Below are 288,358 nucleotides of genomic sequence, written 5' to 3'. Positions count from 1 at the left end.
TTGTAGATGACAACACTTCCATTGTAACATCTAAAAAGGAGTCAACTAACAATATACTGGAAACCTATGGGAGTTCTCAGAGTTGTCAACCTCTAAGGTGAACCAATCTAAATCAGAGCTACTTCTCCTATTTTGGAAGGATCTCGAGAAATGGATATTGAACTATGGTTTTAGGTTGCTTAAGCTAGGGGAGATTAATTTGTTAGTGATGGAGGTACTATTTGTCCTTAGAATACTCAAGTCAAAGCACTACAGTTTTAAACTTTTTCTAAAGTAGTTTAGGTTGATGCTCTAATACCATGTTGTATCTATGATGCTATAATAATTTTCCTTTTTTAGTTAATACAAATCTACATTATTTTTAAAAAAAACGCGTCCTTTGGATTCTTAATATTAAAATCTTACAAAAAGTATTGCAAGAGATGAGCAATTGCATCAGAGGATCTCTGTATATGTGTTCTCATGCTTGGTTCTAACACTTGCTTCCTATTACAACATAATTATTCATCAGGACAATGCATCCATGCATTTGTCTTTTGGACACACTAATTTGGTATGTAAATCTCAACAACGATTCCATCCATGTGAAAACAAGAGTTTAGAATTGAACTCAAGTTTCTTGTTTTAACTACTAAATTCTAGTTTACATTTGTTTAATGTATTCTCACCAAGATTTTAAATTATGAACTTTATAATATCAATCATTTAGGGGAAGCTTTATAAATTCAAGTAAGCATGTTTAATGGTGACAAGTATACTTTGTGCTTGTCCTTGTTATAAGACTTTAGCTGTGTATAGTTTAGTTATTTGTTTATAACGTTGAGTTGTTTGAAACATGTAGTTCACTTATTGGCTTATTACTTCTTCTTATTTCACTTCATGGAAAACAATAATGTATATTTTGTATGAGAACTCTACGCAACTTGCAATGAGCTTGTTTTTGCCTTACAAGTTTGATTATCTCCATTATTACTTGTGTTTCTAATGCACTCCAAGAAAACTTAAAGTATTAATTGTGCAAGTGGCAGCATCAAATGTAATAACCACTCAGGAATAAAACCACCATTGAATAGGGAAGCATGCCAAGCAATCTCCATATGTATGAAATTTACTATGCTTTACACCATGCCTCACTAGGTTCATACCATTATTACCTACCACTTTCTAAGACTTATAATTCATATAAGGTGTTTACTAACAATGGTCATGGACAAGGTCACCTATCTTCAATGTGTTACTCAACCTAGTCGAAAGAGCCATGAGGCCCTTTCTTTTAATGTCATTAAGTTGTCCATTTCATATTGATGTCTATTGACAAATGATGGGTGCTTCTACAAAAACTATACTATTGTGCAAACATTAAGATGGAAATGGAGATGTCAACGAGAGGAGTGAATGATGAAGATAAGGATGAGGGTGTTTATAACAAGGAAGAGAGGTAGTTGAAGAAAGAGAAGAGTGAAGGAAGGGAGAGTAGGAAGGGTGGTTGTGCCCCTCCCCTCTATATAAAGGACACCCCCTCCCTCCCTCCATCTTCATAATGAAAGTATGCCTTTCCCTACTGCTCTTGATATACTTTCATTAGAGAGAGAGAGAGAGAGAGAGAGAGAGAGAGAGAGAGAGAGAGAGAGAGAGAGAGAGAGAGAGAGAGAGAGAGAGAGAGAGAGAGAGAGAGAGAGAGAGAGAGAGAGAGAGAGAGAGAGAGAGAGAGAGAGAGAGAGAGAGGCCAATTCAATATTCTCCCACCCATATTTGTCAACATCTTGAAATCCTCTCTATATAAACAATCCCCTAAAGTATTTTTTTGCTATTGGTCATTGGGAAGGTAAGTTGAGCATCTTGTGGAGCAATACCCTTCCAATTTCAAGTAATTTCCACAATGGCCCCAAAGAGGCATTAAAACATCAAGCCCATAAGCAACACAACATAGTAGTGCCACCCACTTGTTCTTTGCAAGTTTGGCTTATAGAAATTGACCTAGCTTGGGCTACATATATTAAATCATAAGAACATGTAGTTAAAGGTTATTTGCATTAATTAAATGATATTAAAAAGTAGTAAAAATGTTATTCATATAATGTAGATGATAGGGAAAGGAAACTAAAAATATATCAATGTTATTTTAGTTCATTAAGATCTAGAAAGGCAAAAGAAAAACCTTTGAATTCCATGTTGTTTCAGAAAATTACTAAATTCACTGGAGAGATACTCTCTCCCCCATCTGACCTTAGGCACTTAATCTACACATATGTTTGTTTCTTAACCTGATTTTTTACAATCCTAAAAGTGAGAGAATACCTCACTTTTCTCGTTCATAAAATGCACCTATACTTTCCTTATAGAATCATCGATAAATGTTACATAAACTAACATCTATCCATTGGTGCCATGCATTTAGAACCCCAAACATCTGAATGTACAACATCAAGGGAAGGTTTGCTTACATCTCTATCATGAGGGAATGCATGCCTTATTTGCTTTTTCCAAATTAGTATGCTTCAGAGACTTTCTGCACATAAGCGACTTTGAACTTAGGTAAGCTTGTCACAATTTCACGTGACTGCATATTCTTCAACCACTACACATTTATATGGCCGATATGTTTATGCCAAATGTCAATATTAGCCACAACTCCTACACCTTGTGCAAACACAACAATCTTCAACTCAAATGCATTTACATCCAATCTAAACATTCTTTCCACATGCTCGTGTTTTATAACTAGCTTACATCTATTCTTGAAATCTTCCACAAAAAGTAGCCATCCGAATTAAACTTTATTTGCACAACTCAACAAAAACCAAATTGATTGTAATGTTAGGCACATCAACCAAACACTTAACTTTTCCATCTTGGATAGACAATGGGACACTCCCAACCTGAGCAATAGGATGATGCCCTATATTGTCACCTGTTTCCACAAAACCAAGCATTTCAAGATTTTCCATTTATCTAAACTATTCTCCATGATATGTTATATGGCTAGAGGCACTTGAATTCACATATCATACACCCAAATAACTTCTCATTATCAACTTGATTATGCCATTGGTAGTAATCAATGAGGACTCAAGGTTGTTATGCATTTTCTTGAGGTTGTCACTTCTAAGCCTTATCATTCTTTAGTATGGCTGTTGGATTAGCTACTAGAGAGGTGGAGAATGATGATACTGAACATATACTAACCAGTGCATAAGATGAAGAGATCGTGATGAAGATTAGCAACATCTCTCTCTCTCTCTCTCTCTCTCTCTCTCTCTCTCTCTCTCTCTCTCTCTCTCTCTCTCTCTCTCTCTCTCTCTCTCTCTCTCTCTCTCTCTCTCTCTCTCTCTCTCTCTCTCTCTCTCTCTCTCTCTCTCTCTCTCTCTCTCTCTTAGAGTTTGATGGCGTGCTGGTGTGGCAAGGAGGAGAACAAAAGAGCTTTATAGAGAGAGGTGAGATGGTAGAAGCTATGGATGCCAAAGGGTAGTAGCCAACAATAGGGGCTTTCATACTCAAAAGTGTTTTTACACATTTTTCATTCCCAAGAGAAGTGTTTCTGTCTATCTTAAATCTAAGTTAGTGGAATTTCTAAGCTCCATTAAAAGACGATTTTCTCTTTGAGTCGAGTTAAAAGAAGATTTAGAATGCTAGATATGTTGCAAAACTTCAATAAAGCAGAGATTTAGAGAGGATGCTAACTAATCTAGTTAAGTCAACTCTGAATAATGTATCTCAATGCATCTATTAATTGTAAGGAACTCTTAGAATGATGTTAACCAATAAGGTTGATACTAATAGAGTTTGTTGAAGTGTGCAATATTTTTTGCTAAAATATTTATACCTTCAAAATTTTCAACAAATCCAATTCATGCTTAATAGCCTAGATTTTATAAAAATAAGTTTCTTATTCTTCACAATTTTGTCAAGACTATATATGGAAAGTTGTAGCCTATTCAAACATTTTGTGACACTCCTTGTTATACATTGAATAATGTAAAGCTAATGAGAAATCATGTCTCACTTATTGGGAAAACTTATTCATGACTGTAGTAGAATCATCTCATAAGCAAGTCATATTTTGTAACACTCCTCGTTAGACATTGAAAAACATAAAGCTAACAAAAATTCATTTTTTTCTTATTTGAAAAACTTGTCAAATCTTATATCACATAACCAAGTCATCTTTAATGTAACACACAATGTAGGGTTGAATTTTGCTAGGAAGTTGACCATGACATATAGTTTGCAAAATGTTTTATTTGCATACTTCTTTTGCAATTACACTTCAAGTTGTAGTTGATGGATGGAAGTTGGCCAAGTTGAAAAGTGCAAAAAAAAATTTCGAAAAACAAAACAAAGCCTCATCTTTCCTACCCATAGTGAAAGCCCACACTTTCTTAGTTGCATTGTCAATGAATGTGATAAAATAGTATGTGCCCCCTATAGACTTTCTAGGCATAGACCCACATATATCTCTATGTAGTAAGTCAAGTAGCTCACTCCTTTTTTTGGGTTTTTTTTGCTTATGAGCTAAACATGTATAACTTTTGATTTGCATACCTTTTGCAATTTGACGCCAACTTGGATTGTATATAAATGTCTCAATGAAGTTAAAGGGGATGGAAATCTCAATAATATAACTTGGTGGGCCTAATATCATAATTTTGGTGTGCCATCAATTGTTTTGATGGCTAAGGGTGAGCTTTTTTGTGAAATAATACCCAATCAAAAGTTCCAAGTATCATGTTTTTCCCAACTTTTTACTACTTGAATGAAGTAAAGAATTCAATCCAATGTGATGTCTATCCTATCTCCCTCTTTTTCGTTTATCATCTTATATATGGTTGTGTTCATATGTGCATGTGCATCTGTGTATGGTACTTATTTGCATTTTGAAGTAGGGGCACTCAATTCTAAGCTTGTCTTATTTTGAAGTCTTCAGCCACTTACTTTGTACATAAAATGTTAAGAAACTTTTTTCATCTGTATAAATGTGTATACAAGTGGTAACATAATAAGTATATGTATCTATATGTCCAATATTAGCATTCCTTGTGTGCTTAATGTGTGGAATGCTAGGCCATCTCACAACAGGTTTGTGCTATTGCACGAAGCAACTGCGAAGTGATGTTGTGAGTGAAGTGAATTTCTCACTTCTTTTCCACACACTATATTTCACTTTTCTCATCTTTTCTAAAATATGCTAAGCTACTTTATGGTGACTTATTGTGTGAAGCTACTGCGAACAACATTGTGAAAGAAACAAACTTGCCATTTTCGTATATTATTTGTTGGCCGTGCAAATTGTTGCCTCTATTGCCTATGCTCTCTCTCTCTCTCTCTCTCTCTCTCTCTCTCTCTCTCTCTCTCTCTCTCTCTCTCTCTCTCTCTCTCTCTCTCTCTCTCTCTCTCTCTCTCTCTCTCTCTCTCTCTCTCTCTCGAATTTCAAAGCATTCAGTCATGTAGCCACACTATCATGCAACATTGCCGCAAAACAACATTGTCTCCTCTTACTTCTTCCCCCACACTAGATGGTGTGGTTTTGTAATGACTAAATGGGAGTGGAGATAAATGAAATAGAATGAGGGATTTGGAGCATTGAAAGAGAATGAGAGAGGATATACTATTGTTGCACCTCAATAGTTCGAGGTGATTACTATTGATCGAATGAATTCTTTGATATGGGTGTTTATCCCATTTCTTTAAATCCCTCTCGTGATTGGTTGGCAACTATTTAGAATCTTATTGGATTGGGGTTTGGTTAATCTCAACTAACATTAGTTGTGTGTCATATGGGGGTGATTATAAACTACCTTGTGCTTTGTCTTGGTGCAAAGTTTGTTGTAATCATATTTCCATCTTTTTCGAAGTTGACATGATCATTGCTTGATTCTCCTACTTGTGATCTTTCACTTTCCTCAACTTCTTTCTTTTATATTTTTAGATACTTTTTTCTCTCTCATTTGTATCACTCACTCACTCACTATATTTTTGCCAATCTCTCTCTCCTCACTCTTTTTATCCCTCTCCTCTTTTTGTGACTTTTCTCTTTGGTATTGTACCCTGCACACACACACACACTCTTTGTGTGTGTGAACACATGGAAACAAGCGTATGGCCTACAACATGATAGACATGACGAAGCTACCATGATCAGAGAATGCGCCTTGAGCTACCGTGATCAGAGAATGCGCCTTGAGCTACCATGATCAGAGAATGCACCCTGAGAGCTGTTGTGAGCAAAGAGAATGTACTGTAGTGAGAATGCTCCCTAAACTATTGAAAGACTTGTATCACATAACCAAGTCCTCTTTAATGTAACACATTCTATCGAGTTGTATTTTGCTTGACCATGACATATAGTTTGCAAAATGTTTTATTTGCATACTTCTTTTACAATTACACTTCAAGTTGTAGTTGATGGATGGAAGTTGGCCAAGTTGAAAAGTGCTAAAAATTTCTAAAAATAAACGCAAAGACTCATCTTTCCTACCCATGTGGTGAAAGCCCACACTTTCCTAGTTGCATCATCAATGAATGTGATAAAATAACATGCCTCCCCTATAGACTTTCTAGGCACTCACATATATTGCTATGTAATAAGTCAAGTAGCTCACTCCTCGCTGCCCCCCCCTCCCCTCCCATTTTAAATTCCTTTTTTATTACTCTTATCCACTACATCTATTACCAAAAGCTTTTTTTTTAAAGGTTTGGGAAAGGGGGGGGGGGGGGGGGGCATGTGGTGCATGCAAAGCCCCCCTGCAAAAGCTTCTTATAAAGCCATGTGGTAAGGCGATTATGTCCACACTCATCCCCCACCCATGAATAGGCTCCCACTCATGATCCTTGTGTCCACGTGTGTGCTCCCACCATGACAAGCTCTCGCCCACGACCCCCGAGCCCTCTTGTGATAGGCCCCCACCAGTGACCTATTAGGCCCACCCACCACGACCCCCTCCAAAAACATGCTCCTACCCACCCTAACCACCAGGCCCCCACACCTTTCCACGTGCCCACATGGCAATAATGCCCCAATGCCCCACATGTGCACCATAGAGAGAGAGAGAGGGGGAGAATATGATCCATATATCTTAATGAGATATATATTAATATTAATACTATATAATATACATAAATATAACATTATTATTATTATTATTAAATATTAGGTGAACTAATAATGTATATATTTAATGTTAATAATAACACATCATATTCTATATAAAATATCTATATATACAATACACACACGTACATATAATTACATATATATGTATTACATAATAGAGGTAGTATAAGGTCACACTCTTCTCACTTATATAAGCCATCCAAGCACAGAGGGAGCCTCTCCCTCCCTCTGTGTGTGTGTGTGTGTGTGGAGGTGATGGCATACAAGTACGTGAAACATGCATCAAGATGTGAAGTGTCCTAATTGCTTTACTAACATTGGTGCTTTGAACCCCAGTGCAAAAGCACTAGTAGAACACGTATGTGAAGAAGTGCTGGGAGAACCTAGGTTTGGAGCACCTAGTTTTGAATTTATTGTTCTCTCTCTCTCTAAATTTCCTTTCTACTCTCTCTCTCTTTGCAAACACACACACACACACACTCTCTCTCGTTTCTCTCCCCCCCTCTCGTATTGGAAAATGCCAAAGTGGGTCTTGCCTACTCTTTTGGTTAATATATGGAGGGGAGATGTCCCCTTTATGGTGGGTGTTCAAGGGTTTGTGTGTCTTGTATATAGAAAGAACATATATATTGTTTGAAACTCTTTTTATAAAGTGCTAAGTAGGGAGGATATACAAGGTTAACCACTAAAGATTCCTAATCATCCTACACATTGATTTGTCTAGACTCCAAAAATATATCCTCGGTGAACCAAATGTATCTATTTGTCAATACTTAACGTTGGAAATATCAAAACATCTACAAGGTACCAACTTGAAAAAAACGTTTTCTAAACAAATCCAACAAACAATGCTCTCTAAGGTTTATTTTTGTCCTAAGGAAGAAAATCAATATTTCATTAAGGAGTTGGGTCTAACTATTGCTATTAAATGATGCATCCTTACCCCTTTAGAGATTCAAAGAGGGACTTGCCGTACAACAAATTATTGTAAATAATAACTCCATCTTGGGGAATCCAACAATCTTAACTCATGAGGAATGCCATTAATCTCTCCTACTTGGACATCAATATATAGGATTGAGATAACCTTTAATGTTCCTATATATTACCCTTGAGGACAAAAACATATGGATTGATGAGATGCCCTTACTAACAAAACAAAGTCATTCATATTGGGTGAATGTGAACAATAAAAAGGTGGAAGCAATACATGTAGAATGAGTTATGAGCATATTTATAAAGAGAATATAACTATAAGTAAGTGCACTTACACTTCAAGAACTACTATCTTATATTTTCTAGCTTCTTTGCTACAACCTGCAATTTTCAGCCCTTGTTGAAAATACCTTGGTAAACACAAGTTTTGCCGTGTATAAATAGCAACATCCAACTCTTTCTGTTGAAACATGTCAATAAGAATACTTTTTGTTGAGAATCCTCAGTACCCAAATTCTCTTGAAGCATGAAATCAACAATTTTCCAATACATCGCTAGAGAATGAACATGTAAGACATATGAAACTCTTGATTGTCAATATTTAGCAATACTGAAAGATATTCCATGGTATTCGAGCATGAAAGGCCATCATAGAGACCACCTATTCAGTTTTCTTCCTGTAAAACACCTGCAAGTTTCAATTCTTTTTCTTTTCTTTTTACATACTGCATGGCAAATCTAGGCATATCAGAAATATGCTGAAAACACAAAGTACTTTTAGTGGATACACCATAAACACATGAGGAAAAACTGCCATTGCCAAGAGGCGAGAGCTTTCCCCGACTCGTACCACTATCATCTTGCAAGATAGTGGTACCTAACAAAAATATGGCTCTCCTACTAGAAGAGGGGAATCCCTCAAAGAATCCTTATTTCATTGATGGTTGATACAAACTGTCATGAATTGGACAGCCCTCTTTCCATGATTGCTTCGGATTCATGCATAAGCAAACCCATAATCCAGAACCTTAGTCTCCATCCAAGACTCAGCAATAAATGGCTGCCCCAAAATAATAGGATAAGAATAAGAATTCTCTACAAAGAAATGATAAGACCCATCCACATCTTCAATAGAAATTTTCGAGTTCAAACAAGTAGCATACAATTCTCATGTAGTGTTGTTGGCCGCATGCATGCAGCAACCATGATCCACATCAATTGGTCATCTACCAGTATCATATAGACCTCGCACGACATTAATCTCGGAGCCATGATCCAAAAGAGCAACACAAGGAGTCTCTCTTGCCAAGCTTGACTACAGTCTCCGTAGTTACACGAGCCTAGTGGCTACGAGAAAAATGGCTATGAGGCACCAATCTAGGCGCATCTTCACTCTCATCATACTATACAGGCTAAAGTAAAGGATGAAGAGACTTCTTGGACTACATACATAAAGCTCCATCTGTAGACTCCTCAATAGTCTCCTCATCAGAATCAATCACCTCAATCTATAATCCATAGAGAATAGCCTCGGCAACAACTAAAGCCTCTTTATGGATCATATCTTGTGTTAGCTCTTCAATAACCTGTCGTTTTCTTTCAATGATGTCGATGATAACATCCCTAAGAATTCTCCAAGAGTAAATTCAATTTTGCAATTAAGAATTCGATCCTCAAGTACTTTTTTCAAGTTTGTGGTCGTCTCAATGTCGGATAACAACTTGAATCCATGTTTCTTTTTAGGCTTTGGATCCTTTGTCTTTAGGGCCTTCTGATCTTCTTGTACTTTCAGCTTCTGTGTGTCAGCCATACTCTGCTCCACCGGTCTTGAAGAAGAAGGCTGAAGAATTGGATCACTCCTCCTAGTCACTCTCTTCGATCCTTTAGGTTGATCATTATCTCTTTTTTGCTTCTCTTCAACAAGTGCTTCAAATCCTTGAGATTTTGCGATGTAAGCAAAGATAGAAAAGACATCAACTAGATCATTCTATCCAGTCCCTTTTTTGATTGCATCTCTTATGGATGAAAGTTTCGATGATGAAGCTTTTCCCTTCTTCTCTGCATGCAGTGCATAGGACCATAAAGGAGATTTGTCCTTCGGTAAAACTGCTCCAACTGAAGACCATAGACAGTAGCTTCTCTTGCCACCTCCCACATCACAAATTGGTTACTCTAACCCGCAAAGTAGGCATGACAAGTTGTAATAAATAATTGCTCCAATTGGATAGAACTCCGAAGAAGTGCATTTGGCTTTCAAAGGCCTTAAGATAGGCTAAAACATTCCGGCCATCAAATAATTTTCACTCACTAACCACAACCTTGATCGCCTTGGTTGCACCATGGGTATACTCTTGTTCTTGATGCAGCATTCATTGTTGATCCAATTGTTGCTAATGCAATTGTTGTTGCTACTGCATCAATAACTGTATCTTTTGATTCTACATATCATAATGGTTGAAGAAAGAGTTTGCAATAAAGTCTTCATCTCATCGGTCAAAAAGGAAGAAGTAGTGGATGATGAAGGTGGATTGTTTGAAGAGTCTCCCATCTCGACGATCAGAAGGGACGCTCTCACGTCGGTTTCACCAGATGTCACACAAAGTTCGCGTGGGGTTTCGTGAAAAGTCGAGGAGATGAATGCTAAGTGGTCTTATAATATGAGGTGCAAAAAAAAAGATGTGGAATATTTTTGGTCTACTGGCAGATCCTATGTACATTTATCAATAGTCTGTCGAGTGTGGTAAATGTTCTTTCAATAAATACCTATTGAGCTTGGTAAACTTTCATATTTTAAATTTTCTTTAATTCATAAATTGGTGGATGTTAGCCACTAAATCAACTCTAACCTATTAATTGAGCTCCTCATCTATAAACGAAGAGCACATGGTAGGTCGGATGAAGTCACAATGATCTTGATTGATCGTTTTTTGGAATAGCTCTATTGTTGGTTGCCCATTCCATAAAATTAAAGGATCCATAGAGATTAAGCTCTCAAAGTAGTCAATATCTTGAAGAAAAATGCCTCGTATTGTGAAGCATTACTAAGAGTGTGGAGAAGTCAATAATATGATCCAAGGTCTATAATGTTTGATTGAGATAATGCAAGAGATGTTACATTGTAATTTTTGCCATGTTGTGTACATTTAGCTTGAGTGTGCTTCTATTCTCTTTTGCACTCTAGCTTTTGCTTTGTCCTTGTTATTTGCTCCATAATTAAGGTGGCAAGGAAAGTGTAGTGCTTTTCCCTATGAATTGATCTCCCACTTTGAATTCTAATTTCTACTTCTCCATTAAAGGTACGTTCTTCATCTACAATCTACTTAAGGATTTGCAAGAATCTTGAATAACCAAACCCCATTGTGTTTACTACTTGCTTGCTAAAAGTTGTTAATTGCCTAGGTCTTAGGAGATATTTCATCATTATAGGGAGCTCTTAAATAAAATTCTACATAAGAAGTCCTACAAGTTGCAATTTTTAATCCTACAGTATTACAACCTTGGAAATTGAAGACTTTTAAAGCTAACCAAGTTGATTCCCCAACTTCTAAAAGTTCTAACCTAGAAGCTTTCCACGTCATTTCTATTAATGCATATTTATTCTTTGAATTGCTTTGAATGAGTTGAAGATCCGGTTGCATATTTATTCTTTGAATTGCTTTGAATGAGTTGAAGATCCACTTTCACCGAAGAAGATTCTAAAATATGAGAAAAAGGTGAATAGGTCCTTGGCCATCTTAAGCAATTGTAGAGGTTATTTTGTTATTTGGGAAAGTAGTCCATGAAGTGAAAAAAACGTGATTGTACTCCTTTAGAAAGGGTATAATAGTTAAAGAACATCACATGAAAAGTTTTTAATTCTAGAATTTTGGATGTGAATAGATATGCTATTATGCACAAGGGAGGTGCGCAAGGTTGGAACTCACACACCCCAATAACTCAATCCATACCCAAACCACTACGATATGGCTAAATTTTAGAATTTGAGGAAGGCTTTACCTTTTTCTTATTAAATAATAAGATTACATTAATGGGGGCTTGTTTGGTGGCATCATTATTGTGCTCATTTCCCTACTTCACAATAGGGTAGAGGAGAAAATAACAAGTCCCCCCCCCCCCCCCCCCACACACAAAATCAAAGGTCACTTCTTCATTGGTCTTGTATTACCTTCCTTGTTGACCTTCTTTTGGCATAATTGAGAGTGACAGCGAGGATGAACATTTGCAGGTGTTGCGAAGGAGAATTTCTATGTGCATTGCTAAGACATGGTCACTTCATATCTTGCTGCAATGGAAAAACGTGAAAACTTAACATGATCTTATATTGGCATGGCTACCCTAGAAGGGACGCTTGAGAGGGTCAATGTTGCCTTCACTTATCATATTGACATACCTTGATTATAATATTAGAAAATAAGTACATCACCCTGGTGAAAGTGACGGGACTTCTCCAAGAAGCCAATGCCTTCATGAGTGTTTGTCTTTGAGAAATGAAGCTCTATATTATAATAAATACGGTCACCTCTGCTCTCGTAGCCAAGAATCCAATTCATGAGCAATATTTTATTGCTTGTAAAGGACAATTCTTTCTTTGCCATTGAAGTAAAGTTGACGAACTCCGAGCCAATGCAATGCGTATGATGTAAATAGCATTAATGTTTAAAAGTATGCAACTTTTTTAAAGCGATGTGCACTTGATTACAATAAGTCCATAGATTTTGGCTCAACCATTTTTTCTGACAAGTACGTACATTTTAGAAAAGGTATTTGCGCTTTGCAAAAGTGTGTGAGGCAAACCTCGCCTTGAGAAAATGCAGAGGCTCCTGTAGTTTTCCCCAAATGCGAAATGTGTGGAACTTGGAAGCGGTCGCACGTTCATGTGAGGGCCGCGTCGCCCAAACAGGCACTGCGTCTGCGTGCCACCCGCCTCCGCCTCTGATGGGAACCGGCCGGCGGCATGGCGTTGATGTAAAAAAAAAGGAACGCGTGACGGTGACGGTGACGGATCATGGAAGCATCGTTTTCGGTATTCACAGATACCGCAGTAGCGCAAAGTTAACCAAAAGTTGACGGTGTAAAGGTGTTTTTTTTTCGCTATCGCGGGAGCGATGACGTCGCGTGAAGAGGGTCCACACCACACGACACAGCGGCAGTGACTTGGGGGCGGGCCAAGGCTGAAAGCCGTTTACCCACCCCACCCCACGAATCGTATGGCAGGCATTCCAGATACTTTCAATGGCGCTGGCGCGTACCCAGCCAAGCCAGCCCAGCAATTTGAAGTTGGCCAAGTCAAACCTTGTAATGTCGCGTTTCTTTAGATGGGCCCCGGCGGACCCAGCAAAACGGGTATGATAGGTAGACTACTTCCTTCGCGGGCTGCATAAACGCTCGCTCCTGCCTCCTCTCTTGTTCTCCAGCCCATTCGTCTCGTCCGACTACCTACCTCCCTCATCAATCACCCTTCTATTGGCAGTCTCGCTGTTCTCTCAGGGGAATTTCGCATGTCCTGCAGCCACAATCCACAGATCCAGGGGACCAATATCGGCAGGGCAGGTGGCGTTCGGTGATCCTGCTGTATGGCACGGATGAGCGTGTCGTCGCGGCTGTCGTGGCGGAGGCGGCACTTGGCGCCGGAGTCGCTGCTGCACCCGGCTGATCCGGCGGTGCAGTCGCTGGTGCAGTCGCTGGTGTCGGCGAGCAAGGACATCAGCCACCTGAAGCAGTCGGCCATGAGCCAGCGCGCCAACTCCAAGGCCATCGCCTGGCGCGTGGGCCTGCTCAGCCCGCTGTTCGAGGAGGTCCGCGACTCGGGCGTCTGGATCCCGCCCTCCGCACTGCTGGCCTTCCGGCAGCTGCGCTCCCTCTTCCGCAACGTCAAGGCCCTCATCTCCGACTGCCGCCACAGCAGCACCCTCCTCCTGCTCATGGACCAGGACCTCCTCGCCTCCCATTTCTGCGACCTCTCGCACGCCATCGCCGCCGCCCTCGTCTCCCTCCCCTGCGAGCTCCTGGACGTCTCCGAGGAGGTCCGCGAGCAGGTGGCGCTCGTGGAGCGCCTCGCTCGCGCCGCCGAGCCCCGTAACCACCCCGACGAGGAGCAGCTCCGACAGGAGGTGCTGTCCGTCATGGCCGAGTTCGAGACGCAGACCTCCCCCGACCCGGCCACGCTCAAGCACATCTTCGAGAGCCTCAGTTTCAACGACGCCATCGCCTGCGAGCGGGAGCTCGCCCTCCTCGAGAAGGAGAAAGAGAGGCTGCGCGACGAGCAGCTGTTCCCCGAAATTCCGAACATTAATAATCTCATCAGCTTCGTCCGGTATGCCAGGTGCATTCTGTTCGGCCTCGCGCCGCAGCAGCTGGTGGCCACTTCGTGCCGGAAGTACGTGCTCTCGCCGTCCGCGAGCATGAGGAGGGTCGTGCTACTGGCGAAGCCGGACGAGGAAGCCGGACCTTCCGGCGGCGGCGCAACGATACCGGACGACTTCCGGTGCCCCATCTCTCTGGATCTGATGGTGGATCCGGTGATAGTGGCGTCCGGGCAGACGTACGAGAGGGCGTCGATCGCCCGATGGCTGGACGAGGGCCACACGACGTGCCCGAAGAGCGGCATGAAGCTCCTGCACAATAACCTCATTCCCAACAGCAACCTGCGCCGCCTCATCTCGAAGTGGGGCGCCGAGAACGACTTCGTGCTGGAGCCGGCGGACAAGGCCGCCGCCGCCAAGCTCAGCCGGACAGAAGAGATGCCGCCGAACAGCAAGGCTGCCTTGGAGGCGACGAAGCTGACGGCAGAGTTTCTGGTGGGGAAGCTGGGGGCGCGGGGCGCGTCGACGGAGGTGCAGCGGCAGGCGGCGCACGAGCTGCGGCTGCTGGCCAAGGAAGGAGCCGACAACCGGGCCTGCATCGCGGCGGCGGGGGCGGTCCCCAGCTTGGCGGCCGTGCTGGCCGCCACGTCGGACGGCCAGACGCAGGAGAACGCCGTCACGGCGCTGCTCAACCTGTCGATCTACGAGCCCAACAAGGCCCTCATCATGCACGTCGACGCCGGAGCCCTGCCGGCCATCGTGGCCGTGCTGGCGGCCGGGCTGACGCTGGAGGCCCGCGAGAACGCCGCCGCCGCACTCTTCAGCCTCACCGCCGCGAAGGAGCACCGCGTGGCCGTCGGCGGCGCGCCGGGGGTCTTCGACGGCCTCCTGGAACTCCTCCACGTCGGCACTCTGCGCGGCAAGCGCGATGCCGCCGCCTCGCTGTTCAACCTGGCGCTCCACGGGGACCATGCCGCTGCCATGCTGACGCGGCACGCTGCCGCCGCCTGCGTCGCCCGCGCCCTCAAAGGGGAGCACGCCGACGACCTGGCGGGCGAGGTGGTGGCCGTGCTGGGGCTGTTCTCTCGGAAGGGGGACGGCCTCGCCGCCGTCAGCGCCGAGCTGCCGGACGTGCTGCCTGCGCTGCTGAGGGTAGCGTCCACCGGCAGCGACAAGGCCAAGGAGCAGCTGGTATCGCTGCTCTTGTCGGCATGCAGCCGAAGCGACCCGGAGGGCTCCGCCGCCGAGCTCCGCCACCAGCTCCGCCTCTTCCCGGCCCTGTTCACCTCCCTTCAGCGCATCGTGACGAGTGGCAGCCCCCGTGCCCAACGAAAGGCCGCCGCCCTGCTCGGCATTCTTCAACGCTACGCCTGATCCATCGATCAGACAAATCCATTTGGATTATGGCTCGTAAACAAATTTTGTTCGGCGGGTCCGGATAGCTGTCTGGATTCACCTCTCCGATGACTCCGGTTTTTTAATCCAAAATGCCTGTGAATCCTGCAAATAATCTGTTGCGCGTGCCCGTTTGGTTGTCAGCAACTGTGCAAACCATCACCACACCAAACTGTGCATATTATCAGCATCGTGCTTCTTTGTTGTCGGAACGTTCCAAAATGTCATGGGTTTGGGGTGCCCAACCAAAAGCACATGATGATGAGAATGTTACTTGTACAAACTGGGCGTACAAATGCTGGTGTTACTTGTATGGTATTTTTAGCGTGCTCTTTAATATTGACATTGTTAGTTTGGGCATGTGCATAGCAATGGCAAACGAAGTCTCCCCCTCCCTCCCTCCCTCAACCTAGGTGGACACTCACATTTGGTTGCTACAAAAGGAAATAAGGCGAATGGGGAGCCTCTCGGAGAAAAGCATCCCAAGTCCAACAAACCAGCACGACCTCCTCAATAGCCCAACAACAAGCCCCTCTTTGATGGAAAAGGACGATTAAAAATGCGTCATTGACAATCCAAATGGGTGGAGATGGAAAAGGAAAAGAAACAACCACCTTGGGAAAGCGATCCCTTGAGAATTGGCAAGAAAGGGTCACAACTCTACCAATACCAACTTGTACGTTGCTCCCGAGGGTTTGTATTAAGATGTTTCATTTGACACAAATGATGAGTAGAAAGGTCAACCCCATGCCATGGAATGTCAAAGCTATTTGTTCCTTAGAATGCACAAGGCTCATGTGGTGTGCTTTTGTACCAAATCAAACGTGGCTTAGAGTTTTGAGACGCTCTTTGATTACAACCTATTTATTGATGTCCTTGAGTAAGTTACTCATGAATATATATCTGTATCACATGGGTTTAAAATAAAGTGTTTTTAGAATATGATTTTTATATATATACTTTACATACAAAAGGGCTATACATAGATTGAATAGAAAAGGATTATGTTTTATTCAAGAAAAATTCATAGATGAGGATATTTATAAATAGGCCTTAAACACACATGATGTAGATGATATACATAAAGTAACTTTCTTGAGTTGATGCCTTAACGAGGGGAGTAGGAGTACTTTGATTTTATGTAAGTCATCGCTCTGTTGCAAGCTTGTAATGAACAATAGAAGTGGGGAACGACCAATGACTCCCTCATTTTAGAAGGGCAAATATTTAGCATAAATTTTGCATATGGAACTGACTTATCATTTCAAAGTATGGAGTCATTTTACACAAATAAAGTTAGAAGAAGAGGATGTTATCTTGTCAATGATTAAAACACGATGCTAGATTATGGTGGTCTATTTCAAGCTTGTAATGATCAATACAATTAGGAAAACGATCGGTGTCTCCCTCATTCTAGAAGGAAAAATATTTAGCATAACTTTTGGATGTGGCACCAACCTATCATTTCATAGTATGAAGTCATTTTACACAAATAAAATTAGAGGAAGAGAATGTTATCTTGTTAATGACTAAAACACAATGCTAGATGACAATGACATGTCACACGAGGATGATTCCATCCTTGCATGTAAGAGACATGCATTGGATTCCTTTTGTTCTCATGGTCTATTATGGGGCTTGGCAATGTTAGAAAGAGGTATGTACTAAGCAACTCAATTGGCATAACAAACATATGGATTGTTCATGGAGTTTGATTGGCGTGAATGTAAATGCTTGTTAGGGGGTAGTTGATTGATCATGTGGTATTTGCAAAGATCTTATAGTATCTACTTTAGATCATTTTTCTATTTTTCTTCACTTTGCATGCTTGTTTGAGCAAGTGTAGTGAAGGGACCACCTCCCTTAAAATTAAATGTTTGTTTTCTTTAGGATACTATTCTAAATTGGTGGAGATATGAAAAAAGTTAGATGCTATTGGTGATCTAAGAGTGGTTTGGGATTCTAGGATTTCATGTTGTAAGTCTCTTGGCAAAGGGCATGCTAAGCGAAGGAGGGAGATAGTCCTAGCTACATCTGCACATAACCTAGATTGGTTGATTATTAAGCTTGTGGATGACATATATATAGTTCATGATCTCTCTTGTGGTGATAAAATTCTTGTATGTGGTCTACTATGTTATGGGCTGTACCACTCTCAATGTGGTAAACGTATTGAAGACATAGCACGTGTGATTGCAAATTTATATATAATTTCTTATACAAAACTTTGGCATGCATGTTTTGCTCATTTGAGTTTTGCTAGTTTATAGTGTTTGTAGGGTGATAAAATTATTATATGTGGTTTACTATGTTATGGGTTGTACCACTCTAAGTGTGGTAAACGTGTGGAAGACATAGCATGTGTAATTGCAAATTCATATGTAATTTCATATACAAAACTTTGGCATGCATGTTTTGCTTATTTGAGTTTTGCTAGTTTATAATTCTTGTCGAAATCTAGTATGGTATCTTCATTATCTACTCTTGAGGCACCTTGAAAATACATTTGTGAAGGCTACATATTGAGTAAAATATAGCATGCTTTATTTCCAAAAGATGGTTCAATTAGAGCTATTTGCAAACTATAGCTTGTACATAGTGATGTTTGTGGTCCAATACAAATAACTTCTTTTGACAACTACCTCTACTTTGACACAAGGCTATGCGATGCATTTTTGCTGGGTACAATAATAAAAGCAAAGATTATAAGTTATACCATTCAAAAAGTGAGCATATCTTGGTCAACCATGATGTTATATTTACGGAAGATATTGTTTAGTCTTTACTTTCATGCAAGAAAGAGACATACATATACTCACAAGATGTTTATGACACTTTGTTACCTCCATTCAATGGTGTGCAAACACATGGAGTATCAAATGAAACAATATTTTAGCCTAAACATATTTCTCATGATATCAAAGATGATGCGGATGTGAATGATGCACTTCTTGATGAGAGAATAGAGATTAAGTAAATCTAAGATCATGTCAGAATGATTGGTGCAAACATTGCATGACAGTAAGTTCGATGTCCCATGACTAGTTATACTCTCATAGTGTCTCTCTTAAAATTAGATTGTTATGCATTGGATGTTTCTATGTGATGAGGATGAGCATGCATCTTTTGAAGAGGCGCAAAATTCAGAAAACCAAATGGACGTTATGCAATATGAATATGGTGCTATTATTAAAAATGGTACTTGATTTTTATATGATTTATATCCTAGAAAGAAGCCATTGGTACCAAGTAGATTTCTAAGTTAAAGCACAAGCTAGATTGTAGTGTTGATCGTTACAAAGCTAGACTTGTGGCAAATGGTTATGTTCAATAAAGGGGCATTGATTTGATGAGATCTTTATTTTCACTTAATGTATGATAACTAGTCATAGCATTTGTTCATTAGCAACTCATAATGGGTAGATGTTACCGTGTTTCCCGCAGCACAGAGGAGCGGAAAATAAAAAAAAAGGAAATAGCAAAAAAGGCGCAGAATAAAAGTAGAAAAAGGCACCTTGACCGGTAACCAGTTCCTGAAAAATTTAAATGCTCAGGCAAGACCCTCAGAAAGCTTCGGTGTCGCCTCGAGACAACAAAAGAGTAAAAGGGCGCACCATTAAAATGTGGGAGCGCCCCCGAATCTTTGTAAAAGAGTGCCATGCTCACTCCTGTGCAAAGTGTACGCATTAGTTGGGAATAGGATAAATTAGAATAGTGGGAAATGGGAAAAAGGGCCTAGGCTACGGCCGGCCATGTAAAAAGGGAAAAGGGGATGACCGCCCAAAAAAGATTTAGGGCTTTGTATATAAAGTTGAAAAGTGAATGAGAAGCTTATTCTTTGGTGTGTGGCAAAAAGAGGCTTCTTCTTCCTCTCTTCTTCTCTCCTTCTTGCTTGTATGTGCTCTTGAGAGAGGGAGTGTGAGAGTGTGAGGGAGTGAGTGTGTGTGAGAGTGAGGGATCAAGAGGGTGAAGCTCTTCACCATCTCCTCTTCCCTTCTTCTCTTCTCTTCTCTTCTCTTCTCTTCTCTTGCGCGCGCGGCTATGGAGGATGGAGCTTGGAGATGGAGGAGGCTTGAGGATACTTGAGCTAGCATCAAGAATCGTGGAGCTACCGGAGTGCAAGAGAGAGGAGGGTACTCGATCAAGCATCAAGGTAAGCTCACTACACTCGTAGGATCGACGGTGCGTCGGCTAGGTGAGAGATAGCCATTAGAGCTCGCTTGGAACGCTTGAAACAATAAGCGGTCCGTGGGTCTTGGCGGTTGAGCGTGAGCTCCCACATTTTGGTTCCGTTGCCGGGACCAACGAATTCAAGCTTGAGCACTTGCGCGCCTCATATCGAGCATCAAAGTAGGGTATTCATCCCCGAAATGGAGCTTGAGATAGGTTGGAAGTTTGGATGTTTTTGATCTTCCAAGCAGATAAGTATTTTGGGATATTCTGGTTGTTTGATGATTGGAAAACATGGAGAAATTAGTTCAGTTTTTTGCTTTCGATTTGTGTTGTGTTTAGAGTAGGTTAACAATAGGAAATCACACCCGAGAGGCATAGGGTTTGCTGCTGTAAAACAGGGAGAAAATCGGGAAAAACAGGGGGAAAATGGAGGAAATGCGCATTTGAATGTGTAGGAATCACAAGGAGAGTGATCTGTAACATCCGGGGAATGTCTAGCAGGGTTATAAGTTCTTGAAGAGCAAGGGAATCCTCATTTGCAACCAGTTGAGAGTGAAAGAGAGAGAGAGAGAGAGAGAGAGAGAGAGAGAGAGAGAGAGCTTGGGCGACCGTTCGATCGATCAGGGCAAGGAGTGACATTGCTATCGGCGATCCCCAGGTATATAGATCTCTCCCCCACCACTCCAACATCATTCCTGGTGAATTTTGTAGTCTATAATCATCGATGTCTTGAGATTTCGGACGAATTTGTGCTCAAAAGTGCGTTCGGGCCGGCGGAATCGGACACCCGATTCAGTGTGTGATTTTGAGAATCGGACGCTCGGACAACCGTCCAATCAGACCAACCCGTCCAACTCGGACACTCGAATACTCGGACACTCAGACACTCGGACCAACCCCGTTCGATCGAACTACTTGTTCGATTGTCCGATCGAGGAAATCGGACTCACGAATTAGAACACGTCAGCAATCGGACCACATGACTGGTCCGATCGAACCACTTGTCTGATTTTCGAAGATCGGACACCTAACCCCTGCCCGATTCTGAGACTCGGACAGCTCAAACTCGGACCCACTTGGTCCGATTCCTAGAATCGGACCACTGGTAAACCGGACCACTAGAATCGGACCACTCGAATCAGACCACTAGTAAATCGGACGTTCGATTCCCAGAGTCGGACACACCTTTATAAAAAAAAAGGAGAAAACATCAAAAATTGACCCCCACGAGCGACTGGAAGCGCAACCCGCTCCAGGACAACATTGCGAATGCCTTATAGGCAGTTCCCGACGTAGGAGTCAAGACCAAGGGACAGGGGAACAGTGTTGGAGCACCCCCCAGCGACCTAACGCGTCGAGAACAGAAATCCAATCGGAGGACCTGTGATCGACCCCCCTAGTGAACGGCAAGAAGCAGCGCAGACCCTAGAATCCGCTAGAACGGCCAGGTTTTGAGCAATGAAGCCTATCAGGCCCGAAACAAGCGAGAGTGTGTAAGACGACGAGGAATCGCTCACGACACTCACATTGAATTTCCGCACTTGAAGTACACTTAAGAAAGCTGAAAGCCTGATTGGGCACAAGTGCACGAGAAACGACACACTCACCGAGTGACTATAAATTGAGGTTTGTATTCAATAACCAAAGGAACTCACTCAGATAAACCACTCAAGGAACCCACCAATAGGAGAGGACCCAAGACATAGACAAACAATTGAAGCGCAGGGTAGGACCAAGCAAGGAGCGCCAACGACGAGGATCTGTCAAGTCTATTTACCCTGGTCGACAGCGCAGTGGAGCGCAAGAACTCAACCATGACTGAAGAGAGCTCCGACCATCGGTCTAGTGAGGAACTTGATTTGAACATATTTCCAAATGCTATTCAGCAAGCTGGTGAGTAGCTACGACGCACACACCTGGTACGAGCACCGCGGCAGGACAACAGACGCAATCATTGCAGACCTAGAGGAGGAGAGAAGGCTAGCCCGCAAGGCACTGCAGGGAATAGTTGAGTATAATAGGGATCAGCAGGCTAGGAACCAAAGGCAAAGCATGGAGCTGTATGAGGTGCAGCGAGTGCTGAACTTGGCTGGCCGAAACCGAACGGACCATGAGAGAGCACTAGAGGGAGACTTGACATTGAGCGAGCTCCTCATGAAACGGCTGCTCGATAATACCGCAGTAGAGCAGAGTGCCACCGCACTAGCGACGTCTCTGCTTGTAGGATTAGGGGCAAACCAAGGCTCAAAGAGCCAGGCCAAAATACCGATTGTTGCCAAGCAACTCGATAAGTACCAACCGCATGATGATCCATACAACTTTGTTGAGCAGTTTGAGCAAGTCTGCGAAGCCAACGGCCTCAACGACTAGACTCAACGTTCGCAAGCATTCGGGCTTTGCCTAGGCGACAAGGGTAGGACGTGGTATACAAGCCTGGATGCCGTAGAGCGAGCCAACTTCAATAATCTTAAGGATCTCTTCGTCAAGAGATTCGCCGAGCCAGGATACTCCGATAACCTGTTGGTGCGCTTGATGAACATCAAGCAGAAAGAGAAGGAGGATATCCGCGATTACGTGACCCATGTGAGAGGTCTCTTTAAGAGAATCCCTCTAGGCGAGCGACTGACTGACAGAGCAGTTTCAACTGTATTCATCAGCGGAATTCAAGACGAGGAGTTATATAAGGCATTGGCAGGCAACTCAAGCTTGTAGCGGGACGTGGTGGCTAGAGTTTTTGAGGAAGCCATTAGAGTCGATGACCAGCTGAAAGAGCGGAGCTCAAATCTAGAAGAGACCAACCCGCGAAGCTCAGAGAGAACGTTAGCCTCTAGTGAGCGGTCAATCCCATCATCCCGAGATAAGGGGAAGGCCACCGAGACAGACCAAGGCTTGGCTAAGGTCAAGATGGAATTAGCCAAGCTACAAGACATGTTGAGACGATCAACGTGCCCGCACGTCCAATGCGTGTACTGTGGCGGAAACCACTTGCCGGCCGAATGTCAAGACCCTAGGTCAAGACCTTGTGCTAACTGCAGTAGGTTCGGCCATGATGTCACGCATTGCAGACTACCAAGAAGACTTCCATACTTGCAACCCTACGGCAAACCTTATCTAGCTAACAGGCCGCAGCCATTCTTCGGAAGGGGAGCCCCATTGGCTCTTCCCGTGCCTAACGATATGAAACCAGCCGTCCCTAGAATGGACATAAATCCTACAGGCATTCCTAGACCGCCTGGTCCTTACGTGACCCACCCACCGAATGACGCTCCAGTACACTACGTGGAGGAGCCGAATGAGGAAGAGACCTACATGTACCCTTACGTCTCGCACGACGATGAGGGCAACGCGGTCCTCATGGATTATCGACCCGTGCCGGTGATGGCGTTAGGACGAGGATGAGGTAGAGGCCTAGGAGGGCAGCCGCCGCAAGATCCAGTCACTTGTTGGACTTGAGGACACCCTGGTCATGTCTCATCACGTTGCCCTGAAAGAGAGCAGTAAAACACGGACAAGGCTGACCAAAGGTGCGCAGAGTGTGGAATCACCCATCTTTTCATAGACTGCCCAAAGCGGAAGCCGTACTCTAACTCAGCCAACTTGCCATCCATCCCATTGGGGCTGTTTGGTGTCGGAAACCTCGATGGGGAGGCCACACCTATTCCCTTGCGGTTATGACCTGAGCCCAAACGAAGCAGGTTGGCATCTCTCTGCCAGGACCTAGCAATCTTGACGCAACCTCGATAGGAAAGAAAAGCCGCAGGCGGAAAAAGAAGAGATCCGAAGATAAGGTCGCACTAAAGACCGAGAGTGCTACGACTCTACCTACGGGAAAGAGGTCTCAGACGCGGAGACAGAGACTTCAGCCCCTAAGACAGCCGAAAAAGGAAGCGCTAAGGTAGGGGAATACCCCCATCCGAAGCGACAATTAGAGGCCATAGAAAATGTGAAGGAATGGGTGAGGGAGGCTCAACATCATCTCAAAGATGCTGAGCCCATCGTAGAGGATGAGATCGATGATCTCTCCAGCATAAGCATGCCAATATCACCGCTTCAACCTAGGTCGGTAAAAGCAACTGTGCCGCAAGCAGTGCCGCTAAGACCAAGCCTAGACGCAACAGAGCCGCAGATCAGCCGGCAGCCATTGGCACGGACAATCTAGGCTAAAGGAAGGATGAGTATCTAACGATCTCCTGACCACGCTAGTGACCACCCCTGTAACACTTAGCCTGGGAGATCTGCTTAAGCAGCACCCTATCCTATGGCAAGTCCTTAAGCAGTGTTTCGAAGCGTCACAAGAGCAGGTCGCGGCAGACCCTCGAGATCAGGATGCAGAAACGCAATTGCCCAGTTTGACACTGCACTCCCTGCCTAAATCTTTGCACGTCAACGCCTTTTGGGAAGGCTCTGAGATACACGCGGTCCTGCCGGTCCTAGCCCTGGGTGACACAACAAGAAAGGGAATCGTAGACATAGGAGTTGGGATTAGTGTGCTTAGCCATGCAGTGCTTCAGACTTGGGGAAACTCGCCTGTCGAAGCTGCTAGGTTTAATGTCACGCTAGCAAATGGTATGAGAGTGAAGCCATTCGGGGTACTGAAGAATTGGCCAGTGAAGATCGCAAGTGTCCAATTCTCCGTCGACTTTATAGTCATGAAGGGAGTGGACTACGATGTCTTATTAGGCCGACCCTGGATGCGCAACGCTAGAGTCATCGAAGATTGGGGTAACGGCTTGATCTTCCTTGGCAATAGAACGGACGCCGTAAGAATAGAGATGGATACTTGGAAGACCACACCATTCGACCTAGACGCCATCTCTGCTATGCTCAAGGGGAACACTCAGGTCAAGAAGCCCTATGGGTCCTTAACCAAGTATATCCCATGCTCAGAGGATGAGCGGGATTGGATGCACATTCTCGCTACAATCGACTTGCCATTCTCAGACCATGAGGCATATAAGCAGGCCATCAAAACGATCGGCAAGACCAACGAAACACTCTCTACACCACTCTGCATGATGGCAGTAAGCCTCCATGGAAAGCCTAAGCATGTCACCTTCCAAGTACCATCCAACAAAAGGGAACTCTAGGGGGTACTGGAATACCTAACGGACCAGCTAGCTGGCAACCTAGCTGCAAACTTCAAACCACTCCAGGATCTCTTAGAGGATTCCAAGTGGCAATGGACCAGGGTGCACAAGTTAAACCTCATGTATAACTGGGCCCTGGTTCCTGACCAACGACACGAGGCATACCAAGCCCTAGAAGACGATGAGTAGTCGAATGACAAAGATTCCAGCGACGAATACGAAGACTGCCAATCCTTCAGTGATGAGAGCGAGGGTGAAGTAGATACCATAGAATACGACACTGAAGGACGAGAAATTGAGCAGATACGAGCAGACGCCAAGCCACAGAAAAGACAGGCCCTTAGAATAGAGCGAGGAGTCATGTGTATGGAATGTGATCGTGCTTGGTTGGAATGCATAGGAGCCATAGACCTTGAGCAAGCAGGCCTAGCCCAGCCAGTAACAACATCAATACTTAGGACCGAATCGCCATCTGAACTGCGGCCACCAGGGGAGACCACCTCTTCTAGCGAAGATGGAGGGTTTGACTCTGAATCAGAAGTTACTTCGGATAGTGACCCAGAGATCCCTAGGCCGCCCATGACCAGACGCACCAAGGGGGACTTACCCGTCCACCTGAGGCGCAGACGGTTAAGGCAAGATAAGGCAAAGCACCCCAGGGATACACGATCAGAAGAACAGCGGAAGCCGCAGGACCTCCCTAAACGCTTCACGAATTTCAAAAAAGGGGATATGGTAGTAGTTCTGTTAGGTGCCAAATGTCAAGGGCAGACAAGCGAACCAATCGAAGGACCAGCCAAGGTCAAAGAGGTGGGTCTAGCCCTGGAAGGGGAGACACCCCGACCAGTGTTCATTGCCGATGACTTGACTAGTAAAGAAGAATTGAGTCTTGTCGCTCTCTTGAGAGAGTACATAGACGTATTTGCCTGGTCCTTAGAAGAGCTACGGGGGGTAGATCTGAGTGTTGTGACTCACAACATACCCATGACGACAGACGCAATGCCGGTCAAGCAGCGACCATACCCTATGAATCCAAAACATGCTCATGCTGTCAAAGAGGAAATTGACAAGCTGATGAGAGGTGGATTCATTTACGAAATTGAGCATACAGACTTGGTATCACCCATAGTCATTGTGATGAAGAAGAACGGCATAATTCGAGTGTGCATCAATTACAAGAAGGTGAACACTGCTACGAAGAGAGACAACTATCCCTTGCCGTACACCGAGCACATGCTCGAGGGGTGGCAGGCAAGGAAGCCTACAATTTTCTGGATGGCTTCTCAGGGTACAACCAGGTGCAAGTGCATCCTATAGATAGGCATAAGACCGCCTTTGCCACGGAGTGGGGCGTCTTTGCATACATAGTCATGCCCTTCGGGTTGAGCAATGCCCCCGCCACCTTTCAACATGTCATGTGCACCATCTTTAAGGACATGCTTTGCAAGGAGTTAGAGGTCTTTGTCGACGATCTGTGTGTCCATTCGACCTGGATCGAACACTTAGACAAACTCCGCGTAGTCTTTGAACAGTGCCACTTATATAGTCTCTCCTTGAACCCCTTGAAGTGTCAGTTTTGGGTGAAGCACGGATGCATCTTAGGACACGTGGTGTCGAAGAACGGCATTGCCACTGACTTCTCAAAGGTCAAGGTTATTGTTGACCTTTCACCCCCAATTAATTACAAGGGAGTTCAATGCTTCTTAGGCCATACAGGATACTATTGGCAGTTTGTGTTGAACTACGCGCTGATCGTCAAACCATTGTACAAGCTGCTGATCGTCTTCGAGTTGGACCGAGGCATGCCAATGGGCATATGAAATTGAAAAAGGCTCTAACAACATCACCAACTCTACGAGCCCCAGATTGGACCATTACCTTCCACGTGCACATCGATGCTTCTAAGTTTGCCGTGGGGGCAGTGTTGTGCCAACCTGGTGAGCATAACTTAGATTACCCAGTGAGCTTTGCTAGTAGATAACTCATTGAGATGGAGATGAATTACTCGACAACAGAAAGGGAGGGATTAGCCATGGTGTTCGATGTGAAGAAATTTCGGCATTATCTATTGGCCACACCCTTCATCTTCTTTGTGGACCATCAAGGCCTGCTCTATTTGGTAAACAAACCTTGTGCTACAGGACGCATAGCTCGATGGCTCCTTTTGCTCCTAGAGTTCGATTTCTCCGTGGTGGTACGAAAGGGAAAATAGCATTACATGGTTGATCACATGTCCCGCATACCCACAGGAGAAGCCACTGGACAAGGCATCATTGATGAGTTACCTGACGCCCACTTATTCCACCTGTCCAGCGAGAGAGATCTATTTAAGGTTGATCTAATGCCATACTGGGTAGACGACATAGTCCAAGTGCTCGAGCACGGACTACTTGAGCGACCAATAGAAAAGGCACGACTTAGGCGCTTGATCCTGAAGATCCAGCCCTACCAACTGATTGTAGGCCAACTCTATAGGCTGGGGCAAGAGGGATTGCTATGTAGGTGCGTGTGAGCATGAGATGCACGATGTGCTCTCGAAGGCACACAACGGCATCGCGGGAGGACACTTTAGCGGAGACACGACATCACGGAAGGTGCTGCAGTCTCAACTATGGTGGCCCATGCTTTTCCGCGACGCCACGCGATTCGTCAAGCATTGTGACAAGTGCCAATGGACAAAAGTCCCGATTCGTAAGGATCAAATGGAGTTGATCCCAATCATTGCTCGCCAATTCTTCGAAAAATGGGGAATTGACTTCATAGGACCCATCAGTCCTATGGCGTAGTACTCACAAGCCAAGTACATTGTAGTGGCCACAGATTACCTCACGAAATGGGCAGAGGCAAGAGCCACACGAAAAAATGACGCTGGGACAACCGCCAAGTTCTTATGGGAGCAAGTGATCTCGCACTTCGGTTGCCCCATCGAATTGGTTAGTGACCAAGGCACACACTTCATCAACGAAGTGATAGCACATCTCCTATCCACCTTTCTCATCATCCATTGCAAATCCTCACGCTACTACCCTCAGGCTAATGGCCAGGCAGAATCAACTAACAAGATTCTTATCAATATCCTGACTAAAATAGTCTCATCCTCACGAAGCGACTGGGACAACAAGTTGATGGCAGCCTTGTGGGCCTACCGCACAGCTTATAAAATGGCTGTCGCGGCCAAACCCCCTTTAGGCTAACCTATGGGACTGAGGCAATTCTATCGTTAGAATTCTTCGTTCCTAGCTTAAGAGTGGCACTTCAAGAATGATGGGAAGGGAAGGAAGCATGGACTCAATGCCTGGTCGAGCTGGAACGCCTATCAGAGACTCGTCTTCTAGCCACCCACGCGCTTATCTGCGAGAAAACTCGACGCAAGAGCTGGTTTGACAAGCATGTCAAGCATCGCGAGTTTGAACAGGGTGACTTAGTGCTCCTCTACTCAGTTAAAGGACATAAGCAAAAGATGAAATTCAGAGGTCTCAGACCCTTCAAGGTTCGGGCAATCAACCGAACCGGCAATGTCGAGCTTGAGACCCTAGACGGTGAAGGAATAGGCTTCTTCAATGGCACTCGTGTCAAGAAGTACTTCCCTCCCACTCATCCTTTGCATGAGCCACCAATGTTAGAACCGCCGGTCAAAATACAAGCAGCCACAATCACTGAAATCAACGAAGATGATGAGGAAGCTGTAGAACCCGCTTACCTCCGTCTCATGGTCACTGCCAAGCAAACATGCGCTTTCAATGCCTTGATCGATGAGGGAGCAGACTTTAATGTCTTAACCCACAAGCATTGGATCCAACTTGATAAACCACTACTTCAACCCACAACTGCCAAATTAAGCCCATATGGGGCTCAATCATACGCACTTCTCGGCAAGTGAAGAGTCGCCGTTTCTATCGAGTCTGAGACTGTTCCAATGCTTTTTTACGTGTTGCCCAGTGCTATAGACACAGGCATGGAGTCACTGCTAGGGCAAACCTTCAAAAATAAGACTCACTGCAATGTTGATTATGAGTCGCAGCGTATCCACCTAGCAATAGGCAACATGCGCATCGTCACAGCTTTCAATAAGGGCTGCGCGATACCATCACCATCCACAAAGCCACCGGTAGAAACATCCGTAGGCAAGACTAAGGAGGGGGGTAGTGCGCGGCCGCCACTCCCCGACTTCCATAACTCGCAGCCCGCAGCAACCAAAGCAAGGGCCCAACAGCCTCGCTTTCAATGGGTGCCTAAACAGCCGCAACAACCGCCCAGGAGTTAACGCACCTATCCACATAAGACCCAGAACTCTAAAACAAGGAGGCCAAGACACAATCACAGGAAGAGCCGCATGATTAAGCAAAGATGGGTCCCTAAATCCCTCTTGCATGCGCAAGGCTACTATGAGGGAAATGCCTCACTGTGGATCCCTAAGGCCTCCACGGCCAAAGGCACTAATCATACGCCACCCTCAAGCTTGATCAGCCCACGTCTCCCAACACCTCAAAGCCATAGGCCGCAGTGCTCTCTAGAGCCCTAGCCATTCGACTCATCTACGCTTCGGCCCAAGAGACTCGCCCAAACCTATCGGCCCAAGCAACAGCCACCGTCACAGGTGGCATCATCTGACTAAGTCAATCCGACCCTCCGCAGCAAAGCTGACTGCAGCAGCCCAGCTCTGCTGTGACTGATCCTAACCTGCCCATCTTCCAAACAGCCCCACTGCAGGCTCAAGGAAACTCCCAACCGCAACTATGTATTGTCAAGGCCTCTAGTTCTAGCAAACCTCGACCGCCCGTCGGCCTTATGCCCTCCTAAACGAAAATCATTTCTAGCACGAGCCCGTTGATCTTGCCGAGGACACCGGCGATGATGTGGTGGATGCATTAAATGACTTGATGCCACCTTCGTGTCGCTCGCTCTCAGCTATGACCGTTTGGACTTGGGTCTATTAGAAGAACCCATTGCAATGGAAGTGCGCAATATGCCTTGCTCATGGGAGACTTTTGAATTCACATTTGCAAAAGCTTCTCGCTCTGCTTATTGAGTTTCTCGGTAGCGAGGTCTCCAAAGAGCACGCCATTAAGCAATGTCTCATCGCATCATACGATCCACAGACCACTTCTGCTATCACTGACCAAGAAATCGCAAGGTTATCCCACCTTGCTGATACTGGATCACCTTTCTTGAGGCAATGGTACGTTTTTAGGTTGTAATGGGAGGTTGACGGATGTCGCATAATGACCAACGCCGAGCCATCAAAACGGCCGAGTATGATTCGATTTACGTCGCGCCTACCTCGTATAGAGTGTTAACCACTCTCCGTGGCCAACCCATGGACGAGCACATCAAGGGACACCCCTACCTTGACCGCCTCTTAACAGAGGAAGAGCTCCACATTGCAAGTCGGGTCGATTCTGGCAATCTCCTAACTAATGTTCTGACATACATCACGCATATCGGTATCCGCCCATTCGAATTAGATAGGGAAGCTCAGCTAGAGTATAACCCCAACTTCTACGCCTAGCTCCTACACAAATAGACCGACGCCCGTTATGCTGAACGCCCTTGGCCTCTCAACCTCCAATCCTAGGACAGATTATTCTCATTCCAAAGGGGGAAGAGGTAATAAGGTGGAATGTAAAAAATAAACAAGGTAGAATCTAAAAAGTAAACCAAGTAGGAAACGTCAGTTAAATTTGAAATGCAAGGGTAAGATGTAATGAAATGCAAGGGTAAGATGTAATGGTAAAAGTCTGAAAAGAAAAGTTAAGGCTATGTTCAATAAAATCAGCCACTCTTTTATTCTTCTAGCAAATTAGTTGTCAAAAAGCACTAAAAGTGAAAATGGCTGAACTTGCAGGTAGCGATCATGGCAAGCCAAGACAAAGCGGGCAAGCTTCCCTTCTCGGAGGAGGAGCAAGCGAAATATGGCCTCACGGTGGAGACGAGAGCCTTCAGCCAGTTGAAGTTTCGCCACGTCTTCAACCTTGAAGACGTGGCCATCGAAGAGCCGGCAGTGGCCAAATCATAGATCAGTGCCACCTGCAGAAGTACCTAGATGCAGTGGGCTGAAGGGTGGACTACACCCAGTGCACTGATTTCTTGCGCACCTTCAATAGGAACAGAGGCACCATCACGGTGCGCAATAATGAAGCCACCAGACATGTGCAGATCGAGCTGACCCCCGAGTTGGTGGAAAGGGCACTAGGGCTGCCGAATAAGGTGGAAAGAAAGCCGAAAAGAGACATCTACGCCATGTTGGGAATGGACAAGGTGAAGGTCCATACCAATGATGGGATTAGCTTGGCGGACATCCCAAACCCAGAAATCCAGTTGCAGGCAAAAATGGTGCACGCCTTATTCTCAAGCCAGAGGTACAACAGCATAATGAGCCGAATCAACGTACCTCTGCTCGACAGCATTGCGGCACAATCATTGGAGGAGGTGAACCTTAATGGGTTTGTGAGAAAAACCATATAGGCTTCGGCTAAGGCCGTGGCAACAGGAGGAAGAGCCATTGGAGGGGAGTCCCCGTCGTCCCGATCAACCCCGCAAGGCATCATCCTCCAAAGCCGCAACCATAGGGTTTGGAGGTGTCCTTACGGCCATCATCCAAGAAGCACTAGGGCAAGGACGAGAAGGAGAAGACATGAAGGGAGGCGACGAAGGAAGTGACGAGTCACCGTCACAATCCCCACCTCACACAGAAGAGCAGCAAAGGTTGTTAGATGAAATAGAGACTAACGCAGACGAAGAGGGAGAGTCCCAGGGCACCCCACAGACGCACGCAAAACAACGAACCAAAGCCCTGCATGGAAAAAGGGAAGAGGAGCCAAAGAAGAAAGAAAAGGAAGATTTGGAGAGGGCTCGAAGGGAGTCAGTCAAGGATGAGGAGGAGAGAAAAAAGAAGACCGAATAGGAGCTGAGAAGGAAGGAAGAGGAAGAAATAGAGCTGGCCACCCGGTCGCTCCATTGAGGAGCAGCACAAAAGAGACAAGGAAGGCGCAGAGAGCCCGCACCAAACAGAGGCACCTGGTTCCAGTACTAGTGTGCCGAAAATCACACCCCTGCCCCCAGCAGAAGGAAAAGGAAAAGATCCGATGATGCCAACTCTCCTCCTCTTCATACCTTCCATGTCAGTCACTCCTATCATGACAATACCCACTACCACCGCCACCCAAGGTTCCACCCCAAAAGTTGATGAGAGCAACGTGGTCACTTGGCTACAATTCCTGGTGGAACGGGAGCTGGCAAGAGAAGTAGCCTTGGCCACCCCAGCATTAGGAGTCAAAAGAGCAGCCACGGCTAATCTGGAGCCAAGGCCGGAGCTGAAGAGGCAGAAAACAGAAGACGCTATCACCACCACCACCATGCCCCACCCCCCACCTCCAGCAGGCCAATATGACGAATATGTTAAGGAGCTGCTCTCGCAGTTAGAAAGGGCCAGGGAAGAAAGGAGAACAGCCGTGGAGGAGCTGGCAATAGAACGAGAATCACGAGCCGCACTCCAGTTGGAGAGAACAAAGCAGATAACAGAATACCAAAGGGAGATCGCTACGCTCAGGGAGGAAGCTAGCAATAAGGATGCAGAGGAATTAAAGGCCCTGAAGGAACGTGACGCTGCTTGGGAAGAAAGGAGAAAAATCTTGATGGAGCATCTCAACGGGGAAAGGGAGACCAATGCTCACCTGCGACACAAGAATGATCAGCTATCTGCAGTCAACCTGGAAGCACAAAGCTATCTTGACAAGATTAGACAGGAGGCTGCAGGGCTGGACCAGTTAAGGGAAGAGTAGGTGCGAAGGATGCAGGTGAAGCTGGACCAGCTCAATGTACAAATCGCCGATGAACGCCAGGAGCAGTCCTGCCTGCACTGTGAACTCGAGGCCCAGCAGCAACAACTCATGGCTATGACCCTCCATCAGGGGGAGAGCCTGGAAGATATGGAAAAAAGAGCAAAAGAATAGGCTGATCACAATGAGGGGAGAATACGGAACTTGGCACGCCGACTGGACAAAGCCGAGGAGATAGGGTGCTGGCTGAGAATCAGGCAGAGGTAGCCCAGATCTCCATGATAGCTCAGCAGTACACCTTCCTCAATACACTGCTTCACTCCACCAAACCGGAAGAAAACGAAGCCAATGATCAGCGCAAAAGAAGCTAACCATTGCACGCAGAGCTCTAACAGCAAGCTTGCACGTGCCACTGCAGCTAGGAGGCCCGCCGTAGAGCCTAGAGGAGCAAAGAAGATATCTTGCATAGGTAGGCCTGACGGCACAGGAAATAGACGAACTCGGTTTCACAGAGGCGAAGGCACAAGAAGATGTGCAAGCAGAAGGGGGTGAACTGGAGTTTGATCTGGGACCTCAAGAGGAGGAGTACGTCCCACCACCCCCTCAGCCACAACAAGAGGAAGTGCAGCCCCCTGACACATCTGCTGAGAGAAAAGCAGCCCAGGCTAACCGCAGGAAAGAAATGGTAGAGAAGGCAAGGAAAAAGCTGAATGTTAGACCTGTTCCAAGACAGCATGCCCCTCTCCTACCGCGCCCTCAAGATCCCCCCTGCTGAATTCCATGCCGAATTGATTATCTGGGAACAACAGGAATGTAACCGCGACCCCTTCGACTTGAGCTTTGAGTTTCCCGCTACCTTGAACAGAGTAATGCCCATTCAACTTGTAAATGACGTCATTGCTATGTGAAAGGCTCAAGGACAAGTGGTTAGCGGAGCGAGAGGCCAACCCCACTGCTTGGGGGGCCGAGGACCGCGAATTTTACAGGATAAAGTCCTCTAGGTGCCTAGATCGGTGGAAGGCTATAATTGCCAACCCACCTGGAGAAGACTCATTTTTGACGTCAACCTTGACGCGTGGATGGAATTTTGTAACACCCTCCCTTCTGAGAGAGACGACCCCACTTTCATGCCGTATCCTCGAAGGGTAGGGTTCGCCATTATCTATATGACCAATAGCACCTCCCATAGGGACGCACTTCTCTTTACTCTCCCTGATTTGTACAGCTCTATAGATAGATTTCTTAGCGAGTTCACCTCCTTTCCTGACCCCGCCTTCATAACCACTTGTAATTATCTTAGACTAATTAGGATCCTAGTCCACCAAGAGCCCGTACCTCAAGAACGCCACCTCCCACCCCTCTACTTCGACCCCAATGCCATAGATAGCAGCATCATGACTCGCCTCATGATGCACACTTCTCTTTTGCTATCCTTCTGTGTTGCACTGCTCGAAGATATGAGCGATAGTAAATTCACCCAGTGCAGCCACCCCTTCCTTTCCACCACCACTCTCAAAATCCGCCTCAACCTCAAGGGCTTCTTGTTGAGTCGTAGATTCCTTAACAAGGCCCCCCACCCTCCGCCATCCCCTACCCGCCACTCGGATGATGAGGAGTAAACTCCCGTCATGTCCTTGTATCACATGTATCCATGTATAAGTCTCTTTATATTATTATTATTCAAAAAAAAAAGGGTGAACTGGAAAGAAGAGACGAAAGCAAAGCATAGCAAAGCCAAGGGATGCCTTTACCATTAAGCAAAGGTAAGCGGTGAGACCTTCACAAGATCTACTTGCAACCCCCCCTTTGCCTCGACGTGCACCACCGTCACTGCACCTATGGTTCTACCTAGCCCCTTCCCCACTTCACGCTTAGAGCACATCAAGGGCAGGACTTTCAGACCTGTCACCCTAAGACCTGCACCGCACTTCCAACGGCACACTAATTGGGTTCTCAAGTGTGGGACATTACCAAGGGCTTGCCTAAGGTTAGACCCATCTCCCAGTTCTACTGCCACGAATACCACTCACTCCATGGAGAAGCAGACACACCTCTTAGGGAGTGCACACCTTTTCTTGCAGGTTATGTTCAAGTTTCAAGAAATGGCTACTCCGCTGAAGAGGATCACCCACAGCATCTTTTAATCACCAAAACTTTTTCCATGTGCCAATGTCCAGCCATCTGCTTTGCTGATGGCTACCAGAATTGAACCAAGTCACGATAGGTCTGCCATTGGCATAAATCTTGGAACCTCATCTTCCAAAGATGCATGCCCAACGCCTCAAGATCTACGGATCACTTATTGATTCCACAAGCCTGAAGACCTTCGACTCAAAGATGAAGATCTTCAACTCAAAGACAAAGATCTTCAAATCAAAGACACAGATTTTCAATGCAAACAGAGTTCGGGGGAGCTTCTCCACAATAAATCCCTCCAATACCATCCTCTTAAGGGATCGCTTATTGCTTCAAGCGTTTCTGATACTCGAGGGATGATCGGCTACATAACGGGTGCCACAACAGTGTGAAAGATGCCGAGTATCTTCATGGAGCCTAAAGCACACCGGAATCTCTCCTGGTCATCGTCCTTAAACTCCATCACCTGTCATTCACCCAACCACCTTGAAAGCAATGTCATCCACCTATCTGTTCCGCCTAGCAGCCGACCTAACTAGCCACTATGTCCCACCGCAGTGCCATGGGACTGGCACTTGGCTAGGAGGGGGGTAATGTTACCGTGTTTCCCGCAGCACAGAGGAACGGAAAATGAAAAAAAAAAGAAAATAGCAAAAAAGACGCAGGATAAAAGCAGAAAAAGGCTCCTTGACCGATAACCAGTCCCTGAAAAATTTAAATGCTCGGGCACGACCCTCAAAAAGCCTTGGTGTCGCCCCGAGACAACAAAAGAGTAAAAGGGCGCACCATTAAAATGTGGGAGCGCCCCCGAATCTTTGTAAAAGAGTGCCAGGCTCACTCCTGTGCAAAGTGTACACATTAGTTGGGAATATGATAAATTAGAATGGTGGGAAATGGGAAAAAGGGCCTAGGCTACGGCCGGCCATGTAAAAAAGGGAAAAGGGGATGACCGCCCAAAAAGGATTTAGGGCTTTGTATATAAAGTTGAAAAGTGAATGAGAAGCTCATTCTTTGGTGTGTGGCAAAAAGAGTCTTCTTCTTCCTCTCTTCTTCTTTCCTTCTTGCTTGTGTGTGCTCTTGAGAGAGGGAGTGTGAGAGTGTGAGGGAGTGTGTGTGTGTGGGAGTGAGGGATCAAGAGGGTGAAGCTCTTCACCATCTCCTCTTCCCTTCTTCTCTTCTCTTCTCTTGCGCACGCGGCTATGGAGGATGGAGCTTGGAGATGGAGGAGGCTTGAGGATGCTTGAGCTAGCATTAAGAATCGTGGAGCTACCGGATTGCAAGAGAGAGGAGGGTACTCGATCAAGCATCAAGGTAAGCTCACTACACTCGTAGGATCGACGACGCATCGGCTAGGTGAGAGATAGCCATTAGAGCTCACTTGGAACGCTTGAAACAATAAGCGGTCCGTGGGTCTTGGCGGTTGAGCTCCCACAGTGGAATATACATTGCTTGGACATTAAATGCATTTCTAAGTGGTGATTTATATGAGGGAGTGTATGTTTTTCAATCTCATGGTTTTGTGTAGAAAGGGCAAGAAAACAAAGTGTGTTGATTGGAAAAGGCATCATATGGTTTGAAATGAATAGTCAAGCTTGGTATGAGAAGATACATGCATACTTAACTATACATGGTTTTTAGAATAGTCTAATTGAGAGCATCTCATATGTTAGACATGAGGGTGATGTGCTTCTAACCATTATGGTTTATGTTGATAACATGTTGCTCATTGGTTCTAATGAGACAAAAATTGATGATTTTAAGGCTGAGTTGAGTTCAACTTTTGTTATGTTTGATTTGGGTTTGTTATATCATTAACTGGGCAATCAATTCAAGTAGTATGATGGAGGTATTGCATTCTGATAAACAAACCATGTTGAGGCATTATTGCAGAGATTTGGTCTTAAGGATTGCAAACCTATTGCTACTCCTATGGAGACAAGTTTAAAGTTGAGTTTTCATGATGCTAAAGACTAATATGATTTTCCTCTCTATCATTAGACCTTGATTTATGTGCATTATGAGGCTTGACATTCAGTCTATATTCTCATAGATGAGGAGGTTTATGCACCCTTTATGCATAGCCCAAGTACTAAGTATTGGCAAGTAGTGAAGCATATCTTTCACTACTTGAGTGGTACTTGGTACCTTGGTTGTTTTATCCCAATGGGGGATCATTACCACAACATTTACATGCTTTTTCAAATTGTGATTAGGTTGATTGTTATGATACTCATGTATCCACAAGTGGTTTTGCTTCATGCTTAGCAATTCATGCATATTGTGGTTAAGCAAGAAGCATTCCACTATGGCCACTTCTAGTTGTGAAACCGAGTACAATGTATCCCACTATGACAACTTCTAGTTGTGAAGTTGATTGCAGTGTATCCCACTATGGCCACTTCTAGTTGTTAAGTTGAGTACAATGTAGCTTTCATAGCTATAGTTGAGTGTGCTTGACTCAGATGCCTTTTGGCTGATTTGGGTATTGGATAATCATCTATAACCACCATCTTCACTAATAATCAGAGTGCATTCACAATTGCACATAAAGTTTTTCATGCATGTACTAAGTACATTGAGCTACGTTATTATTATGTCAAGGAGGAACTCTCTATTAAGAGAGATTAGCTTGACTTATGTGTCAATATAGGATAACTTTACAAATCTTTTCATAAAATATTTTCCTCTTGATAAGTCACTTCCCACAAAGCTCTAGGCTTACTCCCCTTTTTGTGGATTAGTCTAGTTCATAGGGCTTGGTACTTTCCTAGACATGTTAGCTCTTGTTTACTGCATCACTCCTAGGGGGGCTTTGTTACCATATTGTGGAGGTGATGTGTGTGAACACACTTAGGACTACTAGAGCACTTTTTTCCCTCTCTACTAGGCTGTTTTTCTCGGGCCTTGTGTATATGCCTATTCACTTTTAGGGCATACTAAGTCTTGTAAATCTTTTCTATTGAGAATCTTTTGATATACTTTAAGCTATGCTTTCTCAAGCTCTTTTATCTCCTAGTTGTGTACTTGCATTCTTGCAACCCTAAATCCAAGACCAACACCTTTGGGAGACTTGCTTATTCAACCTAATCAAAAGAGACTACGAGCAATACTATCTCAAGGGAGAAGCCATGAACTAAGGAAGACCATGAGTTTCTAGTTCTAGAAAATAGATCAAAGCATGATTGCAATCTTGGCATCAATTAATATAATTGTATAACTAGACACATTATTGAAGGATAATTTGATTCTTTAGAGGACCTTCAAGACAACTCAAGGAAGAAGGTAAGCATCTACTAGTAGAAGCCCCAGGTGACTCAATAAGAATAGAAATTATGAGTTAGTATAGCAAATCATTTTGTAATTCAAGCTCTCAAAAATCCACCCATTAAGAGTGTTCACTTCAACCTAATAGTGACTAAAGATTTCAATGCTTTCCCTATGAGAGTCCTAAAATACGAGTATGCCACACAAGATTGTGGGCGTGGTGTCCTTGGTGAAAAATTGATGGTTATGAACAAGGTAGACAATGACTTATCTCTCGATCAACCATGCACATTTAAATGGAGACTAGGATAATTAGTCTTCCTTGATAATAATAGGAACGACACAAGACAAATTGAAATTGGAAGCTAGAAAAAAACCCTAGTAGACCTAGATGCTATCTAAAAGTATACTAAGAGGAGTGAGGAGGGGATACCAATTGTCCACTTGCATCTCAATCACTTAGTATGTACATCCCTTGTCCAGAGGACTTGATGCATATCCTTGCAATACTAAATCTACCATTCATAAAAGAGGGAAAGAAGAGGCTTATGACAAATTGATTATCAAGCGATTCGAAGACTAATGCACACGTTTGAAATTACAAGGAAACACTTTTAGCGCCAATTCTCATGATAAGCCAAGTACCATCAACACGATCCAGACAAAAGGGTTCTGTATTCCAACTAACATGTCAAAACTCCTAAAGATACTAAGTCAATGGTGGGAGTTTCTTTGTAATGATGACTTGAAGCCAACTTAGTGTTGTTTGAATAACTATTTGATAAATATAGCTGGAAATGGATGAATTTGCATCAAGTGCTTTTTGATTGCCATAATAGCCTAGTAGTTAGCCTTAACTACAAGATGACTCTAATGATGGGGATGATGATGAATCAAAATAACAAGAGTTGAAATATGGGAGTACAAAAGGCTCAACCTATGAGCCGACTATCTACAACATAGACGGATTGTCAATTGAAAACATCTTAGCAAACCCTAAACCCTTAAAAGTTGAAGGCCAACTAATAGAAACTAACACAGTCAAAATGAAATTAGAATTTGAACATAACTTACCAAAAAAGTTGAAATATGAGAGTGCATAAGGAGCAAATTATGAGTCAACACTAGAGAGAAATTGTCAATTGAACACATCTTAGTGAACCCTAAACCCTCATAAGTTGAAGTACTATTAATGGACACTAGCATAATTCGAATGAAATTAGATTTTTTGAATCCCTGGACTACTTAGATATCTTAGATAATGAGAAAAAAAGGTCTTAGCCCACAAATCTTCTTCAAATTCTTCAAGTTCTTTGATTGGGAAGGAAGAAAATTTAGATCTTGAGAGCTCTTTATGAAAGTTAGGTGGATCAAGCTAAGTCGAATAATAATACTGGCATTCCTCAAAACTTCCAACATATGAAAGAATAAAGAGAGATCTACTTATCCATTTGCAAAGGAGATAATTGAAGAATGTCGAAAGAGACAAAGGCTCCAAGACAAAAAGACAAAAGAAATCATAAGATCTCCTTGAATGCTTCACAGAGTTCAAGAAGGGAGGTCAATTGATTATAATGTGTGGTGTAAATAGACAATGCAACACAAGCAAATCAATCAAGGGTTTTGCAAATAGAAGGAGACTAACCTAAAAAACAACATGTGTTCGTCACATGAGCTTTACGCAAAGGGATTGCAAGAAGCCATTTTGATGCAAATAAAATTCTACAATCATAGATCTTGTAGTCTACCTTGTTCAAAGAAGTGGCAAGATTTATCAAACAGTATGATGAGTGCTAATGTACTAAGGTATAGATTCAAAAGGACAAGATGGGAGTCACTCTAGTCATAGTTTCTCAATCCTTCAAACAATGGGGGATTGCTCTCATTGAGTCCATATAACTAGCAACACGATACTCACAAAAACAAAGTGTATCATAGTCTCTACATATTGTGCTTGACACTATATCGAGAGCAATTAGACTAGCTATCCAATGTATTCGAGCCCTAGGATAGGCAACTAGTAGTGTCTTTTTTTTCAGATCATGCTCCCTTGATCCATGATCAATGATTTGGCGAGTAAAGTCAAAATCCTTTAGACAAGTAGTCACTTTGGTGAGCAAAAGCAACATTTTGCAAAATATTATCACTTTGGAGAGCCGAGTCAAAACCATCAAACATATTATCACATTCTTGGGCAAATGGAAAAACTTATAGCACTTCATCATGTTCACACACAATTAATGATTTATGACTTAGAATAATGTGTTTGCTATGCAGTAACAACCAAAGTGAGATATGAAAGAAACTTTTTGCACATGTGAAAATAATAAAACTCTATTGTTATAATGGTGTGTGGCTAATGTAAAGGAGTGTACCTAAAACAATCTTAAGAGAGGCAGGGAATCGAACCCCTTAACCACATTGTGGTTACACCAAGTCCCTCTACTTACATGAAGAATTAGTACACAAGATTGAAAAAACAAAGATCAAATTGCATTGATATTGAAAATATAACTTACAAGTAAGATTCTTGATTCTAATAGTTGAAAAGGGCGCATAATAGGTTGAGAGCATACATGAAACGAGCCATTGAACTATATCCACATGCATATATGTCTGATAAAAGTTCCATTTGTAGCAATAAAGATGCTCTTACATAACAATGCATAATCAAGACTCTTCAAAAAGCATTGATCCATACATTGTAGATGAGGCAGTAGTCAAACCATAAAGTATTGATGCATACATAATCTGTAAACCACTAGTCAAAGAATTTGTTCATCTCTTGCATACATGACACAACCATGGTAGTTGAGAAATATTATTCCAATGTATATCCAAATGATCTCATATGCAAGTTGCAACTAAATGGTTTCCACTTTCCATTCACTATCAACCAACACATATATCCAAATGCTTATCCAATCTCTTTATTTTCTTATTTTTTATGTAATCCAGTCTACTAAATGTGTGTTCATCCTCCACACTACCAAGTATCATGACCAATGCAAAATTAGCAAGCTTGCCATACTTTGATATTTGGGAGAGTAGATGAGGTCCTTGAGCAAGTCTCTTCCATAGGGTTGTGGCTGAAATATCTTTACAATCCTGCAAAGGGTATTTTTGAGCATGTGACTTCATCACTATCATAAAGAAGATACTTTGTGAATCTAGCTTTTCACCATCTAAGAGACAAGCAACATTCTTGCCATGCATCTTTATTTTAATACAATAACTGACCTGCAAAATCTTCAAATGTTTCTCAAAATCTATCTCACAAGAGCTAGAACACCAAAATTGTGGATAGATAATAGAAAATGCTTTCAACACATCGTGAGATGGAAATCTCTCATTTATTTCTTGAACCAAAAGATTACATGCACAAGTACATTCCTTTTTTACATTCTAAATGGTCTCCGAAAATATATCATTTGATATTGTTGGATGTCTAGAATGTCTACTTCCATCACTAGTAACTCCTCCTTTAAGAGGATGAGTTTTCCCATGCACAACCATGCATAAATCATCATTCTCATTGAAATCAAGCCAACTTTCTTCACTATTATCATACATTAGCTTTGTCCACAATTTAAAGCCTGTGCTTGGATGATACAAATGCTTTAGTTTCTTTACCACATTTTCAACACATTCCAAAAAATCAAGTACATATACATCACGGGATTGAGCAATCTTAATCAAAAAGTTCATTTGCTCCATCATCGGAATCAAGCAAGGAATCCCCAAAATAACTTCTACATCAACCAACTCCTCATAAACTCTATAAGCTTCCATATTATCTAGAGAATCCTTTTCTAGTTTACAAACTAGTGGTTGATATTCTTCAAACAATATGATGATAGGCCTATGTAGTGAGATCCAATGTGTTTCCACATCTCTTAATAACTTTTTCCCCTTTGTTAGACCTTCTAACTCTCTTTCATTTGCTTTGCGAAGCGACAAAATAAGTTATAGACACTATGAATAACATTTTCTATTTTTGGCACAAGCCCAATCTTTGTAATAACTTTCCATGCTAGATTAGTTCTATGTGCCATGCAATGAATGCCCACCATAAATTGTGCAAAACCCAATATTAATCTTACAATAAAATCACCTTGATTTCCTTGTAACATGCTTGCATCATCACAACCCACACAAACAAGCTTTGCTTGGAAGAGCTATGGCGAGAGAGCAAAAGCAAGAAAGAGAGAGAGACCAAATGGGAACTCCGACAGACAATGTGTGACCGGGACTTCCTTTATTCAAACTGTCACTAAAAGAATAAAAAATAAAGTGACGGTGACAGGCGCTCGCCACCTGTAGTGTGTAGTGGTGGGTATTGTTAGTGTAGAAATACACTACTGGCTAAGCAGAGGCGCCTTTAACCCCAACAATCTCCCACTTAAAGGTGAATTTGCCCCAGTGAGGAGTGATAAAAGAAAAAGAAAAGGTAGTACAATGTATGCATGTACAATAAGATGAGGAAAAATGTCCTCTCATCCAACATCCATCAACCTCTTGAGGAAGGCAAAGCGCTTAGTAGTGAGGCTTTTTGTGAGCAGATATGCAGGATTTTCGTTTTCCAATTTGCATTTTGGAGTTTATTTGCTATTCCAGGTGTATACAACTCTTCCCCTCTATCCATAGCTTTGATATGGAGGTGTGTGCGATATGACGTGACCTACATCGTGTGATTCGAGTGATTTATTATTGTGTCTGCCAAAACTGCGCCGTGTTCGGTCCGTCTGAGTGATGGCGATTCTTGGCCAAGTCCCAAAATCGGCCCTCAGCCTTCTTGTATTCGACCATTCAGCCCACTATCACTCGGACGCCCACCGCTCGGCCCATCTGAATCAACTCGTTCTTCGAATCGGCCATTCATACCAATTTTGCATTCGGCCCACCTGATTCAGCCCTCGGTGTTTACCGCAGCACAGAAGAACGAAAAATGGAGCAGAAGTGTGGGAGAAATGGAAGAAGGAGATAACCAAGAAGGCACAGGACAAGGAAAGGAAAAGGCGTCTTGGAGGGAGGTCAGAATCTGAGAATCTGAACGACGGTGTCGCCTCCAGAAAAGAAAAGAGTAAAAGCACGCCATTAAATAGGAAGGCGCTCCTGAATCCTTGTAAAAAGAGCGTCGGGCTCACTCTCATGCCAATTGTATAAATTAGTGGGAATGGGATAAGTTAGAATGGTGGGAAATAGGAAAAGAGAGCCTAGGCTAATGGCCGACCATGTAAAAAGTGGGGATGACCACCCAAAAGTAATATAAAGTTCAAAAGTGAATGAGAAGCTCATTCTTGGGTATGGCTAAAGCTTCTTCTTCCTCTTCTCTTGCTTCTTACCTTCTTGCTTGTGCTTGAGCGAGGGATTGAGGGAGTGTGAGGGAGTGAGTGTGTGTGAGTGGGGGATCGTGGAGAAGAAGCTCCCCATCTTCTCTCTTCTTCCTCCCTTCTCTTCTTCTCTCCTCTCGTCTTGTGCGGCTATGGAGGATGGAGCTTGACGGAGAGGGATTGAGGTTGCTTGAGCTTGCTACAAGGATCGTGGAGCTACCGGAGTGTGAGAGAGAGGAGGGAATTTGATTGAGCATCAAGGTAAGCTCACTACACCCACAAGGTAGGCATTGCGTGTCGGCTATGTGAGAGGTAGCCATGGCCACTCAGCTTGAAACGCTTGATCAATAAGTGGTCCGTAGGTCTGGGGGTAGAGCTCCGTAGCTCCCCTACATTTTGGTCCTGTTGCTTAGTGTCTTCGCCCTCTTTTGGCCCTTGTTATCCTTCGTTTGCGTTTGAGGCCTGACCTTTCGCGGGGGTGGTACTTCAGGGTCCCCTACATCGCTAGCTGTCCTTTCACTTGAGACTTCCTCCTCTTGGCGTGGTGAGTCTTGGTGCTCAATCTGCTTTCCTTCCACACCAGCACCCTTGATGGCCTCGTCAATGATTGCTATAAGTATGCCTCCGTACCTGATTGTGGAGGCCTTGACAGTAGGTTTTTTCCTCGTGGATCGCACGGTGGAGGCTGGGGAGTCCCCGCTGGCTGGCGTTGCGGATGGAGCTAGAAGGGCGGCGGAATTATTTATAGTTTTCTGGACAAGAACCCATTCCAGTCCACCTCTTCCGGGACCCCTGCCACAATGCTTTCTAGTAGTGGTACGCTGATCTTGTTCATCAGGGCGTTGTACCTGTGATCGGAGAACAGAGAATGGATCATTTTAGCCTGCAGCCTTGTCGCCGGGTCTGGAATGTCGGCTAGACTAATTCCATCGACTATGTGTACATCTTCCTTTTTGACCCCCAGCATGGCATATACGTCCCTTTTTGGGCGTATTTTCTTCTTGGGCATGAGTCCCAGGGCTCTTTCGACGGTGGTGGTGTCAAGGGGTACTTGTATCCATCTTTCTTAATTACCTTCCCTTACCGTGATTGTGCTATAGCTTCATTCTTCATTGAAATTTCTCAAGAACTCTGCGCACATGTTGTAGTCGACAGCCTGCCCGACTTTCTCGACGTACTTTTGGAGGCTGTATCTGTTCACCAGCTCTCTTACGGCTGGCTTCTCCGAGATAGCCTCATCCAGGTTCATGGTATGCTTGAAAGTAAATTGGCTGAAGCCCCATGTTTCGATGGTAATTCCATATTTTGTCATTTCTACTTCTGTAAATGGAAGTCTGCCTTGTCCTGCCATGGTATGTGCCTGTCATTGCCCCAGTCAATGTTAGAGTTACGATGAGCTTCATTCCTAGCATATACCAAAAAAACATGTGTGCCAGTTCACTGGGCAGACTTAAGGAGATGAAAACTTTTTAGAAACAATTAACAACCAACATCTTTTCCTCCCTGATTCCTTTTCTCTTTTGAATTTAGTAGAGCGTTGTTAGCCTTCACCCTTTTATTACCTCACTCGGTCAGTCCCTTGATCGTCACTAGCTTTTCTTCCCTCTTCTCTGAGTGGCATGGGGGAGGGAAGTCTTGCATAGGTTGCGTGGGGTGGGCTACTTGGCCATAAGCCATGTATATAGGTTAGGGTTGTATTCAAACTGGGCATGGCGATCAAGTTCGCCTGGTTGTAGGGAAGCTTGAGTGATGTAAGTTAAGACGTCCTGGAATACGTCTCCTGCATTGAGGCGACTAGCAATGTGCAACTCCTCCTCCGTGAGGAATCGATCGATGTACAAGTGGGCCAGTAGCTGATCATCTAAGTGTAAGTTGTGTGTAATGGCCAGAACTCTGAATGAAAGAGGTGCCACGTACGTAGGGTCGCGTTTAATTGCTTTGATTGCCGTCCATTGCTCAGCATTAGTCATGATCTGGCGGCCTTTTTTCTCCCATTGGAGTCGTAAGGCGTACCACAGTTGCAGGAATGGAGAAGTAGAGCTAGCAAGCTACACAAGCTCCTCCAGTTCACATTTTGGCATAGAGCGAGCAGGCTTGCGGTACGAGGTGACTAGTCATCTGAGAATAGCCTGTTCCTTTGAGATCTCTCCATTAGCGATTAGCTCGACCGCGATCTTTGGAAACTTGATGGTCATGAACTCGTAGTCCTTCCAAGTGCATGGCAACGAGTGAACATCGGACGCGGGGGGTTCGTCAAGAAGTCCTAGGTCAAGTCTCTCATAGCTTCTAGCGAATATAGTGAAGGTGTTGTCCAACTCCTTGATGCACGTCACTACGTCACTCCCGGAGGTCTCAGCAAGATCCTTGGCTGCTGCCAGAAAGGATCATCTTTCGTACGAAGGTTTCAAACCCGCTGGTGGCGATGGAGCAGTTGGGCTGGACAGTAATGACTCCCTTGTAGGGGTAGTTAATGGATTTGTGCACTTTGGATTATTTGGCAATGCTGCGGCGGGCTCCCGTGCCCTAGGGAGCGTGCTGCGATTCGTTTGAGCGGGCATGGGGGTGTGCACCTTGTCTGACTTGGATGGTGTTGGATAATCCAATTTGGGGCACTGAAGGTGCTGGGTGGCCTTAACCAGCACCGTTGTTGGTTTGACGTTCCGTGTGTCTTGTGCTTTGCCTGTGCCGGTCTGTCCAGTTGGAGTGGGGTTGCCCAAAGTTGACTCTTTCGGGTGTCTGACCTTAGGCACCCATATCTAGGGGTGCCCTCATAATATCCCTGCGCTCGCAGGAGATCTTTCGGCATCCATCATGGCGTGACGGTGCACCCATGTCGATGGCGCCTGGGCTGCCTCTTAGGCTGCGATTGATAATTTTTGCGTTTGGGAGTGTGTCTCTGTGGTCTAACAGGAGGAGATGCTCACCATTTCAGCACCCATATGTGCGTGGGTTCCTTGGTCATGTGGACGGCTTGGGTGGGTTTGCCTCTGGCGGTTGAGGTACGGGGTGAGGCATCCCCACCTTTTTCCTTAGGCTTGGTTGCGGGGGTCTCCATTGGTGGCTCTGCAGTTGTAAAAGGCACAAGATGGTCCTTGTTGGAAGTAGTTACTATGCGCACACTGCCCATGGTCAGGTGAATGCGGTCTAGGTTGTAGTCCACATTGTAGCTTGTCTGCTTTTTGAAAGTGCACCCTAGTAGTGATTTATCCCCGACCCCTTTAGTGTTTGGTAACACATGAAAGATGACTGGGACACTCCCAGACTCAACAGAAATAGCCGTTTGGCATTTCCCTAAGAGAGGGTAAGTGTTGCCCCCAAATGGGCTAAGTTTCGTGTTCGTGGGCTGTAATTTGGGCTGACCAATGCGCGTCCAATGGTCATGTGTCAAGACGTTCCGGTCGGCCCCTTCGTTGATCAGAGCATCAAAAGAATATGTCCGCTTTGCGGTGACCGTGATTCGAAGGTAGGCGGGTGCCACTGCTTCTTCATCGTGATCGGTTAGTTCGGTGATCGTGGCCATGCAGACAACGACGGGGGGTTCGCACATCGGTGGTTCGTGCAACAGATGGGAAGGGGGATAGTACTTTTTCATGCGACTGCCATTGAAGAAGCCTATTCCTTCCCCTTCAAGTGTCTCCAACTCGACATTGCCCGTTCTGCTAATTGCACGCACTCGGAAAGGCCCTAGCCCTCAAAATTTCATTTTCTGTTTGTGCCCTTTCACTGAATAGAGTAACACAAGGTCCTCGTGATCAAAGTTACGCTGATTGACGTGCTTGTCATACCACAACTTTCGTCGTGCCTTTTCACAGATTAGAGCGTGGGTGGCTAAAAGCGGAGTTTCTGTGAGACGCTTTAGTTCCTCTAAGTGATTAGTCCAAGCCTCTCTCCCCTCCCAACGCTCCTGCGCTGCTATTCTCAAGCTAGGGACAAAAAATTCTAGAGGTAGAATGGCCTCCGTCCCGTAGGTCAGCCTAAAGGGTGTTTGCCCGACAGCCGTCTTATAAGCTATCCGATAAGCCCACAAGGTAGCCATCAGCTTATTATCCCAGTCTCTTCGTGATGTGGATACTACCTTAGTAAGCACGTTGGCCAGGATTTTATTTGTGGACTCCGCTTGGCCATTTGCCTGTGGGTAGTAGAGGGAAGACCTTCTATAAATGATCAAAAAGGTTGAGAGCAGGTGGGATATTACTTCGTTAACAAAGTGTGCACCTTAATCACTCACTAGTTCGATTGGACACTCAAACCATGAAAAGACATGTTCCCACAGAAACTTCACAGTAGTCCTAGCGTCGTTCCTTTTGGTGGCTCACGCCTCCGCCCACTTCGTCAGGTAGTCCATTGCCACAATGATGTAGCATGCATGGGAGTATTGAGCCACTGAACTAATAGGTCCGATGAAGTCAATGCCCCATTTCTCAAAGGGATGTCGAGCTACTATGGGGGTTAACTCCATCTTATCTTTGCGCATAGGTATCTTAGTCCTTTGGCATTCGTCGCAGTGTTTGACGAACTTAGTGGCGTCGCGGAATAGGGTAGGCCACCAGAGTTGGGATTGTAATACCTTACGCGCAGTCGTGTCCCCACTAAAATGCCCGCCAGCTATCCCGCCGTGCGCCTCTCTCAATACATCGTGCAGCTCGTGCTCGCATACACATCTACGTAACAGCCCGTCATGTCCCAACCTATAGAGTTGGCCAGCAATTAATTGGTATGGCCGAATTTTTAAGATGAGCCTCCTTAGCCTGGCTTTCTCAATAGGTCTCTCTAGCAGGCTGTTTTCCAACACTTGGACAACATCGTCTACCTAGTAGGGTGTCAAATCAGCTCTAAACAAGTCCCCTTCGCTAGACAGGCCAAAGAGGTGCGCGTCCGGTAAATCATCAGGGATGCCCTGGCTAGCAGCTTCCCCAGTGGGTACGCAGGACATGTGATCCGCCATGTAGTGCTGCTTCCCTTTGCACACAATCACTGAGAAATCGAACTCCAGCAGGAGAAGTAACCACCTTGCTATACGGCCTATGGCGCATGGCTTGTTTACGAGATACAACAGGGCTTGATGGTCCACATAAAAGACGAAGGGTGTGGCCAACAGGTAATGCCTAAATTTCTTCAGAGCGAATACCATGGCTAGCCCTTCCCTTGCTGTATAGTGGAGTAGTTCATTTCTGTTTTGATGAGTTGCCTACTAGCAAAGCTCACGGGGTAATCAAGACTATGTTCACCACGTTGGCAGAGAACGGCTCCGATGGCGAATTTGGAGGCATCTATGTGTACATGGAATGCTACACTCCAGTCTGGGGATCGTAAGGTGGGTGCAGTGGTGAGGGCCTTCTTTAATTGTTCATATGCACGTTGGCATTCCTCAGTCCACTCGAATACAATCAGTAGCTTGTACAATGGTCTAGCAATCAGCGCGTAGTTTAGTACAAAGCGTCGGTAGTATCCTGTGTGGCCTCATAAACACCGGATGCCTTTGTAATTGGTGGGCGGTGGGAGGTCGGTAATGGTCCTGACTTTTGAAAAGTCAGTGGCAATGCCATTCCGTGACACTACATGCCCTAGGATGCATCCGTGCTTCACCCAGAAACTGGCACTTCAAGGGGTTCAGCAAGAGTTTGTATAGTCGGCACCATTCGAAGACGACTCCCAGCCTCTCTAAGTGTTTGGCCCAACTGGAGTGTACGCACAAGTCATCCAGCCCAATCTGGCTCTTACAGTCTGGTTCTCAACCAATGCAAGTCATCTCTGAAACACAACCAAGACATCTGACTTAATCTTAATGGGGTAAGCCCAGACTTTACGGGAAAAATCGTCAATGAACGTCACAAAATACTTTGCACCACCCATAGACAAATAGGGCATGGGTTTAAACATCCGAATGTACCAATGCCAGGGGCTCACCCATGCGTGTCCGACCATACTTCTTATGCATATTCTTAGTTTGTCTACCATAAAGACAATGCTCACATGAATCAAAACATGAATAGTTAAGGGGCGGTAAGTACTGCAAAACTAGAAAGCATTTTCATTCCCTTCAAATACACATGGCCCAAACAGGCATGCCAAAGAGATATATGTGGGATGGAACCCACTGACAAAACATGGTCAATAGAGGACCCATCAAGGATAGAGGTTGCCAGCCTTGGCACTTCTAGCAAGCACAAGTCTACCACGTGTGATCTTCCAAGCAGAATTTCCAAATGAAACATGAAAACCAACATCATCAAGCTGCCTAGCAGACATAAGAATGTGTGTAAGCACAGATACATGACGTACATCTTGTAACAAAAAAGTACTGTCAGTAGAGAACTGCAGCTGTACATCCCCAATGTCAACAATAGCAAGTGACCTATCATCACCCAAGTGCACTAAACCAGAGACAGTGCGATAGGACTGAAACCATTCACGACATGGTGTAACATGAAATGAAGCACCAAAATCCGAAAGCCAGCACTGCGTATACATAGAGTAAACCTCGATCAACGGCATAGCATCACAAGAACTAGTTGCAAGTATGTACTCCCCATCGAAGTCATCAATCTGCATGACATTTATCTCCTCGATTTTCACACTGGATTTTGCAAGCATAATGCTACGATTAGAGGAATTTTCCTGTACTTTGTCTTTCCCCTTCTCTTTGCACTTCTCATTGCGCAACTCATGACACTATGGGCGTATATGACCCTTCTTGCTGCAATGATGACATGTCACATTAGCATTTCTCCCACAAGACTTGCTGCGCAACTTACCATGTGACTTAGACCTAGACTTCTGTGAGTCGCTACCACGTCCATACCCACGGTCATTCTTTCCATTACCATCTCTGCCTCTAACAGTCAAAGCATGTGACACACGAGAGGCATCCAAGTTCTTACAGTTGATCTCTTCCTACAGAAGAGCACTCTCTACATTAGGCAAGTTCAAAATAGTAGCAAGAACACATAAGGTAGTGCGGAATACATCCCATGACTCACTCAAAGTCCCAAGCAAAAACAATGGAGTAACTTCATCATTGAAGGTAATGCCCTGCGAAGTCAAGTTCTTGAGAACAGCATGGAAGTGGCTCAAATGAGCAGACATTGTCATATTCTCCTTCATGCGTAGGTCCATAAGTTGCTTCAGCCCAATACATCTGACTTATTGGACTTTTCTTGTCATAGAGGTCCTTGATCTTATCCCAAAGCTGCCAAGCACTCTGTGATTCCTCAACCACATTGTAATGCACTTGTTCAGTGAGAGACAAGATGAGGGTGGACTTGCATAACTCATCAAGCTCATCTCATTCGTCATCAATCATAGTTTCAGGCTGCTCGCCATGCATCCTTAGTGGCTTTATCTGTGATTTCTGCACCAATACCTACCAAAATTGGCTCTTCTAATTCGTACCATCAAGCTTAGTGATGCTGAAGATAGCACTATCAGTAGAAAAACATGCCATACTTGCAGTCCAAAATAGTGTAGACAGTTCAAAACTGCTTGCTGTTTTCTGTTGTAAACAGCCAAAATACCACCAAAACCAAGGCAAAATGACCACGAACTGATAGCTAATGATGCTGCCCACCAAGTACCATCAAAAGTACATAAAATCAAGATGATTCAACATGAAAATTCCACGTTAGTCCATGCATAACAACTTGCTATAATAAATTACAGCCAGGTACAATGAGAGCAAACTATATGCAGAATGAATGCACCAAGTCAACCACTAACTGTCAAAGCATAACTAGCATCAAGTGGGCATAAATCAGGATGTGATAGTCATACAGGCATCGAGCAAACACCTGAGCTTGTCAAATGAATCGATGAGTAAGACGGCACACCCCCTATGTAATAGGGTAAAGTGTACACAACACTGGCAAGACTTGACACAAAGAGGTGTATGCTCAGGGAGTTCAAAGTCCAAATCAACCTAAGTACATCTGTGAGAACCACCGCATATCAACCATGCTATATCCAAGTGAAGATACCAATCTCAACAAGTATCCGAATGCTCAACAAGTATTCGAAGTCTCAACAAGTATCCGAATTCTCAAGTAGCATAAACCGCATGCTCAATGTCTGTCAAGTATATCAAGACACTCCCACTAGCATAAAAGATGAAAATATTAAGCAAAGAAGCTCAACAAGGGCATATGATAGCACTGGTGCTAGAAGATCCAAGATCAAGCATCAATAAGATCTCATGAGTATATAGGCCATGTAGCATCCATACATAGCATCCATAGACATCAAGTACATCCAGATTGTAACTTTGGCAAGCCGAGAAATAGCCAAAGTAAGCTCCTGGCAATCAAATGTTAAGCCAAAGCAAGGCTCAGTAGCATCCAACTCCAAACAATGTGATGGACATGTAGTAGTGGCATAGGCCAAGCATGTCAAGACTGATCAGACATAAGCAAAGTACATGCCAGAAGTATATCAGAGATGAAGATCCAAATGCTATGCGAAGCAAGCTCAAGCTCAACCAATGATTCGAGAGAAAATCCAAGCTCTATGTCAATCCCCGAGAGTCACTACATCAATGTATACATCCAAGACATAGCCCGAATCCAATAAGCATATCCAAATGTAAGCAAATAAGCTTCAACCTTGAATATTCTAGCAGCAAATAAATTTCCAAATCTGAGCAAACAGTGGCTCAATCCAAGCTCAAAACCATAGACAAACCATAGGCATACTTTTCCATATGTGTAGGCACCAATCGGGCATAATCGGGCATCAAATGACTATGCAGCATGAGCATAAAGTGTAATGACACGGGGCTACCCTGTTTTGGGGCTGCCTATGGACTATGTAAAATAGTCAATGACTGAGAAAATTCAGCCCCAAAAGCATCTCATATCATAGGCATACATTCCCCTAGCATTCGGGGAGCATTCGGGACCAACTGAGCAACCAATGTCAATGCCAACCAAGCATAAATATAAAGTGCTAATGTAACGCTATTTGTGGCTGCTTGTGGACTGTGGAAAACAACCCTGGACTGAGGTAAATTAGTCCACAAATCAATGCCAATGATAACCACCAATGTTGAGCATCAAGGGGGTGTTCCCAAGTGCCAAACGAAGTGTTTTCAAGTTTCCAATGAGTGCCAAGGGAGGGCTGAAGTAAAAAACGAATTTTTTGCAGGTCTTTAAGCTGTCCCAAACTAATCTAGGACCTGTGGAAGGGTTGGGCAAGGTCAAGGCAAGGTTGGGGGAGCCGTCAAGGACCCCAAGGAGCTCCCTCTTGAAGGGCAAAGTCACCGGTAGAGAGTAGGCATCACAAGAAGCAAGAGGACATGGCTGCCTTGCTTCACAAAACTTGTGGATTGAAGTAAAATAACAAAAGAGAGCTCCAATACCTCTAAAGGAATGCCCTGAGTGTGCCCAAATGGACCGGGTAGGTGCTCAGGAAGCCGAGTGGAGCTAGGGAGAGTTGGCTATGGCTGTCGTGAAGGAGACCTAATGAGTGTAGGTAATCGATAGGAAGCTGAAGGAGTCACGAACCAATTCGGAATGCTTGAGCAACCATGCTCTGATACCAGTTGAAAGGTGAGAAGGATCGAAGCTTGCCTGGAAGAGCTATGGTGGGAGAGCAAGAGTAAGAAAGAGAGAGAGACCAAATGGGAACTCCAATAGTCACAATGTGTGACCGGGCCTTCCTTTATTCAAAATGTCACTAAAAGAATAAAGAATAAAGTGACGGTGATGGGCACCCACCACATGCAGTGTGCAGTGGCGGGTACTGCCAGTGTAGTAATACACGGGCGGCTAGGCAGAGGCGCCTTTACCCCCAACAAGAGCTTCACTCTCCAAACCACCATACTCGTCTAAGTTTTTAGTAATTAGATGAAGTAAAGCTTCTATAGTAGATGATCCTTCTATCTTTGTTACACATAAATATCTAACCTCTCTTAGGATGGATTCTGCTATTTCCCATCCTACTCTAGTAGACCAATGCTAGATGGGCATGGCTGGTACTTTAAGAAAAGTATATAAGTATTTATTATCAGGAAAGTCACTTATAGGCCTCCCTTTCTTAAGTACATAAAAGATGCATGCAAATTGACTTCTTTTTATTGTAAGCATTTGGTTAGTTTGATCCTCCATAAATCGATCAAGTGTTTCTTTTTTCTCTTTTATTTTTAAGGTTTCATAGTATTTCTTCTCATTTTCTTTGTGTTTGTTTCTAGCAGGCCAAATTTTTGTTTCTATCTCTTTATCACCTTCAACCACTCTCGTATAGTGCTTACCCTCATACTTCTCAATAGTGTCCAACTTACAATCCATTACTTTTGGTTTTTTTCCCATAAGCTCACACACTTTGCATCTTACTTTCCCCCTGCTTCCACCATTTCAAACCACCAAAATTAGCAAGCCACTCAACACAAAATCCCCTAGTTTCATTGTATTGTTTCCATGACCTCTTTTTGCTCAGTTTTTCCTTGCCTTTATTCGACTGTAGTGTCTCCTTCTTCCTCTACTTTACCCTTCCCCTTATCAGTTTGACATGTTTTTTCCTTGTCTTGCTCAAAATTCCCATTATCAAGATGACTAGATGCATCCACATTACCTTTGGACAACTCTCTTTGATGAGACTCTTCACCAAATGCATTTGGCCTAAACATATTCCTAAACTTATATGAAAAGGGCAGCTGCAACTTCTTTGACACAATCTACATTATTACATGATACAATTAGGATATTATTCATATATAAACTTCAAAAAAATTTGCTTGAAAAACACACTCCATTTGGACCTAAGATGACCCTAATGCAAAGAAAGATGGCCTAAGCCAAGATGAACCTAAAAGAGAATTGGTGAATACTAATACAAACATGTATGCACAATATTAATTTGGCCCATCTTAGTGAGTCATTGATTGGGAACAACAAAAGAAGTCACACACACACACACACACACACACACACACACACACACACACACACACACACACACACACACACACACACACACACACACACACACACACACACACACACACACACACACACACACACACACACACACACACACACACACACACACACACACACACACACACACACACACACACACACACACACACACACACACACACACACACACACACACACACACACACACACACACACACAACATTGACATGTCTAGTCTCGAAAATCATTCGTTAGACTATGAAAGGCATCAATCAAACTATGAAATATCATCAGTTAGACTATGAAACACAGCATTAACACCCAAGTGAATGGTTACAAGTCCATTGTGGACTTGTATACAAGTAACATTATGAAAGAGTATTGGTCAGATTATAATAGGTCGACTATATGAGGGGAGGCTTGAGTGAAGAGGAGATGATTTCTTATTTCTCCTAGTGTTATTAGATACAGAGTGATGTGGTTGATCCAAGTGTAGTAGTGATCCTAAACTACAACAGAGATGTTGGGGGAAGAGCTCATATCCTGTGCTTGAAGAGGAGTGATGATAGTGTTGGAAGAGGAGGTTCATGAGATAAAGGCACCAGTTTCACACTAATTTTTAGGGAAAGTGTTGGGCATGTTCATCATGATTGCTAACTTTTTCATGATTGTGGGGATCTTGGCATTATGGCATGTATCTATTTGAGACAGAACAAACTTGAATTTGTTGCAAACTAGAGTCATTGATAGAGTCACCAGCATGTGAATTTATTCCTAGCTCTTGGCAAATATATGATATGAATTGATAGCACAATTTAAGTAGAAGTGTTATCAAACCTACAAAATATGTGTAGATTAATGTAACAATATTTCACAGACTTGTTCATGACCATGGAGATCTTGGCATGATGGCATGCATTTAACTAAGGCATAACAGATTGGAACTTGTTGTAAAGTAGAGTCCTTTTGGTAGTCACTAGCATGTGAATTTATTTCTAGCTCTTGGCAAACATATGATCTAAATTGACAAGTAAAAAAAAAAATCTTTATCAAGTAAACAAAATATCATGCTTATGAATCATGATTGAGTAAATCATAGTTAGCATGAAATCAAAGTGAAATTTATTACAGCAAGCCAGCCATTTATTGCAATAAGACATATAATTTGCATACAGATCTATCTACATCTCTCAATGCCCAGATTGTAGCCAATGATGCACCATGTTGAGGGTCACTTACTCATAAGTGTTACCCTTGAATAAACTTCGTGCTTCATACACTATCATGCGTGTGGTCACAACCATAAGAGATTACATACATCTAACTATGATGTACCATCATAGCTCAGGATACTTTATATGGCACCTTATGTGATCATATGCCTTCCAATAGCTTTCCAAACCTGAAATACCTCCAACCTATGACATGGATGCATCTACATGCTACCATCCCTACTCTAGCATGCCATGAAATTGCTCCATCCTCTATGCCTTACTATCAACAGCTCATTGAACTCATTTATATGCAATACACCAGAGTGTTAGTGGTACATGATTTAGGTATCCCCACTATTAAAGCACATTTTGATTATAACCATGATCCTTGAATGTTTCTTAATGTTATCTCTATCAAGTGAACTACAACTCATATGTAAATTATGATTATCATGAAATCATTGATCAAGCTGAAGTCCGTTGTAGCAAGCCAACCATTTATTCACAAATGGATCTTTGAGATAGAGCTGTGATGATCTAGTAGTACCTCCACATGTGGTTTCAGCAAATGAGACGGAGTTAGAAATTGATTGAAGCAAAACCAAGCTCTGAATTCACCTACATGCTACCACCATTGCTGAAATTTTTGCTCTTTAAAATCATCAACATTCCAACAATTGAAGCTAGAAATAGCAACAAGAGTCACAAGTAAATTATGATTAGGAAAAAATCAAGCAAAAGTTCCTCCTCATGCATCAACAATTATTTTCATATATAAATTATGGTACCCTCATGCATTAGTTGCCATTTTCTTCTTCACCCCTTTTTCTCATGTACACTGCAACATGATGGGGAAACAACACTACTCTCATCCATTTACATTGTTGGTCTATGTAGATGCCATAATAAGCTCAATAGCTCTTAGATAAAAGCACCAATTTTAGGCATGATCTTCTAGATATCTAGATATCAATCTATCATACTACAATGACACCCTCTCGAGTCAACATGTTCTCCTCCAATGTTAACGAACATTTCATTGAAGTGTCATTTCAATCACACTATAGAATCCTCTTGTAATCATGTAGTGCCCTATGATTTCCTCTAAAGTCTTCCCTATTTGCCATTCATTGACATAAACTAAATAACCATCCTCAATAATATGAGAAGCACTAAGATTTATCTTTGCTAATAGGAACTCAACACCACAATCTAGAATGAATCCATAAAAGTAGACTGACAACAATCAAGTAGGATGCTAGTAAATCCATCAAGGGCCCCATTACTAATAGACTCGTCACATAATGTATCTATTCACATGCTCACATAGATGGATATACTCCCAATACCTTAATCATAAAAAAGGAAGTATACATCACAATTTGAAGCACCGAGGCTCATCCTCAAGAAGGTACTCATCAACAACTTGCTCAATGACTCATCTAGCCATAAGATAGTTGTTATTCTCAAAGATAGATGAAAACATGATACTTGGATGTTTTCCTTGGACCTTTCTTGATGCTATCTCTGTCAAGCAAACAACAACCCATAAGTAAATTAGGATTAGCATGAAATCAAGAAAAAATTCATTGTAGCAAGCCAACCATTTATTCACAAATGGATCTCTAAGATAGAGCTACAACTAGATGATCTAGTAGTACCTTTGCATGTGGATTGATCAATGATATGGAGTTTGAAACTGATTGAAATACCTTTGATCTAGAACTAGTAGCATAGTGGTAGAATTTTTTGAGAGACCAAAGTAATTGTTTTGGGAGGTCTCAGTAAGCAGCAAATTATAGCTCAATAAGATAAGAATGGTGGCAATTTTCTTGCCAAGTTCACCTGCATGCCATACAAACATATAACAATCAACCACAACAAGTGATGCTTTTCTCTTCTAAACTCAACTGCCATGTTTTTCTCCTTGTTCTCCACTTGTCAATGATAATGATCAAGAGGAAAAATGGCATTATGTTCCAAAAAATTGAAGTTGTTCTCCCGAGATCTTCCTGTTCAGTTTTCCTTCCTCAAAAGCATTCCCTTCTCCTTAGTCCTAGTATCTTCTTGGCATCGTTGTCCCATCACTTGAAACTCCTTGCGTGTGATTTTCAGAATATTGGACAAGGTAAGCGGTAGTTGATCGTAGAAGCCAATGAGAAAGTGGGAACCCCTTCACCTTTGTCAACAACCAGCCTCTTTAGTGCTAGATGTTGAGATCTCCAAGAAATTCAGTCAACTTCTAATTGTTGCAAATGTTATCCCCAAAATAGCATGCTATGTATGAGCCACATATCTTTCTCTTGTGTGGTGGCACGGGCCCATCCCCCTTGTGCTCCCTCTTGCCCCTCCACCCTCCACCCTCCTCCCCCCATCTCCCCCCCACCCCCTATCTCCCACACCCAAACCCCATAACTTTGGCGACTAATGGCTTTCACCTAAGTATAGATATAATTATTATTGGCAATAATTTATCTCTTTTAGCCTCATAATTTAGCACAATATTGAATTTTGGAAGCCATATTTTTGCATAAATACGAATTTTTTCTTAAAAATTTTTCAATGGCTAGTCAAAATTTAAAAGGCAAGACTATGAGTTCCTCCACAATTTAGGAGCTTTTTAGCAAGTTTAGATGTTAGATTTGCAAAATCAGGATAGGTAGTGGTTGTCAACTAAGTTTAGGATGGTTTGTGGTGGTTTCCATCTCCAAACTTGTTGCCCCATCAAGATCGTGAGGAGTGACTGAGAGATTTCTTTAATAAATCAAATCATTTAACATTTTCTATTGACCTTTTCACTCATCCATAAAAAAATTAAGCCCATGTGAAGTTTTTCATCCCAAGTCTATGAATATCAATGCAACAGAGGTGGAGTGATGCAACATCTTGGGCCAATCTCCTTACATAACTTGAATCAGTAATTGAAACTCAACCCATGGAAACTCATGCCTAGTTCTAAGGACAAATACAAAGCCTAGTTTAATAAGCATGTAAAACAAAGAAAATTCAAATGAGGTGACCTAGTCCTACTTTATTTAATCAAAGGCCATAAGTAAAAAATGTAATTGAAAGGCATTTGACCATATCATGACTACATCATCAATAAATTCTGTAATATAGAGCTTGAAACCTTGCAAGGGAAAGTATAAGACATTTCAATGGTAGTGGAATCAAGAAACACTATCCACTAACTCATCTAGGACACGAGCATTCCATGCATGGACCTAATATCCCAATCAAAGCCATTACAACTATAGAGAAAACTTTGTGTGAGAAAAGTCTAGATCAATAAGAGGAAGTCAAATGATGCATCCAAGCCATGCTAGTTGTATACCCCAAAAGAAGCTTTCGACTTCCATGCCAAGGCACTGGCAATCGTAGACATTAACTCTAATAACAAATCAACAATGCCATTTCCCACCCCAAAGTCCAATCTATTATAAAGAGAGAGGTTAAACTCAACACTCTTATCAACTTCATATATGTTGTCATACTATTAATGGGATCATGGACAACCAAAACTTAGTGCCCATGAATATGAAGTTAAATCCATATAAAGGCACACCATACTCTTTACTAGGTGTTGTTGCTAAAGGGACATGTACCTACATTGCCCTAATTTACTTCACACACTATTGTGACCACAAATTTGTACACTCCAAGTGGCGATGCCCATCACTATCACTTTATTATTTATTCTTTCACTGACTATTGAGTAAGGAAAGACTGGTCACACATCGTGATTGTTAGAGTTTCCACATCTCGTGTCTTTCTCTCTTGCTCTCTTGCTCCATCCTCCATAGCTCGCATCCCTCTTACTTTCTCTTGCTTGTGCTTCCACTCAAGCTTCTCCCTTCAAGTGGTATCAAAGCCAACCATTCAAGGAGCTTCTCCATAATTCACTTCAGCCTATGACAAAACTTTGGCTTCAATATGATGGGGTATGCATTGACTTCAATCTTCTTCCTGGTTTGTTCCCACCTCTTGAGACGTGCCTATTGTGTTGCCGTGTTTCTTTGTCAGATTGCACTACTACTCTAGCTATTGGACACTCTCTCACAATTTCCCTTTGGCAACTCCCTAGCATTGGCATTTGCTCTTGAGCATCATTGGTGAGCTCCCCAACCTTTGTTCTTACTATAATATACACTAGACCTATTGGCATGCAAGTCATGGACAAATCTATTTCAGGGTCTAAAGCTCATTCATGCTTCTATTGATGTCAATATGCAAATTATTGATGTTGGATCATTTGTGGATGTTTTGAAGTGTCTTTGGGATACATTTGAGCTTGCATTAGCTCAGTTTTGATAGGAGATTTATTATTGTACATTGTTCGGATAGCAAGCTTTTAAAATTGGAAAGGTTATGCCTACTGAGGCTTAATGCTCTTCAAGTATACCACTTGCATGTATTTATGTCTAGCATTGATATTTGGACCCAGATATGATTATGTGTTGCTCAACCACTCAATTTTGAGCTACATTGGATGCTTTGGAACATGGGCTTTATGTTTCAATACTTTAGTCATTGACATTACGGGCTTAAAGATTCATTGAGATTTTATGATCCTGCCTATACGCTTAATGTATTTTGGATTTTGGATGGTCATATACTTGATGTATTGAGCTTGAATTGCATTGGATGCAGTTACTCTAATAGTGGTCTGATTTGATTACATGCTTTAGACCCGATACTTACCTCTATCAGTATGATGTCAGTGATGTATACATGTGTATTGGTTATGTATTGAGCTTCATTACTCTTTGCTTAGTCCATTGTGCATTTGGTAGCTCTCTTTTGTTACCCTTGAGATCTACTACATGTATTTATGCCTATTGGATGTATGGTTTATTGACACATTGAGGTTGTGATCGATCTTGGTATTGGTTGTATGCCTTTTCACTGTTGGTTGCTTTTACATGTCTTGGTTGTTCTTAAATATTCCTGGTAGTGGGAGCTTGGCTTTTCTTGATCAATTACCCACTATTGGTTCTTGCCATATTGCTGTATTATTACAATAGTGTTGTAATTACAGTTTTTAGTATTCTTTATGAGAGCACATACTTGGATTTGATAGTCTGTTACTTGCAGTTAGTAGATAGCTCTCTATTTTGACTACCCCTCCTATTTCACCCTTGTTTTTGACTAAGTTTTAGGTTTGTTCTGTAGTAATTTACAACAACACGTACTCTTGAGTTTTACATTGTTATCATGTCATTATGGCTGGTTCTTGAAATGATAGTGTTATTTTTAATATTGAAAAGCTTGATGGCACTAATTTCACCTGTTGGAAGACGTGGGGATGATATGTATTGGTTCAAAAGAAGTAGGTTAAGCCTTTGAAAACCAAGAGTGTAAAGCTTAAAGGCATTGATCAAGATACTTGGGATGAGTTGGATGAGCTATCTAAATCCACTCTTATATTGTCACTATCTAAATAGGTTTATTTCAATGTTGTGGCACGTGAGGATAGTGCTTGGCATTTATGGGAAAATATATGCAATCTTTATGACAAGTATAGCTCATGGACCTTCCATGAAGGAAGGGACCATTGTGTCTATACATATGTTTGTGACAACAGTGGCCATATCCATAGAGGAACAAGCCCTTGTCAGTCCACTCACAGGAGTGATGTTTCAAAAAATGTCTTCCTCAAATCCAGAATCTCTAGAGCACTTAAAGCCTAGGCACAAGAATAAATCTCTTGAGGATATAGTTGAAGAGATAGCACAACAAAGTAATGAGTAAAAAATAAAGTGTTTAGTCCAACTAGATAATAAGCTCACATCACTCACACATGCATATATTTACACCAACATTGGGAAATTGATGGAAGAGCACATAAAGCTCTTAGAAAAGCCATCAGCATGGGATGACCAACAACACATCTGCTCCCATTGTACGGCCATTGCCAAAGAAGTCATGAAAGGTATGCCAAAAGCCATAGCTAGAGAATTGCATTTAATTCCCTCTTTCTACACCACCCTTCATGAGATGAGCAAAGGAAAACTAGAGGCAACAGAGGAGAAAGGGAAATGACAAGGTACCTTTGAGTACAAATGGCATTCTAACTGCAATCTTGTAGCTCAAATTGGTCATCAACTAATGACAATGGGCAAGAAAAGGAAAGATCTTTGGAGCTCCATGCATGACCCCACACATATCGCATATATCCCTATGAGTGCTATCAACTGTCTATGGTGTCAAGTTCTTAGCCACCACCACTTTCCAACAACATCCCTTGTACGATAAACTCATAGTAGAAGAAGAGCTACACATGGCTAGTAGGGTAGGAGTAGGTAGCATGGTAATCCCTGACAATTCTAGATGGCTATGCTTCACTTTAGTAGAATCCTAACTTCAAGTGGTTTAATCCACGACCATGTGAGATAAACGTAATCTATCTCTCGATTTTTCCCTAGCACAACCCACTCCTTAATCTAAGGATGCAAAGAAGAGTGAATTACCCACGATCTTCCCTCACCATGATAAAGGAGAAAGGAGAAGTAAGCCTGAGTATCTAGCATAGGAATCCATGCCTCCTCAAGGAACCCTTAAAAAAGATTCTAAAAGGGAAAAATCATAGCCCTTAAAGACATGTCCACAAGGGACCAAGGATACACATGAACCCCTTAACCCCAAGAGTCCTTCCAAACAAACTCAGGATATGAAATAGCAGTTACTGTCACTACTATCAATACCAAACCCAGTAAAAAGGTAATTATGACTTTCCATCAAGATGTGGAAACACAATAGTCGCATTTCCCTAGCCCCACCAACTCTACCGAGAACCATACTCCTAATGCCTTGGAAAAGAGTACTAGGATGTTGCTGGAATCCTACCTGAGGAACTTGCCAAATTCTTAGAATTCCCACTATCATGGGAAGAGCATAAAGACCTCAACAAGCTAATATAGTGACCACAGCTCATTCAAGCAAATATGCTACACTATGAGAGTCTCAATGGTTGAAATTGGAAGTTAGCTCATGACCATTTCAAAACAAAGAAGAGCCATATTGAAATCCCAAATTGGCCAAACATATGTAGCTCTAACTTTCCTTCGAGTACTTGTCATTGTATGATGAGTCATGAAGTTAGCTCATGACCATTTCAGAGCAAAGAGGAGCCATATCGAAATCCCAAATTCACCAAATGTATGTAGCTCTAACTTCCCTCCAAGTACTTGTCATTGTATGAGGAGTCACACTAGCTTGACCTTCGCATACTCAATAAAGTTTTCATAGAAGAAGAGCTCCGTGTTGCGAGTTGATTGGATCAAGGAGGTATTGTACTTAATGTTGTGGCACATCTAACCCTAATTGCAAAATTACCATGACTTCTTGACACATGTGCTGCAGTTCAACACAATCTGGACTTTCATCAATGGCTCATTACAATTCCTGTGTACATAACTTACTCACTTGTACATTACAATTTTATATGCCATAACCTTTTTAGTTTAAAAAAAATATCCATGCATACCATAAGGTCAAGATGCGTGCAATGCTTGGAAGCATTACCACATTTTTCATGCGAGGAGGGAGCAAGCAAAAGAAATTGAGACTGTTAACAACATGAACTAGTAAGTGCTGTTCAACAACCATTCTCAAAATTTTTAAATCCTTGTTGAACTCAACTACATATGCTCTCAATTTTTATCAAGTAAATGCAAACAAACGTGTGGTAAATGATATGCTTAATGTAGCAACAAAGGAGCAGTAAGTCAACAAGCTATGGAAGAGCTCATGGACACAAGAAAGACTGAAGACATGGATGTGTAAGATTGTCAACAAACTCCAAGGGAACACAATAATAAATCCAACATCAAGGAGTCGATTTCGTTGAGCAAAACTCACCTACTACCTCAAGCTCTCTACCATTCCAACACGAAGTGCAATGGCTACCGAAATGTTCAATCATCTCTAAAACTTCAAGCTCTTCATCAACAAGTTCTTCACAACATAGAATCATGGCTCAAGGATTGAACACCTCTTACTCAATGCAAAATCCTTCTTAGTTGAAAGTCTCATTGTATAATATTTTTGTATTATTTAAAAAAATCAAAATCAAAGAAAAAAGCATACATGATCCCTATGTTGCACCTATGAGTTCTCAAATTAGGTATGTCCAGTGGCCTTGAACCTAATTTTTTAGCACTTTTGCTCACTTCCCCTAGAGTTAGAGCACATCAAGGGAGCATGCCTTAGCTCTGGTTAGAGACATGTCATCCTAAGTCAGTTGCACATTTATATCTCTATATCACATCAATGCCATTAATAAAGTAGGATTGAAAAGCACTAGAAGAGGAGACCATTCTTTTCAATCTCACTAGAAGTAGCCACAACTATTGAAATCCCTTATTATGAGGCCATTCAACTATAATACATCTTATCCAACATACCAATGATGTCTTTAAAATCATATTCAAGTGCATTTTTAGTCAACAAAAATACTTTTTCCCTTCTCTCCATCAACAACACTCCTATGATGAACTAAAATGGCTATTGTCTAACTAAGTAAGCATTCATGTGCACTCACATAATATCTATATCACAACCTATGCGCGGTTTGGGTCCTCAAGTGCGGGACATCACTTTAAGTTTGCTTGGGGCTCGTAACTCATCTCCCAAACCAATAAAGTGTCATGTATATGATAAGAAGACTAGCACTTTTCCCTAGGGAGCGACTGCACGAGAGGTTTTTTAATTGTAGGTATTGAAAATCCTAAGGAGTGATACACCATTAGCTTATCTTCAAGTTTTAATGCTCCCGACCTAGTACTTCTTCCCTTCAACTTGCTATAGGAACTAACTAGGAGAATGATCACCATCAGCACCATCAAGAGAATCCCAAAAATACTGTGACCTTTACCAATACGATCGCCTACTGTCACTACAGCCACAACTTACCTTACACCAAGAAGTTTTTTCCATTAATAGTTTAAAGGACTCCTCAAGAAAAACACACAACATTTCCTAGCATCCACATCTTTAGTACAATCTAAAGCATACTGCCTACGATGAAGAGTTCCATGGGACTAGTACTTGTCTAAGAGGGGGATAATATTAACTGCAATAAGTATGCAACGTGCAATGTGCAAGCAAGCACAAAGAAGATGCATAAATTTTAATTATTAGCCACAACATAATGTGCATGAAGCACTTGCATACTTGAATGGTCAATTTTTAATTATTAACCACCACAACATAATGTGCATGAAGCACTTGCATACTTGAATTGCCAAAAGATTGCAACAATTGTATTAATTTATCATGTAAATCTATAATCTGGGCTTGATCCCATGCAATTTGTAATATTAGAGTAGACTCCCAAGGAAAAAACATAAGAAAACATGCAATAAGAGATGACTAGCCTTTAGGCCCAAAAAGTGGGATGGATACCCAAGAGCTATGGGGGAACCCCGACCCTAAAAAAGTGTATAAAAAGGATGAGAATGAATATAACAAGCTATTCATGTGTACAAACTTCTAGTACTTGATCTATTGCTTTTGTCTTTGTAAGAGAGAGAGAGAGTGAGGGATAGTGTAAAATTGAGGGAAAGAGAGTGAGTGTGAGGTGAGGGACCAAGGGATTGAAGCCTCTTTGCTCCTCTCAAGTACTCTCCCATGCCTTGCCCATGATTTCTCCTTGTGTGATGAAGGCCGTGCCTTCATGGTTGGAGGCATGCTTTGCAATGCTCAACATGAGTCTCGATCTATGTGTGAGTGGCAAGGCAAGAGCTAGTCCAAGGATGTGTATCGAAGCTCCTAAAATAATATAAGTATGTTCAAAGGTTCCAAGATGTTGGAGCGCATGTTCCCAACAACCTCATTGTGAATAGCTTATATCACTAGGATCCTTGCACCTCTAAGGACTTGTCCTAACTCATAGCCTAGATATGGATTTTTTGCCTAAAGTATAAGGTTTATATAGATTTTGAGAGAGAGAGAGAGAGAGAGAGAGAGAGAGAGAGAGAGAGAGAGAGAGAGAGAGAGAGAGAGAGAGATTACTCACATACACCTCCCAAAAAAGTTAATTCTTTTTCACCTTTTAATTTTCTCCCAAAATCTAAATTCAAACTTATCTTTTCCTCTTAATTTCTTTTCCTACTTCCATTAATTTGTTGCATGAACAATACATTCTCGTTGTTCCTTGTGGGTTTAGCCTAGAGTACTCTTGGTATTGGATTAAGGTCATGTGAAAATTGTGGAGTGACTAATTTTTTGAGAAAAACATGTCTATATATTAGTTATTTTTTGTTTCAACATTAAAAGTTACATTTTGATTTTTTGTATTTTGTTGTGTTTTAAATGTACATATTAAATTCAATAAATTACACTTGTATCTAACAACATCTAACTATGCAAATGTGCTAATAATTCATATTTCTTTGTTGAGAGCACTTAATTAATTACTTTGTGCATATTAATTTAACCATGCTAAAAATTTATGTTATTTTATCAATAAAAGTTGTGTAATGGGGACATATTATTCCTTGCCCTTTAGAGAAATCAAGATGTCCTCATCTCGAGGGAAATTGGGGGTATTGTTTCAAAATGGTAGTCCAATCTACCCAACTAGTATCATCTTTCAAATAAACCTTCAATTGTACAAGGTTTCATATTAAGATTTAGCTTCTCATAGACCTCTCTTTTCTCATGGATCCCTTTTTGTTTCAATTCAAGAATCCATTGAGTAGGCATTATTATTTATTCATCGAGTACATGTTTAGAAATAGGTGCGTAAGGCTTAAGTAGGCTCACATTGAAGCTTGAGTGGCTCACATTATGCACCTTGAGATGGGGTGGAAGTTTGAGTTGGTAGGATTTTCTTTCATATCACCTTGATTACTTCATAGGGCCCACCTTGATTCCCCAAGGATAGTGAGTTCTTTTCAAGTCTCACCCTTAAGAAAAACATGCCTCCATCCTTGAAGGTACATAGTATTCTCTGGAGGCCCAAGTAGGACTTATGTAATCATGGATGGCCGTGATATGATGACAAATGGCTTGATTTGCCAATCTTCAATGGTTTAATTCACCCTCTATCTAGCCATCAATTTATGGATGATCATTAATACTAAAGCATTACTAAGGTTTGACAACCTATAATAAACAAATCCAATTCCATATTAGGAATATAGATGGTATTTAGTGTGTTCTATTCTTTTATTTAGATTTGATAGTGCTTGGATCTCGATTCTATCTTTGAAAAGACTTTAGCACCATGTAGTCGGTCTAAAAGCTCATTGATATTGAGTATTGGATACTTATTCTTGTCTATCACTTGGTTTAACCCTCTAAAGTCAATATAGACCCTAAGGGATCCTTCATTTATAAAAGGATAGATGCCCTCAATGTGAATTTCTTGGGGTGGATAAATCCTTTTGCAATCAATTGTCTCAGTTCCTTAGGTTCGATAGATTTAGGTACAAACATTTTGTATTGTTTTCTAGATACCAATTCGGCTCCAAGAGTCAATTATATTCCATGTTCAACCTCTCAATTTGGGTGTAGTTTTGTCAATATGATCAACACATGCCAATGCCTTGGGCATATCTACTCATAATTCCTTCCTTCTCATATGAGGTGATATCCACCCAATCAAGGTGCTATAAGGGAGATGATTCATCATGGTCAACTTTGGATCCAAACCATGTATAAAGGTACTAATAGAGTGTGTAGTTACCTTGGCATTTTGATTTTGTTTTTTTGTTTCACATTATGTGGCATGCATCATCATACTACTTGTCTTGAGGAACTAAGTGGTGGGGGTTCAGATCAAGTTTTATGTATAGAAATACATAAGGTATGGCATTGTATAAACATCTACTAAGCTCCTTGTGGGCTGCTTTAGAGAGATATATCTAGATTGAGGGTAAAAAACACATGATAAATTGTACCACTCTAGATTCCATGTGTTTCTCTAGTGAAGGGGTATCTTGGGTGTCTAGGCAACAAAGCAAGTATCACATCTCTTATGTGATTCGTACGTAACAATAGAAGCCACACATGCATGCTTTATTACTAATGCAATATGTGTGTATGAAGTAATAGTCTTATATCTTACATCTATGTGGTTGTTTGAGCTCATTAGGTAGTGTATTGCACTAACCCCTACTCTATTATTCCAAAAGATAAGTGGGTTAAAACTTAGTCATTGATGTAGACCATACAAAATAAATAAGCCATTTGTAGTGCTCAAGGCAAGAAAGTGTCCCTTACACTTGGTCACATCTCTTATGCCTTAGGCAATCCATTGCAAAACCACTTCATTTCCATACATATGTTCATAAGTGATACATATATTAACTAGCTCAAGACCTATATGTGCATCAAATTTGATACTAGCAAAATATCTCCTACACCAATGAATCTCCGGATATCCTCATTGAGTGACATGTTTGGTGACCCACCTTGAAACACATAACTAGAGTGTGCAAGAAAGAGTGACATATGACATTATATATCTCAAGGTTTATGAGTATGCACGCTCATCCACATGTATCTTATATCCACATTTTTATGTATCACTTGGACTATATCACCAAAGTATTCTTTATATGACTAGCACATCTCCTAATCTTATAACGCCACTCCAAGTTTCATTTATATATGTGCATGTTACAAAGTACATTTTACATGCTAATCTTTTGTATCAAATATATACTCATGTATATAAATAAGAGCTCTAGGTTTAGAATTTATCCATGTTAGCAAGCATATCTTACAACTTGTTGCTCAACATCTTCTACATACTTTCAAGGCCTTATAGCCTGGTTTTATTAAGTCTAAATAATTAAACCCTACAACATGTAAAAAAAAAACAAATAATACATATAATTTAGGTATTAGTAACACATTGGTGCATGATGCTTGCCTTCAACACCAATGTGTTTATGATGAGAAGAAAAACATGCATTGGAATATGGTACCATGTTGATGGAGGATGCAAGAATCCCTACATCAATGTGCTTGGGATTTGGAAAAAATATGCATTACAAAATAGTAACACCTTGATGTTAGATGCTTGCTTCATGCACCAATGTGTTTAGAATTAGGAAAGAGTATGCTATAGAAAATAGTGACACCTTGCTACACAATGCTTCCAACTTTATGGGTATATAGGATGGCCTATAAAACAACAATAGGATAGAATCCATTTAGATTGACCTACAAAACTAAACCTATTTTACTAGTGGAATTCCTTGTTCCAAGCTTGAGAATAGCAACCCAAGAGAGATGGAAGGGCCAAGAAGCATAGACAAATTGGTTAGTAGAGCTGGAATGTCTATATGAGACTCATGTCATTGCAACTCATGCTCTAATCAGGGAAAAGGCACAATGCAAGGGTTGGTTTGACAAACACGTCAAACAACAAGACTTTGGGCAAGGAGACCTAGTCTTGTTGTACTCTCTCAAGGGACACAAGTAGAAAATGAAGTTCAAGGGATTGGGACATTTCAAGATTCGCAATATCAATAGAACAAGGAATGTGAAACTTGAAACCCTTGAAGGCGAGGGTATAGGTTTCTTTTGAGTAATATAATCAGCCACATTTTACTTGCAAAAAAAAAAAAAACCTAAACTTATAATCTCATTTGCAAGATACAACACTTTTGGTGCAGAGGACCATTCAACATCACAACTGTTGTATTTTTACTTTGAGCACTAGAATGTCATCAGCTCATAGTCTCAAAGCATAACAAAAAGAACATGTAACACTTCATAATAGAGTCAAATCAACCTGCTAAAGGAGATAAAATTTCACTAGGACACATCTTTAAAATACTCCTGCATGTTAAGCTAATAACAGAACCCCTGCAGAATGTGCACTCAAGTACACCAACACACCACCCCCCCGCGCCCCCACCCCCCCAACAACAACCAATTAGAGCTCCCAGGGAGCCATATTACAGTCATCTACTTTTCAATTCACCTGGCAATATCAAGGAGTAGCAAGTTCTTTTCAAGTTATACAAGTCCTTGCTGAGGCTTGTGAACCCGTCTTTATTTTTCAAGTTGTCCACGATATCATTTCTGCACCACATAAAAATTGCTCTTCTTCTCTTCTTCTGCACTCAATCCTGTCATAAATCCTTCCAAGCACTCCCAAATTCTAATGGTTTGTAAGTGAAAGTATGTTCTGGAAGCCTTATGATTCAAAGTCAATAATGCTCTCCCTGTGGGAATGGGAAAGCATTCTTAGCTGTGATGAAGTATTTTTCCAATTGCTAAGATGACAAAAGTTCAATGTCGGCATTTGACCAGAATTTCAATACTCCAAGAATTACACAAGGCTGACTCCTGTTTTTCCTAATGCCACTCAGTACAGTACTAAGTTTCCTTCTCTAAATTGACATTTGATCATGCCACACCATTCAGGTACAGCAGAAGAGTTTGAGTGCAAAATTAAAGTAGATAAAAGGCAAATGAGAGACCAGCCTACACCACCCAGATCTTGTGAGAGATCCCGAAACCAAAAGAAGCAAGATGTAAGTCGGGAAAATATAGCCTTGCATGTTGGCAAGAATCCCTCACTTTGACCACAATCATTCACTCTTGAGGTGTCTTGCATAGGAACAAACTTTCAAGCGTACAAAAAGCAACCGCATGTCAAATAAATACCTGCACAATCCCAAGCAGATTCCAGAAATAACAAAGATGCTTGATTGAGGCGGCTCTATTTCAATTAGCTGCTCAACTGATTACAGTGGACTGCCATTCGCAGAGTGTTATTCCAATATAAACTGAAAAGACAAAATTGATTTGGGCTTTGGAAGCTCCACAAAAAATGCAGCCTATGGTCTATCCATAGACTTGGCTGCTTCTCTGGCTTAAAACTTCTGATGGAAGTCCATCAGAAACCAGAGATTAAGCTTATGTGATGAGATGATGATAAGCCGGCAAATATACAAGCTCTCCTGTTCTACAGCCTCTGCACATGGATCAAGTAGACTACGTTTGTGTGACTTCTTGTACTGTTTCAGTCGATATCTGAGAAGAGGGCTGCGCGTTTGACTCAACCCCAGACACGGTTGCAGTATCTGTGGCTTTGGTGACCATGTCTTCTCCAAATGCTATTTTGAAAATTTCTGAATAATGATCCACAAAATGTACCTCAAAACCCTCCTTGATATGCGGTAATAGTTCATCAAAGTCTGGTTTGTTTGCCTTAGGGAAGATAAGAATCTTAACACCACTCCTCCTTGCAGCAATTGTTTTCTCCTTCACCTGTACATCAAAGCAGAACATGTTCCAGCCATTACACGCTGCAGGTGGGATGCCTAAGATCATTGATGATGCATCGTATAACAAATCTTAAGCAAAAGAAGAAATTGTTTACCCCTCCAATTGCAAGTATTCGACCAGTTAAAGTTATTTCTCCGGTCATTGCAACATCTTTTCTCACAGCTTTGTCCATGGCAACTGACAACAATGATGTAACCATTGTGCAGCCTGCACTTGGGCCATCCTTGGGTGTGGCCCCTGCAGGTACATGAAGGTGAAGTGTTGTATTTTTGAAAAATGGATTGGTTGGATCTCTCTCTCTTAAGATTGCCCGTGAAACTGTATGAGCAATAGAGGCACTTTCTTTCATCACATCACCAAGTTGGCCTGTCAACTGCAAAGAACCTTTGCCTTCTCCTTGATCTATAAGAGTAGTTTCAACATATAATGTCGAGCCACCCATGGCAGTCCAAGCCAATCCCATAACCACCCCAATGGGAGTTTGATCATAGATCCGGTCTGTTTGAAAAACTGCATTGCCAACATACTCTGAGAGATTTGCTTCATCAACTATTATCTTCTCAACATCTTTCAATGTTTCATCTATTGAAGGTTCTGTTGGTTTTTGCTCAATCACCTGGCAAAAAAAATTCAGAGTCAAAATAGCTGCAACACTAGGAATCTCATTGATTCAAATTATAACATACAGAATGATTAACTTCATCATTACTATATTTACTTGTGAGGACATAAAAGATGGATACACCAAACTACTAGATAATTCTGATGTGATCAGTCCTCCCGAAAGCACAAGAACTTTTGTTTCCTGATAGGTATTTCTCGTTACAAAGCATACCTTACATTACTCGCACTAGAGGCTCGATATGTGGAATCTGTAATCGGCTTCTTTTTATTGAAAGCAATAAAAGGAAAATATATCTGCTTCATCTTGTTGATCCTAGTCCAATCAGGACTGAAGTTACCAACTGAAAGCACATTATCTCATTGCCGTAATATGAACGAAGAGGCCCATGTGTTTAAAGGCATTTTAGAGTTTTACAATCATGGCAATCAAATCTGAAGGTGACAATTGTATTCTCTGATTTCAAAGAAAATTTCCAACAGAACATTCTTCATAGCTTCCCATCCTTGTTAGGTGTTTTTTTCTTATTGATGTAGTAATGTTGTGCAATGGAAAAAGATAACTAGCACATGGATGCTCCACTGACAGCATATACTTCAAGGAGGTGCATCCCAGAACATCCCAGCAACAATAAAGGATTGGGCTTTTCCCCTATGATTACAATTCACCCACCTAGTACTTTTACTAAGCCCTAATTGGGTGTCTTCCCTCTGTTTTATGGAGAACATACAATGCACCCACCCAGATTTCTAAGTACTTTTCCTAAGCTGTAACTATAGAAATCTATTGATATCAAGAAGTTTATTAGACATGCAAAGACCTTGTGTCTAAATCCAATGCATGTGGTAGACATTTATATTGGATTTAGGGTTGCATGAATGCACACACTCCGAGAAGCAGCACCTTGAGAGCACACACCATCAAGTGTATTGAGAAGTATCGATGTAGAAGATTTACAAGACTAAGCTTGCACCCAGTGTGAATAGGCGTATATACAAATGCATGCTAGGAAGGGGGGGGGGGGGGGGGTGGTGTGGTGCATCAAATCTCCCTTGACCAACCATCAAGCTCAAAAGTGCTTACATGAGTTTTTTTTTTTCTTTGGTGGTTGTGTGTGTGTTGTAGTCAAGGGAAAAACAGCCCCAACTATCCTAAGTTTGTTCACACATTACTACCAAAACATGGTAACAAATCTCCCTTGCGATTGACGTAGTTAACAATACCTGACACTCACATATAGGGAAGTGCCAAGTTTGGTGAACTATGATCAATCCACAAAACAGAGTCAGCCCAAAGCTTTGTGAAAATTGTTTTGACTTCTCAGAAGGCAAATCACAAAAACCAACCATCCAACTCACAAGTGATTATGTGAGATTTGTAATCTGTCTTCACAGTTATTTCTATCCACTACTCTTTTGTACACACTACTTTTTGTATGGGAGTACCAATTTGGGATAATTATATATTGGCTGCTTTTGTAGTGGACTCTCATTTGGGCTCCCTTTTGCACCTATGTCTTCAAGTAAAGTCTCTAAATGTTTTGAAGTATATTGTTTTTCGTCCCAATTTTGATAGGCCTAAAAATTATATGTTTTTCTTTTTCTTTTTTTGCATCAGACGTACCATTAGATGCACGCCCAGGATTTAGTAGTTGATTAGTACTGTACTAACACTGGAGGGTTCTAATCAGATGACACTGGATGTGATAGCCATGAGTGAGTTGAAGAGTGGCACTTTTCCAAGATTAAGGCACACGCCCTGGGAAACATGTTTCATTGATCAACTAGCCTCCATCTTCCAAATGCCCGGAGATGCAATTAGTTTCATGTTTTAAGGGGGGGGATGATGAAACATGCTTTGATTCACAGGGGAAATGCCTTATAGTGGCTCAAAAGTAAAACATTAGCATTGAAGAACACATTTGGGCAGGCCAGGAGCAGCTTTGGTGTTTCATGTTCCTCAAGCACATGTTTCAAACTGCCTCCCACTTCTGTGATATTAGTACTATCCTGTCAGTACCTTTCACTCCAGAAGAAACAGGAATATAAGAGTTTGCCTAATCAGACAGATTATCTCAGTACACCAAGTACTCTACAAAACTCTGAATAAAAGCTTTTAGGCCTTGAAGTTGACAGAATCAGTAGCTCACCTCTTCTTTTGAAATTTCTTTTGGCCTTTCAGAGAGATTTTCTTCATTAGCCTCAATCCCCTGCCAGATCAGAAAACGTCAAACATATACTTCTTTCAAAGCAACATTCCAGCTGTTCCTAGATAAAGCAGCACTACCTCCTTGTGATCATCAGTTGTCTTCTCTACTAAAGAAGGCTCCCCTTCCAGCACTTGAAACTGCATGAAGTGATCGGTATCAGCCCCAACAGACAAATATCAGTAATAGCACCATTGCAAGAGTTCAAATGCAAATTTTTAATACATAATGTGGATCTTGTCTATAACGTCTGCATGAGAAATATTGTTCTGGTAATAAAACATTATAAAACAAATCAGGGACACACACTGAAGTTATGGCAACTAGGTCACAACAATGGCCTTGTTATCCCACATTTTCCGCTCCACTAATGCAGAAATAACATTAATGCTGTTCTGCTTAATGCCTAGAATTCTCATCGACTCCTTGGGCCCAGAACACTTTAAAAACATTGCTTCCAAGCTTTGGGTTCAATCACATGGGTGTCCCTCTAATTATGTCAAATCAGGAACGCTTTCATCTCTCACACAGTTCAGTGGTAAGAAGCCTTGCACTGAAGCTCTTCACGCAAATATGCACACTCCATTACTGAGTGTTAGTAGTGCTTTGAATATTGGCTATGATGCATTGTAAGTCTATCCTACTACCTGGAGAATAATTTTCCTTTACAGAACAAATTTGACATATATTATTTTTAGTCCAACATTGAGTACAGGCCTAAAAATTACATGTTTTTCTTTTTTCCATTTGCATTGGACTTACCATTAGACATACATCCAAGATTTAGTTGATTAGTACTTTACTAATATTGGAGGCTACTAAACAGATGCCATTGGATGTAATAGCTATGGATGAGTTAAAGAGTGGGACTTTCCAAGATCAAGGTGCAGGCCCTGGAAACAGGTTTCATTCATACAGCCTAGAAACACATTTTTTAAATGCCTGGAGGTGCAATTAGTTTCTCGTTTTAAGGGAACATAATGAAACACACATTGATTCAAAGGGGAAGTGCCTTATTGTAGCATTGAAGTTCCCATTAAAAGCCGATTGAAAGCTTCTAGGCCTTCAAGTTGACAGAATTATTAGCTCACCTCTTCTTTCAAAATTTCTTTTGGCTTTTCAGAAAGATTGTCTTTGTTAGCCTCGATCCCCTGCCAGAGCAGAAAATGTTAAACATGTACTTCTTTCAAAGCAACATTCCAGCTGTTCAGAGATGCAGCAGCATTACCTCCTTTTGATCATCAGTTGTCTTCTCTACTGAAAAAGGTTTCCCTTCCAGCACTTGAACCTGCACGAAGTGATAGGTATCAGCCCAAACGGATAAATATCAGCATTAGCACCATTGCAGGAGTATCCATATTTTAATGAGACATCTACTAGCCCCTTTCCTGTTTCTATTTGTGAAATAAGCCATGAGTTCATTCTGGAAAGGTAGATCCACTGGTATTAGAGGCATCTGGTTGTCCATCCCTAGAGTTGTAGGAGCTAATCGATGTGGCATTTGCAGATGACACAACAATTTATCTGGATGGGGATGCGGGCAACTTCAGAACTTTGTAGCAGTCATGGAGATCTTCAATAGAGCATCAAAAGCTTCAATTAATTGACACAAGTTGTATGTTTCTATGTATGTGACAGTAGACAGCCAGATTGGCCACCCCACCAGGATTTCACCTAGGTTCCCCACGGGACTGTGGTGAGATATCTTGAATGCCATGTGGGGATTGACATTACTTCAGCGCAGCAGTTAACATCTCTTCTCTTGAGCATCAAACCAATCTCCTTTGTTAGAGCTTTGTGAGGCTTTCACTAGCAAGGAGAGTGGTGGTCACCAACTAGTTCTTGGGACAACATGGTACATCGCTTCCTATTGTGCATTGGCCAAGGGAAGCAACTTATCAAAACCATTAACTGGTGATGAGGGGATCTTAGCCTAGCTTAGATCCAAAGGAGGCTCTGGGATCATAAATCCAAATCTCCAAAGCATAGCCTTATTGATTAAGCTCATTACCATAGGTCTCCTTCTAGGCAAGGAGCCATGGAGGAAACATTTGCCATGCAACCTTGTGTCAACTACACCTAGGTCCTATGCGTTGAGGACCATGGCAGCTAGTATTTAGTGGATCCTTAAGGACATCAAGAAAAAACACTAGGAAGGAGGTTTTAGGTAAGATTTGCAGCTGTCATCATCAAAGCCTAGAGATCTGTATCCTCTAGCTTTCATCAGTTGCCACCAATAATAGTTGAAGAGAGGAGGAGGCAGCCTCACTATTGCAATCAAAGTCGTGCTACATATACTCTTGGTAGACAAAGGAACTAGCTATCTTGGGGGAGATTCTCCATGCAAATTGCTTTCTTAGTGGAAGATCCGTCTGCACTCAATAGCTAGTGTAGGAGATCCAAAGACAAGGACCACAGAGTCTTAGAGGTGCAAGAGTTTTGATATAGAAATCAAAACTCTAGCACCTCTACTAGTGGAAAGGTGCATCAACTTCCGAGACTTAGATTGGTCTCTTCTTCAAAAGGGGCATCCTTCTTGGGATCATTGTGAATAGCAAAGATGAGATTTCTACATTTCTAGCTAAGGATGGTTGCCTTCGAAGAGAGAACATGAATCGATCAAAGTTCGCAAGATGACACAAATAGAGCATCAGAGTAGTAGGACATTGTGAGAGAAGGCACTTCATCAATCGATATGAAACCAACCTTCCTTCCTTGGATGGGTGGTAAATCCCTGATTACAACTTAATTACAGCAACAAACAATTAGTACAAATCTGAATATACAAATTTACCTACTGATCTTGGACAATGCACACCCGATTGGCCCCAAAATGGGTGCCCCTTTACGTATTTCTTTAGCTTTATTGAAGAAGAAGTTGATTTACAATGGGATTCTCCCAATCCCATTAGGTATTCCAACTCCCCTTGCTGTGATGAATCACCAGCAAGTCTTTAATCTGATTTGCCCCTTGATTTTGACAATCAATTGGCCTTTACCTGCTTTGATGGAGATGGAAAATGCCCCAAATTCAATTCTTTGCTGGTCCCTCCACTTGAACAGGCTAAAAACCACTTCAGCCTTGTTAAATCCAAGTCTTGGAGATTCCAATTTCTGGCACGATTCCCGAGGATTCTACTAAACCCTAGTTTCCAAGGGTCAAAATTCTGAGATCTTCGAAGCAAGGCTGTGAAATGGCTAGGACATGAGAGGGAAAATTGTAGAGAGAGAAAATTCAGAGCTTTGTCGCGAAGAATGACTGAAAATCAGTCAAATGCAGTTGCTGCCCTGCCACAACAGCATGTAGATAAAAAGAACTGAAGAAAATCAGTCATTTACTGCTGCTGCCCTGTCTCAACAGCTTGTAGATGCCGTCACCTATTGTTGATTGGTCTTTTTCTGCCCCTGGCTGCCTCAGAAGGTCCTCCAATGGCTGCAAATCAGACCAGCAGCTTCCTTTCCCTCTCTCTTGCAGGCTGAATTTATAAAAATGCTTCACTCCAGCCTCTAAAGATGTTTTTCAGTTTTGCAGCCTTCCCAAATGGTTTTTTCCAGCATTTTCCATAATTAAATATTAATTTTCAGCCTTTAAATACTGAAAATTAATCTAATAATTATTTCGGTCCCATCACGTCGCGCTGCTGTCCCCCCGCCCCGACTGATCACCTCCCCGCCCCGACTGATCGTGGCCATCCGACTCTTTGCCCCCCGCACTGGTCGCGCGCCCTCGCCCCAACGTTTTGCAACGGCTGCTTGTCTGCCGTTTTCCCCTCCTAAGCTGTTTTCCCCCTCCTTGGCCGTTTGCCCCCCACCCCCGATACTAGGGAGGCTCTCGGCAGGCCTTATCAGTCTTCTCCCCAAAGGGGGAGACCGGTTGGAGCTATCCGAGTGGAGACCAATCGATCACCTTATTGTCAGTGGCCTATAAGGCTTTGGAAAAGATGATTGGTAGACGATTACGCTATGTGCTTCCAGATACCATTCATGACACACAGACAGGCTTTGTCCAGGATAGGAGCATCCTAGACAATGTATTTACATTCTTTGAGGCGACAGAGAGGGCCGAGCACAGTGGGCAAAGACTGGCAGTATTACTCTTGTACTTCGAGAAAGCCTATGACAGGGTGGACTGGGATTTCCTAGAGGGTACCATGGTGAAGTTAGGATTCCCCCACGCTTGGATTCGCGGGGTCTCCGGCTTGTATAGATCAGCCACCAGCAGGGTTCTCATAGGCGAAAGGCGAGGGGAGGAGTCTCGGTTGGAGAGATCGGTCCGACAGGGTTGTGCCGTGGCCCTATACCTATTCCTACTCTTCGCAGAGGCGATGTCTCACTTCCTCAGGTCACGTGTGAGCGGCCTATACGGCCTTCGACTTCCAGTGAGAGAGGAGACTGAGTTGTTAGACTTAGAGTACGCAGACGACACATGACTCTACATAGAGGACGATGAGGTGATGTTCGAAAGAATGAGGCTGGCTCTTGATGTGTTCTGTGTTGCAACGGGTGCGAAAATCAACTGGCGAAAGTCGGTTGGTTTCCTCACAAACCTGGACTCCAGCACGGAGTGGGGAGTCCACTTGGGATTTAGATGGGTGAGCAGTGGGCAGATCGTCCGATACCTAGGGTTCCAGGTGGGACTTGATATCACTCCTGCCCAGCAGTTTCTTCCTGTTCTAGATTCTATTAGGAGGAAATTGACCTACTGGAGCACGGTTAACCTCTCACTAGCCGGTCGAGCCTTGGTGGTTAACTAGGTCCTCCTAGTGTCCGCTTGGTACATCGCCTCGTGTTGGTGTTTCTCCTCATCGTGCGTAGGGCAGCTTCGCCGCCTGGTGCGGAATTTCCTTTGGTCAGGGTTTGATGGCTCCAGAGACTCCAGGGCCAAGGTGGCGTGGGCGACCATCATACGACATCGATCAAAGGAAGGGCTTGGGATCATAGAACCAGAGTATCAGAGTATGGCCCTCTTGGGCAAGCTAGTTGTCCGTGGTCTTAAACTAGGCGAGCAGACCTGGAAGGTCTTACTGCAGGAGGGCCTTCAGGACTGTAAACCGAGGCTTGGCGGGGAGTGGAGATCGTCCCTGAGATGGATCTTCACTTCAGCACAGATTACCCCGCCCAAATTACCTTTCCTGCAGAGCCTACTCCGCGTGTGGCACGGCCTCCATGAGGCCCTAATCCAAAACCCCCCAGGTCGCCAGGAGGAGGATTCAAGTGGTGGGTCTTCAAGGGAAGACTTGGCGACTGGACCCTATGTTTTCTGGATGAAGCTCAAGGAGTGGCGCCTTTGGATCTGGGAGGGTAGACCACTTGATGAGCTAGAGTGGGATCCAGGAGAGTGGCTACGGTCGGCCTCTGCGGTTGCCAAAAAGCCACCCAGGTTCCTAGAATACACTGCCAGGATTGACAGACATGTACTGATGCAGGAGAATATGGACTAGGCGCCATCATTAGCAGGCACTGGGCGGAGCACAACATCACGGAGCCCTTTGGACGGATCTTCTGGTGCCGGATATGGGATAGCTGGAGGCCGAGGAGGGTGTTGTATTTTTTATGGCTAGTGGCACATGGAGGTTTGGCGGTGGGAAGCTGGCTTGCCCAGATGCAGGAGGGAGGTTGTAAGCGTTGCACAAGCAGCCTCTAGGTACTGGAGCCCACAGCACACCGCTCAGAGATATGGGAGATGATAGGGAGTCTTACTGGATGGCATATCTGGAAGGCACGATGCCAGGTGGCTTTCGGCGGAGAGAGACTTTCAGCACTTGCAACCTTAGCAGAGCTATGGACCTCCATCATTCACTCCCTTCGCGGCCGATGGAAGCAAGTGCATGGCGAGTCCAGGGCTCATCAGGAGCTCCATGGTCACTTCATGCGTACCTGGGGTGGCCAGGGCCTATTCTTTGTGATACAGGCAGGCAGTCCCGTTTGGCGATATACCCCTCCTCCATGGCTGCTTGCCTCTATCCCCCCTAGACTGCCTTGAGAGACTTGTATACATGACGTAGTGGTGACTTTGCATCAGCTCCAGTTTACTCTGTTGAGCATGAGCACTCTGTTGTAATCGCTTTTTTGAGTAATATAATCAGCCATATTTTACTTGAAAAAAACAAATATTTCGATGCCCTAAAAAATAATCTGACACGCCAATAATTAAATTGTCCTAGGTAACTTTCATTCTCAAGTGTCTTTGCGCCATCTTTGACCATCACATTGATATTAAGTACCATTAAACGCCACTTCTCTAGTGTCACCAAAACTGACGCTTGTGGCCAAATGAATGACCTAGGCCAATAACTGGCACCAGATACAACCAAGTACCTGTGCGGCATAACTTATAGAAACTTTTGCCTTTGACATTCCGTGATTTCCTTGGGTCATAGGCTCGTAGATGTACTCTGACCCCAGTTACAGCTCACATGTGCAACATTTACTGAACCATGTGATTAAAAATTAATCCACATGTTAAGTGAGATTTAAAAAATACATGTTCTCCTGATAGCCCTTTCCCTTGAAATCCTTGCAATTGTCCTCGATTGCACTGCCAAATGCATCAAAAGCAAAGTACTACATTGGAATTTCCATAGGGCATCATAATCAACACAACATTGCGCACTGCTGTTTAACCATTCCATATGTCCAACATATGCTGAAAATACCAGCCAACATAACATAGCATAAGACTCACAAAGAATCTCAAAAACATTACCTAATTATCATGTGATATATCCATTTCTCATGCTCAACTCATCTGGCAAAACCAAACCATAGTATAGCGAAAACCAAGCATAAACCATGGCTAAAACATCAATGGCATCATAACATATGCTGTTGTCCATGGAACTAGATGCGAATCACTGAAAACTGAGCATAATCTGATTATAAACTCATTGCAAAAACAGACCAGCAATCAGTGCAAAAATTGATGCACAACTGATCCAAAAAGTGATACATCTCATAGTGCCATTGTGAAACTCAAACTCATCCGCATACATCTCATAGTGACTGGTACACTAAGTAGTGATCTCATGGAAAACATATTGTCAATCCAGTAGCTTGGATGCATACTGAAGACATCCGAGATCCACTACATACAAGAGCTATTCATAACTGGAGAAGAGGAAGTGCTACCTCCCCCTTGAGCATCATGCAATACTCCAGACCCTTGCTCTGTTGAATCTGATGGAGTCTGAACTAAAGTTGGCTCTAACGGAAAGGCATCTAGGTAAAGTTGCAACAACCAAGGATGGTTTGCCAAGTCATCCTCTTTCATCTATTTGGCATCCATGGATCAATAATTCTGAAATTTCACCAAGTATCTCCTAGAAACTTTACCTTTGATCTTTCTTTCCTTATCTGCCAAAATCTGCTTAGGTATCAAAATCTCATCTAGCTCCTCAACATCAAGTTGAATTTCAACAAACATATCCTCTAGCACATTACCATGAAAAGGCCTCAAAAAACTGACATGAAAGACATTGTGTATCCGCCAATGTGGAGGTAATTTCAGCCGATATGCCACATTGCTAATCTTCTCCAACCCTTGGAAGGGCCTATAATATCTCATACTCAACTTCGGATACAATCTTTCTCTTCCTTTCATCCTTTTCAACCTTGCCTTTTCAAAATGCAGCAATATATAATCACCCTCTACAAACTGCATAGCATGTCTATGGCGATTAGCTACCGTCTTTTGCTTTCCTTGCGATCTGTGAAGTGCATATTTTATCTTTGTATAGGCCACATCCAAATTTTCCACATAACGATCAACCTCAAAGATCTTATCCTTAGTTTGCAGAATAGGTGGTACCTTCTTGCCACCCTCAACCACCTCAAATGGAGCTTTGCCCGTAGAACTCTGCATTGTGTTGTAAGCAAACTCGACCAAGGGCAAATATTGCTTCCACTGTGTCTTGTGGTTTGAAACATAAAGCCTCAAAAGATCTAAGTGTGGTATTTGCTTCCTCAGATTGACCATCTGTCTGTGGATGGAAGGATGATGAGAATTTCAGCCTAGTACCCATATTCTCAAACAAGCCCTTCCAAAATAAAATGGTCATCTGGGGGTTTCGATCACTTTTGTCGACTATGGCATACCATGATACTTAAAGATGTGTTGCAAAAACAATCCTGCCATATGATCAGCCTTTATTTTCTTCCTCACCGGAATAAAATGGGCTTGTTTGCTAAACCTGCAAATGATAGTCCATATCCCATCATTCCTTGTAGGTGTCTTAGAAAACTAAAAAATAAAGTCCATTGCAATGCTCTGCAAAGGCCTATTTGAAATAGGCAAGGGAGGTTCACCCTGCACAAAACCCCCCCCCCCCCTCCCATTCGTGCCCGCCTTGCACACCTCCCCGTGTCGAGCAGAATCTGCCAAGAGGCAGCCATATAGGCCAAGCAGCAAAGCTAGGAGGAGAGAGCGCTCTGGCGGGACCTTGCAGCCACGCAGAGATTACTACATGAGGCACCAAGGAATCCCACCCTCCACACATAGGAGGTGCGAGCACGAGCAGCCATTGTTGGCCAGAGAACAGGCGATATGAGTTCTCTTTCCACACCTTAGCAGCTTTTTGGGCGTGGAAGGGGAACACGATGTGGAGGGAGTTTTCCTAGGTGCACCAGTCTCACACCTCAGGAGAGCAGATATACAGCCTTCGAGATTAGTATGGGAGGACTCGTTCTAGCCCAAACGAGGTGATGGAGATTGCCACTGATTACTACAAACGCCTTTTCCAACAGGAGACGGCCTCAGCTAGAGGACAGCGATGTAGGCAACATGTCTGGGATCACATTCCGTCCCTTGTGAGAGAGAAGATGGGACACTCCCTTCTAGCCCCCTTCACACAGAAGGAACTAGAGGAAGCTTTCCATACACAGGACAAGCAGAAATGCCCGGGAGAGGATGGCATTCTTTACTACGTACTGGAAAGTGAAGGATCCCCTACTGATGGCCTTCCAAGAGATTTTCACATCAGGACAGATGCCAAGGAGCCTTTCAGTAGGCCTTACCAGTCTTCTTCCCAAATGGGAAGACCGATCAACTTATTGTTAGTGGCCTATAAGACACTGGCAAAGATGATTGATAGGCGACTACGCCCCGTGTTGCAAGACATTATCCATGACACACAGACAGGCTTTGTCCAAGATAGGAGTATCCTAGGTAATGTATTCAGCTTCTTTGAGGCGACAGAGTGGGCTTGGCACAGTGGGTAGAGATTGGCCATATTACTCTTGGATTTCGAGAAAGCTTATGACAGGTGGACTGGGATTTCCTAGGGGGCACTACGGTGAGGTTGGGTTTTTCCCAAGCGTGGATTCGCGGGGTCACCGCACTTTACAAATTGGTCACCAGCACGGTTTTTATAGGTGGTACGTGAGGGGGGGAGTTTCAGCTCGAGAGATCGGTCGGGCAAGACTGCACCCTGGCCCCGTACCTGTTCCTACTCTTTACAGAGGCAATGTCTCACTTTCTTAGGTCTCGTGTGAGCGGATTACACGGCCTCCGACTTCTCGTGAGAGAGAAGACTAAGTTGCTAGACTCAGAGTATGCAGATGATACAACACTCTACATAGAGGGTGAGTTGATGCTGGAGAGAGTGAGGTTGGTTCTTGAGGTGATCTGTTCGTAAGTCTCCTCACAAACCCAGACTCTGGCATGGAGTGGAGCGTCCACCTAGGATTTAGATGGGTGAGCAAAGAGCAGACCGTCCAGTACCTAGGGTTCCAGGTGGGACTCGACATCACTCCCGCCCAGCAGTTTCTTCCAGTCCTCGATTCTATTTGAAGGAAGCTGACCTACTGAAGCAGGACTCGCCTCTCACTAGCTGGCCGAGCCCTGGTGGTTAATCAGGTTCTCCTAGCGACGGCCTGATATATCGCCTTGTGTTGGTGTTTCTCCTCATCACCTAGGATTTAGATGGGTGAGCAAAGAGCAGACCGTCTGGTACCTAGGATTCCAAGTGGGACTTGACATCACTCCTACCCAGCAGTTTCTTCCAATCCTAGATTCTATTCGGATGAAGATGACCTATTGAAGCACGGCTCGCCTCTCACTAGCCGACTGAGCCCTGGTGGTTAATCAGGTCCTCCTAGCGACGGCCTGTACATCGCCTTGTGTTGGTGCTTCTCCTCTTCACCTAGGATTTAGATGGGTGAGCAAAGAGCAAACCGTCAGGTGTCTAGGGTTCGAGGTGGGACTCGATATCACTCTCGCCCAATAGTTTCTTTCAGTCCTCGATTCTTATCGGAGGAAGCTGACCTATTGAAGCACGGCTCGCCTCTCACTAGCCGGCCGAGCCCTAGTGGTTAATCAGGCAATACCAAGCAATACATCACAACCCTCAAGTGGAGCAATGAATAACTCTTCGTTGTCCACATATCCTTGTATATGTAATCGAAGCTTTCCAACGAGCGGTGTGATGGGCTTTGCATGGCCTTTACATGCCATTCCAACTTTCCCCATGGGTCCCATCTCATCCTCCCTGATGCCTAGACGAGCGGTCATGTCAACAAAGATGAAGCTGGCCCGTGCACCATTATCAAAGAACATCAATGCATGTTGATCCCTAATTTTGCCCCATGCTCTGCACAACTCAATAGTATCATCATTGGTCTGATCACTAACAATATCAGACACCAATCCCACTCATGTTTTAGGCTTCCTTCCTTTAGAATCTCCCTGATTTTCTGATATTCCAGCTTGCTGCCTATTGGGCCAATCCCTTGCAATGTGACCCTCCTGTTCACAAATAAAACATTTATTTGTAGCCATCAATTCCCTATGTTGTGCCAATGTTTTCGAGCCCTTTCTTTGTTGTTTTGGCCTCTTTTCAAGCTGATTTTCACATCTGTCCCTTTTCTCAGTCTTAAATAACTTCTTATTCGGCTTCTCCCCACTCTCTAGCAAGCCCGAATCCTTCCCACGCAGCAAAGCATCAACTGTAGCAGCAATCTCTATAAGCTGAGACATGCTAGACATGGTGGATTTAATGTAAAAATCCCTCATTCCTTTGGGCAGCCCACAAACATATTTTTCCACTTGCTCATGAATGGGTACGGGGCGATAAGAAGTAATAGGCAATATATTGCTGCAAATTCTTACATTCCTTAGCATCTAGCTTATTCCAAGCTGTCATGATGTCCACCTCAAAAATACTTGTCAACCAATTTGATCCAAACATTTGCTAAAATTGTATCCACATTGACGGTACTCTACCTTGCATCAAAAGAGTGGACCACCACTGTAATACATTCCCTTTCAAGAAAGTGAATAACTTTCGAATCTTTGAGGACTCCGTAAAGTGCCCCCTTGTATAGGCTGCATCAAACTATTGAATGAAAGTCAAAGCTTTCAGTCTATCTTCTACACCGTTAAAGGACTCAAACTTCACTCCTTTTCCACCCTCATCATAGTCTTTTGTTGCCCCTTTGGGTGTCAAGTTGTCATACACTAGCTCCTGCAAAAAGAGTCTATTTGCTGAATGTACATCAAAACCAATGCCAAACGGAGCATTTGCATGACCAACATTCATTCCTTGAGGCCCAATAAGCATTCTAGGGTGCAGATGCAATATCAAACATGCTACTTTGTGCCCCACGTATCAAGCCAATGCTGCTATACATAGGGTTTTGCATATTTTCAGCCATACCCAAATAAGTTGGGCCTTCCACTCCATGCATTGGTTGATGCATACCATAGGGATTTGTGCCATACATTCCCGTATGTGGTCCTTGTCCAACCATAGCATGAAAAATCGTGCTTCCACCAAAATATCCTAGCTGCCCCATCATAGCATGCACTCTTGGCTGTCCAGAATCCATTGAATTGGCACTTCCGTGATGGCCTTGCATTTGCATTTCTTGCCCCGTAGGTATCAATTGTTTTATTTCATTAGCATCTTTGGGAGCTTCAAATGAAGGGTTTCGCATTATCTTCGATGTATCTTGCTGTCCCGAAGGTGTAGAAGATGTCTTCTTCTTCTTGCCTTTGCTATCCTTCTTTGAAGCATTCAAAAATCGGGTAAATTGAGGAACCTTTGCCAATTCAACAAAGAGATTTGCTATTGTCCTCATCCGATTCTTGAACTGGTCATCAAATTCCTCTTCACTTTGCTGGTCATGAGTCTTCTTATGCCCTGAAGGCCGTACATCTTGCCCAACAGCAACATTTTCAGCTTGTTGTCCATAATCAGAGCCTTGTCCAAGGTGAAACATTGCATTTTCTTCATTCCCATGTGAATGTTTATACTGAGAGACATCATCATTGCTTGAGTCCATTGTTGGTATTTGACTCACGCACGCCTCACTTGCGCCTACGCTCATATGGGAGTGTCGGTGATCAATAGGACACTGGGGCACTTTTTACTCTTGGTAGGAGAGGTTTTTTCCCCCAGACTTATGGTCTTATTGTCGTATGTACATATGTGCTTATGTTACACACATTTGGGCACTTAGTGTGTGTCGGGTGTGAACACCCCCTACAACCCTAAGGTTTAAGGGTTGTACTTTGTACTTTCTGGTTACACTCATTCAATCTATTCTCTTGGGTGTCGTGCTTCAACTCTGCCTCTCACTCTCACACTGTCTACTGAATCCCAGCTGCACCTCGATCCTTCCATCTCACATTTGGTATCAGAGCTCAGCTTCTGCCTGCAACGTGCAGTCTTGACCGCACCCGAGCCACCTCTGTTCTACGTCTGCTCCAAGTCGTCAGTCATCAGCACGCCAGTGCTGTTCGTCAACAGACGCCTGCTCGTCGTCAGCCTCCAGCGCCAACTCCGCCAGCTCAGCCAGCTCAACCAGCTCCGCCTGCTTGTGACACGCCATCTGCCTCTGCGTCTGTCTGACAGCCAGCGCGCAGAGTCAGTCGTCGGCTATAGCTCACGTAAGCCTGCTCGTCCGCCAGCGCACAGCGTCAGACGTCGCTTCCTGCGCAGCGTCAGACGTCGCTTCTTCCCTCCTCCTCGCCGTCAGACGCTAGGGCTCCACATCGTCAAACGCCAGGGCTCCGTTTCCTGCGCCGCGTGCCTGCTACACGTCACGTTGTCGTCTGCCTGTTCCTACACCTGACAGCCCACTCGACAGTCCCGTCCGCCTGCATTTGACTAGCGACCAGCAGTCCACCTACGCCGTCTGACCAGCACGTCGGCCTGCTCCACGTCACGTGTGTTTTTTTTTTAAAAACAAAAATTTTGAATTTTAGTCCAGAATCAATTTCTAGCAGAGGAGGTTCATACGCAGCAAGGACCGCAGGCACAGCACAGGTGTGGGATAATTTGATGCAAATTTCTGGACAGGATCATCAGAAATTTTGGGGCTTTTGTGTATTTTGAGTACAGTTGCATATGAACTGCTAGTACAGTCACAAAAAGACTGTTTTGACAGAAATTTAGGCAAAAATTTTGGGGATTTTGATATAACAGTGTTGTTGTGCATTGTTTGCATCTTGGGAAGCGTGCATTAAAAGACAGTTTTTTGACAGAGTACGCCCTTGCACATTAATTGCAGAAGCGTGTTTGCTGCAATTTCTGAAAATTTGCAGATTTCCAGTCCATACTGCTTTGACATTGCTCATTTTGTATTTGGAAATTTGTCATCAAGGCAAATCAAAGAGGTGATGTCTTTACGTACGTATCCAAGGAAGACAGATTGGACGGAAACAACTATTCGCTTTGGTCATTCATGATGAAGAATGTATTAGTGGCCAAGAATTTATGGAATTATGTCAGTGGAGAGGAAACTCGACCGGGAGTTGTAGCTCCCGTTACTCCTCCTCCCCATGGTGCACGTGGACAACGAGGACCTCAGCCCGCTCCACCTCAGCCACTTCCTCCAAGAACTGCAGCTCAAAAAGCTTGGGATACACGTAATGCACGGGCCTTGTCGCTGATTGCTCTGGCAGTTCAGCGGTCCATCATACCTCATATCCGTTCGGCATCTTCTTCACAAGATGCATGGTTGACTTTGGAGCATATGTTTGCAGGAAAGAATGAGACTCGGATCTCTTTCTTGAAGAAAGAGTTGGAAACTTTGAAGATGCATGAGGGTGATTCTATGCAGGATCACTTAAATAAGATTCAGGACTTGAGAGAGCAACTCATGAATGTAGATGAGTATTTTTCGGATGTACACTTGATATCCACCACCTTGAATTCCTTACCTCCTTCGTACTTGTCTTTTCATACTGGATTGAACCTCACCATGAGGATTACTGAGCACCCACTCACTTTTATTCAGCTGGTTAGTTTGCTTCTAGAGGAGGAGCAAACATGGAAAAATAGTGGTGTGGATGCTATAGTCTCTGAGCAAGCTTTTGTGGCAAGACAAAAAGGCAAAAACAGCAAGGTGAAAAATGCTCCACAAAGTTCTGGCACTTCTGGCACATCGCAGAATCAAACACAAGGGGGAACGCAAGCTAAAAAAGGCAAATGTCACTATTGTAAGAAGCCCGGGCACTATATCACTGAGTGCAGGCAGCGCATTGCCAAAGAGAAGAAGAAGGAGTCAGGAATGTCTATTTCTACTACTCCTTCCACTGCTAGTGAGTCCGCGTCCTTTGTTGTGGACAGGGACTATTGTTTTTACACTTGCAGTTATGACATCTCTTGGGCCGATAGAGCACTTAGCTCTACAGAGGATACTGACACTTGGTTCTTTGACAGTGGTGCTTCTAGACATATTACATCTCGCAGAGATTTGTTTGCTTCAGTTAGTGCACGTCCTGTTGGGAAATCGGTATAGTGTGCCAATAATGCATCATACCCTATTCATGGTATTGGGGAGATTCAGCTCACAGCCATTGATAGCTCTATTCTCCGCCTACAGGATGCTTTGTTTGTGCCTGGAATCAAGAAGAATTTGCTTTCTATTTCTTCTTTGGCACGTTGTGGTTTGCAGGTCACATTTGATGATGACCGTTGCATGGTTAGAGATAAAGAACGCATGACTTTGGTCTTGACAGGATCTTTGTGTCATGGTTTATATGAGTTGGATGCTCTTTCAGTAGATCAGTCGGCATACTTCACATCCACTCTTACTCCTGCTATGATACAGGCGGAGTTATGGCATGCTCGTTTGGGGCATGTAAACTTTGGCAGCTTGATGCTTTTGCAGCGTACTCAGATGCTGGATGGCTTACCTCTCTTGGAGAGACCTCCTGAGCACTTATGCGAGGAATGCATTTTGGGGAAAATGCATCGGTTCTCATTTCCTCGTGATGTTGCTTTCAGAGCAACAACCAGATTGCAGTTGGTGCATTCAGATGTTTGTGGGCCTATACAAACCTTGTCATTGGGTGGTTGTTATTATTTTGTGACATTCATTGATGACTTTACACATTTATGCTGGGTCTAGTGTTTGAAAAAGAAGTCAGAAGTGTATGATGCATTTTTGGCGTTCAGTGCACTTGTTGAAAACCAATCTGGATGCCACATTAAGACTCTCCATTCGGACCGAGGGGGGGAATACATGTCCTCTATGCTGAATTCTTTTTTGCAGCAGAAGGGCATAGTACATCAGTATACTACAGCTTATACTCCACAGCAGAATGGGGTAGCAGAGAGAAAAAATCGGTCACTCAAGGAGATGGCCAGATGTATGCTGAAGGCAAAGAGCTTGCCTCATAGTTTTTGGATGGAAGCAGTCATGTGTGCTTGCCATATTTTGAACAGATGCCCTACCAAAGCCTTGAAGACCATCACACCTTTTGAGGCTTGGAACAGCCGTAAACCTTCTGTTGGTCACTTTCGTACCTTTGGGTGTCTTGCCTATGCCCATATTCCACAGGTACTTAGAAAAAAGTTGGACAACAAGGCTGTTAAGTGCATTTTTATGGGATATAGCAATGAGAGCAAAGGCTACAGACTCTATGATCCCGTTACAAAGAAGGTTTTTGTCAGTAGGGATGTTGTTTTTGATGAAAAATCAGAATTATCCTTGGCTGGTTTGGACACATATCAGGCTGCCCGTGATGTTTTTGAAGGGCTGCTGCCCATTACTTTTGGTGATTCAGCTGGAGCTTCAGAAAATGAACCTAATGTTCAGCAAGTTGCTCCTATGGAAAGTGCAGAAATTCAGCCATTGGCTGATCGGAATACTCAGCATCATGCTGAAACTGAAATTCAGCAAGAGCTTGCACACAGTCAGGATGCTAGACAGTTACCTAGATGGTATTTGCAGACTATGCAAGATAGTCCTTTGGATGCACCCATGGCTGGTCGTACTAGAAGGCAAACTCGTTTGCATGATTCAGCACATACCATGGAGTTTATTATGGCAGCAAGTACTTTTGATAATGAAGAGCCTGAATGTTATGAGGATGCACAACATAGTGTGCATTGGATGGCAGCTATGCAAGCTGAATTAGATCGTATTACTAAGAATCAAACTTGGGATTTGGTGTCCTTGCCATTTGGGAAGAGAGCCATTGGAACGAAATGGATCTACAAACTGAAAAGGAAAGCAGATGGATCCATTGATAAATACAAAGCACGGCTTGTAGCTAAAGGCTACGCACACAAAAAGGGCATTGATTATGAGGAGACATTTGCTCCTACTTACCGTATGACGACCATCAGGTCTATGACTGCTTTGGCTGCACATTATGGTTGGACAGTGTATCAGCTAGATATCAAGACTGCATTTTTACATGGGGAACTTGAGGAGGAAGTTTATGTATAGCAGCCCATTGGTTTTGCAGTTGAAGGCTCAGAACATTTGGTATGCAAGCTCAAAAAGGCACTATATGGTTTGAAACAAGCTCCTAGAGCTTGGTATGCAAAAATAGATGCTTTCTTGCTTGGTCAGGGGTTTCTAAACAGCTCATCTGAGTCTACATGCTGATTATATGTCTTTATGTTGATGACCTTTTGCTCACTCGAACACATGCTGATCAGATTTCAACATTCAAACAAAATTTGCAGCAAACTTTTGACATGTTTGACTTGGGAGTCTTGCATTACTACTTGGGCATCCAGTTCATACATAATGCTCGAGGTATTGGGCTATCACAGTCAAGGTATATTGGGTAGCTTCTTGAGAAGTTTGGCTTACAGGATTGCAAGCCAGTTTGTACTCCCATGGAACCTGGACTGAAACTGTCATTACATGATGACAGTGATTTGTTTGATATACATACATGTGCTCCTGCAGTTGGATGCCTTATCTATCTATGCAATACTAGGCCGGACATACAGTTTGCAGTTTCAGCCTTAAGCAGGTATATGCATCAGCCACGTATGTCACATTGGCAAGCTGTCAAGCGTGTTTTCCGCTACTTGCAGGGTACTCGTTCTCTTGGGTTGCTTTATGCCAAGGGGGGACCACTGCATTTACATGCTTACAGTGATTCTGATTGGGCTGGTGATTATGATACACGTCACTCTACTAGTGGCAATTGTTTCTTTCTTGGCACTTCTTGCATTTCTTGGCTTAGCAAGAAACAATCCACTCTTGCCACATCGTCATGTGAAGCTGAATACAAGGCAGCTTTCGCTACCACAGTTGAATGCGTATGGCTTAGACGCTTGCTAGCTGATTTGGATGTATCTGTTACGGAGCCTACTCCTTTGTTCACTGACAGTCAAAGTGCCATTGCAGTGGCACGGAACCCAGTGTTTCATGCTCGCACGAAACACATTGAGATTCACTATCACTTTGTCAGAGAGAGGCTACATGCAGGTGATATCAGCCTTGTCTATTGTCCTACCACCAGTAATGTGGCAGACATCTTCACCAAAGCTCTTCCTCGTGACAAATTTGAAGCATTTCGCGATGCTTTAAATTTGATATCCTTTGGTGGCGGATGATCCTTGTACTCTTGATCACTCTTCACTCCAGGGGGGTTTGTTGGGTATTTGACTCACGCACGCCTCACTTGCCCCTACGCTCATATGGGAGGGTCGGTGATCAGTAGAACACTGGGGCACTTTTTACTCTCGGTAGGAGAGGTTTTTTCCCCCAGACTTATGGTCTTATTGTCGTATGTACTTATGTGCTTATGTTACACACATTTGGGCACTTAGTGTGTGTCGGGTGTGAACACCCCTTACAACCCTAAGGTTTAAGGGTTGTACTTTGTACTTTCTGGTTACACTCATTCAGTCTATTCTCTTGGGTGTTGTGCTTCAACTCTGTCTCTCAGTCTCACACAGTCTACTGAATCCCAACTGCACCTCGATCCTTCCATCTCACATCCATCTCACTGTATGAAGACATATTGTTGTAATTTTTCAGCTCAGAGTAAAAATCAGCAATAGCATAAAGCTTTGGCTTGCAATCAGGTGCCTTGGGCCCACTTAGTCAAGGGATTGAGTGGTATCTCGGCAATGGAACCATGTAACCAATCTTCCTTCCGTGGATGGGTGGTGAATCCCTTATTACAACTTAATTACAGTGGCAAACAATTAGTGCAAATCTGAAAATACAAATTTACCTACTAACTTTGGACAATGCACACCCGATTTGGACCCAAAATGGGTGCCCCTTTCAATATTTCTTAGCTTTATTAAAGAAGAAGAAGATCTACAATGGGATTCTCCCAATCCCTTTCGGTATTCCAACCCCCCTTGCTATGATGAATCACCAGCAAGACTTTAATCTAATTTGCCCCTTGATTCCGACAATCAATTGGCCTTTACCCGCTTTGATGAGGATGGAAAGTGCCCCAAATTCAATTATTTGCTGGTTCCTCCACTTGAATATGCTAAAAACCACTTCAGCCCTATTGAATCCAAGTCTTGGAGCTTCCAATTTCTGGCACACTTCCTGAGGCTGCTGCTAACCCCTAATTTCTGTTGCAGATTAGGGTTTACAGCAGAGAAATCTGAAATTTCTCAGTCTTCAAGGGTCCAAATGCTGAGATCTTCGGAGCAAGGCTATCAAATGGCTAGGACATGAGAGGGAAAGCTGTAGAGAGAGAAAATTCAATTATTTGCTGGTTCCTCCACTTGAACAGGCTAAAAACCACTTCAGCCCTGTTAAATCCAAGTCTTGGAGATTCCAATTTCTGGCACGCTTCCCGAGGATTCTGCTAAACCCTAATTTCTGCTGCAGATTAGGGGTTACAGCAAAGAAATTTGGAATTTCTTAGTCTCCAAGGGTCAAAATTCTGAGATCTTCAAAGCAAGGCTGTGAAATGGCTAGGACATGAGAGGGAAAGTTGTAGAGAGAGAAAATTCAGAGCTTTGTCACGAAGAATGACAGAAAATCGGTCAAATGCAGGTGCTGCCCTGCCACAACAGCATGTAGATGCAAAGAACTAAAAAAAATCAATCATTTACTACTGCTGCCTTGTCTCAACAGCCTGTAGATGCTGTCACCTACTGTTGATTGGTCTTCTTTTGCCCTTGGCTGCCTCAGAAGGTCCTCCAAAGGCTGCAAATCAGACCAACAATCTCCTCTCCCTTTCTCTTGCAGGCTAAGTTTATAAAAATGCTTCTCTCTAGCCTCTAAAGACGTTTTTCAATCTTGCATGGGCATTTTTGAGGAGTGGTAGCCTTCTCAAATGGTTTTTCCAGCATTTTCCGTAATTAAATATTAATTTTCAGTCTTTAAATACTAAAAATTAATCTAATAATTATTTCGGTGTCTTGAAAAATAATCTAATTGGCCAATAATTAAATTAGCTAGGCAACTTCCATTCGCGAGTGTCTTTGCGCCATCTTTGACAATCAGATTGGCGTTAGGTATCATTAAACGCCACTTCTCTAGTGTCATGAACTGGCATTTATGGCCAAATGAATGACCTAGGCCAATAACTAGCACCAGATACTACCAAGTACATGTGCGACATAACTTATAGCAATCTTTGCCTTTGACATCCTGTGATTTCCTTGGGTCCTAGGCTCGTAAATTTACTTTAACCCCAGTTACAACTCACATGTGCAACATTTACTTAACCATGTGATTAAAAATTAATCCATATGTTAAGTGAGGTTTCAAAAATACATGTCTTCCTGACACAATACCTCGCCACTTGCTTGTTCAATGGGTGGAGACACTAGGCTTATTGGAGGATTCCCCTTTAGAGGCTACAATGGAATCCAAAAGAGAGTGGAATTGAAGGGTTTCATACCTTGACAAGCCATGCAACCCCTTCTTAAGCTATACCACCAGACTAGGGAGGAGGATTCCGATGAGTAGAGTCAAGACATAGAGCACAACCAACCACTAGCTCTCATTCGCATAGACGAGGAGCCTCGGATCATTTCTTGTCAAATTCTTGGAGAAGGTTGAATGACAACTTTAAGCTTAGGAAGAGGGAGACCCTTCTCTTCCTATAGCTAATAGCTCATAGGAGCTGAGCAATTCACATATGGCTCAAGTATGATAGGACTCTCGTAGCATGCACAAGATGTGGTGAGCCAAAGTACGGGAAAAGACACTTGCTATGGAACTATTGAGACTAGCCTTTCTCCTCGGATAGGGTGGTAAATTCACATAAACTGAAAATGCACACTTTACCACTTTAATCTTTAATCTTGGGCATTTGACTCTATTGGCCCTAAGACTGGTGCCTCTTGTGGTATTTGTTTATCTTATATTGCAAATGGAATGAGTACAACTAAGATCCTCTGATCTCCTCTGCTATTCCAAGTGCCTCTTGTTATCAAAACTAACTACCAAGCCTCCAAATCAATTTGCCCTTAGTTTGCTTGAAAATTGATCTTCACCGTGCTCCTTGAAAGATAAATTTAGCCCCAAATCTAATATTGGCTGGCTAGCCTCTTGAATCTTCTTCAAATTCCTCAATTTCAGCTACTAGAATTCAAGCCCTAGGCCCTCAGATTTGAGCGCGCATCCCGAGATAGCTATTAAACCCTAATTTCTAATGTAAATTAAAGTTTACAGCAAAGATTGACTGAAATCTCTTCCTTTGATGGCTCAGACTACTGGAAAGTATTGAGATAACTTGAGAGATGGCTATGGGATGAGAGAGAATGTTATATAGAGAGAAATTTCAGAGTTTCATTACGAGAAATGTTGCAAAGCTACTGCTGCCTTGCTCAAAGAGCCATGGAAGCTATCATCTTAGGACCACTAGAAAGACTGTTATTCCCTTTTTATGGTGTCATCTACACCAAAAAGACCTTGGGCTGCTGTTACTTGATCTTAGAGGGCTCCAAACTGTTGTCACATGCTATAGGATATATCCTTGGTGATTGCAAATCATATTAGCAACCTCTCCTTGGTCTCGAATAATCTTTTTCTCTCTCACAAAGGCTCGAATAGACTTCCATCAATCCCTAAAAATATTTTGGCCACTTGCATTGGCAAGTTCTACCAGGTGGTAGCCATCTAATCCCATTTTCTAGTATTATCTACCTTACTAAATCAATTTTCAGAATCTTAATTTTTTAATTATTCTAGTGCTAAAAAATTTAATTTCACTAGCCAATAATTAAATTGGCTAGGCCAATTTGTCTTCCAAGTATCTATGAGCAATTATTTACTCTTGAACTGACATTAATTACTTAATTCATGGCCAGTCTCTAATGTTACCACTGACATTAGTGGCTAATAAATTAGTCTAGGACAAATTCTGACACTCGGTACCACCTAGTACCTGTCAGATATAACTTATTACAACTTTTGTCTTTAACGCCTACCGCATCCTTGGAGTCCTTGGCGTGTTACCATGAAATAACTACCATGTTCATCATATGTACTAAATAGCCTAACATATTTCATTAATAACTTAATCAATTGTTATCGGCAAGATTAAAGTATCTAAAAATTTCACCTCCCTATGAAAACTATATAAAAGATAAGGAGGTACATAAGAGAGCCCTTGGAATGATCTTCCATAGCATAGCAAAGACTAGTGCGGAGACCTAGGAGCCATAGCATGAATCGCAAATAGATGCCCAACATGTAGATATGAGCACTTTTAGGGGAGCCACTTCTTGCTCATCATTGGCAAGAATTCAGCAAAATTCCCACTTCAAACTACCCGTAGGCATAGTGGACTCAAAGACATATAATTTTATGATAAAGTAAGATTATCTCTATGGGATATTTGTATTCTATATTTAACCTCAAAGGGAATTTTTCTCAAGTAGTATAAATTTTAAAAACTCTCTTTTTTAAAATATGGAAAAGTGATCATTAACCACGATTGTGGTGCATGAAGAAAGCTAGATCCAAGCATATGAAACAACCAAGGTATCCCATTGTTTGGATGTTGAAGAAACTAAGGTTTATGTGTGTGTGTGTGTGTGTGTGTGTGTGTGTGTGTGTGTGTGTGTGTGTGTGTGTGTGAGAGAGAGAGAGAGAGAGAGAGAAGAAAGAAAGATCTATTAACGTCTTATAAAGGCCAGAGCGACCTATGAAGCCATAACCAATACAACTGGTATCATCATCTCTCATCAGATAAGATGAGATAAAATTTACGTGTAGGTCTATATGGTAGATTGAAATGAGAAGTATGGAAACTGAAAAAGTTGGAAAAAACTAATGTTAAAAAGATCAAAAAGAGTGTAGAGTATCTTCTCCTCCATCTATGAAATCCACCAAGACTGACTAAGTCATTGCGTCAATCTGCCTCTCTAACGAGCAATCGTGATGCGAATGTGGCGCATATGGGCACGCCTATGTTGCCAAGTAGGTACTCTAGGGCGTCGTGCTTTGCGTGACATTGTAGCTCTATCAACTGTGATGCCACCTGATGCTGTATCTCAACAACGCCTATCAGTAGGAGATGTAGTGTCTAGGGTGATAGTGGATGGGGGTTTAGCTACACTGAAATAGTTTGTAATTGCTCTCTGGAGGGGTGGATGACGCTGGGGTCGCCTCCTATCCTATAACAACAATGCTTTGCATCGTTTAAGCTCCAATAAGAAAAGCCCCAAACATCTTTGGTCCTCATAATCCATCACCTGTCCTAGTGGTCCAGAGCCCTCCTTAAAGAGGCAATGATAGCGGCCTCGGATATCATAGTATATAGTACATCTACAAATGTAGTGCTCCTCTATTTCCGGCTCCCATCCACAAAGATGGCACATCCTCTCATTGGCTGCAATATGGCTCTATCGACTTGTCTCAATCATCAGCTGATGCAATGAGGTGCGAATCTAACCAATAGCAACTCAGAGTTTGTAGGAAAGTTGAGCATCCATGAATCTCGGCCTCACTATGAAACCGTTATGAGAAAGCTACAAGAAGTGACATTGGTACTGTGCCATTTTCATGCCTAATGGGAAAGGGGACTTGGACCAAGTCCTTTTTGCAAAAAGTGACATTGATGGGAAAGAGAACTTGGACCAAGAGAGAAAGAGAGCATGCGCATGCAAAACTCAACTCTAAATCACGAGAGATGTGGGCATTTTCCATGGGCACAGACTTTTCAAGCCGTGTGGTGGAATATCTTGAATTCCACCCAACAGTTTAAAACTTCAAAGTCTATTCTTCTCATCCACTTGATTGCATCTTAGTAGGACTCTCTTTGCCTTATTGTATGACATCCTCTAGACTTTAGAAAGGAAGTGAATTCTTCACAAACAGAAGCATTGGATACTTCTAGGCTATTGGACTGGCCTGAGAAGGAATTGCAAAGGGCTAAATTTAATAGAATGGTGAGATTGGGCTTGAAGACGATCCACGATGTTGTTATCTTGGGTTGCACGAGGGTTTATTTTTTTCAACGCATTTTCCAGTACTTTTGAATTCTAAGAGGTTACTCTAGTGGATATTGGAGGACCACCTTTGGAGACACTCTGGTGAATCCTTGTCACCATGGTGGATTGGGCTTTTGTGTGACCCAAGGATCTTCTAAAGCGATCAACTGATCAAATTTACCACAAAATGGTAGAGGATAAGAGATGGATTACTGAAGAAGCTAATAAAGTGTGGTCGGTGCATAATAGTGCAACTGAGTGAAGGGATCACTTGCTTCAATTATGGAAGTCAAAGCTTCCCTATCAAGTGAAGGAATCTCTCGACAGGCAATGCTCCGTGAGCCTGAAAGATATCCCAAGGCAGATGCATCTTTTGTACAACCTGTGATAAGACACCAATTCATCTTTTTATTTCTTGTCTAGTTGCCAAACAGGTTTGTGACTTCATTTCCAGAGTATGGACCTTGCTGACAAGTCAAAGAGTCACGGTGCGTTCTTGGGCCTTTGGCAAGATGCCTTATTTAGCTAGGTTGCAGTCTCATCATCCTTGCCTCTTTCACTTCATGCGGTGGATTGCTCTTTGGCATATCTGGCAAACTACAAATGCCTTCATATTTAATTCCGCCTTCGATTTCTGAGGCCATGTGGGACAAGTGCAAGGCTTGCTATTATGGCAGATTTCTTCTATGTCATTATTGGAGAGGTGGCCGCTCCATGCATGGATATTGTTCACTCCACCCCCATTGTACCATCTTGATGATCTCCTTCCTTTGCTCCTGTGGATTGTTGCTTGATAGCTTTTGAGAGAGCTTTTGTTTGTATATTGTGTTCTTTTGTTAGTCTTTTGGCTTTGTGACAGCTATTGCCATTTTGTCGGGTTGGCCTGAAGGCCTCCCATATTCCGAAAAGGCTTTGTGCTTGGTTGGCCAGAAGGCCTACTGTAAATATTTCTATAGATTAATTTAAACTTCTTCCCACAAAAAAAAGAGATCCAAACTTTCAATTCTAGACTTTCATGGTTCATTCAAAAGGAAGCATAGCTAAAATAGCAGCTAGAAGAGAATCACTTGGTACACAAGTTGACTCACTGAAAATACACATTTCAGCATTACAATAAGAGAGAAGGTAATATTTACGTCAATAAATACAAAGATCTATGACTAGAAATTGCAAGAGACACACCTCTTTTTTAGAGATCTCTGTTGCTTTCTCAGAAAAGTTTGAGTCTTTGATCTCAATCACCTATCCAAAAACAAAAAGTTAAGCACTATTTCCTCATCAAATTTGACGCTACACTGGCTCATGGACAGAAAACATCTACCCCTTGGTCAACATTTGTCATTTCCACAGATGGAGACTCCTCTTCAACAACTTGTGGCTGCAAAAGAGGACAAACACGGGTATTAAGTTAGCATGGTTTCAAGAAGGTTAAAAACACAAATGGGATCTATAGCAACTTGACGTGCAAAAACTATTCTTCCAAACACGCGATGTGTTCTTTGTTGCAAACACAATTCAGGGATGACTAACATTGTTAATGTCTACCAAGTACGCCACAACTATTGGATTCTACAATTTTTTGCATGGTAATTGAAGCTCTCTAACTTGAGTTGATGAAAATTTGAAAAACATGAATGGCTTCGCTTTTGCTTTATTGTTGCAACGACTCTCATGTTCGAATTGGACATCCAACTCAACACTTCACTTCTCAAGCACCTTCTCATAGAGCCCTAGGAGAAGATTGGCCATTGTATTAGTCAGCTTCAAAAATGTGTCCAGCCCACAGCTGGACCAGTATTGACTAGGCTAGAGCATCAAGTTCTTGGTATTGGTTTATAACGACCTTACAAAAGCAATCAGCACAAAAAGACAAGGCCTCAGTCATTAAATTATTTGTACCAGTTTATATAACCTTCCTTCACATTCTATCCAAATATAGCAACCAATATGAAGAAAACTATTTGTTGAAGCATTTATGAAATCCCTTGTATTAACAAGGTAGGTCCGAATATTGCTGCAATTCTGTTTATCGCAGCGCCAAAGAAGCAGCCAGAGAGATGGTGCAATGCCAGACAGAGGAGGTAGTGCCAGATGCAAAGAGGGATGAACATAACGGTCAATGACATAGATAGGGAGGTCCTTCATAGAGGCACCAATAAATAGAGGGCTAGTAGAGAGTAGTGAGAGATTCCAAACTGGAAAAACTTTTGATGATCTAATTAAGATTCACTCTAAGATTTGGAATTAAAATGAGCTCTAATTCTCGTGTCCCTAGCAATGAAGGATTTGACCATGGGCATGCAGTGAGCGAGTGTACCGTCTATACAACACAATAGTAAGGAAAAAGAACAACCTTAAATACGAAACTTTCATTCCATCAAAAGTTTGAACCTTAGAATTAACTTACATTGAAAGTCACACCCGAGAGAGGGCTACCCGAAGTGCAGGGGTATGTTTGGCAGCCTAGATACAAGAGCTACACGAGACATCAGGGTACCACCTGAGGATCAGGGGGAGTAGCAGTATTTATTAGACAGGAAATATAGGACAGAGTAAACATCATATCCCGAGATCTGGAGGCACAATCCATGTGGATCAGAGTGGAGGTACCAAAGGATCAAATGCTATATATTACCCTCGATTACTTCCCCCAAGAGGATCCAGTTATGCCAGTGGCAAGTCACTGGAACGAGAGAGAGAGAGAGAGAGAGAGAGAGAGAGAGAGGGGGGGAAATATAGGAGTAGATGGAGTTTGGAAGTCCACATAGAAGAGCTATACGAGACATCAAGGTACCACCCCAGGATCAGGGGGAGTAGTAGTATTGACTAGACAGGAACTACAAGACAGAGTCAACATCATATCCCGAGATCTGGAGGCATGATACATGTGGATCAGAGTGGAGGTATCATAGGATCAGATGCTATATATTGCCCTCTATTACTTCCCCCCAAGGGGATCCAGATATGCCACTGGAGAGTCACTGCAAAAAGAGAGAGGGAGATATAAGAGTAGATGGAGCATCCCCCTTTACAAAACTATGAAATGACAAACTACACATTGCCAAGCCAGGTGATATCCTCTTAGTAGAACATTTTAACCCCAGGATAAAGAGCAGGCAGTGCGACACATATGGAGGACCTAGAATGACTGCAGGTATTGGATGCAAAGAAGGCAAGCACAGATAGAGTTTTAGCAAACATTGAACGAGACAGCACTATATACGGCCATTATCTACTAGAGCTAGGGATACATCATCGCCTTGTTATCTACAACACAATGAAGTGGCTTGGCTCCCGAGTACTCCCCCTACTTCCAACCCACCAGGTTCAACACAATGGACTATATACTAGGCTCCATTGAGACAGCAAAGTCAATCAAATCATTCACCATTCCCCTTGTCGGATAGGAGCACATCATACCTACCTATCCTCACACTATCCTCCTCCCCAGTCGGATAGGAGCTCCAACTGCTGCGTCTACACATCCTACTACTTTCTACTTCAAGCATGAGCTACCCGACCTCTACACCCATCATCTATTTGCCAAGCGCTCATCGGTTAACACCCCTTTACACTCACCTTTCATCCCACTTCCATCTACATTCAACTACCCTTCATAGCTTCCCACACTCCAAACGCAACAGTGGCTCTGCATGACATGGGACTATGCCCCAAAACCAATCATATGATGATTAGTGCAGGGAGCTGTACAGTGATGTCGAACCAAGGAGGTTAGAACTTACAACCGAGTGCAAGGATCACAAGCGGATGAGGAGTTTGACTCACCGTAAGAGACGAGCTTATCAGGAGTGTTGGGTATTTTACTCACGCCTTACTTACGCCTACGCTCATATGGGAGTGTCGGTGATCAGTAGGACACTGGGGCACTTTTTACTCTCGGTAGGAGAGGTTTTTTCCCCCAGACTTATGGTCTTATTATCGTATGTACTTATGTGCTTATGTTACACACATTTAGGCACTTAGTGTGTGTCGGGTGTGAACACCCCCCTACAACCCTAAGGTTTAAGGGTTGTACTTTGTACTTTCAGATCACACTCATTCAGTCTATTCTCTTGGGTGTCGTGCTTCAACTCTGTCTCTCTCACTCTCACACTGTCTACTGAATCTGGCTGTATCTCGATCCTCTGTTCTCACATTTGGTATCAGAGCGGTCCTCAGTCAGCAGCAGGAGTCCCCGCCAGTCTTGCCCCCGAGTCGCCAGCTCCAGACCTGCCCAGTTCTACCCTGCGCGCAGCTCACAATCAACGCGCAACACTGCCCTGTCCCAGCGCGCCACCAGCAGGAGCCGTCAACATCCCAGACGCGTCGCGTCAGCTGCAGGTGCTGACGTTTGTCAGCGCAGTCAGTTCGTCTGAAGTCGTCCACGTCAGACGTCAGCGTCGTCGCATTTCGTCGTCGCCTGTCGACCACGTCAGCAGCTGCCCGTCAGACATCGCCCAGCCCGCCAGTCCGCCTGCAGTCGCCCGTCAGCAGTCGTCCGTCAGCAGCTGCCCGTCAGACATCGAGCAGCACCACTAGTCCGCCAGGGCCCCGTTTCCTGCAAACGGAGTCAACTCTGCTCGTGACCACGCGACCTGCCTGCCTGCGTCAGAATCGTCAGCCCGCCAATCGACAGCCCGCCTGCCCTGTCCACGCTCAGCTCGCCTGCCCTGTCCACGCGCAGCTCGCCTGCCCGCCTGCCCGTGTCAACATCGCGACTGGTCAGCCCGCCAGACGACCACGTAAGGTGCAATTTTAAACAAATTTTTTTAAAAATTTGAGCCCAAGACCAATTCTGGAAGCGGAGGGTCACACGCGGCAACACAAAACCAGTGCAGGGAAAAATTTCATGCAAATTTTTAGACAAGATCGTCAGACATTTTGGGGCTTTTGTGTATTTGGAGGACAGATGCATTTAAACTGCTGATACAGTCACAGAACGACTGTTTTTGACAGAAATTTTGGCAAAAATTTTGGGGATTTATTCATAACAGTGTTGCATTGCACTGTTTGCACCTTGGGAAACGTGCAGTAAAAGACAGTTTTCTGACAGAGTACGCCCTTGCACATTAATTGCAGAATCGTATTTGCTGCAATTTCTGAAAATTCGCAGATTTCCAGTTCGTACTGCTTTGACATTGCTCATTTTGTCTTTGGAGATTTGTCATCATGGCAAATCAGGGAGGTGATGTTTTTACGTATGTATCTAAGGAGGACAGACTGGACGGAAACAACTATTCCCTTTGGTCATTTATGATGAAAAATGTATTAGTGGCCAAGAATTTATGGGATTATGTCAGTGGAGAGGAAACTCGGCCGGGAGTTGCAGCTCCCGCTACTCCTCCTCCCCATGGCGCACGTAGACAACGGGGACCTCAGCCCGCTCAACCTCAGCCACTTCCACCAAGAACTGCAGCTCAAAAAGCTTGGGATACCCGTGATGCACAAGCCTTGTCGCTGATTGCTCTGGCAGTTCAACGGTCCATCATACCTCATATCCGTTCGGCATCTTCTTCACGAGATGCATGGTTGACTTTGGAGCATATGTTTGCAGGGAAAAATGAGACACGGATCTCTTTCTTGAAGAAAGAGTTGGAAACTCTGAAGATGCATGAAGGTGATTCTATGCAGGATCACTTAAACAAGATTCAGGACTTGAGGGAGCAGCTCATGAATGTAGATGAGTATTTTTCGGATGTACAGTTGATATCCACCACCTTGAATTCCCTACCTCCTTCGTACTTGTCTTTTCATACTGCATTGAACCTCACAATGAGGATTGCTGAGCACCCACTCACTTTTATTCAGCTGCTTAGCTTGCTTCTAGAGGAGGAGCAAACACGGAAAAATAGTGGTGTGGATGCTATAGTCTTTGAGCAATCTTTTGGGGCAAGACAGAAAGGCAAGAACAGCAAGGTGAAAAATGCTCCACAGAGTTCTGGCACTTCGGGCACATCGCAGAATAAGTCACAAGGGGGGACGCAAGCAAAGAAAGGAAAATGTCATTATTGTAAGAAGCCCGGCCACTATATCACTGAGTGCAGAAAGCGCATTGCCAAAGAGAAGAAGAAGGAGTCAGGAATGTCTATTTCTACTACTCCTTCCACTGCTAGTGAGTCCGCGTCCTTTGTTGTAGACCGGGACTATTGTTTTTACACTTGCAGTTATGATATCTCTTGGGCCGATAGAGCACTTAGCTCTACAGAGGATGTTGACACTTGGATCTTTGGGACAGTGGTGCTTCTAGACATATCACATCTCGCAGAGATTTGTTTGCTTCAGTTAGTGCACCTCCTGTTGGGAAATCGGTACAGTGTGCCAATAATGTATTATACCCTGTTCGTGATATTGGGGAGATTCAGCTCACAGCCATTGATGACTCTATTCCCCGCCTGCAAGATGCTTTGTTTGTGCCTGGAATAAAGAAGAATTTGCTTTCTATTTCTTCTTTGGCACGTTGTGGTATGCAAGTCACTTTTGATGATGACCGTTGCATGGTTCGAGAAAAAGAATGCATGACATTGGTCTTGACAGGATCTTTGTGTCATGGTTTATATGAGTTGGATGCTCTTTCAGTAGATCAGTCAGCATACTTGACATCCACTCTTACTCCTGCTATGATACAGGCGGAGTTATGGCATGCTCGTTTAGGGCATGTAAACTTTGGCAGCTTGATGCTTTTGCAGCGTACTCAGATGCTGGATGGCTTACCTCTCTTGGAGAGACCTCCTAAGCACTTATGCGAGGGATGCATTTTGGGAAAAATGCATCGTTTCTCATTTCCTCGTGATGTTGCTTTCAGGGCAACAACCAGATTGGAGTTGGTGCATTCAGATGTTTGTGGCCGTATGCAGACCATGTCATTGGGTGGTTGTTATTATTTTGTGACATTCATTGATGACTTCACACGTTTTTGCTGGGTCTATTGTTTGAAAAAGAAATCAGAAGTGTATGATGCATTTTTGGCTTTCAGTGCACTTGTTGAAAACCAATCTGGATGCCACATTAAGACTCTCCGTTCGGACCGAGGGGGGGAATACATGTCCTCTATGCTGAATTCTTTTTTGCAGCAGAAGGGCATAGTACATCAGTATACTACAGCTTATACTCCACAGCAGAATGGGGTAGCAGAGAGAAAAAATCGGCCACTCAAGGAGATGGCCAGATGTATGCTGAAGGCAAAGAGCTTGCCTCATAGTTTTTGGATGGAAGCCGTCATGTGTGCTTGCCATATTTTGAACAGATGCCCTACCAAAGCCTTGAAAACCATCACACCACTTGAGGCTTGGAACAGCTGTAAACCTTCTGTTGGTCGCTTTCGTACCTTTGGGTGTCTTGCCTATGCCCATATTCCACAGGTACTTAGAAGAAAATTGGACAACAAGGCTGTTAAGTGCATTTTTATGGGATATAGCAATGAGAGCAAAGGCTACAGACTCTATGATCCCGTTACTAAGAAGGTTTTTGTCAGCAGGGATGTTGTTTTTTATGAAAAATCAAAATTATCCTTGGCTGGTTTGGACACATATCAGGCTGCCCGTGATGTTTTTGAAGGGCTGCTGCCCATTACTTATGGTGATTCAGCTGGAGGTTCACAAAATGAACCTAATGTTCAGCCAGCTGCTCCTATGGAAAGTGCAGAAATTCAGCCATTGGCTGATCAGAATACTCAGCATAATGTTGAAACAGAAATTCAGCAAGAGCTTGCACACAGCTAGGATGCTAGATAGCTACCTAGATGGTATTTGCAGACTATGCAAGATAGTCCTTTGGATGCACCCATGGCTGGTCGTACTAGAAGGCAAACTCGTTTGCATGATTCAGCACATACTATGGAGTTTATGATGGCAGCAAGTACTTTTGATAATGAAGAGCCTGAATGTTATGAGGATGCACAACACAGTGTGCATTGGAAGGCAGCCATGCAAGCTGAATTAGATTCTATTACTAAGAATCAAACTTGGGATTTGGTGTCCTTGCCATTTGGGAAGAAAGCCATTGGAACAAAATGGGTCTACAAATTGAAAAGAAAAGCGGATGGATCCATTGATAAATACAAGGCACGGCTGGTAGCTAAAGGCTACGCACAGAAAAAGGGCATTGACTATGAGGAGACATTTGCTCCTATTTCCCGTATGACGACCATCAGGTCTATGATTGCTTTGGCTGCACATTATGGTTGGACAGTTCATCAGCTAGATATCAAGACTGCATTTTTGCATGGGGAACTTCAGGAGGAAGTTTATGTACAGCAGCCCATTGGTTTTGCAGTTGAAGGCTCAGAACATTTGGTATGCAAGCTCAAAAAGGCACTATATGGTTTAAAACAAGCTCCTAGAGCTTGGTATGAAAAGATAGATGCTCTCTTGCTTGGTCAGGGGTTTCTAAACAGTTCATCTGAGTCTACCCTTTACGTATGTAAAGAAGGGGGATCTATGCTGATTTTATGTCTTTATGTTGATGACCTTTTGCTCACTGGAACACATGCTGATCAGATTTCAGCATTCAAACAAAATTTGCAGCAAACTTTTGACATGTCTGACTTGGGAGTTTTGCATTACTACTTGGGCATCCAGTTCATACATACTGCTCGAGGTATTGGGTTATCACAGTCAAGGTATATTGGGCAGCTTCTTGAGAAGTTTGGCTTACAGGATTGCAAGCCAGTTTGTACTCCCATGGAACCTGGACTGAAACTGTCATTACATGATGACAGTGATTTGTTTGATATACATACATATGCTCCTGCAGTTGGATGCCTTATCTATCCATGCAATACTAGGCCGGACATACAGTTTGCAGTTTCAGCCTTGAGCAGGTATATGCATCAGCCACGTATGTCACATTGACAAGCTGTCAAGCGTGTTTTCCGCTACTTGCAGGGTACTCGTTCTCTTGGGTTGCTTTATGCCAAGGGGGGACCACTGCATTTACATGCTTACAGTGATTCTGATTGGGCTGGTGATTATGATACACGTCACTCTACTAGTGGCAATTGTTTCTTTCTTGGCACTTCTTGCATTTCTTGGCTTAGCAAGAAACAATCCACTGTTGCCACATCGTCATGTGAAGCTGAATACAAGGCAGCTTTCACCACCATAGTTGAATGCGTATGGCTTAGACGCTTGCTAGCTGATTTGGATGTATCTGTTACTGAGCCTACTCCTTTGTTCACTGACAGTCAGAGTGCCATTGCAGTGGCACGGAACCCAGTGTTTCATGCTCGCACGAAACACATTGAGATTCACTATCACTTTGTCAGAGAGAGGCTACATGCAAGTGATATCAGCCTTGTCTATTGTCCTACCACCAGTAATGTGGCAGACATCTTCACCAAAGCTCTTCCTCGTGACAAATTTGAAGCATTTCGCGATGCTTTAAATTTGATATCCTTTGGTGGCCGATGATCCTTGTACTCTTGATCACTCTTCACTCCAGGGGGGTTTGTTGGGTATTTTACTCACGTCTTACTTACGCCTACGCTCATATGGGAGTGTCGGTGATCAGTAGTACACTGGGGCACTTTTTACTCTCGGTAGGAGAGGTTTTTTCCCCCAGACTTATGGTCTTATTATCGTATGTACTTATGTGCTTATGTTACACACATTTAGGCACTTAGTGTGTGTGTCGGGTGTGAACACCCCCCTACAACCCTAAGGTTTAAGGGTTGTACTTTGTACTTTCAGATCACACTCATTCAATCTATTCTCTTGGGTGTCGTGCTTCAACTCTGTCTCTCTCACTCTCACACTGTCTACTGAATCTGGCTGTATCTCGATCCTCTGCTCTCACAAGGAGATAGTATTGGGACCTACACCATTTATTTGTGAGCAAAGATGCAGCCATAACTTCGTGCGAATTGAGGGTGTCACAACAGCCCACACCTATTAGTGACCCAAAGATATAGCACTCATATGGAGAGAGGGTATATGATTTACGAAATTAGCTGCCACTGATTCCTCATCCACTGGAGCCTTGACAACATGGGTGGTCAATGGGCCATTCATGTATACAAGGAGAGTAATTCCTCTATGCTATAGACATTATGGCCCCTCTCCTTGCCTTTATATTTCATGGGGCCCTGGTGGAAGGCTTTCCAAATGAGTGGACCATGCATACGATTGTGCCTATCCACAAATCCAAGGACCCCTTAGATCCATGGAACTACATGACCATCACTGTAGACCATACACTAATCAAAATATATAGAGCAATAGTAGAGGCAGAGCTTAGTGCATATGCACAGAGAGAGAGCAGTTGAGAGCAATAACTAGCTTTAGATGGGCTTTTCTACACTTGACCACATTTTCACCTTTAGGGCTATGGTGGAGCACGCAAAGTTAAAGAAGAAGAACCTCTATTGCTGCCTTGTGGATTGCTCCAAAGCTTTTAATGCAGTCCCATAGGATAGACTTTGCAAAGGCTGCAGACATTGGAGATCCTCTCATATATGATTTGCGGTATCTCTATATGAGAGGGTGACTGGTCAGGTGAGATACCCAAGAGGACTATCGGACAAGGTCTCTAGTATTATGAGTGAAGTAGGGATGTCCTCTCTCTCTCTCTCTCTCTCTCTCTCTCTCTCTCTCTCTCTCTCTCTCTCTCTCTCTCTCTCTCTCTCTCTCTCTCTCTCTCGCTCTCTCTCTCTCTCTCTCTCTTTGAACTCTACATTAAAGAGATAGAGAGTCACATCATACAAAGACGAGGAGTAGTGGATATAGTTTTGGTCTCTAAGTCACAAAAGGGTTTTTGTACATATCGTGAACTCACAATGAATCTTGGGAAGACAAAGATTCTAATCTTCCAAACATCAACCCTTGTAAGGAGAAGGTTAGTTTTCACCCTAAGAGAGGGATAGGTGGAAGTGATAGACTCATATGTTTACTTGGAAGTCACCTTTACTACATTAATAGATGGCACAAGTGGCCAAACTCACACAAGGATATGCTACTTTAGCCACGTTGGAGCAACAGTGCCACCATGCACATTTTGAGAACCCTTGCACATGGAGACGGCTATTTGATACACTGGTCACACCAACCATAATGTATGTTGCACCCGTTTGGACCCCTCACTTGGCTACTTGCTTGTGGACACAAATTGAGAGACTACATATCATCATACTCACTTGAATGATTTGCAACAAGCCATCACTACCACATGAGATCATCAAAGCAGAGTTTGCTATACCCCCATGATGATAGAGACTCTCTTCTAGAGCATTAGCTTTATCTAGAGAATGTGAGCCATGCATCCAGATCGACTACCTAGGAGAGCATTTGAGGATTTTGGACAGCTAGCTCAGATAGGATGTGAGACCTCATAGAATACATAGGTTGAGCAGTGGCTTATAGGTTCTAGGATTGACATAAACCACCACCTCCCCCCCTTTCCAATATGATCCTCTCATGCCCTCCATACACCCCTTTCACTCCGAGAGAAACCCAATCATGAAACACACATGGATCTCACCTCAACAACCCCTCCCTACAAAGATGTCTTACTTTAGTGACCATTTCTTGAGGACTACAACAGATGCACTCGTTGTGAGACATGGATACTTGGATGTATATGTACCACAGAGATGTGGGTCGCAATAAGGCCAGCTTAGGGTCTCATCCCATCAGCTTGAGATCAAAGGGAGAGCAACTCATATTCCATATGCAAAGGAGATCTATAGATTGTGTCATGTGGAAAGACAACGAAAGCACTATGTATGTAGATGTAGAGCCTCTAGTATGATTTGTGCAAAATACCCCACACTTACCAAGGATGACTTTTCTCTCAAACATGCCATGGTATCACCGGATGAGAGCCGATTAAGCCAATTCATGATTGAGATCTAGAGACTCCGTACATCACTATTACAAGATGTCATGATACATAGGGGAGGCAAGTAGTCACAGCTTACTGACTCCTAGACGATGACCACAAATACATTACCAATGCAAAGGGGGTAACAATCTAGAGAGTTTAGAAGATTAGAGCAGCATCTACTCAAAGATGTATGACATACTCTACCCCTTGATCCCCGTTAGATAGGGCTAGTAGATCTATAGATTCCCAACCCCATATTGTATATATTTGTAGTTTCTATTGGCACAATATATCGCCATCATCACAGATCACATCTTGTAATCACAAAATGACATCTCACTATATCACACTTCCATACTTAGAAATAATCATTATGAATGACTGCTATAAATGAATGAGTACAAAATGCTCAAGGACAGAGCTACCTAGCAACATGTTAGAAGATGGGCATAGAAACCCACTGTAAGCAAGGGAGTATAAGGGTAGATGGGTGTGAATAGCCCTAAGGGCAGGGGAAACCCTAACCCTAGCTGGCAAAGGGCTATATAAACAGCCTATGGGTCACTATCACTTGTGAGAGAGTGTACCCAAGTTGTACTCTAAGCAACTTAGTAAGCAAGATTTCATTCTTGTACTTTGAGCTCTTCTCTCCCTCTTGTGCACACATTCTACTGCTGCAAACTCTGATTTTAAACATGGTATCAGAGCCATCTCTGATCTCCTCAGCTTCCCTCAGCATCAGTCATCACTAAGTGCACACTAGCTGTCCTTTTCTTCACTCTACCCTTCTTTCCTCCATAGCTGCCTGCAACCTACCTCCATTGGAGGACTTGAGGAGGACAAAGGAGGCCATATTAGCCTGAGATTTCTTCTGGAGACTTCTTCCCCACATCAGGGCGCAGCTCCCTGTCAGCTCAAGCACCGACATTGTCCACGCGTGAAGCCAGCATTGCCAACATTGAAAAAACGGCGCAGTCTGGACAGGCGTGAATCTCGGGCTGAATCGTGGGCAGCAGACGGCGCAATCCCAGCAACTATCATGGGGGTTTGATAGCCCCCCAAGTGGGCTATCCTCAGCCAAGAGGGCTCTGGGAAATTCCTCTTCTGCTGGCTGCTACAAGCCAAACCCTAACTGTGTTTTTTTGGGCAGCCATAGCCAACAAGCTCCAAGCTTGACATTTTGGGATTTTTACACTCTGAGCTTCATTAACAGTGATTCTAATCACTGAAGCAGAGTCTCTGAATCCTATTCCAGAGTCTAAAGCTCTTGGGCATGATTAACGGACATCACCAAGCATCGGGAAGCCGACTTCAAACCGGGTTCCATTCAAGCACTTCACTAAGCTTGACAATAGTGTTCTCTTAACACTAATCATAAATCATTAGTTGAATAGCTTGCTAGACATTCACTAAAACCAGTGAGTTTTTTATTCCTCTTCATACATTGTTGTAAGGTTATGTGTAAAATAAACACATAAACCATTATGCACAAGGAGTGTATTGCATACCGTAAGTGACATTTCCTCAAGTACTTTGGTCAGTAAAATCAATAGCATGAGTGTTATCATACTCTCCTCAGAGTCATCAACAACAAGCATTGAGATCATAGACAAACCGTGTCTAACACAAGCCTCATCCACTAAGCCGTACCACAAGGAGGAGCCTGAAGTCCAGTCTAGGTTTACTTCATTAAAACCTAAAAAGACTATTAAACCACGGAAGAAGTTTGCACATAAGAAAGGACCACCAAAGTCATACCTGGAAATATTACACTTATATGATTTTCAGCCTTTCTCTTCATTACAACTTTGACTTCACTTTGTCTAAATTGCTTCCGCATTCAGTGAAAGGTTTGTAAGGGACTAGACACTGCCCTTGTCCCAACAAGTGGTAAGACCTTCCCAATGACTACAACATATGCTGATGTCCGTCCTCAAATTCGAAAGTTCGATGGTAAGGATTTCCATCCATGGCAAGTACTTATAAAATACAAAATGATGGAAAGAGGGTATTGGCCTCTTATTCAAGGCAATAGAGTTGTAAACTCTGCAAATATGATTGATATAGAGGATGACCAACGGGCTCAAGCAATCATAATGCTACACTTAGATGAATCCCTGATTCATCATGTTGATCAACTAAACACTGCTAAAGAAAAATGGGATGAGCTTGAAAAGCTCTATGGAGCCACTGGGAAGAATACTAAAATCTTCCTTAAAATTGAATTCTTCAGCTTGGAATACCGTTCAGGAGAAGATTTGGGAAAATTCATTTCTCATATGAAGGGACTTATGGCACAACTTGCTTCTGTACAAGCTCCAATACTTGAAGAAGATGCTATTGCTATTCTCCTAAAAGCTGTAAAACAGGTGTTCCCTACTCTTGTAACCACTCTCACAAACATTCCAGATCCTACTTTGACAAGTACCATTCAATCCTGTTTGGATGAAGAAAAGAGGAACCACAAAGAAAGCAGCAACAGTCAGGCAACTTCAAATTCCCGTGAACAAGTATTGGTTCATACAGTTCTCATTAAATGTTCTTTCTGCAAGAAAAAAGGACATCTTGTAAACAACTGCTGGAAGAAGTATCCCGAGAAGATGAAATGTAACAAATGCAAGAAGATAGGGCATATAACAAGTAAATGCCCCAACACTCCTGAAATACCCAAAGAATTGGTGGCCAACTATGTCTCCAATTCATCTGAAGATCGACTGTTTTGACTATTTAAATCATCTACCTAGAACAACCTTGTAAGCCTGATTTATAAAGGCATCCAAAAAGGGGGGGATCTTTTACATATCTTGTAATCCAATGCCACCCTGGCATTGAGGGGGGGTGTTAGAAGATGGGCATAGAAACCCACTGTAAGCAAGGGAGTATAAGGGTAGATGGGTGTGAATAGCCCTAAGGGCAGGGGAAACCCTAACCCTAGCTGGCAAAGGGCTATATAAACAGCCTATGGGTCACTATCACTTGTGAGAGAGTGTACCCAAGTTGTACTCTAAGCAACTTAGTAAGCAAGATTTCATTCTTGTACTTTGAGCTCTTCTCTCCCTCTTGTGCACACATTCTACTGCTGCAAACTCTGATTTTAAACACAACAATCAATGTCTCTCATGGGAATGAGCTAAGAGAGGTGTCCATGTGCATTGTCCACCAAAGACAAATCTTGAGTGCAATAACCACCAATCAGAGCAAAGACTCATAAAGAAAAGTGCTACAAAACACAAAAACGACATGTTGTTGATGGAAATGCAAATCAAGACGATCATGGAAATGGAAGAACAGCAAGCTGGAAACTAAAACGTAGCAGTCTCTTAAGCCTGGAACTTGTAAACGCAGCAATGTAACTGCCTAAAGATGGTAACAGTTGATCACCAACAGTAGTGGGAGGCTACATGACAACCGTAGACCTCATAGCAACTGTCGCTCGTGGTTGGACAGCTGGTGAACTGATGGCTGAAACCTGCAAGACAAGGATGGACTGAATTATGGGCAACCTGTTTATTTATAGATGTAGAAGGATCCTCCGAAATTAGGTATTTGCATGTGGAACACAAAAACTCTCAAAACCACTCCTCATTTAATAGGACTTTAGGTAATTTACATGTTTCGAGCTTGTTTTAAAGATCTAACGAGTATGGAATGAATTTTTAACTCAATGCCAAGGAGCAGCCACATCAGGAAGGACCATGTCCATTGAAACCATGAAAGAGATCTGACATTGCAGTAATCCTTGAACACATGCAACATGACCATAGATACTCGAGGCAAAATGAAAAATGGAGGCATTACAAGTGTGCCAAATGTGCCAAAGAGCCGTCCATCTGAAAAAATAGAAGAGGCAAGGAAGATTTGATTGCAAAGTGGTCAAAGAATGCATCTTGCTCAAGACCCAAGAATGGATGGGCGTCTATCCAAGTCACCGAGGTCCACAAACAAGAAACAAAGCTCCAAATTTGTCTCACTAGAGAGTAGGAGATGAAGAGATGAATTGGTGTCTCATCACATGTAGAGCAAAAGATACATTGACCATGTCAGATCTTGCAAGCACGTAGCACATCCCCAATGAGAAGACCTTCAAAATTGAAGAAATCTGTCTTTCCACTTCTCTCTGCTATCCCAAGCATGCCAAAATTTATTAGCTTTCTCGATGACCCATCTCCTATCCTCAACCACCTTCCGGTAGATTTGATTAGCCGACCTCTGAAAATCATCAAATTTCACAAACATCGAATCCTATAATGTCTACCTGTCCTTGGCTGTGTTACGAGAAAGGTGACTGCAATGTGCAGAAAGAGCTGAACAATAAAAATGTCTCTACACTGCCAACAGAAGTGTGGAACAGGACTCCCCACCTTATTTCTCTCTTTTCATCTTACATTCATTTTCAGTTTGAATAGTTATCTTGTAAGGTTGTCTACAAAGACCCATTGTGGGAGATCGACATTCCCATAAGGCTTCTCCCATATGGCATTGGTATTACAGTATCCTCTTTGCATGAGAACTTAGGGAAACAAAAGGAAGTCAAGTCCAGGACAACATAGCCAGGCCTTTGAGCAAACCTCAAACATGTGACAGAATTAGAATCTTGTCGATCCCTGCCTCCACCCAAAAGTTACAACTGCATGTAATTGCAAGCTGCTGTTTTTTACATGAAATAGTTAACGTGTGTAAGATTAAGAATGGGTTTTTTTGTGTGGTTATAGCCATAGTTTATATCCTCATTCTCACTCCTTCCCAATCCATGAACACCTACCTATCATTTAACAACTGAACATGCATGTTTGAAAAAAACAGAAAACAAGCAGTTTTTCTTGGCAGGGTTATTCCTAATCCAAGCCTTTGACCAATTTGAATCTCAAGATTAAACCTTTTGAATCCAACGTTCTCCAGCCCATCTCATTTCCTGTATGTGATATGAGACAAAACTTTTCTTCTACATAAAAACGATCGCGCTATCTCTCTATGTCAAAAAATTTGCACCATATACCTCTCCTTCATTTGATTCTTGAGGTGCATTTGGACTAACATCTGCAGCTTGCTCCTCCAAGATAACCTCAGAAACAACGACGGCCGATTCTGCAGACTCACTTGCGTCCGGGTTTGCCACAGAATCTGTGACATCGTGAGGCATTACAATTTTCTTTTCAACTTTTGATTCTTGGTTACTTTCCACTTCTCCATCAATCTCTGTAGGAACTTCAACAACATTCATCTTTTCCCGAATCTCAGCATCCTTTGTCACTAACTTGAGAGCAATCTGTAGTACACTAATGAGAAGGAAATGCATTAGCACAGGTATCTTTTTACATAGATAGCTTTTCAAAGATCTGCCGCATTGAAAATTAGCAGTAATTGCAACACCCTAGTTACATTCTCAATATGTTTTCAAAAGCAGTAATCTTATTGTTCGGAAATTCTGAATATAGACTTTTGAACCTTTCGATAGATTTTCTCTATGTGCTTTTGTAGGTTCCTTACTCCAGCCTCCCGACAGTAGGTTTCTATTAACATATTGAAAGCAGAATTCGTAATTGAGGCCTGAAAAAACATCCAATTGTTCAGAATAAATACAAGTAATAGATTTCATCCATATTCAAATCGTGCAGTTGAATTGAAAAACATGAGGCATACTTGCTCAGGTTTAATCCCACATCCTTTACGCGCAGCAGGCTCCAAGTAGTCCCGAGCAATGTGCATCTTTTCATCACTGATATATCCAACCAGCCTTATCACTTCCATCCGATCCAAGAGCGGTCCAGGAATTGTTTCAACCACATTTGCTGTGCAGACAAACAAAACCTGATCACAAGACATCCTATGATCAGTAAGAAGCATCTCCAGTCAGCTGTTAAGAGTCACTTTATGCATTGAAAGTACAGTCAATTATAATCTTCCAAACACACCAAAGAAAAAATCTAACCAGACCCACAAAACCTCTACAAGGAGTTGTTCAGAATAGTTTATCAACCAGCTTAGACTGGAGAACAATTCTCGTCATGAAATGAAAAATATCCACCTTTCTGAGAGACATGCCTAATGCATTCAATGCAATAGCAGTTTCAAGTTGGCATCGTCAAACACTCAAGTTATGTTCTTCATCCAAAATTTGCATAAAAGTCTGAGCTGAATTACAGAATAAACATTAAAATAATCTAGTATGAGGTCTCTGAATAGCAAGTGAATCTTCATTAACAGGGCACCCTGTACCATCGAGAAATAGTGCACCTCCCATGAATCCTTAAAAGCATGTTCTCCATTCCTTCCAACAAAAATAATCCATGAAAAAACCCTAAGAGCCTTTCAATGGAGACTATCTAGCTTTAAAGCTATATTTTAGCAGCAGTCCACAATTCCCATGTCTGTGTGAGTGGTGGTTTCAACCTTCACTAGGCAATAAAAGTGCAGCCCTTGTCCACAATCTTAAGCCATTAAACTTAGGTTTTCAAGATCTGAGATCAGGGCTTGCATTTCGGTAAGTCACACTTTTTCTTTAGAAAAGAAATTTCTACTCAAGACACCTCGAAAAATGCCCAAGGAGATGCAATATAATGCACAAAATACGCCATGTGAAAGACTACTAAGTACATCATATACAATGGCTGGGAAAAAGATTAGTTAAGTGGGTCGTAATGCCAAATCACATGTCCCTCAAACAGGAAGAAAATGCTGAAGTCCCATCATCCATGTGCAAATAAAAGCATCTCTTCCACTTGTACACTCAAAGTAAAGTCACAAGTCTACCATCTTCCAGTCTCCTACAAAGTGTGTCAATAGTGTCTGGTCCAAATCCTAGGGCGGCTCTGCATTGAAATATCGTGTAGATCACTTGTCTGACTGAAATTCATGGTCCAAATAAACCAAGAAATAATGCTAACAATCCACCCCCATCCGCAGCAATACCCCTCAGTCCACACTGTCAAAATATGATAAAATAGTAACTCCCTGAAGATTTTCATCCATAGGTGGCAGGTATGTGTGACTGAAGTTACTACCCCCAACTCACTATCAAAATCTCAGCTGTACCATTGAAGACAACCTTGAGGGCTCCCGTCCACACGTTCTTAGCTCTGCAGTGATTGTTGAGCTATCTATTTTGAATCATAATATTTTTTGGTATTTTTCTCACTCGTTAGACAGTCTCAAAAGGGAATTTTTACTTTTTGCACAAGACATGACACTTCCAAGCCCTTATATGCCACTAACCCACGAGAAGAGTAAGATATCTCAAACTCTAAGTCTATCATCTAGCTTCACACTTATCCTGCTCATCCATATCCTTCGAAGCTCATATGTGCTACTAACCACAAGAAGAGCAGGGTCTGAAGCGACCATTCAGCTCTGCTCTGATCCTGCTCATCTATATCCTACTCTCAAACTTGGTGATCTGGCCAAAGAACACCACAACTCAAGGTTTGTCTGGGAATTTGTCCCTCCAAACCCACTCTCACAAACCCTGTTTGAATTATTTATAAGCTGGACTTTAAGCGCCACATCGTAGTTGAAATGAGAGATGTCGGACAACCTGTTTTACACAACCCCACAAAAGAAAGGTTATGCATGCACACCATAGTAGCTAAGAATGTCGGATCTATGTGATTGATTATTCCCCAACCTCTTCCAACAAGCAAAAAGGGAAATAAAGAATTCTACATGTGCAACAATTCGACCTAATTGGTTTGATCTAGATCATAGAAGCCAAGAAACATGTTTCATGAAACATTGAAACATAAATATTTCATTTAATATTGCAAAATGGGGGCTGCATTGATACGGCCATTAAAGAAGGAGATACAGTTAAGCATACCAGATCCATTGTTGATGTTCCTGTAGGAAAGGCTATGGCAGGTTGCATAGTAGATATTGCCTAGAATAGGGGTGAGCAAATTACTAAGAACAAAACCATCTTCAAGCAAATCCAAAGGATAACCAAATTGGATGGTACAATATTGTATATAATGTGAAGGCAAGTTATCCTTACAAATATTGCTTTGCTAATTAATTGTATGGCTATCAGGTTGTTGAAGCTATACTAAGTAGTTATTGTGTTGTAACCCAACAAGCCATTTGAATAATGGCAGCAATCTGATTCTGTGATTTCTGATCCTTTTGGGCCTAGGGATTTTTCTCACCAAGGATGAGAAAATTCTGGTGCGTGCCAGCATCTCCTCCTCCTCGTATCTTTTTCTACTCCACCACTTCCCCTCCACCTCCACCGCATTTCTTCCTCTTCCTCCTCCAAACTCTCCTCCACCACTTGTTTACCACCACCTCTACCTTGGGCCTCCACCTCCCCAAGCAACAAATGCTTCCCCACAAGGATTCCACTCATGAACATTAGTTTTCACTTGTAACATTACGTATATTATGCATTTGGTGTAGGCTTTACATTGTGATTTGTGAATCATGGAAGGGAATTTCTAAATGATGAGTGAAATAGCCTGGGCACCTCTAAACACCTGGAAAATAGCATAGGCACTTGTAGGGACTATAGGAGCACCTACTTGAACTAATAGGAACCTTTGGGATAAAAAGAATACTAAAAATTCCATGTAATAATTCCTATGGCCCTTTAAGCACCTGTAAACACATGTGGACCTGTAATACCCTATTTAGAATCCCATAAAAAGTTTGTGACTGCTGAAAACTGTTGTAGATATTCAAGATGTCTTCGATCTCCACTCATGTATCTTTGTTGAGGGATATAGAGGTAGTCAAGGCTCCCTAAATCGGTTCAAGACCACTAGGGGGTAGGCAAAGTTCCACCACGAGCTGCATTGTGCACCCCTTCAGAGTCTCTAGTAGTACGCGAGCGTCACCCCACTCTTGTCCTACTACCTCGTCCACCAAACCATAGAGCTCTATCATGAGTATACACCTTGCAACTTGGAACACAAACAACATCCACTCCATTAATGCACAAGGTCCCACGAAGTTGATTGTCAACAAGAGCTCCAACCATCCCTTGCAATATGTATAGACATTCTTCTTTTTCTACAAGAGCATAAGCTCACCCCCAACTAGGCTAGTATGTTGGAGATGGTGCTCCAAGGAGGCTTTGACACCTACTGGGAGTACTCTATCGGCACACATGGCAGGAGTGGAGGAGTATGTACCTCGATTGACCTAAGAATGTTATCCTATATGTGAATGACCGCAGGAGGATTGTTGAAGGAGCGTCTTATGGGTCAGGCTAGACAAAAGAGTGCATTAGGATCCTCAATGTTTATGTACCAAAGGAGCATTGTTCAAGAAGGATTCATGGGTCTACAAGCAACCCTTAGCAATAAGGTCTCTAGTGTTACATTTTGTTACTTGATTGCATGTTCATCATCGTACATGTGCTTCTATTACTAATGTTGGATGACGAATGCAAGCCAATAGATTCTCTTGGAGTCTATGGAAGATATGGGACAAGTATTTGTTATTCAAATTCAAATTCTAGGTGGAATGATCAAGTCAATCATAGTGAGTGGTTGTTGGAATCTCTTAAAGTTGCAGGAGTATCTAGTCTTGATGGAAAGCATTCATATGGAGAGCTTCACAACTTATGTATTGGTGGTATTACTTCTTTGTTAAGACAAGGACTTAAAATAAGTACATGTTTATTTCCTTACGACTCTATTACAATATTGAAAATGACATGCAAAATAGCTCAATAGACAAGCATAGAAGAGTGATAGCTAACTAGAATTATTACTAGTTTCCTCCAATTGCTTTGTATTCCCCATGTAACCTCCCTTTTTTCCACATGCAAGGTGGACAAGCTATCAAACACACTATGCAAGGGGTTTGACCACCATTTTCTCCTATTTAGTAGGTCAAGTTCTTGGGGATTATGAGCTTGAAAGATGAATTGTAAAGACACGTAAAGCTAACACAATTTTGTGTGTTTGGTAGAAGGGGGTTCTTTTTTCCCTCTTGTTACTTCTCTATAGAGAGGGGATGGATCCTTCAAATTTAGCTTACTACATGCTATCCCTCAGATGGTTTACTACCCTCCTATTGAACTTCTACAATAGTTGGATAGGATGAATAGTGAGGCTGGCCCCTTGGCTAAAGTGCTTGAAAAGGCATTATATGTTTCTCTAAGTCCCAAGATATTGTGAGGTTAGGAAAGAAGGCCTACATACTTTAGTATAGGAGCTAGGATCCCCTTGAATTCTAGGAAAATTTTGATATGGATGGCATTGTTGGTCATAGAGGTCAACTTTTCACTATGTCTAGAATCTTGTTACATCTCTTAAGGGCACCGATTTTGCCCATGACTATTTGAATAGATTGTGATGGTGGATGAGAAATGGCAGCCTTGTGATTAAAAACATTATACTTCTAAGAAACCTATGCTAGGAAATAATCTAAGCATACTATTAGTGCAAGTACAAGCAAGGTATTTGCTATAGATGTGCCTTATCAATACAATCATCCCCTACGTTCTCCCCACCAGCAGCTTGCAATTTTGAACCAGCCTTAATGTTGTCAACTACGTTGTTTGTGTTAGTTTTTCAAACTACCTTTTGTTGAGCTATCTACCTTGCATCAGCTGACTCTCACTCAATTGTTGCCCTAAATGTTCTTAGTCTTAGGTGATCAAATTCTAGCACAATCATGTGTACACTATTGCATTAAGCCATATATATCCTTTGGACGACTACATTTTTCTTACCAAAGTACTGCTCTTCTCTTTTCATCATTATTTTAGCTCGGATTGGTGGTTACAATACTTGAGATCCATCTTTGATGAATATCAATGTAATAAAATAAAAATTATACCCTTTAGCTTAGGGCAATTAGCATCTCCATTGCATACTTTGGAAAAGAAGGATGTGCCATTTAGATGGACAACAATGAAAATTTCAGCATTTCAAAAGTCAAAGGAAAAGATAACTTCAGATCCTATGCTTGTGTTGCCCGATCTAAAGAAGTCGTTTGTAGTTCAGTGTGATGCATGTGGTAACAACACTAGGGTTGTTCTTATGCAGGATGGCTAAGTTATGGCTTACGATAGCTGAATATTCCACAGTGCAGGGAAAAATTTGCAGATCTATGACAACGAGCTCTTGGTTCTAATTCATGCACTGTCTACATAGAAACATTATTTGTTGGGGGCTGATTTTATAGTGGAAGCAAACCATTGGACTTTGAGGTACCTTCTAACGTAGACAAAGATGTCAAAGAAGCATATAAGATGGGCAAACTTTCTCCCTATGTCTCATTTTAGATTACATATATTGATGGTAAAAAGAATATTGTGCCTAATGCATTGTCATATAAGCTACAAATTTCAATCATCAACATGGTTTATCACACTAAGTTGGATGCCATGAAAGGCCAATGTGTTGCTAATTCAGACTTTGCTAATATTTACGATCAGCTTTGCAATAGCCAAAGACATGAGCACTTTGCGCTGAGAGATGGATTTCTAATGATACATGGACGATTGTGTGTCAAAAAGCACTTAAGACCCAAGGTTATTACTGAAAGTCATGCTCCTCCATATGCAGAATATAGAGGTATTGATGCCATGGTCAAGGCAGTGGAGCATTTCTTTTATTGGAGAACTTTGAGACATGATGTAATGATGTAGAGCAGTTTGTCAAGACAAGCATCGTATGTCAGAAGGTAAAGCATGATAGGCAAAAGATGCCAAGTTTATCGCAGCCCTTGCCTATTCGAGACAGGCCTTGGCAGAGCATCGCGATGGACTTTGTTTTTGAGCTTTCTAGAGTAAACAAACCCATTTTACTCCGGAGAGGAAGAAAATAAAGGTTGATCATATGGCACGATTGTTTTTTCAGCACATCTTTAAGTATCATGGTATGCCTGAGTCGTTCACTAGTAATCGAGACCCTCGGAATTTATTTTGTAAGGGGTACTTTGAGAATATGGAAACCACACTGAAATTCTCATCATCCTTCCATCCACCGACAGATGGTCAATCTGAGAAAGCAAATTCCACAATGTTAGATCTTTTGAGGTGCTACGTTTTAGACCACAAGACACAGTGGGAGTAGTATTTGCCCTTGGTTGAGTTTGCTTACAACAACACAGTGTATAGTTCCACTAACAAAGCTTCATTTGAGGTGGTTCAGGGTAGCAAGAAGGTACCACCTATCTTGGAAACTAAGGATAAGATCTTTCAAGCTCGCCGTTATGTGGAAAACTTGGATGCACCCTATGCAAAGATAAAATATGCAATTTAAAGATCACATGAAAAGCAAAAGAGGGCCATTGATCGTCATAGACATGCTTTGCACTTTACAGAGAGCGATTATGTATTGATGCTTTTTGAAAAGGCAAGGCTTAAAAAGATGAAAGGAAAATAAAGACTATATCCGCAGTTTAGCATAAGATACTATGGGCCCTTCCAACTATTGGAGAAGATCACCAATGTGGCATGTTGGCTGAAATTACCTCCACATTGACGGATACACAATGCCTTTCATGTTGTTTGTTAAGGCCTTCTCATGGTCATATGCTAGAAGATATGTCTGTTGAAATTCAGCTTGAAATTGAGCAGCTAGACGAGATTATGGTACTCGATTTTGGCACATAAGAAAAGAAACATCAAAGGTAAAGTTTCCAAGAGATACTTGGAAAAATTTCAGAATTATTCACCAATGGATGCCAAATGGATGAAAGAGGATGACTTGGCAAACCAGATCAGTTGTTACAGCTTCACCTAGGTGCCTCTCAATTAGAGCAAACTTTAGTTCAGGCTCCGTTAGGTTCGACAAAGCAAGGGTCCAGAGTATTGTTCATGCTCAAGGGAAAGGTAGCACTTTCACTCCTCCAATTATGGACAACTCTCCTACATAGTGGATCTTAGATGTATTCAACATGCATCCAAGGTACTGTGTTAACAGCATGTTTGCCATGAGGTCACTACTTAGTGTACTAGTCATTGTGCGATGTATAGAGATGAGTATGAGTTTCATCTGGGCACTGGAACTATACTTTTGCATCAGCTTATGATCAATTTAGCATGAATTTTACCTTAGTTTGGAGACAAAAATTCTGCTCAAATTCAGCTCTGTTTTTTATAAGTTTGAGAACCGTTTATCGTCACTTTTGAGATCAGTTTTGCATCAATTTTTGCATTGTTTGCTGGTCAATTTTTGCAATGAGTTTGTGATCAGTTGGAGATCACATTTACAATAGTTTGTGATTACTTCTCAAATCAGTAAATGATCAGTTTATGATCAGATTATTCTCAGTTGTCAATGGTTTACAGCTGGTTCCATGGACAACAGCATGTTAGTAAATGACATTGATAGTTTTAGCCATGATTTATGCTAAATTAATGCTTTTCTATGCATTGATAGTCAGAACAATTGAGAAACATGAGCTGTGGAGGTACCCAACAGGTTTCCAACAACAAGTCTCGATTCTTTGTACTGGCTAGAAATTTTCAGCAAGGTTTAGGGGCATGTAGCATGCTTGGACAGCAGTGCGCAATACTGTTATTTTGATCACTTATCGAAATTCTAGTGCAATATGCTTTTCCTTTGCCGCAATCGAGGACGATCGCAAGGATTTCAAGAGATAGGTCTATCACGAGGACGTGAAATTTAAGATGCTTTAATCTTGCTGATAACATTTGATTAAGTTATTAATCAAATGTGCAAGGTTGTTTAGCACATGTGTTGCACATGGCAATTATTTCATGGTCACAAGCCAAGGACCCCGAGGATGTAGTGGGTGTCAAAGGCAAAAGTTGTGATCAATTATGCCAAGTAGATTTGGGGGTCAATTGGTGTCAATTTTGACCTTGGGACAATTATTTGACCAACAAGTGTTGGTGATGACACTAAAGACTAGCACTAATTAACTTATTAATGCAAATCTAAGGGTCGGCAGAGATTGGGAACCACTCCTGGTTGCAAATGGCTTAGCCAATTAAATTATGGATGGGCACATTTAGTTTTGGAAAGGGTCAGAAGGGTTAAATTTAGTTTTTGGAATTATTCAATGCTAGAAAACAGGTATAGAAGGTTGCCACTTGGCAAAAATGCCCATGCAAGACTGAGAAACGTCTTTAGAGGCTAGAGAGAGGCATTCAATGCATTCAACCTATAAGAGAGAGGGAGGAGATGCTCCTAGTTTGATCTACAACCATTGGAGGAACTTATGAGGCAACCAAAGGAAGGAGAAGACCAATCAACAGAAGATGACAACAATTTTGAGGTTTCCAAGAGCTGGGGACAGCAACTGATGGCTAGCAACAGCAAATTTTGGCATCCCTGGTAGTAGGAGACAATTTGAAGGCCTTCATCACATAGAATTCTTGAATTTCTCTCTCTTCTGGCATTCTCTAGCTTGTGCTCAATCAATCTCAGCATTTCCCAACCTTTTGGATCACATTTCAATCAAATTTGGTGGATAGCATAGAGATATCTGCTGTAAACCCCAAATTTCTGCAAAAATTAGAGTTTGACAGCCACCTCGAGTTCCATGCAAATTGGTGAAGGCATTGTACAATGAATTCAGCACTTGAAATTTATGTAATTGTCACGGAATTCAGAAGCCAAGCCATTCATTGTAATTTGGGAAAGCACTTGGTCAGTTGGAGGTTCCATTTGTGCAAGTCCTTGGTGAAAAATCAAGGGGAAATTGGCCCGAATTAATTGCTAATTGTTGCTACAACAAAAGGGCTTTTGGAACAAGAATGGGGATTGTGAATCTCAGCTTGCACTCGATCCATTAGCAATCAAGTTTAACAAATACCGAAAGGAAAACCAGTTTTGAGGCCCACACACTGTCCAATGTCCGAGATTATTAAGGTTATTTGTGCATTTTAAGTTATGTTCATTTACTGATTCCTGTAATTTATTGCTTAATCAAGGAATTACCACCCTTTTTGAGAAGGAACATATCGCTCATATTCATATGTTCTAAAACATACAAATTACTAGGGTAGGCCTCTTGAGGTGTTTTTTGCTTCAACACCATAGTATAGCTCTTATTAAGGATGTATACTGTTGTGTTGACTGCTGAATCCCACAAAGAGTTTTGTAATCTTCTCGCCTTCAGCATACACTATACCGTCTCCATGATAGTACACTTATGTCACTCTAGGACACCATTTTACTTAGGTGTCTAGTATGTTGGGAATTGGCACTTCGTACCAAATCGCTCATGCCAAAGCATAACGATGCCTCCCCCAATGGTGGTTGTAAGAGCTATGAACTCATATAAGTTGTCTTGTCTTAGTCCTTTGCCAACAATATTAACAACACCATCAAGAATTGTCGATCCAATATTGTATTTTGAGACCACAATCTGTAATTGAGGCTAAAGATAGCACATTCTTCTTGATCTTAGGCACATACAATACATCTAAATGTTTCTTAGACTCTTCATTTTGTTTCAAAATATGAAATAGTACTTGTTTCTTCAAATGAGCACATGATGGGTTCTCTTAGAGCCCTACCTATACTACTCTTTCTTGCACATCATGTCACAAGACATTCCACAATCTAATATCCAAGATTTATCAGCTTTTGAAGTCTAAGCTATGAGACAAACGTCCTCAATCATTATGAAGAACTCCAACTCAACTTAAGGATTGTCTCACCAAGAGGGTTGTAGCTCAAGTGGTTTAAGTGTGTGGGCGTGTACATGGGTGTGTGAGTTTAAACCTTGAGTACACCTTAGAGGCATCTTTCAAAGCCTTTCATACCCAAACTCCCCGCGTCCCCTCCGCCCCCCCCCCCCCCCCCCAAACAAACAAAAAAAAAAGGATTGTTCATAGATTGTAATGTCATTCTTGTCATCACTCTCTATCTGCACTATCTTACCATGTGGCTACTCTTTCCATACTAATGGCACTTTTCTTCAAACCTCTTCTTTCCATCCTCCTTCATTATATTTAGCATCCAATGCAGAGTCTCTAGAGCATCCTTCTTCTTCTCACCTTTATCTTTGTTTCATTGGATGCTTCGGGATTTAGCATCCAATGAGCAGTACCTAGCTCATTGTTAGGGGTCTACTTCCAAGCAAGGAACCCTGGAACAAAAATCTAATAGGGAAGGTTCAAGCTATGACACCTACACTTGGAGAACCATGCCAGTCTAGTATTCACTAGATTTTTCAATAGATCAAGACCATAAGCTTAGGGAGGAGCTTTCATTCGTGGTTCACGTGCCATTATCAAAGCATGGAGATCTGTATCATCAAGGCTTCATCACCTACTCTGGACTATAGTTGAAAAGAGGAGGATGCCTCTTCTCTTCAATCACTACTTGCAATCGGAGTCAAACCACACTCTTGAATAGAGAATATACTCATCATAGCAGATATTCTCTCTACAAGTTACTACATTAGTGGGAGATTGGCTTGCATTCCAAGAGCTACTACAGGAGATTCAGAGACAGAGATCATAGGGTCTTAGGGAAGCCACAGCCCACACTTATGATTGAGGTTGTGACAGAGGAAGTTCCACCAAATTGAAAGGCTGATATAAGTACTTCTCAAACCTAGATGGGCCTCTTCTCTAGAAAGGGCAATCTTCTAGCAGTCATTGCAACATTGACATTCACTTTTTGGTTGAGGAGGATCGCCGCCTCTAATGTGAAGACCTTCATCAAATAGTGTTCATTGGATACTCTGGACAAAGGATCAAAGTAGTAGCACACATCGAGAGGAAGTGACATCTTGATCCAGACTTGGCCACCTCTCTTGTGGATGGATGGAGATATACACCTCACCAAAGGTGGCTTTATAGAGACTACAAGGGGATCCAAGAGATAGATGCGGAGGAATTCATTCCTTGACACACCATGTGACGTGGCCTTTTCTGGCTATGCTATTAGGCAAGAGAGGGGGATACAAATAAGCAAGATCAAAGCATAGCCAAAGACCACCCCTCATTGGCACAAAGAGGGAATCTCAAATGAGTTCTTATATAACTTCTAAAGAAGGTTATATGATAGCTTTATGCCTAGAAAGATCTCTCTCTTTCTATGGCTTATAGCTCATAGGAGCTTATAGTTGGTACTTGGGTTGGATATGATAGGAACCCTATGAGCTCTAAGCGGATAAGAAAAGAGAGGCCTCCTTGTAGACATGGAACTTGCGCACTCTCTTCCATACTCCCCCTCAAATGGTTTCGTATATAGTCCACCCAATTGGTTGTTCGTATTTGTTATGTACTTTATTAAGTTTCTTGTACTTTTATTTTGCCTCCAATTTTTATCTAAGGTGATATTAATAGAATTCTCTTTTCTTGGAAGAAGAAAATTTAAATATCCTCCAACATGGTTCCCCTTGACTCACCACTCATATAATTCATCTTGACTCGCCACCCACATGGTCCATCTGACCCGTCAACCACCGTTCAAAATATCCCAAGGAGTATTCACCATATCCCCATAACTCATCACTCGATGTGTTGGGAATAAAGGGTCACCGTGCCTTTCATGCTGTTCGGGTGTGCACGCACCCTTACACATGTACTTAATATATATTATCAAAAACCTAGAGTGGTACTTTGAGATTCTACCCATATCAAGTCTTGTAATCTCTCTCTCTCACTTTCTACTCTGCACTCACTCTCTCTCACTGTGCGAACCATTACATTGCATGTCTTGATCCTCGTGCACTCCCCTAACAAACTAGTATCAGAGCTTTGCTTGCTGGAGCTACGTCAGGATTGCATCACGACAATCATCAAGACAGTCCATCAGACTGTCAGTCTATCAGGCTGCATCAGACAGTATGTCAGACTACGTCAATCCGTCAAGCTATATCAGACAGTCCATCAGACTGCGTCACTCCATCAGGCTGCATCAGGACTGCATTAGGATTGTCCATCAAGCAGTGTCAGACAGTCCATCAGACTGCGTCAGTCCGTCAAGCTGCGTCAGACACTCCGTCAAACTGTGTCCATCCGTCAGATAGCTCAGACTGCAAGCACCAGTCCAATCAAGGTAACAGGATCAAACCTTTGGCCTACTCATGGCTGTTCGCATACGTAAGCACTGCAAGAAATTTTTAGCTGAAAATTTGGGGCTTTTCCCATATTTGGGGATTATGATGCAGAACACGACAATTCGATTCACAAATTGCAAAATTTGGTGCACATTTGCCTAGGAAATTTGGGGCTTCCCACATTTCAATGAAATTTTGTCAATTTCATGGAAATTTGTGCACACTGGACTCAAGAAAATTGGGCCTTTTGCAGGATTTCATCAAATTGTGCAAAAATTGCCTAGTACATGTACTTGGGTACATGTATTGATGCAATTTGGGCGGATTTGCTTTTGAAACTTTGGGGCTTTTCACCGCAATCGTCAAATTTGTGCCCGAGAATGCATTTGGAACACAAATTGCAGCAGAATTTTGGGGATTTCGCATGCAATTGGTGCATTGGTCTATAAATCTAGCTGTAATTGATTATGGAGTACACTAGCAGACATTCTCTAATTCTGGAAATCAATTTGCAGATCTGAAATTTCTGCAATTTCTAGATTTTCAGTGTTGGTTGATACTTCAACGTACCATGGTCATTTGTGTGACATTTGGGATTGCATTTGCCGACATTTGAGTCAACCTAGTGCTGCAAATCGTGGCTGGAAACAGTGACAAAGCAAACTTGTGCACATCGAGAAGCTTGAGGGTGCACACAATTTTGCAATATAGCAAAAATAGTGCTACAATGTCTTGGTGTAGAAGCAACAAGTAAAGCCAATCAAACCAATCAAAGCAAAGGGAATAAGACCAACGGGTATGGAACAAGAAGAGTGGGATGATTTGGATGAGCTTGCACGCTCTACCATAGAGCTTTGAATGTCAAACAACTTGCCTTTTAACATTGAGAAGCTCAATTCTGCATATGAAATGTGACGAAGACTTGAGGAATTATATGCTCAAAAAAGTGCAACCAACAAGGTTTATTGGCTCAAGAAGTTGATGGACCTTCGCATGAAGGAAGGTACAGCCATGTCTGTACATTTAGATGAGTTCATCCCAATTTTCAATCAGCTGATTGCTTTGGATTTCCACATTGATGATGAGTTCAAGGCTACTTTCTTGCTACGCACTTCACCTGAAAGTTGAAATACTTTCAAGACAGTTTTGAGTAACTCAAATGCTTAGCTATTATATTTTGATATGGAGAGTTCTTTGCTGATGGAAGAACACAACAAGCAAAATAATTCAGCAAACAAGTTTTCTAATGCATGGCATACTAAGGGCAAATTTTAGTAAAAGGGCAGTTCTAAAAATAGACCGCGTAGCAAGTCTCATGGCAAAAATGTGGGGTATCATCATTGTGGCAAGAAAGGGCACTACAAATGGGACTCTTTTTAATTGAAGAAGAAAAAGGAGATACTTCGTATCCTTTGTATGTATCTAGCATGCATGACCATGTAATCACTATAACTTGACCAACCAAGTGTTTATTTGTGGCATAGTTAGTTGGGACAGTCTGAAAAGATTGAGGAAGTCACAGAGTTGTATTCGAGGAAGATGTACTAATAGGACAGCAAAGAATGCCCACTAGATAGCAACAAATACCTACTATAAATGGCCCTGAAAATGCAAGGAATGATGCTGAAAATGATCAGCAAGATATTGCCCATGATGCACCACAGTTTCAGCAAGAACAGATGCCTTTGAAACAACCAGAATCGGTTGTACATCATGCTACACCTCCAAACCAGCAAACTCTCAATGGAGATTTGCAGTCTGAACAGCTAGCAAATCTTGATTGTTGGGTCTGTAAGTCAACCAGAATGCAAAGACAGCCAAATAGAATTGTTCCTGGTGTCAATTATGTTGCCAATTATGTCGTGCTGACAGACTCTCGTGAGCTGTCATGCTTCAAGGAAGCAATGGACAGAAAAGACAGTAAGAAATGGCATAAGGCTCTGCTGTCAGAGATGGAATCTCTCATGAAAAATGGCACTTGGGATTTGGTGCATTTGCCTAAAGAACAAAAATGCTACTATGCAAATAGAAACATGGAATTGATTTTGATCAAAAATTTTCTCATGTGGTCAACATGACTACTTTGCGAACCATTTTTGGGCTTGGTTGCATCTGAAAATATGGAACTCATATAGATGGATGTAAAAACCGCTTCCTTACATGGTAATCTGCATGAGGAGATCTATATGCAGCATTCTGAAGGTTTTGTTGCAAAGGGGAAAGAGCAAGTATGTAAACTCAACAAGAGTTTGTATGGGCTAAAGCAAGCACCATGAGAATGGTATCATAAATTTGAAACATTTATGCAATCTCAAGGATTCCATACATCTCAAGTTGAGCACTACTTATACACCAAGAAGGTAGCATATGGCAGCCTTATTCTCTTGGTTTTGTATGTGAATGACCACCGATTGCACGCACGGGTATTCATGCTTTGGACTCCTTGAAACAAAGCCTACACAGTAGCTTTAATATGAAGAATCTTGGTGAGGCCAATCATATTCTTGGTATGCGTATACTTAGGGACAAATCGCAAGGTCTTCTCTATCTATCACAACAACAATATATTACTAAGGTTTGCAGCGTTTCAAAATGGAGAGGGAGAAATTCATTGGTGTACCGTCGCCTCCATATGTGACACTTAGTGCAAATGACAGTCCTACATTTGATTATGGAAAGGTTGAGATGTCCAAGATTCCTTATGCTTCAGCTCTGTTGGTAGCTTAATGTATGCTATGGTTGCTACACGCCTTGACATCGCATTTTTGGTGGAACTGGTTAGCAGGTATATAGAATATCCTCGCAAAAAGCATTGGGAAGCAATGAAGGGTATCATGAGATACCTTAAGGGCACAAAAGACTTGTGCATCTGCTGATAACCAAGAAATTTGTGTAACTACGGACACAAAAATATGCTCAACATGGAAACATCTTTTGTAAAACTGGCACTTTGCTTTTGTTCTTCTTGTCAAAAAAAGCATTTATAAAGCAATGTAAAAGTATGGGTTCAAAAGCTCACATTTTAAAATGTGAAAGGAAAAGAAAGGGTCAAACACATTTGTCCTATTCTCAAAATGAAGGATCTTCTAGACCTTAGCCGATGTATGCAACTTGATTTTATAATTCAAGAAAAAAAAGGAGGTGGTTGCAGCCGTGGGATTTGAGAAGGTGGGAGGTTGAGGTGATTACATCCTCTCTCTTCCTTTATCTTCTCACCTTACGGTTCATTTCACCCTCTCCGCATTTGGCATAAGTTTTATTTCTCACTCTTGTCTCTTTCTCTCTTGTACTCCTTTGCAAGATCTTATGGAGAGTAAGGAAGAGGAGAATGAAGGGTTTTCTGAACCTTAGCCAATGTATGCAACTTGATTTTATAATTCAAGAAAAGAAAATGAGGTGGTTGCAGCCGTGGGATTTGAGGAGGTGGGGGGTTGACGTGGTTACATCCTCTCTCTTCCTTTATCTTCTCACCTTACGGTTCATTTCCCCCTCTCCTCATTTGGTATAACTCTCATTTCTCATTCTTGTCTCTTTCTCTCTTGTGCTCCTTTGCAAAATCTCATGGAGAGTACAGAAAAGGAGGAGAGTGAGGATACAAGCATTTGTTAATCTCTTGCATGCTATTTTTCTTGTGTGTTTTGAGGCATGGATTCTTGGTAAGAAGGAGAATTTTCTTGCAGGTTTTTGTAGCCAGCAAGCTATTTGCAGCCTCTGCTAGTTGGGTTTGTGGTTCTCGATGTGCCGCGGCAAGGTGCTCTTCATCTTCTTTAGGAAGCAAAAGTCATCTATTGTTGGCTTCATGGGATGCAAACTATGTTGGCCATCCTAACTCCAGGAAGTCTACTTCAAGATATGTGTCCATGTTTACAAGGGGAGCAATCTCTTGGATACCCAAGCTGTAGAAGTGTGTTGCATTGTCTACTACAGACGCAAAGTATGTGGCTTCCTTTGAGGCATGCAAGGCTTTATGGCTTTCACGTTTGGTGAGAGAGCTTAGCATTACAGAGGTTCCTATTATCCACTATGATAGTCAGAGTGCTATCATGTTAGCATCCAATCCTATCTTTCATGCAAAGACAAAGCACGTACAAGTAAAGTATTATTTTATCAGGGATGTACTTGACAGCAAGAGCATCGAGCTTGTCAAGGTAATACCAATGATAACCCTGTAGACCTTCTCACAAAGGGTCTTCCAACAAAGCAGTTTGCTCATTGCTGCCAAATGATGGGGGTTGGATATTATATGTGTATTTCAGCTTTGTAAATACATAGACTTAGCTGATTCTTTCCTCTCACTTCAGACAAGTTGCCTTTAGGTGGGAGGTTGTTAGGAATAAAGAGTCACTGTGCCTTTTCCGGTATTCGGGTGTGCACACACCCTTACACATGTACTATATATATAATATCAAAACCTAAAGTGGTACTTTGAGATTGTACCCACATCGACTCTCTCTCTCTCTCTCTCTCAGCTCGTGACCGCCTCACTAGAGGATACTCAGCATTGGCTCTTATGGAGCGACAGTGTCATCAGGCACATTTCCAGGAGCCCCGCACCAAGGGGTGGCTCTTTGATACTCTAATCACTCCAGCACTGATGTATGGAGCAGCTATATGGGGGCCAGGCCTTGCCGATTATGTATGGACATTGATGGAGAGACCTCAGGTGATCATGATATCTAGATTGATTCGCAGCAAGGCCTCAGTCCCACATGACATTGTGCGAGCAAAGCTTGCCACACCGCCCATGCTAGTCGAGGCATTATTTCAGACAGTCTGCTTCCTACACAGATTTCAGGATATGGACAGAGATCGCATTGCATATAGAGCATATATGGCATCTCAGGAGATGGCTCGAGCGGGGGATACCACATCATGGTATGCACAGACTAGAGCTTGGCTTGACAGACATGGGCTGGACATTGATAGACTCCCACCTCTTCTATATGATACTCAGGCTCCCACTTACACCCTCTCTCTCTTTGAGAGGAACAGAGTCATCAGACAGGAGATATGGCATATTTATATACAGAGGACATGGGTCAGCCCTGCACAGCCACTGCCATCGAAGATGGCACATTATTATACACAGTTCTTAAGGATATCAGAGCAGGGATTCATAGAGATTCCCAGATATATGCAGATCTATATGCCACATCGATTGAGAGTTCTTATTGGACAGCTCAGGGTATTATCACATCAGCTTATGATTGAGAGTGCAGAGCTAGTGGCATCCCGCGGGAGGAGAGGATATGCCCCCTTTGCAGATCAGAGGTGGAGAGTGAGGAGCATTTTGTTCTTAGATGCCCGGCATACTCAGAGTTGAGATCTAGATACACATTGAGCAGCTCACTTCAAGGATGTATGACTGATATGGATCAGAGATCATTTGGCCGTTTTCTGGGAGAGGCATGGCACATCAGAGAGCAGAGCATACAGCGGGTCCCAGTCAGAGAGGGGCCCACCCAGACGACTATTACACAGTTCTTTCAGACAGACAGAGTGAGAGCTACTGTACCAGCCTCCAGCCAGACCTCCGGGCTCACACTACAGCAGGCTGAGGACCAGCGTACCCGACGCCGCACGAGGATCCGCGGGTTTCGGACCCCACAGCCACACCGACAGGAGATCCGGAGGATTCTTGATCTACATCGACAGCAGACTGAGATCCGACGACACTCGACACATTGGATCTCAGATCTCCAGTTTGCTCTTTCTCCACTGCCGATGTACCACATCCTGCATCCAGGAGGGATCACCTGCTATTAGCGACTTCGACGACTGCTACTAGGATAGTATATCTCCCTGCATCTGTTACATATACACATCGCACCACTTTATCACAGCCGACAATTGTTCCCCTATCACAGCCGACATTTGTTCCCCTTTTGTAGCCATTATCTGGAGTACCAGAGCTACATACGCACATACACATACACGACACTTATCACACTCACAGCACCGTATTTTCAGTTTCCAGTTTTTAGCTTTTCATTCAGCACTTTTATTTTGGATAGCTGGACCTCATCAGTTGTATCACAGTTTGTCTCATAGGCCAGTTTTGGTCTTTAGAAGACGTTAATATAACTTTCTTTCTTTCTTTCTTTCTTTCTTTCTCTCTCTCTAGCGTGATGGACGTACCTAGTGTGATGCTGGCGTGACGAGGCGTACCTGGTGTGATGGACGTGTTTGGCGTGAGTGACGGGATGCTGGCGTGACGGACGTGTTTGGCGCGAGTGATAAGAGCTGACATGACTGTCATGTCCCTGTCCTACAAGAGGCGGCAGTCTAGTGGGAGCAACGGTAGTGACAATAGTCTGGCGGGACTGTCGTGAGTGCTGACCCGAAGGAGCTGCTCTGCAAGGTCACGTCTCTGCACAGGGAGACAACCACTGTCCTGCAGGACACGAATGTACTTAGATGACATGAATGCTGGCTTGTCTGCTGTGTCCTGGGTGAATGTACTGTGGCAGCAGTGACGAATGCAGACACTCTCAGATTGCACTTACTCTCTCAGACTGACATAAATGCAAGCACTGTGAATGTACTGTGGCAGCAGTGACGAATGCAGACACTCTCTCAGATTGCAGACACTCTCTCAGACTGACATGAATGCAGACACTGTGAATGTATCGTGGCAGCAGTGACGTATGCATACACTCTCCCAGATTGCAGACACTCTCTTAGACTGACATGAATGCAGACGTTGTGAATGCACTGAGATTGCAGATGTACTCAGACTGATGTGAACCTTGCATGCTGTGTGGACTGGAAACCTGCGTGATCTCAGACTGACGCACATTAACATTTCATGCTACAGTCATATCTTATGATGCAGTCACATTGACAGTCTATGATATACTGTCTCTAGTTCATGCTAGAGTGATAGTTTATGTCACTGGTTTACTACTCTACCCAGACTGTAAACAGTTTTATGCTATAGCGCATACTATAATTACGATGGAAGAAACTGACAATGAAGGAATCACAAAGCCAACCATGGAGACAATGTTTCATACACCGCCAAAGAACACGAGATACAAAACCTATGGGCGTAAAACCCGAGATTGGAATGTCTCTCCAGGGTCGAGTAGATATGGGAAGACATCCCGCAAAATTAATGAAACACTATATGAGGAGATGTTGACCATACTCCGTGCTGAAATACGTACCATGAGGAAGGAAATGGAAAAGGACATACAAGAGCAGGTTCGAGCTGAAATGATGGAAGAACTAAAAAAGGAGATGCAACAAACTTTGGATGCACGCATGGCAAAGAAAGACTCATTGATCTCTAATCTACAAGAAGAACTAGACGAATGCAAAAAGAAACTGGACACACAAAAGGAACCACAAACCACACCAGAACTACAAAAAGAAATGGATGTTTTAAAAAAGGACATGCACACCTATGCAAGTGTGGTGGAAGGCACCCAAAAGAAAATGGAGAATGTTGAGAATACCATCAAAGAAAATGCAGAATGGATAGATGTGGCAAAAAAGAACAAAGGAATGCATGGCAACAAAGTGGAAGTCATGAATGCCACCTTGGAAGAAGAGGCAAAAAGGCGGGTACGCGCACTCCACGTAAGAGTGGTTGGACTAGATGAAAAAAGCTCCCCAATTGAAGATGCTACAGCTCTTGCCACCAAAATTGGAGCTACAAATGTACCCATCATTGGGGCTTGGCGAGTCGGGAAGGCTGACACAAAAACAAAAGTCCTCATCTTGAAGTTTGGAGACCTGGAAAAGAAGAGAGCCTTCCTCTCTAAGAGGATCGCTCTCAAAGGAGAAAAGATCTACCTAGATGAAGACCTCACCCCAGCCCAGTTAGCCCACAGGAGGGAAAATATGCCACATGTTCTAGAGGCATGGAAAGCAGGTAAATGGGCTGTATACAGAGATGGAAGAGTCATCATCACAGAGAAAAGGACGGCATGACGGTGCGCGGCCTATGAGACCCTGAAGTTCACACTGTGGAATTGCAATGGCTCCCTTAAGACAGATGTAGGTTATTTTGAGGATACTTTCAAAGGTATAGACATTGCTATGTATACTGAGACACATCAATGTAAAGACAGCCGTTTACCTGATGTATATGGATATAGATGGGAAAGTGTATATCGCCCTCAGCCTAGACGGCCTGGAGGGACGAGGGGATCAGGAGGTGTGGCAATTCTATTTAGAGAAGAGCTCCGAGATATAGTCCAAGTGGTACATAGAGATGTAGAGGCAAGATACATGTGGATCAGGTTACGTACAAGCAGAACTCGCAACATGTATATTGCCATATGCTATTTTCCCCCTGCATACTCTAAGTTTGCCCCTAAAGAGGCATCCCCGTATACACCACTATATGAGGACATAATGGGATACATGAGAATTGGGGATGTTCTACTAGCAGGAGACTTTAATGCACGCACAGGAAACAACCAATCTGCTTTCTTTGACACTAGTGATGAGATGTTCAGAGATATTGCATTAGATGAAGTGGGATTAGTTAGATCAGCCCAAGATAGAGAGAGAACAGAATATGGAACACACCTACTGGCACTGGGAAGTGCACATGGTTTGGCCATCCTTAACGGGCTACCACAGTGGCCAAGATCTAATGGCTTCACATGTTGGAATAACAAGAAGGAGTCAAGCACAGTGGACTATTTGATTGGATCACCCAACTTGCTACCTGACATAAAAAGTTTTGAAATCTCAGACAGACCAATTGGATTAGTAGCAGACCATGCTATTCTAGCTTTCACAATGCAATATGGGCATATACATGAAGCACAGTCACATATACCAAAATTACCATGCTATGATTTTGTGGAAGCGACCTCACACATATACAGCATTACTGTGCGAGATGCATTGAGGGAGCTAGACACACAGGCCTCTCTGGATGAGTTTACAGGACAGTTGGCCGAGATAATACACACTTCAGCAGCATACGCTTTCCCACACACTACACCGTCAGATAAACCTCCACGAGGTAATGCTCCACAGAATGGTTGGTATGATGATGAGTGCAGAGAGACACGAGCACGTTTTCAGCGAGAGCTGGCACTTGGTATATGCACCCATAAGCATGCTTGAACACTCTTCAGACGGTTGGTATGCAAAAAGAAGCAGGAATACCTGAGCAGACTAGAAACAGAAATGTATTCCATGTTCTTGGGGCAGGACAGCAAGAGAGCATGGAAAAAGATGCATGAGAGCCAGCCACCCCTACAAATTACTAGACCGGATGATTGGCATGGATATGCTTGCACACTCTATGATATCCCTGGCCAAGAGCCTATGCCACTCCCCTCAACCTCAAGACCAGCAAATTGCAGATTTTTCACAGAAAAAAAAGTGAGGAATGCCATATGGAAGCTGAAAAATGGAAGAGCCCAAGACCATGAGGGTTTAGTGGCTGAACACTTCACGCATGCCTGTGATATTCTGGCACCAACGCTGGCTCACATCTTTAATAGGGCAGTTTGTGAGGGATTTCCAACCTGTCGGTCAGACCATATTATTGTGCCGCTCTTTAAGAGTGGAGACCCCGCGCTACCTAGTAACTACCGAACTATCATGATTGGACACATGCTGGCCAAGATATATGGCTCTATCGTGGAACAAGCGTTGAGTGAATGGGCCGAGATGCATGGCCTGAGGTCAAAAGGCCAGGCTGGCTTCAGGAGGGGATATACAACTCTAGACCATATCTTTACGTTGAGGGCAATCATTGAAGAAGGCAAGGCATTCAAGAAAAAGATCTATTGCTGTTTTGTGGACTTTCGCAAGGCCTTTGACACAGTGCCACGTGCTAGACTCATGAAAAGAATGCAAAACATTGATGTGCCCGTAGAGATACAGTGGAGTATCTATGCCCTATATGAGACAGTGACAGGCAGAGTACGAACACCTGAGGGCATCTCAGATACAGTCAATAGCACCATTGGGGTGAAACAAGGCTGTCCACTTTCACCGACACTTTTTGGGCTGTATATAGATGAAATTTCAGAATATGTGGATAGGACGGGTGGGGCCGGAGCCAGCCTAGCTGGAGTGCTGATACCATTACTGCTTTATGCCGATGATATTGTACTTATATCTGACTCACCTGAGGGACTAAATAGACACTTGGATGCATTATCAGCTTTTTGCAGAGATAGACATCTTAAGGTGAACCTTGGGAAAACTAAAGTTATGGTATTTAACACTTCAGCTGCTTGGGTGACAAGAGCTGAGCACCAGTTTACTTTTGACGGAGAGCTAGTGGAGATGGTTAGGCAGTATGTTTATTTGGGGCTCACATTGAAGGGACCACAGTTCTCTTGGAGAGAGACATCAGAGGCTCGTTTGGCAAAAGCATATGCAGCCTTAGGGGCATTGGAGAGGCAATGTGCTCACATACAATTTCATGAGCCGCGCACCAAACTGTGGCTTTTTGACACCTTGGTTACACCCACACTCCTATATGGGGCAGCTATTTGGGGTCCGAGTTTGTTTCACACGAGGAGACAGCCTTTGGGAGACCAGGATGGACCAGAGAAGGAATACTATGATGGATGGGAGCATATGGAAAGACCACTGGTCATGATGATCTCACGCATGATACGAGCGAAGAGCTCGACCCCACATGAGATTATCAGAGCTGAGTTGGGGGCATCACCCATGGTGGCTGAGGCCTTGGTTCAGGCAGTGACTTTCATACATAGACTATGGGAGCTCCCCCAAGATAGATACCCACGGCTAGCCCTGGCCTCTTCTAGACAACTAGCAGCAGACGGTGACAAACACTGTTGGTATGCTCAGATGAGTACATGGATGCGTCTACATGGTCTGCAGATTGACAGACTACCCCCCTTTGACTATAGCCTGGATTGCCCTACACTTGACCTAAGCCGATCAGAGCTAAACCATGTGATCAGAGCAGACATACTGAAGTTAGATACGGAGAAGACCTGGATCCGACCCCCCTCGCCCCATGGCACGAGGATGGCACACTACCAGACCCACTTCCTCCAGGTATCTGAGGATGGTTTCATCACCCGACCCAATTACATGGACACACAGCTGCCTCATGGACTACGCACAGTTATTGGTCAGATCCGCACCTCATCCCACCACCTGAGGATTGAGACAGGAAGATGGGAGGGTATACAGACAGAAGAACGCATATGCCCACTATGCGACAGAGAGCCAGAGACAGAGGAACACTACATCTGCCGATGCACTGTATATTACGACATACGAGGTAGATACCACTGTCTGTTTCGAGAGGGTTTTGGACCCCTGAGACGGATCATGCAGTATGAGGATCAGAGATGCTTGGGATTTTTCCCCTTGGAGCTCCAGAGGCGCAGAGCAACAATTCTACGGAGTAGGAGGCCCCCACAGCTCGGCTCACATAGACAGGGAGCAGTCACTGACTTTTTCATGGATACACGACAGAGTATGGCAGATACCACTACTACTGCCACACAGCCTACAGGAGTACATCATCATTGGACCTCATCTTCTGTAGGTGTCCCTTTGGATAGAGCAGTGGCACTTAGCCGGTCTAGGCGCCCACGTCCACCCGGACGAAGGCCTAGACATCCACACCACAGACAAATTAAAGCCATCATTGAGCATCACAGGAGACAGATGCCAAGACGCCTCAGCTATGCAGAGATACACCTCCCTAGAGAACAGACATATCATTGATGGAGAGTTTTCCTTTCTCTACTCTCACTTTCAGATCACTGACATGTTTCCCTTTTATGGGACACTATTTCATTTCCTTTTCAGTCTTATAGGCATGTTTTTCATCTTTTTTCTCGTTCTAGATGAGAAACACACCATCATTGTATGTACTGCTTTGGTCTCATAGGCCACATTGGCCTTTTAGAGACGTTAATATACTCTCTCTCTCTCTCTCTCTCTCTCTCTCTCTCTCTCTCTCTGTGTGCAAACCACAACATCGTGTGTCTCGATCCTCGTGCACTCCACTAACTACCTTCATTAACATGTTCCCACTTGACCCAACGGTTAAGTCCACATAGGCCATCTCATAACCTTCTAGTCTTCAAGGCTAGACCCCTTCTAGTGTCTGAACTGGAAGCCCTACCAATGCCTAGTGCCCATCATCACTTCTCCTCATTTTGGGGCCTTACAATGTTTGGTAGTTGGAGCATAGGCAGGTGACTGAGACATGGGAATTTCAGTGACTTCCAACCATTAGACTTTGAGTCTCCACAAGAAAGCATTGCAAGATAAACCAGGACTCAACAAATGGTGCAATCAAATTTGCCTGAGAGTCTAAATCCCAGTAATAGAGCAGAGCAATAGAACTGTTCTCTCTAGCTGATAATGACAAAATATCCCATAATTATATAAGAATTATAACAGCAAACATTAGTGTTTGCTGATTCTATTAAAAAAACGTTATTCTATGTTTTCTCCTTGATTTCATGATCAATTCTTCATTATAGACAGGTAATACAATTAAATAAGCAAGGTATATTAATGTTTGATTTGTTTACAATGTTATTAAATCTTATTTAACAAAGGTTTCTTAACAATAGCAGAATCACAGTTCTAGAATAAATAATCATCACTTGCAGCATTCAATTACCTCTTCAGGAAGAACATATGACCAACACTCTATAATCACATGCAAATAATGCATGCACACCCTTGCATGTTCCACACAGTTTTCAAAACAGCATTATCTGTTCAGAGGCACAGATCTCAACCTATGCTCAAATAAGAGGCATAAAAATGTATCTACAATATGAGATTGCTACAGCTGACCTCAAGCAGTTGAAATACATTGGTACAGGAACAGAACAGGAAAGTTGCAGTAATTAAATGGGTCTCAGCCTAAAATACTTGAGCTTGCCCACAACTTCTCGCAAGGCATGATCTTGCTTACAACCCCTATACATACAGTTTGTTACTTTTTTTTGTAGTGGCTCACACCCCCTATATACATACCACACCACAAACACACAATTTGTCTCTTTCTTTTGTAGTGCCTCAATTGCAAGCTACATTGACAGATCCCACCACCAGCAAAGAATGTAAAACAATCTAACAACCCATTTTTTCAGATGCACCATCTAGTTCACACCCCCTACACACATACCACACCACATACACACACAGTCTGTCTCTCGTTTTGATAGTGGCAAAATTGTGAGCTACATAGACAGATCCCCCGATTAAATTCACATGGCAGTTCACAGGCAAAAGTATCTGTTCACAGGAAGGTTGTGTTCTCCCCCAACTCAAACACACACCCATGCATGCTACATGTGAAAAGTGATGCATTCAGCTATTTAAAGCCAAAAACTTCAAATTCAAACCACCATAACATTGTACACTTAGCTCATACTGTCCTGCTCTCGTGTGTGTTAACATTGGTATGACACCAACCAACAGTTCCATTCAGGCATAAACAACTTCCCATGCTACATATGTGGTGACTACTTAAAACATTCCCTACAGCAGGAAGGAAAGACACAAGAGGCCAGCTCTTACCTTTGATATGCCTTTACATTGTACACCAAATGCCAGAAAAAAGTTTCCTTATTGGGTCAGATATAGGCTTCAACATTCTAAAAGGAGCCTTTTGAAAATGACAACACCAACAAATTTTCCCATCCAGAACTAAACCACTTCCAGTTAAGACACTTAATGACCTCCTCCTGTTCCTTCTAAAGTAGAGGAAAAAACACAAAATGCCAGCTATTACCTTCGACACATCAATAGGAACATCCAAATAATGATCCAAGAAATTTGCATTCTGCTCTGGATCAAGAAGTTCTAGAAGTGCACTGGCAGGATCACCAGCATGCCCTCTCCCTATCTAAACAGTCAAGGCAGTCAACATCTCAGAATAAACACCCAATATCCCATTATTGAAAGGAGGCAAAACATCAGTACTGCAAAAACCTTACCTTGTCAATCTCATCAATCAGTACAAGAGGATTAGAGGTACCAGTTGTCTTCAAGCATTGCACCATCTTCCCAGGCATGGCCCCAACATAGGTTCTTCGATGACCCTGAAACAGAAGAACAAAGACTGGGTCTCAACATTCTCAAGTAGCAACTGAGTTGAATCAAAACCAACACTGAGCATTAAAACAATTAAACCTTGATTTCTGCCACATCACTCAGGCCTCCAACAGAAAAGCGGTAGAATTTGCGGTTAAGTGCTTTCGCAATTGATCTCCCAATGCTAGTTTTCCCCACACCAGGAGGACCAGACAAGCAAATTATTTTACCTGTCATAAGGAAACTAATATGTAAATGCTAATGAAACAAACATCATTATGCCTACAGCTCAAACAAACAACAAAACTATTACGTATGTCAAAAGGAATATTGAATTGCACAAGTTTATCCAAAACCGTAAGGCATTTCCTGGTATCCAATGCCAAATTGTGTCCTTCTTTACATGAGGATGAATGATCACAATTCTTTGTTACTAAATATCTTTTGCAGCCAAGAACATTTTTATGGAAACACAGAAGCCCAAGACGCCTAGTGGACATTCTAGCACTAGTTGTTTCAAGGAACTCATGGACCAGCATGGGGATGTGGATGGTCTTTTCACATCACAAGCCAACCACAAACTTAACATGCATTCAAGACTTGGCACAGACAGAATGGGCAGCAGGATGATAAGCCACAAAGAAAGCATTCTAGAGTGGAAGACTAAGTGGCACCTTTCTGCAAGTTGGTAAGCTTGATTATGCCTAAATAATAGCCTGAGTAAGAGATCCATAACACTTGATGCTTGAGGACTCCAAGAAAGACATCCAGAGTCCAATGCTGTCATTGATCTTATGTAACACTAAATTTTTACTTCCAATCTAGGGTTCCACAGTGACAGTGAAGGAAAGAGGAAATACAGAAGTGGAAAGGGAACAGAGGCCCACAGGAAACTGAGCAATGTAGATGTATGGACCTCTGCAGATGTTTAGAGGGAGTTTCCTTCAGTCCAACCAGGTTCTTGAACAATCAAAGGTGGGAATTAGAAGTATTCAGTTACCAAGACCAGCTGCAGAATTCGCCTATACACGTTATGGACATCAAGTCACAAGTGACAAGCATGAATGGAACATTGCCTTTCATATTCCTGCTCAGCAATCTTAATTATATAAAATTTTGGGAAATAAGAGCTTGTTTCCAACCAAGAGGTACCAAAAGAGCTTTAGGGTGATTGTATTTCTTGATCTACATGTGTAAGACTCTATGCCAACAAAGCCATTCCAATAGCAATGGGCAGCGCAGGCCCGGAATATTCAAGCTTTAAAGAAGATTGCAGGCAGTGGTCTAGCACACACAAAGTTAGATGTTGTTCCCCAAAGTCTTCCAATTTGAAAACAACCACAAGCCAAAATCAACCTAACCAAGCAAAGTGAGAACTGCAAAAAATGACTAAATAAAGGTTTCCATTTACAGGAGGCACAAAAGTGACTTCAATTTGATGTTGTCCAGGGCAGTAATGATGCACATGCCAAAGGATTGGAGATGCTTTACATTGAAATGGGCAACAAAGAGTTTCCACACTACTCTCCCACTTTAGCCACAGGCTACCAAGAGCTGAATAGAGTACCCCATTGAAGTTGCACTTCATTCAAAACTGTCAAGGTCCAGTGTCGCAACCTGCAGACGTGACTTCAGGTCTAAAGTTGGAACCTGGCTGGCATCCTCTCTGCAAACTGACATGCCCTAACTCCAATGGCCTGGCTGTCAGCGATTGGCATTCCTTGGACAGGCAGGTTCAGATCTGAGCAGTTTTTGGCAGTTGTACCAGGTAGTCCACGTGGCAGGCAGTCCATACAGCTGACGTCAATAGGCGGCAAACAGAGCAGGCGACAGGTGGCAGGTCGGACAGTTCTGCAGCAGTCGGACAGTGCAGGTCCAACAGTTGCTGTATAGTCAGCTGCATTTGATGCAGACGACCTGCATTATTTGTCATTTTTCTTGGGCTATTTATTGGCCCCAGTCTCCACACTCTTCCTGAGTTCTGTTCTCGAGTTTCAAGGCTGGACACCGTGGAGACTGCCCTCAGGGTTCACACAGAGTGAGATCTTCGAGGTGGACAATTACGCAAACATACTCTCTGCACCCGTGTACATATCTGTATCCTTATACAGCATCCTTCACTACAAATTTTCTGTGTTTCACAGTCTCCTTCTCTCTCTCTGTTCACTCTTTGCCTTGGTCATACGCTTCCGCTCTGCTTCAGTCTCACATGGTATTAGAGCATTGAAGGACTAGACCTACTTGAAGAGGAGATTTCAGCGCGACACAAGGCTGCATTTTCAGTGTTCAAGGGTGAGCGGGAGGGCTGCCCATCAGAACAAGGTTCAAGCAAGTATGGGTGTCTGAGAAAGAAGCAGATTTGCTGAAGCTATTGCTGATTTTTTCTGTAAGAGAAGGAAGAAGGCTAGAAATTGGGCCTTCAAGTGTAGATTTTACCTTTTCATTGCCTCAGATGGGTGAAGAAGGAGCCGGACAAGCGACGAAGAGCCCTAGTAGGCTGCATTCACACAAGCAGAGGGGGCTGCTTTTTGTGTTTTGTATAGGCATTGTAGATGAAGATGTCTTCTGAGGCCGAGACAGAGTTTCAAGCGAACATGGACCGCAAGGTGTCTGTGTTACCAGCTCTTCCATCAGATCAAAATCTCAATGGCGAGAACTACCATATCTGGTGGGTTATGACGCTTGCCATTTTGAAGCCCTATGATTTGGCGGAGCTTGTTACGAAGGCTATTTATTGTCCTTCATTGCGAGACGAGTCCAAACTCTCTTCTAGTGATAAGTTGGAGTTGGCAAAGGCTCACGCACATTGGAAAAAAAACTCAATGCTCGCATTCACTCCTTTTTATTTCTTTCATGCACTCCAGTTATTATGCCTCATATCGAGCATTTGACAGTGATTTGGGAGATATGGCTGGAGCTTGATCAGATGTATAATCGTATGACCGTCATGAAACGAGTTTCTTTGGAAGTGCAGATAAGGACCATGAGTGTCAACAAATCATCTTCTATGGGGGAGCATATTAACAACCTGAGGTAACTTCAGATGCATGTACAAAACACAGGGAAGGTGATCAGTTTTGGAGACATGGCGATAACTCTTCTTTCACATTTACCGCCCGATTTCAATGGCCTTTATTTCTCCTTGATTGCTTCAGGGCGGTCTGAGACTTTTTAGTGGGGAGAAGGAGGTTCCTATTGTCTTGGACTAAGAGAAGCAGTTGAAAGGGACCAATGCTTCTATATCTGAGGCTTTGGTAGCTCAATCCTCTCAGAAGAAGGGGAAGGACCAAAAGAAGAAAAACAAGGACGAATAAGAAGAAAGTAGATGGTAGGAGTCCACTTGTCACATTTGTGGCAAGATAAGTCACTGAAAGAAGGATTGCCTTGACAAGGAGAAAAAAAAAAGCAAAAGAACGAGAAATCTTCAAAGGATTGCCGAGGTGCTTTATGTGCTGGCCTTGGGATACCATATACTTCCGATGTACAAGATTTGTGCCCTCAAACTCTTGATCGAGATTGATGTGGATTCTTTTTGGATTCTTGATCATGGATCGAGACAAGTCATTGCTTCAAGTTATGAGGAAAATGCAATCTATAAATTGTGGTCTTCTTCTGCCTTGGCTTCTCTTCTTCTTACTTCTCAAACTCAGTCCAAGATTTGGTATGCTCCGTTTGGCCACCTCAACTATTATTACCTTCAAAAGGCGTCTAAGGGACAACTTGTTCGAGCTTTGACGGATATATTGCGTTGAGCCAATAGCCATGTCTATCTTGCATCCATGGGAAGCAAACTCGTGATGCTATTCCCAATAAGGCTTCAAGGCCATCTTTAGCACCCTTGGAGATTTTTTCTACCAACCTTTGTGGACCGATGAGAATCGACTCCCTTCAAGGGAGCTTGTATTTCATGCTAATTGTGGATGACTATAGCAAGATGGCATGGGCTTATTTCTTGAAGCTAAAGTCAAAGGCTTTCTCCAATTTTACAAATTGGTTGCTCTTTGAGAAGAATCCATCACACTAGGAACTGAAGACCTTATGATCGGACAATGGCATATTGGAGTGGAAGTATCACAGTGTGATCAAGATGGCACGTACCATGTACCATGATAAAGCATCGATAGACACCTCACTGTCTATGGATTGAGGTTGTGGCTACTGCAGTTCACATTCTCCATCAATCCTCTACTTTTGTAGTTGTTGGTATGACCCCTTATGAGGCGTACTTTGGGTCTAAGCCAGATTTTTCTTATTTTCGGATTTTTGGGTGTGATGCTTATGTTCAAATCTTGAGAACACGGCGTATTAAATTTGAAGCAGCTTCCAAAAGCCAAGTTTTTATGGGCTACAACTCGCACTCTCAAGGTTACTGATTGTATGATCCCGTTAAGCGAGATGTCCACATGAGCAGTGATGTTCGGTTCTTGGAAATTCTAGCCTCAAAGGGGGGTTGAGAAACACCCTGTTCTTGGAGATCCTAGTGATAGCTCGGCACTAGCGACTGTTCCTTTGGAGCATGTGCCTCTTAAGGACTCTTTCTTGAATGAGGAGTTTAGTTCTTAGCCACCAGACTCAATGATTGCACCCCAGTTGTCGTCGATGGAACTTCCAAAAACTTCAAGCAATGGTGAGTGATGAGGGAAGATCCAACCTCCTCCTCATTGGGCTCGTGACACTCTTCGCGGTGTAGGGATTGACGGGGTCCCTAAGGAGTGGTAGTCATAGGATGGCCCACTACATTCTCGCAGGACCCAGGCAAACCATACCAAGCTTGTATACATTAATTACTGTTTGATGACTTGTGCCATGCAGGATCGGAAGCCCACCTCCGTGAAAAAGGCTTCATAGCATGATCATTGCAGGCAAGCGATGGAGCGAGAGCTAGAGCCGATTGAGAGGAATGGCACTTGGTACCTTGTGCCAAAGCCTCCTCAAAAGAAGATCATTGGAGTCAAATGGGTCTTCAAGACCAAGTACTGCATTGATGGCACGTTTGACAAGCACAAGGCCCACCTTGTTGCTAAAGGTTTGCACAACGCCCAAGCATTGACTTCCATGATACTTTTGCCCCTAAATCTCGGATGGCTACTACTTGCGCGGTTCTTGCTTTGGCTAGCCATAGGAGATGTCCGATCTATAAGCTCGATGTGAAGTCTGTCTTCCTGAATGCAGAGTTGAAGGAGGAGATCTATGTTGAGCAGGTCTTTAGGCTTTATTTCTTCTGATGATAAGGTGTACAGGTTGAGGAAGGCTATCTATGGCCTTCAGCAAGACCCCCGTGCTTGGAATGAGAAGATTAACTCTTTTCTCCAAGAGGAACTCGGGTATCAACGTTCCAAGGACGACCCCCACCTTTATGCACACACCTCATGTGGAGGTCATGTGTTGTTTGTTCTTTATGCGGACGACTTGAGTGTGACAGGTCACCATGCCGAGATGGTCGAGCAGACAAAGGCAGCACTTCATGAGACGTTTGAGATGATGGATACCATGCTTCTTCATTTCTTTCTATGTCATGAGATCTATCAAACTCCGAGGGAAATCTTTATTTTCTAGCAACGATATGTACAGGAGCTCTTGACTACATGTGAGATGGAGGGATCCAAGTCTCTTAAGGCTCCGGGCACTCCATGTGGTAGTAGGCAGTCCATATAGTTGACGTCAGCAGGCGACAAATAGAGCAGGTGACACATGGCAGGTCGAACATTTCTGCATCAGTGGGACAGTGCAGGTCGGACAGTTGTTGTCCAACCAGCTGCATTTAATGCAGCCAACCTGCATTATTTATGTCATTTTTCTTGGGCTATTTTTTGACCCCAGTCTCCACACTTCCTCAGTTCTATTCTCAGGTTTCCAGGCTGCTGACCGTGAAGACTACCCTCGGGATTCATGGAGTGTGAGATCTTTGAGGTAGAGACATATGCAGACATACTCTCTGCACCCATGTACATATCTGCATCCTTATACAGCATTCTTCACTGCAAATTTTATGTGTTTCACTGTCTCTTTCTCTCTTGCACTCTCTTCTCTCTCTGTTCACTCTTTGCCTTTGCATTATTTATGTCATTTTTCTTGGGCTATTTATTGACCCCAGTCTCCACACTCTTCCTCAATTCTATTCTCAGGTTCCCAGGCTGCTGACCGTGGAGACTACCCTTATACAGCATTCTTCACTGCAAATTTTCTGTGTTTCACTGTCTCTTTCTCTCTTGAACTCTCCTCTCTCTGTTCACTCTTTGTCTTGGTCATACACTTCCGCCCTGCTTCACTCTGACACTGGCTGGTGTCTTTCTGCAAACTGACCTGCCCTAACTCCCATCATCACCTGGCTGGTGTCCTCTCTGCAAACTGACATGTCCCTAATTCCAGCGACCTACACAAACTGATAGGACTGCCTTTTGAGACCTGTTGCAGTTGTATCATCCTACAAACAAAACCTGCGGACGTGACTTCAGGCATACAGTCATGACCTGGCTAGCATCTTTTGTGCAGACTGACGTGACTTCATTTCAGTGATCTGCACAGATCGATGGAACTGATGTGACCTGACTGATGGACCTGCACAGACAACCTGCACATCAGAGACTTCAACACATGGTGTCGGGTGCAGTCCAGCTATACATGGAAACAGGAGACACAGTTCAGGCATCACACAGCAGCCACTGTCCAAGCAAGACCATTGGTCCTAGCTTTGTCCATCTACCTCATTTTGTCAAAGACTTTGGAGATGCAAGTAGTGCAACAATATGCCTTATCTGATCACTTTCCCTCACAGTTTGAGATGCCTCCACAGCCTGTTTCTCCTTTTGTGCAATTCCTAGGCAAGCTCCCCTTACGCTTTAATTCATCTTACTGAAACATCTAGTTTTTAATGGTTGTATGGGATAGTTGCTTGACAGATTCTTGCTTGACTACCCATCTGTCACTCTTTTGAGCAATTGATCTATGATGTGCAGATCAGCATTGCCCAATAATATGGCATTCACCATGCATACCTTTGAAAGCAGCATCAGCAAGCAGCAAAAGAATTATTGGTTCTGGTTCATTCCTTGCTAGTTGAATCCCCGGATGATGCAATTTTGCTTCCATTAGCAACGAGGTATATTTATCTTATCTGGCAGTTTCAATCGAGATCAACAAGCTCAACTGAAAACTCTAACTAAGAATTTGCAAGACGTTTCTTGCCACACTCATAGATTCTTTCATGGCCTGCATGCTTCTTCTGCCAAGACAACATGCGTATACTTCAGCATGCAGAAGGTCACATGGTTACAAATCCACACAATATTCTGCATGTGCAGAAGTTATTTTTTCGAAATCCTTCATTCACAGGCTCCTACTAACCAGATCTCCCATGTCCATTTGGCTTTTTACAATTTCATCAAGGATCGGGTTTCACTTGACATCCGCATTCCCTTGAAGAGTGATATTCGTGAGCATAAGGTTATGGATGTCTCACTGCATTCGCCTATTGGATAAAAGTCCTAGTTGGGACGGCTTCACTGATGAATTCTTCAAGGCTTATGCTGCTCCTTTGGTGAAACCCATGACAGTCATATTTTAATAGGCTTGGGATAGGGATTACGCCTGCATCGTGGAAGATAGGAGTTATCAAATTGATTCTCCGACCATGTTGGCACATTGGGGACTAATCTCTTTGATGGGGTCCATGTATAAAATTTTTGCAAAAGTGATGGCTAATCATCTCCACAAGCATCTCCTTGGCATTGTGCATCCTCAATAGTATGGATTCTTCAAGGGCAAAAATATCTTGCATAATGTGTTGAATGTGCAGATCAGTGTTGACTATGCAAAGCATTCCAATCAAGAGGTGGTGCTAGTTTAGTTGGATTTGGAGAAGGCCTTTGATTACTTGGTCAAGTCTTTTATTGTGGAGCTTATGCAAATCATGGGTTTTGGCCCACGTATGTCACACTTTATATGCATTGTCAATACTAATGCTTCCTCATGGGCCATGTTGGATTGCCCTGGCACTGAGACCTTTACCCTTGCATGCTTAATCAAAAAGGGCTTCCCTTTGAGTCCTCTATTATTTTCTCACGGACCCATCCAGTCCTCACCATGTTATCCCATCTAGCGGCCATTGGACAGCTACTGTGGTAATACCAACATTCAAGGCTCATGGTGGCACATCCTTAGCATTCCTGCCCATTTCTCAACATCTCTCTCTTTTCTAGTGGCTCATTCAGTATGCTCATGGAAGATAATTCTTTAGAAGGTGTGTTGGCATCCAACAAAGGATCGTTCAGCAACTAATTTTTTTCAAAAGGAATTGCTGGCTATGTCAAAGCTTCTCTCTTGGGATAGTTATATTATAACTACCCATTATGAAAAAAAGGAGAGGAAAGCTTGTTGGATGAGGATTACTTATGAGCAGAATTTGATAAAACTGAAGGAAGGACACACTCCAAAACCACTCCATTCCAAGTCATCTCTATATAATAAGTTCCATGCTATTGCTGAGAGCACATTGTCAGCAAAATCAAAAAACTGATATGACTCAAGAGTTAGCTCTAACCAAGTAAGAAGTCAACAAGCTACCCACTTCCTAAACATTGAACTCTCTCTATGGAGATGTCGTCACTTCACTCCAAATAAGCTTTACCACTTACATGAAAATAAAAGGAAAACACTTTACACCATCAGATTGGTATCTTAAGCACTCTAAGAGCACTTCCTAAAGTCCAACCGACTCCACTAAAGCAACATATTGCACATCAAGGGGAAACTCCTATGAAATTTCTGTAAACATAGCAAAAAAACCTTGGACTGTTCCTCTGAGCCTCCCAACGGCAACAAACTCCAAAATTCTTTCCTTGATATCAGATAGACCATAGTGATCTTCATCCAGAATCTTTTGTGCTCGGCGCACATCAAAGTTTTCTTTACTGTAAATGAAAACAAGGATGAAGACCCAATTAATAATTAGGATGTCTTGAAACAGAATGCGGTATTGATAACCCAAAAAGGCTGCTAATGTTACAGATATCACACACCTGTACTGGCCCCATGGTAATGAAGTCAGCCAATCCAGGTAGTTTCTTGTTACATTAAACTCAACCGAACTAGCCTCCAGAATTTGGAGTTTCGTCCACTCTTCCTCAATCACTTGCAAAACATGTGGAGGGCACCCATCTTTGTAATTTTCTATCCTTTCCCGAAACTTATCTGGTCCAATGCAACATTAAAAGAGGTATAAATTAACTGTACGAAATACCTCTAAATTTTTGAAATGACACCAAATAAAATACTAACTACTAAGAGCCGTCTTATCATCAGCCTCTAGACCCAGCTCCTGCAGGAGAAATACATAACATTAGTATTTACATTCAGAAAAGGGTGCTATCAATAATTAATTCACAGGCTCCCCATAATCAATATCAAAAAGCACACCCCAAAAAAAAAAAAAAACTCCAAAAAAAGGTGGAAAGAAGAAATTACTTTCTTGATGGCCTTGAGTTGCTCCATCAGAAGAAACCGACGCTGCTCTCCACTTACTTTCTCTTCAATCGCCTTAGCAATCGAGGCCTGAGTTTTAGGACTGGTCAGTGCACAATCAGATAAATACACATACACCACCTACACTACAAGCGATATGAACCTCAAGTATACAGTTCTACATCAAACTTATTAATGTTTTGAAACTCGTCCAAATTAAGTTATCATGTTTACAAAACTTCTCCAAATCTAGGTACCAAAATGTGACACCGGACATTGAAAAGTTCATGTTACAGGTGAACAATCCATACCTGTAGCTTGTAAACATCCAAATCCTTCTTCAGCAGAGTCAATGCCATGTTCAAGCGCTTCAAAACCTGATTCATTGAAGTACAGTAGCTCATTCTTAGCTCCAGACTACAGTCTTGAGCAGGAAAGAAGATGTGCCTCAAACAAAACAATAAGTCTGCTCAAGGCAACTTAGTGTACCAATGCCATAGGTGGTTTAACAATGTACAACAGAGTAGAAGATTATAAATTATTAGAGTAAAACACTAAGCAATAACATGGATTAAGAAGCTCTGAGCTCAAGTTCTGATTTGAGATAACTATAACAAGCATCTACAAGATGAACCCTGTACATAAATGCAGCAGCCAAATGAACACTAAAAACAAGAAAATCACACCCAAAAGGGTAAAACATTTGTTTACTCTAAGAAATCAACTCCAGTTACTGATCTGAGTAATAAATGAGTGTGCCTTTAGTCTTAACCTGAATGAAAACCCTAGCCGTGGCTTAGCTCACAATAGCACATCACCTTTCAAATGACCTAAACATAAAATCTGTGTTTCAATCTGGAAAGAGAAGGCTGAAAACCTCATGGATTTTTCAATTGTGCACTTGAAACCCCTCTGAGTTTCTAATCAAGATAAGCTTGCCATGTGTTAACGGTTAGTTTGTAAAGTGGTCATAAAGAACTCATATTTTCAACTTCTACACCATTACATCAAGGAGATGGCATCATAATTCCAGTGTGTGAAACTAGGTGCTAATCAACCTGAATGTATGAGGCATCAAAAAGGATGTATCTGATCTTGGAGAGCTGCTTGAAGGCTGCTTCATGCAGCCTAGGTATTGCTCAAAACTGCCCTCTTCACACTGGAGCAGAACAGGCTGTTAAAAAGCCACCTGAGATACATTTCCCTTTCTGTTACTTTTTGATCTTGTCTAGTTGCTGCTACCTTGTCACAAGCCTAACCTTGGCACGGATTATGAAAAACGCCAAGCACAGAAAACCCTTTAAACACTGGATAAGAGAGGAACATTGAGCTAACACAGGATCTTCAACCACCTCTAAGGCCTACAAAACTCCAACAGCATACTCTTAACCCAAATCAGCAGAAGAGAAACATATCCTCGGTGCAGGCTCACTCACCACCCAGCAATGGCAGTTATCACAGAACTAGAAGAACCAACTGCCACAAGCTACAGCATTATCTCCTTCATGTCTATGAAGGACTGGGCTGGCTACACATGACTTATGTAGCCCAGAGCTCCTGTAGGCTCCCATATCTAAGCTCTTGGCACTCATTGGTAAGCTCTGGAGAGATGCTCAAAAGGTGTAGGTTTATACAAGCAACACTCTTCCTTATAAAGGGAAGACAACACTATCGAAAAGTGTGGTGTCATCCAAAACTTTGCCAATCCCAAAAAAATGCCTCCTGCCCGTCACGTCGCTGTGCCCCCGCCCACCTGATCGTCGTGCCCCGCCCCGCCCCAACCCATCTGTTCATTGTGCGACTCCCTCCCTCGCTAGCGACTCCCTCCCTCGCCATCCACAGGAACCACTCTCCTTGTCATCACCTGTGCCCATCCCTCTCGCCTTCGCCAGGGCCCTTCGCTGGCTCCCTGCGCGCCGCCTGCACCTGCCGTGCCCCCCCCCCCCCCCCCCCGCACCCGCCCTACCCCCTCCACCTGCGCCTACCTGCCCCCCCCCGGGCCTATCTCTTTCCTCCCCTCCAACCCCCCACCCTCCCGCGTGCTATCTTTCCGGGAGGCCTGGCCATCTGTCAAGCTGCCACACCACCGCCATCAAAAACAGAAATCCCCCCTTCGCCATCGACACCCCCCCTTCCCCCTCCAGTTGCTCCCTCCCCCTGCAGCAACTCCCCATCCAATAGCACAACAGCGTGATAGGTAGGTTCTGCCAGAAGGGATGCGCAATGAAAAACCTATGGTCAGACGCCGGCGCACTCAGCGAGTGCCCCCCAATCAAACACCTTGCGCGTAGTCCTCTCTGAGGAGCAACTCTTAGCCGTCCGAGCTAAAGAGCTCGAGCTAATGGAAACAGCAATTTATGGTCACGTAGTAGGACATTCCCTAGCCAGGGCCCAGCTTCGGGACTGGCATCACTCCTCACTGCGCATTGGCACAGCGCAGATCATGGAGACGGTCCTATTGGGCCAAGGGATCTTCATGGTCCGACTCAGCTCGGCAGACGCAGCTCGCAAGCTACTTGCCAATTCACCATATGCATCCATGAAGGGGGTCATATACATGGCCCCTTGGTACAGTGGCTTTACTGTGGAGGCGTTTGCACTCCACAACAGGTTTCTTCGGCACCCGATCACCCTTCTTTTCCCCGGTCTGGCGATTGAGTATTGCCAGTTGGTGGAAGACTTTGGACGGCTCTTTGGCACTATCCTGCTCACGTCCTTCGCGGATGCAGTGACAGCTGCAGGAGTCCCAAAGGTACCAGTGGCAGTGAAAGAGGTCAAGAATATCCCACAGTTCCTAGAGATTGAGGCAGGCGAGCACTCCTTTAGGCAGCAGGTCATTGTGACTAGGCAATCAGGGCAGTACCTGCCCTACCACGACTTTGGGCATAAGGCAGCAGTTTGTACGCGTTTCGGAGCCAAGGCGGCTCTGCCCACAGGTCCGCAAGTGGACACTGACGGTTTCACACGGGTCTAGAGACGACAGAGAGGGAAACGGCAAGGGGGGAAGCAGCCAGCTCCTCAGACCCAACCTCGTCAGCAGCAGGGTGTTGGCGGGCGAGCGGCCCCCTCTCGGCAGAGCACTCCACAATCCCCCCATGTCCGCCCCACCCGACAGGACCGCAACCCCCCACATTCTCCACATGCGCCACAAACTGCCTCGCCTGAGTTCCCACAGGCCCCTCACCAAACCCCCCCCCCCCCCCCCCACATCCCATGCCTCCCCTCCCCCCACTAACCTTGGCCCCCCCCACTAACCAAAACCCCCCCCCCCCCCACCCCCCCTTGCCAAGGCCACCACCCCCCCCCCTCCACATCCGCCATGCATCTCCAGCCATCCCACCATATCTCAATCCTCTTCCCCACCATCACCCCCCCTACCGAGCACCCCCCTGATCAGTACTCAGGTCAAGTGATCCCCCCTAGACCTGCCCCCCCTCCTCCCACAAGAGGTGATGAGCCACACACACCTACCTCCTCTGCACACCAGCAGTCTTCTCCCTCCCATACAGCCACCAGCTCATCCGCCCCTGCCACCCGCCACACTTTCCCGAGACAGGCAGAGCTGCTGCCACGAGTTCTTCCGCAGTGCCCATGGTCCTACCTGCGAGTTGTAGAGCGCGGAGAGTTCCCACTACCTCTAGAGGTGAGGATCTTCGTGGTTCGTAAGTCAAGCAGGGGCAAGATCCACCTACTAGCACCACGGAATGGACCAAACTACACCTTTTTTCTTCAGTCATCTTACTCAGAGGACTGGACGACTACACAGATTCAGGAGTTGAAAAATCAGGTGGCGGATTACATCTCCCAGTGGATGGGAGATGAAGAATTAGCACTGTTTGCACAACACTGGCCAGGTTGCATGATGGACATTAACTGGTGGGCTGGCGCCAACGTTCCGCACTTGAGCATCATCTTTCAAGCCCCCCCACAGTGGAGAGCGCCGAGGGACGTGATCGAGTGGCCCCCGCACAAGCGGCCCGGTTCTACCAATGTACAGAGTCGCGATTTTAAGCATGGCTGATAGATGCATTGATAGTATCACCTGGAGCATCTATCACCCCTATGGTTCGGCCGATGGCCACCATGGGGGACTGGAGTTCACCATCCAGACCGACGAGAAAGCGCACTTGCATGGCTCACAGTCTCTCCTTCTCATCTGCAGCATCCACACCGAACAAATGCCTATTCGGTCAGTCACAGGTTTCCCCATGAGCTTACATCTTGCATCCTGGAATGTGAAGAGTCTTCACTACAGTGGGGCACATGGCTCCAACAAGCTGATTGTTCAGCAAGAGTTACAGCTTGCCCTTGCCGGACGAATCGACATCTTGCTGCTGCAGGAGCACAAGCTCACCCTTGCCCAGGCTCAGCGGGTTAGAAAGGTACTTCCGGGCAGCTCGCATACTTACTGGGAGCACGCCATAGGTGCCCACAGCAAGAGTGGAGGCGTATGCACCTCTATTGGCCCGAGTCTCACCACTTGTGTACGAGACCACGGGACGATACTAGCAGGCAGGGTTCTATGGATCAGACAGGATATTGGGGACTCGTATATTGGAGTCCTCAATGTCTATGCCCCTACAAAGGTTAGGCCACCCAGCAAGTTCTAGGTGGAAATTGCAGCTGGACTCCCAGAGGTGGACTCCCGGATTGTTTGAGGAGACTTCAACAACCTGGAGGCTTTGGAGGACCAGCAGGGCAGAGGAAGAAACTACCAGGGCATAGTTGGGGAGGAGCAGGAGGCATGGGAGGTCTTTTTGCTTGCAGTTGGAGCACGTGATGCCTGGAAAGACTCGGCCTTTCATAGGAGGGAGAGGTCGTTGGACTTCTCCTAGGGATACAGCCGGCTAGGTGGAGCCCTGCTGGAGCCGTTGGACAGGTTTTATGCGGGAGAGTGGGGAGGCTTTCATGGAGGCCAGATTGAGCAGTTGGCAAACACCACGTTATCCGATCATTGTCCGGTTCTCCTGACACTTGACCCCCCAACATCCGCCCTAGATACACGATCCTGTAGGATCCCTAACTCGATCTATAGAAGGGAGGAGGTTGTTGAGTGTTGAAATGACTTGTTTTTTGGCTGATTTTTGTTGTTTTTGAGAGTTGAATGGTTGATATTATGAGATGATTGATTGGTTTGGAAGTGGTTTGAGAGTGTTTTGATTGATATTGATTATGTTTCTGAAATCTATAAACAGTTGATCAATGGCCAACCTCATGATCATTATGTGTTCAAAGACGGCTTTATCATGATGCATGGAAGACTATGCATTACAAAACAGCTAAGGCCAAAAGTTTTGTTAGAAAGTCATTCTCAACCGTATATAGGACATCATCGTATAGATGCTACAGTCAAAGCGGTATAGACTTTCTTCTATTGGCCAGCCTTGAGATCTAATGTTGATGCATATGTCAGATCACTGCCTATTCCAAAAAGGCCATGGGAAAGTATTGCCATGGATTTCATTTTTGATCTTCCAAGAACTTCTTCAGGGAATGATGGAATCTGGACTATCATTTGCAGATTTACCAAACAGGCACATTTCATTCCTATAAGGAAAAAGATTAAGTCAGAACACATGGTAAAGATATTTATGCATAATATCTTCAAGTACCATGGAATGCCACGGTCAATTGTCAGTGATAGAGACCCAAGAATGATTAGCTTGTTTTGGAAAGCATTGTTTGAAAACATGGGCACTACGCTGAAAGTTTCATCTTCTTTCTATCCATAAATTGATGGACAATCTGAAGGAGCAAATTCAATTGTTTTAGATCTACTAAAGTGTTATGTTTCAGTTCATTAGACCTCTTGGGAACACTACTTGCCATTGGTTGAGTATGCATACAATAATATAGTGCAGTCATCTTCTGCCAAAGCACCTTTTGAGATTGTGGAAGGTGGAAGGAAATTGCCTCCCATTTTGCAAACAAAAGATAACTTTTTCAAAGCAGAGCGTTATGTAAAAGATTGGGAAGAAGCATATAAAAAGTTCAAGTATGCCTTAGAAAAGTCACAAGCTAAACACAAAAGAGTTGCTGATAGTTATGGTCGCGAACTCTTGTTCAAAAAGGATAATTGGGTCTTATTGCGTTTTGAAAAGGCACGTTTGAGAAAACAGAAGGGCAATGATCGTTTGTTTCCAAAGCTGAGTATGCGTTACTATGGCCCTTTTCAAGTCTCAAAGAAGATCAATGACATGCCATGTAGGCTGAAATTGCCAGAGAATTGGAAAATTCATAATGCATTCCATGGGAGCCTATTGAGGCCTTTTATTGGTGAAGTGCCAAAAGATATGGTTCAAGAGAAACAGCCTGAAGTAGAGGAATTAGATGAGATTCTAGTTCCTGATCAAATCCTGGCACATAGCAAAATGAATTGTAGAATTATAAGAAGATTTTTGGTGAAGTTCAAGAACTATTCACCAATGGATGCCAAATGGATGGAAGAGACTGGATTGATAGATTCACCTCAGTTATTGCAACTTTACCGAGAAGCTTTCTTGTTGGAACCTACAGTGACTTAGAATGCTTTTTAAAGCAATGTACATTCTCTATTGAACAGTTGAATACTGCATCTCATTGAATAATACACAATGTATGGTTTACACTTAACATTAATATGTGTATCATTGAATGAAATCTCAGTGCTTTGAAGCTGTATTTGTTACACTTCAATTAAATGATTATACATTTTGTAACACTAAAAGTTCGAGGATACGTGCTATCGTCCTGTGTTGCATCCGGAAACATGTATATTAGAAAGACTCCTAGTAACCATAGTTGGATACAGAACGTGATCCTCCATCTATGTGAGACTTGAACTTGCAATGGCACAAATGGTAGTGAGAAACTCCTACCATCACCCCGTGTCATTTGTTAGCAAGTGATACATGCGATTGCACTAATAACATGCAGAATCTTGTTATCATCATGTGTCCTCCCGTAGCATGTGTGGCATGCAATTGAGGTCGCTTGCTTTTTTCAGGAGGGGAGCATGTCACCAAGTGATGATACTTTTTGCAATTGCTTTACTTATTTACTTATATAAATATCTCATTTTTCTTTTCTTTAGTTGTTGTTGCTTTTTACCCCCAAAGTTTTCTTGGATTAAACCGGGATCTTTCCATGGCCAAAAGAGGCAACCATTGGCACAAATTGGACTAATGGTTTGTATGAGCCTTGGGACCGGTTTCATATTGAATGGGCATTGAAGAATAGAATGCCAGTGGTTTGGGATTGTGTGCTTAGCCACTAGAAATGGTGCAGGACAATGAGCCTAGCCAAGACAGAAGATGCACATGTGAAAATGCTCACGGAATAAAAGTCACCGTAACTGAGCCACATTACACTTTTTGATGTGGTTGAAATGACAAAAGTTGCTCATAGCAACTTGAGGAAAGTAGGGGTCACCATCCCTAAAATTTAGGGAGTTACTATTTTTGGACCCCATAATCGGTTCACATCATTATCTTCATTTTTTGCACAAGGATTAATTCTCTGGTCTGTGCCGAAGTCAAATTTTGCACCAATCATGGGGAATTTCAGACCGTAAGGTTTAAACGAGAAAATTGTTACATGTATGCCACATGTCACAAATTGGGTACAAATTCCCAAGACACAGAGAGAGAGAGAGAGAGAGAGAGAGAGAGAGCATTTTTAAAAAAAGAACGTGATAGGCAAGACGGGCAAATCCGAGCGTGAAGTTTTCAGGGGCTGAGGGCAGATTGCTGCAAGTACATCAGCTATGGAGAGTACTTCGTCTCTGACTCATGTACGGAGGAACTAAAGAAAGTGATGACCACACCATACGGGAATAGGGATTTTCAGCTCTGATTTAGTGTTGTTTCTAGGATTGTTTTACTGCCGGAATGATGCCAGGGTTGAAGGGTTTGTAGTTCAATTGGTATGGAACAAATCTGGAATGGAATAAGGCTGAGAATAGATCAAGAACAGGTGAAAAACAGTAAATACAGAGTTCGGCAAATTATAATTCCACACTTGAATTATTGAGTTATGCTCACAAAAAGTGTTTTCCTACTTGGGATGTTGTTCTGGATATGTTGTATTTTTCTTATGCAGCTAAAATTTACTTAGAAAGGGATGTTCTAGATATGCTGTACTATCTTGATGCAACTGAAATTTACTCAAAATTGATGAAACCCAACTGTTCAAAAGTCTTGTACTTTGGAACGTTTCTTTTTTTTTGGGTGACTTTTCATCTTTTAATTGATAAAGAAATAATGAAAGGGGCACCGAACTTCAAGGCCAATCTGGTGTTGAGTCTCTGTTTGTGTGTGTATGTGAATCGACCAGGTATTAATTGAAGGGACTACCGCTTTATGTTAGTCATAGACCGGTTTCATGCTCCCACAACTTTCCAACAAATGATGAATGATTTATTCCATCCGTATCTCAAAAAGTAAAAAGTCATTTTCCTTGACAATTTGTTTATAGTAAGTTGTTGGAGGAGCACGCAAACTACCTATGTATCATCTTATGTCTCTTAAGATGAGATTACTTGTTTGCAAAGCTATCTAAATGCAACTTTTTTCACACAAAGCTTTAATATCTTGAACATGTTACCTCAGTTGATGGTATCTGCATTGATCCTGAAAAGGTTTAGACTGGTCTATTCCTACAACCATAAGGCAAGTAAAGTCTTTCTTGTATTTTACTAAGGATATCCAATGCAAGAAAATACATGTTAGTCCACCAATTGTTTAGACTAGTGAGCTTGATGAGTGTTTTCAAACATTGGAAAACAAGAGAGTAGAAACAAGACTCAAGAGTCAAGACCCAAGAGTATAGTTTAAATAATGAAACCAAGAACTTTATTATAAGTCAAATATGCAATCTCATACAAAAAGTATACAAAAATGAATTAAGATAAAAACCATCATCCATGGCTCAATCTGAATAAAGATACATGATCGCTCTAAGTACTTATCTGACTCTCCACATCCAAGGTAGAAGCATCCTTGTTGCCACTTGATAAGTCATCACCCCCCTCAACAAAATCACCCTCACTAATAACATTGCCTCCTCATCATACTCGGACTCTCTAGCTCTATGTGAAAGGCAATAATAGGTATATCCTCCTGAGTCCAGCTACAATTACTTCTTAAGCCACTCCCACATATCGTAGAGCATCTATGAGCCCCATGAGCATCACAAGCAACTGATGTGAATCCCAAAGTGGAAGCTCCATCTTTACCGGCGTGAGGGTGAATAACAACCCGAGCAAACATACATGAGTGCGAGAGACCCAACGGTCCATCTCCTTGAGCTCCAAATAAAACTCCCTAAATATTTACTCCTCCAAGTCCCTCTCGGAAGTCACACTTTTAAGTGTACTAGTGGAGAGCTTGAGTGCATCCACATTCACCTATGTATTTAAAGGATGAAAATCTTAGATTAAACAAATGAACCATCTCTAAATGAATTTCACAATTTAAGAATAAAGTTATAAACTAAAAAAAGTAAAAATCAGATATACGATACCTATCTTGCCATAGACATCGCATGCATATTGTGTAGCTTGCGTAAATTGGAGTGACAAAAAATTAGTCGCTCCAATTGTTCGTACTAAGCTTGTTACGAATCTTGGTGTGCACAAGTGAATAGACAGACCAATTCCTCTCACATGCACTTGACAAACAATCCTAAACCATGTGAGGAGAAAATAAGTGTAAACTCCAAACTTCCAAGTTGTAACTAGAATCAAATAAAAAAGAGAAGAGATTTCCAAACCTAAAAAACAATGTGTAACGCCACTCTTTGAAGGTGGGACAATTGCTACCCAAATGACTCACACCAAAAAAGGGACTTCACAAAAGATTCCTACTTCCAACAAATGGCAGATGTGAAAGCCATGCCTCTTTGATCAATATAATTAATGAGTTCTTGCAGGAAGACACCATGGTGCTCTCCCACAAAAGCCTTTAAAAGAAAGGTATCGCGACCGGCAAGAACATTGGCATCTATGAAGAGAGAGGGTGTTTTGAAGCCAAGATGTAAGACTGCTGTGAACCCATGCATGCATCGCTTCATCCACTCCCATCTCTTCTTCATCAAAAAGAGAATATCATCTCTTTTAGTAGTGGTATCCCAGATGTCACTACAATAGATGTAAGAGGATAGAGACTTAGAGTGACATTTATAGGTGAAATTTGAAAAGAGAGAGAGAGAGAGAATGTGAATTATTCATTCTAAAACTTAAAAAAGTATAAATTATTTTTTAAATAAAAATAATACCATGAAAAAAAGACCTCGTCTAAGATGATTGACAATTGTATCTCCTCCATCGTACCCACCGTTAGATCATAGAGGAGACTAATAGTAGCCTACTCCATGTATATCATATGCGAAGCACCTTAAAGATGGGAGTGACGGCAATGATAATATCTCTCAAATCCATCCAAAAGTCTTTATTTAAGCAAAGCCTTTAAATAGCCTTTGCTTCCACTTGGCTTGATGTGGGCTTCCCTTCAAGCTACTCCTTGAACTCATCTCACATGACCGTTTTTTGTAGCTTATTACGATCGTCGTAGAGACGCTCGAGGAGAAGCCACGTGGCCACAAAACAAGTCTTCAAAGGCTTATTCAACTTCAAGTCTAAGTATGAGCGATAAATCGTAAGAACTCAGACCTTGGAGTTGATGAAGCCAACGATTGTACTAGCATCATTAATAATCCTCGCCACCCACTCCAAATTACCTATATCTTCCATAAGAAGATCTAGACAATGTATAGCTTATGGCCTCCATACTATGGACGGAAACACGGCCTGGAGTTTCTGCCCTATAGATACACAAAGAGGCATTGTCTGTGACAACTTGCACCACATTTTATGGCCCAACCTACAAGATTACACACGATGAAGTTAAAATAAATTTGGGAGATTAAAATAAAAGAGAGATTGCAAAATAATCGATTCAGATGTATTATCTCAATGATGGCGGGTCCTATATGCCAATACATGAACAAGCCCATGGTTCTCGTGACGGATGAGATTTGGAGCTATGGACAATACTTGCATTGCCACTTGCAAGTGTTGGATTTCTCCTTTACTCCTTCGAAATAGATTTTTATAGAAAGGGAGAGTGCTTTAGGATTTAGGGTTGGGGGGGAAAAGAGAGAGAGAGAGAGAGAGAGAGAGAGAGAGAGATTTTTCAAATTTTGAAATTTGAATGGTGGCCCATGGGAAGGATGGTTGCATTGTGCCATTGTGTGTATATGAGAGAGAGAGTTGGATGAATCATGAGAGAGGGAGAGGGAAGAAGAGAGTTTTTAGACTTGTTAGTTTAATCTACAAACTTTTCTCTTGAGTCTTTGTATGAGAGAAAGACAAGACAGAGAAAGAAAAGAAAGATAAGAGAGAAAGAAAAGAATAGAGAAGAGAAAAATAAAGAAAAGAAAGAAAAAAAGAAAAAAATGGGCAGAAAAAAGAAGAAAAAACGGTCATAAAAGTAACCGTCAATGTAAGAGACACACGGGCACAATCAGTAAGCCAGACGGCGGGTCCGGACGTGTCTGACAAGATTGGACGGGTCAGACGAGTCAACCCATCTATTGGACGTAGACAACCGTGTGCAACAAGAGTTTCAATTTGAGATCCGTCAGCAAAGGGTACAACTAATATGATTGCTGATGCCCTTGGTCAAATCCATAAAGTTAATACCTTGCACTTAAGGGAGCAAGCACCCCACCCTTCCTACACCCATCGCCTAGTATGATCAAGTGGATAACATCCTCTAAACCAGCGGCCAAGTATCCCTATCTCGCAAAGCTTCACCTCTTCCTTGTCTACAAATACGGTGAATCAAAATGCATTCAACATCCTAGAACTCCTCCAAGAGAATATGGCTTGCATCCTAGAATAGGAACTACAACCAAACCTTGTTGGGCCCATAGAAACTAGTTGTTATAGGAGTGTAAGCTCTCCGCTTAAGCTAGTTAAGTCAAGATGGTACTCCATAGAGGATCATTCATCTATTTGGAGTACTTGATCAAGACTCCTATGCCAAGTGGAGTGTATACTTCAATTGCCTTGTCTATTGTAGTTTGTGAGAGATCACAGGACCATTATTGCAAGCCAAGCCTTGTGGATCAAGCTAGATGTTATGAGTTCTTGTATCAAAATCCTCAACAAAAAATAAACTGCTCACTAAATTTTGGTATGAGGTGGTGGAAGGCTTGCCCAAGGTTGAGCCTTGGATTGACAATGGAGACTTCAGCAATCTTCAAAAGATCAATAGTGCACATGCACAAGTTTCAAGATATTGCAAATGAGAGTAGGAAGCCTATGAGATCTTCATTCTCGCAGTTGGTCCTAGAGATGTTTGAAATGGCATGGCATGAAGCAAACAGGATGGATCCCTCACCTTCCTAGGGCATGAGCAATTTGGAAGCAACCTCTTGCAGCACCTTGACATGTTCTATGTGGGCAATCAGACCAACTCATGAGGTAGACAGTTTGGGCAGTTGGCTAGTACAGCTATATTGGATCACATTGTTAGACACCCTGGTCCCCATGTCAAATCCATGATTTGGATCTATGACCTCCTGATTGAAGAAGAACCTATATGGCCTTTCAACCTATCATAACTTTGACATAACTATGGCACCCTATTAAGAGTTACATCATTTTTACAAAGAATGTGCTGTTGCATACAACTCCCTCTCATAAACAAAATAAATCTTTTGTCATTTGTCTAGCTTTTAATTTCAGATACTACTCGTCAACCTCTTTGTAACAAAACAGCAACTATTGTAAATTTGCTTACATTAGTTAGTTGTAACCACAAATGATTTGTTTGGATCATCAATCTCCAAAATTCGAGTTATAGCTATAGCTACAGCTTTAAAAAGTTTCTTTATTAACGAGTTCCCTTCAAATGCTTTCCCTTTCCCTTTAAAACAAGCCATAATGGAAATAACCATGTTGCTATAGCAAAAGTGAATCAGCAATAGAAACCAATTAAATCCAAAAAGATGGGCAACTCTTCCAGATTATGTGGATAAGGTTATTCAAAATCTTATTGATCTTTTTGGATCCAACCTCATTCCATCCCTAGAAACAATATAGACAAGATATTTGTCCTCTTCTGCACAAACATACACTTCAACTGTTATATTAACAGTCTGAACACCCCTTTTCAATGTTCCACTTGTTCTTCCGTAATTTTCTATAGATCATGATATCATTAAGAAAGACTATAACACATTTATCCCCTAAAACCACTCTTCATGAATTCCATGAACAAGGTTGCCCTTTTGGTAACACCGAAAGGCATCGCCAAAAATTTGCAGCACAGCTCATAACTAATAACAAATGCAATTTTGAAAATATCATTGATCACGGTTCTAATTTGATTATAACCAAATGTCGAGTCTTTTTCTGTAAAGAATTAACCTCAAATATTCTGCATGCAGAGAATAAAATATTTTCTGTCTATTCCTAAGGCAAAAAATTTTGTACAGCAGATAAACCCCAAGCCATATACATCACATACCTTTCTCTTCATCAGTGTTTCTAATCATGCAACCAAATCAAAAGAGAAAGTGCCATTTATGTTCACCTTGGATTACAATAATAGTCTCTTCTTTAGCAAATTCCAATGAGTTACAGCGATAGGTCAAGTGATGACTCTAAACTCCATAACTACTCTGCCCAATGTAATATTAACTCCATCCATATTCCATGTTTAGAAAATCAGCCTTGAATCTTCATTTCCAAATTTGATACCATAATATCCTTAGCTTTTTTTGTATTCTCCTATCATCATTGAGACAGCATACTGATGTTCATTGGTTTGTTGCAGAAGCTTAAGTTTCTTAACAAGAGCATAACTTAAAAATTTGTAAGTGGTGGAATCATCTTTCATGACAATCAATATTCGTTGGCTTGTTGGGCCCTAGGAAAGATTAGTTATTGAAAGAGCATATTTTGCAAAATGATAAGTGGTTGAATCATCTTTCATGACTATTTTCCAATGTCATGCAACAAATACATCCCTTCTAACTACTCCATGTGGCCAATAGTACATTACCACAAGGATGTTGACACCCAACATCAATGTGTGAAGCCCATATGCAAAATCTTTATTTATTATTTCTCATGTCAAGAAACAACCAGGGTTTGCACTAGATAGATTTGGTTTCTTTCTTTCTATGTCTCCCTTTTACTTTTTAGGACAATCAAATACAAAGTTTGTAACCATATATTCATTTTCTCAGAATTGTCAATATTTTCTTGACTCAACTTAGGACCAACACTTTGCCTTTTACCAAAGATAGTTGTGACTTTCTAGCTTTAATGAAAAACAATTTCTTCTCGTACTTACCATGGGTCTAAATATATTTGCTTCCTATCATTGTGGGCTCCATATTATTGCAACTCATAAATGCACCCAACATATTTTATCTTCGCAAATTTGTGCAAATTTACAAGACTCTTCTCACGTCTTAGATGCATTATGCTTAATTTCCTCTTACAAGCTTTATCTGATCCTCATGCTATGTGTGGCTTGGGTCCTAACTTGTATGTCAAACGAGGTCTATGTAACCACATAGAAAAAAGGTGACATTTGTGGCTCTAGACTCTAGCTTTTGGGTTAGATACGACAATTAAGCTAGTAGGACCTCGAGGTACATTGCATTGAGTTGTAAGATGTGGGAGTTATGAGGGACCTCCATATTGGGATCCGAGATCCGCAAAAGCAACTCCTAGCTAGGGGACTTCAAGGCACTAACTGCCCCCCCTAACAAAGATCAAAGGGTAACATCTCTGGCCCAATGGTAAAGGGAATATTCATACACTCTACAATACCATTTTGGGACCAATTATAAGGGACAATGAGCTCCCTTTGTATCTCTTTGCTGTCACAAAAGGCCTAAAAGGCTTTGGACGCATATTTTCCACCATTCTCAAAGCGAAGTCACTTTAACATCTTGCTCGTCATATTTTCAAGAAGTGCCAAGAATTTCTTCTTAAACTTATCCAAAGCCTTGTCTTTACGAAAGATTGAATAAACCCATGCTTTTCATCTGGCATCATCAACAAAAGTGATACAATATTTGTTTTTCCCTAGAGACAATCTTGGCATCTCACATACATCTGAATGTATCAACTCTAAGGGTGAAGATTTTAGTGAAAGAGACTTTTAATGTGACATTTGAGAATGCTTGATAAAAATACAATGATCACAATGGTCAAAATCAGCATACCTCAAACACAACAAATAACCCAAACGAGAAAGTGTCTTCATTCCACTTTGACTCATGTGCCCCAACCGGCTATGCCACCAAGACACACTTGCCTACTCAGTTATGGCAACAATATGATCATGCACACTATATGCAGTAATGCATACAAAGTGTCACTTTTAGAGCCTTTGGTAACAATTCTAGAGCCCTTACATATCTTCCATTTTCTATTCCCAAAAGTGGTATGATAGCCTTCATCATCTAACTGCCATGTGCTTATCAAGCTCTTCTTGAGCTGGGGTACACGCCTCCATTATGAAAGTGAATACTAAACCATGCTAAGATGCCAACTATACACTGCCAATCCCTATAATGTCACATGCATAATTGTCCCCCAAGTGGACAACACCATGTCTACCACCATTGTAGTCAAAGAGCCACTCACAATGTGGTGTTACATGAAATAAGGCACCTAAATCAAGAATCTAGGTGTACAAGTCATCATCACAATCTACAATTAATGATAGTGCACTAAAAGAAGAAGCAAAGAGTACATCACTACCATTGTCACTCTTCTGACTGACTACATTGACTTCTTCTATCTTCACACTACTATTCTTTTGCAAATTGGATGTCCTTTTTTCCATCTTTGTTATCATTAGTGTGCCCAACTTTCAACCAAATTCAGGCATTCTCTATCAATTTCATCAGATTATTTATCAAATTGAAAGAAATTTGGCATCGGTCATCATTGAAGTTGGGGATCTTCCACAAATTGACTGAATTTCACTCCAACTTGGGGCTTTTCAAGAATTTGGCATTCTTCATTGACTTGAGGGAGAATTCATCACCACGCGCGACATTCAACATCTTTCAGGTAAAAATTTTACAAAAAGTACCCAAATTCTCTTCAATTTCCCGATAAAATTTGGGGCTTTTCAGCATTCATCACAGCTTGAACAAGCTCTATGTAGCTTACATTATAGGCTGTGTAAGCTGTGTAGCTATCCATACATGAATGTAAGCTGTGTTGCATCAACATTTCTTAGATTCTTACCTCTGTTTCCTCCAAACCCTGCTGTTGTGTAGCTCCATCAGCTGTGGACAATCCAATTCCACAATCACCAACTTGAGGTGGATACAGTGACCCTCCGCTCTGTCACACATAAGAAGAAGAGATAAACCAATTTTGTTTGAGATTGAAAATTTGCCCAATTGCACAATTGTTTCATGTTTAAGGAGAAAATTACTGAAACTTGTGAAAAGAGGAAAGAAAATCACCTGCAAAAACTGGCTGATGCCCTCCCTAAAGAAGGGGCTTAGCATCATTAAGTTTTGCATGGTGCTGATGGCTTCTAACAGTGTTGCCTTCAACACATCATTTTCAGGTTCAAAAGGCTTGTCCTGTTACCAAGGAGACAGTTGTTTAGGCTTTGTACCTCGACAGCAATAAGGTTTAGAACCTCCACAACAATAAGGTTAAGACAAAGAATCAGCACAACAGATCTACCCCTAACACACCAAAGCATGTTTAAACTAATGACAAGTGATAACTGAATGGTCTATGAGGGCCCATCACTTCCCAGTATTAAGACTATGTGTATTTTACAATGAGGACAAAGAGTATACAACCATGTCCTTTCTTTTAATTTTATTAAAACATCTGGTGTGAAAATACAACACACCCCCTCTAGACAAACATAGTAAAGCAGGGAAGCAGGGATCTCCCAAGCAAGCCACTTCAAAGCAAATGTCTCATACAAAAGCTCAATGAATAGCCAATTAGTTAATCTGATCTTATCTTGTATAATGCTATAGAAAATAAACCCATTTTCGAAATAAAGATATCTCATTAGTTCAAATGCATACATTTTCCTAAAAAGTTATCTCATTACAGAAAGTTTATAGACATATGAGCTCACCAATGTTCACTTGAATCTCTTGGTAGCAGTCTTCACTAAGAACTGCACAGTTCCACCTGTCCAACTTAAAATCAGAGGTCCAAGCCCATGTACACTCAGAAGAAAAATGCCCTAATGCCTACTCATTTGCTGCCTACAGAAGAAGGTCCTTAATCGTGGAAATCATAGGATCATACCGTCACTCAGAAACAATTTCAGTATCAGAAATCAGCACACTGTTCTTTAACTTAATATCTTGCTTAGGCCCATGGTGATTCAGAACAAGACATTTTAGTGCTGCAACATTAGTACCTGTGGATTAAACTCCCTGCTCAAGAATTAGAAAATGTGAAGGATGATAAAAGGAGATAGAAGCAAGCTAACTCTATGAGAATTCGCATCAAACCAAAGGGATAAGCATGAGAGACAAGATCGCAAAGGAACGTGAGCACTAGAGAAACCATACACATTATCCTTGCAAGGAGTCTCAGGAATGAAGAAATGGACACACATTTTGGAGTGGCTAAACAGAGTTTCAGCCTTGATCCAAAACAGGGCAATGAGAGGCCAAAATAAATAAATAATTATAAATGCGTACATATATCAATATATAATATAAACATAAATATCTAAAGATAAATGTGTATGAACTATCTAGTACACTGATAAATGTGTTAAAATATTGAGCATGCATGCTAAGGAGGATCACTGATGAGAAAATAGACAATCGTAATGAGACATAAACATTGACAAAGAAGAACAACTGATAATATCCAAGCATAATGCAAGTACAACTAATGCGAATGACTGATAGAATGAGTGTGGGGATGAGTGCCTTTTATAGGCTTACAGTAGGTGGTATTGGTAGGTGAGAAAAGGTGGAAAGTGATTGTGGTATTCACCAACTGTGGTTTTAATAAACCATGCATACATGACCTAGTCTAAGGCTTATTTGCAATGTGTTTCTTTGCCTTGTTTGTTCCTTACACAGATACTATGGCGGATGCAATTGCACATTTCTCAAACACCCCTCCTCAATCACGACCAAGAAAGACACTGAAGTATACAGAGGTTGTCATGAGTAGAACCTTGCTAAGTGTAGACATGGAAAAAACCAACCATACATAGCTAGACTGTTACAAGGCCTCACTAAGTGTGTAGAGGTTGTAGTGTGCAGAGATTACATGAGCAGTATAGGAGCTTATGGTGGGAACATTAGGCAAGTCCACATTTTAAACTTCAAAAAGTCTATCAAAAAATGAGCTACAAAAGAGGGACTAGTGAGTCCTACCCTTTTGTTCTTGGGGTTCTTCTTCTTCTTCTTCTTCATTGTTGTCTTCATCTTCTTTGAGTGTAGCAAGATATACTCTTTGAGACCTTTTCTTAGCATAGTAAAATTTCTCAATATGCCCAGTTTTCTTACAAAAGTCACAAACTATGCTCTTCTTCCCTTTCACATAGAGGAGTTATTGGTCTTCTCTTGGGATGCTTGTTTCTCCCTTGTTCTTGATCTTCTTTTCCTCTTCCAGGAGAGAGGCTTTCATCCACAAGCTTCGGCTTTGGCATGTTAATTAATGTGGTAGACACATTATCAAACTCAAGTGGAAGACTCTTGAGAAACACTCCAATGCAAATGTCTTCATCCATCTTCAAGTTGATTCCTGTAAGTTGTGTGAATAAGTTTTCCATATAATTCAAATGAGTTGCAAGTGAGATATTACTTTGCATGTCAAGCCTAAAAAATTCAATCACTAAGCCATATTTGGAGGATTTTGAATGAGCTCCAAACAAGGTTTCTAATCGATCCCATGTCGCATTGAATCAGAATGTCAGTGAGTCCTTGCCCATGTTAAAATTGCACGATCAGCAACAAATCAGCTCCAAAAGTTTAGGATTTCAGCAGTAGAAAAGTTGAGCACAGGTGCCAAGAAGCACTAGGTGACTAGTATCACGAGATACCAGGTTACTAGGTGACCAGTATGCCCTTTGAACTTGGGATCTTCAAGGTCTTGCATATCCGAGTCTTCGCATCCTCGTTTTGATGCTGGAGTAGCACAAAAAAACTTAGATTTAATCAAAGGCAAAGCTGATTGTGTCAGATGACACAATAGTGACAAGAGTCACTAGATTAGTGTCAAGAAACACTATGTAGTTGAAGCACTTGATGTTGATCTTGATGTTGAATCTTCTTCTTGCTGATTTGAAGTGGTAGCTTAGCTGAGAGCTCAGTGTTGTAGCAGATTAGAGAGTCAGTGACATTACTGAGCCAAAGAAAGCAGGAAAATGAAGTAAAATTTAATCTTTGAGATTAATGGCTATGGCTGCCCTTTAGGGTTTGCAAATAGGGGCCTGATTTGTCCCTGATTACAGCTCATAGAGGTGGCTATTTGGAAAATCCTCTAAGAGAAAGAAACCCTAGGTATGGGTCTTCAAAAGCCCCATGAAGATCGTCAGCATTGCGGCCTGTCTCACTCGCAGCAGCAGTACAACCAAAAATGGCACAGGAAATGGCAGCGACTGAGTAAAGGCGCAATGTTGGAGAGCAAAACCACCAATGTCAGGTTTTGAAGTGATGGGGAGGAGCGCTCTGAGTCACAGAAGATTTCTTCAAGAGAGTGCAAGAGCTGATAATGCCAGGAAAGAGAGATTCAAGTCCTCCAATGAAGGTGGGTGGCTATGGAGGTTGGTGAGAGATTCATGGAAAAGTGGAGGGAGCCAAAAATTCAAACTGGAATGACCCAATCAGTGGCCTAATGGCTCATTAACTTGAAATCTGCTCCGATACCATGTTATATATTGAGGATGCATGCTAAGGAGGATCACTGATGAGCAAATAGACAATCATAATGAGACATAAACATTGACAAAGAAGAACAATTGATATTATCCAAACATAATGCAAGTACAACTGATGAGAATGACTAATAGAATGTGGGGGATGAGTGCCTTTTATAGGCTTACAGTAGGTGCTATTGATAGGTGAGGAAAGGTGGAAAGTGACTATGGTATTCACCAACTATGGTTTTAATAAACCATGCATACATGACCTAGTCTAAGGCTTTATTTGCAATGTGTTTCTTTGCCTTGTTTGTTCCTTACACAGAGGATATGGTGGATGTGATTGCACATTTCTCAACAAAATGTGTGTATGCACTATGTAGTAAACTGTAGAAGCTACTAGTTCAGCAAGAGTTAAGAGTTCGTACAACCTTCACAGTTAATGGAAATCTTAGTGTGACTCCATCCGTCCTCTCACTAGAGAAGGCTTTAATGAAGAGAAACAAGCATGCAAACACATGCAACAATGTAGAATTTGAAGGTGAGAAATCAAAGCTGAAGACTAAAAGCAAACTCCATGTTGGAAACAGACAGAAAGATGGGTGGGTAAAGTCCAGTAAATCTTCTTAGACGGATTTTGGAAACAAGAATGCTCTTACTTCAGCTCTTAAAGGATTGCAATCTCTTGGAAACTCAACTATAACTATGGATGAAGCTAATCCAGTGCAAAATGGATACTTTCCAAGATTGATGCTGACAAGATTTAAGAAGTTTTGAGAAGCCACATCATTCCCCGTACAGTTTCCCTTTTTCATTCCCATTTTCGGTTTTAGTTTCCAGCCCCAAAAAGGCTTTCTAGGGCCTTCTAAGAGAGTCGGAGCACCGCTCGAGAGACATCAGTGTGGGCGAGACTCAATATTGTTTGTGCCTATATATACGGCATCTCCCATTCATTCTTCACCCATCTCTCACCACACACACTTCTTTTCCTTAGACCTTCTCTCTCCTCTCCTTCCACCATCTCCATCTATTGTGCTGCTAGGCATCATGCATCTCCTTCCCATATCTACGTATATGGTAGCAATGGCTTCCTCCTCAATTGGCAACATCCCTACACAGAGGGCAACAGCACTTCTCCTCCGAGCATTCGCTTCTGACAGCTCACAACAGCTCCTCCTCCTTTAGGCAGCTTCATCAATTTGCATTTGGTTGTTTGGCCGGATCCTTCATCACCTAGTAACAAATTACCAAACCCTACACCGTGCATTTTGCACTCATGAGGCTTCACCCATTTGCATTTGCTATATCTAGGATCTCCTTCACTTCTGGGGACCTTCTCCTCCACCAAGCGTCAACTTTTTTTTTTTGCAAATAAAATGTCGCTGATTATATTAATCAGAAAAACTGATAACAACGGAGTGGTCATGCTAAACAGACTAGCTAGAGCTGATGAAAGTCACAAGTCCATCATGTATACAAGCCTCTCAAGGCCGTCCGAGGGGGATGGGGACAAGAAGCCATGGAGAGGAGGTGTATCGCCATCTGGGGCTGCTAGCCTGCTTCACAAAAAACATGTCTTGCTCGCCCCCAATGTGCATGAAATGACATCGGAGCTCCTAACAAGCCCTAGATTCACCCTACACCTGATCCCATCGGCCGCGGAGGGAGTGGATGATGGAGGTCCAAAGCTCTACTAAAGTCGCATGAACTGAAAGTCTCTCTCCGCCAAAAGCCTCCTCACACCGCGCCTTCCAGATATGCGCACAACCTTGCCTCTAAACCCACCACTGCGCACGACCCTGCCTCGATAATGAATATTGTGTCCTGCATCCCGTCCTCATACAGAAGGTTGTGACCCTGACTAACTGCCTGCCAGTAGAAAGCTCCCCATAAGATACATCCAACGTTGGGTGCTATACAAAGAAGAATGCGGCATGCACCTCTCCACACCAGCTACGCCGCCTCACACGACCAAAGCCAGTGCTTTGGTGTTTCCAGAGACTGCTCTGTGTAGCGCATACAACCTCCCTCCTGCATCTGGACAAGCCAACTTCCCACCGCCAAGCCTCCATGAACCACCAGCCATAAGAAATATGATACCCTCCTCCGCCTCCAACTATCCCATAGATGACGCCAAAAGGTCCGTTGAAAAGGCTCTGTGATGCCGTGCTCCGCCCAGCAGGGCCTACTACGTGACGGCGCCCAATCCATATCCTCCTGCATCAGTACATATCTATCTATCCTGGCAGTGTGCTCCAGGAACCTTCGTGGCTTCTTGGCGACCGCTATGGCCGACCATAGCCACTCTCCCGAATCCTACTCCAGCTCATCAAGCGGCCTACCCTCCCAGATCCAGAGGCGCCACGCCCTGAGATCCTGCCAGAAGACAAAAGGGTCCCAACCGCCATGTCTTCCCCTAAAGGTCAATCACCCAGATTCTCCTCCATGAGAGGACAACTAACCCCTCATCGTGATGCCCTCTGTCAAGGACCAGACGCCCTCCCTCCTGTACAGTGAAGAGGGTCCTAGGTGGAGCGCCGCTGACTCTACCTGCTACCTATAGGGGGACGCCTATTGGTGAGAACCTAGCGGCCCATACCTCCCCAAGCTCTGTCGACTCTTGTCTCAGGGGAGCAAGCCACTCCTGAGGTATTTCTACGTTTACCTCTCTTCTCCTCAGCTCCACTCCTCTCCGGAAGCCTAATACTCGCTGCAACACCTCCTCGTCCACCATCTTCTACACCTCCCGCCATGTCCTGATGGTACGAGCCGGGCCAGTCTCCCAGCCAGCCCAGTGGATGTGGGGGCACTCGCCAAGCTATGCTCCTTCCCGATCTTTGACCTGGGGGTTTCAAATCCCCGGCAGACGATCTATCTCCTCCACGCAACCTAGGGGGCTTTGGATTAGGGCCTTACGGAGGCTCTGCCACATGCGGATCAAGCTCCACAAGAAAGATGATCTAGGCAGGGTGATCTAAGCTGACATGAAGATCCATCTCAAGGACGGCCTCCACTCACCGCCAAGCCTCGGTCTACAGTCTTAAAGACCCTCCTGCAATAAGACCTTTCATGTCTGCCCTCCTGGTGTGAGCCCATGGACAACTAGCTTGCCCAAGAGAGCCATACACTGATACTCTTGATCTATGATTCCCAAGCCTCCCTCTGACCGATGTTGTATGATGGTCGCCCACGCCACCTTGGTCCTGGAATCGTTGGAACCATCTGACCCGGACCAAAGGAAATTCCACACTAGGCGGCGAAGCTGCACTACGCAGGATGAGGAGAAGCACCAATACGAGGCGATCTACCAGACCGTCGCTAGGAGGACCTGGTTAACCACCAAGGCTCGGCCTGCTAGTGAGAGGCGAGCTGTACTTCAATAGCTTAATTTCCTCCGAATAGAATCGAGGACTGGGAGAAATTGCTGGGCGGGAATGATGTCGAGTCCCACCTAGAGCCCTAGGTAACGGATGGTCTACCCTCTGCTCACCCATCTAAATCCCAAGTGGACGCCCCACTCCGTGCTAGAGTCAAGGTCTATGAGAAGACCAACAAACTTTTGCCGATTGATTTTCGCTCCCGCTGCAGAACAAAACACCTTAAGAGCCAACCTCACTCTCTCCAGCATCAACTCATGGTCCTCTATGTAGAGTGTTGTATCATCTGTATACACTGAGTCTAACAACTTAATCTCCTCTCTCATGGGAGGTCGGAGGCCACGTAATCCGCTCACACGTGACCTGAGGAAATGAGAGATTGCCTCTGCAAAGAGTACAAGCAGGTACATGGCCAAGGGGCAGCCCAGCCGGACCAATATCTCCAATCCAAACTCCACCCCTCGTCTACTAGCTATGAGAACCCTGCTGGTGGCCCATCTGTAAACTGCCAAGACCCCGCGAATCCAAGCCTGGGGAAAAACCCAACCTCAATATGGTGCCCTCCAAGAAATCCCAATCCACCCTGTCATAAGCTTTCTCGAAATCCAAGAGTAGTACGGTCAGTCTCTGCTTGCTGTGCTGCACCCACTTTGTCGCCTCAAAGAAGGTGAATACATTGTCTAGGATAGGATGTCCTATCTTGGACAAAGCCTATCTATGTGTCATGGATGATATCTGGAAGCACGCGGCATAGTCACCTACCAATCATCTTTGCCAGTGCTTTATAGGCTACTAACAATAAGGTGATCGGTCTCCACTGGGAAAGCTCCAACCGGTTTCCCCCTTTGGGGAGAAGACTCGTACGGCTTGCCAAAAGACTCCATGGCATCTATTCCAAAGTGAAAATCTATTGGAAAGCCATCACTAGGGGGTCCTTCACCACCTCCTAGTAGGTGGTGAAGAATGTCTTAGAGAGGCCACCCTCTCCCGGGCATTTCGGCCCCTCTTGTGTATGGAAAGCCTCCTCTAGTTCCTTCTCTATGAAGGGGGCTAGAAGGGAGCGTCCCATCTCCTCTATGACAAGGGACGCGATGTGATCCCAAACCTGCTATCTACATCGTTGACCTCTAGCTGAAGCTTTCCTGCTGGAAAAGGAGCCTGTAGTATTCACTAGCAATCTCCATCACCTCGTCTGGGCTAAAAGCAGTCCTCCCATACTGATCTCAAAGGCTGTGCATCTACTCTCCTGAGATGCCAAGCTGGTGCACTTGGGAAAACTCCCTGCACATCATATCCCCCTTCCGCACCCAGAAAGCTGTGGAGGTGCGGAAAGAGAACTCCGAGCTCCTGTCCTCTAAGCCAGCAATGGCTGCTCACACCCGCACCTCCTCTGTGTGGAGGGTGGGATCCCCTGGTGCCTTCTGTAATAATCTCTGTGTGGCTACAAGGTCTTGCCGCAACGCTCTCTCCTCCTCCCAACTCTGTTGCCTAGCCTGTGTGAAGCTCCCCATGGTGAATTGCTAGGCCTAATGTAGCCTTGGTTTAACAGTTGCTTGAGTTGCTCCTTTAACTCAATAGCCTCTGGAATGGACATTCTATAAGGTCTCTTTGCAATTGGCGCAGCTCCAGGTATTAGCCTTATTTCATGATCAACTTCTCTTGGAGGTGGAAGTTCAGTTAATTCCTCAGGGAATACGTCAGCATATTCTTTTAGCCAAGAGGGTCCCTCATGAGACTCTTGCTTTTGATCTAACTTGTTAAGTTTGATCAAGTAAACGGGTAATCCTTTCCTAACCCCTTTCATGATCCGCGATACCTTGGCTAATTGGATTCTCGGCACTCCTGCCTCACCTTGAGTTGTAACAAACTCTCTGTCAGAGTTTCTAAAGGAAACTTGACCCTTTCCACAGTGGATGTGGGCGTCATTGGGCTTCAGCCAATCCATCCCGAGTAGACACTCATGGATGCCTAAGTTCATGACTCTGAATTTGACCGAGGTTTTCTTTCCTCCCAGATAGAACTCCTCCTTAGCAGTTTGCCTAGCACAAGTTACCTCACGACCGTTTGCCAATTCCACAAGTAGGGTAGGTGCTTCTACTGTGGCTATTCCAAATCTCCTAGCACACGCTGGTGAGATAAAGGAATGTGTACTGCCACAATCAATCAAGGTTTTGAACCCTTTACCTTGATAGTCCGACAGCGTTTGAATTACCGAGAACTGGCGATTCGGGCCCTTCCTGTGTAAAGTGGCATGGACCGTCGCTCTTTCGAATTCCGCTTCCATAGTCGGGTCTTCCTCTTCTTCTGCATTACATCCTTGCCTATTGGTAATGCAGGCAGCTCTTCCTCTTCCACGGGTGGCGGCTCCCTGCCCGCGGCCAGCATTTTGACGGTGTCCCTCGCTAAGCTTGGGACATTCCCTTCTGAAGAGACCAAGTTCGTTGCAGTGGAAACATCGGAGGTTTCGGCCATTACTGTGAGTAGGAACAAAGTTGTTGACGTTATTTGTCCTTGCTTTCTTCCTTTGACCCTGATTGTGGCCTTGAACTCTCTTAACCTGAGGTCTGAATGCTCCTCTGCTTGGGTCGCTATAAGACCAATTCTTAATATTCCTTGGTTTAGCTTGTACTTCCTGAATTATAGGTGCCGCTCGAATGAGTGCATCCTGAAGATCTGATGGACGCATAGATTCGAGGCGGGTATTTACAGGTGGATTTAAGCCTGCGCAAAATTTGGACACCTGCTGTGTCGTGTCCATTTATGGCGCATACTTTAAGAGTGAGACAAACTTAGAGTAGTATGCGTCAAGAGTGAGTCCTAACTGTTTTAGCTCATAGAACTCATTCATTTTCTGTGTACGATATGCGGGCGGCAAATATCTCCCTTGCACGGCTTGCTTTAACTTCTCCCAGGTAACGGACCCCTCTGAAATCCCTTGATCCCTGCACCATTGTTTCCACCATAGTCTGGCTTCACCGGTAAGTTTTAATTTGGCGAGCATGGCCTGATTAGTAGGTGCAGTGCCAGCGGCTTCGAAGTAGTCCTCCATAGATTCAATCCAAATCTCAGCGTCTGACTGGACGAATCTGCCTCTCCCGTCAAACTCGGGTGGCTTAATCTGTTTGAGGAGTAACTTCTTCTCCTGGATCACAGTCGTACTTGCCGTAGGGGGTGAATTTGGAACCTGTACCTGGGGTTGTGCCTGGATAAAGTTTTCTTAACATTATTATATAATAATTGATATTAGTTATCTTTAGTTCAACTATTTCGTAACTCATGAAGCTACTTAACTTTTTGCAACAACTTTGATGCACAATCGGATAGTGATAAAAAAAGTCCTTATTTATATTTATATAGCGTAGCCCCATACAACATCTCGAGTGAGGATAGTCCAATCATTACATTTAGTTTGGGGAGAACAACATAGTATTGGATTTGTCTACAAGAACTGTGTAATAGTAGGGTTTTGGGTCATGTATCTTTAGGAATCGATAATTCATCGGAAGTTCGGGATATCCTTTCCGCTGGAATCCATACTTCCCATGGCGGCCCAATACCTTAATCCTATCAGCTGGAATTACGCGGGTTACTTCCTCATAAACATATGAGTTTAATTCAACCCTCCGACCTCGAATATGCAAAGTCGAATTTACGTGAGCTTCCACAAAAATAAACAGCTTCACGACTTTCAAATCTTCCAACCACTTGATCCTCTTCAGGTTGGTCTGTAGATAAGCGAACTGGTGGGCAGCTATGTAGGAGATTCCTGAAGACCCAGTCCATCTTCGCTCTATATATAGAGGTGATGGGTTATAAATCTGTTCCAAGATGTTCATCATTTCAATTCTCTGCCTATAATGCGGAGAATGCATCGCAGTCATGAACATGATCCGGAACACCAAAAACTTGTTCCACGCCTCGTAATTCTGCAAGACAGTATCGAAGATGAGAAAATGTTTGGACAGGAACAATTTCTTTACTTCACTTCTAATGAAATCTTATGAAAACAATTCCATTGTAAGTCGGCTCTGATACCAACTGTAACGTGTCCGCTAGAATCATTCCGGACACGTCTTAGCAGTCCATCGAGAAGGATGTCTAGAAAGCTCCGCCCGGCACTCCCATGGAATGTTACGGGACTTGCGATCTAGGTCTTCCCGCGTCTGCCACGTAGCGGAAGTATCCTGGCCGTTCCCACTTAGGACCGACCTGAATTTGGGTTTTCCTGTTTGGTCTTTAGCTAGCAACAACTAGCGTCAGACCCGAGCGAACTACTTTACGCAGAAGCGCCCGGTCCGAAGCGGATTCACGCTGCACTTGGTTCAAGGAGAATGGGAAACGAGAGGGATGCAAGGCTCGACCTCTCTGCCATAAGGCATAGTCCCATTCCGTTCCCCTAAAACAGCGTAAATCGGGTAGGATGTAACTCTAGGTCATCGTCTTCGTTATTCCCTTTGATGCTGAACATCAACCTGCTGTTCGTCGAAGACTTTGAGAAAAGTTCCCGGCTAACCGGGACCACCCATCCATAGGACGGACCCATGGTCCATCCTCCGCACTTTCCTCGGTTTGTTTTAGTTATGTAATTACCTACCACATTAGTTTGACATATACAAACAGCTTCTTTGATTAACCCTGTTATGCACTGGTTCCTTCACGTAATCTTATCACAGGACATAAAGAAAACAATGCCAAACAACTTCTTTATTATCATTTTATCCTTTTATCTTTGCAATACAAGGAGTTCCCGCCCGTAGGCGTATTCATAATCCGCCCGAAGGCTATCCAGTAATCCACCAGGGATCACTAATCCAAGTTTCCGCCCGTAGACTAGTATGCGGGCCTCGAGATCCAATCCCGAGTCACGTTAGTCTCTTGTGCAGGACCCGGAAGGCGAGGGATTTACAGCCAGAGCCCCCCCTGGCACCCAAGCGTCCTCCTGCTCCAAGCAGAACTCAACGGAGAGACCTCTCACGGCGGGTTCGGTCCACGTTCCCGGCGCGGCTAACAACCCCCTTGGTTAGGGTTAGGCAGGCAGTCGGGGGTAACTGAAGCTGCCTCTCCCTTCAGGCCTTCAACCTGAAGTATTTAGATGTATTTTCATCCTTTAGTTCATTAAGCAAACATTGCAAACAGTGCTTTCTAAACTGTTACAAGCACAATCAATTTCCAGTGGTTGTTCAGCTGGCAAACTGTTAAGGAGTGACTTCCTTTCCTCCGAACGCAACCCGCATTCGATCCGGAATCAATTGCAACTTGGCAAGATTCCTATCATTCTTGGGTTAGGGTCATACCCTACCCATACTTTAGGTTTGTTGTGGTAGGTTCCAGCGACCATGTCGCTTTAGTTTATTGTCTGGTCATTTGCTTCAAGGCAAACACCTAACCTTTCCTTTTCCTTGGCAGTTATCCCCCAAGAAAAGTGAGTAACAGGATGATTACTCATCCTCTTGTAAGTTAAATTCTTTCAATAACTTGCCAACCTCATTTCGAGAGATGACAAACTCTCTTGTGGGCAAATCTCAAGTCTATACAAAGTTGCAGCTTTTTGCACATGTATTGCATCTATTCCACGGGATTATTCTACCCATTGTTTAGCGTTTTCCGGTCACGGAATTTACATCCAGCCGAGTAACAGGGTTTTAGGGTATCCTCCAAACCATTCCTAGTTATGTTGACCCATGGTCCTAGAAATAGGCAACTCCGTCGGAGTTTCATCATTTTGAATGATCCTTGGGATAAAACCTTAGATCATTTCATGCATGAACATCCAATTGCTTCGACATTTCGTGAACGTGTGTAAGATCTTTAGATTTGCGGTTTTTGTCTTGGCAACCAGTGTAAACTAGGTCGAATTACCCTAGTTAACATTTGGGATTCCTATCATATCGACTCAATCATGCCCATACGAATCTTTGTGGTTTAGATTACTTTAGTCAACTCAATTATGCTTGTCTTGCGACAAGGATGATCCTTCTAAAGGTAATAACTAAATCTAACGGAGAATAATAATTACCAATACGCGTAAACATGCGATTTATTGCTTCTACGCATCACATGGTTCATGATAACTTTATCTTTCCTTGGTGTAGCAAAAACCGCATGATAATCTGGAAGTTAACTTTTCCTAAGACATACTAGGATTTACATCAATTAATCATGCTTACAACCTTATAGTCTATACTTCCGAATCTTATGCTTTGACGAACCATGCAACCTTTCCTAAATGCGGCTTCTGATGAATGACGTTATCGCATGATGATTATGCGATACGCAACATTCCCTTAGCTATAATGTAGTTAACGAAGTTTATACCAACTAAAGCTAATGTTAACTTAGTCCATACGATCATTTTCGTACTCTATTATTTCTTTTCGGATAATACTTTATGGTGCTAACCTTTCCTCATGAAATCATTACGAGAAGGATGTTGCCTAACATGCGGCACACGCTTATTCCTACCATGTCTAGGACAAAAGAGAATGCACTTATAAATTCCATTTCTTTGCCTAAGTTTAGACTCATTACTTTGATAAGGTACGAAAACTACATGCAACTAGCCTTCTAAGGTGGATAACTCGTTCAAATTCATGACATATTTCAATCTTGCCTAATGTTCAAGAGATGCTTTATCAAATGTGTTTTTTTCCAATTTCCATATGCTTTAAAATTAAGCGTAAAAATGCAATTTCCTTTATGAGTTAAGCGCGCCTAATCATGCGAGAATAACTCGAAAGAACCTGGACTTGAGGACTCGGGGAGATGTCCACTTGTATATTCGGAGATGAGCCTCCCGCGGTCGCACCTTGTGATCTTTTTGGGGCCATCGTAGGCGTAAATTCGACTTCCGATTTGCCTTTGTGGTCTACGGAGTGTCTTGCCTTGGCATGCAACCTTCCGACCTTTGCCTTTCCTCGTAGGCGGAAGATTTCTTTACGGGATGTCGCTTGCGGCAAAAGGGCTTTAAAGACTTATTGCGAAAGCCTTTTTCGAAGGGTCTTGGGGTTCTTTACGGCCTTCACCTCCTCCTCTTCAAAGTCCCGGGGAGGGGTATGAAGGGGTCTTTTTGGAAATGTGGTGGGAAGGGACCTTAAGGAGGCCCCCCCCCTTAGAAGCTTCTAAAGAAGCTTGTGAGAAGCTTCTGCTTCTACAGAACCACGGGGGAGGGGGGGGGTCGTGATCCACGTGGCGGGCGGCCTGAGATGGCCGGGCGGTCAGGGCGGCAGCGATGGCGGATCGTGGCGGTGGCTGGCGGACCGGCAGCTAGCGGCGGACTGGGCGACTGTGCGCGGCGGCGTCGGCGACCTCCTCCTGCTCGGTGACCAGCACGGCGACCTCCTCACGCTTTCCCTCCTTCAGCTCCTCTCTCACAGCTTCTCTAGCACACCCCCTTGCTAGGGGGTGTTTATATAGGCATGGGGGGTGGGGAAGAGGGCCTCCACACACGTGGAGGACTCCCCTCATGCAGTCCCCACTTCACTCCTTCTTGGCCATCCCCCCTCCACACTCCCTCTCCTCCAGCCATGCATCGGCTGGGGGAAGGGATAATAATAAAAAAATTTGCCTTGTATTTATCCTATTGCCCTTCCCAAGCGGACGTTTCCTCACGGTTTTTACGGTCCTCAACCCCGGCCTTTAATTCTTGACGTGGAGACCTCATTTTCGAGCGTGCATGGTGTGGATTAGGTTACCAATAATCACGAAGTAGGGGAATACTCTTGCACAAGGTTTACACGGCGTGCGGAAGGTTAATATTTACGGTACGCGGTACGCGGAAATATTACAAATCCGATCCCTCATGCCCCACTCCATGTTCCAAATCTGATCTATCTGTCTCGTCACCGCCTCCCTCCTATAGATCGAGTCACGGATCCAACAGGATCGTGTATCTAGGGCAGATGTTGGGGGATCAAGAGACAGGAGAACCGAGTAACGGTCGGACAACGTGGTACCCGTCAACTGTCCAATCTGGCCTCCACGAGAGCCACCCCACTCTCCCACATAAAACCTGACCAACCGCTCCAGTAGAACTCCACTTAGCCGCCTATGTTTCCAAGAGAAGTCCAATGACCTCTCCCTCCTGTAGAAGGCAAGGTCTCTCGAAGCATCGTGTGCTCCAATTGGCATAGACATTGAGGACTCCAAGGCACGAGTCCCCAATATCCAGTCTGATCCATAGAACCCTCCCTGCCACTATCGTCCCGTGGTCTCGCACACAGGCAGTGAGACTCGAGCCGATAGAGATGCATACGCTTCCACTCCTGCTGTGGGCACCTATGGCGTGCTTCTAGTAAGTGTGCGAGCTGCCCGAGAGTACCTTTCCTACCCGGTAGGCCTAGGTGGACATGAGCTTGTGCTCCTGTAGAAGTAGGATGTCGATCCGTCCAGCAAGGGCAGCCTGCAGCTCCTACCGAACAATCAACTTCCTAGAACCACGTGCCCCATTGTAGTGGAGATTGTTCACATTCCAGGATTCAAGGTGTAAGCTCATAGGAAAACCTGTCACTGACCAACCAGGCATCTGATCGGTGTGGAGGTTGCTGATGAGGAGGAGAAACTCTGGGGCGTGCAAGTGCGCTTTGCCGCAGGTCTGGATGGTGAACTCCAATCCCCCATGGTGGCCCTCGGCTGAACCATAGGGGTGATAGATGCTCCAGGTGGTAGTATCAATGCATCTATCAGCTATGCTGAGAGTCGTGACTCTGTACACTAGTAGAAACGGGCCGCCTGTGCTAGGATCCACTCAATCACATCCTGCGGAGCTCTCCACTGTGGAGGGGCTCAAAAGATGATGCTCGAGTGTGGGACCTCGACACCAACCCACGAGTTAATGTCCATCATGCACCAAGCCACTGTTGTGCAAATAGACCTTCCTCTCCCATCCATTGGGAGATGTGGTCCTCCACCTGACTCTTCAACTCCTCTATCTGTTCCATCGTCCAATCCCTTGAGTGAGAGGACTGAAGAAAAAAAGCGTAGTTTGGTCCATCCAGTGGTGCTAGTAGATGGACCTTGCCCCTCCTTGACTTACGAACCACGAAGATTCCCACCTTTAGAGGTAGTGAAAACTCTCTGCACTCCGCAACTCTCAGGTAGGACCATGGGCCACTGCGGAAAAACTCCTATGCCAACAGTTGTGCCTGTCTCTGGAAGGTGTAATGGGTGGCAGAAGCAGATGAGCTGGTGACTGTGTGGGAGGGGGAGAACAGCTGGTGTGAAAAGGATATAGAAGTGTGTGGCTCATCACCTCCTATGGGAGGAGGGGAGGGTGGGTCTAGAGGGAATCACCTGAACCATGGGTGGATGGAGAGAGGGAGGGGGGGGGGCCCGCCGGGCGGGGGGGAACACTGTGGGTGGGTGGGAGGGCTAGGTGTGGGGGCTGTGGGATCTCCTGTGAGGTAGTCTATGGCGCGGGTGGTGGATGTGGAGGACTGCGGTCCTGCCGAGTGGGGCCGACAAGGAAGGTTGCGGAGTGCTCTATTGAGGGGGCGTCGCTCGCCCTCCTGTTCCCTACTGTCAAGGTTGCATCTGAGGAGCTCGTTGCGGGCCCCCTGTCGTCTCCCTCTCTGTCGTCTCTGGACCTGTGTGAAGCTGTCAATGTCCACCTGTGGGCCTATCGACAGAGCCGCCTTGGCTCCGAAGCGCGTACAGTCTGCTGCCTCATGCCGAAAGTCATGACAGTGCAGGCACTGCCCTAGTTGCCCAGTCACAATGACTTGATGCCTAAAGGAGTGACCTCTTGCCTCTATCTCCAGAAACTTGGATATACTCTGTGTCTTTCACGACAACTCGTACCTTGGAAACTCCTGCAGCTGTCATTGCATCTACAAAGGAGGCAAGAAGAACTGTGTCGAAGAGCCGACCAAAGTCCTCCACTAACTGGTGGTACTCTACCGCCAATCCGGGGAAAATTAAAGTGACTGGGTGTCTGAGAAATCTATTGTGGAGCTCAGATGACTCCACTGTGAAACCGTTGTACCAAGGAACCATGTGAATGACCCCCTTCGTGGAGGCATAGGGCGAGCTCTCAACTAACCCACGAGTTGCGTCCGCAAAGGTGAGACGAACCATGAAGATCCCACATCCCATGAGGACTGCCTCCACAATCTGTGTTGTGCCAATGCACAGCGTGGAGTGGAGCCAATCCTGAAGCTGGGCCCTGGATGGAGAGTGTCTTATTACCTAACCGAAAATCGTTGTTTCTTTAAGCTCCGGCTCTGTGGCACGAACGGCCAAGAGCTGTTCCTCAAAGAGGACAACGCGCAAGGTGTTTGACTAGGGGGCAATCGCAGATGCACCAACGTCTGACCACAGGTTTCCATTGCACTTCTCTACTGAGAACCTACCAATCATACTGTTGTACTGCCTGAGAGGGGAGTGTTGCTACAAATGGAGAAAGCAACCCTGTTTTTTTATGCCGATAGAGGCACCGAGCGCCCCACGGATGACGGCATGGGAGGCCTGCAAGCAGGTGGCCGCAGAGTAGAGGAGATGGGAGACAACGCGGGTGAGGTACCAAGGCGCCAGGGGGAGGGACACTGTGATGGCGAGAGCTAGAGGACAGTGACGTGTCGGTAGGGAGCTCCTCAGATGATTTTCATGGTTGGACCCAAGATTATTATGTTGCTACACCAGCTGAAGCGTTAACATTAGAGGCTGCTACATTTACATTTTCAGCTTTTAACGACTCCTCCTCTAGCTCCACTCTCCAATAGTTGGCGTCAATCTTCAAGCATGCGTTTGCAGACTCAGAGGCTCCTCATCCTCCGTCCGACCACAGTCTCCCTGCTCCAAGCATCACGTGTCATATCCTTGCGTTGTGGATTCAAAGGCTCCTCTTTGAAAGTCGTCTCCCTGCTCTAGCCGACATTTCATCATGCTTGCGTTTGCATACTCAAAGGCTTCTTCGACCATCTCCCTACTCTAGGGCATCCTTCGCACTATAGCACCCTTGTATTAGATTCACTTCATTATTTCATTCATTCATCGATACATGTTGTTGCAGGCATTGATATATTTACATACCCACATAATATTGTGGAGCTAAAACATGCATTACTTGCTAATTAGCCTCTTAAACAGCCCCAAAACACACTAAAAAATGCTCTTTTAGAGTAAAAACCCTAAAACGGGGAGCGGTTCGAGAGAGTTCTGTGAAAACCCTAATTTTTGGGATGCCCTTCCACATCTATAAATAGACAGGCTGCCCCCATTCAACCCTATTCCATTTGTGCAAGTTTCTCACTCCACGTGCAGATTTCAGCCAAGGAATATTGTACCAACCAAACCGAAAGCATAGAAGTCTCACATAAGGCCTCTGGCCAACGATGAAAATCTTCTCAAACACAGGTCAAAGCCAAAAGGCTACTATGAAATAACACACAAATATCATGTTGGCTGTAGCCTTGGAGTAGAGTGAACAATATCTAGCCAAGCTCCAAATTCCTCTTGCCAAAGGGAAAGCAATGAAAAGGTGAATATGTGTCTCATCACAAGAAGTGCAAAAGATAGAAAGACCTCGTGAGATCTTGCGGGCACATAGGACATCCCTAATAGATAGACCACTAATAAGCAATCTCCGCACAAAAGCTTTCCCTTGATAAGGAATCTTGGACCTCCACAATTAAAAAAATCTCTCTCCATTTCTATCTACTATCCCGAGCACACCAAACTTTATTAGCTTTCTTAGTGACCCATTGCTTATCCTCTACCATCTTGTGGTAGATTTAATTAGCTGATCTTTTCCAAAATCATTCGATTTCACAAACATTCAACCCTGCCAAGGCGACGCAGGCTAAAACGCAAGCAATGTATTATACCACTGAAGTTGGTCTTGCGAGCTATAGCCTCTAGGCACCGGAAAGTGCTAGTGTATGCGTTGGAATGAATAAAAACAAGATTGCCCAACATCATGTACTAATTGCACCCCAATCGAGCCATCCGATTAAATTTATCTCAGTGCAAATCTTTATCTAACCAATGAAGCATCCTGGATGTGGCCAACGCTTCCACTTGTAATAAATTTGTCCCTTTTTGCAGATCAAGAGGACACCAAATTGTAAGCCAAAGAATCTCTTGCCAACAAGCAATCAAATGAGTCAAGAGAAATGATTGTGATAATTTTAGAAGCCCCATAAAATTCAGCATATGCCACCAAGGTGCCCAAAAAACCGTGCGACCATGAGAGATACCAATCTCCCTGCTAAAGTAATTTGGAACATCAGTCCAAGGGTGATTATGCACGCAAAGGACTTGCAAAAGCACCATTCTCAAAGCTATCATGTGTAGATTAACATCCAATAGAGCAACTCCTCCCATGCATTTTGAACTAGTAATATGCTACAAAGATATTCCAACCTAACCCAAATGATTGCCTTTCTTTTTCCATAGCATAAAACGGATAGGTTGAACCAATTCCTAGAGAGACTTCTTAGTCCAAGGAAGCTGGGATAGGAAATAAGAGACCATACTAACCATGATAGATTGCACCATTTTGAGGCGCACATGAAGAGGCCATCCCTGAGACTTCTAGTACATCCAATCAAGCAAAGCTCGAGGAGAGATTTCCATCTAACGGGATATCCCAAGTGCCGCATGATGTCTCCTTTGGAAACAACAGCACCCTGCCACCCCAATTCTTGCAAATTTGTCTCCATACACGAGATCAATTTTGACTTTTGAGCATTAATATAAAGGCTTGAGGCCAAAGCAAACTGAAGGAAGAAGCCCAAGTGGAAGCACGAGCAAGCGGAAGCAAGAGAGGTGTGAGCTATAGCGGATGGAGCAAGAGAGAAACTCAAAATGTGGAAACTCCAACAATCACAATGTGTGACTGGCCTTCCCTTTATTCAAATGTAACTAAAAGAAAAAAGGAATGAAGTGATAGTGATAGGCACCTATCACCTGCAATGTACAGGTACGGGCACTGTCAGTGTAGTAATACACGGGCGGCTAGGCATAGGCGCCTTCACCCCCAACAACCTCCCACTTACAGGCGAATGAGGAAACAAGAGAAAAATGGCAAAGTACAACGCTCTGCTAAGAGACTTTTCGTCAGCAGATTTGTAAGATTTTGGTCGGTTGAGATCTTGACAAGGTCAAAAAACATATCCTCAACGACCTCTCTGATAAAGTGGTACCGCATCTTTTTCACATGGAAGACCGAATTCTTTGCTAACTGGACAGCACTCATAGAATCCGAATGTAGTGTAGGGACGCCACAACTCCCACTACAAAAGCTATGTCAAGATGAGTGGCTATCATAGCATACTATTGAATATTTCACTCACGCCTCACTTACGCCTACGCTCACATCGGAGTGTCAGTGATCAATAGGACACTGAGGCACTTTTTACTCTCGGTAGGAGAGGTTTTTTCCCCCAGACTTATGGTATTATTTTGTATGTGTTTATGACACACACTTACGAGCACTTACCGTGTTCGGGTGTGAACACCCCCCTACAACCCTAAGGTTTAAGGGTTGTACCTTGTACTTTCAGTTTACACTCTTTTCAGTCTATTGCATTGGGTGTCGTGCTTCACTCTCTACTGTCTATTGTTTTCTGTGCTGAGCTTCCATCCTACCTCCACTCTCACATTTGGTATCAGAGCAGCATTGGCTCTGTTTAGCTCAGCTCTGTTCAGCATTTGGGACTCTCTGATCAGGTCCAGCCTCCACCTTCAAGAGACGCCCTGCTCTTCTGCCTGCATCATCAGTACCCTGCTCGTCGCGTGTGCCCTACCAGTCTTCAGTTACCTGCGTCTGTGGTCAGTCCAAACTGTCCCACCAGACAGCCCGTAAGTCCTCAGGGCGTGCTGCCAGACAGCCCGTCAATCGTGAGCATCAAACACGTGCCGCCAGACAGCCCATTTGTCATCAGAACACTTCGCCATGTGCTGATTCGTCACACCAGCAGGTCATGTGCTATTCGTCATGCCAGCAGGGTGCCTCTATTCGGCGCCTCTGTTCAGCGCCACGTTTGACCCCTCCTGTCCGCTGTGTGCTGCTGCGCCACGTCAACGACAGCCCGTCAGGTTTTTTTTTTTTCTTTATCCTTTCATTCCAGATAAATTTCCGGAAGAGGGGAATATTTGCAAAGGCATAGCTAACAAGGGATACTCATACTATCATGAACCCACAGACAAAAGATTACACATATATAGAAAATAAGACATTGGTGCCTAGACAAGAGGAAGCCAAGTAGATGAGAAGTAATATTGTGCTTGAGAATATGCTGCATACCCCTATTTTCAACCTTGCTATTGTCACCCAGATCGCTTACTAAAATACTATGAATCTAACATTCAGATTACTTTTAACATATATTGATTAAATGAGTTGACCACTCATTAATTTACATTGATGTTTTGGAGCCTACGCAACAGGCACAGCATTCAGTAACGTGTTTGGGACACATTGAATGCAAATTTCTGGCCAAATTCATCAGACATTTTGGGGCTTTTATGTTTTTTGAGAACATTGGCATATGAACTGCAGCTACAGTCACAGAAAGACTGTTTTGAACACATTTGAGGCAAGAAATTTTGGGGATTTTGCTGGTACAGTGTTGCTGAACACTGATTGCAAGTTGGACTGCGTGCATAACAAACAGTTTTGAGAGAGTGCACCTCTGTACACTAATTGCAGAAAGTTATTTCCTGCAATTTCTGGAAATTTTCAGATTTCCAGTGAAGTTTTGCTTCAACATTGCTGTTTTGCATTTTCGGTAATTGAAAAATCATGGCAAATTAGGGAGGAGGTGTTTTCACCTATGTATCCAAGGAGGACAGATTGGATGGAAATAACTATTCACTTTCGTCCTTCATGGTGAAGAATGTACTTGTGACCAAAAATCTTTGGGATTATGTCAGTGGAAAAGAAGCTCGACCTGGAGTTGTGGCTCCAGCTACTCCTCCTCCAGGAGAACGTGCACCATGGGCACCTCAGCCTGCTCCGCTTCAGCCAATTCCCCAAAGAACAGCAGCTCAAAAAGCATGGGATACACGTTATGCACAGGCTTTGTCGCTGATTGCATTGGCAGGTCAACGGTCAATCATCCCCCACATTCATTCAGCAGCTTCTTCATGAGAAGCTTGGCTAACTTTGGAGCAGATGTTTGCAAGCAAGAATGAAACTTGCATCTCTTTCTTAACGAAAGAGCTAGAGACATTGAAAATGGATGAAGGTGATTCTATTCAGGATCACTTCAACAAAATTCAGGACTTGTAAGAGCAACTCATGAATGTTGATGAGTACTATTCGGATGCACAGATGATATCCACCACTTTGAACTCATTACCTCCTTCTTACTTGGCTTTTCATACGGCCTTAAACCTCACAATGAGGATTGCCGCACAACCAATCACTTTTCTTCAGTTAGTCAGTTTGCTTCTAGAGAAGGAGCAAACACGGAGGAATAGTGGTGTGGATGTTATAGCCTCTGAGCAGGCTTTTATGGCTAGACAGAAGGGCAAAGGCAACCAAGTGAAGAATGCTCCGCAGAGTTCTGGAACTTCTGGCACATCCCAGGCAAACAAAAAACAAGGGGACACGCAAGCCAAAAAGGGTGCCATTACTGCAAGAAGCCAGGCCACTACATTACTGAATGCAGAAATCGCATTGCCAAAGAGAAGAAAAAGGAATCAGGAATGTCTGTTTCTGATGCTCCTACCAGTACTACTGAGTCCGCGTCCTTTGTTGCAGACAGGGACTATTGTTTTTACACATGTAGTTATGACACCTCTTGGGCAGATCGAGCATTCAGCTCTACTAAGGATGCAGGCACTTGGTTTTTTAACAGTGGTTCTTCTAGGCATATTACATCTCGCAGAGATTTATTTGCATCTGTTCATGCAACTCCAGTTGGCAAGTCTATACAGTGTGCCAACAATGCATCATATCCTGTTAGAGATATTGGGGAGATTGTACTCACAGCCATTGATAGCTCTATTCTCCGCCTACATGATGCTTTATTTGTGCCATGCATAAAGAAGAATTTGCTTTCTATCTCTTCTTTGGCACATTGTGGATTGCAGGTCACATTTGATGATGACCGATGCATGGTGAGAGACAAAGAACACATGACTTTGGTCTTAACAGGCACTTTATGTCATGGGTTATACGAGTTGGATGCTCTTTTAGTTGATCAGTCAGTGTACCTGGCATCCACTCTTACTCCTGCTATGCTACAGGCACAGTTATGGCATCCCAGGATGGGACATGTGAACTTTAGCAGCTTGATGCTCTTACAGCGTACGCAGATGCTAGATGGATTACCTCTACCGGAGAGACCTCCTGAGCACTTGTGCAAAGGATGTATTTTAGGGAAAATGTATCGTTTCTCGTTTCCCCATGATATTGCTTTTAGAGCAACAGCCACGTTGCAGTCAGTGCATTCAAATGTATGTGGACCTATGCAGACAAAGTCATTGGGAGGATGTTACTATTTTGTGTCTTTTATTGATGACTTTACACGATTTTGTTGGGTCTACTCTAAGGTCAAAAAGTCAGAAGTGTATGATGCATTCTTGGCTTTTATTGCACTTGTTGAAAACCAGTCTGGTTGTAAAACTAAGACTCTCCATTCGGACCGAGGGGGGAAATACAAGTGCTCTATGTTGAATTCTTTTTTAAAGCAGAACGGCATTGTCCATCAGTACACTATTGCTTATACTCCATAGAAGAATGGGGTTGCAGAGAGAAAGAATCGGTCACTCATAGTGATGGCCAAATGTATGCTGAAGGCAAAGAGCTTGCCTCACAGTTTTTGGATGGAAGCCGTCATGTGTGCTTAGCATGTTTTGAACCGATGCCCCACCAAAACATTGAAGAAAATTACACCTTATGAGGCTTGGAACAGCCGGAAACCTTCTGTTGGACACTTTCGTACCTTTGGGTGCCTTGCATATGCACATATTCCAAAAAAACTCATGAAAAAGTTGGATAACAAGGCTGTCAAATGCAGTTTTATGGGATACAGCAGTGAGAGCAAAGGCTACAGACTCTATGATCCTGTTTCTAAAAAGGTGTTTGTCAGTAGGGATGTACTATTTGATGAAAAATCAAAATTGTCCCTGGCTGGTTTAGATACATATCAGGCTGCCCGTGATGTATTTGAAGGGCTGCTGCGCATTACATTTGGTGATTCAGCTGGAGTTTCAGCAACAAGTGAACTCAATGTTCAGCCTGCTACTCCTTTGGAAAATGCAGAAACTCAGCCATTGGCTGATTTGAATATTCAGCAAAGTGCTGAAACTAAAATTCAGTAAGAGCTTATGCACAATCAGGAGGCAAGGCAAATGCCTAGATGGTATTTACAAACTACGAAAGATAGTCATTTGGATGCACCCATGGCTGGTCGTACTAGAAGGCAAGCTCGTATGCATGATACTGCACATACCATGGAGTTCGTTATGGCAGCAAGCACCTTCGATGAAGAGGAGCCTGAATGTTTTGAGGATGCACAACAGAGTGTGCATTGGATGGCAGCAATGAAAGCTGAATTGGATTCTATCACTAAGAATCAAACATGGGATTTGGTGTCTTTGCCATTTGGGAAGAAAGCCATTGGAACAAAATGGGTCTACAAGCTGAAACGGAATGCAGATGGATCCATTGACAAATACAAGGCAAGCCTTGTAGCTAAAGGCTATGCACAAAAAAAAGGCATTGACTATGAGGAGACATTTGCTCCTACCTCCCGTATGACGACCATAAGGTCTATGGTTTCTTTGGCTGCTCATTATGGATGGACTGTGCATCAGTTGGATATTAGAACTACATTTTTACATGGGGAACTTCATGAGGAAGTATATGTACTACAGCCCATTGGTTTTGCAGTTGAGGGCTTGGAACACTTGGTATGCAAGCTGAAAAAAGCTTTGTATGGTTTGAATCAAGCTCCTAGAGCTTGGTATGCAAAGATAGATGCTTTCTTGCTTAGCCAAGGGTTCATTAACAGCTCATCTGAGTCTACCCTTTACGTATGTAAAGAGGGGGGATCCATGCTGATCATTTGTCTTTATGTTGATCATCTCTTGCTTACAGGGACACATGGTGATCAGATTTCAGCATTTAAACAAAATTTGCAGCAAACTTTTGACATGTCAGACTTGGGGTCTTTGCATTATTACTTGGACATTCAGTTCAGACATGATGCTAGATGTATTGGGTTATCACAGTCAAGATACATTGGTAAACTTCTTGCGAAGTTTGGCTTACAGGATTGCAAGCTAGTTTGTACACCAATGGAACCTGGACTTAAACTATCATTATATGATGACAGTGGTTTGTTTGATATACACATATATGCTCTAGCAGTTGGATGTCTTATTTACTTATGCAACACTAGGCCAGACATACAGTTTGCAGTTTCAGCCCTGAGCAGATATATGCATCAGCCACGCATGACACATTGGCAAGCTGTTAAGCGTGTCTTCCATTACTTGCAGGGTACTAGATCTCTTGGATTGCTTTATGCCAAGGGGGGACCACTGCAGTTACATGCTTACAGTGATTCTGATTGGGCTGGTGATTATGATTCACGTCACTCCACTAGTGGCAATTGTTTCTTTCTTGGCTCGTCTTGCATATCTTGGCTTAGCAAGAAACAATCCACTGTTGCCACATCGTCATGTGAAGCTGAATACAAGGCAGCTTTCACTACCATAGTTGAATGTGTATGGATTAGACGCTTACTTGCTGATCTGGATGTATCTGTTACGAAGCTTACTCGTTTGTTCACTAACAGTTAGAGAGCCATTGCAATGGCACGGAACCCAGAGTTTCATGCATGCACAAAACACATTGAGATACATTATCACTTTGTCAGAGAGAGGCTACATGCAGGTGATATCAGCCTTGTCTATCGTCCTACCACCAGTAATGTGGCAAACATCTTCACCAAAGCTCTTCCACGTGACAAATTCGAAGCATTTCGCCATGCTTTAAATTTGATATTCTGTGGTGGCGGATGATCCTTGTACTCTTGATCACTCTTCACTCCAGGGGGGGTTTGTTGGGTATTTCACTCACGCCTCACTTACGCCTACGCTCACATCAGAGTGTTGGTGATCAATAGGACACTAGGGCACTTTTTACTCTCAGTAGGAGAGGTTTTTTCCCCCAGACTTATGGTATTATTTCGTATGTGCTTATGACACACACGGGCACTTAACGTGTTCGGGTGTGAACAGCCCCCTACGACCCTAAGGTTTAAGGGTTGTACCTTGTACTTTCAGTTTACACTCTTTTCAGTCTATTGCATTGGGTGTAGTGCTTCACTCTCTATTGCCTACTGTTTTCTGTGTTGAGCTTCAATCCTACCTCCACTCTCACATATATATCAAATTGCCCACTGCGGATGCATAAGGGACCTTGGCCATCTCAGCCTTCTGCTCATCAGACTGCGAACAATCGGCCTAGCTCACCTACACATAAGAAAGCAAAGGACAGCAAATATACTAAACACCCTACATATGAGACCGCTTAATGACCTTCCGGATATACTCCTGGGACAAGTAAAGGAGTCCCCAAAAGCGATCACATGTAATGTGCATCCCAAAAATATGTGAGACATGTCCCATGTCTTTCATCTCAAAGCTCTTCTTGAGCTAACTTTTCACAACATCCAGCTCATCAGAAGCTCTGCCAACAATCAACATGTCATCCACATAGAGTGCTAAAATCAAAAGGCTACCATCACGAGCCTTCTTCGTGTACAAACACAGATTCATATCACTACGTGTATAGCCCTGTGAATGCATAAAAGCATCAAACTTGTGGTACCATTCCCTAGGTGTCTACTTAACGTCATAAAGGCTCTTTCTCAATCTGTACACTAGGTGTTTCTTGTGTTTTTCCTTAAAGCCCTTAGGCCACTACATATAAATTTCCTCGTGCAAGTCCCTATGTAGGAAAGCTATCTTGAAATTCATCTGATAAAGGTCTAGATCTAAGTACGCAACCAATGCTAGTACCAAATGTAAGGCAATCATCTTGACTACACGAGAAAAGACTTCCTCGAAGTCAACACCATGCTCATGTTTAAAACCCTTAGCAACCAATCTAGCCTTATAGGTAGGCTTGGGGTGCCCATAGGTGCTCTTCAACTCATACACCCACTTGCATGGCAATGCACACTTTCCACCAAGCAAAGGAACCAACTCCCACGTATGATTTTTTTGTGAAGAGTCAAAACTCGGACTGCATGGCCCTCTCCCAACGACGACGACGACAGGCTGCCCTCCCTTTTTTTAGTCTAAAAGAAAACGGCACCTTAAACTCCCAAATTTGGAGTTTTTGTTTACTGATGAAAAAGCCTGAATTCTCCTTCTATATTCCAGCAGTTAACTCTAGCAATCTCCCCCCTTCTTAGTTCGATGAGAGGCTTGGATTGAAATAAGATCATTGGAGAGCCATGTGAATCAGTCATGGCATCTTTGCTAGGCTCTCTGGACCTCAAAGATCAAATCACCAGCATCATCAGATTGCATCTTGAAAGCTTCTAGATTGCCGATTTGCCAAGATACCCTCCATAAAGAGCTCTTCTTCTTGCCCACAAACCTTCTTCTTACTATCACCACGATGCATACACTTATCATAAGTGAGAGACTCACATGCATCTGTTACCATCACATAATCAACAAAGGGCTAAAACTACTCAAGAGGACGTGTGGCTCTAGCAAAGTGTCTCAAGGCAAGCTAAGAAGCCTACACAATCTGTCTAACATTATGGTCATGGGCCACTCGAGCATTAGTTGCTGCTGCAGGCTGTCTAGGTTGGCTATACGAGAGCAAGAGGCTCCTCCTGAAATATAACCCTATATATCTCAACTATCCACTCAAGCTGCTTATGCATCTTTTCCTCATGGAAAACTACATCATGGCTACTGATGACTTCCCGAGCCAGTGGATCCCATAGGCAATAGCCCATCTTGCATGCATCCCCATAACCAAGAAGGATACATTACACAAACCTAGGATCCAACTTTGTACGCTTATCCCTAGATACATGGTAGAAAGCCTCACAACCGAAGACACATAAATAAGTATACGAGAGAGGTTTTCCAAACCACACCTTCTCTGCAACCTGAAAGTTAATAGTACTACAAGGAGATCGATTGATCAAGTGTACGGCAGTAGTCACTACCTTAGCCCAAAATTGTTGTGGTAAGTCTACCTACCTAAGCATACTATAGCCCCTTCCCTATATTGTCATCAGCCACACCATTCTGGATTGGATGTACGGGGCGGTCAACTGACACTTAATACCCCTCTCATTGCAAAACTGCTAAAAGAATTTAGAGACATACTCACCCCCATTATTTGACCATAGGCATTTCAACCTATACCCTGACTGGTTCTCAACCAATGCAAGCCAACGCTGAAAGGTAGCCAAAACATCAAATTTCAGCTTTATGGGATATGCCCATACCTATGTGAGTAATCATCAACGAATGTGACAAAGTACTTCACACCTCCTAACAACTGACAAGACACAAGTCCGCAGATATAAGAACGAACAAGAGTCAAAGGCTCACCCATGCGCAAAGTGCCAAACTTCTTATGCGTACTACGTGTCTGCCTGCCATGCAAACAATGATCACATGACTCAAAACACTTATAGTCAAGGGCGGAAGATACTGCAAAAGAGTAAGCATTTTCATTCCCTTTAAGGACATGTACCCAATGTGACAATGCAAAGAGATACATGTGGAACTACAGCCACAAACAAACCATAATCTACGGATCCAAATACAACCAAAGGATATAAAGTGCCAAACACGTGTCAGAACAAGGCTCCCACACGTAATCTTCCAAGAAGAATCCCCAAAGGAAACAAAGTAAGCCTCATCATCCAGTATGCCAGTAGAGATAAGACTCTTCGTGAGAGCCAATACATGTCAAACATTATGCAAAGTAAGCATATTGCCCCAACCAAATTGCAGTTGAATATCACCAATACCAACTATCTGCAATGCCAAGTCATTCCCCAAACGGACAAATCCAATCATACAATGATAGGAGTGGAACCACTCTCTATGAGGAGTCACATGAAAGGAAGCCTCTAAATCCATCAACCAACACTAACTAAAATCAAGGGAGACATTAGTCACCTATGACTCATCCAAAGAAAAAGAAGCAAATATGTAAGCATCATCACAGTCATGTTGTCGCACTACATTGATCTCTTCAATCTTAACACTAGACTTAGCAATGTTGCGATCATCAAACTTGTCCTGCACTTTCCCTTTGCCCTTTTCCTTGTGCTTGTCATCGCGCATTTTATGGTTGTGCGGCCTAATATGACTCGCTTTCACACAATAATGGCATATCGAATCGGACTTACCTCCACGAAACTTACTATGAGACTATCCACGAGACTTAGAATGAGACTTCTATGAGTCTCTACCACGGCGGTCATTGCCGCTCTTGCCATCATGGCGACCCTAAACGGTCAAAGCATGAAAAGTACGAGAAGCATCCACATTCTTCCAATTTATCTCTCTGTCAAGAGTGCACCCTCTACATCAAACAATTTCAGCCCATTCTCGAGCATATTTGCACACATAGTAGTACAGAATGTCCCAAGACTCAGACAATGTGTCCAACAATAACAAAGTGCGGAAGATTGTCCTTAAAGTCAATACCCTAAGATGACAGTTGCCCAATGATAGCATGAAACTCCCTCAAATGCTCAGAAACACTGGTACCTTCCTTCATGCGATGGTCCATAAGCTACTTTAGCCAATACATCTAAGAAGCAGGGCTCTGCTTTATCATAGAGATTACAAATTTTCTCTCAAAGATCCCATGCAGACTGCCTATCTCTGACAACATTATAATAAACCTGCTTGTTGAGAGACAGGATAATCGTGGCCCTACAAAGCTCATCTAAGTCATCCCATACATCTTCATCTTGACCTTCAGGCTTAATGCTCTTGCATTTGATCGACCTAATCTGAGATTTTCGCACCAAAACCTACCAAACTTGGGTCTTCCAATAGGCATAATTACTGTCGTCCAACTTTTCAATATTGAAGATGGCCCTATCATTTGAATGACCAGCCATACTACAGGAAAAAGAGGCATAGTATAGACCAAACAGGCTACTGCAATACCTGCAAACAATCCCAAAACCACTACCAGAACAAGTTGAAAACAGGAGGTACGGACCAAATAATGAGCTGTCCATAAACTATGACCAAAATAGCATCGAATGGAGGGAATTGCTCTTATAAATAATACAATAATCTACAACACGCAAGTACAAGTTGAAGTAGCTAAAGCTCAACTACAAATAAAATCCAATGCTCAATGTAACATCCAAGTGTCAAGTAAGTGGCTCCCATTGGAACAAAAGTAAAATGCCAAATGAGCAAACAAAGCTCAAACCCTAATGTGAGTAGCATTCAAACATCCAAGATACATCAAATACATAGCCGGGAGCATAAGACCCAATAAAAGCTTCAAGCCCGTAATGTCATAGACCTCTGAAGTACCCAATGAAATAACTGATGACCAATGTCAAATCTCCTAAGCTCAAATGAATCCAATAGCATAACCAAGCATAGAGCTTCAATGTCATGCACCTATACATCTGACAGAATGCCCAAATAGCATGAAAGAGCATTAGGCATAGACAATCCCTGTTAAAAGCTTGCTGTCCACTGTATGTACAGCAATAAAATGGCGATCAAGACTGAGCAAAAGTGAGCTCAATCGAAGCCAAAAAGCATTCCGGAACCATGGCCAAGCATGTGGCATCAACCATAGACATCAACATATCATCCCAAGTAACCAGGAAGCATCAACAAGCAATAGGCATATGCTTTCACTGATAAAATAGCTTTCAGCCCTGCTTATTACAGCAGTAAAAATGACAGTAAAACTAAGCCAAATATGGACTCAAATCAGTCCAAAAGCATTCCAATCCATTGGCCAAACATTCACCAAGTGTCCACATCAAATGAGCATCCCAGGAGCATGGCATTTCCCAAACAAATAGCACTCAACCTTGTTATGATAGCAGTGATATCTATGAGAAAACTGAGCTAAAAGAGTATTCAAATCAGTCCAATATCATCTCAAACCAATGACATATGATCCCCCAAGTATCTGGCAACAAAACATGGGTAAATGCGCATCCCGGCAAGCATATACGAGCTCCAAACATTGACCAATGCTCAATATTAATGGTCAATCTGAGAGGAGTGGTAAACAATGCCAAAGCCTTTTTCCAATGCCAGGGAGTGGTTGAGCAAGCACAAGTGCTTGAAAATTGCCACACCTGAAAAAATATTTTTGTATTTCCCGCCTTGAATACTGAACTAAATACTCTCTGAAATAAGCTCAATGTAGGTTCAAGAATGACTTGAGATAGCCCCAATAGGTCCTAAGAAGTCCTAGAGCAATGAGAGCTTAATATGAACGTCAAGAGGTGAAGCTATGGTTGCCAACAATGAAACCCTGCTGTAAGTAACTCGAATGAGAGCTAAAGCAATGCCAGATTGAGCTCGAGCTCATGGAGAAGAAGGCTCTGATACCAATTGAAGGGAGAAGCCCAAGTGGAAGCACAAGCAAGTGGAAGCAAGAGAGATGTGAGCTATGGTCGATGGAGCAAGAGAGAGAGCGAGCGAGAGAGAGAGAGAGAGAGAGAGAGAGAGAGAGAAAGACTCAAGATGTGGAAACACATTGCCCGGCTTAAAGGTCTCTTGCATTGGCAGATAGATCTCATTCGGCACTCGGACTTGCTCCTTCGGGAGGACTTGCTTACCTGGCATATGGCAATTTCCTCTGGGTCTTTGCCATCACTTGTGTAACTTTTGTGTGGCTTAGTACTGGGATCTTACACCTTGGCTTAGAGCCCTCGTGTATCTTGTAATCATGAAAACTTATACTCTTTTTTCATAATTAATACAATTACCTTTTACGAAAAAAAAAAAGAGACTCAAGATGTGGAAACTCCAACAGTCACAATGGGTGACCGGCCTTCCCTTTATTCAATGGCATTGAAAGAATAAATAATGAAGTGACAGTGATGTGCGCCCGCTGCCTGCAGTGTGCAGGTGCGTGTACTCTCAATGTAGTAATATACGGGCAGTTAGACACAAGCGCCTTTACTCCCAACACAAATAGACTCCAAACTGCCATTGCCCAATTAACATTAGTTCTATCAACCTTGACAAAACATAAAGGAATCCTCTACCAAAGATTGACCCAAAAGTTGGAGAACCACTAGGAAGAGATAAACCAACAATCTCCCCATCCTCGACTAACCAATCCAACAAAGAAAGCATGGGGTGAGCAACAAATGCAAACAACGCAGGACTAAGAGGATATCCTTGATGAAAAGAACACAAAAAAGCAATCTCTTCAGTGGCACCCCCATTAAGCGTAACATGTGCCATTGCATCTTGACTGATAGTGCCACTGCATCCTAACTGATAGTGTCCAATTAGAGAACTCATGCGGCGACCAACGCCCATGGTGGACATCAACTGCCACATGAAGAACCAGTTAATATGAAAAGACGCCTTTTTTAATGTCTAACTGAATCATAACTGAATCAATTCCCATTTGAACATTCAAAATATTATGCATTATGTTCTGTTCCTTAATGAACTCATATTGACTGACATGAATCAACTATGGAAACACTTTTTGCAATCTGTTTGCAACAACTTTGGAAAAGATTCTATATAAAGAGCCCATAACTGAAATAGACATCCACTACTTTAAAGTGGATGAGGAATGAATTTCGGGCAGCAAACAAATAACTACAATTTTCCAATCTGCAAGCATCGATCCAAATCTCTAGACTTGTTAACAAAGGCAAGTCAATGGGTCCGAAAGCTGATTCACATTGGCTGAAAACAACTCATTAGGGAGGCCATCCTGACCTAGGCTTTTCCCACAAGGCAAATGGCATAGTACTTCCTCCACTTCTTCCTCTATGAGATCTGCTTCCATCAAATCCCTCCATTCAAGCTTGACCTAATTTTGAACCAAGTGACAAATGTATCTTTGAGCAAAAAGAACTCCGACGGATCCAACAAGGAGTTGTAGTATTCAAGGCACATCTAAATGATGGATATGGGCTCAACAACCATTTCCTCTTGCTCGTTTATCAATCGCACAATATTTTCCCAAGAATATTTCTGACACAAACAAGCAAAAAAGTGATGAGTCTTGCAATGCTTATCATGCAGAGCATCCAGACAAGCTAGGAATTCGAACTTAGCATATTCTTCCTCTTCTAGAGCTTGACTCTGCCTTTCAACCATTTCGAATATGTGACCAAATCATCAGAGTTGTCCCCAACCTATTGCATACTGAGCGAATGTCGCAATAAAGAGTGCAAATACTACAACTCAGCACAAAAACTAGAGGCATGTTGAATACCATATTGTTTGGATAGGGCACGTGCATTATCCCTAAAAACATCTCACGCATCAATACCTCCAATCAAAACATGCGTGTTGAACCGACTAATCAATTGCTCCATGTATCGAAAAAACCGATCATTCAAAAGAAAGGAATGAAGAAGAGCCTTCAAGGCATGCACAAGCCGATGAGTCATGTCCAATACCAAGGGGTAGTGATCCAAAAGGATGTGATGCCTCTCAACCCACATGTCAATCTCAGCTGGAAGGAAAGAATCACTCTGGCAAATGCACATTCTATCTATCACGCCCAGGTTTTGGAATGTTGAGGACATCAATATGCAAAACCTAACTCATAAGGATGTAACCATGACCACATATCCTATTTCAAAGCCAAGGCAACCATAGCATCCCATGCTTGACAGTAGGGACCATCCATGACAGAGTGAGGCAAGGTCGCATGTTCCATAGATACACAAGCATTAAAATCATCCATAACAAGTCCCTAACCACAAGGCCTCTGTTTCAAGCATAATCTGTTAGCGATCAGAGTCCCTGGCCGAGCAGGCGCCACGTGGCAGTCTGGTCAGACTGACCAGTCGGCCAGCCACGTGGCAGTCCGACCTGTACTGTACCAGTCGGCTGCATTTAATGCAGCCGACCTGCCATTTCTGGGCGCATTCTTTCTGGCTATTTATAGCCGATTTTCTGCACATCCTCACACACTTTTGATTACAGATCTCAGGCTGGAGATTCGTGCAGATTACAGGCTGGAGATCGTGCAGACTGCAGCGTACTTCGAGGTGGACAGCAGGTTGCATCGTCGAGGTGGAGACACGCAGTCCCGCGCATTGCGCTCGTGTACATATCTGCATATCTTTGTATACAGCACACTTTATACAGCAAATCTTCATCTCCCACTGTCTCTTTCTCTCTCTCTCTTCTCTCTGCGTTCACTCTCTCTCTCAGTCTTGGTCCCACGCTTCCGCATCGCTGCACTCTGACATGGTATCAGAGCAGTGAAGAAGGGCTAACTGAGTGAAGAACCTTCTTGAAGAGGAGATTCCATCGCGACACAAGGCTTCGTTTCCAGCGTTCGAGGGCGAGCGGGAGGGCTGCGCATCGGAACAAGACTGAAGCGAGCGTGGGCGCGCGGGAAGGAGTCCAGTTGGTGGATTTGCTGCTGTTAACTGCTGTTTGAAGAGGAGGAAGGCTGGGTTTTCAGCTTTCAAGTGCAGGTTTTACTTTTTCATCGCCTCCGGCGGGTGAAGAAGGCTCGGGACGTGGAAGAAAGAGCCCTAGCAGGCTGCGTTTTCACAGTCAAAGGGGGCTGCTTTTGCGTTTATGAAGGCATTACAAGTGAAGATGTCTACAGAGATTGACTTGGAGTTCCAAACGATCATGGATCGGAAGGTGCCTGTCTTACCGGCCCTTCCCGCAGATCAAAAGCTCAATGGCGACAATTACCGCATCTGATGCGTGATGATGTTGGCCATCCTTGAGTCTTACAATTTGGCGGAGCTTGTACAGGAGGAGATCGACCGGCCCTCGGTGAGAGATGAGTCCAAACTCTCTTCCAATGCTCGTGCGGAGTTGGCCAAGGCACAGTCTCATTGGGACAAACTGAATGCCCGGATTCGTTCTTTTCTTTTTCTGTCTTGTACTACAGCCGTCATCGCCCACATCAAGCACTTGACGGTGGCTCAAGAGATATGGCTGAAGCTTGACCAGATGTATAACCGGATGACCCTTATGAAGCGGGTTTCTTTAGAGGTGCACATGCGGACTTTGTCCGTGAACAAGTCTTCTTCGTTGTGGGAGCACATCAACAAGCTTAGACAGCTTCAGATACAAGTTCAGAATGCGGGGAAACCGATTTCCTCCGAAGGCATGGCAATCACACTCTTGTCCCAGTTGTTGCCGCCACGATTCGGTGCTTTTTACTCCGCCCTTATTGCTTCAGGGCGTGAGTCCACTCTTCGGTGGGAAGAGTTGGTTCCTATGGTCCTTGACCAAGAGGAACAACTGAAGGGACAGTATGCTTCCAAATCGGAAGCTTTGACAGGTCAAGCCTCTCAGAAGAAGGGGAAGGACAAAAAGAAGAAGGAGGAGGACAATAAGTCAAAGAAGGACAAGGAAAAAGAATCCACATACCATATTTGTGGTAAGACCGGCCATTGGAAGAAGGATTGCCCCGACAAAGACAAGGACACCAACAAGAAGGACTCGAAGGATTCTGGAGCGGTGGCTGCACCCTCATCAGCTGCGTTTCTTCATCTAGCAGTCATTGAGGACTCTACACCAAAGGCTTCTGATGCTGCGATGACAGCTCCCCAAGCTCGAGAGTGGATCGTTGACAATGGTGCCTCCCGACACATGACTCCTTCATCAGTTGGTGTTGCCCAATTGCGACCTTCGCGTGGGCAAATTCTCATCGTAGATAGCTCTTCGGTGTCTATTGCAGGACGGGGTGAGATGCAGCTTATTCCAGATGGACGTGGTGGTACTCATACCTCAGAGGTCTTGCATGTGCCAGGTTTAGGGTATCATCTACTTTCAGTTCATAAGATTTGTTCACTTCGACTTTTGATGGAGTTTGATAGTGATTCGGTGCGAGTCCTTGATCCTGGGTCAAGGAAGGTTCTCTCATCAGGATATGAGGAGAACGGCATCTACAAATTGACGTCTTCTACCGCTCTCCCTACTCTTCTTCTTACCTCTCAGACACAGTCAGAGCTATGGCATGCTCGGTTTGGTCACCTCAACTATGATTATCTTCGGAGGGCGTCACGTGGACAGCTTGTTCGAGGGTTGCCGAACATAGTGGTGAGCCAGCAGCCATGCATCTCCTGCATTCGTGGGAAACAGCATAGGGATGCGATTCCCAACAAAGCTTCGCGGCAGTCTACTTCCCTGATGGAGCTTGTATCTACGTATCTTTGTGGGCCTATGCGGAACGAGTCCTTGAAAGGGAGCTCCTACTTCATGTTGATTGCAGATGACTACAACAGGATGACTTGGGCCTACTTCTTGGCGTTGAAGTCGGAGGCATTCTCCCACTTCAAGGATTGGCTTCTCTTTGAGGAGAACCGATCGGGCCGGCGATTGAAGACCTTGCGATCCGACAAGGGTGGTGAATTTGTTTCTAATGAGTTTGCTCGTTTTTGTGCAGATAAAGGCATTCACCAGGAGTTTGCTAACACCAACACTCCTCAAGAAAATGACATTCTTGAACGGAAGAACCGCAGTGTGATCGAGATGGCGCGCACCCTAATGGAGCACCGACAGACACCTCAGTTTCTGTGGGCCGAGGTTGTGGCTACTGCAGTCCACATCCTTAACCGATCCCCCACTTCCGCCGTTGATGGGATGACACCTTTTGAGGCTTACTTTGGGACTAAGCCCGATGTTTCTTATTTCAGGGTTTTTGGGTGTAATGCCTATGTTCACATTCCCAAGACTCATCGTGACAAATTTGAAGCGGCTTCCCGAAGATAGGTGTTCATTGGCTACAGCTCTCAGTCCCAAGGCTATCGTTTGTATGATCCCGTAAAGCGGGATGTGTACACCAGTCGAGATGTGCGGTTCGTGGAGGTTCCGGCCATAGCAGCGGGTAAGGAGCATCCCATTCTTGAAGATCCAGGGGAGAGTTGGGCTCCCGAGACAGTTCCTTTGGAGCCAGCGCCTTTTGATTCCAATTCTATTTCCGATACAGAGTCTACTGTTCCACCGGTCACCCTCGGGGAGTTACCACCAGTGGATATTCCACAGTCTTCAGCTGATGGAGAGCGACGAGGAGAGGTCCGGCCTCCTCCTCGTTGGGCTCGTGACACACTACGAGATTCAGGGATCGAGGAGGTCCCTGAGGAGTGGGAAACGCAGGATGGTCCACGGCGGTCACGGAGACACCAGGCACATTCTACGAAGCTTGTTTGCTCTAACTATTGTTTGATGACCCGTGTTATGCAGGATCGAGAGCCCACCTCCGTGAAGGAGGCTTTACAGTCCGCACCATGGAAGAAAGCTATGGAAGCCGAGCTGGAGGCTATTGAGAGGAATGGCACGTGGTACCTCGTGCCTCACCCCTCTCATAAGAAGGTGATTGGCGTCAAATGGGTCTTTAAGACCAAGTACCTTAGCGATGGTTCTTTGGACAAGCACAAGGCTGTGTGGCTGTGTGGCTTCGGAGATTGTTGGAGGAGCTTGGCTGTGCCCCCGGACTCGTCCTACTTTGCTGCAATGCAACAATGAGAGTTGCATTGCCTTGGCACAGAATCCTGTTTTCCATGCCCGGACGAAGCACAAAGCGATCCAATACCACTTCATCATAGAGAAGTTTCTGGATGAGACCATCGTTGTGGAGTGCTACAAGACGGATGACAATCTTGCAGATTTGTTTATGAAGGCGCTTCCCCGGGCTCTACTTCGAAGACATGCCAAATCCCTCAGGCTTCTGCCCCGTCCAGGCTCTGAGAGGGGGTGTTAGCGATCAGAGTCCCTGGCCGAGCAGGCGCCACGTGGCAGTCTGGTCAGACTGACCAGTCGGCCAGCCACGTGGCAGTCCAACCTGTACTGTACCAGTCGACTGCATTTAATGCAGCCGACCTGCCATTTCTGGGCGCATTCTTTCTGGCTGTTTATAGCCGATTTTCTGCACATCCTCACACACTTCTGATTACAGATGTCAGGCTGGAGATTCATGCAGATTACAGGCTGGAGATCGTGCAGACTGCAGCATACTTCGAGGTGGACAGCAGGTTGCATCGTCGAGGTGGAGACACGCAGTCCCGCACACTGCGCCTGTGTACATATCTGCATATCTTTGTATACAGCACACTTTATACAGCAGATCTTCATCTTCCACTGTCTCTTTCTCTCTCTCTCTTCTCTCTGCGTTCACTCTCTCTCTCAGTCTTGGTCCCACGCTTCCGCATCGCTACACTCTGACATAATCTCCACCACTAGAAATCTACCTCGAACATCTTAATGAACCAATGAAGGCTGCAACAAGGACCGTTTTTGCCAGTAATTGGGATGTTTTTTGTGTAGTGGAGCATAAGTTTTTGCTTTCCCTTTCGCATCCATTAATTTAGTGGCCTGAAGTCTCTACATTTCACTACGAATCACATCCACAAGAGCTTCCCTCTTCAATCCAGCAATCAATGCACGAGAGGGGAACTCATTTTGCTAAGCACGGAATATGTCTTGAGAGGGCAACAACCTACCACAAGGGTTGAGGTTTTGAATAGAATCCTTTACCCTTGCATTGAAAAGTCTATGTAATATTATCATAGCCAAATGCACGAGAATTGAACGAGCTTCTTGGTAAGAATGGCATTTGACCACAGAAACCCAAAGAGCATCCTTAGCCATCTAATTGTGTACTACACAATGTGTCTAAGCCCCAAGCTCAACCTGAACTGAATCTGCATTTGCATTCCCGCACTAACCCAGACGTGCGGGGCAAGGAATGGACTATTGCGGCACAACTTGGGATTCACACTCCCACATATCCACCTAAACATCCAAATTGCGCTGCAAAACTTGTAGAGTGTGATAACATTCAAAGACGAAATGACCCAACTAGCCACGTTTGAAACAATGACTTGCAAAAGTTCCCCATTTTAACTCAAAAACCAACGTATGCAATCTTGGGGTCTCAAAATGAAGTTTATTGGGCTGAGGTTTCCCGATATCCCAAAGCATGCATCCTCTCTTCCTATTTCGGGAGACCAAACGGGGGCTTGACCTAGAGATCTCAAAACAAGAGAAAGAATCTGCCAAAGGTGAGAAGGGAGATTAACCACCTCCACCTAGATTGGGCATGCCTGCCTAAGAATATCCTAAAATTCCTCCACGAGCCTCCATGGGACAGCATGAACCAACTCATCGTCCAAAAACATAGAGATGCGCTACATTAAATGTGCCCGAGCATCTTAAGAATCAAAGAGAATCACAAAAGCCGCTTACGGCCATCATAAATCTCCTCCACAAAAGGGGCTTGCACTTGCCCTAAAGCATCAAACTGACTTGCATCATCACTATGGACTGCAACCACGCTTTCATACAAGGAATAAAGGGGATCCCTCCCCTAAAGTAAAAGATAGCTGCCCTCTCATGGAAGGCAACAATCTCCAATAATACGATTTCCATCCCCACGATAGCCACCACAGGATCACCATCCGGTAAAGAGCTTGCTTTTCCCTCATTTGTATGTGCGTAATCATACATGAGATTGTTCGTGCTAGCAAGCATATACTGAAGAGTCTGATCAGTCTGCGAGGAAGGGGTACACACGGCTTGCTAAGACATGTCACCTCGAAGGCAACAATCTGCAGTGATACGATTTCCGTCCCCATGATAGCCACCACAGCATCACCATCCGGTAAAGAGCTTGCTTTTCCCTCATTTGCATGTGCGTAATCATACATGAGATTGTTCGCGCTAGCAAGCATATACTGAAGAGTCTGATCAGTCTGCAAGGAAGGGGTACACACGGGTTGCTAAGACATGTCACCTAGGTACTTATCCCCTTGCTCCTGCAAAGAAGGGCAACCGCCCTGCTGCAGGGGTTCTGAAACAGTCATATATGTAGGTTCGTTCATCACTATCTTTCAGCGTTTGCCTGCTTCATCGCCTTCAGCATCTTCAGGGATGTCCTCGCACTGAGACTCCTCATCCAAATCCAAATCATCTTTGCCATCTACCCCAGCCAAGTGCTGATCCAGAAAATCCATATCGATGCCGCAGCAGGTCTCCACTCCCTCGCTGTATTTACCTCTGTTTCAGAGGCTATGACAGATTTTTCTGTTGCTGTACCACAACACTTTTCACAGCAGGCCTCGCGGACTGAAGAATTGCACTGCAGATTGTCTTTTTGTACTGGAGCTCATTTGAACAGGGAGTTCGCAGGTGTACCAGCCATGCCTGTTTGCAGGACAGAATGCTGCAGGGTTGCAAGATTCAGGTGCCAGGTGGCAGATTCAGGTGTCAGGTGTAGAAGCGCACAGGCTGCATTTCTCCCTTGTACTGTTTTGTTGACAGACTGCAGGTACAGGGGAGAAGTGTGTAGGTCGCTGGACAGACAGGTGTGTCTCTCACAGCCTTTCCCCTGCGCGCACCAGGAACAGAACAGCAGGCGTGTGGGCCAGCAGGTCAGACCCCCACATTCACATGGCCACAGAGATTGTTGTCTCACTCTCTGTCTAATCTCTCTCACACTCTCTCTATGTTGTAGGCAGGCATCTGCACACTGCAGAAACCAGGTGACAGGCAGGCTGTGTGTTGGGCAGGCAGCACTGCAGGTCCACACGATCACCAAGGGGCGGGCATGCAGATCAGAGAGGATGCGGCTGCGGCAGAAATAAGTGCTCAGGTGAACACATCTCTCTCTCTCTCTCTCTCTCTCTCTCTCTCTCTCTCTCTTTTCGTGAAGATAATTGAATTAAGTAGTAAATATTTACATCAGACCATCAGGTCAGCTTTCTCTCTGTGTATCTCTTACTTTCTGTTACATCAGACCATCAGGTCATCCGAGAAACTCTCTCTCTCTCTCTCTCTCTCTCTCTCTCTCTCTCTCTCTCTCCAAACACACACATGCATTTGTTTTCTGAGGAGAGACTTTGTATCTTTTGACTATCAACTACAAAGTGGATGAAGACTGTAGACAAATGCAGCCTAAAAAGGTTCAAAGGCACTAACAAAGAAAATCAGATTGAGATATATCCAGAATACATCATGCATACATACATAAATGCCCCCTGCAAGCATGCAAGTATATGAGGACTTCAGATCTAAAATATTCTTTATCAGCCGCCATTTATCTCCTCACTCCCAAAAGTTTGAAGTTTATGTTGATCAAGCTGACTTCTTGCAAATTCCAACTGCCATCTTACTTCATTAGTTAGATGTGACAAAATAAGACATAATCAATTACAATGTCCCTCAAGGTTGCACAAGTATTCCCAACATGCTAGTTCTATGTGAAGCCTTCACTTTCGCAACAAAGTCAAATTACATTTGCATGAATAAATTTATGGAGACAACTAGCACTTCATGAAGATGAGTGCAGAAATCAATGAGAGTCCAGACATTTCACAGACTGAAACCCCTGAACTTGATAGATCAAGTATGCCAAAAAGGGAGAGATCTGACCTTTACCCACTCCACCGAAGCAACCAAGGGATCTTCTGAAACCTGAACAAACAGTAGATAGCAGGATTCAATGCTCGCCTAAAGCTGAAACTTACGCAAAATTCAGAAGCACATCAGCAGGTCACTAATCGGATGGCGAAACAACACTACATTACCATGCCTGTCAAACGAAGTCGAACATGCCCCTGCAGTACTACTTGTGGTGGATTGAACATTCTTGTGACATTCTTTACCTGCAGAAGAAAATAAGATAATTTGAGCATTCCTAACATCAATACAACCACATGTCACAAGTAAAGCATGGTGTTTTGGAATACCAAAAATACTTATTTGTTTTGTAATTTCATGAATATGATATTATGTACATTATTAATGTGCTTTACCATGTCTCACAATCAAGTAAATATGCAGAGGATTCACATACAACACTAAACAATATGAGATTCACGTCTGTTTACAGAGCATTTCCCCAAAATTCACCCTCTTTTCTGAAAGCTCTTCACATGGGCCAAATATCATGCTTGAATATTTCTCACTAATGTTCTCCCAGAATTCAGCAAGGCTTGGTGTTTCAAGATATCTCTACAAGGCAATTTGGTGACAGGAAACTCAAATAGCTGACTGACATGACTTGCCCTCTTAAATACTTTAACTGCTGCGCTATCTAGATAGGGCAGCAGTTAACCATGACAGCTCATTGATGGAACACCCCAAATATGATGTTTCCTTGCTGAAACAACCCTCAAACTGCTGTAATCTCTTCTAGGCATGTCATCAGCTCCTATAAGGTCTCCTACTAGCTGGAAATCGACTGTCAACTGTTGCAGCAGCAATGGCAACCTGTGTGTGTGTGTGTGTGTGTGTGTGTGTGTGTGTGTGTGTGTGATTCGCTAACAATTTAATCGGCTAGGCCAATTTATCACCCAAGTTATCTTGAGCACTCATTAACCCAGAACTACAATTAATGAATTAACTAATGTCAATTCCCTAGTGTCACCATTGACACTGATGGCTAATTAAATGTTCTAGGACAAGTTTTGACACCGGATACGGTCAAGCATTACTTATTACAACTTTTGCCAATGTCACCCACTCGTTCACCGGGGTTACTAAGGTCTCACTAACACTTGACTAACTTGTGTTTCACTTGTACCTCACATGTGGACAACTTAATAATGCCAAAGGTAAGCATTAAAAATACACATCCTCATGACAATATTGTCATTTTTCACTAGACACATGAGATAGCTTGGGTCAATAGAGTTCTAAACTGTCTAGTAGAGAAATGACAATATACCAAAAGGAGAGGTGTATCACAAATCTGGGAACAAGTAGAGGAGGACAAAATTTCTCATTTGAAACACAATCTCCGCATGTTCTTGTATGAAGAATGTGCTCAAAATGACTCAATATGTGCTAAAATATCATTATTATCCATCGCACTCAAGTTTTATTTATTATTGATGATTGTCCTTGTCTAGTCTTTTAGTAATAATTATGTCATCAATGTTTTGGCTTTCCGAAATTTCTATTTTTTTAAGGAGGTGTGAACTTTGAAAGAAATTTCTATCCTAAATGAATGTCTAGAAAACCCATTGGCTTTTCAAAATTTCATCCTCTCATGTAAAAGGAATTCATAATCTCTTTCTCTAGTGATTTTCACTAGTAAAATAGCCATTGATTCTTCTCCTTCTCTCTGAGCAATATTGCTGATATTGGAGGTGATGATAGTTGTAGCTCATTGCTCTTTCAAGCCATGTGTCATTAAGATTGTGGGTGGTCTTTCCAAGGTCCACGAATGGGGGAGCCGGTGTCAAAATTATTCCTCTCTTTAGCACTCTCAAGTCTTCCATACTAGTGCCAAACTCAACATCACAATTCCACAACCATGCAGCTCTTCCAGTTTTGTTACTGCTGTCAGGGATGATATGCGCTCTCAATGTCAATATAGTGCACAAGCAATGTTGCTGCATCTTCGCTATTCCAAGCCTAGTATACTTCATTCCTAAAACTTTATTCTATTTTACAAAACCCCTATATCTATATCAAGACCACCCATTTTATTTTGGGGGTCAACCTGATTTATGAACTTGGCCAATTTGACTTATTTCCCACCGAGTAGTGCCAATTAATCATTGCCATTCCAAGACGCAGTCCATGCATGCAGACAATAGACTTCCTTGTATTCAGCTCAGACATCAATATGCACTGATCAAACTGGGCATGAATCATTCATCCTATAGTTTCTCTCATACTCATGTTCTTTTGGTTCCAGCAAGCTTGCAGGCAGCTAGATCGGCTGCCTCTTACTATGAGTTACTAAATGTTAAAAAGGCCTTGCTAGGACAACCTCATGGGATGATTGTTCTATACATAGACCACATGTCCACTGGAAGATCTATCAAATCCTAAACGATAACAGACAACTCAAATCGACTATAAAACATATTAGTACTATGAAATTTGTTGAAAGAATGGTGGGCATTGTAATACATCATACGTGTATGGTGAGTGCTTTGTATCCTTATGCAATGCCTTCTGCAAGGACCTTATCCAAGATCCATCTCTACAATCTGTAAATTGAAGCTCAACATCCAATACAAGACCCATTGAGCCATAAAACATAACATAGAACTCAAGTGGATGTACAAAGTATCTGTAGTACTATGAAATTTGATCAAAGAATGGTGAACTCCACATTGAGTCATAACTGCATGAAATAGCATTTGCATCCTTATCCAACGCTTTATCCAAGGACCTTATCCAAGAATCAGCTTAAGAATCTGAAAATTGAAATTCTACATGCTGGCTAATTAGCCATTAAATGCCAATTAATAAACATAAGGGCTTTTCCACCTACTGTCTTTCAAAAGATCTCAGTCATCATGAACAATTAATCATCTACTTTTTATAGGCATTTTGGAGTTCCTCACGTCATGCGTCATTGCCACCCCCTCTGCCTCCTTCCTGCCATTGCCTCCACCTTCCTTCCATTGCATCCATGCCTTCTAATTTTCACGAATGTTTCTGAACTACTTTGTTGTCATGGTGTTGTTACCAACCCCTATGCCACCTTCCCACAATCTCCTCCAGGCCTGCCTTATTTTGATGTCCCCTTTCATTAGGCACCTCCCTTTCTTTCTCCCCATTGTCATCATTTGTTGGACCTCCAGCTTGCCTGCCTTAACACTCTTCTTCCCTTCCCTTAACACCCTTGAGAAAACATGCCACACTAAGAGCCCAGTCTTAAATCCCAAAGCAAATCAACATCATCTAATGATAATCCTTTAAAATGTGTGTTAGCATTGTGGAACTAATTAGATTATGACAATTATCATGAACCTCCAAGAGTAACACTTGTGTATAAAGCTAGTATGCTTAGTTTAACAAGTTGGCAATGTGAACAGTAGTAGACATAAGATCAGATTTAGAATATGCCATTATAAAATGCTTGCTGAAGATTGTGCTCATGTGGCCAGATTTTTGCATTCCAGATGAATATGCTAATCACAATTTGCACAAGACATGTATCGCCTGGTTTCTCTATAGAACTTCAAAACAACGAGAACATTCAAAACCTAAGTAATCAAAAGAATACCTTGCACAGAGTGCCATATTCATACAGTTGCCTGTATAAAGCAGCTCCCTGTAACTTATCCTCCTCCCTGGTTTCTGCCTCACTTATCCATGATGAAGGGACCCCAGAACGCTGTCGTGGGGAGTCTTTGATCAAAAATGCTCCAACAAAACGCCTATCTGCTGCCTTATCTTCCAGTATCTTGTCGAGTAGCCTTGAGTCCTGTCAAATATCATTTAGCAATAGATTAATGCCAGATGTAGCAGTTTAAGACAGTCCAGTATGTTAGTTATAATGCCAAATTTAGCAGGTGAAGACAGTCTAATCACATCATAGAGTACAGCTTCACTAAGCCAAAACGTGAGGCTCACTTGCGTGAAGATTGAAAGCACTATGTAAGAAAGAAGGGCTACAAAACTTTGTACTAAGTGACATGATAAAGCAATAGTGAACAAGTTGGACATGAATCAAACCATTTTCAAAAAACATGAAAACAGAAAAGATTAGTTGTTAACTTAAAGATGAAAATCTCATGCACCTCTAAAATGAGAAGCACAGCAACATCAGTATATGGGCACCAATGTAGGTCAGGAGCAATGAACAATCTGCATGATTGCATCTATATACAGCTAAGCCAAGGGGGGAGAGTCTTTGCAGCAAACTATTTAATGTGCTCCCAACACAATGAAAGGCTGCTTCTTAACAGGTAGCACCCTTGCAAGACATTTCGTATATGATTGTAACGCACACAACCATAACAACGAGTATATTTCAACAGAAATACAAAAATTTACATTTTCTCTATTAAACTTAACATATTGATACAGGCTATGGTGGCTTACAACCGCATCCTGCACAAAGAAAGTAGCAACAGAGAGACATTTGCTCCTGCATATCAAATGGATTGTATGAACCTAACACCATGCCTGGCTCAGTTGAAGAGGATGGTTAGCTGGTTGTCATGAATGTGGTATGTCCTCTATTACATCCATGGACATCAGGATGGACGCTAGTAGCATTGATGATTGGTCACATAACTCATAAAGTAACCTAGTACAAAGGCACTAGGTGCACTTTAGGATTAGGGCAGCCAAGGGACCCACTCCTATTCTTTCAGATTTCTGACAGTCAAGTGCTATTGCAGTAGCATAGAATCCAGTGTCCCATCCTTGTACTAAACACATTGAGATAAATATCACTATGTCAGAGAGAGTTCACATGTAGGGAAGATTAGCATGATCTACATCCCCACACAAGAGAATGTTGCAAATATTTTCACCTAGGCAATATCATGCGAAAAGTTTGAGGAATTTCAAAAATCCTTAATTTACTACCTTTTGGTGATTGATTCACTCCTTGTGCATCATCATTTTGGCATTGTAGGGAGGTGTTAGAATTGGTCAATTATGGGCAGTGCCCAATGTAATTTGTGTGGTGTGGACACCTATTAAAGTGTCAAAGTATAGTATATCTAGGACTTTGAAAGTAGTGACACTAGACTCAAGAGTTAAATTAATTCTAGTTGAGTTAGTGATAGGTCTAACTTACTAAGACCTATTGTACTTTCATTCTATCATTCTAGTACTTGCATCCTTTGATTGTGGAACTGCTGCCCACTCTTGCTCACTGTCTTGTGTTCACTCTCTCTCTCTCTTCCTCCATTTCCAACCCATCCTTTCTATTCACTTGAGCTTCCCACTCTCTCTACTTCCTCAAAAACTCTTGCCATCTCAAGCTCTCTACTCCCTCAAGCTATCTCTACTTCCTTAACCTCTCCAACCTTCCTAGTATACTGCTTCCTCAAGCTCTCTATCCCTCAAGAAATCCCTACTCCCTCAACCTCTCTACCCTTTCTACTCCCTCAATCACTCCACCCTTTGTCAAGGAATGACCAAGCAACCAAAGAGAGAGTAGGGTTTGCATGGAGGAACACAAAGTGTGTACTAAAGACACCGAGAAGGGAAGAGAAACTTAGATGAACACGATGATGAATGAATGAAATAATGAAGTGAATCTAAAACAAAGGTGTCGTAGCACGAAAGATGCCCTGGAGTACGTACTACGAAGATTGCGAAAGAAGCCTTTTACAAACACAGGGATGATGAGGTGTCGCCTGGAGCAAGGAGACTGCCGTCGAAAAGGAGCCTCTAAATCTGCAACACAAGACTAAACAATGATGCCAACTGTTGGGAGTGACATTGAAGGTGAAGGAAGAGCCAAAAACTGAAAATACAAATAGAGCAACGTCTAATGTTGACACTTGGTGGGGAGAAGGTCGCCAACAGTGAAGGAGATCCCAAATGCAATAAACGCAAATGGATGGAACCCCCTGACCGCCAAACACAAGATGTAGGGGCTAGTCATTTGCTGCCAGGTGATGGAGGAGCTGCCAAGATAGCCAAATGCAAACTGATAAAGCCACCTAGAGGAGAAGAAGCTGATGCCCTCTGTGTAGGAACGTCGCCAAGGGCAAAAGATGACAAACACAAGGAGTGCCACCCTTAGGATGCTATCACCATGATAAAGGGATGGTCACCAGCTGGAGACAGAGCCTCTGCCACCATAAAGACACACCTTTGGAGGAAGGTGATTGGCACCTAATAAGCAGAGATGGAGACGATGGAAGGGGAGGGGAAAGAGAGATGGAGAGACGAAGGTCTCATGAACAAAAGAAGTAGTGAGTGAAAAATGAATGGGAGATGTTGAACATATAGGCACAAACAATCTCGAGTCTCGCCCACTAAAGTCTCTTGAACAGCGCTTCGTCCCTCTCGGAAGAACCTAGAAAGCCTTTTTGGGGCTGAAAACTGAAACCGAAAATGGGAATGAAGAAGGGAAACGGTATGGAATGATGTGGTTTCTCAATAGCCTCCACCCTCTTGAGTCTCCACGTCCACCCTCCTACCCTCTACTCCCAAGCTCTTCCCCTTCTCTCAATACCCCTAATCATCAATGGCACCCCATCTTCACGAGGCTTTTCACGGGCATTGTGCTTACTTTGAGTAGGTAAAGGAGAAATTCAACACTTGCAAGTGGCAATGCAAGTATTGCTCAATAATCCAAACCCTATCTGTAACCCATTTCCTCATCTACATATGCACATTGGGAGGGCAAGCCACACCATCCCCAATATTCCCAACAATGTTTATCATCACAAATGTCATTGGAAATACTTGACACTAAAGCTGTGCAAAGGCATTTCAAGGGCGAGTAAAGAGGTGGTATCTCCTAATCACAAGATCTTGAATGTATAAGATCCCTCTCCGACCATCTTTGTTTCCTCCGTTGGAGGGGCCTCATCCATCCTATCAAAAGAAAGCCATTAAAATGGTACATCTATGCTGAAGAAGCAAGCCACTCTTGCCCAAGCAATTGGCCAAGTATCTAGTCCTCTCTCTTTTCTCAAAGAGAGGCAAAGGCAAGCCCAAATAGAGATTGCACACACCATCATTGAGTACAATCTCTCTTTCCATATCCTCAAAGTGGATCGTTGGAGGAGGATGGTGAGAGCCATTGTCGTTGTCAGTCCATGTGAGAGATGGTATGGAGTCACATACCATGATATGTGCACAAAGTTGATGATGAGAGAGAGGGGATAAACAAGTTGCTTTAGCCCGTGCATGCTGGTTGGACAAAGTACTAGTACTTCATCCTATCCAATGGATGAAGCAACCGTAAGAAAAGGGGGGTTATCAAGATCCTTGTCTCTTGCCCGCTTGATACATACTTCATATAAGTGGTGAAAGTCAGCATAAGCAAAAGAAGAACCACAAGCTCCTTTATATATTGGCACATACGGCAAGCCATTATTGAGGTAATGTCTTATATCTATTATTGTGCAATCCGAATGTACATTATGCATAACTCATAAATTGATTTGTTTACTTGTAACTTCCCAAATTTATTGTAAATTAGTTGTGCCTAATCTTATAGATTGGTCCACAAAACATCATAAAAGTTGTCACAAACGAAAGGGGGTGACCAAAGGGGCATTATTTTTTCTTCCACAAATTGTTGGGAGAGGGATTTCATTAGTGAAGCCCTTTTTTTCGTGGGAGTCGTTTGGCTACCAATCGCCCCACCTCCAAAAAGTGGCTTTACACATTCTTGCACAGGTTAAAAACAAAAGTCTAAGTCTCTAGATTCTTCTAAATTAATTTTAGTTGTAAGTTTGAAATTTAAACTTATTTTCTCGTTGGGTGCATGTGAGAGGAATCGATCCACCTATTCCTCTCAGTGTGCGCAACGGAAAAGAACCACGAACATGGAGAGAGAGAGAGAGAGAGAGAGAGAGAGATGAAGAAACGAAATCTGCACTAACTAAAAAGAATGTTGAATACAAGGAGTGGACTGATCAGTCCCTGCATGCAGCCCAAGGTGTTAGTGAGGATATCACATCAAGCTCAAATGATGGCAGCAATACCGACGGTGAGGGTGCTGCAACTACTCAAGAACAGGTAACAATGCTGCTGTAAGGAGGAAACTTTTCACTTCGATAAGCTGTATTTTGGGCACACATTTCGAGGTAAGTGCAACACAACTGTGGATTGCTGCCGTTTGCAAGCTAAGTGCTAATTTGTGTAGCATTGGGCACATTTGGCATATTTGTGATAGTTTGGTACTTGCATTCAAATCTCATGAGGATTTTTTATACTCTGAGGAGTACGCTCTATACTTCAGCCTTGGAGTACTTAGCTACTCATTTTGTGCATCATTGAAAGCATGGCACATCAAGGTTATAATGATCAAAGCAACATCCTTGATGTCCTCACTCAAGAGGACAAACTTGATGGCACAAACTATCCATTGTGAAGTTTTATGGTCCACAACCTTCTTATGGCAAAGGACTTGTGACACTATGTCACTAGTGATCTGCAGTGACCAACAGGTCTTGCACCTCGGACACCTCAACATAATGCTCAAGGACAAGTTGCTGGTGTTGCCGCTGCTTGCCCCTCCTACAGAGGATCAGAAGAAGTGGGACTCGAAGGATGCACAAGCACTATCTTTGATTGCCTTATCAATAAAAAGGGTAAGTATTCCACACATTCGATCTTATAGAACCTCAAAACCTTATTGGGATGTACTTGATCGCATGTTTGCAGCACGTAGTGAGGCCAGGATATCCTATCCTCGCAGAGAGCTAGCCAATGTGAACATGGATGAGGCTGATAGTATGACTGATCACTTTACACACATACAGGATTTGCATGAGTAACTGCTCAATGTTAATGAGGTCATTCAGGATGCCGAATTACTAAATATCATACTGAACTCTCTTCCTAAGACATTTCTTGGTTTCCACACCTCTTTGATGTTGTCTTTGAAGGGGCGCGGGGGTGCGCCAGCAACCTCTTACATTTGTGAAGTTGAAAGGCTTCTTCCTGCAAGAGGAACAAACTCCAAAGAATGTTGCATTGTGTTCGAGTGATGTTGCTATGCTTTTGAAGTACGAAGGCAAAGGAAAAATCTGGCAAATTGTAAAAAATCAGCAAAAGGCTGATGCTAGACAGCCATCAAATAAGGCTACTTAAGACACAGAAAGTCAAAGAAAAAGGGAAAATGTCATTATTGCAAGAAGCCCAGTCACTATATTGATAAATACAAGAAGAAATTGGCCAAACAAAAGAAAAAGGACTTCAGTTTAGCTGTCCAAGAGAGTTCGGCCAACAAATCTACTAATGACGATCCTTCAACCAACTTTGTGGAGAAAAACTATGCATTTGTCACATGCAGCTTTGATTCTTTGATGGTGGCTGATTCAGCATTTAATGCAGCTGAAACACAACACACATGGTATTTTGACAGTAGGATATCAAAGCACATCACTTTCAAGAAGTGTCCATTTACCTCTTTGCATTTAGCCGCTGCTAGGAAGCGTTTTACATGTGCAAACAACAATTATGAAGTATGTCATTCAACCATGATTACTGCTATAGATGGTTCCAATTTCATGCTTTTGGATGTCTTGTTTGTGCTTGGCATTACAAAAGAAGTTGTTTATCTCTACTTTTAATAACCATGGCTTTCAAGTCATCTTTGAGGATGACAAATGCATTGTCAGAGATAAAGAGATGAATTAAGCACTCAAGCTATCTGACACCCTATACAAGGGTCTCTTTTTGTTGGATACCTATAATAAACACTCTCATGATGCTCTGGTAGTTACTACTATTTTTCCCACAGTGCAATATGTGGAGCTATGGCATGCCTACTATGGACACACGAGTTTTGGCAATCTAATGACCCTTCAACGGTGTCATATGGTAGGTGCATCGCCTCTAGTGGAGACCCCACCTCCCATGCATGTGAGGGATGTATTTTGGGCAAAATGCATAGCTTTGCTTTCAAGAAGGATAGTGCAGTGCGTGCAATTTGGAAAATGCATCTTATTCACTCTGATGATTGCGTTCCTATGAGGACATATTTGCTTGACTATGGCATTGTGCATCAAGCCACTATTAGAATGACACCTCAACAAAATGTTGTTGCTGAAAGGAAAAATATTAAATCATGCACCCACTAAGGCGATAACAACAATCACACCATTTGAAGCTTGGCATGGCAAGAAACCCAAAGTTGACTACTTTCCGATGTTTGGATACATAGCCTATGCACATGTTTCGAAAGAGCTTTGTGGGAAGCTTGATGACAAGGCTATAAAATGCATATTTATTGGCTACAATTTAGAAAGCAAGGGCTATCGCTTGTATGATCCACGCACAAAGAAATTTTTTGTTAGTAGGGATGTCATATTTGCTGAAAATGCTACATTTTCACATGGTCGGTTTTAAATGCCAGCCACCCATGACATTGGAGATGTCTTTGAGGATCTTTTGCCACTTTCTTTGGAGTCTATGCCTGCTGTAAATGGCTGGGACAGACATAATACAGCAAGCTCTTTGCTGCCATAGTTACTAGAAATGCCCCAAAACACCACATTTTCATTGTTTCACTATTTCTGCTTCCCTTTCCATTTCCGTTCGCATTTCCATTTTTGCCTTTCTCATCCCTTTAGTTACTAGAAACTCCTTGAGACTCCAACTTTTTGCCATTCCTGTTTTTGTTTCCTCGTTTCCCATAACTATGTTTGCTGCACCACATGCTCCCGAACAATAGGGCTATAATGATAATTTGCCACATGCACTGGAAGAAGTAGTACAGCATGAAACAACTGCTGTAAATGCAGCCAAAACAGTCCCTAGATGATTCCTATGCACTCTCCAGGAGAGTAAAATGGATGCTCCCTTACCTCAACTCACTCGAAGGACTCCTAAGCATGCAACACATGATGCAAGGGGGGCCCATTTGGCTGATTTTACAGAAGTAGATGATTGTGATGAGCATGTGTCTATGAGCTCACTGTTGAATGATAATGAGCCTACTCTCTAGGATGAAGCTTAGCAAGATGTCCATCGGTGGATGCAAGCCATATAGGATGACTTAGACTCTATCATCACTAATTCTACATGGGATCCTATGGATTTACCACCTGCTAAGAAAGCAATTGGCACAAAATGGATTTTTAAGCCCAAACGCAAGGCTAATGGCACTATTAACAAGTACGAAGCACAGTTGATAGCAAAAGGCTAGCATAGATTATGAGGAAACTTTTGCTACTATATCCCCTATGAGTATGATGAAATATGTGATTGCTATGGCTGCAAATTATGGATGGAAAGTACATCAGTTGGACATTAAGACAACATTTTTGAATGGGGATTTGCAAGACGATATTTATGTGTCACAACCTCGAAGGTTTGTGGTTAAGGGAAAAAAGCACACGGTATACAAGTTGCATAAGAATCTCTATGTTCTCAAACAAACTCCGTGTGCATGGTACTCTAAAATTGATGCTTATTTGGCTAGCAAAGGGTTCAAAAATAGTCCAATTACTCCCACTCTATACATTAAGAACGAAGAGGGGAACTTGCTGATTATCATTCTTTATGTAGATGACATGCTGTTCACTAGACCTACAAAGGAAAAAATTACTGATTTCAAGGCTGAATTACAACATGCATTTGGGGCATGTCAGATATGGGCTGCCTACACTATTATTTGGGAATTAAATTTACCCAAAATCGGCATGATATCATCACGTCACAGTCACAGTATGTGGATAAATTGTTACATCGGTTTAATATGCAAGATTACAAACCGATGTGCACTCCTATAGAGCCAGGCTTAAAGATATGTATGCATGATGATGAAGAGATATCTGGTGTTGCAACTTACAGCCAAGCTATCAATTGTCTTGTTTACCTATACAATATATGCCTTGACATTCAGTATGCAGTATCTCAGGTGGGCAGGTATATGCACAACCCACACAGCATACATTGGCAAGCTATTAAGCGGATCTTCAGATATTTGCAAGGTACTCAATCACACACATTATTATTTCCCACTGGGAGAGACTTGCACTTACAAACTTATAGTGATTCACATTGCGCTAGTGATATAGACACTAGGCAATTTACTAGTGGACATTTTTTCTTTCTAGGCCACTCATGCATTTCATGGCTAAGCAAGAAACAGCCTACACTGGCTACCTTCACAACAATAGTGGAATGTGTATGTACTATGGCTCCACAGATTATTGGTTAATCTACATTTACCATTGGAGGGTTCTACACCTATTCTTTCTAAGAGTCAAAGTGCTATTGCAGTAGCACAAAATCTAGTGTTTCATGCTCGTACGAAACACATTGAGGTGCATCACCATTACGTCAAAGAGAGAAGCTATACAAGAGAGATCAGCTTGATATATGTACCCACATAGAAAAATATTGCAAACATTCTCACCAAGGCACTACCACATGAGAAGTTTGAGGTTTTTTAAAAGTCCTTAACCTTGTTACCTTTTGGTGATTGAACATCCTTGTACTTCAACACATTGGCACTACAAGGGGGTGTTAGAATTTGTCAATTCTAGGCAATGCCCATGTGATTCGTGTAGTACTGATACTTCAAGAAGTGTCGCTCGGAGGGAGGGAAATACCTAGTGTCTTGACATTAAAGTAGTGACACTAGGGACTACAGTTAGTTAGTCTAACTCTAGTTAGTTGATTCAATCTAGCTTAGATTGTACCTTCCTCTATCTTTTCAGTTTAGCAAGTACACTCTACTCTCTTGCTTCAGCTCACTCACTATCACTATCTCATTTCTCTCTTCTCCATAGCTGGTGCATTTTTCTCACAATAATCACCTCAAAAAGGCCAAGGCATCAGAAAAAGGGTGCTCGTTGACTGCCTAGTGGCCTATCAAGACCTACAAAAGGCAAATGGAACCACATTGAATCTTTTGTTTTTTTTTTTTTTAGAGGATATATGGTTTACAGCCTATCAAGTAACTATGCCTCGTGGGGAGAGTGAAAAGAGATGGATACATCCAACACATCCCAAAACAAACAAGCTAACCTGACTACTCGAGGGTATCATTATCAAGGAAAAGGATAAAGGGGGATAGTGATGTCAAGTAAAAAACCACCAGTGGAGACAGCTTACAATTTGCCCAGGTGTGCTCTGCACAATAAGATGCATAGAGTAATGTTGCATGATGAGAATACACATATAGCAAGTGCCACTTGGATAGTCTCTTGTGAGAAAATTGTTCACTTGTCCAAGCGCTCTTGTACAAAGATGATGATAATCATGCGATATAAAGGGCACAGGTACAATAGGAAAGGGAGGCCGGCGTCAAAGATAGGTGTCGAATCCTATAGAATACCAAGAAAAGGTAGGAATCCTTCTTGGATATGGAGCTCATGAAGATAGACTAGCGGGCTATAAGGGTAAAGCTTCATGGTTGAGAGAGAGAGAGAGAGAGAGAGAGAGAGAGAGAGAGAGAGAGAGAGAGAGAGAGAGAACTCTTGCAAGTATACAATAAGCTGAATAGATTGATGTGATAGTTTCTGATGAAAGTACAAGTGATAGGGCCTAAATAAATAGCCTGAGATATCCACCTGTAGCATTGACCCTTGTTAAATGCTAAGTGATGTAAAAGGTGTTCACACCTAAACATACACTTTTACACACAATAATGTGTGTTCACACATTGGGATAGATAAATCTAACAATATCCCCTTTGGGTAACCAGTGGCTGAACGCATGTCACAAAACGTATGAAAAAGACAAAGAGAAGGTCTTATCTCGAAGAGGCAATGTCTAATCCCATACTATGATTCTGAAAACAAGATAATAAGAGAGATACATTACGAGGTAGGATACGACATGGTCTACAAACAAGCTCAAGACCCAATGTAAGACATGGTTCAAACGTACGTGTGCATGGCTCAGAGGCTAATCAAAAGCCAGCATACCTCAAAGGCATTGGGCACATGACCAAAGGCCAAATACATGGATATAGCTTTTCAGATCCACTCAGAGGTCACGTGGGAAGTGGTTACTATCCCCCCTGAAATATAGCTCCTAATAGACACATAAAAGGAAAGTACAAATCATTCTGCATAAAAATCCGGGCAAAGTATCCCTCACGGTAAGTGTTTGGAAAGGTCTTAACACATGCATAGGTATGGTCAATGTCCAATTCCAAAACACATTATTTATTTATTTAGAATTTGATTCAAAAACCATACTGATAGTGTTCAACATTCTCAAGAGACAATGACTAAACAACTACACTAAAGGCCTTGTCAAAACTAGTAGGTGGCTCATTACGGTCACTATCTAACAAGATATCAATTGCAGCATACTGGGCATGTTGCTTGTCTTTCTTCGTTTAGCATTGGTCAACAATGTGGCCAATACGCTTCCAGTATCGACACCTTTCTTCATATTTCATCTCTCAAGCCACCTTAACAACTCTCACGGTTTCATGAAATTGTGCTGCTTTCATCAAGCTATTAAGAAGTATAACCTTTTTATCAACATCATCATGACAGCTCTTGAGAGTGATCAATTGTTAGTAAAGAAGACTTAAATGATCAAGATGCTACTTGAGAATCTCCAAAGGATTTAGGAGATACTAAACAATTGTGAAACCAACCATCCTTCTTGGAAAGGGTAGTAATTCCCATACTAAGCAATTAATAACAGCGATGAGCAAATGAACATAACTTAAAATGCACAATTTACCTTAATAATCGCAGACATTGGACACCCTGTTGGCTCCAAAATTGATGCCCCTTTTGGTATTTCTTTTAACTTGATACCTAATGGAATCAAGTACAAGCTAAGATTCACAATCTCCTTTGCTGTTCCAAAAGCCCCTTTGCTGTAGCAACAATTAGCAATCAATTTGGGCCAATTGCCCCTTGATTTTCACCCAAGACTTACACAAATGAGACCTCCAACAAGCCAAATGCTGCCCCAAATTACAATGAATGCATTAGCATTTGAATTCCCTAACAAATACACGAATTTCAAGTTTTGAATTCAATGTACAATGCCTTCACCAATTGGCACGGGTCCTGAGTTTGCTATCAAACCCTAAATTCTGCAAAAATTTAGGGTTTACAACAAAGATCTCTTTGCTGTGCATCAAATTTGACTAAAATCTAATCCAAAATGCTGAGAAATGTTGAGATTGACTGAGCACAAGCTAAAGAAGGTGAGAGAATGCCAAAAGAGAAAAATTCAAGAATTCTTCACACAAAAGGCCTTTAGATTGGCTGCATCCTGTCAAATAATTCCCAAGAGCAGTCGCCTATTGCTAGGGATGCCAAAATTTGTTGTCGCCAACCATCAGTTGCTGCCACCAGCTCTAGGAAGCCTCAAAATTACTATCGCCAGCTGCTAATTGGTCTTTCCCTACCCCCTCAGAAAATCCTCCAATGGCTATAGATCAAATCAACAACATCTCCTTCGTCTCTCTCGCAGAGGCTGAATACACTGAATGTCTCTCTCCAACCTTCAAAGACGTTTTTCAATCTTGCATGGGCATTTTTGCTAAGTGGCAGCCTTTGTAAACTTATTTTCTAGCATTATCCATCCATTTAATTAATTTTTGAAATTAAATAATTATAAAAATTAAATTCAACCCTTGTGACCTTGCCCAAAATTAAATGTGCCCGTCCATAATTTAATTGGCTAGGCCATTTGCAACCTAAAGTGATCTCCAACCTCTATTGACCCTTAGACTGGTATTAATTAATTAATGCTAGTCCCTAGTGTCACCACTCTCACTTATTGGTCAAACCACTGTCCTTGGGTCACATCTAATACCAACCGACCACCAAAACCCAATTGACATAACTTATCACAATATTTGTCTTCGACACACACCATTGTATCCTCGAGGTCCTTGGCCTATTACCATGAAATAACTACCATGTGCAACACATGCTAAACAACCTTGCACGTTTAATTAATAACTTAATCAAATGTTATCAGGAAGATTAAAGCATCTCAAAATTTCACATCCCCATGTGACAAACCTCCCCCCTAAAATCCTTGCAATCATCCTTGATTGCATTGCATTGTGCCAAAGGAAAATCCTACAGCATTGGAATCTCTATAAAGCATCACAGTCACAACATTGCGCACTCTTGCCAACCATGCTACATGCCCCAAAAGCTTTCTAAAAATTTCAAGCCAACATAAACAATCGAGAACTATTGCTAGTAACCCATTGGAGACCTCCGTAGCTCATGCTTCTCAACTGTTCTAACTTTTGAACCATAGAAAAGCATCAATTCAACATAAACCATGGCTGAAACTATCAATGATATTTACTAATATGCTACTGTCCATGGAACCAGCTGTAAACCATTGAAAATTGAGCATAAACTAATCAAAAACTGATCATTTTCTAACTTGAGAACTGATCACAAATTGCTGCAAATGTGATCCCGAACTTACCACAAGCTCATTGCAAAAATTGACCAGCAATCAATGCAAAAACTGATGCGTAACTGATCTCAAAAGTGACCATAAACAGTTCTCAAACTGATCAAAAACTAAGCTGAAACTAAACAGAATTTTTGTCTCAAAACTCACACCCAACTCATCATAAACTTATGCAAAATAATAGTTTCAATGCCCCAGTAAAACTCGTAGTACACTAAGTAGTGACCTTATGGCAAACATATTGTCAACACAGTACCTTGGATGCATGCTTAATACATCTGAGATCCACTACATGCGAGACCTGTCCATAACTGGAGAAGTGAAAGCACTACCTCTCCCTTGAGTATCAGTCAATACTCCAAACCCCTGCTTTGCTAAACCTGACAGAGCCCAAACTAAAGTCGGCTCTAACTGAAAGGCATCTAGGTAAAGATGCAACAACTAAGAATGGTCTGCCAAGTCATCATCTTTCATCTATTTGGCATCCATTGGCAAATAATTCTGAAATTTTTACAAGTATCTCTTGGAAACTTTATCTCTGACCTTTCTTTCCTTATGTGCCAAAATCTGGTCATGTACCAAAATCTCATCCAACTCCTCAACCTCAAGTTGAATTTCAACAAACATATCCTCTCGCAAATCACCATCAAAAGGCCTCAACAAGCTAACATGAAAGGCATTGTGTATCCGCTAATGTGGAGGTAATTTCAGCCGATATGCCACATCATTGATCTTCTCCAACACTTGGAAAGGCCCATCGGATACAGTCTTTCTCTTCCATTCATCTTTTTCAACCTTGCCTTTTCAAAACGCAGCGATACATAATAGCCCTCTGCAAATTGCAAAGCACGTCTATGGCGATCAACTGCCTCTTTTGCTTTTCTTGAGATCTCTAAAGTGCATACTTTATCTTTGCATAAGCTGCATCCAAGTTTTCCACATAACAATCAACCTCAAAGATCTTATCCTTAATTTGAAAAATAGGTGGTACCTTCTTGCCACCCTCAACCACCTCAAATGGAGCTCTGCTAGTGGAACTATGCATTGTGTTGTTGTAAGCAAACTCAACCAAGGGCAAATACTACTCTCGTTGTGTCTTGTAGTCTAAAACATATCATCTCAAAAGATCTAACACTGTGGAATTTACTTCCTTAAACTCACCATCTGTCTGCAAATGAAAGGATGATGAGAATTTCACTGTGATACCTATATTCTCAAATAATCCCTTCCAAAATAAATTGGTCATCCGAGGGTCTCGATCACTCACAATCGACTTTGGCATATCATGATACTTAAAGATGTGCTACAAAAATAATCGTGCCATCTGATCAACCTTTACTTTCTTCCTCGCCGGAATGAAATGGGCTTGTTTCCTAAACTTGTAAATGATAGTCCATATTCCATCATTCCCTATAGGTGTCCTAGAAAGCTCAAAAATAAAATCAATTGCAATGCTCTGCCAAGGCCTATTTGGAATAGACAAGGGCTACAACATACCCAGCATCTTTTATCTATCATACTTTACCTTCTAACATACGATACATGCCCTGACAAACTGCTCTAGATCATGTCTCAAAGCTAGCCAATAAAAGAAATGCTCCACTGCTTTGACTGCACCATCAATACCTATGTGTCTTGCATACGAAGAAGCATAACTTTCAATCATAACTATGGGCCTTAACTGCTTTGTGACTCACAGTCATCCATACATCATCAAAAATCCATCTCTTAGCACAAAGTGCTCATGCCTCTAGCCATTGCAAAGGCTGACGTATAGAGCTACGTGTTGGGGTTGATAGTTGCAGCCTTGTACTTTTCGCCATTGTAGTCACCTTTTTCCTTCTCTCTTGCATTCTCTTTTTCTCCTCCTGTTTATGTCACATACATGACAAAGCATCAACCACAACATTCTTTTTACCATCAATACCTACGATCTGAAAATGAAACACAAAGAGAAAATTTGCCTATTTGATATGTTTCACTATTAACTTTGTCTACATTAGAAAGTACCTCAAACTCTGATGGTCTGTCTGCAGTGTAATATCAGCCCCCAACAAATAATGTTTCCACGTAGACAATACAACCAAGACCTCTTTCTCAAAGACCTGCAAATTCTTTTCTGCACCATGGAGAATTTAACTCTCATAAGCCAAAACTCGGCCATCCTACATAAGAACAACCTGTGAGAGAGGACGGCAGGATCGAAGCTCAGCACAAAAAGCAGTAGACAGTAGAGAGTGAAGCACGACACCCAATGCAATAGACTGAAAGAGTGCAAAGCTGAAAGTACAAGGTACAACCCTTAAACCTTGGGGTTGTAGGGGAATATTTACACCCGAACACGGTAAGTGCCCGTAAGTGTGTGTCATAAGCACATATGAAATAATACCATAAGTTTGGGGGAAAAAACCTCTCCTACCGAGAGTAAAAAGTGCCCCAGTGCCCTACTGATCGACACTCCGATGTGAGCGTAGGCGTAAGTGAGGCGTGAGTGAAATACCCAACAAACCCCCTTGGAGTGAAGAGTGATCAAGAGTACAAGGATCATCCACCACCAAAGCAAATCAGATTTAAAGCATGGCGAAATGCTTCAAATCTGTCACGAGGAAGAGCTTTGTTAAATATGTCTGCCACATTACTAGTGGTAGGACAATAGACAAGGCTGATATAACCTGCATGTAGCCTCTCTCTGACAAAGTGATAATGTATCTCAATGTGTTTCGTGCGTGCATGAAACATTGGGTTCCGTGCCACTACAATGGTACTCTGACTGTCTCAGTGAACAAAGGAGTAGGCTCCGTAACAGATACATCTAGATCAGCAAGCAATCATCTAATCCATATGCATTCAACTGTGGTAGTGACAGCTATCTTGTATTCAGCTTCACATGACGATGCGGCAACAGTGCGCTGTTTCTTGCTAAGCCAAGATATGCAAGATGAGCCAAGAAAGAAACAATTGCCACTAGTGGAGTGACGTGAATCATAATCACCAGCCCAATCAGAATCATTGTAAGCATGTAACTGCAGTGTATATGTCAATGTTCCCAGAAAACATAAAAGCCCCAAACTTTTTTATGAATGTGCCCAGAAATTTGCATCGACCATGTCCTTTTCACGTATTTTGAATTCTGTGTCTGTGCAATGAAAACCCTCTCTTCCAAAAATTAATTCTAATAGAAAGAAGGTATAAAAAAAATTTAAATTTTACCTTGGAAACGACGAATCATCGCTGACGACAGGCGGGTGTGGAAGTGGTTAACGTTGCTGACGTCGCAGGCGAGCTGGCGTGGCAGCACAAGGATCAAACGTCTGAGGCGTCGCAACTGACAAAGCTCTTGTCCGACGGCGTAGAGGAGAGTTGGCGACTGTGGCGACTGAGGCGGACACTGGCTATCATGACGAACGGCACAAGGGCGTAGTCGACGGGCGAACAAGAGGAGTCAAGCGGGTTCGCTGGTCAGGGGCGTAGCTGCAAGTACATATAGGCTGACGGGATCCCAGGCTGATAGACGGGCGCTGCAAGCAGCGCTTCTGGCACTGGTTATTGCTGACGGATCTGGCGGTCAGCTGACGTACAATAGACTGGCGGGTTGATCTCTCAAGGACAGGCAGCGTGGAGGAAACTGATGGGCTGTCTGATGCAACCTGACAAAGCTGACTGGGTGCAGAGCAAAAACTTGAGACCTGAGCAGAAGCTCCTAGAGGTTGAGCAAAGCTGAGCTGAATCTGAGCTAAGCACAGCAGAGCAGAAACAATGCTCTGATATCAAACGTAAGAGAGGACGACAAGATCGAAGCTCGAAAGTAGTAGACAGTGGAGAGTTAACAACGACACCCAATGCAATAGACTAAAAGAGTGTGAAGCTGAAAGTACAAGATACGACCCTTAAACCTTAGGGTTGTAAGGGGATATTCACACCCGAACACGGTAAGTTCCCGTAAGTGTGTGTCGTAAGCACATACGAAATAATACCATAAGTCTGGGGAAAAAAAACCTCTCCTACCGAGAGTAAAAAGTGCCCCAGTGTCCTACTGATCACCACACTCCGATGTGAGCGTAGGCGTAAGTGAGGCGTGAGTGAAATACCCAACACAATCCCAATGTTGTTACCGCATGCGTCACACTAAACCACAAATGACCTCCTTAGATCGGGCAACACAAGCACACGATCTGAAGTCATCTTTTCCTTCAACTTTTCAAAAGCATAAATTTCCACTGCTATCCATCTAAATGGTACGTCTATATCTGATGATACCCACTTTTCAAATCTATATGGCTGAATATGGCTCACCCCTGCAATCTATCCATAGCATCAATAATCCGAGGAATCAAAAAGTGAATAATTATCATGATCTTGTTCACAATAATCAATGCACATATGCCTTGAATCATCCTTTTTCTGCACCAAAAGCCCTAGAGAACAAAAAGGAGATGAGTTGGACTAAATCAGCCCTTTTTCTAACAGCCTATTCACCTGACTCATAATCTCCTCCAGTTGGGATGCATTGACTCTGTACGATGGCTTATTAGGTCGGCTACTTCCATGGATAAGATCTATGCTATGATCTTCTGGATTTTCATGCCGTAGCTGCACCTAAAGTGACTGAGAGAAGCAATCAGTATACATTTTCAGAAATGGCATGCGATCCTTCTCTAACTTAGACATGTTCCCAACATTCTTACTATCATATTTATCCTTAATAAAACCAAATATGCTGAAAGATGATTTTTCATTACTTTAGAAATGGCAATTGCAGATACAATAGAGACAAATTCACCTTTCAACTTTACATCAAGTATGAGTCCCTTTTCCTTATGTTGAATACTAACCTCTTTTGCACAAGAATCAATCACTGCATGCATACAATGACTTGACACCATGGCATACCAAGCAGTACAGTAAACCCTCAAGTGGAGCAATCAAGAACTCTTCATTGTCAACATATCCCTGTATATGCAACCGAAGCTTTCCAATGAGTGGTGTGACAAGCTCTACATGGCCTTTACATGCCGTTCCAACTTTCCCCATGGGTCCCATCTCATTCTCTCTAATGCCTAGACGGGCTGCCATGTCAACAAAGATGAAGTTAGCGCGTGAATCATTATCAAAGAAAAATCAATGCATGCTAATCCCTAGATTTTCCCCATGCTCTGGACAACTTAGTAGCATCATCATTGGGCTGATCACTAACAACATCGGACACCAATCCGACTGATGTTTTGGCCTTCAAGCCCTTGGAATCTCCTTGATTTTTCAATTTTTCAACTTGTTGCCTATTGGAACACTCCCTCACAATGTGACCCTCTTGTTCACAAATAAAACATTTATTTGCAGCCATCAATTCCCTACATTGTACCAATGTTTTCGAGCCTTTCTTTGCTGTTTTGGTCTCTTTTCACGCTGATTTTCAGATCTGCCCCTTTTGCTTAGCCTTTCATCACTTTTTATTCAACTTCTCCCCACTCTCTAGAAAGCCTGAATCCTTTCCACACGGCAAAGCATTGGCCGTAGCAGTAGTCTCTATGAGCTAAGACAAGCTAGACAAGGTGGATTCAATGCAAAAATCCCCGATTTCTTTGGGCAACCCACAAACATATTTTTACACTTGCTCATGAAGGGGTATGGGGCGATAAGAAGTAATAGGCAGCAATGCATCCCAAAACTTCTTATTATAATGCTCTAAATTTTTAGATTCCTTAGCATCCCGCTTATTCCAAGTTGTCATGATGTCCACCTCAAAGGTACTTGTCAACCAATTCGATGAGAACATTTGCTTGAATTGTACCCACGTTGATGATGCTCTACCTTGCATAAGAAGAGTGGACCACCACTACAATGCATTTCCTTTCAAAAAAGTGGTCGACTTTCGAATCTTCAAGGACTCGATGAAGTTTCCCCCTCAATAGGCTGCATCAAACTAATGAATGAAAGTCAAAGCTCCTAGCCTATCTTGTGCACCACCGAAGGACTCAAACTTCACTACCTTTCCATCCTCATCATGGTCTTTTGTTGCCCCTTTGGGTATCAAGTTATCATATATTGGCTACTGCAAAAAGGGTACATTTGCTGAATTTACATCAAAACCAACACTAAACGGAGCATTTACATGATCAGCACTCATTCCTTGAGTCCCATAAGCATTTGGGGACATAGATGCATTACCAAACATGCTACTTTATGCCCCAAGCATCAAACCAATGCTACCATACATAGGGTTTTGCACATTTACAATCAGCAATCAATTCAAGCTTGGCATCTGAATTTCCTAACAATTACACAAATTTCAAGTGCTGAATTCAGTGTACAATGTCTTCACTGATTAGCATGTGTCCCGAGGTGGCTATCAAACCCTGATTTTTGCATAAATTTAGGATTTACAACAAATATCTCTCTCCTATTTACCAAATTTGGCTGAAATTTGATCCAAAGAGCCAAGAAATGCTGAGATTGACTGAGCACAAGCTAGAGAAGGTGAGAGAATGCCAGAAGAGAGAAATTCAGGAATTCTTCGCAAGAAAGACCTTCAAATTAGCTGCAGCCTGTCAAATATTGCCTAGGAGCTGTCGCCTATACTGCTAGGGATGCTAGAATTTGTTGTCACCAGCCATCAACTGCTGTCACCAGCTCCAAGAAGCCTCAAAATTGTTGTCGCCTACTACTAACGCCATTTGCAATCCGAAGTGGTCCCCAACCTCTATTGACCCTAAGACTGGCATTAATTAATTAATGCTAGTCCCTAGTATCACCACTCACACTTATTGGCCAAACCACTCACCTAGGCTCACATCTGATACCAACTGGCCACCAAAACCCAGTCGACATAACTTATCACAACTTTTACCTTTGACACCCACTACATCCTTGGAGTCATTGATATGTTACCATGAAATAACTATCATGTGCAACATGTGCTAAACAACCTTGCACATTTGATTAACAACTTAATCAAATGTTATCAGCAAGATTAAAGCATCTCAAAATTTCATGTCCCTGTGACAATTGTTGTCCCTATGAGAATTGCATCTTTATAAATAATTTGGAATTATTAATATCTCCCCCAAATGTCGTTTAAAGACCATCCCATACCTCTTTTGCCATTTTTGTAAGATCAAGGTGACGAAAAAGGTTATCAAAGAGTCCAAGCCTATTGATGGCGAGTGCACTTTCGTTCTTCTCGAGCCATTCTTGATGAAATTGTGCATTGCCTTGAATGTGCTCTCGCTCATTAGTGGAGACGACTCTCCATACACCTTATCACATAAGTATGAGCTAGATCTTTGTCTTTCATAGGAAGAAGCCGACGCCCAAGAATTTTTCAATCATGATGCCATATCTCTGCATCCCAATGGTAGATGCCATGAAGAGAGCTCAAGTTGAAAAGGGGCCAAATTTTAATGAAGAAATTTTAAGAAAGCAAGATAAGATTTGAAAAGCCCCAAATGTGTGTGCTCAACTTCTTATAAAATGCAAGTACGAATAGTCGCCAAGATGAGACGTGGAGTATTCGAGATAGATGACAACCAGGTGCTAATGGCAGATGTGAGCAGGGCGATTAGCAGCAGCAAGGTAACACATGAGAGCAAAGCGACTAGCAAATGCAAGGCAAGTACATGTTTTGTTTTTTAATAATTTTTTTAAAATAAATAAACTTATTTGGTTACCTTAAGTCGTGCCTCATTAAAAAAAAGTAACGTGGCTTGAACATAGTCAACTCAGGCAGAGGCCGAGAGGCAAGACAATTCGTTCCCAAACAACTTTCAACATATATGGATCTGGAAGTGTCAATTGGCTAAATGAGCAAACAAGGCGCGACGCCTAAGCACAGCAACACGTCTTAGCAAAAGTGACAAGCACAACCACAATAGAAGTGACAAGTACACCCACAGGCAATAAGCGACTCTCTTCTACTTCTTCTTCTTCTTCTTCTTCTTCTTCTTCTTCTTCTTTTGTTGCCGCAACAATCGTGGGATGCAAACCTCTTTTTTGTGGCACAGGCAACGAAAATGACAAAAGCCAACAAGTAGAACAAGGAGCCAACGCAACAAACCAAGATGACACTCGAATCTACTTGGATACCACTGTTGGGTATGGAGCTCATAAAGATAAATGCTAAGTGATGTAAAAGATGTTCACACCTAAACGCGCACTTTTACACACAATAATGTGTATTCACACATGAGGATATATAAATCTAACAACCCCCTCTTAACTTGGATGTTGAGGCCAGAGGAGCAAAAGGACCCTGATGTCAGTCTTCGTGTGGTGTCGAGAACCAAGATGATATATGAAAATCAAGATGAAACACCCCTACTTCAAGAGCAAGGTAGAAGTGACTGTCATGATAGCATTAAGAGAGACGCTACACAATTCCCCTTGGGAGGGAAAGCCTCCATGCTAGTGGAAAACCAAATCTCCTAGAAAGATAAAACCGTGAAAGAAAAGGTGTGCATCCCATATCTCCAATCCAAGAAGAACCGATGCAAACCTGCATGTTAGCCCTACACTAAAATACACAACCCTACAAGCGAGATCAAAAACTACAAAACAAAGGTAAGTAGTGAGATGCTTCAACACAAAAAAAAAAAGTAAAGCCAAATGAAAGATGTGCAATGAGTATATGTATTTGAGCAAATGCAACACAAGACTAAAGAAGGAAAACCTAAGGATGTGGCCACCATCGTGTTCTTCCATCAGCAAGTCGTTGCCGATGAAACACATGATGATGTGGGGAACTATGCCTAGAATGGAGTGCAGGAGAAAAAAAGTAAAGCCAAATGAAAGATGTGCAATGAGTATATGTATTTTAGTGAATGCAACAGAAGACTAAAGAAGGAAAACATAAGGATATGGCCACCATCGTGTTCTTCCATCAGCAAGTCATTGCCAATGAAACACATGATGATGTGGGGATGTATGCCTAGAATGGAGTGCAAGAGGAGACCCCGGAATGGATGCAAATAGTGAATGGGAAAGGAACCAGTAAACCAATCGTTAATCCTTCAAGGGCATAAAAAGATATGGGCTTTGCCCCTATGCCACATGTCTAGTAGCAACCATGCAAGGAAGAGTAGATGCCGCAACAACAAGAGGTGTAGCCCAAGTGGATTGTCCAGAAGGAATAGAGGCAGTTGCAATAGCCTCCTATGGTTTCCGCCTTACATAATGAAAGAACTACATTCGAACTCATGGAAGATTGGCAATTGGGGCAACGAGATGATGTGCAAGAAGAAATGGAAATAGTTTTTACGGAGCTTGTTTAAAAAGAATATAATATGATCGTCGTCTAACTTCGCTAAGCTAGTAGTGGCAAACTTGGCGAGTAACTGCCTATATTCGACCAACTTGACTTTCTGATTATCCTCTCCTTAATGGAACACTCCTAAAGCTTAAAGTTGAGATTGATACGTCAACTGCGATCTTGCACCGCATAAGGGTCAATGAGATGACACCAATACTCAAAGGCAAGGGAAAAATATTGTAACTAAGAGTGGAACCCAAGAAGCAACCCCTGCAATAACTCAACATTGGTTGTGGCATTGTGGGCTCTCAAATGGCAAATGTGATCAAGGTAAGCCAATCAAGGGTTCAGCATAGGCTTAAGACCATCGACTAGGTCCTAAATCCCATGTTCCAACTCCAAGCTTAGAAGAAATAAAAAAAGTAATTCCAAATAGACATGTAGATGTATATCCGCATCTAGCGCCTCCTCAATTGAAATTGACATACATAAAATCATACAAATCCTACACATCAAAAGGAGAAACATGTGAGGGTTTTGATTCATTTATGACTAGAGGAGCTAAATGAACCTAACACTAGGCCTAGTTGAGATGAAGAAGATTGTTTGCAAGTCGTCCCAAATGCCATATGTTCTCCTTGATTAAAGAGGTAGCAAGTCTCACCAACTGGTCCGAATGTAGAGAAAAAGTTGGTAGGAGGGAGATAACTTGGACTATACTTGTTGCACATGAATTCTTTAAACTCCTCATTTGTCATGAAGTCAAGAAAAGGAGAAAAAAGTGAAGGTGAAACTGAAGCATCGTCTTCATCATGGAGTCCGTAATGCCTTCTTAGGGGCTCTAGTAATGAAACTACCTGAAAAGCATTGTTGGATGCCAAGGAGTCTAAGACATTGTGAATTGGTTACGTATTGTCCATGTATCTTGCACAAAACCAAGCCTCCTTAATACCACATGATATTCTTTAGAAGAGCACCAGCTCTGATACCATGTGAACATATGCTAGGGCTTGCAAAAAATGTACGAACATGACTAAAATACAATAACCCAATAAAGGCAAACCCTTAACGCAAAACTCAAAGCACAAAAACACAAGCACAAACACAAACAAAGAGAGAAGAGAACTCTAAAGTGAATGAATCAATGCAATAAAAGAATGTAAAGAGTGTACAAAATGCTCAAGGGCAGTGTGGTGAGTGATGACATACACCTAAGATGGATCCCGAGGTTTGTAATAGCAACCAATCAGAGCTATAAGAGAGTGGAAAAATGCTGAAAACTGGTTATCAACGGCAGCAGGCAGCCAAGTGACAACAAAAGAAGAGTGACATGATGGAGGCGGCCTGTCAATCTGCAAAATGCAAGTCTGATGCAGATGCCAAGAGGAGAACAGCCTGTCACAAGGTAACAGATGCTGCAAATGCTGGCTGATCAGCAGGTGTCGGAGGTGTGGGAACTGCTAATGATGGCTCAAAGCTCTAAACACAGCAGTGTAGGCTGTCCAGGCAACAAGGCAACAACAAGGAAGAAGGCGTTAGGTGTTGGAGATGATGCTGTTGTAGTCAGCAAAGGAGGGACAGCAGATGAAGAGTGGCTGATGGCTGAAATCTACAAGTAGAAGGGAGAAACTTGCACGCAAGGATGGGGCCGAAAGGTGAGCAGCTTGTCTATTTATAAGTATAGAAGGATCCTCCCAAATTAGAGTTTTGCATGTGGGATAAAGAAACTCTCTAGATCCACTCCCTGTTTAATGAGACTTTTGGTATTTTACATGTTTTGGGGCTGTTTTAAAGAGCTAATCAGTATGGAATGAATCTTTAGCTGAACATCTCCTCTTAGGCCATAAATTGAAACCAAAAAGGGACTGTAAGAAAAGCTCAAGCCCATTGTTACACCAAGGCATCCCACCCCAAAGCAGTTGAGCATCGAACAAAGAGCGCATGTCAACTACCCAATGGCCTACCAAGACTATAGAGGTAGTGGTTTATCTTATCAAGGGAGCCCAAGCAATCACCCCAGAGAGGCCAAAGGCTGCTTGTCAACTGCCTTGTGCCCTATCAAGACCTACAAAGGTGGATGGAACCACATTGAATCTTATTTTTCCCCTTTTTTTAAAGAAGATATGGTTTCCAACCTATCAAGTAATTGTGCCCAGTGGGAAAAGTAAAAAGAGATGGGTAGATCCAACACATCACAAAGCGAACAAACTGACCCAACCACTCCTGAGTGTTGATGTCGAGGGAAAGGGGTTAAGAAGGATGGTGATGTGGTGGTAAAGAACCATTGGTGGAGACAACTCAAGATCTGCGCAAGTGTGCTTTGCACAATGAGATGCATAGAAAAAGGCTGCATGATGAAAATACACACACAGCAAGTGTAATGTGGACGATTACCAATGCCTTTCATGGAAAAATTATTCACTTGCCCAAGCGCCCAAGTACAAAGATGATTATAATCATACAGTATAAAAGACAAGTACAATAGGAAAGGGAAGCCGATGTCAAAGACAAGTGTCAAATCTTGTAGAGTACCAAGAAAAGGTAGAACTTAGAGGTCAAGGCCAAAGGAGGCCGATGTCAAAGACAAGTACAATAGGAAAGAGAGGCCGATGTCAAAGACAAGTGTCAAATCTTGTAGAGTACCAAGAAAAGGTAGAAATTCCCTCTCAACCTTGGAGATCGAGACCAAAGGAGCGAGAGTAGCTTGATGTCGGTCTTTGTGTAGTGCCGAGAACCAAGATGATAGATGAAGACCAGGATCAAACACCCCAACTCGAAGAGCAAGGTAGAAGTGATTGTCATATTATAGCATCAAGAGAGATGTTGCACAATTCCCCTCGAGAGGAAAGCCTCCATGATGGTGGGAAACCAAATCTCCTAGAATGATAAAACCATGAAAGAAAAGGCACGTATACCATGTCTCCAACCCAAGAAGGACCAATTCAAACCTGCATGTTAGCCCTACACTAGAATATACAACCTTGCAAGAGAGAACAAAATCTGCAAAACAAAGGCTAGTAGTAAGATACTTCAAACCAAAAAAAAAAAAAGTAAAGCCAATTTAAAGATGTACAATGAATGTGTGTGTTTGAGTGAATGCAACGGAGGACTAAAGAAGGAAAACCTAAGAATGTGGCCACCATTGCATTCTTCCATTAGCAAGTCGCTACCAATGAAATGCATGACGATGTGCAAAAATGTGCCTATGGTAAAGTGTAGGAGACCTCAAAATGGATGCAAATAGTACAATGGGAGAAGAACCTGTAGACTAATCACTTAATCCTTCAGAGGCAACAAAAGATACGGAGTCAATCCATATGCCACATGTCCAATGGCAACTATGCCAAACAGACCAAATGCAGCAGCAGCAAGAGGTGTAGCCCAAGTGGACTGTCCATTAGGAATGGAGGCAGCCGTAGTGATCTGCTATGGTTTCTTAGGTGCCAGACCATGGGCCTTGGTACAATACTCATCATCCACATGGCCCAATCTCTAGCAATGTGTGTAAAACCTACTCTTTTCGAGGAGTTGCTACTAGATGGCTTTAGGTTCTTTGGCTCTCTCCAAGGAAGGGGTGTCACCCTTGTTTTGAGTTGCCTTCACATCTTGAGAGCTCTTACCACCTCCGATTTTCCCTCTCAAAGAAGAGGCAACTAGACACCTAGCCCTCTTTCAATAAGAATGTGGGAGGACTACTTGTGGACCTGATCATGCAACCTTGCAAAACGTAACAATTGACATTTGAACTCATGGAAGGTTGGCAATTGGGGCAATAAGATAATGTGCACGATGAAATGGAAATACTCTTCAAGCAGCTTGTTTAAAAAGAATATAACATGATCATCATCTAACTTCAATGAGCCAATAGTAGCAAATCAACAAGTAACTAGCTATATTCAGCCAGCTTTACTTTTAAATCATCCCCTCCTTAATGGAAAACTCCTAAAGCTCAAAGTCAAGATTGATACGTCACGTGCGATCTCGCGCCACATAGCGGTGAATGAGATGACTCCAATGATCAAAGAAGAGGGGAAAATTTTGTAATTGAGAGTGAAACTCAAGAAGCAACCCCTGCATTAACTCAAAATATTGAATGTGGTATTAATGGAAAACTCTTGAAGCTCAAAGTCCACATTGATACCTCAAGTGCGATCTCGCAATGCATAGCCGTCAATAGGATCTCCAATGCTCAAAGGCGAGGGGAAAATGTTGTAATTGAGAGTTGAACTCAAGAAGCAACCCGTGTAATTAACTCAACATTGGCTGTGGCATTGCGTGCCTCCAATGAGGGATCTGATCAAGATAAGCCAATTGAGGATTCGGCATAGGCTTGAGACCACTGACTAGGTCCTAAAGACCCTAAGATTCAAGCACTTGTTACATGAAGCTCGACCAATTGGTGAAACTCGACCCATTAAAACGAGCCTTATCCATGAAGGTATTCTTGACCGTAGCAACAAGAGTGGTAGTGTTGTAGGATGGGAAAGATGGATAGGATGGGGGAGTGAAGTACACTTGGAAATTAATCCCAGAGTGCCCACCATGCATGCGTGAAGTGTGCATAGTGGATCTAAAAGTGGAAATGGACTAACTAGGCACAGGTATGGTGACCGCATGAGAAGCCCATGAAGAAGGGATAGGGACATGGGTAGAGGATGAAAATCCCTACATGAGAGTGACCCATGGAGTGTGTGACATTGCACCGTAAGAAGAGGATGAAAATCCCAACGTCTAAGAGGCCAATAGATGAGAGGTTAAGTGTCTAGGTGAAGTAAGGTGGATACCCATCACCACTGTTCCAAGGTAAGCAAATGTGCTCACTTGGAGGTGTGAAGGCAAATGTTAAAGAGTGGCATTCACCCAAGGATAGGTGACATGAGGTGTAGAGAAAGAAAAGAAGCTAGGAGCAGAGATGAAAGACCCGACTCCCAATGTGTTGGGTGCAAAAGCAGAGTGCAACCCTAGATTACTGAATGCAAAAGAAAGAGATTTGAGAGATAGGGATGGAACTAGAGGTAATTGTGAGAGAGAAGTGCCAACTCCATACTCACAAAAAACAAAAGATATAGTTTCAGGTATACATGTAGACGCATATCTACATCTACAACCTTCTCAATTAAGGTTGACATACTTAAATTATCCAGATCCTACATACCAAAAGGAGAAACAAAGGGAGGGTTTTGATTCGCATGACTCGAAGGAGTTATATGAACCCGACATCGAGCTTGGCTAAGATGAGAAAGATGGTACGCTAGTCATCCCAAATGCAGTATGTCCTCCTTGATCGGGGGAGAGGTGGCCAACCTCACCAACTGGTCCAAATGTAGAAGAAAAACTGGTAGGAGAAATGTAAGTTTGACCGTACTTGTTAGTCATGAATTCTTCATACTCCTCATCGGGCATGAAGGCAAGAAAAGGAGAAGAAAGTGAAGGTTAAAGTAAAGCATCATCTTCCTCATGGAGTCCAAAATGTCTCCACAAGGCCTCCAGTGATGCAGCAGCCTAAAAAGACATTGTAAATTGGTTATGTGTTGTCAGTGTATCTCGCACAAAACCAAGCCTCCACAATACCACAGAATACTCTTTAGAAGAGCACTATCTATGTAAAGGTGTACTAGGGTTTGCACTAAGAAAACACGAAATGTACAAACAAGACTAAAACACAATAATAAAATAAACACAAAATGCAAACTAAAAACTCAAAACCTAAAACCCAAAAACACAAACAGAGAGAGAAGAGAACTCTGAAGTAAAAGAATCAATGCACTAAATGAATGTAAGAGTGTACATAATGCCCAAGGCCGGTGTAGTGAGTTGGGAGCCTAATTTTCTTGGATAGAAACTATGATTATTATATCGGATGTCGAGAGTTGCTTTGTATGCATTGTTCTCGACAAGAAGACTTTGCCAAGGAGCTTTCTTATATATTTAAGGGTGAGTTGTAACATGGACATGACCTTATACCTTGTGTTCCATTGATCATGACCGCAAAGTTTGTGATGTTGCATCCTATGTTGAGCTACAAGACGCTATAATTGTATCTATGTGGCTTCTATATGAGCACTAACCCTTACTTCATTGTTCTCTTAGCTTGAGCATGGTGTTTCCAATGAGTTTGCAATCCTTGTTTGGGGCTTGGTTGATCTATATCTCTTTCCTTTTTAGCCTTGCTTTGGCCTTCCAAATCCCACATTCGAGTCTTCAAGCGTCATACATACACACAAAGGCTAAATGACAAGATGGGTAAGCTCGGGTCCAAAGCGAAGCTTCTAAAAGTTGGCATGAGGCCTTCAAGCATCTCGATTGGCACCTTTGCCCCTACAACATGGTTGATATCCTTCTGCATTCTTCTAGCACTAGACTCTCACCACAAAGGGCTTATATATCAATTGGATGTCAAGGATACCTTTCTAAACGGTTATTTGGATTAGGAAGTCTATGTGGCTCAGCCACTTAATACTTCCGTTCCATGCCATGAGGAAAAGGTCCTCAAATTGCAAAAAGCTCTTTATGGGCTTAAGAAAGCATTGTAGTCTTGGTTGCACCAAATGAATAGATTTTTATAGATCTCACAACTTTCATTTATCCTCATATGACCCTAATCTCTAGACACTATGTCAAATCCACTCAAAGAGGTCAACTATGAGCTTTTGTATGTAGATGATCTTTTGATCACAGGTTGTGATCCATTTAAAGGCATAGCTGTGCCTCACCTTTGAAATGACTAACCTTGGTCTTCTCTCCTTTTTCTCACACACAAAGATCATCCAATAATCGAAGGGTATTTTTGTCTCACAAGAAAAGCATGCTCTTCAATTAGTGGTGGATCAGTGTTGCCCCCTTGATATATAGCCAATGGCCACACCATTAGATCCCACTATGAAGCTAACAAAGGACTCTGATGCACCACCCTTCGACAAGCATAGCTATTGTTTGATAGAGGGTAATTACTACAGCTCATACACACCGACCCTAACCTCCCTTATTCAATCTCTGTTTTTAGCCAATATTTTCACGCACCAAAGTGTTATCATTGGATCTCATGTCTCTATGTGGTAAGGTGTGTCAAAGCGTACTTATTTCTATAGCTTGTCTTTTGATGAAGGACTAACATTGCAAGGCTTCACCAACTCTAATTGAGCCAAAGGCTTGGATACCCAATGCTCCCATGGTAGCTTATTTTCTCATTGAGCTCATCTCCAATTGTCTAGTCAAGGCAAAAATAGAATATTGTAACTGCATCTTCAGCCAAGGCTGAATACTAAGCCTTATATGACGGTACCATTGAGGCTATATCTTAAGGAGCTTATTGGCGAAGTTAAACTTTCCATGTGAGATCTCAAAAGTTATCTACTTTGATAGCCACAATGCCATTGCACTAGCTCGCAACCCCATCATCACCCAAAAGACAAAGCATGTTGAGGACCGTTATCATTTTACTCAAGACCAAGTGGAAGAATTTGTAGCATTGTCAAACCACCACACTGAGACCCTGATCAAACCAGTCAACTGCTTGATCCTTCAATATGTTCATCAACAAATCACCATCAGTCCTCCCTCTCCTTCAACATCACCATAATGGGGAGAAGGGGTCCCCACAGCTCTCTTCCAACATCTAGTGGTGAGAGGGAGTGGCTTCTTGTCTTGGTGCTTGTATGATTTCATTCCCTCACTTCATTTCACATGTATTAACATAATTCTCTAATTTTCCTTAATGATCATACTTGTAAAAAAGAGCTTGGACACACCTGCATTTTCCACTACCATCGTCACCAGCATCATGACCACAGCCTAGTGGACTGCTAACTATTGTTGCTGCAATCTGAGATCCATCTCAAGACAGCACACAATCAGAGCAGTTCCCAATGTTTACAACACCATTCTCAGCTCACCTCAACCCTGGTCCTCAAAATAGAGAAGTTTCAAGCCCCTTTACAAGCATACTCTAACATATTAGCATTTATTATTCAAACATCCTTTGAGTTCTCTTCATCTTGAATCCCACGTTACACTCTATGTTTGTCATACACTTTGTTTCTCCTATCTATGCTCAAACATTTCTTTACATGGCAAGGTATCACACAATAGGCAAAGGACAAGAATGGCTGCCATATCTACTCCACCTTGGTGTAGACTCTACCATCTCTCCTCCATGCTTCTACGATGTCGTGCCAGAATCTGATTAATTTGTGCACTAGGGTCATGTCGGCATGCATCCACGTAGTTTGGGTCTCCTAGCTGCTGTAACATCTGAGGCTCTCTGTATTGCCCTTGCTATGAAGTGGATGCTATTGGAGGAGGAGGACTGGTGCACTTGTAGGCCTGAAGAAGCTTGTGGTCTATAGCTGATCTTTGACTCTACCTCTATAGAAGCCCCTATCAATGTCTCTATAGCTCAATGAGGAAAAGACCAAGGCATCTCTAATTAAAAATATCAACCACTCAACTAAGTGCTAAATATCTAGGACTAGTAATGCTAATGAAAGCATGACTTTATGATGGCCACATTCTTAAAATAATTGGCTCTTGTCATATTCTTCAAACCCAATTTGGTATGTTGAGTTTAAGCAAAGGTTCTTCTAAAATTAAACAAAGATTGAAAAAAACCTAGCGATCATGTAATTAAACCATTGCACTCACTACCTTAGCAAGCATTAGTATCTTTGTAATGTGATTATTAATAATCATGAATTGTACTGTAGTTTCAAAAACATAGAACAACTTTGATGCCTACCGTAATTGTAGGAGCACGATAAAGCCCTGGAAAAGCAGGTTTCTCTGTCAAGGGAACAATAAGAACCTGTATTAGACATCAAAAAGACCTTGTCAAGAAATGTCAAGACATTGATTTACTAAATTTCAAGTACAAAACAAAAATTCTTCAACAAGTAAGACACAATTGCTTCTAAGCCTATTTATAAAAATGTGTACGTGCAAAATATAAGACATACCAAAACTCAATCACCACATGGCCTAGATGGACTTTGCCTCTTGTACAACAAAAAAGACCTTGTCAGGAGAAATCAAGGCCCTAATTTGCCTAAATCTCCAATAAACAAAATCACACATCAACAAGTTAACCACAATTGCTTCTAAGCCACAATGGCAACATCTGAAAACCCAAATGCAAATGCAAAAAACGGGAAACACCTAGGCCAAATCAATATCTTATAGTCCTAAGTAAATTTGCAAGTCATTTAATTGTGCACTATCTTTGTTGATAAACCCTAAACCTACTATGATAGGGTATAACCCTAAATTGTGACAATAGAGGGAAATGAGATGAAAATTGTACATGATTGTATGATGTAACACTAAAGTTTCAAGAAACATAATTGGATTAAGAATGAGAATTTTTGGTACAAACACAATTTTTCATAAATTTTGCATAACTTGAAAGAGCACTCCAAGATGATTCATTTGACTATGAACTTAAACATGTTTCAAAAATGAAGATGTGGCATGTTGACATGGCAGTGTAAAATAGCAGCAAGAACAACAATCCTACAATCTAATACCATGTCAGAAGTGGATGCAACGACAGAACCATGGAAAACTGTTGTACTAGATTGCTGAACACAAGAGACAAAGAAAAGAGAAACACTACAAAAAAAAGAACACTGCGCAAAGAACTCGGAAGCAAAGAGATGCTCGAGAAATGGAATCCATCTATCAAGATATGAGATAGTAAAAACCAATGTGAATCACCAGCAGTGAAGGCACTCTCGCCTACTCCTCTCCCTCCACAAGAACCTATCACATGATGAATGACAAATGATGCATGTGTATCGATTGTGGACGAGGAGCCTGAAATAAATACGCTGAAATAATACCATAAATGATGTCAAGTCAGCCAGCAATAAATGCCATAAATACCATCAAAATGACAAATTAAAAATGCCTAAAATATCTAGAATGCGCCCATCCCTCTCTAGCATGCACAGACTCAACCTTGAACTGACATATCTGCTAACACTATGAGGATGAGGCTGAGCTGCTGATGACATTGAGGACTTGGATGCTAGTGATGTTTGACTCTTGGATCTTATGTAGGATCCACAATTTAAGAGATTTTTTAATTCTCCAAAGAAGAACAGCAAGGCAAGGCGAAGATATCATTTTCAAAGGCATTGAGACAACAAGAAGCTCCCAAAGGAAAACCGCCACAACCTAAAGACCATTCAAGACTGGTGATGAGCAAAAGCAATTGATACTAGTAGGATAGGATATGCAATTGCAAGGTCATCTTGATAGTGCCAATCCAATGGGTTTTGGATAGCCAAGCATGCATGCAAGAATGGGGCAAATAGGATACTTTGATAGAGGCACTATTTTTCATACTATGGTGGGTCAAGGGCCACATATGGGAATGTATGGCAAAACTCCTTTGGTATGCAGCAACCAATGCATGGAATACAAGGCCCAATGTATCCCAGTATGGCTAGTAGTATTGGAAACCCCATGTATGGCAACATTGGCCTGATGACACCCTCTAGTGCTTATGGGGCTCAAGAAATGGGTGCTAGTTACACAAATGCTTCCCATGGTATTGGTCATGATGCAAATACAGCTTGTGCAGCCTTTTGGCAACGGTTAGCAAAGAACTATGATGAGGGTGGAAAGGGAGTGAAGTTTGACGCCTTCACTAGTGGACAAGATAGGCTAAAAGCTTTGACTTTCATTCAGCAATTTGATGCAACCTATTCGGGAGCCAACTTCACTAAATCCTCAAAGATTCAGATGGCAACCACTTTGTTAAAGGGAAATGCATTACAATGATGGTCCACACTCTTAATGCAAGATAGAGCATAGTCAACATGGATACAATCTAGGCAAATGTTTGCTTCAAATTGGTTGACAAGTACATTTGAGGTGGACATTATGACAGCTTGAAATAAGCTTGATGCAACACATTGCAAGAATCCGAAGCAATACAATAAGGAGTTTTGGTATGCCTTGTTGCCAGTGACTCCTTATCGTCTAGTTCCTCTTTATGTACAAGTGGAAAAGTATGTATGTATGTGGGCCGGCTAAAGGGATGAAGGATCTTTGCATTAAATCCACAATATCTAGCATGTCTCAACTCATAGAAACAACCAATACAGCTAACACATTGCTGTGTGGAAAAGATTCGGATTTCCAAGTCATTGATGGAAAAGTGAATAAAAAGTCATCAAAAGACTTCAAAAAAGAACAGATCTGAAAACCAAGCTAAAAAGAGACCTACATAGCAAGGAAAGGGTTGGAAAACAGCACAAAATGGAGAATTATACGTTGTAAATAAATACTTTGTTTGCGAACAAGAGGGTCACATGGCTAAGGACTATCCAAATAGGCAGCAAGCTAGAAAATGAAAAAATCAAGGAGATTGTCACAAGGACGTCAAATTTTATTGCTTTGCTTAGCATTTGATTAAAAGGTAATCAAATACGCAAATGTAACTTGCATATGTGAGGTGCATGTCAATTATTTCATAGCGTGGGACCCAAGACTCTGATATATCAATTGGTGTCAAAGGCAAAACAAGAGGAGAGAATGGGAGACTCTCTCTCCAATGTAAGAAGCCTCTTTAAATGCATAGCAGTCGTGGAAAGACCTACTCCCAAGGTTGTGATCAAGGCTTTCATTAAGGGAATCTACGATGAAAGGATTTATGAAATCATAACAAGAAACTCGGGCCCAAATCACTCTAGTATCAACAATGTGCTCAACAAAGAATGCTAAGGTCTGCATCTGAGTATCCAAACAATGTAGGCTTGATTCCTTTTTCATAAAACAAGCCATAGTCAATTGTCTTCTTCACATACCTAAGAACTCTTCTCACTACATCCAAATGTGATTTGCATAGTTTCTGCATAAACTGACTTATCAATCCAACAACATAACTCAAGTCTGGTCTTGTAATGGTCAAGTAGATAAGACTGCCAATAATCTTTCTGAACATACTGACATCCTAACATAAGATCCATCATCCATCAACTTAACATTTTGATCCAATGGTGTATCAACTGGTTTGCATCCTGTCAAGCCATATTTTTCCAACATCTCCAATGTATATTGTCTTCGTATCAGCCATATACCATGAGGTGTGTCAATAACCTCAATACCCAAGAAGTATCTCAACAAACCAAGGTCCTTTATATCAAACTCTTTATGTAATCCATGCTTGACTTCAATCATCTCCTTCTCAAGTGTACCTGTAGTAATGAGATCATCAACATAGATGACAACAACAACCATACCATCTTCCATATGCCTCACATAAAGTGAATAATCACAAATCTCTCTCTGTACCATAGAGAAAATGACTCTCCAATGCTACAACTCCACTATCCTACATTAAAATAGCCCTTATGTTGTTTTCGCATGCATCACACTAAACAACAAATGACTTCCTTATGAATTCATCTTTTCTTTAACTTCTCAAATGCTGGAAATTCCATTGTTATTCACTTAAAAGGTACACCATTCTTCTGCAAAGCATTCAATGGAGATGCAATTTCAACAAAGTTATGAACATGCTTCCTATAATAGAAACATAGATCCAAGAAACTACAGATCTTGTGCACATTCTTCAAAGGTGGCCATGAGTGTATTGCCATCACTCTTCTTATCATTTATAACCAGTTTGTGCTTACGTAACTCATCAAACACGATGTCCAAATGTTACCTATGCTCTACCTCATTATTTGAATAGACAATCAAGCCATCAAAGAAAGTGTCCACAAACCCCTTATGTGGCTTGAAGATTATGATCCATTATCTATTTAGATGTGGTAGGAGTATTTGCAAGTCCAAAAGGCATGACAAGAAACTCATACAAACCTAAGATGTCTCGAAAGTTTTCTTATGAGCATCCTTTGGTCTAATGCAGATTTAATGATGCTCACTTTTTAAATCAATGTAGCTGAATATGGTTGCCCCGTGCAATCTATCCATAACATCATGGATCCAAGGAATTGAAAAGCGATTCTTTATCGTGATCTTGTTCAGAGCACGATAATCAATGCACATATACCATGAACCATCCTTTTTTTGCACCAAAAGCATTGGAGAACAAAAAAGAGATGAGTTGGGCTAAATCACTCCTTTTTCTAACAGCTCATTCACCTGACTCATAATCTCCTCCTATTGGGCTGCACTGACTCTGTAGGGTGGCTTATTAGGTGGCCTACTTCCAAGGATAAGATCTATGCCATGATCTTCCGGCCTTTCAAGCAATAGTTGCCTTGGAAGTAACTAAGAAAAGCAATCAGCATACATTTTTACAAATGACATGTGATACTTTTCTAACCTAAACATGTTTCCAACATTTTCATTATTAATCTTATCCTTAGTGAAATCCAAGTACATTAAAATGTGATTTTTTATTACTTTAGAAATACTAGTAACCTATACAATAGAGATAGATTTTCCTTTCAATTTTACATCCAAAATATAGGCATTACCCTTACACTGAATACTGATCACTTTAGAATGTGAATCAATCATTGGCACCAAGACATATCAAGCAAGACATCACAACCCTCAAGCAGTGCAATGAAAAACTCTTTGCTATCCACATATCCCTGAATGTGCAAGTGAAGCTTTCCAACAAGTGGCATGACATGCTCTGCATGGCCCTTGCATGTCATACCGACTTCTCCCATGGGTCCCATCTCATCCTCTCTAATGCCTAGATAGGCTGCCATGTCCGTGGAGATAAAATTGACTGGTGCCCATTATCAAAGAAGATTAATGCATGCTAATCTCTGATTTTGCTCCATACTCTACATAGCTCAATAGCATCATCATTGGACTAATCAGTAACAACATCAGTTTCGTGATTTCTTAACATTAGACTTTAGTTTTTCCTAAGTATCTATGTAGTGTTTCAGAGTGTAAGCTCCTCTTTTGCTACTTGGCATAGAGAGTGTAAGCATTATCAATTGATTATGTCAATCCCAACAAATATAACCAAAATGTTAGATCTATCACAAGGACGTGAAATTTTCTTGCTTTGCTTAACATTTAATTAAAAGTCAATCAAAAGAGCAAATGTAACTTACACATATGAGATGCACGTCAATTGTTTCACAATGTGGGACTAGGACTCCAAGATATCACTTGGTATCAAAGGCAAAAGTTATAATAATTTATGTCTCACAAGTACTAGATGGTCCCGATTATCAAAACTTGGCCTAAAACATTTAATTAGCCATTAGTGTCAATGATGACACTAGGAAAGTAGCATTAATTAATTGATTAATTAATGCAAGTTTCGAGCTAATGAGTACTCAGGATCATTTGGGTGATAAATTGGCCTAGCCAATTTAATTGTTAACTGATTAGACTGTTTTTTTCCACTGATAGCTTAAATCTAAGGCTTATTTGACAATGCATCAACCACTAGACTCTTTTTCCCATCTATGTGCACAATATGAAAGTAAAGCATAGATAAGAAGTTGGTCCATCTCAAGTGCTCCTTAGACAACTTAGTCTGAGTCAAAAACTAGTGCAATGTTTGATTGTCTGTCTATAATGTATTCTAGAAATAATTTAACAATTTCATCAGCCATGGAGAGTACTTCTTCGTCTCTGAGTCATGTACGAAGGTAGAGCTTGCTCCCTCTGATCAATTCTCTCTCTATTCTCAAAGGAAATGCTTTGCATGATGGGCTGATTCCATCGAATGTACAGTTCTATGTTTTCTTTGCACTTCTGCTTAGGCAAGAGCCTCACTGTCCAGGTTCAGAAGCAACTGTTGGCTTCTCCAATACAGGAACTATAGAAAGTAATGACCATGCCACACAGGAACAAGGTTTTTCAGCTCTAATTTAGTGCTGTTCTAGACATGCTGGACAGTTAAAACGGTGAATTCAAAGATCTGCAGACTGCAATTTTGTACAAGAATCATTGAGTTTTGGTCACAGAAAATGCTTTCCTAAAAGGGATGTTATTCTGAACATGTTGGATAATAAGAACAATGAATTCAAAGATCTGCAGCCTGCAATTCTGCACATTGCACATGAATCATTGAGTTTTGGTTACGGAAAATGCTTTCCTAAAAGGGATGTTGTTATGGACATGTTGGACAATAAGAACAGTGAATTCAAAGATCTGCACACTGCAATTTTGCACATGAATCATTGAGTTTTGGTCACAAAAAATGCTTTCCTAAAAGGGATGTTGTTCTGGACATGTTGGACAGTAAGAACAATGAATTCAGAGATCTGCAGACTACAATTCTACACATGAGTTTTGGTTACAAAAAATGCTTTCCTAAAAGGGATGTTGTTCTAGACATGTTGGACATAAAGAATAGTGAATTCAGAGATCTGCAAACTTTGGTCACAGAAAATGCTTTCCTAAAAGGGATATTGTTCTAGACATGCTAGACAGTAAGAACAATGAATTCAGAGATCTGCAGACTGCAATTCTGCACATGAATCATTGAGTTTTGGTCACAGAAAATGCTTTCCTAAAAGGGATGTTGTTTTGGACATGCTGGACCTTTCCTAAAAGGGGATGTTGATCTGGTCATGCTGTATTGTTCTTATGCAGTTGGGATTTACTCAGAAAAGATGAAAACCATCTGTTCGTAGGTTATGTATTTTGGAACATTTCATTTTTGTAATTTTCTATCTTTTAATTGATAAAGAAATACCGAGAAGGGCACCGGTCTTCAAGGCCAATCTGGCGATGAGCGAGGGAGTGAGGTTTCTGTTTGTGTGTGTTAAAAGACCAGGTGTTAATTGAAGGAACTACCGCTTTATGTGAGCCATAGACCGGTTTCATGGTTCCATCCCCAGGATTTGAATTCTTTTCTGTAAGAATTTAAGCTCGGACAGTTTTGGGTAAAAAGACTATACACACAAGTTTTACAGAGATTACAAGACGAGAAATGGCAGACTACAGAGCCTTGAACAAGAACACAATCAAGAACAGGTTTCCGATTCCGACGATAGATGACATTCTTGATCGATTACAGAGAGCAAGAATGTTTAGCAGGATATATTTTTAAGAGTGGGTACCATCAAATCAAAATCAGGCCAGAGGATATCCATAAGATTGCTTTTAGAATGACATTTGGTCTCTGAATTTTTAGTCATGCCGTTTGAATTGACCAATGCTCCTACTACATTTAACACAATGATGGATAGAATTTTCCGCCCTTATCGAAGTTTCGTTGGCACATTATTTAATAATATGATTATCTTTTCAAAGAATGAAGAGGAGCATATAGTCTTTAATGAGCTTAAGCATAACAGATTGCTCATGAATGGCAAGAAGAGTGAATTCTTTTTGGAAGAGATTCACTTCCTTGGGCACATAGTTTCTAAAGATGGTGTGAAGATGAATCCTACAAAGATAGAAGCAATTGTCTCTTGGCCAGACTTGAAAATTGTTCATGATGTCCGCTGTTTCCTTGGCTTATGCTCTTACTATAGAAGATTTGTAAGACACTTTGCAAAGATTGCTTCTCCTTTACATGCGCTTGAAAAGAAGGATGTCAAATGGCAATGGGCTAACAAAGAGAAATCAGCATTTAGATGTTTGAAAGGGAAAATGACTACATATCCGATACTTATTTTGCCAAATCTATCTAAGTCATTCGTAGTGCAATGTGATGCATGTGGAAATAGCATTGGTGCTGTATTAATGCAGAATGGCCGAGTTGTGGCATATGAGAGTAGAGTACTTTCTGTTGTTGAAAGAACTTACCAAATTTACGAGAAAGAGTTATTAGCTGTGATCCATGCACTTTGTAGTTGGAAGCACTATTTGCTTGGTGTTGATTTTGTAGTGCAAATGGATCATCAAACACTTAGATACTTTCTCACACACGCTAAATTGTCAGAGAAACACATGCATTGGGCAAATTTCCTATCTATGTTTCATTTTCAAATAGTGCATGTGGAAGGCAAGAAGAATGTAGTTGCAAATGCTTTATCTTGCAAACCATAGGTGTCAGTTGTTTCAATTTCTTATCACCATGAATTGGATGATATGAAAGAGCAATATGCTAATAACGAAGATTTCTCTGAAATCTATGAACAGTTAAACAATGGCCAACATCATGACCATTATGTGTTCAAAGAAGGCCTTAACATGATGCATGGAAGACTATGCGTTACAAAACAGCTAAGGCCAAAAGTTTTATTAGAAAGTCATGCTCCACCGTATGCAGGACATCGTGATATTGATGCTATAATCAAAGACGTAGAGACTTTCTTCTATTGGCCAGCCTTGAGATCTAATGTTGATGCATATGTCAGATCTTGCCTTGTATCCCAAAAGGTCAAATTTGATAGACAAAAGGCACCAAGGTTATTACAACCACTGCCTAGTCCAAAAAGGCCATGGGAAAGTATTGCCATGGATTTCATTTTTGATCTTCCAAGAACTTCTTCAGGGAATGATGGAATCTGGACTATCATTTGCAGATTTACCAAACAGGCACATTTCATTCCTATAAGGAAAAAGATTAAGTCAGAACACATGGTAAAGATATTTATGCATAATATCTTCAAGTACCATGGAATGCCACGGTCAATTGTCAGTGATAGAGACCCAAGAATGACTAGCTTGTTTTGGAAAGCATTGTTTGAAAACATGGGCACTACGCTGAAATTTTCATCTTCTTTCCATCCACAAACTGATGACAGTCTGAAGAAGCAAATTCGACTATTTTAGATCTACTGAAGTGTTATGTTTCAGACCATAAGACTTCTTGGGAACACTACTTGCCATTGGTTGAGTATGCATACAATAATACAGCGCACTCATCTACTGGCAAAGCACCTTTTGAGATTGTGGAAGGTGGAAAGAAACTGCCTCCCATTTTGCAAACAAAAGATAACATTTTTGAAAGAGGTCGTTATGTAAAAGATTGGGAAGAAGCATATAAAAAGGTCAAGTATGCCTTAGAAAAGTCACAAGCTAAATAGAAAAGAGATGCTGATAGTCATCATCGGGAACTCTTGTTCAAAAAGGATGATTGGATCTTATTGTGTTTTGAAAAGGCACGTTTGAGAAAACAGAAGGGCAAGGAACATTTGTTTCCAAAGCTGAGTATGCATTACTATGGCCCTTTTCAAGTCTCAAAGAAGATCAATGATGTGGCATATAGGCTGAAATTGCCAGAGAATTGAAAAATTCATAATGCATTCCATGTGAACCTATTGAGGCCTTTTATTGGTGAAGTACCAGAAGATAGACCTTGGCAAAGCATTGCAATGGACTTTATTTTTTAGCTTCCTAAGACACCCACAAGGAATGATGGGATATGGACTATCATTTGCAAGTTTAGCAAACAAGCCCATTTCATTCCAGTGAGGAAAAAAACAAAGGCTGATCATATGGCACGATTGTTTTTGCAACACATCTTTAAGTATCATGGTATGCCAGAGTTGATCATTAGTGATCGAGACCCCCATATGACCTGTTTATTTTGGAAGGGCTTGTTTGAGAATATTGATACCACACTGAAATTCTCATCATCCTTCCATCCGCAAATAAATGATCAATCTGAGGAAGCAAATTCCACAGTGTTAGACCTTTTGAGATGCTATGTTTCAGACCACAAGACACAGTGGAAGCAGTATTTGCCCTTGGTTGAGTTTGTTTACAACAACACAGTGCATAGTTCTATGGGCAAAGCTCCATTTGAGGTGATTGAGGGTGGCAAGAAGGTACCAACTATTCTGCAAACTAAGGATAAGATCTTTGAGGCTAATCGTTATGTGGCGACTTGGATGTAGCCTATGCAAAGATAAAATATACACTTCAGAGATCGCAAGAAAAAGTAAAAGAGGACAGTTGATTGCCACAGACGTGCTTTGCAATTTGCAAAGGGTGATTACGTATTGCTGCGATTTGAAAAAACAGGGCTGAAAAAGATGAAAGGAAGAGAAAGATTGTATCCAAAGTTGAGTATGAGATACTAAGGGCCCTTCCAAGTGTTGGAGAAGATCAACAATGTGCCATATCAGCTGAAATTACCTCCACATTGGCGGATACGCAATGCCTTTAATGTCAGTTTGTTGAGGCCCTTGCATGGTGATGTGCCAGAGGATATGTCTACTGAAATTCAGCCTTAGGTTGAGGAGCTAGATGAGATTTTAGTACCTGAGCAAATTTTGGCACATAAGAAAAGAAAGGTCAAAGGTAAAGTTTCCAAGAGATACTTGGTGAAATTTCAGAATTATTCGCCAATGGATACCAAATGCATGGAAGAGGATGACTTGGCAAACCATCCTCTGTTGTTGTAGCTTTACCTTGATGCCTTTCAATTAGAGCCAACTTTAGTTCGGGCTCCCTCAGGTTCAACAGAGCAAGGGTCCAAAGTATTGCCTGATGCTCGAGTGAGGTAGCACTTCCCCTCCTCTAGTTATGGACAGCTCTCGTATGTAGTGGATCTTGAAAGTATTCAGCATGCATCCAAGATACTTCGCTAACAGTATGTTTGCCATGAGATCACTACTTAGTGTACTAGTCACTGTGAGATGTATGCAAATGAGTATGAGTTTCACTTGGGCACTAGAACTATACTTTTGTATCAGCTTATGATCAATTTAACATGAATTTTGCCTCGATTTTGAGAAAAAAATTATGACCAGTTTCAGCTCACTTTCTGATCAGCTTGAGAACCGTTTATGGTCACTTTTTGGATCAGTTGTGCATCAGTTTTTGCACTGATTGCTGGTCTGTTTTTGCAATGAGTTTATGATCAGTTTGGCGTCACATTTGCGGCAGTTTGTGAGCAGTTGTCAGATCAGCAAGTGATCAGTTTATGATCAAATTATGCTCACTTTTCAATGGTTTACATCTAATATCATGGACAACAGCATATGTTATGATACCATTGATGTTTTAGCCATGGTTTATGCTTGGTTTTCGCTATACTATGGTTTGGTTTTGCTGGATGAGTTGAGCTCATGAGAAATGGACATGTCACATGATAATCTGGCGATGTTTTTGAGATTCTTTGTGAGTATTATGCTATGTTATGTTGGCTGGTAATTTTCAGCATATGGGCATATGGAATGGTTGAACAGCAGTGCACAATGTTGTATTGACTATAATGCCCTACGGAAATTCCATTGTAGTACTTTGCTTTTGATGCATTTGGCAGTGCAATCCAAGACAATTGCAAGGATCTCAAGGGGAAGGGCTGTCAGGAGGACATGTATTTTTGAAACCTCACTTAACATGTGGATTAATTTTTAATCACATGGTTAAGGAAATGTTGCACATGTGAGGTGTAACTCGGGTTAGAGTAAATTTACGAACCCGAGACCCGAATAAATCACGAGATGTCAAGGCAAAAGTTACTATAAGTTATGCCGCACAGATACTAGGTGGTATCTGGTGCCACTTGTTAGCCTAGGTCATTCATTTGGCCATAAGTGTCAGTTGGTGACACTAGAGAAGTGACGTTTAATGGTACCTAATGCCAATCAGATGGTCAAAGATAACACAAAGACACTCGGGAATGGAAGTTGCCTAGCCAATTTAATTATTGGCCAATCAAATCATTTTTCAAGGCACCTAAATAATTATTAGATTAATTTTCAGTATTTAAAAACTGAAAATTAATATTTAATTATGACTAATGCTAGAAAAATCATTTAGAAAGGCTACCACTTGTCAAAAATGCCCATGCAAAACTGGAAAACATCTTTAGAGGCGAGAGAGAGGCATTTTTAGTGTATTCAGCCTGCAAGAAAGAGAGAGGAGATGTTGCTGGTCTGATTTGCAGCCATTGGAGAACCTTCTGAGGCAACCAGGGGCAGAAGAAGACCAATCAACAGCAAGTAACAGCATCTACAAGCTGTTGAGACAGAGCAACAACTGTAAATAACTGATTTTCTTCAGTTCTTTGCATCTACAAGCTATTGTGGCAAGGCAACAGCTGCATTTGACTGATCTTTAGTCATTCTTCACAACAAAACTCTGAATTTTCTCTCCCTTCAGCTCTCTCTCATCTCCCAGCCATTTCACAGCCTTGCTCTGAATATCTCAATATTTGGACCCTTGGAGGCTGAAAAATTGCAAATCTCTCTACTGTAAACCCTAATTTACACCAAAAATTAAGGTTTAGCAACAGCCTTGGGAAGCATGCCACAATTTGGAAGCTCCAAGACTTAGATTCAACAGGGCTGAAGGTGCTTTTCAGCTAAATTCAAGTGGAGGACTAGCCAACCATTGAATTTGGGGCATTTCCATCATCTATGAAGTGGGTGAAGGCCAAATTAAGTGCCCGAAACAAGGGACAATATAGATTGAAGACTTGCTGGTCACTTTGGATAGCAAGGTAAATTTAGATTGAAGACTTGCTGGTCACTTTGGACAGCAAGGGGAATTTGGATTGCGAAGGGGATTGGGAGAATCCCATTGTAAATCAACTTTTTCTTCAATAGAGCTAAAGAAATACCGAAAGGGGTACCAATTTTGGAGCCAATCGAGTGTGCATTGTCCAAGATCAGTAGGTAAATTTATATTTTCAGATTTGCATTAATTGTTTTCTGCTGTAATTAAGTTGTAATTAGGGATTTACCACCCATCCACGAAAGGAAGGCTAGTTTCACCTCCTCAAGGAAAACGTGCCCAAAGAATAGCTGCACAAAAGGCTTGGGACACTTAGGATACCCAAGCATTGTCACTTATTGCATTAGCAATTTAACATCCATAATCCCATATATACAATCTGCTACTTCTTCACGAGTAGCATGGCTTACGCTTAAGCAAATGTTTACTGGAAAAATTAAACACACATTTCTTTCTTGAAAAATGAGCTTGAAAATGTAACGATGGACAAAAAAGATGCTATGCAGGGTCATCTTAACAAAATTCAAGACTTGCATGAGTAGTTGATCAATGCAAAAGAGTATTATTATGATGCACAAATGATCTCTACTACTTTGAATTCCTTGCCAGCTTCTTATTTTCCCTTTCATACAACATTGAATCTCACAATGAGAATTTCTTTGCAGCCACTTACCTTTCTTCAATTGATTAGTTTGTTACTGGAAGAAGAGCAAACAAGGAAAAGAAATGGGATGGATGTTACAGCCTCAAAACAAGCTCTTATGGCAAGACAAAAGAGCAAGGGCAGTCAGTCTAGGAATGCTCCGCAGAGTTCTAGAGATTCAGACACTTCACAAAACAACAAGAAACATGGGGGTATGCAAGCGGAGAAAGGCAAGTGACATAATTGTAAAAAGTCAAGTCACTATATCACAGAATGCAAGAAACACATTGCCAAGGAGAAAAAGGAGGAGTCTAGAATATATGTTTCCAATGCATCTTCTACTACTACTACTACAGAGTCCGTGTCATTTGTTGTTGATCATGACTACTGTTTTTACACTTGCAATTATGATTCTTCTTGGATAGATAGAGCATTCAACTCTATAAAGGATGATAGCACTTGGTTCTTTGACACTGATACTTCTAAGCACATTACATCCTGTAGGGATTTTTTTACCTCTGTTGTTGTAGCTCCTATTGGCAAATCTGTGCAATGTATCAACAATGCATCTTATCTTATTAGAGGTGTTGGAGAGATTGTTTTGAAAGCCATTGATGGCTCTATTCTCCGTTTGCAGGATGCATTATATGTGCCAAGAGTAAAGAAGAATTTGTTGTCCATTTCTTCTTTAGCAAAGTTGGGTAGATGTTATCATTTTGTCGCATTCATTGATAACCTTACTCTGTTTTTCTTGGGTCTACTCATTGATGAAGAAGTCAAAGGTGTATGATGCATGTTTGGCTTTCGTTGCACTTGTGGAAAATCAATCTGGTTGCAGGATTAAGACTCTCCATTCAGACCAAGAAGAAGAATACATGTCTTATTTGCTGAATAATTTTTTGAAGTTGAAAGGTATTGCCCATCAATATACTACTGTATATACTCCACAACAGAATGGGATCACAAAACAAAGAAGAATAGGTCACTCGTGGAGATGGCCAAATGTATGCTGAAAGCTAAAAACTTACCACGACGTTTTTTTATGGAAGCAGTTATGTGTGCTTGTCATGTTTTGAATAGGTGCCCTACGAAGGCATTGAAAAATGTCATGTCTTTTGAGGCTTGGAACAGTTGTAAACCTTCAGTTCGTCACTTTCATACTTTTGGGTGTCTTGCATATACTCATATTCCCAAAGAATTGAGAAAGAAAGAAGAACAATAAGACTGTCAAGTGCATATTTGTGGGATATAGCAGTGAAAGCAAAGGGTACAAATTGTACGATCCTATTTCCAAGAAAGACTTTGTCAATAGAGATGTGATTTTTTAATGAAAAAACAAAATTATCTCTTGTTGGTATTGACACATATCAAGCTGCAAATGATGTGTTTGAAGGGTTGCTACCTATTTCTTTTGGTGATACAACTGGAGCTTCACTAAATGAACAAAATGTCACTTCCTCCTTTTTTTCTCTCCCTTCCTCTTTCTCTCTCTCTCCCTCCCTCCCTCCCTCTCTCTTTGTTTCTTCCTCTCTGTTTCTCTCTCCCCCCTCTCTCTCTCCCTCTTTGTTTCTTCCCCCCCTCCCCCTTCCTCTTTCTTTCCCTCCTTTTCTTTCTATTTTTCTACTTCTCTCTCTATTTTTCATGAATCCCCCTCTTTCTATATTCCTCTCTCTCCCCTCTTCTCTCTATTTCTCTCTGCCTCTCTTTCTCTCCCTCAATGTCTCTCTCCACAAACAAAAATAAAGAGAGAAGAAGAAAATAGAAAAACAGTCCCATCAAACAATGTAGAAATTCAGCCTATGGCTAATCTGAATATTCGGCAAGATGCTGAACTTGAGGTTCATCAAGAGCATATACATAATCAGGAGGCTAGACAAATGCCTAGATGATACTTGCAGACTTTAAGAGACAATCATTTGGAAGCTCCTCTTGCTGGTCGTACTCGAAGACAAGCACATCTGCATGATCATGCTAATACAATGGAGTTTCTTATGGCACCAAACACACTTGATGATGAGGAGCCTAATTCTCTAAGAATGCACAACAGAGTGTGCATTGGATGGCAACAATGCAAGCTGAATTTAATTCTATCATAAAGAATCAAACATGGGATTTAGTTACATTGCCTGTTGGAAAGAAAGCCATTGGTACTAAATGAGTCTATAAGCTCAAAAGAAAAGCGGATGGATCCATTGATAAGTACAAAGCCAGGCTTGTAGCAAAAGGCTATGCGTAAAAGAAGGACATTAATTATGAGTAGACAGTTTGCTCCTACATCCCATATGACCACCATTAGGTGTATGGTTGCTTCAGCTGCCCATTATGGTTGGATTGTGCACCAGCTTGACATTAAAACTACATTTCTACATGGGGAACTTTAAAAAGAAGTGTATGTTCAGCAGCCCATGGGTTTTGCAATTGAAGGATCCGAACACTCGGTATGCAAGCGAAATAAGACTTTGTATAGTAACTAGTTTGAAGCAAGCTCCATGAGCTTGGTATGCAAGAATTGATGCCCTTTTTCTCAGCCAAGGATTCCTTAACAGCCCATCAGAGTCTACTCTTTACGTATGCAAAAAGGGGGATCTTTGCAAGTCATTTGTCTTTATGTGGATGATCTTCTGCTCACAGGGACACATGCTGATTAAATTTCAGCATTCAAGAAAAATTTGCAGCAAATCCTTGAAATGTCAAATTTAGGGCCTTTGTATTACTATTTGGGCATCTAGTTTATTCATGATGCTAGAGGCATTGGATTGTCACAATCCAAATATATTGGTAAACTCCTTGAGAGATTTGGCTTCCAAGATTGCAAGCCAATTAGCACACCAATGGAGACTAGACTCAAGCTATCTTTGCATGATGACGATGATTTGTTTGACATTCATACATATACTCCAATAGTTGGATGCCTCATTTATTTATGCAACACAAGGCCAGATATTCAATTTGCAATTTCAACCCCGAGCAGATATATGCATAGCCCACACATGCCACATTGCCAAGCTATGAAGCGGGTTTTTCGTTACTTGCAAGGGTACTAGGACTCTTGGATTGCTTTATGCTAAGTGGGGCCTACTATAGTTACATGCTTACAATGATTTCAATTGGGGTGGTGATTTTGATTCACGTCACTCTACAAGTGAAAGACATTTCTTTCTTAGCTTATCTTGCATTTCTTGGCTTAGCAAGAAACAATCCATTGTTGCCACATCATCTTGCGAGGGTAAATACAAGGCAACTTTCACTACTACAGTTGAATGTGTATGGCTAAGCCGTTTGTTGACTGATTTTGGTGTATCTGTCTCACGAAGCCTACTCCCTTGTTTACTAACAATCAAAGTGTCATTGCATGGCACGAAACCCAATGTTTCATGCACACAAGAAAAACACAGAGATACATTATCACTTTGTCAAAGAGAGGATAATTTAATATAAGGGATATAAACCTTGTCTACTATCCTACCAACAATAATGTGGCAAACATCTTTACCAAAGCTCTTCCTCGAGACAAATTTGAAGCATTTCACAATGATTTAAATTTGATCTCCTTCGATGGGTGATCTTGTATGCTGATCACTTTTTACTCCAAGGGGGTTGTTGGGTTTGACTCACGCCTACGCTCACATAGAAGTAGTAGAATATTCTCTTTTTGTGTGTTTATATTTTACAATTTAGTCACTTATCGCACTTTCAATTGTGAATGCACCTTAAGGCACCTACACAAACCAAAGGTCTAAGGGTTGTACTTTGTACTTGTCTTACACACTTATGAATGAATCGTGTGTCGAGCTATGTCTACACTCTCACACTCTCTCTCTCTCTCTCTCTCTCTCTCTCTCTCTCTCTCTCCTGTTCACAATGTACTAAGCTTGGAGCTGCCATCTCCATCTTTAACATTGACAACCACCTTGGGATGTGTGCTCAAAATTGAGGGCCTAGGACTTGAATTCCAAAAACTGAAATTAAAGAATTTCAAGGAGATTCTAGAGGCTAGCCAGCCAATGTCAATTTGGGGCTGAATTTGTCCTGCAAGGAGCAAGGTGAAGACCAGTTTCCCAAGTAACCTAAGGAGCAAATTGGTTTGAAGGCTTGTTGGTCAATTTGGACAGCAAGAGACACTTGGATAGTGGAGATCAAAGAATCTCAATTGTACTCCATCCATTTGCAATAAAAGCTAAAGAAATACCGCAAAGTGCACAAGTTTTGGGGCCAACAAGCTATCCATTGTCCCAAGATTAAAGTAGTAAAGTGTGTATTTTCTGTTTATATGAAGTATATGCTTGATGTAATTGTTGCATAATCAGGTTATTACCACCCTCTCCGACAAGGAAGGCTTGTTTTAGGCTGATTGTACTGCACATTGCAATCTTTGAAGGCTGAGAGAGAGAGAGAGAGAGAGGTAGGTATGTTCAAACTTCCAAGTTCAGACTTCAGCTTTCAGCCTTTAGGCTGTGAACAGTGATGGTGCAGGCTGAATAAACTGCAATGTTTAAAGGCTGAGAGAAAGAGAGAGAGAGAGATCTTACCCAATGGTCAAAAAAGTTGGGCAGCAGTGCTTCCAGGCATGCAGCTGTATTTCCCACAATTGGTCGACTTCATGCAGGCTGAAATCAGTTGTTTTCAGTGAGGAAAGGTGATTTAGGCTGTGCACACTGACGGAACAGAAAACAGGTAAGAGCGACCTGAAATCAATGCCTGTTTTTTAATTTCCCCAAATTTTTTTAAAGGTCAAAGAGGTTCTCAAACATTTGTTTTTCAAACATCAAAAATAGGCATCTGTAAACAACGGAAATTTTTTTCAGATGCATCTGAAAATAACTATGGGAGTGGGAGTGGGAGTGTAAGATGATACACAATGATCTCATCGTGTTTAGACACACTCAAAAGAGTTCTTGCACACAAATTAGAAGTCAATGACCTATGCCATGGAAGACAAGAACCCAACCTATATGACATTACCACTCGTGAAGATCCATGGAGCAAGAATTAGAGGCCATTGAGCAGGAACAGCTATGGAAGTGGTGCCTCAACCACCCAAACATGAAGTCATTGAAGCGAAGTAGATGTTCAAAACATAATATCACAATTCTTTGGACAAGCATTAGACCAAATTGGTGGCCAAAGGGTTTGCTCGAAAACCCAAAATGAAATCTAATGTCATCGTCATCCTTACCATGCGGACGGTGACCATCGAGGTTATTCCTACTTTGGCTAGCCATAAGCAATGGCCAATCTATCAACTTGAAATGAAGTAACAAAAGATTTCCAAGCCTTCTCCACCAGATACCAACTGTAACGTGTCCCCCTGTCCACTTGTGGGACACGTCTTAGCAGCCCATCGGGAAGAGAGTCTAGAAAGCGCCGCCCGGCAATCCCAAGGAATGTCACGGGGTTTGCGATCTAGGTCTTCCCGAGTCTGCCACGAAGCGGAAGCATTTCGGCCGTTCCCACTTAGGATCGACCTGAATCAGGGTTTTCCTAATGATCAAGTTCCTAGAATGGTAGCTAGCGTCAAGCCCCAGACGAACTACTTTGCGCATAAACATCAGGGTCGAAGCGGATTTATGCTGCACTTGGTTCAAAGAGAATGGAAAACGAGAGGGATGCGAAGCTCGACCTCTCTGCCCGTAAGGCATAGTCCCATTCCATTCCCCTAAAACAGCATAAATTGGGAGTCTAGCTCTGTAAATTCTAGGTCATTGTTTACCTTGCTGTCAATTCCTTTGAGAAAAGTTCCCGACCAACCGGGACCACCCTTCCGTAAAACGGACCCAAGGTCACATCCACCGCACTTTCCTCAAGTTGCTTTAGTTATCTAATTACCTACCACATTTAGTTTGACAAGCAAAAGCAGCTTCCTTAATTAACCAATTAATCACGGGTTCCTTCACGTAACTTAAGCACTGACATAGAAAAGCAATGTCAAACAAGTTCCTTTTCAACATTTGATCTTTATTTATCAGTCTTTGGAATACATCAAATAATCCGCCCAAAGGCTATTCCAGCAATCCTCAAGGATCGCTATTCCAAGTTCCGCCCGTTGACTAGTATGCGGGCCTCGAGATCCCACGTCGGCCTCTTGTGCAGGATCCGGAGGCAAGGGATTTATGGCCAGAGCCCCCCCTAGCACCCAAGCATCTTCCTGCTCCAAGTAGCACCCACGAAGCGACCTCTCGCGGCGGGTTCGGTCCACGTACCTGGCGCGGCTAACAACCCCCTTGGATAGGGTTAGACAGACAATCGGGGGTAACTGATGCTGCCTCTCCCTCCAGGCTTTTAACCTGAAGCATTAGTTATTTTCCAGCATTAGTTCCTTGAGCAAAGAAGAACAAACTGTGCTCCTAAGTGTACAAACACAAGCACTCTAGTGGTCGTTTATACGGCCAACTGCTAAGGTGTGAATCTTTCTCTCCGAATACATCCAGCATTCGATCCGGGATCAATTGCGACTTGGCAAGGTCCCAAGGGTTTCGTAAGCTGAGTTGCTTGTTTACCCCTTTTTCCCTGGATTAGGGTTTATACCCTGTTAACCCAACTTGTCACTACCTTAGGTATCCTTAAATTATAGACAATAAATCCTGGGCAACCCCGTTGTCCTCACTTGATTGGTCAATTGCTTATTAGGCAATTCATAATTTCCCTAACTTGGCAAATCAGCCCCAAGGAAGGGTGATGTAGCAGGATGACTATTCATCCTCTAGAAAATTAGACTTGTACTTAGAACTTGCCAACCTTGTTCTAAGGAGTGGCAATACTATTTTGTGATTTAGACACAAAACCATGCGACGTTACAACTTGTTGCACGAGATAGATGTCAGCACCTAACTTGTGGGATTATTTCTTTCATCACACAGTATTCCTTGGTCAAGAATACCTTTGGTCCAGATGTAGGGTTTGGGAGTCCTCTTAACCCAATCCAAAACCCTAACTCTACTAGGCCGATAACGCTTTGGCACTAGGGTTCCTAGTTTCCTTGCGGAAGTCTAGCATCTGGTCATCCGATCACTAGGGTGAGAACCCTAGATCATTCTTGCACGGCCGATCTGACAATCCTAACATTTTCGAGAATGTGGATAGGATCTTTGGGATCGGAAATATTAGGTTGGCAACCTAAGTGCGATACTAGGCAGAATTTTAACGTAACTTAACCCTACCTAGCACTTTGAGGTGATCGTTATTTGCAATCTAATCGTACCTTTATGATTTTCATGCGGATTACTTAGTTGATCCAACCAACCCATGATTTAAGATGATCTTTCTTTTAAGGATGCAAATACATTCTTCTAAATTTGCAAGTACTTTCCCCTAAAAGATGTAAGTAACTGAAAGATAGGTGAGATGCATCATTCCATGCGAGTATGCAACTTCAAACCATAGACCTTCTGCTTTTATGCAACTTAGAGATCATTCTTTTCCTTGCCCTAAACTATAATGATTGACATTCAGAGCTAACTCATATAAACCCTATGTTGATGCAACGAAGTCAAAGCTTTAATATTTTTATTGAAGATGCATTCAAACTTTGATAAAGAACTCCACGCTTGAGCGAATGCCAAGAGTCTATCATTGACTTAATCCTTCTTTTAGCACTTAACCCAATCTAGAATGTAATTATCATCGCATGCAATTTGCAAGGTTCATAAATCTTTTTTTCCTTTCAATGCAACATTTTAGACAAAATTTAACGTCTGTCTACGATTGCCTTAATCACGAGGCACAACCAAGAATTTATTGCCTAAATATAGTGTTATATTCCCTATCCTTTGCGAGATGCCACAAGGATGCCTTCGCACAACTTCTTCTAATAACTTATGCATCATGCACTGAAATTTGCAGCTACTCTTGACCACGGAGGTGCAAGCAAAAAACAAGTGCTCGACATGCCACTAAACTTTATAACTCGAATGAGTAAATGCATTTAAATTTCCCAAAAAAAATATGCTTAATGCATCTTTTTCATGCGGGAATACTATCGGAACCTGGGCATTAAGAATCGGGGCGTTGTCCACTCGGATACTCGGGATGGAAGCTCCCGCGTGCGCTCCTCTCGTCTTTTGCTTGGGAGCCATCGACGAATTAAATCTCGGTTCAACAACTCTCCCTTGGTCCCCCTTTCGCGTTTCGAAGACACTCCGTCCGAGATTCCCCTCTTCCACGCAAGAATTGGGCCTTACAGACTCAGTTTTAAAAACCCGTGAGGTATGGGTGAATAAGGCTTATGGAAGCCTTATTGGAAGCTTCTAATTAGAAGCTTCCAAGCTTCTATGACAGGCTGAATGACGTGGAGAGAGAGTGATGATGGGGGTGGAGGTGGAGGTGAAGATGACGACGATGATGATTATGATGATGATGGTGGTGGTGATGACGACGACAGCGCAGCCTGGCGGCGGCAGCAGACGGACAGTGGCCGCAGCAGCACAGCACATGATCAGTCCTTCCTCCCTCCCCCAAGCTTCGGGCCCGGGGGGGGGGGGGGGGGGGGGACACACACGTGGCAGGCAGCATGTTCCCCTCCCCATGCTCCTCCTCCACTTATCTCCTTCTCATACTCATACTCCCCCTCCCCGCCGCCACGCAACGACTGAAGGGGAGGGGAGTTCTAATAAAAAAATTTGCCAAAAATTTATCCATTATCCCTTTTTTTCCCCCCTTGAAGGGGTGTTCCCGCGTAGGCCTACGGTGGCTCGCGGTTTTCAAGCCACGGCTTCCTATACGCAACACGAAGCTGGAGTTTGCTATTGCACGAGGGTGGAGCACTTAGCCCAAGGTTTTTCCGTTGCGGGAGATTATTTTGAACTGCTTTTGCGCGAGATTTTGGGTCTTCAATATTTCGTAGTAGAAAAATTACATCCACCCAAAGTAGATGAAATCAAATCATCATCATCTGGTATTACATCAATGCCTGCCAAGATATCTACAATGCTCCTCACCTTCAAAACATACTCCTTTACAAACATCTTCCCTTCCTTCAAGGTATTCCCGCCTCTTGCTTGAGCTGAATCTTTCTTGCATTTATATTTACTGAAAACATATTTTTAAAAGGTGGTCTAAGCTACATGTGTACTCTTTGCATTTCCGATATACTCTAGCATAGTATTATCAATGACTCCAAACAAACAATACATCACATTTTTGTCTTTTGCATTCCATTCTTTCCATGCCTTTAATTCTTATGTGATCAAAGGATCGCTTAGCCTCAATTCCTTTTCTACATCTAAAACAAACTTATAAAGGCATTTTCCAATAAAGAAGTTCGTCGTACGAAAATTCCATACACATTAAATCTTCATTAGCTCATTAAAATAACCCCAAAAGTCAAAGATTACTAAAGATTTTGTATCCCATAAGTGAAAACCCTGATTATGGGAGGGGCTCTCCATCCCTTGCTAAATGCTACCACACTCCCTCCAACCATTGGCACCTAGTTTTCAACAATGGCCTTACTACCAGGAGCTCCTAAACAATTGCATTTTGCTACCTGATTGCCATCGCTAGCTGCTGCCCCATTTTTTTCACCCTAATCAATGCATTTTTTGCATCAGGCTGCCCTGTGTCAGCAAACACTTCTACAGCTGCCGTCTAGCCTCCTATTATTGCCAATGATCAACTACCTCAATCTCCTAGTGATTAGATTACTGTGTTTACCAATTCCAACCCTCCAAGCAGCTATGTTTTGGTTTTCCAACCTGCTGCCCTTCGATATTCAACATCATCTCAACTCCAATTGGTAATTACAATCCTCAGAATCCACCTTCGGTAGACACTACTCTCCAACTACTCCCATTGCTCTACCTTTGAACGTCTTATACAATCTCTCATTCATTTACAGCATTCATTCATTTTCTTCAAAGTTCTCTTTCTTCTCTGTTTGTGCTATGTGTTTATTGCGTTTTTGTCTGAGTTCTTGTGTTTTAGTCATATTCATACATTCTATGTTTTCTCAGTGCAAAAGCTAGCATCACTTCACAATCACATACTTCTAGGTTTGAAGGATTCCAATTTCTATCTTTTATCTCAGATACTCATGAAATAAAGTTGAAGAAATATTGCAAGCAGCACAAGGATTTTCAGCCATTCTATCTTGATGTCAAGGTGAAAACTATGGAACTATGCAAGACAATTCTACCTCATCTTTTCACCTCCATGCAAAAATGGCATTTGAGAAGGCTATCATACCATACTAGTGTGTATGCAATTGTATGCGGACTTCTTGCACCTCTTGAACAAGGCAATGGCTCCCTTGCAATATTTTAACCCTCTTTGCAATCGAGCTGTCCCAAAAGTTCCCCGTTCTCAAGTAAAGCATGAAGAGCTTCAAGCATAAATTGAAAACCTATTGGAAAATGGATTGAGTAGGGTCGATCCTCACTCCTTTCATGCTCTGGTATAGCTCTCACCAAACTTACCATTAAAAAAAGGTATTCCTCGCAACGTAATGATGATATGTTGCTAGCTAGGGCAATGGTTTTAAGCTAGCTAGACTAAAAGTCCAGCTACAACCAATTAAGATTGCTCTAGAAAATATTGACAATCGCATTCTAGATAGACTTTCAGCTATTCAAGTCTATAATCCTTCCAACAAGCTCTTTTACATGGTTATGGCACGGGCCTTAAACCCTTTTCTTGGAAAATGTGTTTATGTTCTTACTCAGTGACATCTTGGCTTGCAACAAATCTTCGAAACAACATTGCCACCATTTGCAGAAAATTCAACTTGTGCAAGAAAAAAGGCTTCTCTTATTCTTAAAAAATTGAGAGTTCTTCATAGTATCTATTTCCTATTTGATGCAAATTACTTCAGCCCAAGTTATAGAACAGATCCTAAGTACAGTGATAGCAAACAAGTAGAATAGGTCCTCGAACGTTGAAATGGCATTATGAAACAAGAGCGCATCTCCAACTAAGGGCACATCTCGAATGTCCCATCCCTAAAAAGGGGATGGCTATGGGACAAGAAAGGGACACATCCCCTTGTTAGCAAGGGAAATGGAAATGACTCAGGGTCTACATGGGTGTGTCCATTTGGGCAAACCCCCCCTCTCTCTCTCTCTCTCTCTCTCTCTCTCTCTCTCTCTCTCTCTCTCTCTCTCTCTCTCTCTCTCTCTCTCTCTCTCTCTCTCTCTCACACAAAAACAAATTTAGTGTGATTCCCAAAATATGACTTGAAATCGAGGGTAGTTCCTAACGAGACGAGAGCCTAAGCATTGACATATTCCTCAATCTATTTAATGAAGCTAGCAATATCTAAGATCCCTATTGGAGTGGTTACCAGACTCTTTTTTTGTCAATGCTTACTCAATCTATTTTATGAAAGTAGCTATATCTAAGATTCCCATTGTAGTAATTTATACGTAGGGCATCCCGACTCTTTTTCTAATAGATTCATTGTCATTGAGCCCACTTCACCGTCAAGAATTGTATTAAACCAAGCTCTTGGTAAATCCTTTATATCTCCCAAAGATTTTCCTTATGGAATTATTTGGTTGACCAAAATCCACATACTTTGCGATAGACATTTCAATTCACAGCAATCATGTTGGTGTTTCAATTCACAACAATCGTGTTGATGGTAGAGACCCAACGCAAAGATTCCTGAATTATTTGCTGAACATTGTGATGTTTTTAAGATTTAAAGGGTGTCATACGCTGTATTACAAAAGGTTAGATTGTGTCTAGAATTTTAAACATATATGAATAATGTTTATTCAATAATCTGCAGCCAAGACAAAGTGTCAACTATCAGAATATTGCACATTGGAAAACTAATGGAAGGAATACTGGAAAGAATTGCGCATTGGAAGTCACAATGCACCCGCCCACCCAAAGATACAATAAAATAGGGAAAAGAGAGCTTGCAAGAAGGCACACCTCCCTGACTTTCTCATATCGAACCACTGTAGGGACAATGGCATCAGTCTTTTCCTCGACTGCAACAGGTACGGCGCTGTTCTCACTGACTTCTTTCTGCTCCTTGGGCTCCTTGGTGGACTCTTTGGGCTCCTTGGGCTCTTTAGGTTCCTTCGGCTCCTTGGGCTTCATGAGGAACCTCTTGAAGAGCCCAGGCAATTTGGTCTTTCCTGATCCTTCACTCCCCTTGCCATTATTGCCGCTCTCTGACTGCGCAGATTCCTTGGCCTTCTCCTCTTTTTCCTCCAGGTGATTGTTTTCCTTCTCTTCTTTGACCCCCTGCTCTGCAGTCTGAGGCGCCGGTTTATCGCAGTCCCCCCCCTTTTTGCTGTCCGAGGAGTAAAGGCGCAAGCCATAGGCTTGAATGGACCCTGCGAGAGGCGGGTCTGTTAGGGAATTCCACAAGCGGAGGAGGAAAGGGCGTTCGCCTGAGACGGAATAACATGGGATGCGAAGGGTGGAAGGAGACGGGGCCGGGAACTTGTGGCGTACTGGGGCACCTCGCAGGGCTTGACCTGCGATGATGGCGAGCAGCATGGAGACCTACACGTTGCTCCTGACGTAGATGCGAGAGAGAGAGAGAGTTATGATTACTCAAATTTTGCTTCGGAAAGGGGCGGCAACTTTGCTTTTCATATTCGGCTAAAACCCTGTCCCCTGCTTTTGCCCCCCGAGCACGCAATTTCTCGAAGCTAAAGGAAGTGGAAGCATGTGTTACAGGGTAGGCTCCGAGAGAGTGACTCGAGAGAGTGTGAGATCCAAATTCAGCTCTTTATGTTTGGCTACCTAAAACCCTGGCCCCCAACACAATTTATCGAAGCCAAGTAAATGAAGTGGAAGCACTATGTGAGGTGAGGTGACAACATTGGTGGCACTGAGGCATCCACCATAATGCACAATCTTCTTTCGTAAGGTGAGGCTACTCAAAGAACTAGGGAGGTCAAAATAGAGATCAAGAAAATTATAAATGTTTGTAACCCTTTTAGGCACCTTTGATAGCACAATCCTTCCCTAACATTTCCTTGTGGTCTTTTTGATGGGCTTGCATCTAGGCCAAATTATCAAATGAGAGGTTCACACTAGAAAGCCGCTATCATAATAGCTAGAATGTCATGCTTCTAGCTTAATTTAGCAACATTGATCCAAAAGCATCAACTTTTTCGAAGCCATCCAACATAATCATCACCCTACCCTAGTAGGATCGTGAGTATATGTAGGAGCCAAATATGAGTTACTAGCTATGTATGGAGCAATGTAGTTAAACTAAAGGGTATGCCTAATGAATCTTAATAAAGGACACAAAGTCCATGCGGTTCTTTTCTCATTGCACCTATCACATAAAAAACTCCCATGCCAAAACTTTGCTAGATGTTGGGCAAATAAGCTTTTTAAAAAAAGATTGAGATCAAGTCAACCAAGTATTATCTCAATCAAACTCCAAATGCTATTGCAAAAAAGTGCTCAAAAATTTGACACACCATGCATCATCATAACAAACGACTATGCCCTTCGACAACATAAAGTGCAACATTCACCCCATGATAGTTTTGTTACATTCTATTATACGTACATAGATTAATGGATTTAGTCACATGGGTCGTGGTCCTTTGTCCACCAAGGAAGTCCAATTAACAATACTTAAAACCTACCCCACCTACATTAATCCCTTACAAATCATGCATGGTGGTTGAACTCCCTTAATACCAATGGGGTTGGAAATTAGGGTCATGGCACCAAAAAAAATGGTTATTTATCTATTTAGATCGCTAAACCTACAAGCACAACAAAGGAGAAAAACTACATGAATGTAGACCACCAATACCAAATACTGTCATGAACTCAAAGTGTAAATAAGCCATACATCCCATAAGCATATACATCATGCATGTAGAAGATCTTAAGAGCAACTTCAAAGATGAGTCAAATGCACAACTGATTGAGTAAAGAACAGCAATGCTCAGTACATAACGAATATGCATGTATATACAGAGCTAATAAACTATTGACAAAGGTAAGTGTCAATGTCCAAAGCATACGAAATCAAATTAGCCCACAAGTGGAGATAACTACATCCAATAGCATACAAGAAAGCATATACATTAACCAAGAGTCCTACTATCTCAAACAACCAAGTTTTGCTAAGTAAGTACGTCTCCCACTAAAAGTGAATTCGGAATGCAAAGTGAGCAGATAAAGCTCAAGACATCATCACAAATATATATGGGAGCATAAGTGTCCAATGAAGCTTCAAAATCCATAAGTGAGTAACTATGGAAGCTCAAATCAACATACCAAAGCCAAAGCATATCAAATGTACCTCAAATCCAAGCGCCAATGTATGACATAACCATATCTGGGCTAATATGTCAATGCTAGACATCACATAGATATGTAGCATACCCAAAATACCATATCGACATAATGGCATTCAAAGTATGGAACTCACTATTATATGCTTGCTACCCAAACTATTATTACAACAATAGACACTTTAATGACTGATCTAATCAAGCTCTAATTAGCCCAAAAGCCTTTCCAACTTCAAGCCATCATCCGTACATGACAAACATTCCCCATAAGCATCAATAGAGCATAAACCAATAAAATGCTTGCTGTTAAAACCAGAACGGTTTTATTTTGTGTAAAATAGAGAGCTAAAAATTGCAGAAATTCAACTTTGTGAGTGCTTAAATCTATAGCACTCTTCCTACTCTTTGTTTTTAGCTATCGAATACATGAATTTGATATCGTATGCAAAAGTTATGTCCAAAATACGAAAGTGATATCAAGTTGCCATAATTGTGCATGACTTTTGCAACATGCTCTGCAAATTAGCCATGCTAGCCTTTTACTTGCACTCAAAGGTGTGCTTGTTGCCATGAAATCATAGTAGTGACAAAATTTGAATGCCTACTATTGCAATATACACATACATAAGATCTCACAATTTAGATACTAGTTTTGATACTTATATATCATCACCTAGATATATTAGACAACATATTTACTACATCAATAGCCTTCTTGTTTCGAATTAAATGACATATGTAGGTGGTCTAGCCAACTATGAACCCCATCCCACGAATAAGAAATGAGTGTCTCCTTTCTTGGCTTATACTGAGACACAAACAGCTACTTACTTCATGTATTGATGGCAAGTATAGCAATGTTGTAGAAATTTATTTCTAGACCTTTAGGTGGTAGCGCATACACTCCTATATGGATTTCATCCAAGTCTACCACCATGCACTTATAGACTTTAGAATGCATATTATGCTAGCTTTGATCAATGGTAATTGGATTTTGGGCTAGGCATTTTATATGAGATTGGAGTTGATAATATTATTCATGAGTTGATTTAGCTTAACATATCATGGCAATCATTGATACCTCTATAATGGTACATATTTACATTATAAATATATGATCTTCCCTGATCATCTCAAAAGATGAGCAGTGAGATTAAGTTGAATCAGTTTGCATATTTGTGCGCTAATGATTCCATCATTTGTGGATTTAATTTTTGTATCACCCAAGGTGTAATTTCTAGCATGGATACACACTCCCTATGGTCTATTGCCTAGTAGGATGTTTCTTAGTACTACATAATAAGCTTTGCAGTGATGGATTAGCATCGCTAGTTGTCTCATGATTATGTGGTGTTAAAGACACTCTATTGGAACTTAAATAACTATGTTTTTATCCTTGAGTGAATCAAATTTTGTTCGATGGTTGGAAATATATATAGTATATATCAATATTGCTTGAGGTTCTTGGATATAAAAATTTATTCTCAATTCAAGTTTGTAAGCCTTGGCTTCTAAAATGAGCTCTAGCCTAATGACTTTTATACATTTTTAGTTCCACATACATTTTAGTCAAGATTAAGAAAGTGACTACTATTTCAACTTGTTTGATGTTATTCTTCACAAAATCTTAGCATTAGTATACCTTGTCCAAGGGTGCCATGTTTACATACAATATAAACAAGGTTTTAGTTAAATAGTGATGTTATCATAAGATATAATAAGCGATATTTTTTAATCCTCTCATACTCACAATTGTTCAAGATATTGTTGTCTTAAGATGTACTAGCTGATATTTTGTTACTCTCATACTCACAATTGTTTAACCCCTGCAAGAGTCATCATATATTGTGTGATGCTTTAATGATAAAAAACCCATACCTCACAGGCTAGTAAAGGTGTTTCTTTTGGAGCAATATTTTGAACCAATAGACAAAACTTTTTGAAGCAAAAGGTTGTGCCCCTTATTGAGGTGTTTAGTTTGACCTTGAAATTTGTTAAAGTAAGATGAAATGTTATTGAAATTGATGTATAAACCATTTGGGAGTATAGTGTCATATAATGTGAAATTTTGAAATATATTCAATTGGATACGTTTTAGGACACTCTACTGAGTACATAAGCTTGCTAACACACTCATCAAATGGTTTAGATTGTTGAAAAATCAATCATTACTTTTAAATCAATAGTTTAATCCTCTCAAGTGAAGGTTCTTAATAGAATATTGGGTGCACAAATTAACTCTTATATATCTATGGAGAATACTAGCTTACATGCTTTTGATACTTTTTACTTTTTTTCTAGCTTACAAGCTTGTATTGCGTTGTTCAATTACTCAGAAGAAGAGTTATGTTTTCTAAAGATAGGTGCATACTCGTCATAGTTAATGCTTAGGAGAGTGTATATAAGCACTTCATAAGCTTAACGGTGGCATTTTAGCAAATTGATGGTGATTTATACTAGGGCCTAATTTTGATCCTTAAAAAGTGCATAATTTTAACATTTTGGTCCTTGAATAAGGGGACTTTTATTATGAAGCAATTATATCCTTAGTTTCAAAAATGAGTTTAACATTAGTTGGTTTTTGGAATTATATTTAACCACTTAGTATGATGTTGCATTAATTTTGTTTATTTTTGAGAATAGAAAACCATAACTTGATATATTGTCACTAAAAAAGTTTAGTTGGAATAATCTTATTTATGACTAGGTTTACATACATCCTTGTTGCCATATTTTGGCAATGATGTGTGTGAACACACTTAGATTGCCAAGTGACTTTTTTCCTCTGACCTTGTCTATGCTTTGGGGCATACTTAATCTTTAAATCATCTCTATTGATATCACTCAATACACATTCACTCAAGCCTCTTATTCTCTAAGCGGTGTACTTGCATTCTTACAATCCTAAATCCAACAATTAGTATCAGAGCAGGCTTCCACCTCTTAAGCAAAGTCAAAAATAACATTTACTTGATTTCCTTGGATTGGCAAGTTGATAAATATTATGGGTAAGCCCATAGTGGTTTGCCATCATTAGATTTTTTTATTCGGGTCCACTTTGGCCTCCATTTGCACTACTATAGAACTATGCATACTATTTCATTCTTTTGTGCAAAATTTTTAACATCAATCAAATCTATATGTAAGAGCCCTCACATTCTCCTTTGTATTATGCTACAGAGGACATGTTGGTTTTGTGCATATTTTTCTCTACATAGACAAATTTTACATCAATTACAATCAATGGCCATGGTTGGCAATATTGATTCCATATATGGGCTATTGACGAAAAGTTAGATATGGAATCAACTATCCCATGTGGGTTTATATATGATGCATCATGAGGCCCATGTAGCTTACCTATGCAAGCAGTTAGGGAGTGAACATATGGATGCAGGTGACTCCATGGATAGTTATTTTTAACAAACATCAAAGATCTCAAGGAGCATTGATTACACATTGTTGCTAATGAGGTCTCAAGTAGCATTGATCTCAAGCAGATGATATTTTGCCAAATAATGTACACAGTATTGTCAATGGTCTTCTTGATTCTTATTTGTTGGGGGTAAAGGCGCTTGTGCCTAGCCACCCATGTATTAGTTACACTAATAGTACCCACATACCTGCACACATGTACACTGCATGTGGTGGGTGCCCATCATAGTCACTTGATTCTTTATTCTTTCAATGAAATTTAAATAAAGGGAAGGCTGGTTACACATTGTGACTGTTGGAGTTCCCACATAGCGCATGTGTGTGTCTCTATCTGTCTGCTCTTGCTCCTTCCATCATAGCACTTGCTTTCGCTATGTGCTTCCACTTCAAGGTCCACTCCCTTCAATTGTTATCAAAACCATCTTTCCCGAGATCTTGAGTCTAACCCGACATTGCTTCAGCTTATGGAGAAAAGCGTTGGCTCATAGTTTCAATGGCAACCATGGATTTTTATTCTCGAGGTATGAATATTGCTCCCACTTCTTTCCCGGTTTCTCCCTCCACTTGAGCCTTGTTCTGGAGCTTCAAGACCATTGCTTGAGCTTCAGTAAGTGCTATGTAGTACTCAGCACCAGCGGTAGGAGTAGCAATGTGGGCAACAACATCAGCGTGATTTGTGCATGTTTGTTGCCCCCAATCTTCCTGATCAGTCTGCCCTATCCTCCAACTTGTGGCACTCCTCCCAGCTCTTGGCAATCATTGGTAATCATCCCTAACATTCCCTGGCATTGGCCACTTGAGTCTTGGAGCTCCCAACCTCCATTCCTTGCTGTCATAAAAAGTGGACCTATTGTTATACATGTCTGAACAGAGTTTTCTCAGACACTGGAGCTTGTATATGCTTCTTGAGATGTCTATATGCTTATGTATTGATGCTAGATACTTGGGGGATGATATGGCATTGGACTAATTTAAGCACTCTTTTGCTAAGTTTTACAAAGGTTTTTCAAAACTTCTTATAATAAGCTTGAAGCCTATTTTATCAGTGAAAGCATGTGCATATTGCTCCTAGGTGCTTACCAATTATTTCGGGAGAATTTATCAATGCTTATGGTTCATGTTACATGCTTGGTTATGCTTCCTGATTTCCTTTGAGCTAAGATTGGAGCTTTAAATCTTGACTTTGATTGTTATTCACCGTTATGTATAGTTATTTGATGCTTTAGTAATAGCTTTACAAGATACTTGGGGCAGATGCTTCGGATGTATGCTATTTGGATCTTGGATGTATGGATGCCTTCCACATGATGCTTTGAGCTTTGTTTGCTCATCTGGCATTCAACTTCCATTGTAGTGGGAGCCACTTCTTGATATTTGAAGATTACATTGAGCTTTTGGTTATGCAATTGAGCTAGAGGGTCCTATTGTGTGACTATGGGATTTGGTGACATGTACATGCTCTTGTCATGCTTTATGTATGTAGTAACTGACGCTTAGTGGGCTGATCTGGCATTACTTTTGGACTGGCACCTATCTCTATCATGATGTTGTCAATGATGTATACATCTTGGTTGGTTATGTACTAAGCTTCCATTACATTGCTTAGTCAGTTGTGCCTCTAGTTGGTCTCTAATGTTACCCGTGAGACCCACTCTATGCATGATGGTTATGCTTATGGGATGTATCTCAATTTGACACACTAATTCTTTGACAGTTTTTAGTGCCAATCACATATTCACTCATTGTTATTCCTGGGCAGTTGCAGTTTATCTTATATCAATGATCATCCCTCTTTGGTATTGGTTTCTTATTGATATACTTCATTTTCAACATGCTGTAATTGCAATTTATTGTACTATTTATGCAAGTAATCACATTCATTTGACATTTCTTTGCATTGAGCTTGTGGATATTTCATTACTTGGATAGTACCCATTGTTTTCATCTTAATCTAGTAGTGGTTTTAGGGCCGTTTGCAATAATTAAAGCAGCCTGTTTTGACAATTTGTACACTTGTTTGCCTTCACTATACGGGTGGTGCCTTGACTAATAGTGCTATCTTAAATATTGATAAGTTGGATGACACCAAACTACAGCTAATGGAAGGCCCAAATTTGGCAAGTTATAGTGCAAAAAAAAAAGCAAGTTAGGCCATTGAAATGTAAGGGTGTCAAGCCCAAACTCATTGATATAGATGATTGGGTTGAATTAGATGAGCTATATAAGTCCATCATATTATCCCTCTCTAAGCAAATATTCTATAATCTTGTCTCTCACGGGTAGTCCGCATGGGAATTATGGGAATGGACCTTTGTATGAAAGAGAGCACTTTTATGTGAGCCCACTTAAATGAGTTTCATCCCATTATGAGCCATTTGTCTTCGTAGGGGATTGAGTTCAAGGGCACTCTTCTTCCCTTATTCCTCTTAGTTACACTACTTGAATCATGGGATGCATGTACTACTATGTGTGCTAACATACTTAGTAATGGTTGTTAACCCCAAGTCGAGATGGGGGAAAAAGGAAGGAAAAAGCAGAAAAACAAACATGGAAAAAGAGCAAAGACATGCAGGCGACCTCCAAAGCTAAGCCCGGGCAAAAAGCGCAATTTTAAATGAAAGGCGCCTCAAAGAACTTGGAAAACTCTTGTAAAAGAGTGCCAAGCTCCCTCCTGTGCCAATTGTAAAATATTAGACGGGTGTAGGCTAGAAGAGGGAAATGGAAAAAGGACCTTGCCACAATGGCCGGTCATGTAAAAAAGAGATGGGTGCCCATGGGATTTTAGGGTTTGTATATATAAAGTTCAAAAAGTGAATGAGAGCTCATTCTTTGGTGTGTGGCTAACAAGAGCTCTCTTCTTCTTCTCTTCTCCTCATCTTCTTACTTGTGTGTGCTCTTGAGAGAGGGAGTGTGAGAGTGTGAGTGTGTGAGAGTGAGGGATCAAGAGGGTGAAGCTCTTCACCATCTCCTATTCTCTTATTCTCTCTCTTCTCTTTTCTCGCACGTGCGGCTATGGAGGATGGAGCTTGGAGATGGAGGAGGCTTGAGGATGCTTGAGCTCGCATCTAGGATTGTGGAGCTACCGGGGTGTGCGAGAGAGGAGGCAACTCGTATCGGTATCAAGGTAAGCTCACTACACATAGGATCGATGGCGCGTCGGCTAAGTGAGAGATAGCCATTAGAGCTCGTTTGAAACACTTGAAGCAATAAGCGGTCCGTGGGTCTTGGCGGTTGAGCGTGAGCTCTCACTACATTTTGGTTTCGTTGCCAGGACAAACGGATTCAAGCTTGAGCACTTGCACACCTCATATCGAGCATCGAAGTAAGGGATTCATCCCTAAAACGGAGCTTGAGATAGGTAGGAAGTTTGGGTGTTTTTGATCTTCAAAACAAGTAAGTATTTTGGGATATTTTGTTTGTTTGATGATTGGGAAACATGGAGAAATTATTTCAGTTTTTTTCTTTCGATTCTTGTTGCATTTAGCGTAGGTTAGGATTAGGAAATCGCACCGGAGAAGGGTAGGGTTAACTGTTGCAAAACGGGGCAAAAATCATGCAAAAAATGGTAAAAAGCTCGCTTGTGATGCCTAAGATCGGCAAGTAAGTGATTGGGGGCATCAACACCATACCTGGGAAGGGGCATAAGAGCCAAGAGGCCAAGGGAGAGCTCATTTGTGACCATTTCAAAGAGAGAGAGAGAGAGAGAGAGAGAGAGAGAGAGAGAGAGAGAGAGAGAGAGAGAGAGAGAGAGAGAGAGAGCCATCGCACGATTCGATCCGATATCATCGACGAGCCTACCGCTCTATTCAGGTATATGAATCCCTTTCCCTATCCCCCTAGATAGGATCTGGAGGTTTATGCTTGCTATGATTCAGTAAATCGCAAGAATCGAGCAAAATCGACCTCTCGTTGTTGTCGTCACGCCGCATTCGGCCCGTCTGAGTGGTCGCTTCTGGGCCAAGTCCCAAAATCGGTTCTCGGCCCTCTTTCGTTCGGCCCACTCGACCCGAAACCCTAATCAGCCCTCGGCCCGTCCGAATCGACCATTCGGACCATCGACTAATTCGGCCCTCAGCCCCATTTGAGCCAAACCGTCCAAGCAACCTCATCCGAATTGACCATTCGGCCCGTCCGAGCCAACCTGTCCGAGCGACTTCGACCAAGTCTGCGTCTCGGCCCGTCCGAGTCTACCCTGTCTGAGTCACAAATTCGGCCCTCGGCCCATGTACCTCAGCCCGTCCAAGTGACCCACTCGGACCCTGCAATTCGGACCAGCTGGGCCGAGTGTAAATTTTTACCAAATTCTCAGAAATTTGACTTGACCTGGCTAGAGCTCAGCAGCGCAAACTGTCGAAAGTCCTTTTGATGCTCATAACTTAATTCTGGCACATGGAATAGATGAAATCGTAGGGAGCAGCCGCTTAGTAGCTTGAAGTAGGCAGCAGCGAGACCCAGAGACCTAGATGCAAAGCGCTGAGCAGTTAAAACCTGATTGGCAAAAAACAAACGAGGCAACATATTAGAAAAACCTTGAACCCTGTCAAGGCGGCTAGAAAATTGACCAACAAGCCTATCAGGCCCGAAACAAAGCGAGAGTGCGTAAGACACTTCGAGATTGTTTGCTGCACTCAGCTTGAATTTCCGCACTTGAATGCACTTAAGGAAATTGAAAGCCTGATTGAGCACAATTGCAAGAGAAGAGACACGCGCATTGAGTGACCATTAATGGATAATTGTATTCAATAACTGAAGGAACTCACTCAGATAAACCACTCAAGGAACCCACCAGTAAGAGAGGACCCAAGACGTAGACAAACCATCAACGCGCGAAGTAGGACCAAGTAGGTGGCATCAACGACGTGGATTTGACAAATCTACTCAACCTGATCGACAGCTTGGTGGAGTATCACAACACGACTATGGCAGAAGAAGGCTCAGACCATAGGTCTAATGAGGAACTCGACTTGAATGTCTTCCCGGAGGCTATTGAGTAGCTGGTAAGCAACTACGATGCACACACCTGGTACGAGCACCGTGGCAGGACGGCAGACGCTATCATCGCAGACCTAGAGGAAGAGAGAAAACTAGCCCACAAGGCTTTGCAAAGCATAGTCGAATACAATAGGGACCAGCAGGCTAGGAGCCAAAGGCAAAGCACGGAGTTGCGTGAGGTACAACGAGTGCTGAACTTAGCAGGTAGAAACAAAACAGATCATGAGAGAGCCTTAGAAGGAGACTTGACGTTGAGCGAGCTTCTCATGAAGCGACTGCTAGATAACACGGCTAGCAGAGCAAAGTGCTGCGGCACTAGAGACATCACCGCAGGATTAGGAGCGAACCAAGGCTCAAAGAGCCAGTCTAAAATCCCTATTGTTGCCAACAAGCAACTTGACAAATACCAACCCCACGACGATCCATACAGCTTTGCAGAGTAGTTCCAGCAAGCCTGCGAAGCCAACGGCCTTAATGACCTGACTCAACGCTCTCAAGCGTTCGGGCTCTGCTTAGGTGACAAGGGAAGGACTTGGTATGCAAGCCTAGATGTCGCAGAACGAGCCAACTTCAGTGGCCTCAAGGATCTCTTCATTAAAAGATTTGTCAAGCCTGGATACTCCGATAATCTGCTAGTACGCTTGATGAACGTTAAGTAGAAAGAGAAGGAGGACATTCGCGACTACGTAACCCACGTGAGGAGTCTCTTCAAGAGAATCCCTATGGGCGAGCGACCGACTGAAAGAGCAGTTTTGATTGTATTCATCAGCGGAATTCGAGACGAGGAGTTATATAAGGCTTTGGCAGGCAATTCGAGCTTGCAGTGAGACGCGCTGGCTAGAGTGTTTGAGGAAGCCATTAGAGTCGATGATCGGCTGAAAGAGCGGAGCTCCAGGAGCTCGAACCTAGAAGAGACCAACTCGCGAGGCTCAGAGAGAGCGTCAGCCTCTAGTGAGCGATCAGTCCCATCATCCCAAGATAAGGGGAAGGCCACCGAGACGAACCAAGACTTGGCTGATGTAAAGATGGAGTTAACCAAGTTGTAAGACATGTTGAGACAACCAATGCACCCACATGTCCAATGCGTGTACTGTGGTGGAAACCACTTGCCAGCCGAGTGTCAAGACCCTAGGTCAAGACCTTGTGCTAACTGCGGTAGGTTCGGTCATGACGTCGTGCATTGTAGATTACCAAGAAGACTTCCGTACTCGCAACCCTATGGCTAGCCTTACCTAGCGAACATGCCACAGCCATTCTTCGGAAGGGGAGCCCCATTGGCCCTTCCTGCGTCTAACGACATTAAGCCAGCTGTTCCTAGGACGGACATAAACCCTACCGGCATACCCAGACTACCTGGTCCTTACGTGACCCATCCACCGAGCGATACTCCAGTCCACTACGTGGAAGAACCAAATGAGGAAGAAACTTACATATGCCCTTACGTCTCGCGTGACGATGAGGGCAACACCGTCCTCATGGATTATCACCCCGTGCCGGTGATGGCGTTAGGAAGAGGATGAGGTAGAGGCCTAGGAGGGCAGACGCAGGATCCAATCACCTGTTGGACTTGTGGTCACCCAGGTCATGTTTCATCATGCTACCCTGAAAGGGAGCAGCAAAACAGAGACAAGGCTGGCCAAAGGTGTACTGAGTGCGGAATCACTCATCTCTTTGTCGATTGCCCAAAGCGAAAGACGTCTTCTAGCTCAGGCAACGTACCATCTGTCCCATTGGGGCTGTTTGGTGTCGAGAACCTCGATGGGGAGGCTACACCTATCCCATTGCGGGTCATGACTCGTGCCCAGACAAAGCAGGCCGGCATATCACTGCCAGGACCTAGCAAACTTGACGCAACTTCGATAGGAAAGAAAAGTCGCAGGCGAAAGAAGAAGATGTTGGAAGCTAAAATCGCACTAAAAACGGAGAGTGCTACAACTCTGCCTACTGGAAAGAGGGTATCTGATGCGCAAAGGTAGAGACTTCAGCTCCTAAGATGGCCAAAAAGGGAAGTGCTAAGGTAAGGGAATACCTGCATCCAAAGCGACAATTAGAGGCCATAGAAAAAGTGAAGGAATGGGTGAAGGAGTCTCAAGAGCATCTAAAAGACGCTGAGCTCATCATAGAGGACGAGATCGATGATCTCTCCAGTATAAGCACGCCAATCTCACCTCCTCACCCAAAGTCGAGAGAAGTAGCTGCACCACAAGCAGTGCCGCTAAGGCCAAGCCTTGATGCTATAGGGCCGCAGATCAGCCACGGCCATTGGCCAGGACAATCTAGGTTAGGAGAAAGACGAGCGCCCAATGATCTCTTGACCACATTGGTGACTACCCCTGTAACACTTAGCCTGGGAGATCTACTTAGGCAGCATCCCACCCTATGGCAAGATCTTAAGTAGTGGATTGAAGGGTCACGAGAGCAAGTCACGGAAGACCCTCATGACCATGATGTAGAGACGCAAATGCCGAGTTTAACGCTGCACTCTATGCCTAAATCCTTACACGTCAATGCCTTCTGGAAAGGTTCCGAGATGCATGCAGTCTTACCGGTTCTAGCCCTAGGTGATACAACGAGAAAGACAATCGTGGATACGGGAGCTGGGGTTAGTATGCTTAGCCATACGGTGCTCCAGACTTGGGGAAACCCGCCTGTCGAAACTGCTAGGTTTAATGTCACATTAGCAAACGATATGAGAGTCAAGCCATTCGGGGTGCTTAAGAATTGGCCAATGAAGATCGCAGGTGTCCAATTCTCTGTGGACTTTATAGTCATGAAGGGAGTGGACTATGATATCCTATTAGGCCGACCCTGGATGCGCAACGCTAGAGTTATCGAAGATTGGGGTAACGGCTTGATCTTCCTTGGCAATAGAACGGATGCCGTGAGAATAGAGATGGACACTTGGAAGACCTCACTAGTCGACTTAGATGCCATCTATGCTATGCTCAAGGGTAACACCCAGGTCAAGAAGTCCTATGGGCCCTTGACCAAGTATATCCCATGCCCAGAGGAGGAGTGAGATTGGATGCACATTCTTGCTACAATCGACCTGCCGTTCTCAGATCACGATGCATATGAGCAAGCCATCAAAACAATCGGCAAGTCTAACGACACACCCTCTGTACCAATCTGCATGATGGTAGGAACCCTTCGTGGGAAACCTAAGCCTGCCAACTTCCAAGTCCCAACCAACAAAAGGGAACTCCAGGAGATACTGGAATACTTAACGGACAAGCTAGTTGGCAATCTAGCTGCAAACTTCAAACCACTCTAGGATCTCTTAGATGAATCCAAGTGGTAATGGACCAGAGTGCATGACTTAAACCTCATGTATAACTGGGCCCTAGTTCCTGACCAACGACAAGAGATATACCAAGCCCTAGGAGACGACGAGCAGTCTGACGAAGAGGATTCTAACGACGAATATGAAGACAGCCAATCCTTCAGTGACAAAAGTGAGGGTGAGGTAGATACCGTGGAATACGACACTGAAGGACAAGAAATAGAGCAAATACGAGCAGACTCCAAGCCGCAGAAAAAGAGTATCTTCAGGATAGAGCGAGGAGTCATGCGCATGGAATGTGATTGTGCCTGGTTGGAACACGTAGGGGCCATGGACCTCGAGTAAGCAGGCCTAGCCCAGCCAGGAATTACATACATCAGTGCTTAGGACAGAGTCGACGTCCGAACTGCGCCCACCAAGGGAGACCACCTCTTCTAGCGAGGACGGGGAGTTCGACTCTGAGTCGAAGGTTAGTTCGGATAGTGATCCAGAAATCCCTAGGCCGCCCACGGCCAGACACACCAAGGGGGACCTACTCGTCCACCTGAGGTGCAGATGATTAAGGCAGAAAAAGGCAAAACAACCCAGGGATACACGAACAGAAGAACAACGAAAACCGCAGGACCTCCCTAAACGATTTACGAAATTCAAAAAAGGGGATAGGGTAGTAGTTCTGTTAGGTGCCAAGCGTTAAGGGCAAACAAGCGAACCGATCGAGGGACCAACCAGGGTCAAGGAGGTGAACGTAGCCGAGGAAGGGAAACCACCCCGACGAGTTTTCATTGCCAATGACTTGACTGAGGAAGAAGAAACGAGTCTTTGTCACTCTCTTGCGAGAGTACATAAAGTGCTCGCCTGGTCCTTAAAAGAGCTTAAGAGGGTAGATCCGAGTGTCGTGACTCACAACATACTCATGACGCCAGCCGCAACGCCGGTCAAGCAACGACCATACCCTATGAATCCAAAACACGCTCATGCTGTCAAAGAGGAGATTGATAAGCTGATGAGTGCGGGATTCATTTACGAAATTGAACACATAGACTAGGTATCGCCCATAGTCATCGTGATGAAGAAGAATGGAAAAAATCGAGTGTACATCAATTACAAGAAGGTGAACGCTGCTACTAAGAGGGACAACTATCCATTGGCGTACACTGAGCACATGCTTGAGAGAGTGGCGGGCAAGGAAGCCTATAGTTTTCTGGATGGCTTCTCAGGGTACAACCAGGTGCAAGTGCATCCTGCGAACAGGCACAAGACTGCCTTTGCCACTGAGTGGGGCGTCTTTTCTTACATAGCCATGCCCTTCGGGTTGACTAATACCCATGCCACCTTCCAACGCCTCATGTGCACCATCTTTAAAGACATGGTTCGCAAGGAGTTGGAAGTCTTTGTCGACGACCTCTGTGTCCACTCGACCTGGATCAAACACATAGACAAACTCAGCACAGTCTTTGAGCGGTGTCGCTTATATCGTCCCTCCTTGAACCCCTTAAAGTGCTAGTTTTGGGTAAAGCATGGATGCATCTTACGGCATGTGGTGTCGAAGAATGGCATTGCCACTGACTTCTCGAAAGTCAGGATTATTATTGACCTTCCACCCCCAATCAACTACAAGGGAGTTCAATGCTTCCTAGGCCATACGGGGTACTATCGACGGTTTGTACTGAACTATGTATTGATTGCCAGACCTTTGTACAAGCTGCTGATCGTCTTCGAATGGACCGAGGCATACCAACGAGCATATGAAGAGTTGAAAAAGGCTCTAACCACAGCACCAATTCTACGAGCCCCAGATTGGACCGTTACTTTCCACGTGCATATCGATGCTTCTAAGTTTGCCGTGGGGGCAATGTTGTGCCAACCTGGTGAACACAACTTAGACTATCCAATGAGCTTTGCTAGCAGACAACTCACTGAGATGGAAATGAACTACTCGACGACAGAAAGAGAAAGATCAGCCATGGTGTTTGCTGTGAAGAAATTCCGGCACTATCTATTGGCCACACCCTTTACCTTTTTTGTGGACCATCAAGCCCTGCTCTATCTAGTAAACAAACCTTGCGCTACATGACGCATAGCTTGGTGGCTCCATCTGCTCTTAGAATTCGACTTCTCCGTGGTTGTACGAAAAGGAAAACAGCACTACATGGCTGACCATATGTCACGCATTCCCACAGGAGAAGCCGCTGGACAAGGCATTGTTGACGAATTACCCGACGCCCATCTATTTAACCTGTCCAGTGAGAGAGATTTATTCAAGGCTGATCTAATGCCATATTGGGCAGATGACATAGTCCAAGTGCTTGAACACGGACTGCCTGATCAACCGATAGAAAAAGCCCAACTTAGGCGATTAATCCTTAAGATCCATCCCTATCAGCTGATTGCAGGCCAACTCTATAGGCTGGGGCAAGACGGATTGTTGCGCAGATGCGTCTACGAATATGAAATGCACGATGTGCTCTCAGAGGCACACATCGACATTACTGGAGGGCACTTTAGCGAAGATTCGACAACACGAAAAGTATTGCAATCTCAACTGTGGTGGCCCACGCTTTTCCGCGATGTAGCGCGATTCGTCAAGCATTGTGACGAGTGCCAATGGACAAAAGTCCCGATTCGCAAGGATCAGATGGAGTTGACCCCAGTTATTGCACGACATCCCTTCGAAAAATGGAAAATTGACTTCAAAGGACCCATCAGTCTTGCGGCACAGTATTCACAGGCCAAGTACATCATTGTGGCCACGGACTACCTCACGAAATGGACAGAGGCAAGAGCGATACGAAAAAATGACACTAGGACGACTGCCAAGTTCTTATGGGAGCAAGTGATCTCGTGATTCGGCTGCCCCATCGAACTGGTCAGTGACCAAGGCGTGCACTTCATCAACGAAGTGATAACACATCTCCTGTCCACCTTTCTCATCATCCATCGCAAATCCTCGCCATACTATCCTCAAGCAAACGGTCAGGCAGAATCCACGAATAAGATTCTTATCGATGTCTTGACCAAGGTGGTCTAAGCCTCCTGCAGCGACTGGGACAACAAGCTGATGGCAGCCTTGTGGGCTTACCGCACAGCTTATAAAACAGCTGTCGGTCAAACCCCCTTCAGGCTGATCTATGGAACTGAAGCGGTTCTACCATTAGAATTCTTCGTTCCTAGCCTGAGAATAGCACTTTAAGAACAATGGGAAGGGAAGAAGGCATGGACGCAATGCGTGGTTGAACTCGAACACCTCTCAGAGACTCGCCTTCTAGCCACCCATGCGCTTATATGTGAGAAGGCCCGACGCAAGAGTTGGTTTGGCAAGCATGTCAAGCAGCATGACTTTGAACAGGGCGACTTAGTGCTCCTCTACTCAGTTAAGGGGCATAAGCAGAAAATGAAATTTAGAGGTCTTGGACCTTTCAAAGTTCGTGTGATCAGCTACATGGGCAATGTCGAGCTCGAGATCTTAGACGGTGAGGGCATAGGCTTCTTCAATGGCAGTCGTATCAAGAAGTACTACCCTCCCACCCATCCTTTGCACGAGCCTCCGATGTTAGAACCGCCTGTCAAGATACGACATATCACGGTCATTGCAAAACAAACATGCGCTTTCAACGCTTTGATCGATGAGGGAGCAGACTTCAATGTCTTAACTCGTGATCATTGGACTCAACTTGGCAAACCACACTTCAACCCACTAATGTGAAATTAAGCCCATATGGGGCCCATTCCTATGCACTTCTCGGCAAGTGCAGAGCCACCGTTTCTATCGAGTCTGAGACTGTCCCAATGATTTTTTACATGTTGCCAAATGCTAAAAACGTAGTCACGTAGTTGCTGCTAGGGCGAACTTTCAAAAAGCAGACTCACTGCAATGTTGATTATGAGTCACAGTGCATCCATCTCACAATAGGCAATGTTCACATTGTCACAGCTTTCAGCAAGGGTTGTGGGACCTCATCACTGTCTGCAATGCTACTGGTAGAAATATCCATTAACCAAGTCCAAGGAGCGGGGTAGTGCGTGGCCGCCACCTCCCAGATTTCATGAATCATAGCCCACAACAGTAAAACCTAAGGCCCAACAGCCTAGACCTCCCAGATTTCATGAATCATAGCCCACAACAGTAAAACCTAAGGCCCAACAGCCTAGATTTCAATGGCAGCCTAAGCAGCCGCAACCGCCGCCTGGGAGTCGACGCTCCTATCCTCATAAAACCAAAAACTCTAAACCTAGGAGGCCAAGGCAGTCACAAAAAGCGCTGCATGATCAAGCAAAGATGGGTCCCTAAAGCCCTCTTGCATGCGCAAGGCTACTACCTGGGCAACACCTGGCTATGGATCCCTAAGGCCTACACGGCCAAAGGCAATACTCATACGCCGCCCTCAAGCTTGATCAACCCAAGTCCCATAAACCCTCCAAACCATAAGTCGCAGTGCTCTCCAAAACCACAGCCATTCGACTCATCCACGCCTAAACCCAAGAGAGTCACACAAGTCTATCGACCCAAACAACAGATTCCGTCACAAGAGTCATCACCCGACCAAGTCAACCCGACTCCCCAAATTCAACCTGAATGCAGCAGTCCGTCCGTCGTGGCTGCTCCTAATTCACCCATAATCCAAGCAGCCCAACTGCAGACTCAAGAACACTTCCAACTGCAACTCTTCGTTGTCACAGGCTCTAGTTCTAGCAAACCTCGACCACCCGTCGGCCTTACGCCCTCCTATGAATGCAAATCCTTTTTAGCGCTGGCCGCTGACCTCGCTGAGGAGACCGGGGATGACGTGGTGGAATGCATTAAATGACTAAACACCACCTTCATGTCGCTAGCACTAAGCTACGACTGCCTGGACTTAGGACTAGTGGAGGAACCCTTTGCAACTGAAGTTAAAATGATGCCATGCTCCTGGGAGACCTTTGAATTCGCATTCGCAAAAGCTTCTCGCTCCGCTGCTGAATTACTCAACAGCGAGATCTCCAAGGAGCAAGCCATCAAACAGTGCCTCATCACGTCATACGATCAGGAACCACTTCTGCTATCATTAATCAAGAAATCACAGTATTATCAAAGCTTGCTGATATTGACTCCCCGTTCTTGAGGCATTGGTACACTCTTAGGCTGCAATGGGAAGTTGAAGGGTGCTGCATAATGACCAATGCTGAGCAGCGCCGCACTATCAAAACGTAGAATACGACCCCACATATGTCGCGCCAACCTCGTATAGAGTGTTAACCACTCTTCGGGGCCGACCCATGGAAGAACACATCAAAGGACACCCCTATCTCGATCGCTTGTTGACTGAGGAAGAATTACACATTGCTAGCCGTGTCAACTCTGGTGACTTCCTAACAGATGTTCTCACATACATCACACAAGTGGGGATTCGACCCTTTGATCTGGACCACGCAGCTCACCTAGAATACAACCCGTAGCTCTATGATTGGCTCCTTCACAAGTAACTTCTACACCACCATGCCGAACGCCCTTGCCCTTCTAACCCTAAATCCTAGGAAGGATTCTTCTCTCAAGCTGGAAGGGGAGGGGTAAGGTGAATCACATAAACATATATTATGAAAAATGGATGGGTTAGGAAAAAGGGCATGGAAACTTTGAAGTAAAGGGCAAAAAGTCAAAGTCTGAAAATGAAAATCTACATTGGCTCTTAATGAATTCATTCAAAAAGCATAAAGTTTTTCTTTTTCAGCAATCAGCAAATTACTATGTGGAAAGCACTAATGAGAATTACTGTTTATGACAGGAACGAAAAATATCGCAACAAGACCATGCCCACCGGCTTCCATTCACAGAAGAGGAGAGAGCGCAGTATAGCATTACCCTGGAGAGTCACGCCTACAACCAACTAAAATTCTGAACTATTCACAACATAGAAGGATTGGTGGCCAAGGAAGAGGTGGCCAGGAGAGTCATTGAAAACTGCAACTTCACCAAGTACCTAGAAAGATTCGCATAAGAACCCGACCACACAAGGTGCGTGGAATTTCTTAAGTCTTACGACCCCGACAATGAATGCAGCACCGTCATAATAGGAAGGGGACAAAATACCAAGCAAGTATTGGCTCGCTTAACCCCTGCCTTGGTGGAAAAGGCGTTGGGACTAGAACCGAAAATAGAAAAGAAGCAGAAGAGAGATGTGTACGCCATGCTGGGGATGAGAAAGGAGGACGTGTTGACAAATGACGGCATCAGCATTCAAGATATCCCTGATGGAGAAACCAGATTGCAAGTAAAATTGGTACACGCACTCTTTTCCAGCCAGCGCTACAACGCATTGATGCACCGAATCAGTGTGCTAGTACTGGAGAATGTAGCGGCTCATACCCTGCATGAAGTTGATTGGAACGGCTATGTGCGCAAAACCATCGACCAGGCAGCTAAAGCATTGGCTTTGGAAAGTACGCCAGCAGGTGGAGGGTCTCTAGCTTCCAAGGCCACAGAAAGGAAGAAG

General features: G+C 42.7%; 2 protein-coding genes across 2 annotated transcripts; one reads left to right on the top strand and one right to left on the bottom strand.

The window, feature by feature from the left end:
• The first annotated feature begins 13,246 nt into the window (after nt 1-13,246).
• Nucleotides 13,247-16,655, top strand: LOC148034094 (U-box domain-containing protein 17-like). Its single transcript, XM_087682086.1, has one exon. The coding sequence runs from the start codon at nt 13,621-13,623 to the stop codon at nt 15,721-15,723; it is 2,103 nt and encodes a 700-aa protein (XP_087538212.1). The 5' UTR covers nt 13,247-13,620; the 3' UTR covers nt 15,724-16,655.
• Nucleotides 16,656-69,531: 52,876 nt separating this feature from the next.
• Nucleotides 69,532-268,627, bottom strand: LOC148034093 (lon protease homolog, mitochondrial-like). The gene is made up of 26 exons (XM_087682085.1): nt 267,834-268,627; nt 242,742-242,807; nt 211,976-212,176; nt 208,533-208,610; nt 208,378-208,419; nt 167,064-167,186; nt 166,840-166,938; nt 150,887-150,952; nt 150,579-150,665; nt 150,393-150,432; nt 150,134-150,305; nt 149,901-150,025; nt 141,216-141,346; nt 141,020-141,124; nt 140,815-140,928; nt 114,792-114,959; nt 114,597-114,698; nt 114,148-114,417; nt 98,656-98,712; nt 98,517-98,576; nt 74,948-75,007; nt 74,811-74,870; nt 73,800-73,859; nt 73,663-73,722; nt 70,986-71,507; nt 69,532-70,873 (listed from the first exon to the last, which is right to left on the bottom strand). Exons 1-26 carry the CDS (start codon nt 268,407-268,409, stop codon nt 70,598-70,600), a joined length of 3,720 nt encoding a protein of 1,239 aa, XP_087538211.1. The 5' UTR covers nt 268,410-268,627; the 3' UTR covers nt 69,532-70,597.
• Nucleotides 268,628-288,358: the final 19,731 nt, after the last annotated feature.

Source organism: Lygodium microphyllum, chromosome 7 (assembly GCF_053477565.2).
Source record: "Lygodium microphyllum isolate KBCC chromosome 7, Lygodium_microphyllum_v1.1.10, whole genome shotgun sequence".
Lineage (NCBI taxonomy): Eukaryota > Viridiplantae > Streptophyta > Polypodiopsida > Schizaeales > Lygodiaceae > Lygodium > Lygodium microphyllum.
Note: the sequence above shows the minus strand (reverse complement) of the source record. Positions and strands in the feature narration are given on the sequence as shown.

What these genes read in the sequence shown, in the direction of transcription:
- LOC148034093 (XM_087682085.1), bottom strand. Translation starts at nt 268,409, where the DNA reads ATGCTGCTCGCCATCATCGCAGGTCAAGCCCTGCGAGGTGCCCCAGTA. An exon ending in TGACAAATGTTGACCAAGGG is followed by an intron (nt 98,577 to 98,655) that starts GTAGATGTTTTC and finishes GTTTTTGGATAG; the next exon opens with GTGATTGAGATCAAAGACTC. An exon ending in CAACTGATGATCAAAAGGAG is followed by an intron (nt 74,871 to 74,947) that starts GTAATGCTGCTG and finishes CTGCTCTGGCAG; the next exon opens with GGGATCGAGGCTAACAAAGA.
- LOC148034094 (XM_087682086.1), top strand. Translation starts at nt 13,621, where the DNA reads ATGGCACGGATGAGCGTGTCGTCGCGGCTGTCGTGGCGGAGGCGGCAC.